The following is a 288,358-nucleotide window of genomic DNA, read 5'->3' as shown; positions in this document are numbered from 1 at the left end:
CACGCGCGAGTCCCGAGTCACACGCAGAGAAAAGCCTGCAAGAGTATTTAACCTGTTGAAGTCACACACTGGATCTTTGAACTGTGAAAAGAGGGAAGATGCTTTTTTGGAAGGAAAAAAAAACAAAAAAAAGGAAACGTGATCATTCAACACACCGCATTTGGGGTTGTAAAAGCTGCTTCTCATTATTCTACTTAGGAAACAATATAAAGCGTGAACCTTAAGTAACAAAACGTCCTTTGCACAGGAAAAATACTGCGGAGTCGACACAGGCACCTCTCAAAAACAGGTACCAAAACCCCGTAGTACGTAAAGATCCGATCCTACCGGGCTGACTCTGCAGCCGCTCACGCGATGCCGAGGCACAGTGACAGAATTTGACCACATCCAATTCTCTGAAATTAGTTCACATAGGCACCGATACAGATAATGTTTTCCTTTAATGGTGAATGGTTTTATAATGAAGCAGAAACATATAGTGTATTCCATGCAACCAACCTCATTTATTGAAAAGTCCTAATTTTATTGCCTTGTTTAGTAACATGTTTGTTCAACAAACTAATCTTTTTCATGAAGCAAAGCACAACTTTTTCTTATAAATAGTATAAATTATTTTATTTACAGAAACTTGTTACAAAACAAATAGACTATATATTTATTTTTCTTTTAAATATCCAAAGTAATTTTTCTATCCCATGACATTTGTTCATGTACTATACAGCAGCCAACACAGAGTTCAGCTGATCAGATGCTCTTGATTATGTATACAAATTATCAAACTATTCACACATTTTACACAGGAGATTGCTTTTAGAACCAGGCTCAACACCGAGCAAGATGCTTTCAAGGCCTACATTCACATTGACATTATGTAGTGCTCATTTTAAAATTATCTTTAAAACGTAAAATATCTTGCACAAAAGGTAAAAATGGTTATTTTCTGCTGAACAGTGAAACATTTAAGAATCTTTCTAAGCCCAATTCCCTCCTCCAGGACAGAATGAGTGAAAGACGAGAGAGAGATTCCTTGGCAAGAGAACTCTTACAGGAAGACAACTGCCTTAGAAATGTCATGTGGAAATCACATCTTTATTTTTTAATGGTTTTAAGAGGTACTTACTTGGTTTTCTTTGTCTGTTTTGTTTTCCTGGAATACCGAATATTTTGAACATTTATTTTCTAAGTTATTTCATTCATGAATGAGTAACTCCCCTTCTCCCTCCCTTCCCAAAATGAGACAGTTAAATAAACTGCTGGTTAAAACCATATTTCAAACCCTCGGCATTACATTAAATATGAGTTATCGATGGGATTGTTCCAACACAAGGTATTCTAATTAAAAGATTTTACAAAAGTTACCAGCATCATTCGCTTTCTTTTGTCAACCCATCTCATTAATTTCAGAAAAAAATATATATATATATGTATGTGTGTATATATATACATGCACACATACATATACACACGCACACATATATTATATATAGATGGAAAAAGCAAGCTCCAAAATTTCAACTGAACATTCAAGTCTTTTAAGGAGAAGCTGTCTAAACAGTCCAAGCTTAAAACTAGTTATATCAGGCACTTTCAGTTTTTCCGTTAGTTTTAAACCACATGAGACCCACACAAATGCGCACGCACACACACGCACACAAACACTAAAAAAAGAGAAGCAGTGTGTCACTTAACTAAATGTAGTCTTCTGGGAATCAGGCAACTGATAAGCAATGCCGTATCGACCATTTCGGCTCCAATCCTGCGCTCGGGTTCCTGCGGCAGAACCCGACTGCAGGACCCGGGCAATAGTTTGCGTGTATCCACTCCCAAGACGTGAAAAGGGACACAGCTTTCACAAAACGGAGGCATCCCTTAAGTTGCAAAGTAGGCATGTTAACTATTGGCTTGGCAGTGAACCACTTCAAATTATAAAAAGGTATTTGCTTTTTTTTTTTAATTAATTAATAAATAAATACTAGATGATCTCAATTGTACCAAAACTGGATATAAGAAAAAAAGACCTGTGCAAAAATACATATTTAAATATGTACAATCAATTAACAAAATATGTCTTCTGAAATAGGGATACTTCAATATTTATAATAGAACAAGAAATTCCAAAATAAAGATACAAAAGTATGTTTTTTTTTTTCTTGTATAATTCTTTGTTCATCATTGCAGCAATTTTTTAGGTTAAGAAAACTGCAGGAGTCATAACGAGAAGTTGGAAAGACTATAAAAACTGTATCTCTTAAATTAATACCAAAATCTGTCTAGAAACAACCCAGCCACTGCAAATTCAATTTTGCAAGGAAAATTAATTTTAAGCTTCCTTAGTTATTTACAGTAAGAACTATGTGACAATAAAAGCTTCAGGAACAATGTTCTGCTTGTAACCAAGATCTAAAACATAGTATTTAAGCAGGTCTATGCTCAAGGGCAGACAGAATTTACAATGTTCTAACTCTTTACTCCCAATGGCTTAAACCCACGCGACGCAGGTGACTGCAGACACTGGCTCTGTACGAGCAGCGATCAGGAATTCACTTTTTAACACGTCTGCGTGCTATCGAAGGAGCACGGATTTGCCATTTATGCTTTCAGATCAACAGAACCTTAAAAAAACCAGAGGAGAGTTCGATCACAAACTCGCTAGCGTTCACTCTTGCCCAATTTTTGTTTCCTTTACCTTTTTGCCTATCAAGTGTCAAACTGCACTTGTGACTGACGCTATCCTGAAGCGGAAGCTCTGCCCCAGGGACTTCATCAACGCGTGGATTTCACTCCAAACGTGCAGGATTTAATACGCTTTGATTTCTCTTTGTGGCGTATCACTTTGGTTCCTTTTACGTTAAACCAATCGCAGTCCTAACAATCCTTTCAACAGGGCATCTTATTAAATACGAATCCTTTTGTTCCTGAAAAGCTGTCTGGTTTTTTTTTGTTTGTTTTTTTTTTTTTAAAGTTTGCATAATAAGCGTCTCTAGTACGTTGCTTTCTCAGTGTGATCTTTTGTATCGATTCAAAGCTAAAGTGTCTGCATAGAGGCTTCTTGTTGTTTTGCTGTGTAACAATGATTTCGTAGCAAGTTCAGGTTAAACTGAAAGCATTGTTAGGTAAACAACTAAGCAACTGCTACTCAGAGTGGCTTTGGATTCCCTGATGTACTGCTTGCCACCAGAACTGGGGAGAAGGCTGGGCTACGCGAACACTTGGACAGGCTCAGATTGTCTCTTCTCAGCAATAGCTGGTGCCCCTTTAAGGCAGAAAAAAAAAATATCTTCTTGGTTAGGAATTTGTTTTCCTTTGCTTTGCCCCTTAATAAAAGTTTAGTCAGTTTTGAGACTTTACCTGATGTTTAAAAACTTAAAAGCATCCAGACGAATCAAATCATAATACAGTAAGCCCTTTAGCAGAATTCACTTTTGAGGTGTTTTGAAGCAAGACAAAGTATTTCATAAAAATTGACTGGACTATATAAAACTGTGTAAAGCCCCCTTTATTCACAAAGCCTGGGTAGGTGTGGGATGACTGTGACGCACACATCTGCGCTTTACGGTGAACTCGGCTGTCAAATTGGCGTTTATTCCAGAATTTTGAAAAAAATTGTACTGAGTGGTTGAAAGCGTAACACGTTAACGATTTAGTTATACAAACAAGGCATAAAGTAACTGACTTTTATGTTTTTTAGAAAATATTTAAATACTTTAAATAATTAGTTTTAAAAGGGCTATTTTTACCGGCTGGAAGGCAAATCCAGCCTAATTTAACCAATACAACTGTTTTTTTTTTTTTTTAAATAACAAAGGCCTATGGTATACAGTATAGGTCAATAAATACGTTCTTTGGGCATATAGTTTTAGAGGTTATTTGCCTTTGTCTGTTTCATGTTTTGGGATTTTTAAAAAACCTAAATTAACTTATTTTCTTCTGCAATCAAATCTTATTCAAAAGGATAAAAAATAGGTTTTGTGTCATGCAAGTACGACATTTTTATACTTGTTTTCTGAGCGATCGCCTCAAACAAGTTTTTCTGTTTTTTGTTGGGTTTGTTTTCTTTTGTTTTAAACTCCTGATAGCTTCTTATCCCAAATTACTTGCAAAAGGCTGGGCAAAACACAGACTATTTTTTGAATTGTGCTATTTTTATATTCCATTAAAGGAACATTGCTATAAAAACACTAAAGCCATATTCCCTTCTTGAGGGCTTCTTTCCATTGTGCCTCACACATTTTTCCCCCTTGTCGCGGGGTCCTCTCCATTGAGGGTGTCTGTCTGGTTAGCTATCACCTACAAAAGACACCATCAGTATAAAAATAAGTCCACAGTAACGTTTATTTCCCCCCAGAAAACATTCGTTTGCCCAGCCAATCTATGTCAAATAGTGGCAAGATGATGTACTCCTGTAAGGAAAATCTCACAGATTTGTAGCAAACAGTCCAGACCACCGTTAACACTGATAAGAGCAATTGTGTGGCTGAACTTCATCCAGTGTCCATTTCTAGTATATTTGCTGCTACAGACATGGCTTCAGGGAAATTCCTTGTTTAAATGACAGTCCAGTAGATTTCCACACCTGAGGACCATGGGAAGTTGGGAAAAGTCAAGGCATCTTGGAGTCCAGAATTCCAGATGGAGGTTTTGCTTGTAGTGAAAATTGTCCAGTTCGTTTCTCACCACGGTGCATTCAGCTATCAGGGACGTGCCTTTGGCTTTTGAGCAAGCGAAAGAAAGAGAAGGATGAGTGAGCCAGGCTGTTAGAGCAGACGCCCTTAAGACATTTTCTGGATAACAAGAGCATATTTTGGGGAGAATCAGCAGGCACAATGCGACACCACTAACATGCAGTTGGCTTCTCCAAGACCTGACAATTCTCAAGCTAGAGCTCTTTAAAGTTATAATGGTTTCGGACAGGATTTCCGTCCTTAATTCACTCAAATTCTGTTTCTCCTGTATTTATATTGCACACTTGAAATAGTAAATATTAAATAAGTCCAAAAATACATTCAGTCATCTGAATGCTTTTCTCGTTACAGTAAACACAACATATGGTGAAAATCTTCCTCTATGGCTGAAACTGAAAATTCAGAAACCATTCTGAAAAAGCTCTTACTGACCTCCTGGCTCTCCGGGTACACAGATTTCAGGTTATTAGCACCAGAGGAAACAAAAAATTTCTTGGGTTTTCAATCTCAAAAAATCTACTATTATAGCTACTCTCTAAAATTCCATCTTCTGTACTCTCCTCGAGCTGTATCAAATTATTTTTACCCCTCCATGTGATCCTCCAAGCCAATTTGAATAGTTTTATTAAGCAGTCTGAGCTACCGGTTTCCAAATTATCTCTCATCCTAATTTCTCAGGAACTTTCTCTCCCAATACATTACTTTTCCAGTGCGTTTAAAAAAAAAAAAAAACACCAAAAAACAACCCCCCAAACTAATTTTTAAAATGGGATCTTATGTATTCAGGAGATCTGCTTCCTTTAGAGTAAATCTGTTTGCTTTACTGACTAAAAAGGTTTCTATCTTATTTATAACATTTAATCTCGTTATTACTAAGAAGTTAGCCAATGACACCTTGGGATAATAGGCTTATTTTATCACAGTATCACAGTTCTGTTATCAGCATCGTCATGTTCCGCTTTGTAGAATGTTTATTACTGACACAGAAACAAGAAGTCAGGCTGAGACGTGCAGCTCAGCTCCACGGCTGGCAAGATTTACTTTTAAAATTATTTTTTTAAAATGTGAGGACTGAATTTCATCTGAGAGCAATTCACAGGCAACATCTAAAGAACTTGGAACGTCATATTGAAGGTTACTTTAAAAAAGAAAGCTACACTTTATGAGAGTGTTTATAAAAATCTTGTGTAAACGTACTATAAAAACACTGAAAATGAGTAGTGGACAAATAAGAGAACTATCTTTTACTTGCATAGGATCTGGAATTAGCTAGCTAATAATTAAGAGAACACATCTAATATAAGCACGTGAAGAGGCATGTTCATATTGGCTTAGTCCGAGACAAAATTTCATACCTGATGAAAGAGAGAATTGTTCATCAGCCCTTGCGTCCCTGGGATTGCACCAGTGTGTTTTGCATGAACATTGTTCACCGATGTCAATTTGGCAACTTTGTTTGATTTGCTGCTGCTGCTGCTGCTGTTTATGCTGCTTGAACCAGGTGAGCACTTTCTTTTCTTTCCTATTAATTTGTCAAGGGAAGTATGCGAATGTGAAAAACTGCTGTGTGAATTCACAGTCAGCTCGCTGGATTGATGAACAAACGGCCCTAAGGAGAGCGTGGAGTCGCTGCTGTTCATCATCACACTCATTCTCTTTATCGATTCTGCAGGGCTTCCAGTCGGAGGACCCCTCCCTGATTGGTCATGTTTGAGGCTAACAGAGTTAGCTTTGCTAGTCATACAGTTGAGGCCAACGCTGTGGGACGAAGCTGTCACCGATGGATGATAGGAGGTCCCAGAGTTTCCAGAGTTAACCACACAGTTTTTTCTAAAGGACTCTGTGGAATGAGAAGGTGCTAGCAGTGCGGAACTGTTTTTACGCTTCTTTCCTGAGCCGCCGCTGCTACTGACGCTGCCGGTACTGTTACAGGTGCCACTGCCAGCAGAAGATTCCTTAGGTTTAAAAGATTTGCTGGATTTCATTTTCTGAGGTTTGCTGGGCATAGGTGAAGGTACAGAGGAAAGCACTGTAGGTGTTGAAGGGGATGAAGACACTTGTCTTGATTGCATACTGCAGACAGGATCCACTGCACCCAAAGTAGCAGGATTGGCATTTAGTGTCGTTCCATGTGATGGTACCGATTTATTATTCAGAGACACACAGGAAGGAGATACCAATGCTGGCGATGACATAACCGTGGTGGGTAAGAGGAAACCTGCTGCACTGACACCGTACTGTGAAGCAGGCATCGAGTTTGTCCGATGTGGTGCACGAACTGATGCTGTGTTAGTAGATGCCGGAGGAATTTTCCTGCAGGTGAACAGAAAAACAAAGAAAAACCTACGTAGCTACCATTCTTCGGAATAATACCCAGTCTAATAATGCTACGTTAAAGTGATTGTACCTTGACGTTGATTAATGCCACTAAAATCTTTTATTAACTAATTTTATTAAATTAACAGTTAATTGTTGCAAAAAGTATAAAGCATAGACTATCAACCCTTGATCTGATTAATCTGAACACAAGATTACTGTTCTTTAACTAGAATCACAGGCTTTATGTATTTCTACAAATACCAAGAAGAATAAGAACTCTTTCACTTCTACTCACTTCCACATCTGTGAATTAAGATGCTTCTCCAACATGAAGTCAAGTGCACATCGAATATGGTTCCACCGCTTGTCAAACACGTAATAACCTCTTCCAATTTGCCGACTACCAAATGTGCAAAACTGAAAAGACAGATTTTTATTGGTGTTTCTGCTTTCAGTAACAACTCTCTGAATAACAATGCACTTGTTTATAAATAAATATTGCTAAACAAATATGTTTTTAGCTGTTTAATTCAAGGATAAAAATATATAAACTAGAATTTTTATTTCTATGGTATAACAACTATTTTAAATTTTTGGCCTTGGTATATTGGGATCATTTTCTTCCCATCCGATACTCCCATATTTATGGCCAAAAACAGTGGTCAAATTTGAATCCCTCTGATTAGAACAGGGAAGGACAGTAGCGTGTGTATAAAAACATTATAAATATATATGTAACATCTACTTCTGAGGAGCTATCTGCTTGTAGTCTGTTTTAAAAAGAAGGAGATTAAAACAACACATTACTGCTACCTTTACTGTGATGATTGGCACCTCGAGTAAAAAACGTGCGTGTGTGTGTGTGTGAAAGTCCAGTAACAAAATCTCACCAAAAAGGCACTGTTTACATGTCCTTATTCCAAAGCCACAGCCCTTTAGAGCAGTTACCAATTTCATCTTTGGTATTTTGGCATTTTGATTTCTTTTGGATTGGCGAAGTGAGCTCCAAACATATTTCTTTAGCACGTTTACTTTGCAACTACAGTTAAACCTTCACTGCCTACTAGGCAACAAAATAATTTTCTTAAAATCTAGGGAAAAAAAAAAAATCGCATACCCAATAGAAAACCACCCTTAAAACCCCTAAGTAATTTGTTTACAAGTTCAGAGCCAGCAAGAGACCAAGGTTAACTTTTACTTAAAACGTACAGCGGCTGGTTGAGGATGATGACCTGAATAATGACAGTCCAGTTTTTCAACAGGCTCTTCTTTTTCATCACATTCTCCCTCATCACTGGATAACCGAGATGCTGGCTCAGCTGCAGGCAAGGGAGGGTGCGGGGACTCGTGGACAGAAGGAGACTCGCTAGGGGCATTTCCACTGTGCTGGGCTGGACAGCCTGGAGGCCTGGGCAAGGCAAGCAGTAAAGGTGTTATTGAACTAAGTCTAGTTAAAAATTCCAAGCTTAAGTGCTTACTATTACTGACAGAAGGAAATCTACATTAACAGATTTCTGATATTTTCCATAGTCTCATAACACATCTACCGAGAGGAAGGACAGGAGGTATGGTACCCCTGGAAAAGCAGCATTGCTCAACCGTTGCTGAACCGCTTTCATTGATGCGAGTCCGCTTTTACTGTTTCAAACACCAAACCCTCCTTGCTAGGAGTTACAGCTCAGCATGTAATTGCTAATTGCAGACAGACAGTCACCAGGCCTAGAGCAAAAATACTGCCCCGTCCAACATATCCATATCGCTCTTTCAAAATCCACCTGATGAAGCTACCAGCATTAATTTCATACCATTGGATCCGCAGATTTTCCTTACCTTGGAAGACTGGGGGGGTGAGGTTTGGGCTTATTAGGTAATAAAGGCTTTGATTCTGTAAGAGTAACTCCGTAAGAATTTTGGTGCAGCTCCTGGGAAGTTTTAGTAGGTGAGGGATGTGGTTCCCTGAGAGGGGGCATCTGCTGATGATGATCCGAATGTCGAAGAAGTTCCTTTTCCCTGGTTTTGCTTTTGTGCTCGGCTAATAACACATCAAATCGTTTTCTTCGACCCTGTACAGCCCTCCGCTGGGTTAAGGAATGTGTCTGCAAAACCATGAATAAATCATTAATCCCAGGCTATTAGATTTGTGGAAATCAAACACTCAAAACACGTGTCTAGAGCTCTAAAACAGAAAAAAATCATCACACTCATGGTTTAGTAAACAAATGGAAGAATGACTTAGAAAACAACTTTAAAATTGCTTGGTGGATGATTATATCCCTGTCTGATACAAAAAACAGCAATTGAGTGAGAGGCTTCTTTCAAATTTCTTTTTAAAAAAGAAACTGCCAAGGTTCTTACACTGTTAAGACTAGAATTGAAAATCTTATTTGCATTGATATTTTAATTGCCAACTAGTGCACAACCAAAAATACTAAATATTTACTTCCACTTAAGAAAGTATTTAACACAATAATGTTTAAAATCAGACTTTTAATGGGACACATGAAAAATATTTACAAAAATACTTTGCTTCCTTCTATGTACTAATGTATTCCTTGAAAACTAATGTAATCAAATAGATATTAAGGAATGCAAAAAAATACAGCAGAATCCACAGTCAGACAGAACTCAAAGTCCTTTGAGTGTCTTGAATGCTACACATGGTAAGGTGTGTACGTGTATATATGGCACAAATTCTAGGTAAAGTGAAATAGATGGAAATCATTTTTTTGAATTGCTAAAGTCACATACAATACCTTTTTTCATATGGCACAAAAGGTTTGATTGGGTTCATTTTAGCAGGTAAAAGTTATCATCACAATTCAGACACAAATAGCAATTCCGAAAAATATTTTGAGAGTAGGTATAATATAAGGAATTGCTGAGAAACATTTTTACTTTCTTTCTCTTTTACACTTTTAATTTGCCTATGTTCTCTTGTAAAACCTTGAAGCTTTTCCCTCCTCTATTAGCAAAACAATTGCCTCCCCCTGTAATTCCAAAAGGGCAACGTGTTCAAGTTCAATTCCTCGGGGTCATTAGTACCAGCTTCATTTACCTTTGTTCCATAGGTGGTTTATTTACCAGATGCTTCCCCTACTGACAGTTTACCTGCTTTGCAGGAAAGTAGCTAAATATTACACAGTTGCAGGGGATCTGGCTTTTTGGTTCCTCGGGACTAAGTGATACCCCCCTGCCCCCAAGATTTTTGAGCCAGAGGACACATTTCATCTGACCGCAAGTTTTTATGGATTGTTTAATTTCGAGTTTGACCTCTAGGCATACTCTGTGGCTTTTTCAGAAGACTCATTTCTGAGTTGGCTGTAGTCATACATCAAGCAGCATTAGCATTTACACAAATACCTCCTAAGTATCTGCTGCAGGCTCTGCTGGGGGGAAGGGAGGGGGTGTGAGAGGGGAGGAGTTTGATTTATTTAAATCCTGCATAAACAAATAATACCTTTAATGCTTATGAGGAATTTTAAAATTCATCTACGACCCAAAGGTTATCCCCAAAAAGAACATGCTGGCCACCTACTACCCTACATGTGGAATAATATAATCTGTCCCATGTCAGCATCCATGTTTAAAAGTTTTATACAAAGATACAAATCTCCAGGTTACTTTAAGAAATATGTTTTTGAATAAATAACGAACTGAACTTCGAAAACAATTCCTTCTTGGTTCTGGGCAACATGTTTTGAGAGGTACCATTTACAGTGGTAATTACTGACAACAAAAATCTGTAGTTTTCTGTTTTCAGAAAACAATTTCAGAAAAAAATTCCTCAGGAAATTGAATTAAAACTTTATATATTCTTATTCTGATTAAGATATCCTACCTTGCATGTCAAAGACCTAGTACAAGGTTTCCTGGTTTCCACATCAATGACACCACAGTATATATCAGGATCAAATTCTCTCTCTGTCAAAGGTACACAGTATTGAAAAGTTATCAAAAGACATTTTGAAATACTAACATTTATTTTCATTATAAAAATTAACCACATTGAAAACTGTTTTCAAATGTAACACAGGCAACTGTACAAATAAAAATGCACAATAAAATTGTACAAATAAAATTTTCTACACTCTCAGCAAGTTTATGGTGTGCTGAAATACAGATCTCAAGTCTACAAACAGAATGGAGAAATTTACAGCTGTAAGGGACCCCAAAGGAGGAGTAGATCCTGCACGTTAGGATTAGAGGTCACCATCAGTATGAACTGTGACAAACAAATGGTGGTTTTGTTGTTGGTTTTGGTGTTAAGAACTTTTCTACCATTCTACTAACACTTAAAGTTATTGTGTTTAAAGTGTAAAGAGCAGGCTGGGTTTACATTTTTGAGTTTATAAGGTGCTAGTTGTTCCATTTTCTATGTACATTTGGACCTTCCATATAGAAATTAGGAAAAGAAAACGTTTAAAGATAGTAGAAAAGTGTAATTTTAAAACTAAGTACTGACAGGCCTTCGAGGTCTGTATGGTTTCTGAAAGCAATAGCCACATTTCAAGTTGTTTGCATCCTTTAGGAGTATGCCAAGTTATAGATTTAAATTCTAATACATAAAACATATCTAATTACAAATTACAGTGTTATAAAAGTGTTTAATTTACTTTTGAAACTTATTTCTATATATATTCTATATATGTATTTCTATAGATACACTACTAAGAGGAATATAGCAAATAATAATTAAAAACAATTACCTGACAATCTTTTATGTAAAAATTTCCTATTATTTGTATTTTCTTCAGGTTTCTTTTCCAAAAATGGAGGCACAGAGAGAAGACCTTTACCATTCAGTATCTGTCCAGGGGAAGGCAAGGGTGGCTTTGGTATTGAGGGACAATTAAGGCCAGTCTTTATTGAGGAACTCACAGTAGTAGAACAAGTTGGACCAACAGCAGCTTTCAGTTGGGCACCATCTATCTTTGGATGAATCTTTTCCACTTTGACAGATGGAGTCATACTATTATTTATGAAAAACAAACGGGCAAAAATTGAAAGTTACAGTCATAAATTATAAAAAGTACTTAAAATATGTTATTACTCAACAATACTCTGATCTATTCACAATGCAAATGTAGAACTTCCTCCTTTTTTCCCAGTTTTATTATCTTTTTTATTTTCACATTTTTTATGATGTCCATAATCTCTTCTGTCCTCTTTTCCCCATTTCCTTGTAAGTATTTCAGAGAGACATCAGGGACTTCAGAAACTGTTATTTGGATTCCCAGATGCAGCATATCACCAAAGCAATTGGAATGGGCCTGTTATGTCCAGTGAGAAATGCCCCATTCTGTGACAGTAAATTATATTATCAGTTCTGCAATCTCACACGCGCAGGTCAAAAATTACCTGAATCAGAGCTAAAACTCGCTCATGATCAAAGTATGCAGATTAGATCAAAGAATTAAGAGCCCCTAGTAAAATGACCTTTATTTATAGTGATTTAAGATACAGCTTTGCAAGCGCTATAGTCATGAGTATTATCTATAAACTTAGACTAGGCTGCTGGAAAAGATATGGAGGAGTTTAAAGTGATTATCTCTTAAACCAAAAACCCTGTGAAACAAAAGGAAATTCTACTGATATAGCAGTGTCTATGCAAGTAATAACATTTAACTCTTTGTCAAAACGCATACTCACATTTTATCATGAGGAACTTTGCTATGCTGTACCGAATGCATTAACCTGTTGTTTCCGCTGATCTGCAGCTTGTCTTTGGGTGTTTTCAACAACTTGGAATTTGATGATGCACTAGTACCTCCACTGGATGAACGATTGCTCCCACTTCCACTGCTACCTTTGTTTTTTGAAGGGAAAGATGAAATGAGAGAAAATACTGAAGAGGAGGGAGGAGTCAAAGGCGGCTTACTGGAGGAGCTGTGTCTTCTTTCTGAAAAGGAGGGAAAAAAAAAAAAGGGGGTTTAAGCTTCCATACAGAAACAATTCTTAAATACTTCATGTTGTCATTTACTCCATTAACATTTTTCCTTTATTGGCTTGGGAGGTCCCCTGCCACACACAGAGCATAGAGGATTCAAGCCTCACTGTAACCGATAAGGCTCCACTCATTGCTGGTCCCCAGCCGGTTACGGGAGTCTCTTTTAACTTCGGGAGCTACGTTCCTCAGCCACTAAAGCTTAGCTTTTAATAACACTCCCCATTCACTCTCCATCTTAAAGAACAAGAAAGTGAGAATCAGAGGTAGACCTCAGACACACAAAGCAAAGAGACTCCTATCCTCAGGCCAAGCAAGCTTAAATACCGTATTTCCTCAAAGGATAACAATTATCTGTGAGTATGTCTCCTAATGGTCAGAATTATATTGGAGCTAACATTTTAACTTTCACTTTATGACAACCTTTTGGTATGGTCTACTAGACCTTCAGTGTGGAACACCCCTGAAAACAGCAGCTCAAGTATTGACCTACATTGGCTTTTGCAGTGTTGTGGGTGTTTTGTTTTGTTTTGTTTTGCTCTTATTAATTCTACAGGATTTCTATTTAGGAACAACATCAAAAGGAGCAACAGATATTCCTCTACCAAAAAAAAAAAAACCCTCAACATTTGATGGAACCTGACCACTCTTAATTCAATGAATGTGATGGAAAATAAATTATTTAATTACTACGAAACCATTAACATTAATATATTGCTGGCACCATTTCAGTTAAAATAGTGTATATTACAAAGGTAGTTCTTTGGAACAATGAATTCTCAGTCACAAAACACCTGACAGCTCCAGGGAGTACCCAGCTCTGCCTACACATGGACATGTTAATTGAACATTTGCTGGACTGATACTTGGACACCTGTGATTCCTTGATGATCTGTGTAATCACCACCTGCTTAAGAGACCTGTCTGGCAATCAAGTATATGCAAACTACAGACCTACCAGAGAACCAAGAATTAGCAGGTCTATCAGCAGAGTGGAAAGGCACCTTTCTCCTCAACAGCAGTAACACCTCTTTCTCAGCCAAGTATTGTTAAAGGTGCGCAAATCCACCACCGATTGATCCCAGGATCAGCTTACAGATTCTGACTTAAGTTTACTAAACTGTGAAAGAAACAGGCTACTCATGAAGTTACAACAACTACAGCCAAGAGTGAAAGTCTAGTCCCCTGCAACCTGTATGGAAGACTATAACGCTCTTGCAAATGTGAATCAATACATCCGTGTTCTGCTTATATGACCTATTTTCCCCCCAGTCCTAAACACAGCAATCATACGCCACTCAGATGATGACCAGCCAGGACTCCATTTGCAGCTGGGAGCCATCAAACAAGACAGCACCAACCCTGCACCAATGTGGTCTGGCACATCACCTGCTGCATGGCTCCTGCAAGCCAGACTGTAACAGAGAGCAACAGCAATAACCGGGGGAAAAAAAGTCAAGCCGCTCCAGCAGTGCAAGAGGAAGACAGTCTAACACCTGGCAAGCTAATTTCTTACAGAGATGGGGAAACAGCATTTTAGATATGTTCATTAGCTCGGGGAGGCGGGGGGAAGCAAGCACAGAGCTTACACTAGGAAACTCCAGTCAAGGAATGATCTCTGAGACTGAACCAAGTGATGTGTGTTTCTCTGTTTAACAGCAAAATGAGTGCCAACTACCTGACAAACCTTCTGCAAAAGAGTCATCACTTCTTAATTAGTATTTACCAAAAAGCTCTGAGAGGTCAGGCGAAATGCCCAACAGAAATATGTAACAAATGCAGTAATTTATCATTCATCTCAAGACACAACTGCTTTAAAATTATAGTATTTAGAACGACTAGTTATCTATGATGTTCAAAATCATCTACTTAGTTTTCTAGAACCAGATGCCATTGAAGAGTTTGTAAGTGAAGTATGTTAGTGTATTTACGTTCTAGTAAATGGCTGTGCTTCTAATATGACATACTGCTTATTGCCAAATGTCTTTTTATAGCAATGGCAAGAATCCCTGAGCAGCTCTGATAAGTTACTATTTGAGGGCCATTAGTTCAGCGATGCTACACCCTGTGAGATTACTCTGCGAGATAATGAGAAAAATTGCTCAATACTCTTCCACCTTCTGTATATTTAGAAAATTCAAAGTCCAAGTTCTTATCACAGTTACAAATAATCTCTAATAAACCAGTGGATGACTAATGCAATCTTTGCGAGTTTTTGATTTTTTTTTTTTGGGGGGGGAAGGAAGAGAGGGTGTTACTTCCTTGGAGAAAACCTGGCAGATGAGAAGAGAAAGGGACTAGAATAAGACTGAGTACCTCCTTGCGTCCTATCATTAGGAATAAACTAGACAAAATTTTAATCTCAGCTATTAATCCAAATTATATGAACACTTCTTTTCTGGCAACTTTAACTGGTACTGTTCTCATACTAAACTGAGATGTTACTGACTACTAATTGCATGAACGTTTCATAGCATCAGTCTCAATACAAATGAGTTAATATAAAAAGAAAGTGTTTTAAACTGTTGATAAAAAAAAGTTACCTTCTCAAAAGAGAACTAAGGCTAATGGCTGATCACACACCAAGATTACAGTCTACCTGTCAGACAGAATTTCCATTCTACAGACAGACGTATGATTTGAACACGCACACACACACACAAAAGCCAAATGAGCTTTTTCTAGAATTTTGGGACAATTTCTGAAAGAGATATTATAACATTTTAAGTCTGTGAAACCTTCACTCACTCCTTCTGTATGTAACCACAACTCGTGTAGTTTATCAACAAAATGAGAAGACTTTTCAGCTAATTTTTTGTAACCTGCCTGGACCTGTTTCGTGTTGACTTACATACAAGTAGAGGTAGGGCTGCTACTAGGATTTGCTTACATTTAGTGTTTCAGTCTTTTTATAAAATTCATGTTTTTAAGTGAAATCTGCTTAAGGTCTGTTTTGTAAACATCTGAATACTACTGATGTCTTGTCTTATTGGAGAAAGCTAGTATTGTATTTTGGAAACCAGACATGTTTTAAGCATGGCATACTTGATCTAATGAATGTATTTATTGACAGACTGACAGTCTTTTAATGGAAAAATTACTACACAAACTGTCACTGAATAATCAAGACCACCATATTTATTATGCTAAGCATATTATAATGATAAATTCTACTAATCATCTGCCAATCTAACACGGTTCCCATTTGCCATTAACTCTGACTCAGCCTGAAAACATTTAAAAATATAATTATCTCCAGGTGTTCAGTTTTCAAATTTTAAAAGTTAGCACTCACGTCCCTTCCCTTCACATAACTCTTGAAAGAAAAACAATTTTTTATGTCATGATTGCTTTTATAACACATCAAAGTGATATTTCAAATACTGCGCCTGTGTAACACGATTCTAAACTCTAAAATTTGGGAGGATGATTTTTTTTGGGGGGGAGGGGTTGTTACTTGGGGATTTTTGTTTTTTAAATATCAGAAAGATATAAGTTTTGGCTTTGGACAAAGAACCTGGAAGTCTTCCTTGATTCCACAGCACTGGGTAGAATCTGACCTAAAATGAAAGCTGCATTCAACACTAAAACTCCTCCCTAAATATCTTTGCATTTATATAACGTATTTGTGACCCTAAGGAGAAGGGCTGTACAGAGATTTGGAAAGCTGTGAAAAGAGATGGCATCCCAGCAAAGGCTGTCTGACTGGGATATCTGTTAACTATCAATTTGGAAATATACAGCAATAGTTTGTGTGCTAGTGGACTTACGGTTGAGCAAGAATTATACACGCATACTGCCAAACCACACAGAACTTCCTGATAAAATGGATATTAATAATCTAAATCTCTTCAAGAGCTTCAAAAAAAAAAAAAAATTAAACAGCTTCACTTGGCCCTTAGTCTGGCTGCCAGTTTTCTTGGGTTTAAAATCTTATTTTCCATCATATATTCCTACTAAACATGCACTGATTTCTGACAAAATGCAAAAAAGTAACCTGGAAGGGGAAGGAAAAAAAAGGGGGAAAGAAAAAAAAAAAAGAAAGCTTCTCACCATGTTTGGCTAATACTTCTTATTCTTCCATCAATGGGTAAACACTTGGACTTACTGTAATTTATAACTTTATTTCTATATTAAAATAAAATATCCTTTTATAGAGAAAAATATTCTGTTTTTCATAAAATGCTACTTTCTTTGCTGTATGCTTAACAAAAAAAAAAAGTTAAGAGTAACAATACTCTTAAAGTTTTTCAAAATGTTCCTCCCAGGTCTACACTTAGTTCCCAAAATCTAGGAAGTGTTTTGTACTGTTCATTCTCTCGGGGCATCAATTAATAGCTTTGGGCAGCAAATACAAGATGTACAGATCAAATTTCATAAACCCATTTTTTTTTTTTATACTGACTTCTTACGTAAGCACTGGGCAAAAAGTCAAACTGACCTGGGTCAGTGCTAGCAGAGCCGTCGCTAAAAATGAAGCACACCCATTCCAACACACACAAGTTTAGTTCAGTGAAATACGTTGCAACTTCAGTTAACATTCAGAAAGACAGTTTTAACATAGGTAAGCCTAGGTGTAAGAGTATCATTCGGACTATAGAATTAAATGTGTATATTAAAACAAAGCATAAAGGTAACCTTATGTTTAAGTAATTATTATTTCATGTATCTTTCTCACCTAAAGTATAAACATGATAAAAGTGCAACTTAAAGCAAACTTATCTTTTTTTCCATCATACTGAGCTACTGTTTGACTTGTCATTTGACAAATTATTTAGTACAGCCATATTAAAACAAACGTTTTTTACCTGAGGATAAAATTTATTTTCTGTCAGTATGACTATTACGTTTCTAGAGTAATTGTGGAGAGCTAATTTACTTGATCTTCTAATTTCTCTAGAAGGATCAGATCCATGACATGACAGCACAGCACAGACTAGGACACTGCTGTGGAAGGGCACCTCACCATAGCTCCACACTTTACTCAGCAACCAACTAAAATCCCTTTTGCGGCTCTACCCCAAATGCCTGTGTTGGGCTCTAATCCACCATCACCCTGACCTCACCATGACAAAGAAAAAACTAAAATAAATAAATAAATAAATAAATAAATATTAGATCCATGAGGATTTCACAGGGGAAACTCAAGAACTAAAACAATTGTGGGCATAGCAGGCAAACTACTCTTCCGTTGATGCCACCCTGGCAGCGTGCAGCTGCCTGGGAGCAATCGCCTGTGTGGGATCTTCATCTGCTGCTCACTCACTTATTGCTGCTTCATTATCCTGCTCTAATCACGGGGCCTAGATACCAAGGATTCTGCCTTAATCTTCCACTGATGTCCCTTTAATCATCCCATCAGTTCTGTTTGCACTGTAAGTCAGGATGAGGTCACTCCATCTTCCATTGTGTGGTGTTTAAACTTACACTCTTAGCTGAACAGACAGCATCTAAACAAAGTTATATTTTTCACTCCAGCAAGAAGGTTATAGAAAAGAATATTTATGGAGTCCAAGCCATCAGTGTGACAAACTGCCAAGGCTTGATTGGCATCAATACAATCTGTCATGTCTCTAGAGAGAATTCTTCTATTTCATAAAAAAACATTGCTTTGCAACTGGCAGCTGATATTATTGTTTATCACTCAGTGTTAGCAAAACTACAAAGAATCTGACTGATAGTCATGTACACTTATGGCACTCCATTCACAGAAATATAACACTTCAGCAGAAGAGAAAGAAAAAAGTGTATAATTTATATTGCAGCATAGCAAATGCAAGTCAGGGTGGCACATACATAAGCATTACGTTGCTTTATGTATTTACATCACTTACCACAACGGTCTTCCTTATCTTGACCAGAGTTCTTCAATATTATAAATAAATAGTAATAGGTATAAACTAATTATCTAAGAAATAGGTTTATATAATGTCTTTTATACAGATTATGGACAAGTTAGCAATACTGATGCAACCTTATGTCCTGCACTTCCTCACTTTAAAAATATTCAGCGCAATTGCAGTACAGAATGTTTTTACTGCCTGTGTAGATACCACCACATAAAGAGGCAGTTAAGCTACAATGATAAAACTTTACTTAAAATGTGTCTCTTCTCAAAAATCTATTAAAATGCAAGACCTAGCCAATTTTGAAGTGTATATTTTAAAACCCAGAGTTCACCTCCACAACTTGATACGTTAACAGGTTTGCTTTGCGTAGCAGAGATTGAAAATGTGCTGGTCTGTATGTTTTTACATTACACCTTCACCACATACATGCTACAGCATTGTTCAAAGACATTTACATTGAGATGGTTAATACCCAAGAAGATAAAATCACCTTCTTAGGGGCAAAAGATAGAACTTCAGTTGAAGTCATACATTACAGAGCAAAACATAACTACAGAGATCAACGATTTTTAAAATTCCCTTTAAATGTTCTTGCACATTAAAGCAATTTGTGGAGGCTTCAACTTGGTAAGTGCCATGAAACATTTACACTCTCCCACAGTGAGAACTCAGAAAATTATCTTCCTCTGAGAAAATCGTTTGTTGAAGCCAACAGACAAATAAAGCAAATACATCGAGACCTTTCTAATTGCTGACTGAGTATGCTCCAAAATTATCTGTCAGTTCCTAGGACATTTTTCCTTCTCAAATGAGGGCTGTATCACCATTAAGCCTTACATGTCATCTGTTTTCTGCATCTTTGTTTAAGGGCAGCGTTGGTGCGTTTACTTCCCGCCCTGCTGTCCAGCACTCCTCGTCAGGGGGAAGGTCCCACTGTTCCAGGTATGAATTCCTGCACCATTCCCTTGCCAATCACCTCCAAAACACACACTACAAGTCTCCCTAAAAAGCATATGAAATCTAGCTGTGCTTTAACTAGGGTGCACTGATTCATTCCGAAAACTCATAATTATAGAGAACAATTTTTTTTTTTTTTTTTTTTTTTTTTTTTAAGAGATGCTTTGGTTACAAATGCTCCGTTCAGAACCCAAAGCTCTCATATAGACAAATATTTGGGTTTCAGTGTATCATTCCAGTTCCAAAATCCTCCACAGTAATTCACACTGATTTAAGACATGTAAATAAAACAAATCTGAATGTTTATGATGGTCCAGCACACTTAACTAATCTTCCTCAGGAAATCCAAACTTCAATGCAACCAAAAGCCACTGATCGTTTTGAATGATGTGTTTGTAATAGCTACTTTAACTAAAAGTTTCATGTAACCTACTTCCTATCAGTCCAGAAGTCCTAGACTGACAGATTTTAGCTCAATTTTCACTTTGGTTTGTTTTTAAAAGCAGGTTTACCAGAGCACTTAACATAGGAAATGCGAGCAAAGTTGGGAATTGGAAAACACCCTCTGAGAAGCATTCTGGCTTTTGCCTTCCCCAGCCTCACTGCACCACATTAGATGTGCCACTTCAACCCTCTGAAGTTTCCCCAGCATTTAAATTTGAATATTTGCAAATTATTTGCTCAACTCCCAAGAGGTGTTATGACGGCTAGTTAGTTAACCACATCCCTTTGAACAGAAACAGAACACAAATGTTAGTTGTTACTATTATTATTTTGTTCATTTCATTACAGTAGTTATAGAGAAGCACTGGCTACTTTTAAAACTGTAAAATCAATCTCTCGACTTTTCATTTCTAAATATGTATGTTTATAATTTTCCTAGACATTTACTTTTGAGAACCGAAATCCACTCACAAGCGATCACTGCACAAAATACATTAGATAAAGGAGCGTGAAATTCTCCGTAAGCAGGGTCATAGTTTTGTTGCTGCCATTGAAGAAAACAAAGGAAGGAGTGGAAAAGATCGTTTTCACTAGTAAGATTCTGAATGCCAACTTCAATACTTTAAAATCGTATTTCAAAAAGGAGACAATCCTGTAACTATAATTTAGGATATTTAAATGATGCTTTTAAAAATGGTACAACTACAGCGTAGCCAGGATGGTGGTGTAATTCCCCAATAGCACAACACTAACTGGCCATCTCCACTACGACAGCTGCTGCAAAATGGCCCCAAACCCAGCACAGCTCCCCCGATCTCCAAGATTACCACCACAGGAAGGAGAGCGAGGAGCAGACTGCAAACAGTTATTAAGAACGTAGCAAAAAATAGCAACACTAAAATGTATTTAAATAAATAACCTTCAAGTACATCTCTTTCTCCACCGCTGCCTCTCCACAACACTCTGTACGTTACTAAAGCTAGTTTTTTCATTTTTCCGTATTTGTTACTAATGCTTTCAAAACCCCTTGTATTCAGCGCACATGAGTAGTTCTGTAATCAATTTCCACAGGATTTAAAATTCCTCTTCAAAATACACGGGTTTGCCCCTGAGAGATGTAAAATAGCCTTTGAAGCATCAACCAATCCATACTGTCACCCCAAGCCTGCAGACAGACTAGGGTTTTGCTGTGTCGTGCAGCTCTCTTGCGCAGCGGCAAACTGGAATTAGGGACGCTCCCGCCAGGTTTGTTTCAGCTATTCAGAGCCTCCTGGAGACGAGTAAAACTCTCAAGAGCAACGTAGGAAAACGGACAGAAGCAGGACATTAAATTATTCACAGAGCAGAACCACAAGCAAAATGGAGCCAGGGAGACCAACTGTTGGGAGGTCCCCGCTTCGTCACCCAGACGAGGATGTTTTCCCCATCCTTCTCCATCCCCCTCTTTGCTCAGGTAAACTCAAACGCAAGGACTTTAACATCTCAAAAAGGCTCCAGCATAATATCCTAATATCCAAGATCAAAGTTCTGGTACGCTTTCCTAAGCAACTTGCCAAGAGGTGGGAGAAGGAAAGAACAGATTTCTCACCAGGGAACTGGCCCTGGACCTTTCGGTCGGTAGCTGTCTTGTAAATCTGTCAAGCGCTGGAATATAAATATTGCAAAGTTATTATGGAAAGACAATAGAGTGTCTTAGATGGTAATCGGGCCACGGAGAGATTATAACGTCCACACTATGAGCACTAATCTCTGTGTAGCCTGTTGACGACATGACAATACCTGCACTGTCTGATTAAAAAGCAGGTATCAAATAAATTATTTTTTGCTATTAAAAAATTGTTATTTGGAAAAAAAACTTTGGAGAAGCCACAGTGATAATAAACAAAAACATCAAACAAAAGTAACCGGCACAGATTAGCATAGTACCAAGATGCAGTACGGGTCAGCTTCCTCAAAAATACAGCTGGAAAACTCTTGTCTCATATACGCTTACCCTGAATGACACTAAAGAAAAGCTTCAGTTTTTCAAAACAAACATAAAGCAAATTAAAAAAAAAAAAATATTCCAAGCTTTTTATTAAAAGTTGAATAAACAAGTTTAATAAAGAACTGTGTGTTGAAAGCACGGGAATAAAGGTGGTGGTTCTTCCTTAATTCTAATTTCTGATTTTCTCTCTGCCCATTTTCTACTCAGAAATCAGGTTTACACCTTTAACACCATGTTCTTCCCCTTCAGCATCAACAGTACGCCTTACAAGACCTTATCACATAGTAGTATAACATTGTGTAACGTATTCAGATGAGTTCACATATCCAAATGCCTGTCTAGCTTTCATCTTGCTAATGCTTCTATTCACACCACAATCAGGAATTCTAATGTTTTCCCCTGTAGCTATTTCTTTACATGTAGCAAACTTTAGTTGTTGTTATGTTGACTGTCAGACTCAGCTCCGCTACAAAAAAAAAATATGCTGACATTGAAAACTTGCTTAAAAGCCGTTGGTGAACCAAAATACAAAGGGGGTTAAGGGCTAACTGATGAAGTTCTGGAGATTGGTGTAAAAAAAGGGCTTGAAATGGAAAGCTCTCCATATGAAAGAGATCAAGAAGAGTGAATTGACTTTGTTTTGAGCAGGAGGATGAGAGGAAATATCACAGGATATACAAAAATAGTAGTGTCAGCTAAGTAAATCACATTCTTTGATTTTGTCATTAAGAAACAAGAGGATAAAAAGACATTGAGCACAAATATTTTTCTTATGTACTGCATGACTAATGAGTGACATCCACTGCCACATGATACGAAAGCTTTGTAAGATTTAAAAAAAAAAGATAAACACGTACATGGCTACTTAGAACTAGCCACATGCCAACTACAACAGCCCCTCCTCTCCCCCGAGGTGTTACTGCTCACGGCGGAGATGAGGAAACGCTGACTGATGGAGCTGAGAAAGAAGGTCCCGTCGCTATCTCTGACGTTACCCGTCTCTTACATCTGTCCCCGTACGTACAGCACCGACCACACACCCCCTAGGGATGTCACAATCCATGCGCTTCCCTACAGCAAACGGGACAAAAGCGTTACCGAGCCTCTATACCTATGGGCAGTGCCCACTTGCAGGAAAACCTCGTGGAGAAATGAGAACAGCGTGAGGGATCCAGACTGGGCTTCTGCCTGTGCGGCTAACGCCCCATTTTCTGTCCAAGTCTTTAAACACAAGAAATGTTGAACTTTTTCAGGGTGGAAAATGAAGACAGGAAGCAAGCCCGTGGTAGGGTGAATTGCAGTATTTCTAAAAGCTGTTTCAAGAGTCAAATAACTTTCCAAAATTTGAAGTCTCTTGGAACATAAATACTCAATTTGCAACATCAATGGAAAACAGAAAATAAATATTTTGGTTTCTTGTTTTAAATCAGATCCTTACGTTATTTTACACTGATTTCAGGTTTTTAGGCATTAGTCATTTTTCAATTATGAGAAAGGATGATTACAGCTTATTTCATTAACACTGGTCAATCGCAATTGGCATGAAACAACTCTTTTCATGTTTAAAAACACTGACCATGTTAACTATACACTAATTAAAATTTTACAGCAACATCAGCACAGCAAAGTCTCACAGAAATCACTAATACAGTCAAACGAGGGCACAAACCTACTGTGCTTGCACAATAATGTCTTTCAAATTAAATAAACCAGCCCTTTCACATTGCACTTTGAAAGAACCAAGCAATGCTGTAATTAGGATGTGCTAACTAAAATGTTTGTGCAGGTTTAACCTTTTAAATAAAAACAGAACTGCACTCGACACATCCAGGCTGAGTCTGTATTTCCTATTTCCTCCAAAACAGAGATATAACGGCACAGACCATCCTGCCCACAGCCAGCCAGCCATCCACACACACAGAGCCATAACAAGGAACGTACTTGCCCTCTGATTTATAAATTACACGGATGAGCGCACTCAGGAAAACAAGCTAAAACGAACACGCTCTTAATAGTTTCTTTCTTTAATTAACACTTGGATTAACAGCCGCCAATCTATCTAGAGGCCTGACAGGACTGCAGTTGGCTGTCTATGTTTTTATTGCTATTTTCTCCCCTTGCACTTCCCCCATCAGAGCTGTGGCTTCAGAGCGCTTTTGGGGGATTTCAAGTTTCTGCGGGGACACAGCTTGGGAGCAGAGGCCGCCTCCCGCAGTCCCCCCGCTCAGGTATCCATACGGCTCTGGAGAAAAGCACCAGCTCCCAGCACGGGCCTCGGCAGGGGCTGCACGGTGCAGGGCAGAGCAGAGCTCGCCACTTCACCCCCGTTCATGGCAAACTCACCGCCCGCCTGCTTTTGGAGTCGGGCCAGGCTGCTCCGGTGACATTTCAGAAGGGCTCACACAGGCCGCTTGCAGCGCGTAATTCCTCCCTGTGAGATTATCCATGTCGCTCGGTGAACTCCACCGAGGCCCCGCAACACCCGTGGGCAACGCTGCCGTCCACACTGGTCTGCCTCGCTACCGGTGCTGGGGCTCCCAGCCAGCCTCGGCCACCTCATGGCAAACAGCCGCCCCTGGGGGCTGCCCTCGGGCCTCTGGCCAGCCTCAGCTTTACCTTCTGCCTGCTGCTGACAGGTGCTATGGAGGAGGCTGGACATGGCCATGGCGGCAGGCCATGCAGATGGAAGTCGATCCCCTCTCCGATTCCTGCAGTGAGCTGCCAGGCCCACGCCGGCAGTGCTGAGACAGTTCCCCTGCGGCTGCATCGCCCAGCCTGGGGGCAGCTGGCATCCCCAGAGCCACAGGTCCCTGGGCTGCTGGCGGCCCGTGGTGGCCTGGGGAGGACGTGGCCCCTGCCGCCCCGGCGGAGCACCAGAGGACACTCCTGGGATGCTTCTCCAGCAGCACAAACTCACTCCGGTATTCACTGTCCTGAACTTCCAGACAGTAGGTCTTGCTGTCCTAAATTTCCAGACTCAGATGTCTGAACATCGGGGTCTGATTTCCACTCAAAGTGAACACATGGATACTAAAATCTAATTTTTACCAAATTACTAATTTCTGGACCATTTCCTAAGTAATCACTAGAAAAAATTACAGCGTATCTGCTGACAAAACAGAATGGGAAGAAACAACTTGTGGCTTTTGTTCTTGTTTTAAATTACCATAATCAAAGCTGAAATTTCTGGCCTTCCTCACTCATCAAATTACACCCAAATTCATTTTTAAAACCAAACAATCACTTTTTCACTAAAATAAAAAAGTTTGCCAAGAGGAAAGGCGTCTGGCTTCTACAAATGCCTTTGTGTATTACTATCAGTGTGTTAGCGTATTACTTTCTTTTCATAAAGAAGGGTTAAACAGAAGGGGGGAGCACCATTTCAGCAGGTTGGATTTTGGTGTTTTGTTGGGGGTTTTTTTTAAAGGAACATACAGAAACCTGGAGACTACTGCTCCTATTAACAAGCTTAGAAACAAATCCTAAATCCTAAACCACAAATACTAAAATACTAACTTTCCCATGTCTCTGCACTCAGAATACGAGACAGCAACCAGTTCCTCTTTTGCTCTGAATTTCAAGAGAAGTTGACAGCTCACATCACCTAACCATTAATTGTTAAGGACAACTCAGGAATACAAAGACATTTCCTTGGATTATGCTGTTTTTAAAAGACATCTCCTTCCATTGCTAAAATTAGTACCAGAGGCATGCGTGTTTTTGGAGGATTTGTTTCTATTGCATTCTCTTCTACTTGACACCCATAATTAAAACTGGGTAAGTCTCCAACAGATTTTAGTGGTTCACAAAATTCTTGACTTTAAACTACTACATGGGGAACCAGCACTGATGTATTTGTTTTCTTACCAACTAGAATTTATCCTTCCTTAGTCTTTGATTTGGTCTAGTCTCATTTTAGGACCAAGAGGGCGAGTAACTTTTTTTTTTTTTTTTTTTGCTTTTTCCACAAATAAACCGACCAAGATGCAGCAATTTAATTCCCACGTGGAACAATATAGAAAGCTGTCTTCCTTCTGAGTAAGACTGAGGACAAAGAGCCCCATCGCTAAGAAACCCCAGCAGCTGGGCATCAAGGCAGGAGCTGGAATGGAAGGGAGAGGCATGACGGTACATTCACATGGGGAGAAAACAGCAGCGGCCCACGGGAAGGCACACAATGGCCGAGAGAGAGAATGCAACGGGATTTTATGCTTGCTTATGTTATAGCAGCAGCGTATATGCCAACTGTCTCAATCTGTGCATTTGTTTTTATTTACTATTTTCCAATGACTAAAGGCTTCTAAGTAACTTTATACAGTAAATATTCATGGGGTTTCACCTTGAAATGGATTGACGCATGTGCCACAGTTAAATCACATGCTGCAAGTGTACTCTGACAAATGCAAAAGTAATTTTACTTAATGTAGTAAAAACAACCTGTTATATAAGGCCATGAAATCATGAAGTTCTTTTCCTGGTACTAAATATCACAAGAGGTTTTAAGTTTTATTTTCTATCAACACTACTTAAAGTCGTTAAAAAAAATCCCCAAAACACCAATAACATTAGATTGAATATAAACACTTATATCATCATCAGTTAATACCCGAGTTCAGAGGCCTAAAATTAGCCTTGCAAGCTGCGATGATACTTTGTGCAGATACATACACAAAGGGACATACATCTGCGCACACTGCTTGCTCCTAGGGAACGAGGCTGAAGTGACGAGATTCCTGCTCTAAGGCCAGCTCAGAAGGACAGCGCAGGCAGGGCAGACGGGAGAGAAGCAGTTCAATATGCATCACTGCAGAGAACCTAATTTCCAGGTCCCTGCTGTTGCAGTATCACCCAAGAAGGACAACTTGAATTGTGTTGAAACCGTTGCAATTGAAGAAAGTTTGCTTCCTACTACTCAAGATAACGTAAAGAACAGCATCAACCCCCTCCTTTCTTCGTTTCCTCACTGAACACATGTAATATGAAAAGATATTTATACCATGTGTGATGCTATCACTATGCACACACATACAGTAGCTCCCTAAGTATGACTGTTAAGAAATGCCAAAAAAAAAAAATCATTCTACAACCTGAAGTATTCTGCACATTTTGCATTGCCAAGAAAATTGTTTTTAAGATTGGCTAGAGAATTTTTAATCTCTTATTCACATTATATTTTCTTGTCTGGTTTTGTGAAGTGAGATAAATGCAGCTCTACCATGTCTCCTTCCACTTGCCTACATTTTAGTGTTCTGTATTTTGAAACGATAGGTTAATTTTAAGCAAACGGGAGAGCTGGATTTGAGGTGGCATGCCCTCCCGCCCCCTCTACCGACAGAGGTCCTAAAGATACTGGGTTTTATCATTAGCATTAAAATCAGCATTCAGACAGCAAAGGTAGGACCTCTCAGTGCTCTTACGGAAGGAAGGCAGTAAGATCTTCACTGGCCGGTCATCATGTGCACACTCCAGCTTAGCTGTGGCATGCATGTGTCTTATTAAACTGGCAGGCAAAAACAAACAAACAAAAGGCAAAACATGACATAAAACCTGAAGCTATGTATGTGCACCGAGCAGGAGGTGTTGCAACAGGAGGGAGAGTGATGGCAAAACACACAGGACAAAGCCACAGCCGACCAGGCTTCATTATCTCCACTGCACATGAAACAACTCATTTATCCTTTCTCAAAATTCAGCAATCTCAGGCACCAATTTCACAATCACTTTAAACTGGCTGGTGCGAGCTAATACTGCCACAGCAAAAAGCGTTCCTGCCCTCTCCCCCAATCCTGACCGCTCAGTTCGAGCCTTCGCACCATCTGCTCTCTCCATAACAAAGAGCAAAACCATCCGTTCAAAGACCTGACAGCCTCACAAACCGCAAGCCTTCTTGTGCCAAAGCTAGCAATTAACAGAGCGAGGACTAGCAAGAATTAAAGTGTGATTTGATCCCAGGGAACGGGCTGGAGGCCTAAGCAACTGGGAATGACAAAGGACTGCGTTGTGAGCTGCAGTAATGATTAGTTTGCCAGTTCCTAGAAATTTTAAGGGATACATAAAAAAAATAATTTAGATTTCCAAGGAATTTCACCTGATTGATATCGACACTGCATAAACCGGGCTTGCTTACACTGCAGCCTGCTTATGTTTACATTTAGTACTGTCTAAAATTATTTTGTTGTAAATATTTCATTTTAAAGAGATTGTTTGGTTACTGGCTACTATTATTATTCTTCCTGGAAGGAAGAGAATGATGGGCCTTGAGCCAACACCAAACTTCTTGAAGTTGATCAATTGAGAACTCCAGCGTGGTTACTTGGAAAACCGACTTTGCTGCTACAGGGGGGTGCATGGAAAGAACCCTGCCATACGCTGTGTGACACCATGAAACCTGCCTTAGTGAAGGGAGCAGCAAAATCATATAAAAAGTAGTGCTACTGACTTGTATTTAAGGCCTTGTGTGTCTTTTTCCGAAAGCTGGAAACAAGTGCTCTGAAGTACCATCACGACTGAAATTCCCAGAACCTCCAGAACCACGGGGCAACGGATTTTGAAATCAGTGGATTTTTATCCTGAGCAGCTGCCACTTTGGAGAGTGTCTTATGTGCTACAGAAAACACAAATATATCAGGCAAGATTTCTGGTTTTGGTGTTTTCTTTTTTTTTCCAAGTGGGCATGCTTAGAAGTTCCTCAGGTTTTAGAAAAGTAGAGCAAGTCCAAAATAAAATGGATGACTGAGTACAGAGGAACAACTTGACAGGCTTGTTGGTGCACAATCAAGTGACAGCATTTTATGCCTTGGTATCCACTCCACTTACACAACATGCTTGTTCATACCAGAAATAAAAAATATAACTGCTACCCATATAGCACGTGTGTACACACAGAGAGCAAAGGCTTCTGTATAGGCTTAGGCCATTTTCAGGGACTAAAATCAGAAAAAGACATTTAGAACATTAGATTTCAAGCATACAGCCACAGCTATTGTGGACCACTGCCACCTGGACGACTGGGAGAGGGCAGAGGAAATAGCAAGCAGCCCAGGAGCTCGTCAGGGCTTTCAGCACGTCCTAACTACCTGCCAAGCCTCCAGCCCCCCCCCCCCCCCCCCCCCCCGTACATTCTTGTGATCACAGAAAAAAGTGATGGGTGTGGTCCTAAAGGTCAGTACCCATCCTCATTTTGAACACCGATCGATCCTATGGAGAGCGTGCTGGACTGAGAAAGGAACTGGCCACTATCAAAATTAAATTACACTAGCTGTCATTCTCAATCCATGACAAGCGAGGTATGAGCATCAAGCCTTGCAATACTATGCACATACATAAGTTTATATCATTTCTGTGGCTACCAAAGCAGTCACAGGTATTTTCAGAAGCTGGCTGGTGGATAGCTTTGTGACCCACATGATGACCTTTGTTCAAAGACTACATGGCACTATGACGGGGAGGGCACCAAACTGTGGCGGTTTAAAAACCTTTCCTTTGACCTTAGAGGCCAGGAGAAGGCCAAGATGGCATGCTTCCAGGCATACACATGGTTACGTGTGGCTTGTCAGAGGCTGTAAGCCAAAATGAAACTGAAGAAAGTGAGTGCTAGCTAGTCCCATGCCAATGATGAGAAGGGCCAGAGCCTTACAGAGTACTGTAAGGCTTCTCATTATGATCTAGAAAAGTGAAAGAAATGAAGACAATTACTTCACTAAGTCCACCCTAATATAGCAGAACATCAAAATGCTTAGCCTACGAACTCAAATGAAGACTTCAGCCACGTAGTAACAAAGGAGGCACAGCCAATTTTCATCTTAGCAAGGAGAGGAGCCGTGAATTCCATGTGAATATCTATGGACAATAATGAACAGCTCTTAAAACTATCAAAGTATATCACACAAAACTTCTGATCAGCTCAAATCCAGCTCTACAAATAATCCACAAACATCTGAAAGTTTCATGCTCAAAGGTGGAAGGGTGCACTGAAAGGGGTACACCTTCTACCTAACCCACAGAATTAGCTGCAACACACTGCGGAAACTAGGGCTTTTCCCACTGCCAGACACGACAAACAGGTTCTTTGCAACCTGCAAGGTCACACGTGGAGGACATGGCACAATACAACTTCTGCCTGGCGGAGGAAGAAAATCCTATGGGGTAAAAACATAAGAAGATGATCTGGCTAAAAGAGAAGGCTTCCTTTTGAAAAGCTACTCTATATAGAATTGTCAGTTAAAGATTTTCTGACAATCTTGCCAAACAACGAGGAAAAACTCAGTTATGTAGGAACTGCTTCAACTCTCCAGGAGCCTGGTCTAATTGCGTCCTTTACAAACCAGTGTAAAGAGTGAGAGTTTCATACCAACATGGGCAACTCATTATTTGGGGAACAGAGAACAGAAAAGAGGACAAGAATCTCTTGATGATGGCTCTTCTTTCTCTAGTACAACCTGGGGAAACAAGTTAAAATGTAATTGCAATCTTTGTGGCCAGCAGCGCTCTCAGATATTGCAGAAGTTGTATGAGGCAGCAGAATAGGCAAAGTTTATTAGGAATTTACATGTTAGACACACTGATGGCTTTTTTTCTTACATCATTTTGCTATTGTTCAAAGGATTAACCCTGTTGCCCTGCTGCATGACAACTGGAGGAACATCTACATAAATTATAGAGTAAAAATACTGATTTTTTTTATACAAGCACTACGTTATGGTTTTGTTTCATCAATAGCAGATAACAGGGTTTGGAAGTATTTTGGCTGTTACTGCCTGAGATAGCTAATGATGGCCTATTTAGTCGATAATAGTATCACAGACCTATGTAAAATTTCATGTTATATTTATCTATTTCTGTTCATTATTTTCTGCATTTTTAGAAGATATTTGTAATTGTTTCCAAGTTTCACATTGTTACGGAGCTCTTATAGAGCTGGGTACTGCAAGAGCTAATCCAAAACTGCTACTGAAAAGCTGTTTGAATCTTTGTTACAGGTTGACACAACACAGTATTTAGGAAGCTGAATTGACTTCAAGGCCATTTACATTACTTGGATACAATTATTTAGTGTTAAACTGAATTAAACCTAATGAGGAGCTTAAAAAGGTGGCAGTAATTGTGCTCTTTTGAAAGTGAGTTTCAGCCTGCAATTACTATTTTTTTTAACTTATTACGTAAATCATGTGGTTATTGATTGCTATTCATCAATAAACTTACAGGTTTCATTGTATACAAAGTGTTATACACTCCCTCTTCTGGTAATATCTTAAAAACACAGTTTAAAGACTTTATGTGTATCAAACGTTAGATTTTAAGTGTATCATATTGCCTGGAAGAAAAGAAAAAAAAAAAGCAGTATCATGTCAATACCTGGAAGTTTGTTTTTAAAAAACCAGCAAACTGGTGATCAAAAATGAGTAAATAAATAACAGGTGAAAATTAACTGACATAATGCCTAAGTAAACTAGGTAGCAGCCTACCTACTTTGTAGCTGTGCCTAAAAACAAAATGTTACTGATTTCTTTTCATTTGGTAAGAATAATACTGTCTCAAGTTTTTCCAAAATCGCGACACTCGCATACATGCCCGGTTACCATTTGGTGCACTATTGCTGTAGGTGAGAATACAGCTTTCAGAACGCTGCCTACTTTTCCTGAGGCAGCAGATGAGGAAGTTCCTACAAAACACTGCTTTTATGTAGGTCCAGCATGGGTAACTTTCTTCCATCTAGTACACTACCTCCTTTTCTCTCCGCTTGTAAAGAACTGGTGGGCATTCCTCTTACTGCAAAAGCTGCATGAACATCCTATGCACCTCCTACTCTCTAAAAAAACCCTATTATTTAGAGTACAGAAAATGAGAATTTTTAAATAAACTTAAGAAGTCCAGCAAGAAACAGTAAAAGGGATGTGTAAGAAAACAAACAGAAGATGACCTATTAATAAGTGCACATGCATGCATATATCCATCTCTTTCCTTGACGGTCAGTGCCTGATAAAGCCCAGAGAGGTGTCTCAAGTAGGACGCACCGTTGTTCCCCCTGCCCCCCACCAAAATGTGCAAAATCCAAGAATGCCAGGACATCACACAAACCACACTAACAGCATTGCTGCCAAAACATTAAAGAGAGGAAAAATTAGTGAAAAAGCTTTTGTTTGTTTCGCCCTGTTAAACCTCTCCTCCTCTCTTCCACTTTTCCCCCTCAATAGAGGGTAATAAAACCAGCACCATACCTACTTCATTCTCCCTCCTGCAAGGTTATTTTCTCCTGCCTTCCTTATTTAGCTTCCTCCTTATTGTCTTCATCTATTTCTTTTTGTATGTATTTTACTTAAGTTCTTTGTTTTACATTTCCCTTTTTAGCTATTCCCCCGTGTCCTCTCTTTCCCCTCCTCGGACACACACCCACCCACACTGCAAACCACTTAATTCTAGCTGTGCTGAACCAGCCCTGCCAAAGCTGCCATCCTCCTGCCCGCGCTAGCTGGCCGCTGCTGCCCCAGCCAGGTGCTGCACAGCTCTGCTCTGGGAGCAGTGGTATCTTGGCAAAAAGTTAATGTCATTGATGGTTACTGATGAGATTTCCTATCTGTCCTTTGTAGCTGCGCCTGCAGAGAAAAAGAGATTATGTGCAAATCCTCCCCCTTCCAAATGCAGCAGTTGTTTGAGAGTCGGCTGGTGGGATGAGAGGGTACAGTCTGTGCAACTTGAAACTATGTGCTTCCATGAAAAAAAAGCAAAAAACCAACCCAAACTATTTTCTTTGTGACAGTTCAATACTCAACACTGTTTTAAAAGCTTCCCAGGATACTCCTCCCTGGAATCACGAAGCACTGTGATGTTCATCTGAGGTTTGCAGTTCTTGGAATAATCTACACAGTTCATGAGAACATACTTCTCCCCCAAAAATAAATGAGGAAGTCCTTATAAATAATTGAACTGCATGTGGTTAGCTTTTGAAATTAAACTACTTCTAACTCCACCCTCCAACACCAAGTTCACATCTCGATGGTTCTGACACATTCCCAACTCTCCTCCACAGCAGAAATCCTGCCCTTTTTTATTCCAATTCAGGCTTCTTCCACCTCCCCAGCTCTTAAACAGGTTGCAGCTTCATTCTTCTGCACTCAGCTTAGGGCTGTGTGCCAAACCCTGCGTGCCCACGGCCTGCCCTCACAATGCGTGCCACCTCCTCTGGCCAAGCTCCAGCTTGGAGGAGTGGCTTAGGCATTAGAAAGAGCCCTTTTAGTTGTGGAGGAAACCTTCCAAGGATGTGGAGCACGTAAGCTGATGCAGAATGGCCTTCCCTGAACCTTCAGAATATCTGAAACGATGGTTATGAGAGCTGTGTTCTGCTCCACTCCAAAATGAGTTCTGAATGATGAAACTTCACATTGTCTTTTAGATCGGCTAACTCCCTCATTGTCAATCATTTTAATTGTAGAGCTGATACGACTATCCCAGCTGGCTTCTTCCAAAGTGAAGCTGTAGACAAATATACTCAACAGCCACTTTTTATTAGAACTACTTGTTCTCTTCAGATCTTACTCCAATCTATTGATCAACATATTAACTTTCCCCCTCTTGCTGAACAACTATTTCTGTAAGCAACAGTAAACACAGCACTGCTTCCTCTTTTCCCACAAAGAAAAATATCTTTGTTTTTCTTTCTTTCCACTTGTTCTTCCCCCGTCAGTGTTTACCTTGAAAAGGGAGCAGTCAGTCCCAGTCTCCAAATACCTAGCAAGGAGATCACCGTAAAGGAGCACGGTTTTCATGGAACCCTTGTATAATTTTGTATGTTAGAATTGTTTTAAATACTTTAACATTTTAGTAAGAATAGAATAGAAAAAATATATTCTCTATCCAGCCAGTAATAAAACACAAGGATTTCCGCATGTAGGCCTTCTGCTACGGCAGAACAGCATGAAATCTCATTCATGCTAACCGAAGGTAAGAAAAGCCAAAAGCACACCAAAGCACTTTAAGTTTGCAATATTTTAGCACGCATGGTGCTGTACGTAGAATAACATCAGTTACACGGTAAGTAGTAAACTGAACAATCAATTTCTTTTTTCAATCTGAAGCTGAACATCACCTTTTTTGTTAGCTGATACTTAAAAATGCTTTCTGTCTTCAACTAGAGCTTGACAAATCCACGTACCCACAAAAAAGGAGGAAGTTTTACTAGAAAACTGCCATCTACTTCTCAAACAGACTCCCTACACATTCATGTAATAAAGATCACAGCCATTACGCTTACAAAAATAACCTTCTGCACGTGAACCATTTGCGATGTTACAATTAACCACAGTGCCTAACTTTATTGCTCCTTAAAATCTGCATGGCAGAACTTGTTTGAGACTTTAAATCCCAACTAGCACATTTGGTATTCAGCTAATGGTTTTGGGGTACACATTTCAAAGCCCAAAATATATTTACAGAGTTTCTTTCCAGGTGGTAATACTTTCTTATTTAATGATGCATTATTTAAAAATAACTAAATAATCAGCTGAAACGTTTTTTTTCTGAAATGAATCCTGTGCTGACCTCTGAGCCCATTCCCTTCTGGGAATATGCCAAGATGATTCTTGCAAAAGCTACAGAATTTCACAAATCTCTGCCAAGAAGAAATTAAACTAGTTGTTGCTGGACCCGGAGACTAAGATCCAACTACTGGAATCTGGACTGTGCGAACTACTGTGAGAGGACTGTGTATTTAAACAGAAGCTGCTGAAGCTGCCAATGATAATTTGTTAAATCATATACATTATCTCGAGCCATAACATGCCAAATGCCACCTGTGCACGTTTGGCAATATGCTTGGCAGATTACTCCAGCACATCTGTGACACACCATGTAATATTCAAGTTTTATTCTGGTTATCAGACTACTACAGATTAGCGATACCCAAGAAAATTCCTATGATTTATACAAAACGTTTTCATACTGCTTTAAAAAAAAAGACATTAGCAAATAGCGGACACTTAATTACTGAAACAAATTGCTTGCTGCGAAAAATATGCAGGCCATAAAGAAGGCTTATCCCTCCAAAACGCAGATGAGCTCTGGCAATCTCCTACAAGAAAGTAGAAAAAAAAAAAACAAAACAAAAAACCCCCCACCAAACCCACAAAAACCCCCAACACAAAACAAAGCAAAAAACCCCTCCAAACAACAACCCCCCCAATCCTCAGGTCCAATAGCTTTGGAACAAGATTCAGTACATTCCTTCCCTTCCTATCTGCTTCAAATGCTGCCTTGTACAGACACTTTATCTTTGACTTTGTAATCCATGCTAAACACACTCTCTATTCTAAACAAGCAACATCTGCCGAACTTCAGAAGAATAAAACTTAAAATACTGATGTCAGATTTTTCAGAACAATTAGCTGCTACCAAATTTGAGGTAACAAAGAGGGTAGGACAAATTTATATTCAATTCACAGTATGTCAGAAGAAACCAAATATGTAACGCTGCACGGACTATAATACTTCAATTACATATGATATAACATCCGAAATACAACAGCATATTGGCAGGGATAGTTAACGGGTCATTTATCCCAATTAAAATCACAACAAATGTCACATGTTCTCTCCAAATCCAAGCACTTTACACCAACACCAAAAAAAAAAAACCCTTATGACTAGCCAAAGTAGTAAACCTGCTAACTAAAGTGGATGTGAGAACCGGCTGAGGGAGGAAGGAGTACGGTTATACAGTTAGATGAAGGGGATTCACGAGAGACCTCACACTGACTTGCAGGATGGACCCAAGTAACACAAGTGAACATCTCTTTTTCTACTGCCAGGATCTGCCCTCTGAGTCTCTCCAGCTGAGTATAAGGTTGTGTGATGACCTTCTCTATTCCAAACTCACAACCTCCTAGAAATCACAAAAGGCTGGCACATATGTATTATTATCCTGTTTCCAAATCCTATGCTTCAGCTTTAAACATGCACTGATCGGAAACTGAAATGCTTAAGCGATTCCCCACCAGCTCACAGAGGAGCAGCAAGCAAAGCTCACAGCATTGCTCACCTTTGCCACTGCATGCCAAACCTATGGAAGTTAATCAAAACACTGGGCACAGGTTTTCAATGACTCAACAGCCCGACACACTATCATCATCTCTTTCCAATACGTACTGTATTAATGGTTTTCACAATCACTACATGACTCACAGGTACTCTCAGCTTAAGTTTTACAGGTAGCCTTCATTATTATTGCTGAGAGTTTAACCTCACTTTATATTTATGGAAACCAAGGCACAGAGGAAACAACTCTGCAAAAAACCTAGGAAAAATTAGAAGGAAGAAACCCCACATCTCTCCTGATGCTACTTCCACACCGCTGAGCTATCTCCTCTCCTCTGAGCCACAAAGCAGCCCAGATGGTGCAGAGAAGCATCTCTCCTCAGACAGGAGGCTGATAACCACAGGGAGATGCGATAAACCCATGGAACGTCTGAAATACCAATGAAAGGTCATACGGCCCAAAAACCACATCACTTCAGGGTTTCCACAAAGAACCTGAAATAACTGTCGCAATGGCTTCCTCAAAGAGCAACCTTTCGGTGCAGCATGGGAACCATATCTAGCACGTTTTCGTGGGAAGGAGAGAGGAGATAAAAGGGACACAGGCACATCCTGCTGTCTGCCGAGGGGGCACTCTTGAGGAGCGTGATGGTTAGCAATTTGACAGGCAGCAAAGTCATTTTTATTGTAGGAATGTATATATTGAGAGGAAACTGTGCAGGGACTTAAGAAATGCACGCAATTTAAATACAGAGGAAGAGTCTACATGACATGGACATTGGAGAGTCTGGCACACGATCATCCAGAGCACAGAGAAATACTCCAGCCGGAGAAAAATACTGTGTTTTTTCAGAATAGGTCATTATGATAAGTGATCTCAGGTGCTTCACCCACGAGACTGAATGCCTGAACATTATACCTTTTTTCCATCTTTCACCTCTGAATTGATCTTGAGCCATCCAAGGAAGATGCCGATACCATGAAAGCATAACCATTCAAAAAGCACCAGCAAGAATACTGGCAATAAAGGACTTAAATCCCTTGTCCAGCCCCACAGATGAAGCAGCTGAGATCTGACAGAAGAGAGGATTTGTCTTGAAACAACTCTTCTCGGCTGGCTGGCCTGCTCCTGCCCCGCCAAATCCCCAGCATCACTGCCACCCTAGGCCAAGAGGGCAAAACCATTTGAGTGCACTGACAGCCAGCTGCTGTATACAGGCTAGAAGAAATACCACGCGCAGACTTCAGATACCTCATGATACTAGATTGCTTTTAAAAACTAAACCTACACGTGGTGTTATGCATACCAAATACATCACCGAATTTTACAAATCAATGACAGTATATATACACCAACAGTATAGAATAAATTATTAAAATGGCAATTCATACTCGAAATGCATGCTTAGATTGTCTCAAAAAGTAGAATTTTGAATTAATATCTCTTCTAGTCAATTAAAACCCATGAAATATAAAGTATCAGTTACATATAAAAATGTGTCATTTGTATCAATAAAGTATTTTACTAAAAAGGTCAAATACTCTGATGAACTACATTTAAATTATTTCTGACTACTTGTGGTCCAGGGAAAAAAGCCAGCATATGTCCTGCAATGCACTTGCAGCCTACCTAGTTAAGTAGTTTATCACAAATATGCTTTGGAAGAAATTAATTAGCTCATTAGGTTTAGCTAATAGTTTGTTTAGCCTTCCTTTGACAGAAGTGACATTTTAAAAGAGCATATTCTACTTCAGAAAACAAAGTCCCACATGACAAGTTTCAAAGAACACCAAGTACAAGTGACACATACCACCAGGAATTGTAGAATATTTTAACAGATTACTATTTCTCTGGTAACAATTAAAAATAACTTTAAAAGACTCTAAGAACATCACGAAGGTGCAGCTTCATTGATGCACTGTAATTTTTCAGAACCTGTTGAAGTAATCTCTCCTTTATCAATCCCTGAAATACGGCCACAAATAAAAGACCTAATTCAGGGAAAACTGACTGTGATGAATCCAAAGAGTGTTTTATTTTCTTGTTATCATGATAGCGTACTTTGTTTTGAAAGAACTGTGTGTTTTGAGGACTTCAGCAATTTCCTTCTCCTGAAGTACACTGTGTTAAAAAAAAACAAACCAGAAACAAACACTGTTGCCTCGTAATCAATCACCTGCCATATTAATCAGCTCTCACATTCAATTTGCTAAAATGAGGGACAACTGCGTAAGGATTTCAAGAATGGGAAAGCTGATAAAAAGCAAGGAGAGCACTAACTCTACACAAAACCACCAAGTCAGCCTTCTTACCTTTCTGAGGCTATTAGTTTGGCAAACTAAGGTCCTTTAATGACATTCACCCCACCCAAGCCTGTTTTTCTCATCAGAATGACCCCGCCTGTTTCCTCTGCACGCCACAGCCCTCGCCGAGCGTCTTCATTGTTCAGAATGTGCTTAAGAAATACTAAGAATAACCTCGTCATTTCCATCCCCTCCTTCTACATTTCTCGCAAAGCATGAATCTGCCATTGATGTAAGGTTTACATTAGAGAAAGTTTCATGTTTAGAGATCACGTTCCTACGATGTGATACAGAATGGGAACGTTACATTACTATTTATTCTTTCATTTTTGTTAAATATTTTCCATACCTTCATCTTGTAGTTCCCTCTTCACTCTGTCCCTTTTAAATTGCAAGTAGTGCTTACAGAAGAGTTTGAATTAACTTCTCATAACAAGTTTAACACTGGTACAAGCAGCATTACAACACCCCATGTTTTCATGTCCACGGTCAAGCAGCAATGCCGTACCTATTCAGTTCTTGATCTGCCTCTTCAATCTGCCCACAAGGTTGTCATGCCAACAACTACGATACTGGTTCCTACTGTACGGATACCCGTTTGTCAGTATTTGGAGATCACCTGCTCATTTCAGAAGGACAACCCAAAGCGTCTGCAGATATCCACAGCTCTCCATCACTACCAACCTCAGCCAGTTCCATATTACTGACCTCAAGATGGAAGACTCAATATGTCAACACTCAGAACCGGGTACCATCCAGTCCTCCCCCATAAATTTATTTTTAACTGTCAGAATCAATTTAATATGATATTTTAGAAGGACTTATTGGACATCCCAAACTGATATTCAGTGACAGGTGAGGAATCATGCTGGCAAGGGGTGGACTTGCTCTCAGCTGATACAAAGGCTTATAGCAACCAGAGTAAGAAAAGCTGATGCCCTCTGTTCTTCTAGCTCCCTACAGCTCTGGAGACTTATGTCCACAAAATTATCTTTTTTTTTTTTAAATTTTATTACTACTGCCATCCGCAGAATAACAACCAAACTAGTACGAATTATGTCACAAGACCTATCAGATTCTTCTCCAAGACACTCTGTGCGACACGACTGAAGACATCCAGCAGCAAGGGTAGAGGTATAATCCGTAAGGCATTGTAACACAAAAAACCTTAAGTGAGAGGTGGAAAGGATAAGAAGTTGACCCTCTGCACAGCGTAGGAAGACCCCTTCCCAGTCTCTAGGAAGCAGCAGAAGCGAGTATGCCTTTTCTCGCCAAAGGGCTGGAGTATTTAAGATGCAAGAAAAGTTATCCCTCGTTCTCAACACTAGAAGAGCCTCCCCACCCATACCCAGCATTTTCTATCCTTTTAAACACTGAGGCAATCAGTAGGTGTACTGCGCTAGAAAAAAAAAGGGAACACATACAAATACGCACACAGAGGGAGGAAGGAGTAGTTCAGAAGATGCTGCTTTGTCCATCTTTTTTATTAGCACTTGGTTAGAAAACATCTCCTGAATTTCTCAAGAAACAAAAAGCTGAATATCCAAAACCTCCTATCCAAATATTGGCATGAAACTGAGATCAATTTCTAGGCTTGAGAGGAGCATGAAAAAGAAAACCTGCCAACCTCCCCCAGTCAGGTTTGCAGTAACAGAGCACTTGAACTTGCGTAGCACTTCACATTTTCTCAGTCCTCTATAAATACTGGCTAACACCAACCAACACAACAAGAGCTTCCTAGCATAGTTTACATACAAAGCCATCGGACCAGGGAAACAAATACAAATTGATACTTCTGAAAATAAATAAATAGCTTACTGGCCACTGGAAGCATGCTATGTTTTACAACAAAATTTGTAAGTTTAGCTTTTAGCTCAAGTTCACGGTTCACACTGCAACAGAACCCGTGTAAAAATAATTTGTATAAATGCACAAGGAGAAGTGGCACACACAGACACAAACACGCTACACATACTGTCTGTGAAATACACTATATACATATGCCATTTCAAAATTGAACTGTATGTATGCAGCATTTCAAGAAGGCATTAAAAAAATTAAAAGGAACAAGATCGTTACGTAACTGCATTACAATGTATATAAAATGATTAAACACAGGTTATGTTCTTTGACATTATTTATAATGTAATGATCTATGTACCATCAATTTAAAAAAAAAATTAAAAAATTGCCAGGCTTAATCCTGATTTAACCTCACCCTTAATTATTAAAAATAGTTAAGCACTTACCATAATGTGATTGAAATGCCTGTGGTTTTACGACCTGATTACAGTGGTTACACATCACCAAATAGAAATCATCATGAGCCGGGCAAAGACCAAATATTGGCATATCTAAAAACAAAAAGACAAAATGGCATCTCTCAGCTGCTGACAATTATTGAAAAACAGTTTAATTACAGAGCCACGACACTAGTGTTGAATCATAATTTTAATACATTTGTATCAAATTTGAAAATGAGGAAAAAAAGAGCATATAATGCAATAGATAATTTTGTGCTCGAGTATTACAAAAGCAAAAATCTTCCTACAAAGATAAATGTAAAATGAGCGATTACTTGTAGAAAACATCTATTAGAAAACTGATTTAGGACTGAGTATCTTATACCAGACGCAAGAATGTAATAAAAAAGAGACTGACTTCAAATGACAAACACAACCTAAGAGGGGATGTTTTATGTATTCTGAAAGGGGTTTGGATTTTATTCCAATTTCATTAAATGAATTAAAAAATGAACCTTATTTTCTATTTATTTTTTTTAAACCATTTTAAACACACAGTCGTTTACCAGGCAGTATTACATGCCTAATGGTTTTATTTGTTTAACGGTACATTATAGTCTAGCCATCTGCTGCCAGAGATCTGTGTAACAGCTATATAAGAGAGAGAAATAGAGATAACAGTATGTCAGAGCATGTGTGGATTTCAGAGATAACACACATACTTGCAGACTTTTACTAATAAAATTAGTTTCTACAATTTTGGTTTTAAGAATACAGTTTCTTAAGAATATAGTTTAACAGTTAAAACTGCATTCAGAGACTCCTGGAACATGAAATACAACATTTACTACACAACCTAAAGGTATGTTACATTTATATAACTAAAAAATGTTATTCGATCATTAGAAGACAAAAAATAGGAAACTTCAACCATAAGAGTATAAATTCATTACTGCCAAAGTACGTGGCTAAGGGACCTATAACACTATTTAAAGGTTTAAAACTGATATAAGAAAACTTACTTTCTTAAACAAAATACTCAAGTAATAGACTTATGTTAACAGTAACTTAGAAATTAAGTTAAACTTATTTACCTCTGTGCTAGAACTGATCCCAGAGTTTTGCTTTAAAGCTACTAATTTGCCTATGTATTTTTAACAACATCCATATTGTTGTTCATTAATGGAACACCAATTATGAAATCAATTGAGTGGGCTGCATTTTAAGAGTGAATGCCCCATAACGCAAGGTAACCGCTGGCAGTGCGATGCTGTCAGCCCAGACTCCACTTTGTTTCTCGCAGCCAAAAGAACGTACCCACACCAAACAACTTCAAGAAGTAAGGACTCCCTTTGTAGTAAGTATCTTCATCATAAAAATTTAATTACCTTTCTTTAAAAAAAATCAGGTCTGTCCCAGGTTTTCCAAAAACCTTATTAGCGCTACATTAAAATTAAGCACGATATCTGCAATAACAGCTGCAACTGGATTTTGCAGTTAGACGCAAATATAATGACCATCGACATCTGACATGGCTGTGATAGATCAGAGCTACACTTATCTACATCACAGGCACCTTTTCGCAACTGAGGTTACATTGAATAAATAATAAATTATAAACTGATTTGCACTTCGTTAAGCAGCGACTCTTGCTTATTTATGTATATGATATTTCTATAAAAAAAGTATTAAGATCTTGGGCACACCTAACTTACTGCAAACTAGGCAAAACAGTAAATATATGCTGGGGAAAAAAAATCAGGAATAATAAACTTCTATTTTTCAATATCTACTTTCTGTGATGTAATATTAAGCTAGTTAAGGAAAAAAAAAAAGGTATAAACCTAAATGTCATTGCTAACATTCCATACTCTTTGCCTGCGCAAAAAAGTTTCCACACGGCAAGCAAATACTCCAGGGTCACTTCCATTTGACTACTAATACACCATGATGAATGGGACAATAACAGCGCGCATTGCCTGCTATTTACATTGTTAATAGCACACAGACAGGCTACTACTGTATAATGTCTAACGAACTGTAAATCCACACCCTGTAACCTGTTCTCATAACCGTACCGTTCAGACAACACCGGATTCACAGGCTTTACACCAGCTTGTACAGAACGCAGGGGGGGAAATCATTAACAGGAGGAAAGGATTGCCTACTTCTGTGTCTCTTGCAAGATAAAGCACTCCTTGACGCTAGCCTGAGACATCACGCTCACTCTATTTAAGTACCCTTTTATGAATATTTGCTGGCAATACAGAGCTGCGATTTTAAACGACAAGTGAAACAAATTGGCAGAAACTGATGTAAACAAAAATGTTTTCCTATTTCAGTTTGGAGATCCCAAGAAATCTGAATAATTTACGAGCGTCCTTTACACTGTGAAGGACATCTTCAGAGCTTTAAAATCAAAGCTCCAAGTGACAGAAAGCAATGCCAAAATACTAGGAAATACGCAAACTCATAAAGAACCATTCTAAGAGTAAAACCACTTGACACAGAAAAAAAAGGATTTGCTGCACACCCAAAATCACAACCATGATTTCAAAGGAAGTCACGCACAAGACTCCAGCCAGATCACACAAATCAGTGTAAAAGATCTTCTACCCCTGCAGTACTTTCCTACAGTACTGATAATAGAGCAGCATCTAAACGTAAGCAGCAAGGGAGTACCGAGAAGGTTAGAGTCCTAAATGCAATTCCTTTTGTTTTCTCATGAGGTAAAATAAACTATAGCTAGAGCAAGAGCAAGTTGCAGGGAAATCTTATTTCTGTTTCTGTGTTCCAACAGGGCAAACATCTATGCGGCACTGTTATGAGAGTGACAAATTAGACCATGCAAATGTTACAGAATAATATACAGAATAGTTTAACAAAGCTTACGTAAAAAGTACGTACCAAGAGCAGGAGATGGATGCCTAATTTTTCTGTCCCCCCCCCGACCACTTACGAAAGTTCACAAGTCTTGCAGTTGATATTGTAACGTCTAATACTTTATACCTATGTCATTTAATGACATGCAAATTCTCTATTTAAAAGTCTAATGAAGTTTACAGTATTTCACCAGTGTCATTTCAAATGCACTGTTCCTCCGAGTTTAAAGATTACTTTTTGAAATACTTCACTGTAAATGTAAAGCCTGTGCCTCTCAAGGAAGAGCCTAGCAACCATGATTCATGTGTTCCTCTTTCAAAGCTGGGCTCATTTAACTCTCTCCATCTGGGAATGTTTTTCAAGGTCAAACTAAAAATTGAAACCAAGACCTCAAACTTGCCATTTATTTTTCCATAAATGCAGTATTTATACAGTATCAACATACAAGTGCTGTTATAGGAGCTGCTAGTTACATTAATTCTATTAACACCGTAAAGAAAACCAACTTCATTTACCTCCATAATATGAAACCTCTGAACATTGTGATCTCCAGAATTCACTTCTTTCAAATATAACTTAGTTACAGTGGTTTTAAAAAGGTAACTTTAAGTGATATATCACTGTACTCTTCACCAAGACTAGAACGAGCCCGAGCCATGGGCAATTCTGAGATACCTTAACTGCGTTATTTGTTGAGCATGTAATAAGGAAAATGCTTCTTATTTGGAAAAGGCCAATACAGCACCTTTTCTAATGAAAAAGGAAAAACAATAATGGACAATCTGGCATACCGTAAGTCAAGTAACATGGAGCTCAGCGTGTCTACTCTGAAAAGCTTTCTTAAACTGAGCTGCCATCTCCTCTTCTCCTGAGGGATGTAGAAGCACATAACTCACCTAATAATTTCTTAGTATTTTCAGCATTTTCTTTCAAGACAGTTACGCTACTGAAATTCATGCTTGTGGTCATTAGAAGTAACTGTGTCTGTGTACTCTCAATTCTATTACTTAACATCACAGACAACAGAACAAACAAAACAGGCTAAATCATGCAGCTAGAGAACAGGTCGGCAGTTTCCGTTTATTGAGCCACTAGATTCAGTGACTGCCACAGCTCCACTGCGTATTTTTATTGGATTTTTTTTTTAAACCCTCCAAATTTATCAACTTTCCTACAAATCTTCTTGCCTCTTTTCAGACTGGGACCACTGCACAGTCCATCTATCCTAGCATCTAATAAGACGACATCCCTTTTACAAATGAAATGAAAATATCACCAAAAAAAGCGAGGAAAACTCTAGAGGAAGAGGGTAAAAGGAGCCCTAATCCTGGCTGTTTGCAGAGACCAGAATACAAGTTTTCTATTTTGCAGAAGTCTGCTCACCGCGACTGAAAAAACAAGGAGGATAGTGAAAACTGAAACAGAGGAATAGAAAGCAAAACTCGCAAGGGCAGAAGTGAAAGGGCAAAGAACAAACTCTATCAGAGTCAGGGCAGAAGAATAAAAAACTTGGTGAAAAAAGTGACAAGAATACATAGAAGTACTGCAGAAATATTTTTTAAGCCAGAACACTGCTAATGCTCCATCTTCCCTATCCATTCTCAGCATAAGCGTCTGCTTATTCAGATTATTTTTTAAAGTCTGAATCTGATTTATCACAAATATGTACGTACTGCTTAGTGTAATTTGGCAACGGACATTTCATGCTGATGCCAGATGTGAACAGTAAAATGTTTTGACTACAAAGATCCTCACGGCATAGCGTAACATGCCTTCAGCACACCACCAACCTGATTATACTTCCATAATATTTTTAGTCCCTATAGTTAATATTAGATGCATTAAAATGCGATGCCCTAGACTATTAACTTTACACTCACAACAGATATAACTCCCTATTATCTTTACAGCTCCCCAAACACAGAATTTATTTTTCTTTTTACCGGGGTCTGATCCAAATCCACCCTAAGTAAATGTACCAACTTTTATCGATTCACTAGGCTTTCCATTAAGACATCAGGGATCTGTTTTGGAGGTACTATATAAGGAAATTGTAAATATATCCCATTATTTTGAAATGTTGCCAAATCTGGATTGTTTGAACTATTTTACTTCATGGACCAAGTAAGTTCAAAGAGTGTCCACAAAAGCTATCTTGAATACATTTGCTCTGTACTCACTGTGTTTTCTCTTCTCATTAGAAGAGAATTGGTCTTGACCATACTAAGGTAAAAAAAAATATGCAAGTACACCTTGTTTTAACTTGACTTAACTGGTAGATCTCTTTCTCTGAAGGCATGCTTTTATTAGAACTTTAAGATAACACAACTCTTCAGTAGCACTGCAAAAATTTTGAAAAGGGGAGAGAAAATACAGCTGCAGTAACTTAAAACTAGTTGACATCTTGAAGGAAAAAAAAGTTTTGTGCCACCTCCTGTAATTTGCTTGTAACACTTGTCCCAGCTACTGTCAGATCCTGTTAAAGTAATAAAAATATTTCTATTGTTTTACCCTTTATGGTTGTGGACAACATGAATGTCACCATTTTAATATCTGAAAGCAGACAAAACCTCCCAAATTACTGTTTTTAAGAGCTTGTGATTTGGGGGAGAGAGGCACGAGGAAGGAGAAGGAAGTCGACTAACCAGCTTTTAGAACCACATGAAACAGCCTGCACCAAACCCGGGCAGATTTCAAACAGAAAGCTGAGCTTGGTTACAACCAGACTAACGGCTTATAGTGAGCCCTAAAAGCTAAAATTGTGCCAAGAAACCTGCACACCGGGAATCCTGCTGGATCTATTGCTGACACTAGTTGTCAATAACAAGTAATTTTCAGGTGCCAAGAGGGTCTTAGGTGCAAGCCTGAGGCAGCAAGCTTTCTGCACAAATAGTGCTACAAGGTATCTTAACTTAGTTACCTTAAGTAAAGCCCCCATCAATTTTAAGTCATACGGTCCCTTATTTTAATTGATATGAAAGTTTAAAAAAAAAGTGATCTAAGTTAGCAACTCAAAACTTACCTTTCATACACAAATACTTCACTTTCTGCAACTGAAATATTTTCTACACAGTATTTTTCCAAACTATTTTCCAGAAATGCTCAAGTGTTTGTCATTCATGGACACACACGTGTTTTTGTATACTTATCAATGCTGCAATGAAATTTAACTACTGGCAAGTTTTCTACTGTGTACTATGCAAGACGATAATAAAAAAAGAATATTCCTAAACAGGTATTATGAACAAAATAACTAAAACCACATAATATTCGGAGTGCTCTGGTTTGCACAAGTTTTAAACCAAAATAAGAGATTCTAGTAGAATATACATACTTGAGGGTTTTCTGCAAAATTTCAAGTAATGAACATTTATGTATTAAGAGAACACAAGTATTTGATGAACCATATGTGCAGGCATAACAAATTTGTGCTTGCAAAGAACATATGCATAATCAAACAAACTGAATATAAAATGATCAAGTTTATATACAGAAACACTTTTTGTAAAAATTTTTCCCACAAGGTTTGTGCTCATGTTGCTTCAGATACAAAAGAACTTTTTAATACAAAATAAAGCAAAACAAATGGACATTCCCATATCCGAGCCGTTTCATTTAGGCTCAGACGGAAGCCTTGCTAAAGTGTTTTCTGCAAGGTTATCTATTTTTTAAGTTCCTTGCCAACTCCACTCTGTCCATTAAGGAACTTACATTTTTTTTTTGCACATAGAGCTTTGAAAGCCCAGCTATTTGAGGAGACTTTTGAAAGGCACAGCTCTCCTTGGGTCCTGAGCACAAGTGCATGAACTTTGTTTCACTGTGCAGTTACTGATTGATCGGATGAAGGAAAGAACAGCTGAAGACTTGATTAAATGTTTTTACTTCATTTTCCACTTTGGCAAATATAGCAATTACACAGCATTTTATTAAAGTCCTAAGAATACCCAAACCGCAAAGTTTTGGCTCAGAGAAATGACTTTCACTTCAAGAACAAAAAACCCCACAATCTAGTTTAACTAGGCACAGGAGCCGCACTACGAGATTTGATCGGGCATAAATCTTTACTAGCGCTAGAACGCTTTATCTCTAAGAGCAGAGTCCTCTCCGTCCAGTCTCCTTTCCAAACTCAAGACAGTCTGTTTTTCCAAAGCTACGGTTCTGTAGTTTTTACTTTGCCTTCCCAAATTCAAGGCAGAGTCTTGCCCAGTGAAACCCGAAAGGGTGAAGGAGGACCTACCTCTCCTGGCTCACATTTCCGTGGGTTCAGCCGTGCTGCATTTCCAAAATCCCATCCCCTGCACCGCCCCCTCCAGCTTCACCTCCAGCAAAAAGGTCCGCCACATGCCGCAGGCAGTAACACTCCTCCCTGCATACCCAAGCGGCAAATCCAAACACCAGTCCTTTCGCAAGGCTACGAGCACATGATCACTGCAATTCTCCTGTAGCCTTTCCTCTCTCTCTCTCTGAGGATGCAGAATGCAACACTGACAGTCGCTACGTCTCCCGTTCTCTAAAATTTAAGAGTCTTGGGAAATTTCTGTATCGAGCCCACTGATAAGAACTGAGCAGCAGATACGAAAGGGAAGCGCATCATGCACACGTGCACCTGCAGCCTAGCGTGCAGCTGGGAGTTCTAATTTTAGGCTCCCAAGATTTGAATGTTCCTGTAATTATATATAAAACACATACTAAAGCGGACATCTAAGTATTTAGTTAAATTCTTTGTATATGAATTCAGCTACACACAATTAATCTTCTAGAAAATCTAACACAAAACGTATGTCAAATTGTTCATTCAAAACTATTAAACAGTTTTTCTAAGTTTATTGTTCAGAATAATACAAAATTTCAGTGAGCAAGTTTACGGAAGATTGTCTGTAGAAAGATCAATTAATAAATTTCTCGATGAAACACAAGTAGCACATTTAAAGCTTTTCAGCAAATGAAAAAGTCTCCCCCCACACACTGTATTGTTACATCAGGTTTTCATCAGCAGTGTGAATGAAGTCAGTCATCTGCAAAAACTATTCCCATTTACTCATTAATTAGTTTTCAGGGTTAAAGATATTTTAAATTTCTCCAGCCAATTTGTATAATATTACGTAAATGCTGAACATACAATTTGTCATATAAGAAATCTTCAAAGTTACGCATTATTTTTAGGTGACATGATCTCATCGTGCCACTGCTATATTTTAGCCAACAAATTATTATTTTTGGTTTTTGTGGCAAAAAAACCCTAATTTGTTACATATCTAATCCTAAAATACCTTGAGGAACCCTCAACATTGAGTTTAATTTTGCAATTATGACACAAAAATTAAACAGAATTCAGGAAACAAACTTGGGGTTTACACAGTAATACTAAAATCTGGGGTAATTTAACATGAAAGGGTACACAGAAACACTTCAGTTATTATGCAGAAAAACAGGGTCTATTATGAGGGGATAAGAAGTCCTGGCCAAGCAACTAGTCACAATCATAGCCTCAATTAAAATTAACTATATCATCCAGAGAATATTCTGAATTGTATCTTAAGTCATATACCCCAAAGCATGCTACTATTATGAATTGTTTTAACATCAACAGGTTTGGTACTTTTCTCCTCTTTCACACACAGCACTCTGTGTACTTTGCAGCAGCTGTACTTTCGTAGTAGGAAAAAGGAAGTTTATTTAAATCTAAACTCACAGTTTACATAAAACTGCTCATTGCAGCAGAAGCATTTTGATACATCGTGACTGCAAATGGTGAACGTGTTCCAAGCTCCTCACCCTTTCCCATCTCTTACCTAGGCTTTTGAGGAAAAAAAATTTGACATGTGCGGTTTTTGCCACCTTTCCCTATGTGAACTGTCCACATCACAGCAACGCAACTGGGTGCTGGCTGCACCTCGGCACCCAGTAAGTGAGGAAGTAGAGCAATAACAACCATTCACTTGCAGATTTACACATTTTTCTTACTAACTGAGAACTGGAGGAATACAATCTACCCATGACTGTATCTTTTGTGATAGGAGAAAACAACAAAATTTAGTAATAGTAGAAAAACAAACAAAAAAGTGACATCAGAAACACCAGAGTCAATACAGTCTTTAAAAATATAAACTTTTTCAAAACCAATAAAAATAAGAACTAGAGACAGTTATGCATCTCTTGCCTGATGGCATTACTGCAATCTTCATATTAAAAACATCATCAGTTAACACATTATTTTCCCTGCTACTCAGGACATGCGTAGTGCTCATCTTTCAACCTCTTCTACGCTCTCTCCTGCTGACCATGGCCCCAACTCCTGTGTGATACCAGCACGGCATTCTTTAATTCTGCAAAGACAATGCATCTTTGCACAAAGAACACTCTGCGCACATTTTACATCATGCACCTGACACCTGAGGGAGCAAATCAGCATGTGCAAAAAAAAAACCAAACAAAAACAAAACAGATGACCTGTCAACTGAATTCTATTTCAGTATTTTCTTTTATTAGGCAACCCAACCACCTAAACCACCCCACCCCGCCACTCCCATTCTCCATGCACTGGAACATCCACTTCAAAAATAAGACTGTTTCAATCATGTCTAATATAGCTGTAAGGAAACTGATGCCTGTCAATTTTCACATACCAACTTACATTTCTGCACCCCTCTCAGTTTGGCAGTCACTATTAGTTTTTGCATTAAAATTTACTTCCTTTGCTTTACAGATTTACTAGCAGTTGATTTGATACAATTAAAAAAAAAATTAAGTTGCACAGCAACAGGCATATAAATGTACTATAGCAAAAAAACCCTCCAACTGCACTGTGATGTTTAATGAGATTAAAAGATAAAGTGGAAAATAAAACAATGTTTTTGTTGTTATAGCCCAGTAAAAGAGCTAACCCACTTCTTACGTATTTGAACACACACGTAGTGACACAAAGTATTTTAAACTTGGCCATTGCATACCTTTTGACAAATAAATATGACTATTTCAATTATATAGCTGAGGAACCAGTAAACTGTACATCTTTACTTCTCACAAATGATATATTCTAGCACATACAGAGCTACAGTCATCAGAGCTTCCCTTCCAAGAGGGGATCTATCTGTTCAGAAGTGTCAGGCTTCAAACCAGTACCAGTTGTCCTCTGAGTCAGTTATATTAACTAAATAGGTAAGCACTGAAGCAAATCAGGCTACCTGTTCACAGTATAAGGTCAATAATTCCACTGCTGGTTCAGCCTAAAAACTCTTTATGGAAGTGAAATTTTTTTTTATTGTTACGGAATTTCAAATTCTTCTGAAGAAGAAATTTAGGCTTTGCCTTTGCATGTCATCTCCCTGTTAGAATAAGCCCATCACTATCCTTATTTCAAGATGTATTTCTTCACTGTTAAGAGTGATTCGCCTTATTTTAGGAGCCCGCCTTTACAAAATTTTCCAGAATTCTATCTCCAAACATTATACATAAAATACATGATATCTGTTACAGAATAAAAAAAAGACTCTGAAAACACTGAACAAATCTATACCAGATACTATCCTTCCATATCTGGCACTAGTTCTCCGCTACTGAAAGCGCCCATTTCACTCCTAAATAGAAACAGGTTGGGAAGGACTGCAACTTTTAATATTTTTAAATTTAGATGTATTCAAAAATGAAGAACACTTAGATCATATTATACACGCAGAACATCTGAAAGGGCTGACATGCTTTAAAGTAATTTTTCTGCTCTTTCATGGTCTGGGCCTCTGTAACATAACTGGAACACCAGCCCACTTGTGATGTACTCAGAAGGTAATACCTATAACAAAACAAAACAAAACAGAAGGAGAAAAGAATTTGCTCAGACTACTTAGCGTACTGATTTGATCGGTTTGGTCTAACTCACATTTTTGACAGAGACTTCTAAGACTACTACTCTCCTCTGGTCCCTCTGCAGCTAACAGTGCTCATCACACTTGGGAAGACGGTATATGGATACATATGAACGGACCTAAATACGCAGAGGGAGGAGGAAAAAGGAACTTTTCTCCCTTTTGGAGGCCAGCTAGGAAGCAAAATGCTCTGCTCTTGGGCGGGGGGGGGGGGGGGGGGAGGACTGAATTGGGCACAAATTTTAATTTTTAGACATCTCATGTCAAAAAGGACATAAGAATAAACCTGATTATACAAGCAGCAAGACAGAGAAAGTCATCCTCACGCAGGTACGAGAAGATTAGACATATTCAGTGTATGTCTGTGCAACGAGACACAGGCAAGCGGTATCCTGCACCCCTCCCCCAAGAACCCCACAGACCTCAAGCGGTAGTCCCGGCACACCATGTTACGAGACTAGGCCTGTTTGCAAAGGCCTGTAGAGGAGACGTCACAGAAGACACATGGAGTCAGTATTAAGCAAGAGGCACAGCAAAGAACATACGGAGTTGGTATTTAAAAAAAGGCACGGAAAAGAACATTTCAGAGCACTAGTTAACTGCCCCTAGATGACTCAGGATGACAACGGTTAAGTAAGATTAAATAGATAACAGAAAATTGAAAGGTAAACAGGATCCTTTGGTATTATGAGAAATGTGTAGAGTTTACCACCCTCCAGTACACTGAAAACGAGTAACACATCCACCTTCCTAAAGCAGACAAAAGATAACCACTGCAAACATATCTAGGATAACAAAACCGTGATTTACAACAGAAGCGGATCCTTTGCCAGGCGCAGCAGTTGCACGCACATGAATTTCAGGACCTAGGCTGAGGTCTTCAGCGCAAACCCGCCTGAAGACTACAGCAATCTCTACTGGTGCCTATCCAGGGTAGGCAGGAAGCCAAAGCCACTGCTGCCAAACTTGTTGAGCCAGTCTTCCCAGCGCTGGCCCACAATGCACCTCTTTGTGTTTGGAAACTGCTCAAAAGCTTTTGCTTCCAGCAACAGTGCGGAGCACTTGGCGAAAGATGCCAAAGGAGTCCGTGAAAGGGTATCACAGGGCCACCATAACAGTACGGACACCCCAAATGCTCCTGTCAGTTGGTGACATCACCCTGAATCACTGCAGTGACGAACGACACAGCGCTTCCTGTGAAGCCCTGATCTCACACCACCACTCACAGGAGCGCAAGAAAACTCTTAGCGTGATTAAACTATAACTAAAACTGCTGACGTTGCACCTTACCATCATGTCTTCCCATTTTACAATGCAGAGCACCATCTATCCAGACTGTGATTTTGGTCCTTTCCCAGGACAGGGGCCTTCCTTCACACGGTCGTGGTTATCCACGACGACTCTCGACGGTGTCAGCAGGATGACAGAAAATTGCAGTGTTGCACAGAGAACCCCTTTTCTCATCCCAAGCAGTTGTAAACAAGCCTCAGATGAGACACACTGACAGCGCACTGAAGATTTTACTACTGTGCTCTACCTACTCTGCAGATAAAAATAGCATTCTTATCTCCAAGGCTATCAAGCCAACACTTCAGATCATTAAATTCAGGCCACAAAAACAACAGAAGAGATTTGCAAGTTTTATTCCAGCAATGACACAGTGGTCTATGCCCCCACATTTCAGGGCACAGGCTGATAGGCAGGCAGAACTAGAAGGAAATTTCCCAAACAAGGGCTGATGCGTTTTGGACTTCTCCTCCTCCAAACACCCCACGGAAACAGCAGTGTTGAAATAGCCAGGCAAAGCAAACCAAGTCAGCTGGCTACTAAAGCAGGTCCTACAGAAGGAACAACAGATAAGGAGAGGGCTCTGCCCAGCCTACAAACAAGACGTAATCAAACTGTAGCAGGTATGGTTCAGACACCGGTATTCCCCCCAAGTCCCAGAACACAACTGGTAGTAGAAGTGTTCCTTTAATCACTTGGCCACGAAAAAGAGCATTTAGGACAAAAATTTGCAATCTATTATATAAGCACGTATCACACTAGCTTTGGTAGGCAACACAGATACTGAATTTGGCTCAAAGCTTCTCCTCTGTAAATTACAAACTACAATAGGGAAAATAAGCTCCTTAACAAGTATGATTTCTAGACAGTTGCTTTGGGTAACACAACTTACACAAAAATGGCAAAAACAAAATTGCTTTCCGAAATTCACCTTTAAGTACTTTTATGAAGTAAATGCTGCCTATCGGGAAATTCATTTAAGCCTTTCCTCTCAAATACTTCCATTTAGTACCAGCGAGAACAGGATGACTGCCATCTCTTCTACGAGCCGAATGCACACATCCAAACACAGATTATACATTTTAAGAAACAAATTAACTGAAGAAAACATCCTAAAACCCGAAAGTATATTCCGCCAAAGCCTTCTAGTTGGCTTTGTTGTTGTAGACTCTACATTTCTAGAGTCATCCTCATTGAACTGGAGTGAAACAGAAAATTTTAACATTTCCTGGGAAAAGTAGGCAAATTCCTGGGAAAATTTATTATTTTGAAAGCTGCTTTCTGAATTATTTTACACGGCTGTCTCAATAATCCAACACCCACAGTGTCTGACTATTGGGAACAATTTTCGCTCCTCTGAAATATCCATCAAAAATACAGCCAGTTAACCCAAATTTTTGCAGAGTTTGAGGCCTCCGGATATTCCACGCTACTACAGACTTGTTCTGATGGGATAAGAAGAATATTTGGTACGGTTCACATTTACATATACTGCATTGATGATGCCTCTTTCTCCTTTTGGCATCATTTGCAACAGCCCTCCAATAGGAGATAAAAATAAATGATGCCGTAACTCTTCCTCAGCAGAGTAACCCAGATTCAAATGGTATTCTCTCCAGTTCACAAAGTTACTGGGAACTGCCTCGAGAATTTCAGTCAAAGAAACTTTTCATTTCTATTACCTAGTTTTCTAACATAGCTAATTACTAAAAACAAATTAAAAACCTAACCAATATGTTAAATAATACAAACTAATTCTTACTTGCTGTTTACCTTTCACAATATACTTACATATTATAACTGATCCTGATTTATACTACAGTTATTCACTGATATAACATCTCTAACACTCTTAAAGATAACCAAGATACAGGATCTACTATACCATATAATCACTTAGGCAGCCATGTAAAAATCAGATCAGATTCACTCTGAAGAAATAAGTATGGCTCAATGGACTCTAAGATTACCAGACCAAATACGTGCTAGAAAATTCAGTATCTTCTTTAAGCAACTATCACCTTGTTTTGGAAACAACTTTAAAGTTAGATTGCGACCATTATTTCACAAATGTTTCACTCAGCAGAGATGGAGGAGCTGCTTAATCCAGCACTACTAGGAGGGAAAAAAAAAAAAAGACTGTAGAACCACACCCTAGGTGTAAACCAATACAGATTTTCTTCTGCATTTTAGCCTGAAACAATAGCCAGAGGGTGTCGTTTAGGCTATATACACCTTGACAAAGCAATGGCTACAATATCTAGGGACTGACAATTAAAATGTTTGCATAGCGAAGTACTACTCTGCCGGCTGTCTGATCACAAGGTTGTGGTGAACATGGCTGTCTCCCACATGCAAACTCTCTCGCCTGCCGAGCCCCATAACCTGGTCCTGTGTCCTCCCTCCAGTCACAAGCAAAAACCCTTCTTGACTTCAGTGGCTGACGACAGGACCTCACATCCCCAGATACCACTTAATAAACTGGCAGAACTCCAATTTTCCCACTGACAACATCTACCACGTCGTTTACGCAGTCAATGAAAAAAACTGTAGACAGAAAACTGAATTTATGAAGGGCAAAATACAACAGAACTTGACGTTAAAGGAAAACAAACATCCAATTTACTGTGTATTCAGTGTATTATTTGCTTTTCAAATTTAACTCATTAAAGCTTCTACACTTCATTTTAATGCAAGCTGCTATAGGACTTCCAGGCAACTATATCAGCGTGAAATTGTCCAAACTTTCTTGCAAATAAAACTGTGAGAGCTCTGGATTTCAGAACAAAAGCGCACATCACGGACTTACAACCTCAAAGCTGCTCCCTATTGGATTTTAGCCCTTCAGCTGCTTTGTATACATTTTTTCAGTGCCAGTTGAGAATGCTGCATTTTCTATTGCACTACAAACAGTTGATGAAAGATGCACATCCTGCTTAGCCACAGAAAAGCGGATCAAGAACACTGCGTAAGTTTTCTGGCTGTTATAATCCCACCAGAAGAAAAGGGAGGCATAACCAATTATCCCTTTCACCTTTCATTATCAACGAAGTTTGTCTATGGGCTACGCTGAAGCTATCAAAAGTTGAAATCCGGGCGGGGGTGAGCTTGTAAATAAACAATCTTTCTCATGGGAAAACAGGTTACCACAAAACAGCTTTTTCCACAAGGGCTGACAAGCAGCATTTACACACAAATAACTGAGCGTTTGAGTACTTATAATCTACTTGAGCCAATAACCTAGAATATTTACCATCACAGTGACCACTTCCAAAGCTAGCGATCACGACTCCAAGTGATGTGGGAGCAGCTGCGTGTGCAGTTTACTTTAAGGAAGTCATACCCCGTAGTATCTGGGGTTACCACGAGTCTCTGACTTACCACGAGGATCAGTTTGAGAGCCGCTGCACCACCGGTCCTGGCTCACAGCTGCACACAGCCTGCACAAGCAGGGAGAACTTTTGACTGTACAAAGCCTTCTAGCAACAGGAACACCGACCACAATAAATTCATTGCCTTCCATCACAACTGCTTTTAAGGTCGTGCTACTCTGCTCCATTACACTTCGAATTCCCTTTGCCAGGTTTTAACACTTGCTGCTAAAAACTTAAGGTGTAAGTACAAAGCTGTATTCATCTCTCTGCTGTCACCTACACTGTAAGAATGTCTAGGAAATAATGTTGAGTATCATACATACAGGCAACATCCACAGCAGTGGTGACTTTCTTCATTAAAAGGGAAGAGAAACAATTTTTAAGCATCTTACAGACCATTTAGAATACTTAATTACAAATCAAATATTATAATGATTTGTGAAAGATGAAATCTTTTCTGTCTTGTAAGTGTAAGAGATCACACGTATTCCCAGTCGGCCTTTGGCAGTTACAGCCATAGGCTAGGCATAGTCAGAAAAAGTGTAAGAACCATATGCATTTTCTTTTATAGATCCACTAAAATGGAAGAAATAGCTTTTAAAATAGTTACCTTGGAGAGAGTAATCTGCATCCTCTTAACCCAATTTATTTAAAAGTACCCTTCACTAAGCCTTTTTGGCTTTCCCGCTCTACTTAGATGATGGTGTTATAAACTCATGTGAAAGTCATATTTCTACATAATATTTATCGCATTGTTCTTCTCTTACTGAGCATTTGTTATTAAATATAGGATACAAAAAGCAGTATTTAATCAAGTATTATCAAGACATCACCTCTTGTGCACAGGAGTAACCTAGCTAATCATACATACCACTTAAGAAGCATTAGATAACAGTGAATTCCTGACTGTTAGGTATGTATAGACAACTATTTCAAAGGTTCTTATAAAAAAAAAAAAATAGAAATCCTGCTTCCTCACATATTATGGATAGACTGAGGCAGTTTTGTGGCTGCAGTTCCAGTGAAAGTCCCCAAGGCCTTGCAATATTGCACTAATAATATTGGTAATATCTAAAACTTGCAAAGTATCTTTAAAGCATAAAAGATGACACACTTCTAACATGCAGTCTAACATCACAATATTCTATTTATAACAGGTGACTCATCTTGCCAGAAATAATTAAATATTGTAAACAGAACGTGGATTTAAGGGAAAAAAATAACAAGAAAAGGAGGGCCAGTCACTGAAGATAATCTCAAAAGTAGCTTGAAAAACATGCAGTTTGAAAGGATGCTATCTCATAAAATCTCTACAATTTTCTTAAACAGTTCAATGCACTTTTAAAGTCTCCTTGTAATTGTTTTACAATAACTGGTCCACAAATCCTTAAAACGCTTTGTGTAAATAGTCAATTAAAATGCAATGAAATGAAGAGAAGATTTATCTGATTACAGACTGCGAATAGCTATGCAGAATGTCAAAAAAGAAGCATGGCACTTTGTACTACTACCTTAAAATATTTATTTCAATCTATTAAAAATTCTCAGTGTATTTGCAGGCAGTCAAGGACTATAGAGCCCTCTAAGCATCTCTGACATGATTTAACACAACAAAAATCAACTCAATTGAGCACCTCCCAAGGCTGAATAAAAACAAATTTAAATTTGAAATAAGACGCTGTCTCTTACTTGTATTTACAACTTAATATTGGAACAAAAGTTTCACCAATGCTTTAATTATTTATTGAACCTGCTGCTGGGAAAATTCTAGACCTTGGGTCTATGTGATAAAGCTGCTTCTAGTGAGCCCTCCTGGCCCGGTCCTGGATTTCACGGCTCAACCCTGCCCAGCAGGGCTCAAGAAGAACAAGGGTTCATTGCATAGCTCTCAGTACCCTCACAGCTCTGGTAACTTCCACTAATAACAACTAATATAATCAAATCTCAAAGGTTCTGCTAAATGCCCTAGAGGTTCATGGAGTCTCTTCCCCGCGCCCCCCCCCCCCCCCCCCGAACATACTAACTGTCCAAGACCAGAAGTTCAACTGCTATCAGGTGACATGATGCTGAACAGAATTTGCTCCCACCTGCTCTCCCGATAGATTCCTATGGTCATAGTCTTCTGGAGTGCCTTCTGAAGCTGCCTACCAAAAAATGACGATCTGCATTCCCACAGAAAATCTAACACTTCAAGACCAGTGTAGTCTAAAAATGGTAAGAACGGTACCATGCTACATCACCACACAGCCAGCATCAATTCTGACCTGTGATACCTCTGAGCACATCTAACACATCAGTGACCATCGCTCAACTAACCTCAGCCTACGATAAAGTAATTGTCTCCTCTGCATCTCCCCCCATGACCATCAAGAGGACCACCTCATCCGAAATAGCTCAGTTACGTACAGAGAGCAATCAGAAACTTCCTCGGGATTCTCAGAAGCACCAAGTACAAACAGAACAAATCACTGGCAGACTGTATGGATGCTGTAAGGATGGCAAAGACCTCTTTTTAGCCAAGATTCAACAATCTTGATCAATGACGATCAAATCGAGCTCAAAACCCAAGTTACAAATGCTCTGTCCTCCTCCTCCTCCTCCACTTTGTTGCCAGTTAGCTATAAACTACGGTGACAGTACTGGTGAAGTGCTTGAAATAGGCAGTACCAAGGGATTCACCTCTCAAAGGATGCAACACACGCAAAAAAGAAAAAAAAAAAAAAGGAGGGGGGGCTGTATGTGTAACTGAAAGGATGAGATGTTTAAGCTCTTGCAACAAAGACAGCCCATGGTTTCAGCATGCACTGAATAAGCTATCAAAACTAAACACTCAAACAACTTTAAATTGTCTAACCAAGTCTCTCTTCCATTCTCCACACTTATTTTCCATTCTGAGATGCTATAGATTCTTTTGCATTTTTATTATATATATTTCAAAATTATTTCATGAATCAATATAAGAATCTAACAGACTTTCACCCCAACCACTTCAAAAGGGTTGCACACATTAACAAGTAGCACTGCAAGTAAGGATGATCTTTGTTAAGAGCAGGTAGGTTCTTTCTCTGTCTCTCCAATACAGCCCTGGGGGTTGTGGTGGCTTTTTTGTTTTGTTTTATTTAGAACAACATACAAAATAACTGGTAGCAACTGGAAATTTACTGGGGGGAGAGTCAGAGTTTCTCGGGGGGGGGGGGGGGGGAAGGAGGGTTAAGCCCCCAGACCCAATGCACAGCTTTAGGCCTCATTGTTTCTCCTCAGAGCTTCTCTACTCTTCCACAGAGCGAAACGAGCCAACCCGTTGGCAAATTTTGCAAGAAGCAAAAGTTCACCCTGTTGAAGCCTGTCAAAGTTACCATGAACAAACTCTATGCTTACAAACACAGTTCTATTGAGAGATCATCTTCACAACAATAATGGGCTAGCAATTTTTTTAAAAGAAAACAGAATTCAACACAGGTTAGGAAGAATCTCCTGAAAAGTGAACTTCTTTGCTGAAATGTTTCAAGCACCGATTACAAAGTTTGACACTAAGAATCATTTTCTTCAAATGAAAAAGTATCAGATACTACAGACATATCAACCTCCTTTTGAGACCTGCTGCATCTCCAAGATGAACTGAGTGTATGTGAGCACATTGGCTGTATCTGATGGCACACTTCAGTAAAGTTTCATTTTAAAATATAAGAAAAATGGATGAAGAGGACTAGGTTTTCTACCTCGCTGTTCTAGAATGCATTTACAGATTATAATGCAACATGCTACACTTGCTTCATCACAGCAAAAGCTGTGTGGCAGGGGAATCACACCTTTAGCTGGTTCACAAGCAGTAATTAATTAAGCGACTGTATGAGCTAAAAGATTCTGTCATGTGAACTACATATAAAAATAACTGAAGTACAATTGCTTCTAACATGCTTTTACATTGATAGTATTGCTCATCACGAGAAGATTTCAGTGCACAAAGTCAAAGTAAATTTTAAAGGGTACTTCAAAGTAAAATTTTCCCATGATGGAGGTTGCCCCTTTCTCATTTCCATCTGTTGGGGATTTTCTGTACCAAAAGCGAGCCAAGTCCATTGGGCCCGCACCTTATTCCTGCAGCTCTAATTCCTACATCAAAGCTCAGTGTGGACTGTTACTGCCTCAAAAAGCAACATGTAGGAAAGCATCCAGTGAGTTTCTCACTTCGGTGAAGATCTGCAAGGGTCCCAGCAGGAATGATTGCATATTATGGATTAGCAGAATAGAAAGCATATAAGAGCAGTGAAAAAGAAACAGAGAAGTATGAGACACAAACATCGTGAGTGTGGGAAGCCCAAATTCAATTTCTAGTTCTTTCTTCGATGAGAGCTTGCTTATGTCAAGGAGGGTTAGATACCGAAAAAAGTGTTTGAGACTATGAACTAATTTTAGTTTCCTGATCCCTACGTGGAACGAGCATCACTGGCAGGTATTAAGGACTCATCAGGCTTCACAACCACCAGCATGCTGAGAGAGGAGCTGCCTGACCAGCAAATAGGAAATGCCAGTGACAAAGGTGTGTCTGAAATCCTGCCTCTCTCTACAGCTTGCAAATGTTGTCCTGGAATTACATTTATGCCCTTTATTCCTCTAGAAGAATAACAGGCATCATTCTTTTCCTTTAACAAAAGGAGAAGCTGGTAACGTTAAGCCCCTTTTTAATACAGTGTTACGACAATGGGAACACTCACTCTTCATTCAGGAGACTCAGACTCTACTGTCTGCAAGCCTGAAATCCACCTCTCGCCACCTGGCAGGCTGACGATGAAGCCATTCCCACTAGAAGATGCAGAGAAACGGCATGTGGGAAAGGAAGTGACTACAACCCATAACCCAGTGGGTACACAGGCCGGTGGGAGCCTGACCCGAAAGCTGACAATTGTTAAATAAAGAAAACAGTTCTTGGTTTTGAACCCAATTCTAGTAAGTGGGCTGTGAAGTCATGTTCCCTCCTTCACTCCCTCTCCAGGCCATGAATATTTAATTCTTTTATGCAAACTGGAAGAGCTGCAATGCGAGGTTAAATTAGCCTAAACAACCTTGAAATCCTTTTGTGAAGTTGGGCCTCTGAGTCAACTCCCAATCTGTAGAGAAATAACTTTCTTACACAACGAGTTCTGTTGTTAGCCACACTTAAAATACCGTGTGGTACCATGACAACAATCTTGAAGTTAGACTTGATTTGACAAAATTTATACCTTTGGTTCACCTTTCTGTGTTAAGATCCATGGTTTAGACAGTCCAATTATTTAATAAATGTTTGTTCCTCAATTTTGAATGCAAAATTCTTCCTGGGAAAAGGAATCAGTTACAGTATTCTTGAGATCTTATTTGGTAACACAACACATAACATATGCTGGCATGTTTTGCTGCTTTTTCCTTTTGCTTTATTTTGCAGTAGGCCGAGCTCCCTACAGACTAGCTACAGGTATACGCCAAGTCAGTGTCTCATTCATATGTCATAAAGCAACCAAAACAAATAGACCTCTGGAAGCCTGACAGAGCTACTAAGTTTCACTTTTAATTCTCAAGTTGTTTTATGAACTTCCTTCAACTCATAACCCTACAAATCACTCACATGGTTGGAGTCAGTGCGGAGAAGCTGTGTCTCAGTGGTCAGCCTATACAAAAATAGTTTCATGATCTCTCTCCAGAGGGAAGGGAAAAAAAAAAAAAAAAAAGATTATTCTTCACCCTGCCAGCTAATCTTTAAAATCTGGAAACCTTAGATGCTTGCATTTTAAGAGGTAGAAATAAGAAAGAATGTTTGAAAATCCTTATTAGTAAAATCTTCACTAGGATAATGTGTATGCTTCTTGTTATAAACGCTGGTTTAGCACTTGAATGATTTGCCTATTCAGAAAAATAAATTAAATATCCAACACAACTACTAGACTGGAACTCGGCAATGAAGTAATAAAGTGATTTTTCAAATGCTCAAGAACTTATACGTACACTTAGAAGATAGCAACATGGCACAAGTGTTTCTGAATCATAGAATAGTTTGGCTTGGAAGGGACCTTTAAAGGTCATCTAGTCCAACCCCCCTGATGCCACAGCATAGCTGTCTGTTGCATCTCTCTTACAGGTCAGTGACCACTGACTCTGGTCCTAGAAATTGATTTTTCCCCAATTTTAACACCACCAGTAATTCTACAATAAATAGACATTTTGATTCCGCCTCAGTATAGATCACTGCCTCCCAATCTTACTAGGCCGTGCCACCTCGCTTTAGTTTTCATTTGCTGTTTGTAGCTCACAAGTAGGTAAGTGCTGAATCGGATCATCTCCTAAGGCAAGTCCTGCCTTCTGTGATCGTAAGCCAAGTTTACAAACTTAGTCTTCCATTTCCAACAGTATCAAATAAATGACTCGGGTCTAACAGATCTAGCATTTAAAACAGCGATGCCTAGTCTATGGCATGCTTCTCAGTAACAGAAAGCCCAACTGAACTGAGCCAGCGCCAGCGATATTAAGGAAGTTTTAGAACGTTTCTCTGCAATAAAACAATCGTTAAACTGGAAGAACAAAAAAAGAAAATTGAACATCACAAATCAGACTCATCGCTGTTTTCTCCACTCCCCGTTACAAAGTTACCAATAATCTATAGCTTTCATTCATCATTGGCTTGCAATTTCAAGTAGCATTGTTACTCTTGAAAGGAACCCGGCTGTTAATGGGCTTTTTGCTAACCACACGTGAAAGGTCACACTTTAAGAAATAAACACACTAAGAAATAAACATAACACATTGACATGACAGAGAAAGGGATCAGTGTTCAAATACTCATATGGATTATATTAAGAATCAAAATATTTTAGCTCAAGAAAAGATATTAGCAGTGCTAGTCACACAGCTTCCTTAGGACTATTTATAGCAGGGGAAAAAAAAATCCAACTAGAAACACGGTAAAGGCAATACGATGAGTAACCTATGCCCTACCTTACCTTGTAGTTTTCAGATTATATATTAATTTAATAATAATGCTAATAACACCACTCGCTGACAGGCCGCAAGTCCCAAATCCAAAGCGATAGGACTGAAGATAAGTTTCCTTTCTCTTTCCCAGGCACGTCCTCTCGTAACTAGTTAGTTACGAGCAGGAAAACTTCTCCGTACACTTTTCTTCAAGATTGAATCACACTCACCTTCTCGGCAAAGTCGCATTGCTTCTCGGTTTCTTCCGTATTCCTTGAAACTTTCTTCTAATGCTGTTCCTAAAACCAAAAATCCACAAGATCTCAATCCATGCAGAAGTCACGGAGCAGGGCTGACCCCCCCCGCTACTGACCTGTAACCCATTCCCCTGTGGGAACAAGCCAGCACATCAGGGATACGCGCTCCTATCGCTGCGGCAGTAAACACAGCTTCAGAGAGACCGAGATCTGCCGTCCCGTCCCCCGGAGCGGGGCGGGGGGCCGGGGCTGCCCGAGCCGCTGTCAGCGGAGGGGGATGCCTCACCTGAAGCGGGAGCTCCCCCCGCCCCAAGCCCAGGCTGGATCGAGGGCAGGAGGTGCCGGCCTCCGGGGACTGGCTCAGACCTCCTCGGCACCGTGTCCCGGATTACAGGAACTGGGGCAAGCGCTGCCCGCTCCGCGCCGCTCCCCCAGCCCCCGGCCGGGGGGCGCCGCCGCCTCGAGAGCCGCGTACCGGCCAACGAACTCGGCCGCGACGTTGGGGGAGGAACGGACCCAACCTCCTCCCCGGGCCCGGGACCCGCGGCGCCCTCCTGCCGGGCACCCTGCCGCGTCGTATCGGCGCCCCGCGGTCCCTCCCGCGGCGGGGCCGCGCCCGGGGCACCCCCAGCCCCGCGGGGAGCGGGGGCCGGGCCGGTAGAGGGGGTTGAGGGGGGGCGGCCGCTCACCGTCGTTCCCGTGAAGTTTAGCAGCATCGACCCAGTGGCTCCAGGGCTGCCCCAGCATCGCCTCGGGGCTGGGCAGGGACCTGCGCTCCCCGACGGCCGCCATTGCCGCTGCGGTGGCGGCGGGGCCGGCGCCGCTCCCGCCTCCTCCGCCTCCGTCGCCGTGGCGGGGCCGCCGCTGCCGCTGCCTGGCCGCCGCCGCCGCGCTGCGCTGCTCCTTTCTGACGTCACCCGCGGCCCGCGCCGACATTCTTTCCGCTGCTATAATGTAACGAGAAAAAGTCATCGGGCGCTTAAGGTGGCGCCGCGCTTTTAAGGAAGCGCCGCGGCGCTGTCAGCCCGCTCGCTCTCCTCCCCGCGGGGAACCTGCGGCCCTGGGGCGGCGTCCACTCACCTCTGCGGCGGCCCGGGGGGCAGGAGCCGGGTGCCCATTATTGTACGGGGAGCGCTCCCTTCCTCTTCACCGTGTAGGTGAGGCGCGTTTGTGTGTTTGCGCTAACAAAGCAGCGGAAGGGGGGGAGGGGGGGGAAGGGCAGGGCTACGCCGCCCGCCAGGCGCTCCCCGGCTCCATGGGCCGCCTTTCTCTCTCCGCACCACGGCCCGCGACCCTACAAAAACAACGGCCGCATCACAACCCCGCCTGGCACCCGCTAGCCCCGGGAAGGGGGGGGGCGGACCAGCGACGCGGCGGGGCGGAGCCGGGCTTGCGCGCCCCGCCCCTCCTCGACGGTCCACCTTAAACCCGGCGCCTCCTTAAAGGCAGCGGCGAGCAGGAAACCCGCTCCGGGCGGACGGCGTCCCCCCACACCCCCCCGGGGCGGGGGACGGTGGGCGGTGTGGGGGGACGCCGCCCGCTCCGAGCGGGTTTCCTGCTCGCCGCTGCCTTCGTTACACTCGTAACCTCTCTCCCGGGGGGGTGGGGTGGGGTGGGGGGGGTGTCTTGTCATTGTTATTCCGCATTTCTTTTTAAACAACAGCTTTTTTTTCTGCCTTCAACTTTGGGATGACGTTGGGCGGTGTTAAAAGCGACGATTAAAGGATGCTTTCCTGTCTGAAAAAACTCCCAGTAACAAAGTTTAAGCTTTGCAAAATCGAGCTCTTCGATAAAAAAATCCGGGTTTAGAATCCATTTTATTACAGGGTTTTCTCCCCAGTCGACTGAAATGAACCAAGTACCACTGTCAAATGAAGCTCAGGCCGCGAACTGCGAAGATGTCTGGCCACACTTGATGCCACTGTCAGTGATAACACCCTCAATGAACAGCTAAAAACGTATATAAATCTGATCGGCTGCCTCCTCTATAGGTAACTCATCCCATGCCTAAGCTCGAGAGCACGGGGCTCGCGCCGTCAGTGGAGCTGCTCACAGATCCCATACGTGTATTGGCAAAACTAGACAGCAGAAATCAAAACAATAAATAAATTTGTTTAGACCACACAGTCCCAGTCCTGCGGAGGTGTATGTACGTGTAGGCTTAGCTAACGCTTTGCTGTTTTCATATAAGGTGTGGAACTATACAAGCTATAGCTGTTTCTTTCCAAATTTATGCATCTAAAAGATGCATAAATACAAGCTCATCAGACAGTCGTCATACGAGATGGGATAGGTTGTAATTGTAAGAATAGTTTCAGTGTTCCACCCAACTGATAATTCATGTCACGCTCAGGATGTATCTTGTAAAACTGTAGATCTAATACAGAATAGCTAGTGAGATTTTTCTCTCCTCTTGATCACTGTAAGTCTAATTCAACTGGTTAAAAAAAGGCAAACACCATGAGATTTAGATAAAGATAGCAACAATGACTTCTACCGCAGACATTTGTAGCAGGATTAATTAACAAAGGCTATCAACTTCTTGAGCTGGGCCCTGATCTTTCAGTTACACAGGTTTGTAACTGTACTGTAGCTTCCCAAAACAGTGGAACAACTCTTCAACTTAGGTCTCAGCATGAGTAAAGGTGTTTATGCGAGCAGGGTCTAAAGATAAATGATGAATGGAGGGCATTATTGTTTGACTAATTATCAAATAGTGTACCTTATAATATAGAAAACTACTTACAATTAAAGCTAAGATCATCACTGAAGAAAAATGTCAGTCAGGTGCTAAACAATTTCTGAATAGAACCCAAGCTGCTTCTGTGGTGTAGAAGCCAGATAGGAAAAAAATCTGTAAGTGATTTCTTTCAAGCTTAGTTCTTCAAGTGCTCCACAAACGGAGTCTAATACAACATCCGTAGCTGAACTGAGGCTCCAGCCATAGGACAAGGCAAGTTACAGACAGAATTATATTCTCTTTGTCAAATACTCTGGTTTATGTTACAAACTTTACTTCATTCATACAGCTCTCCGTTGTTCTGGAGGAAGCTGTCAGAAAGCTACCTCAGCTGCAGTTTGAAAAAGATCCTCGATACATCCGAGTGTCCATCAAATTCATATAGGCTTTCACTATTATTTATTTTCCATAGGTCATAAAGCAAATATAGTGATGCGTGACCAAACAGAGCCATAGAACACCAGCGCCTACCTTTTAATAGTGACAGATTTTACCATGGCATATCAATTTAATGTTCACACATCACATGATTCTTTTCTTTAAACATTGCTGATGAATGTACGTAAAATGATGCAGAAGTGGCTTAATTTGGCAAAATTGCATTGATTAGCTAACTACTTTAACAAGCCAACATATTATCAACTTTTCAGTTTCTAAGGCTGACTCTCATCAAGTCACTCAAAAGCGCCTCTTGCTTTAGAAGTGCCATCCAAACAGGTAACGCACACACCACCTTTATTTCATACATCTTTGATTATCTCCTTTCCTGCTCTTTTTTGCTCTTTCAAACTGCTTGTTGCATTTTTTCCCCCCTCTCTCTTTCACAACTTTTCTTTTTTTCCCTATATATTCCCACTCAAGATCTAATTCTGCAGCCTGGGCCTCAGGCTGTCCTTTAGTAAACCTTCTTCCGCTAGTAAAATATTTTCCCACTATGTCATGAATACATCAGTATTCCAGCAGAGGGAGGAAAGTGGCAGCAGAAAGATCAGTTCAATGCACAAGACCGATTAGTCAGAGAGCAGGATAGGGGCAGATGAAAAACCAATTTTACAAGGACTAGAGGTGGAGAGAATTTTCTTTTCCCACAAACTCACATATTCCCACTGAATATGTGTTTGGGTTTTTTTAAGCACACAAGTTCAATTCTCTTAAATTGTTTCCACAGTGCTATACACGGATGCATTGATGATTTTAGGGAAAAATAGGGAAAACCCTGAAAATCCATCATGTCAGAAGGAGATCAGAATTGAAAACACATGTAGAGGCTGTAGACTTTGAACAGAGCTGACTATTACAGATCTGAGACATCCAGCTCAGGAGTACGGTCATCCAAAGCTCCCTTGGCAATCAGCAGAGAGCCAGGGATACTTTTGGGATCAGTTTGGTCCCTCCTGGTCCAAAGCACTTTTTGAAGAAGCCCTTCTCTTCCCACTGACCACAGAAGGAGGCAAGGATGACCATGCACAAAAATTAGGCACCTCCATTAGGCACCCAGAATTAAGTGGGACGAATCTGCTCAGGAGCGGGCAGAACACTCAAGTGTGGAAGGTGCTGCCTAGAAGCCAGTGCTCCTTTAAGAGAACAAGAAGTGGTCCAGAAATGCTGCAATTCAAAGGGCTTAATGAGGAAGCAAAATAGCCCAAGAAGTAGCATTGGGACTGAGATGGTGTGTGAACAACCACAGACTGCTTGTATGTGTGAATGAGAACAAGTATTCAGAGAACGGGGAGAAAAAAAACATGGAGGAGTAAGTTAAGCTCAGATAGAAAGTGGAGAAGGAAAAATGTGAGGCAGGAAAACAGCAGAAAACAGCCAAATAATGGGGTGAAGAAAGCATAAACAAACAAACAAACAAACAATGTAATGCAGCCTGCAAAAGGAAAGAAAGGAGTCAAGAGGAGGAAATAAAACACACGAAAAAGGAAAACCCACAGTTTTAAAGCTCACTAAATAGATTTAACAACATATTAAACATGGTTGGGGATACTATGATTAAATGTATGCCTACAAACAGCATGTAACTGCTTAAAACTGCAGAGGATGGTTATTTTGTGGCATGACACTGCAGGCATTTCTTCACCTGTACCAGCAGGTTTTATTCTTTCGCCAGGATGACCGGGAAAGCCGTTCAAACAGGGAACACCTACCTCAGCTATTCAGTTAGAATCTGTAAGACAGCCTCCACATAGGACCTGAGATACGATAATTCTTAACTGGAATGAAAAAGGAAGGATGGATCTGCAGATGAACCCTTTTAAGAACAGAAGAAGTACAATGATACCGTTCACCAACGATTTTCCACAACAAAAGCGAAAGGTTGCATGAATTGAAGTGCGAAGGGAAAGACAGGGAGAACCTACGAGGGTGTCGCTTTATCAGTACTCAGAAGAAAGAAAAATAGTGAATTCACAAAAAAGTCTGTCAAGGAAAAGATCTGCGGGGCATTACAGCATTAAAGGAAATCAAGTAAGTTAATTCTAGCCAAAAGGTATGAAAAGATCAAGAGGGGCTTAAAAACTAAGAACAATATTATGAGTGAAGAGTCATTGGTAGACGAGATTCAGAATGAAATGACAACTCAAGTAGCTGATACACTGAAGTGAAGTCCCAACCCTCCCGTCAGCTCCTGTTGACAGTGGTGGAACTGGGAGTACATTTTGTGCATTTTAAAATGTGTCTCCAGAATGAGAAGTATAAGAATATAAGTGGGCAAGTAGGGAAGCAAGAAATAAAAAGTTCATATAAATCAGCATGTCCAGATGATGAGAGAACTATCCAGCCATAACAAAACAGACCATTTCGTTTAAGCCCCGTTTAATGTATTAATACCATAGAAAAGTATTAATACATTAAGAAAAACGCATTATGGTAATCTGTAGCTCACTCTCACCTCCAGTGAAATCAAGCAACTTCTCCCTTTACGACTATACACAGGACTGTGATCCTGCAAAATAATAATCATGAGCAGAACATAATAAAAAATTATACAACAAACCATGCCAGTCTATTATCCTTTTCCCACAGATCCTGGAAAAGGTTGATGTGTATAATTTTATTTATAAGTAACACTTCAAAGGGGGAGCTGAAGATGCTCATGAGTGCTGGAATACAGCTACTTTAAATACTGGAATATGAAATTATGGTGGGTACCTACTATAAACCACCTGTACCAGGGGAAAGAACAATATTGTTAAGATTAGAAGACTAACTTAAAAGTATCCTTTTCTGAGGAGAAGGAATGGGGGAATGGAGGCTAATACATGTAAGTAAATCTGAGAAGAATTCTGCATTAGGATGAGAACGCAATAGATGCCCCCAAACTTCACAATGAATATAGTGAAGATAACATAATATTTTTACACCCAAATTATAAACCTATGTCATTGCCATGTGTTAATAAAATATGCAGTATCTAACAAAATATTGCAACCACTTCCTACTTTACTTAACTATCAAATATGTCTTAAACGCAAGTCAAATTTCTGCAAGAATTGATGACATAGCAATCTAAAGCAGAATAAGGAGCATAAGGAATACAGGAACAGAGATCCTTGCCCTGCTTAGATGTCACTAAATACTGTCAATTCTTGAAAAGACTTTTACAGATAAAACACCAAATAGTGACACAAAGTTTTCAAGTGTTAAAGGTAAATAGGTAAAACTACGCAAAATACATCGAGTTAATGATTTGGAAATCAAACTAATCTTTATTTATTTTACATAAGGTACTGAAATTACCTTTTGAAATTGGAAATGTTAAAACAATTTCGGCAACCTAACTATGCAGATGAATCATTTTAATCAGAGGAATCAGAAATGGGTATGACCTTTTAAATTCTCATTTATACACAGAGAATATGATATTACAATTTAGAATGATTAAAATACACAGCTATTCAGGTCAATTGTAACAAAACATTGGTGCTGAATTTCCGTTTGTTGAAATCACAGCACTTAATGGGAACAGTTTGATATCTACCTAACTACCACACAAGGTTTCATAACCCTGCCTGGTTTCTTGCCAGCTTGTCTACATGGCTCCTTGGCAGTTCATTGAGGCAGAAGACTCTGGGTCCAAGCACAGCCCACAGGACTCGAGTTCCTTGAGACCACAATGATGCCTACCTATGATGTGAAGCTGCCTGAGTCCTCATACCCTCAGAAGTTTGACATGCTGATTAACATCAAAGCAAGGATCCTGAGAAGCCTGGCACAAGGAAATTTAAATTTATATCGTTCTTCTCACATTTGATCGCTGCTTGCTGATGCTACCTGCACTGACCACGTGCTTAGCAAGTTAGCAACAGTGTCACACAAATTGGACATGGACAGGTCTATGGGACTTGACAGGATGCATGCAAGGGTACTAAGAGAGTTAGTCTGAAAGGTCACGGATGTGGACCATGAGATTGGTGGCAAACTGGCTAAACTGCTGTGCTCAAAGGGTGCTAATGGCTCAAAATCAAACTGGCAATCAGTCACAAACGGAGTTCCTTGGGGGCTGATACTGGGCTCAATGCTATTCAATATTTTTTAAAATGATCCGGATGATGGGAGTAAATGCATCCTCACCAAGCCTGCAGATGACATGAAACTTGGAAGACAGGTAGATACACGGGAAGGAAGTGTCACTGTCTACAGAGACTGTGACAGGCTGGAAGACTGGGCCAGTTCAAGAAACATTAAAAAACTGGACAGGGTCCAGCAGAGGGCCACCAAAGTGATCGGAAGGTTGGAAAAATTACTGAAGAAATGAGAAAGAATTGGGTTTGTTCGGCCTAAAGAAGAGAAGGCTCAAGGGGGGATGTAATCACAGTCTTCCAATAAGTAAGATAGTTATAAAGGAGATGGAGGTACTCTCTTCACAAGAAACACAGTGACAGGGCAAGAGGCAACAGACAGAAGTTGCTTCAGAAGTTCTGTGTGGATACAAGAAAAAAATATTCACTGTAAGAACAATTAAATATTGGAACAGGTTGCCCAAAGAAATGGTGGGCTTTCCCCTGCTGCAAATACTTAATACTTGGCTTGACCAGGCCTCAGATAACCTGCTTTCAACAGAAGGTTGGACCAGATGATGTCCAGAGGATTCTTCCAATCTAGACCTTCCTATGATTATATGAAAATCTGATAGATGTTGTGGCCCTATTTAGTGACGAGGAGCAAGGAAGTAGATAAGAACAATGCCAATGTTAGTTTGCAACCCCAGGCACTCTGGGTTCACTAATATAGCCACTTCTCAGGCTGCTGGAAAATCCAGGGGAAGCATTTTGTTATAGAAACCTCTGATACTGCAGTTTCCAATGTTACATGTTGCAAGAGCCACACCATGACAAACATTCCTAGCTCTTCTTGAGCCCCGATTAACTCTGCCACTTAAATAAGTTCTGCAGACCCGCTCTATGCTAACTATAATGGCCCTTTCTGCTGCAATCTATTTTAAGGTATATTAAAAGATGATTTGCACAGCAAATATGAGCCAGGCTGTAACAGACTGTTAAGTCTGCGCACAAGAAAAATGCAAACTTAGAGTGAAGTCTTTTCTTTCGTGATGTCAAGCAAAAATATACAAAATGGTGAAATGCATGTGATAATAAAGAGTAGAGATAAATGTACAGGAAACAGAGAAAGAAACAGATATTATTTCAATGAATTAGCAGTACCTGATAAAATAATCTGCACTAGCAGCTTTTTAGCCAAAATTTCAATTTATTATCATAATTTTCTCTTTTTCCTAACGTTCTGCCAGGAACGCTAGTCACGGAGAAGAACCCCCCTGTGTTAGGCAACTGTACAGTCTTTGCCTCAGCTTATAATTCTACTTTCTGAGCTTGTAAGATAACAGGCATGGTATATACCAAAGCCTAACAGCCTTCAAATGCTTTAAAGCATCATGGAAACATGGAAATAGACAAAAATAACTATTCAGAAAAAGAAGTTTACTTCTTCTAAAATATAATAAATAAATTAAAAATATGCCTGTCTGCCACATCTTACTTGTCGAAATCACTTCATCTCCGTGATTGAGATATGTAATCCAACTTACTTTTATCTTTTTAAGTTTGACTGTTCCATGCATTGAACTCCCTTTAGGTTGATTGTAAGGTCGCCTTATTTCCCACTGAAACGTATATTAAACACCTGCATTTAAAAAAAAAAAAAAAAAAAAAGGCTCCCCACTGCATCTGGTAACACTTCAGACTTGCATTGCAACCCTGCTAATATCCTGTTCTCCACACTTCTCACATCTAAGGTATGTGAATATTATGCTTAAGGAAAATATTTGGGTAAGCATGTCACAGTACCTTGAAAGTATGGTGAATCGCTGGGTTGATTTATCAATTGATCTTCATCTGCTCAGATTTTGGAAGCTTTTTCTAACTTGTACCTGATTAATTCTGAAAGAAAACAAAAAGAGTACAGCAATAAGACATTTGAAACCTTAGCTCCGTTTCGTAACTATAAACGTATCTATTTAAAAACTAATACGAAGCATTTCATCAATTTTACAAATAGTTTCTGCAATGGATTTAAAATTGAAAGGTAAGCAGGGAGCTGTTATGCACTCTTACGTACAGAGCAGCTCTTTAAATGGCAGCCTGACATTACCAGAAAGGTATGCATTGGATGAAATCTCAATCTTCAAGCCCAGTTACTGCACTTACATCGACTATTACTGACCAGATTTCCAAGCAGACGGTTGTGTCTGTATCACAAGCTGGTAACACGACAGGGCTGGATTTTCTACACAGGATTTTTCTAGAATATAGCACGACTCCAACAACAGGGGCTCTCGGTACGCAGTCATTGACATTTTTACCACCATGTCACAGACCGCGAATAGCTAAAAATGTTCTCTCACGTAATAGTCATTAGCGACTTACTGTATCACTGATGAAGAATTTAACAAAAATTAGAGAGATGTACAGATTGAGGCCTTTCCCACAAAAGGAACTTTTATCATCTCAAGCTCAGGTTTTTAAAACCCCTTCATTCAATGTTTATAAACTTACTGTTTATATAAACCAAATTTAAGCACGGTTTGCTTTGGTTTAGCATAAATCAATGCCTAATTGGTTAAAGCTAAACCAAAGACCTGTTAAAACTTAAAAAAAAAAAAAAATTACCCATCCTTGTGCACAGGTTATAGTAAAAATCAAGTAACTGATTTTTATAAGTGCTTTGAAATTAAACAGGTGATTTTTTTTTGTCTACTAAAAAGTCATGAAGATAGATATAAATAATCCAATCTACCGCTGGGACCGGATGACACTTCAGAGAAAACTATTTTTTTCCCCTCCAAGGATTAAAGTCCAGACAAGAGGAATGCAGTCCAAGAGGGCATCCAAGCCGTCCCACAGACTGTAGGGCTCTGCCCCAGTGGAAGGTGCAGAACGAAGCTTTTCCTGGCTTCTGCTGCTCCTCTGGGAAGCTGTCTGCAAACTGAGTTCATGTCTTTAAATTCTTCTTATGCACCGAGGATAAACCCCTTTTTTTCCCTTTTCTTTTAAACTGCAGCTTAGCAGCTGACACTATCTTGACTGAGATCACCTACAGATATATTTACTATTTCTAAGCTTTACCCTGCTCAGTGACATACTTGGTCCTAAGCAGCTTATCTGAGCTTAATTATATTCTAGTTACTCAATAAAATCCCAAATTTTCTTGTCTGCAGTGGACAACACTTGAGGGCAAGTACACTATTATTTTCTCTCTTTCCTCTGCAGTCATTGTTCTGCTTCATGGCTAATAAAACTGATCGTTAACAATAGTAGAAATCTCAGAAAACGTTGTATTTCCTTGTTAGACATACAAATCTCATCGAATACTACAGTATAAAACTTTTTCTTCAATTCTTGCTGCTGCTCACTGGGAAAGGCAATGCAGTGTTTGTCAAAAATCTTTTTTTCCCCTTTGTCTGCTTAGGACAGTAGACTGAATTCATACGGACCATCCCCTTCACAGAAGATCATTCAGTGTTTAGCCTCAAAGTCCCAGTCCCTTCAAGCAGATGACCTCCCTGCTGTGGAAGTAACTCACTCCTTCATCTCTACCCCAATTTCTTTAGGAGATATGGGAGCTCTGCATGCAAAACGCGCTTTCTTTCTTTTATCCTGATGTAATGTTATTTGTTCAATAAAAGGCAAGTTCCATTGCTTCATGCAAAAATGAAAACAAAAACTACCTATAAAGCAGAAGACTTCTCCAAAGACTTAAAAATCTAGAAATAGGGCACTAATTAAGTGGTAAGTACAAAAAATGGACCAGATGAGGGTGAAGGAAGGATCAGCAAAAATTTTATTCCTATATATGAGAGATCAGAGCATACTATGTCACCACCTGTGAATTTCGCTGTAGGGATTACATCTGGAGTTGAGTTTGAAGGAAGTTAAGAGAATAAGTTTCAAAAGAGTAAAGTGACAGCTTAACGACCCTTTAAAGAGAACTCTTTCTCTGGATAATGGGTGGCAAAGAACAGGAATGATTCTTGTTGAGAATTTACAGCAGGTCAATTACAACCACAACTGTCAGCAAAGAGCAATGCAAGGAAGCGATGGGATGATTGAGAATAAGCCAGGAGGAGCTCTCTCTCCAGAAGGTAAGCACTTTGGTACCCTGGAAAGGGAGAGCTAGTTGAAGGATGGAAAGATGACAAAAATAGTCAAAGCAGCAATCCAAGAAAATGGAAAAAGGCCTGCATTTTCAAACCAGCGAAGCAGACTTAGCATTATGTCACTCTCGATGCCCGACTACCAAAGAAACTTGGTTGCAATTGCTATTTAATACTTTGAGGAGTTACTGATATGCGAGACAGGAAACCACAGCCTGGCAGAGCAAAAGCTATATCCCAGTCAAAGTTGTATCTACATAGACGAACAGAAAAAAGGCATAGTTATGATGACTAATGCGTATTATCCATTTAAGGGAAATATACTTACATGAAAATTGTAATTGCAAAGCAACTTATTAAAATAAAGGAAATGCAAATGTATGCGATAAAGCATTCCTAACTTTTGAAAGCATCAAAACTAACGCCTCAGCTATCCAAACTCCTTTAACTCTTTTTCTTTTCAGCTGTTAGAAATAGGCACCAAAGAATGTGCCTACATTTTGGAACATTCTTTCTCCTTTGTTAGCTACTAAATATCCAAATTTAAGATAAAATACAATGTATACATTTATATAAACAAAGATTTGGACATGCTAGCTATAATCTCCCCAATACTGGGCTTCATGTAGACATTTTATAACTACGGGGATAGCCTAATGAGGTCTTACTATGCCCCTTGGAAAAATGGGTGCAGGAGGTGTGTGTTGAAAGAACACGAGCTGGCCAGCAGGAGGCTAGGGGCTGCTGGTATGGCTAGCTAGTAGCTCAAGGGTAATTCAGAGCAATTCTCAGGCTAATCTCATTTGCGCTGGAGACTGGCTCAGGACCCGCCAACTACAGAATCTCAGGGGGGCAAAGATGGTATAAGAACTGTAAGCTCTACCAATTACATAATTGGCTCTCCTATTCCCTTCGGGAGACACAATTCTTTACATCTTCACAGATTAAAAAGTAAGTACCAGCTACATGCTTCAAATAGAGATTAGATACCGAACTTCTGCAAATACCAATTACAAAATTGCAGCATCTCAAGATTTCATATAGTTCCTATGTATACCAATATAAAATATTTCTCAGAATTACCTATGTACTTGTTGCAAATACAAACACAACAGAATATTCAGTGCAAAATACAATAATGATACAAGCTATTTTGAAACTATTTCAAACATGCATAGGTATCTTCATAGATAATGAGAAGATAAATAACTAATATCTTAGTTACTAAATAACACTTTTCGGATAATTCTAAATAAACTGATAAGAATTGCAAAATAATTACTCACAGCAAAGTGCACTTGAAGGGTCTTAACTTTGATTACTGTCATTTTCCTTTGTCTAATGGCAACAGGAAAAGATTTGCATTCATTATTTTCCTCAACAAACCCATATTATCACTAATTTTAGTTTTATCTTCCAACAATTTCTCTTTTAACTTAGAAGCCTTCTTTAGCAGTTAAGTTTAACAAAGTCATAAGAAGCCTTTGCATATTGCACTTCAACTGTTTAAGTACAACCACACAAAGCATAGAACAGACAGGTTAAAAAAATACTTGGTTTCAGAAATAATGAGAGAGATTCTATAAGCGAGTATCTTGTCTTATATTTCAAAACACCTGCATCTTGCAGTATGATTTATACCACCATTTGAAAGTTCAATCCATAAAACACATTAGCTTAATGCATCTAAGATAAATAAGGACAGTTGAAATTATATTTATACATTTCTTTAAAAATGGTTTTTATATAAAACTGTAGAGAAGAAGAAGATACGTTCTGCATTTTATGCCATAGGAATATTTCATACCAATTACTACTTGTATTACATCAGAAACACAAACAACAAAAGACTGGTAGCAAGCAATAAGACACTGGACATCAGGATTTTCCATTTTTTTGAATAAATAAAATCCTGACTGGCTCATTTAAAAGGGTGCATGAAGTAAAACAGTAATGTTAAAAAGAATACACAAACGTATAATATAAACATACTTTTCAAGACAGAAAGGCACAGCTAATCAAGACAATGCAGAGTATATGATTAACATGATTTGCAAAATTTATTACTGAGCTTCTCTGTTAAAGGTAATATTATTCAAACTACACTGTCACGGTTATTGCAGATTAAAGACTTCAAATTAGTTCCTCATGTATATCATTAATGTGAGTGGTTGCATTTTATCTGTCTAATTTTAAATTACTGCAGGCAGATGAAAGTCATCTTAAAATCTGACTCATAATTTAGGTACCATACCACTAACCTTAACAGAGATGCTGGTTCTTACACAGGTACAACACTATTCTCAATGTAAACAAAAGACACTGGCATGCACCCCAGGCTAAGGATGTCAGCATTTTTCAAACACCTTTCTGACTGTTCCATTTTATGGTGATGCAATATGACCTACATTTTCAATGGCCAAAGAGAGACAGAGAGATAGAAAGGGAGGAGATAGAGAAAAGACAGACAGACAGACCTTTCCCATCCTTATTCTCCATTAACTACAGTTTTAACTGTCCCTTATGGGGATGGTAATGGTCAAGAATAAAAGCAGAATAACCTTATTGTAAATTCTGAATGAGAAGCTGAAAGATAGGCTAGCATAAGAAATAGCAAGATTTTTTTTCTACAATCCTGTGAACAAGTACATAGTAATACCCTCAACAGGGAAGAACAGTAGAATCAACAATTTTATAATCCGTTGCCAGTACAAATCTGTCTGTAATACAGATGCTTATTTTACCACCTTATATTTCCCATCATGTTCCTACCGCTTCATTTCTATGTATTCCCTTTCAATCTCAAAACGAAACACAAAATAATCCACATCATTATCATCATTTTACAGACAGAGAAATTGAGGAAGGAGGAGTGATTTGCCCACAGTTACCTGCCAGGCCCAAGGCAGGGCTGGGAACAGAAAGCATCACTCTTCATTATCTCTGTACTGTGCAATCTATTAGGGACTGTGATACCTGTCATCCTAATATATAATCTTGACATAATACCAGAATTATCTCTATCTTGTCTTTCTTGCACATGAACTTCACACAGAAAACTGTACTAAATTACCGCTAACTCTCAGAAAGCTTTCCCTCACAAACCATAGTCCACATTTCTCAGACTGGCTCTGGAAATGCACTTGACGGTGAATTGTAAACCTTGGCGTAAAATGTCAATGGTATTTTTCATTATAAACATGTAAAAATAAAGACCTAATTAAAGCTTTGGTCACTTTTTTTATTCTTCTGCAGCTAAAGCACCTTTCCTTTCAAAAATCAGTAGTTTTCCACAGTTAAACTAGTACATTAAGAAATTAAAAGCTTGTTGCTAGGATTTTATTAAGCAAAAATCAAGATCTTTCGATCTTCAGTTACTCTTTTTTAGTCCAAAAAATGTCCTGCAGAATATTTGCAAAGCATTTACAGGATCACTGTCCCTTTACTAATGCTGGTAGTTAATACAATATGCAATGTAACAGTAAATCATTTTCTTATTATTGAAACTGAAGGCCAAAACTTGATCTTAAGTATACCTCTGTAAATCCAGAACGACTCCAGCGCTTTCCAAAGAGTTTCTTGGGATTTGCACATACGTAAACAAGACTGTAATTTGGCACTGTGTTTGAAACCAGAGATCAATAAAATGTATAGATTAATTCCTGATTTTAAACTGTTTAATTATAACAATAGCTTTCTTATCAAGCAGTATTCATCTCATGAAGTGCAATCATCCCTACACAGCAAGTGCTGAGAAACTGTTGTTCATTTGCTTGAGTGCTGCTGCCTTTTCTAACTGCAATGTTACATCAAACCGTTTAGTAGTGACGAGTCAGGAAGGCAAACAGCACCTATACGAAGAAAGGGAGAGAAAAAACTTAAAGCCCATCCTACTTTAAAGAGGAGTGACAGAGTGGAGAGTCAAGAGACAGATTGCTGACAAGTATGAAGGAAAGGAATCACCGGTAAAATGATGGGAAGGAGTCTGGAAATGAAGAGAGGATGGACACTGCGAAGGGAGGATGGGGGGGTGGGAGGGTGGTGGAAGACACAAGGTCTTAAGCAAAAAGAGAACTATTTCTCCAACAACACGTGCCCATGAGACTGTGAGGAGATTCTCATTCGATTAAATGAGATTGCAATCACACATTCCTCCACTCCTATTATCCCTGGTTGCACCTCGGTCACTCTGTTTTACTCTTTGAAGCTGAATTTAGCGGGAAACTGGTATTTCTTCCATTATTGACAAATTTATTTCTGTTAATCTAGGACAAAAGTCTTGCTGATATAAAAGAAATCACTATTGTCAGCATTACTAAAGCTCTCTTTTGTGAATGTTTCACTGCAACATTTTCTCAATTTCTCTTATTTTTTGCCTTTTTTTTTTCCTTTCTTTCTTCATAGTATCTCTGTTGCAGTTCGGAAGGGAGAGAAGCTGAGGTGACACTTTTATTGCTGTCCAACACCATAAAAATTCCAGCTAGAGAAGCCAACCAGTGCAGAGACTTGAAGGGTCCAAGCCAAGCAAAGCAGAACGATCCTTCCCTTTGCCTACCAGTGACTGCCATCTAGAGTCAGAGTACACCGCCTCACATGAAACACAGTATTAGTAACAAGAAGGAGAAAAATGTTAGAGCAATGAGGGAAATGTTAATCCCATTCAGAAAAAACAAGAACTCACATTCTAGAAAGTTACAACTAACTTAAAAAATTAAATTATTTGGTTTTTTCTTCTTAACATACCTTCTGACTAATGAGCATTTGGCCCACGTCTCCCTGCTTTTCTTCGGAAACTGCAATTGAATTTTGTTACAAACACCTCAGTTGTCCATGTGGGGAAAATATATATAAAATAGCACTATACTGCTTTTCAAGTAAATCCTGTGTTTCAGATTGTTTGCTAAGAAACATACTAGGCCATGCTAAGAGACTGAATACAAAATTTCATCATTAGCTGAAGATGCAAGTCTCCTTTCAAAGACTACCTGTGTAAAAATGCTGACAAAGCTTTAACATTAATGACATTAGTGATACTAATGGAATTAAAAATGTCTTTCTAGTGGCATGAAACTTAATTTAAAAACCTTAACATTTTCACATTAAGAAATACATTCATACTGACCCAAATATACTAGTGGCTTAAATGTCTACAAAAGCCCACCCAAGCCAACAACACTTCTTACACACTGTAAATTTGACACGTATTTATATACTATATTAATTCATGGCTGTTTATTATACTATATAAAAATCATATCTTTTTCTAACTACTTCTACTTATGTAGCTATTAATAGGGCACTCAATACCCAAGCATCAATCAAACAACCACTAGATACTCTTTAACTGAATAAAAGGAAGGATTTTTTTGTTATTATTTACCTGGAGAATATAATAATTTGCATTTTAACATATTCCCAGTACCAGTTACCTTCTCTGCAAACCATACACAGGTATGAAGCCATGGCTGTGTAAGTAAGTGCTAGCATACTCTTTAGCTATTAAAATCATTTATTAGCTATGGCTAATAATGTCTTATGAAGAAATCAGTTCTCCAGTTTCCTCACTCTTCTGCTGATGGTCAAGAAGACTGGTAATGAAGCATTATAAAAACACAAGATTTCTTCTCACGTTTATCGCTGCAGTAGCTACAGAACCTCCAGGTCACACAGTACACCTCCTCTTACTGCTAGTCCCACTAAGAAATTAATTTTTCCTAAGGGGATACATATTCACAGATAAAACGAAATTAAGCGGGATTACAAAGCTTGCTGTTGAACATGGCTACCTACGTATGAACCAAATGTCAAGTTGTAGTCTATTGAAATCAACAATTTCTACCTCGTGCGTGCATGCAGTCAGCTGGAACAATTGCTCATTCAGATCCACACTCAGGCCACGCTTCTTCCCCACAAGCCACTCCACGTATCCTCTTAGTTTTTCCAAGTAGAATAACAATTCTATAACTGGCCTGGATGCAACATTACAGCAGAGGAGAGTACTATTTAAACAGGAGGAGGACAGGTACTCGCTATAGCATTGTCCTGGAGGATGACATGCAAGAATCGCCCCCCAAAAAACCAAACCCATTGAAAAACATAACCTTTACTTGACAACTACCATAGCCTTTCTTATAGATAAAACAAATTCCAGTTGAAATAAAACTGCTACACAGGTCACAGAGGTGGAAAACAGGTTTCAGCGTGTATCAGTCCTGTACTCTGATCTTATTAAAATCTGTGTAATGTGTAGTTAGAGGTCTGTTAACCAGGGATGGAAGGAACCTCCAAAGGTCAGATAGTCCGTCACTCAGCCCCAGAGCATGATAACTAAACTATCTGGTGGGAACAACACAGGTAATCAAACCTGTTCTTAAAGACCTCAGGCAATGGAAGCACCATTGTCCCCGCAGGTGATTATTCCAGCGTTTCAGTACTTCCACTAGAAAACTGTGTTTGTCCATGCTGAATCTTCATTGCTGCAATTTGATCTATTTCTTTCTCCACCTACGATAAGCCCCCCCCCGCTTTGCAACGCTCTTCAATAGACGGGTCTTCTCACTCTCTCAGTCCCCTCTTACTTAAGGAATTGCCTTCATTTGGCACTTGTTTATGCATCATGTTTTTCAGATCTTTAAGCAATTTCATGGACATCTCCACACTTCCTCTTTCCTAATTTCATTCAATACAGACCCTGTTGTCCTGCCTGTGTGCAGTTAATTAATACTTTATTTCAAAACTAAAGGAGACTGAGCAGTCTGATTTTCAGAAACGCAGGATCCTTAATAATGTATGCATTTTTTTTATCTAACAAAGTTTAGGAAGCTCAGCTGGAACACAGTAGGCACTCCTTCCATACATAGTGTTTTGTACTTATAAATAAACCAGGCAAAAGTGTATGTGATATTCCTATCACTTTAAAAATTCAAGTCACGTTCCTGGGATAATCAAATGTCACTATTATGGTGTGAGCACAAATATAAAAAGGAGGTTGGCCTCATTGCCCTGCAGCAAAACTATGCACTTTCCTGTTGCTATCAGAGATGGTGCACAAAGAAGAGCTGGTGAAGAACTAGAAACACAGAAAAATAGTCGCCAAATGGCAAGAAAAATAAAAAGTCAAAAATTAATCTGAAAGCATCACAGTAAATCTTCGCAAAATACAACCACATAAAAGTGAGTTTTTTCTTTTACATATCCTCCAGTATTATATTTATGTGCATAAAGTCTTGATAGTTACATTTTCTATTTTTGAAGTATTTATATTTCTAAAGCAATTTTTACTCTTAAGCTTTAAACTCTCTGATAACAACAGATAACTATATCACAGTCTCAGCATTCCTCTGGATGAAGACACTTGCCTGGGAAGATCTTTGACTTGACATCAGATGATTTTTGGCAAAAGAGATCATGGAATTTCCCATGACTCTTTCCTCCTTTCTCGACAAAAAGGATAATGGAGCCTAGCAAAGCCTGGACCCTGCTGACAACTGGATTAGCAGAAATCATTCTTCTTTAACTACAGTGACACATAGTTAAGGTAATATTTTCCTATTTCTATAGCTTTGTAAAAACAAACTCACACTTTGACGTGAATTACTGTAATACTTTTCTCGACCACAACAAACAGCCCTGTACCTTACCCATACCTACTAGAAGCTGTCTTGTGCTAGGGCTACTCGTTACTTATTTCTCCCCAAGCAATGACAGTACTGCAGCTGCTTAAAAGACACCACCTGCACAGAAGACAACAGAGAACAACTGCTTATTTAAAGATGACTATACTTGCGGAATAACTTTAAGAGGCCTCTTTGAGGGAGTAGCACATTCTGATAGCATCCATCTCCACAGAAGAGCATCAAGGAGAACCACCACCAGAAAAAAAGATAAAGAATAGCAATTATACTCACTGATACAAGCAGAAAGAGAAGAAAATGTAGGTTGCAAAATGGCTGTCTTAGGGTTGTAACTCTCTGTGCCAAATTTAGTAGGCCAGTCCTAGAAAGACACGATGGGGAACAGACCCTATAAAGAGGCAATTACAAATAAAGAAGACGCGATAAGAATAATCCAGTCATTAGGAAACTCGTTACCTGTATCATCATCATATTACAAGTCTACGCCAACATTTGAGAGGACTAGTACAGTTCAAAATCCGTTCAAGAGCTTGCTAGACCAGGACAGATTTCTTTAACATATACATTTGAAAATAGCAGCTCTTGAACTATTTCCTTCCACTTGTTTGATGACATAAACTACAGTTACAGTCAGCTGCTCCTGTTTGTGCAAGTCTTTCACGTAACAACAGGAAAGAAAAGCTTTACTAGAAAACCTGACTGTAAATATCCTCCTATTCCAATCCCAGCAAAGTGACTGCAGCTCAAGTGCAATTTAGGTACTTTTAAAATGAAATTTCAAATTCATGACATTTAAAAAAAAAATTCCCATATGTTTTATTTTAATACACATGTGCACAATTCTAGTTCAGGGTATGTTATTATTCAACACCATCCTAACTTTACATATATATATATACACACACACACCAAAAACCACAAGCAGGTCTCAAAAATGAAAAAAACCCAACCCATAACTGCCAAAGCAACACTGGAATGAAACCGAAGTGAAAATATTTACAATGACCAACTAAATCACAGGTGCATACTTGTAGCTATTATTAGCATGGCTTTGTTTTACTCTCACCTCTTACAAGCCAATCTTTATTCATTTAAGTTATAAAATCCAATTTATCTGCCTTGCCTCTTTTATTAGTTCAATTCTCTCCATGTATAATCAACATTTAAATTTTTATTCAAATAAAGGCAAAAGGCAGAGGACCAAAAAGAACTCCTCGTGGTTTTCAAACATTCTGCACTAACGTTTTGCAAAAGAAAAAACAACAAGCAAACCTGAATGCTTGTTTATACCAAGTCTCTACTAAAATATTAGTATAAGAAAAGCTACCTTGGGAGTTTTGTAAATACTATTAAGAGAAATAACATTTTGTGCTTAATGTTTTGGGCACACATATAACCACTTTCATATCTCAACTGAAAATTTACATGTATATATAAATACATACATATATGCACACACTTTATATATAATGTATTTTGTTTCCAATTTCTTTTTCCCAATGTTTGACATTAATTTTTCTATTTACCTTTTGCAACCCACCAAAACAGTTTATGAAGCAGATAATTTTATTCCACAACTTGTTTTCTTCTGTTTACCTATACTTTTCAAGTCCAAATTCTATTCCTGCTTGCACACAAAATTTGGAAATTAACAGGAAGGCACTCACACATCTTTGAACAGAATCTGATCTTCAGATCAAATGTAACCTTTGCCACAGTTGCATGTTTTTCTCTTGCACTTCTGAAACTACCGGTTTGCTTTTATGGATTATTTCCTTAAATGCCATAGTCCTCAGTCATCTAATATCTCTGTGTTGGGCTATACAGTCGTGTTCAGTCTTTCTGACAGCAACACCACCTCATACTAGTCAACAGCCTGGTGATCACAAAATTCACTCTGATGGAAAAAATTATGGGCATTAATCCCCTCAGGAAGGAGGATAGCTTGGTTGAAGTGTCCCACACATGTGGTGAGCAGTCTAGCGGATAACAGCTCTGCTAATGACGAAAAGGGAACCAGAACCATTGCCACCTCCTGGGTTTTGAAAGCAAAGATTGACCTTTGCTCCCTTTTTGAAAGAAAGGGCTTATGATACTAATTTCAAGAGAGCGTGAATCCAAAATGCTCCCTAGAGAAAGGTGCTTAGCCCTGGATATAGGCAGGATTTAAGCACATTCCTACTTCAGCTACCGACTAGAAAATGTGCAGATTCATCATCTCCTTCAAGCTGCTCCGGCTGGTATAATTTTAATGAAACACCAGCAAATACTAAAGCATTTGGCCCCCTCCACCTTCATGGAAACATGATCCAACTGGCCTCAGCCAGACCAACCTTCCCTTTGGTACAACCAGCTTGCGAAAGGTAAGGAAATGTCATAACCTGGATCTGCCCCTTCTGGATCTGAGAGTCTCTGCTGGAAAGGACCAGTTATCTTCTCATCATACATCTCTTGAAATATTTGTTTAAAACATCTGCTTTGACGGCAACTGAAGCAATAGTTTAGAAGCTACATTTGGCCCACTCAAAAAAAAAAAAGAAACCGAGGAGAGTGTGCCTTCTTCCTAAGAAAGCCACAACTTCTCTTTGGGGTTTTACCCTGCTTCCAGTCACTATTGGTAGGATAACAATGGTCAGAAACAAAGTTCAGTGTTTTCATTCAACATATGACATACTAAAACTTAAAACTGAGCACGCATCACCAAAGCGTGCAACCATGCCTCTGATTATTTCTGTTACGCTGCTCAGGCTTGTACCTCTCTCAGAAATCAGGGGGTGAGAACATGCTTCAGTATATCATGTTTTATGGGAACTGTAAATTGTAGCTGTGCTTAAACACTACCCACTGACAGAGTTACTCTATTAAAAGAAAATAAACCATAAAATAATCCAAAGCAAAATATAAACCCAATTTAAAACGAGAAACATATGTTTATCGATATAGACCTGATACTCTCTTCATCTTCTGAGACAGAAGCGTTTCTTCCAACATCTCTCCATGACGTGGCCAAGCTCAAAGCCTTGTAAAATTTCTAGGTTTTCTTTTACAGATTTGGACTGCTTTTCAAAAAAAATAATAAAACAAAACAAACCCAACCAACCAACTTTCATTAAACTTTGAAAAGCTGACTCAGAAGCTGCGCAATAGCTCTGATTCAGCTTTCTTAGCCGAGTCAAAGCATCTGGCCACGTGATTCAGAAAACACCGCTCTGAAGTCAGGCAAGAGCTGCTTTCCAAAGGAGGAAATGCTTGTTTTCCTTTGTAATCTCTGTGCAAAATTTCCTCAGTAGCACTAACAGTTATTTATTTAAACATCATACGAGTAAATATGATATTCACAACTCTCTTACTGTTCATCCAATGTTTCAAGCCACAGTTATACCAACAGAGACAAATTCTTCTTCTTAGTCAGTGTAAAACCTCATTCAACATCCACCTCTTCCTCTGAAAATTCTGGCATGCCACCAATGATTTTCAGGGCACAATGTAAATGCTACCGAACCCGTGAATTGAAGGATTGGGGAAGGAAAAATAAAAATATGCTAGTTTTTTTAATTAAAAAAAAAAAATAAAGAAAGCCACGCTGAAAACATCCTGGCAACAAACTAAGAGGCTACTAGATAACTGACTAATCCTGCTGAAAACAATTCCAAAAGAGTAAATGGCTGCTTCCTTACAAAATACACGAAACATGAAATGTCACCCTAAAATTACCTGGCAGTCATTTTAAATCACAGAATGCAGACACCGTGTGGGATCTCTGAGGCATCGCACAGGCAGCTGAAGCCTATGATTTTTAGATTAAAAGAAAAATCTAACCATCTAATCTGTCTCGCAGCAGCTTCATGACACCAAGTTTCATGAGACACCTGTTAAAACACCTTGACTTTCTTGCCAAGCGGGAACCTACCAGGTCACTGGGAATAGGTATCGTGACCCAATGTACCACTTCTAACTTCTGATAATTCCACTGCCTCAATTAATGCACCTTTTGACATGCATGCAAGACGCTTTCATTTGCTGAGTGCATCCCTGCACCTGTAAGCTCAGTTTTCTACACTGAATACCTAAATTTCCAGTATCATGTAGTTTCAACTTGAGTTTGACAAGCTTTAATAAATTAGTGACAGATCACCTTAAAACATACAATAACTGATCTTCAAGCTTTGTAAATGTTCAGTAGGATCCAGATATGAAATGTAGAAAGCTGTTACATAATTCCCATGAAGATATCTGAAAAAGGGCAATATCAGAATGCCACCTGTATAATCTAGATTAACCAAGAGACAGAGCCCTTACTTAGGAAAAAGTTATTTAAAAGGACCATGCAGCACTATGTTTTTTTAAATGACTAAGATAAGCTTTTGTCTCATCAGAAAACTAGTAGTAATAAAGTGTCTTTCTAACGAACAAAATATTTCCGGGACTTGTACTTTGCAAAGTGCTTCTGTCAAAAATTCTGGAATTTTACATGCTTCTTTCAGTTACAAAGTGAAAAATAAGAAATAAAAACAATCCTGTAGCCCACAGCTTGTGGTTCAATTATTATCTGATAGGAGCTTGGTTTTTAAAGTACGGTATTAACAGTACACTTAATCAATCTTGGTAACACAGGCAGTAGACAGCAAAACTGATTACTGTTCGGATAATAAAATGTTGCATTTTACATTATTGTTATTGTCACTACAGTCGCAACAAGTATTTTCACTCTCCCTTCTCTCGTTATGCTGTAATTCTATGAAAATGTGCTAGCTCTGCAGAAACACAAGGGTCCATGTTAGGAAAGCTTTTTACAAGGCTAAGAACCACATTGCTTAGTATCTAAAAAAAAAAAAAAAAAAAGAAACTCTACTACTTTTTTACCCCAATCACTGGATTGAAAAATATCAGTTTTATCTGCCAAAAGAGAATATTTTAGTATTTGCAAAACTAGACAGCCAGTGTCTACAAATTTTTACAGAACGAGATGACAAGCTCTTGAAACACTAGTTTTCAGTAAACGCTGGGGCTAAAGACGACTGCAAAGAAAATATAACACTAACATAATTTAAAACGAGAAAACAGGGTGACACCAATAGGTTAGCTTGATATCAGTCTTGCACAAAATCATGGTATACAATCAACAAAGAAAGAAAGGATGGTGGTAAAAAGTAATGCTAAACATAGGCTTACAGAAAATAGGTCTCGCTAAATAAATTTGGTATGGCTTTCTGACAAGAATATAGGTTGGACCGGATAAAAATACCTTGTAGTTTCTGACCTGCTATACTTAGATCTCTGTAAGATTTAGTGCCACACAACAGTTTGATTTAGAAGTTATTCAACACGAAGAAAACCTGGAATCTAAAACCATCTCATAAATTATTAGAGAGGCTTAGGAAAAATATTTTAAATCCACCTCACCAACAGTTAAAGCTGTTTTCTTAGCTCTAAAAATCATAGCTCATTATAGCCTGGAATACTATAAAAAGCTTCTTCCCCTTTAACTTTTTCTGCAGTTGGAAAAAAAAGAGAGAGAGAGTTAAAGAAAAGGGGAGGAGGTATAAAGTCACATTAAACTTTGACTCTCATAGATTTTTTTTCAGGAAATAAAATTTCAACATTAACAGATTTCCTCAATAAAAAAAATCTGGTGTACTTAAAAGCCATTTTTTCAGCAAAAAGAGGATACTAATGAAAAATCTGAGCCAGTTCCACACACGTGTAACATCTTGCAGTACTAAACATACCTAGCTTATACTTCTTGTATCCACAGTCACCTGGAAACATTACAGAGGATCATTTAACACTTTTGACAAGGTCAGGTGTGTAACAAATTATTATGTATAAGCTGCTTTAAGGCCTTACCATATGGCACACATAAAGGAATTCAAGGAAAGAGGGAAAATGACATCACATTTAGCTTGGTTGAAAGTTTGCACACACAGGTACATATTCCAAAAGAGCTGGCACGGAGTAAGGTGCTATGCCTTGTGCAAGACATTTTTTCTTATTGCAAGAATCTCCAATGCTGATGCCTTAAGGAAGGTCCAATGCTACTCAGTATTTCTGCCAGTCAGTTGAAGGATTATATAAAAGACCGTAGCTGATAGAATCTGCACAGAATACACGAACTGGTGAAGGACAAATAAATAAGAGTAGGTCAACCCTGCTCTAGAGATCTACGTCATACATGACACTGAATTAATGGAAGAAACATGGCTGTACACAGCCCAGTGCAACACACACTCCATACACGTGAAACAAGGGTTGTTTCATACTTACAACATAAGGAACTCTACTTGGAAATGGAGCAAATCGCAGGAAGACTTCAAAGACATAGTGAATAGTCAAGTGTGTATAGAAACCCAGCAAGCTGGAATTGGCTTCCTGGGCAAAAACATCTTGTGGATGTTTAAAATGGCGAAAGAGAACAGGAAAGAGAACAGGCTATTACATCAATACGTAGCCTCAGTGAGATTCTTGATGATGTATTTACCAAGTTCTACTTCCCATTCTAGAAGAGAAAAGTTAATGAACATTGATGATGCCTGAAAGGCCTGTCTTAAAAAGAAAAATAATGGCTTTGTTCCCGAAATTGTTCTTATGAGCCTAAGACCCAGAACAGAGAATTTGTAAGAATCTTGTAATTAGTAACACATATGAAGACAAGAACAGCACAAAAGTCATTAAATATTATTAACTAATCATATGGACTGCTGTATTCTAAATTAATTACTCAAGGACTATCTATTTGTCATTGTGGAGAGTTTAATAAGAGTATCTGACCAACACTGGAATGATGAACAAAAAGTGAGAAAAGATTATATTGGATTAAATGACAGAAAATAACACAAAAGTATTCTAACGTGATTAAATAAATAATTGTGGATTTTCACCTACAACAGCCTTCAGTTCAATCAGCTTCTCTCTGTGGTAGAAACAGAAAGGACTCAGAAAATGGAAAGAGCTCAGAGAAGGGCAAGAAAAATACTGTCTTGATAAGACTGGATGCTTCAAGACGCTTAAGACTTCCAAGAGGTAATCAGTGGGTAAAGAGGGAATAGCAGCAACAAACTGCACTTGTGTGTAGTTTGTAGAGAAGTTCAGCTAAGTTGTCTTCTCACCCTTTGCCAAAACACTAGGGCTATATCACAGTGACCAAAGATTTAGGAAAAACAAAGGCTTTTGTCAAACCAACTATATTAAATGGCAACAAATTCAGAGTTCATAAAAGTGAGGGGTTTTTAATAGCACATACATAGCTCATGAATTTATGGCCTGTTCTTTGGCTCAAACTTTGTATAACCGAATAGAGTTAGGTTTTCACATAAAACTGTATCACTCACAAATCACATAATAATAGATAAAAATTTCAAGAACAGAAATCACTTATCCAGGTTTTCTATGTTGGAAACTCTTTATTCTCAAAAGTTCAGATGGAGTTTTAATGACGCTCCCTGTAATGCTTTCCCAATAGCACCTTCTGAAGAATCTGACCAGTTGCCTATTGAAGACAAAGTACTGGCTTGAAACAATCTACAAATCCGTAAATAGCTGTTAAATGCCGTTATCCAGAACAAAAAAGCACCTCGTAATCAATCACAGCTCTAAAACCAGGAAAGCACAGATTATAGCACACACCCACTTTGTTCTTTTCTTACCCTGATTTTCTCCAGAACCCTAAAATGGTCAATGCAAAGCACTGAGCAGAACAAGTCCATAAGCTACTTAAGTGTCCAAACCAAAATGAAGAAGGAATATGAGGGTGTCAGGCTCTGGACACGTCTCATGCACCATGACATGTAGTACAGTAACGTTGCCAGTTTTAGCACTGCCCAAGTGTCAAAGCTGGTGGACCAAAAGCCTAAAACTGAATACTTGGTATCGGTAACACCTTAATATCTCTTTTCTCCAGACACCTCTAGCCTTTTTTTCCAGTGCCAGCTTTGTTTTTCAGGGTAGGAAGAAACAACTTTTGTTCCTATCCACTAGTGATAGCAAAACTCCCCAGGAAACATATCAGAATAATGATTTTTGCACCCCATGAGCCCTGCTGCATGTCTTCCCAGCATCGAGTGAGGATGAGCTCAAGGGTGGCCCAGGGGAGGCCAGCCCGGCTTCCCTCATGCCTGCACCATGAGCATGTCCTCCGCACCCTTGCCAGGGAGTAGGCACCACGGGGCTGGTGCTCCTGCTCCCTCCAGCCACAGGGACCAGCCAGCCACCGCGGTGGGTCCCACCACCCTCGCAGCGCCATCGCCTCGGTGCTGGCCACCATGGCGGGACCATCCACCTGTTCCCCTGTGCAGTTGCCACCACCCTCGGAGGGCCGAGGCCGTGCAGGAGCCCTGTGAGGGGAGGATGAGGCCGCCAAGGGCAATGATGACGGTGGCCCCGGGAGGACGCTCTGAGGCAGGAGCGTGGCGGGAGGGCGGCCGAGGCGCACCCCGACCCGGCGGCCTCCCCGCCGCGGCGCGTCGAGGGCGAGGGAGCATGTGCCGGGGGCATGGCGGGGCGGCCCGGGCGGGGGGCGGCGGGGCCGGGGGCGCGGTGGCGGGGGCGGGGAGGTGGAGCCTGGCTGCGGGCGCGGGGACCGCCGCTTCCCTCCCCCGTCGGCCCCTCACCTGGCGGGGCCGCCCCTCGCCAGGGGGCCGGTTCCACGCGGGGCGCAGGCCTCGCCCGCCGGCCCTCCCCGCCGCAGCCGCCGCCGGGCCGCGCGTCCGCCGCCAGCCGGCTCAGGCCCCAGCCGCCGCCGCCTCCCCCTCCATGGCCGCCGCTCTCGCCGGCTGCATTGTGGGAAGCTGACCTCACTCGCTGCTGCCGCCGCCCCGCCGGCTCCGGCACTCGCCGCCATGGGGGCCGTGACCGACGGTGAGACCTCCCTCCCTCCCTCCTTCTTCCCTCCCTCCCCGCGCCCGCCGCCCCGCGCCTCGACCCCTGCACGGCCCGCTCCGCTCGGCTCGGCTCGGCTCCCCTCAGCGCCGGGCCCGCCTCGCCTCTCGCCCGCCGCGGCGCTGCCCGCCGGCTGCCCGCCGCACGGCCCCGGCCGCCCTCCGGGGAAGAGCTCCCCGCGCCTTGGCCCCAGGCCTCTCCCCCCGGCCCCCCGAGCCCGACCCCAGGCCTCTCACCCCGCAGACGGGCTTCCATCCTGGCCCCGACCCCACAGCCCCGCTCCCGGGCCCTTCATGCCGGGGCACGCCCGAGCCTTGGGCGCCCCCCGCCCCCAGGCCTCTCCGCCCGGGCCCCAGGGTCCCTCAGCCCCGCGCTCCGGGCCGGGGCCCTGGGACGCCTCCTGTTTAACAGATCCTCCCGGTTTAGCCCCGGGAATCGTTCCCTGGAGGCCTGGGGTGAAACCCGCGCTCGGCTCTGGGATGCGGCTGCCATAGCGTGAGGCATTAAACAAGTTTTTCCTCAGATGAAGTTATCCGCAAGCGACTTCTGATTGATGGCGATGGTGCTGGTGACGACAGGCGGATCAATTTGTTGGTGAAGAGTTTCATTAAGTGGTGTAATTCCGGATCTCAGGAGGAAGGGTATTTGTTTTCTGTTCTGTTGTTTTTAGTCTTGGAACTGATTAGCTCGCATTTCAGTGGAAAACTGGGCTTGATCCGCTTTGAAAAGACCCGTATTAAAATGTATACATCTGCTTTTCGGTATGGCTCTGTGGTGTTTCCAGTACAAACGCCGAGCACTGTGGTGGGAGATGAGGACTAGAGACGGGTCAGAGAAGGCTGCAGGCTGTATCATGAAATCGGCCAGCGCCGCTCACATGCCCTCGGGATTGTCGTGCCACTGCGTGATCCGTCCAGGAGTCCCGCTATTATAACAGGATCATGACTCGAATATTTTAGTTGGCAGTTCTGCATTTGTTCTGTTAGGGAAGGGTAGTACTGCTGGTATTTCTGCTGCTGCAGTTTTTTTAGGGTTTTGTTTTGTTTTTAAAACAGGCTAAAGTAGTAAGGGATGAGCGACAACGTGGTGTTCTGCTGTGGGGTCCGTACTAGTGCTGGATATAAATTCCCAAAAGACACAATGTAATGATTGTGTGTACAGAGAAGCACTGCAGTATTAAAATACTAATCTCAGTGGTCACAGAACCGGCCTTAGCTGGGAAGTTTATAAGCCCTGGATCAATCTGCCCATTGCCTTAATACTCACTTTGCACCTTTAGGGACACGATGGTAGAATTAATGGGTGCAATGTTTCTGACTGCACTTTCAAAAAATTATACATTGAATCTTTGAAATATTTTATTTCTTTAATAATTGTTATTTACCTGTTCTTTACGCTACATGAGGCTTTGTTTCGTAAAGGTAGGGGGTATTTTTATGCTGCTTAGGAGTAAATATCTTGTCTGTTTTCAGTTACAGCCAGTACCAACGAATGCTGAGTACTTTATCACAGTGTGAGTTTTCAATGGGAAAAACTCTTCTGGTGTATGATATGAACCTGAGAGAAATGGAAAATTATGAAAAAATCTATAAGGATATAGGTAAAGATGAGAAAATATTACTGTTTTCTGTTTGACAATTTCTCTTTTATGAACAAGCTTGAGCCAGTTCTGGTAAACATAATATATACCTATGATGAGTGGGGGTTTTGTTTTTTTTTCTTAATAGATAGCACTCATACATACGCTGTAAGCATCGTATCAGTATATAAAATACATACAAATAAAAGCTTTTTAACCTATGGAAGCGTATGTAGTTTTGAAGCTGATGGAGCTAGCAGGCCACCATATCACAAACAGCTCTTCATCTTTTTATAATTTAGCAGAATGGCTTGTTGACATGTATTGTTTGATTTTAATATAACTCTGTATATCTTTTGGGTTTTTTTAAAGAAAATAGTATAACTGCAGCACATGAGAAGATTTCTGAATGCAAAAAACAAATCCTGCAAGCAAAAAGGATTCGAAAAAATCGCCAGGGTAAGGAGCAATTATCTGTATTTACATTGGTCAGTTTCATTATTTTCTTATCTTTTAAAATACATTGTATCAGAAAATAGATTCCAAATTTTTGAAAGAGCAAGGGAATATGCTGGCATCATGAATACTATATTTAGTCTGGTGGGTTCCACACCCACTACTGAAAGTTCTTAGTGGATGAGACAGGCAAGATTGAACCAGTAGATCTCAATGACGTGCAACATCAGGAAAACCTAAAACAGTAGTTCAGGGAGATGTTTTCAGGCTAAAGAAAAACCCCAAAAGCATCCTATCACAATTCAGGTGACTTGAGAAGAACTAAAGCACGTTATTAACAGTGAGACAGGAGTTGAATAGACTTACACCCGGTACTGAGGATCATGCAAGTGTATTCCTTCAGCTCTTAAGGGAAGGTAATGTCTTGGCATACACAGAGTCAGTGGTGCCAGTTACGCACCCAACAACTCTGTATGTGTCCTTCCTGAATACCTGTTATGAGGTGTAATTTTTCCTTCCTCTTAAAAGTATGTGCTGATAATTTCAATTAAAACTTAAAGCATTTAAGTTTTAAATGTAATACTGTCTTATCAAAAGATTAGCAATTGAGGAGAAGCAAGAATTTGTTTCTTCTTGATAAGTGAAATGCAAAAAGAAAACGTTTAAAAGTATAACAGATGAAAGGTTTTAAATACAACTGTTTGATCAATTTTGTGGATAATTTTAGACTTAACTGGAAATTAAAAGAACCTTAACCGGTAGGAATGTAGAGTTCTTACGTCTTCACAAACGTAGATCTGAAGTGTTTGCTTTTTGATACGTTCTGTCCAGCCTGCAGCACCAACAATGAGGTAGTTCGCATATGCACAATCTTACTATCAGGAAATGGCTATGTTAGTTGCCTATATAACCATAATATTGTTCTTAATGTGTAATACAGTTTAAAAAAAAATACTGTTGTATAAAATGCTGCATGAGAAACTTTTTTCTAAAAATCTTAAATGTTTATGTGTAACATCTTATCAGCACCATTTTCTGTACCTATACATTAGATTGTATCTAAAACCAATGCTTATGAATCATACACAAAAGACCAAGTGTGCAGCAATGCAGAGCTATCTAAAGGTCGTGTTTTCTGGCCTCATCCTTTACGAATCACTAGCACTGGGTAAGTTTGAGTGAGTAGATAATGGCCTACAATCATATCTGAAGTTTATTTAAAATGTCTTTTGATGTAATCATCTACTTTGAAAAGTTATAGCATAGTATAAATTATGTATATATATTTTTATATATATATGTTTTTATATATGGATATTTGTGAGTACTTTTTTATATATGTAAGGTGCTATGTACAAATTTGAAAAATGTTAAAACAGTTTTTCAAGAAGGAAAAGAATCTGTACCATTCTATGATACCTGATTTTTGGTTCTTGAATCTGTACTTTCAGAATTATTTCGACTAACTATTTAAATTTCTTTCAGAATACGATGCATTGGCCAAAGTCATACAACACCATCCAGACAGACATGAAACATTGAAGTAAGTATGAAACTACATTAAATTATAATGAGCCAGTAAGCTAGAAGTCACCAGATTTGACATTTCCTTAGTTTCAGTTTGACCTTTCCTCACTTTTATATAATTTCTTTTGACACAAGAAAAACTTGGGTTTGGTTTTAAAATTGTGCCCTTATCAGCTTTCTTTAATTAATCTCCATCTGTATGGGTTCAGAAGCATTGCTAATCATTTTGTATTTGAAATTTTTCCATTGTTAAGGTGAATAAGTGAACTCAGATGTAAATGCACATCTAATGTCACTTTACCGGGGATGAGTTGCTTAGGAAAGAGAGACAGTGGGGAAGTGCTGTGAAGTGCACCAGCAAGGGATTGAGTAGTCGCACAAAATACATAACACACAAGCAAGTAAGGTGGAATGAGAGAAAGCAGGAGAAAGCTCTTAGGAGTTTTTTTAATGTTTTCCTTGTAGTAGTTGTTCCTGCATGCCCGGTTATAAATTACTACGTTGTGTACCACAATATAACCTGCGCTGGCATGCAGGTTAGACCTACCTGTTGTCAAACTCGTCTTGCATGTAACTTATAGTGTTGCTTGTGTCATTGTTGGATTTGGATCACTATCTGTGCTTTTGGGTCATTTTGGGCAGTTGTGGGGACATAATCTTTTTAACTTTATCAAGCCACAGAAACATTCCAGGACTCATTGCATCTATGAGTTTGTTCTTTTTAACCTGATTAAAGATGTAGCATGGGGTTACTGTTCTCCTTGAAGCACAGCTTGCACCTATCCTGTTGCCCACTTTCAGTGAAATTGCAGAGGGAGGCTGTCTTTTCACATTCCATGGCCTTTTATAGCAAAAGGAAAGGGTTTTATTATATTATTACCCTAGTAGTAGGATTTTTATAGTTATAAGCCACTGAGAATATTTCACGCATTTCTTTCTTGTATGTTATTTATCTGTACCTTTGTCGTGGTTCAACCCCAGCCGGCAACTAAGCACACAGCTGCTCGCTCACTCCCCCTCGGTGGGATGAGAGAGAGAATCAGAAGAGTAAAAGTGAGAAAACTCGTAGGCTGAGATAAAGACAGTTTAATAGGTAAAGTAAAAGCCACGCATGCAAGCAAAGCAAAACAAGGAATTCATTCACTGTTTCCCATTGCCAGGCAGGTGTTCAGCCATCCCCAGGAAAGCAGGGCTCCATCACACGTAACGGTTACTTGGGAAGACAAACACCATCACTCCGAACATCCCCCCCTTCCTCCTTCTTCCCCCAGCTTTATATGCTGAGCATGACGCCATATGGTGTGGGATATCCCTTTGGTCAGTTGGGGTCAGCTGTCCCGGCTGTGTCCCCTCCCAGCTTCTTGTGCCCCCCCAGCCTACTCGCTGGTGGGGTGGGGTGAGAAGCAGAAAAGGCCTTGACTCTGTCAGCGCTGCTCAGCAGTAACTAAAACATCCCTGTGCTATCAACGCTGTTTTCAGCACAAATCCAAAACACAGCCCCATACTAGCTACTGTGAAGAAAATGAACTCTACCCCGGCCAAAACCAGCACATTCTCCACCCATTATTTTGTACCATTTATGTCATGCTCAGGTCCCACACTATCCAATACAACCACGTTAATCACCACCCCCCTTCCCATCCTTTGGTATAATACACAGTTATCATTCCCCTAATCTATGGGCCACCCCTGTAAAATGTCCACAAAATGTCCATTGAGTTCATTCAGTCCATGACTTTGGGCGCTATCTGTTACAGTGGTCACTCAGGACAGGAGAGGTGGTGTGTTGTGTGGAGTTACTGGGCACCAAACCCAGCTCAGGTCAGGTCACTGCTGCACTTACACTGCTTCTTGTAAGACTTGTCCTCCACTGCTTCAGGTGGTTCCTGCTACAGTAATTCCCGTAACATGCAACTCAAATCCCGGGTTACAACAGTTTAAAGGTATTTCCATTACAATCTCCATCCCTGGTCCCTTTGGACGAGACCATAGGATTTAACACTGCAATGAACTCCTCCCCTTGCCCCTGCTCTGAGTTAGACTTATCCACAGACTGCAGTCCCTTAGGGGTGTACCTGCTCCAAGTGGAGCCTTACCTATGAGCCACAGTCTCTCCAGGGGTATACCTGCTGCGGCATAGACTTATCTACAGCCACAGTGGCTTTGAGGTGTACCTGTTCCAGCACGGCCTTCTCCATGGGCCACAATGCCTTCAGAGATATACCTGCTCCAGTGTGGCCTTACCCACAGCCACAGTCCCTTTAGAAGTAAACTGCTCCAACATGGCCTTACCCATGGCTGCAGTCCCTCCAGGGGTGTACCTGCTCTGTCGTGGGCTTAGCCATGCTCCAGCATGACCTCATGCACAGCCACAGATGCTTCGAGGTGTACCTTCTCCAGCGTGGACTTATCCTTGGGCTGCAATCCCTTCAGAGGTATACCTTCTGCGGTACAGACATAACCATGGCCACAGATGCTTTGAGATGTACCTTTGCTGATGTGGACTTACTCATGGCCACAGACGCTTCGGGGTGTCCCGCTCCTGCATGGACTCATCCACAGGTCGCCGTCCCTTTGACTGGAGTTCACACTGGAGTTCCAGCCTGTCCAGTACAGCAGCACAGAAACAGCAGCGATGCCCTGGCCGTCTGCCAGCCCAGGCGCATCGCCGTTGTTGTTATCAAAATGTTCCCAGGCACAGCAGAGCAAGACGATAAGCAGTACAGCAAGCAGCGAAAGCAAAAAGCAGCCACTAACGAGCACTAGACTCTAATATACAGTAAGGCAAGAAAGCCCCATGGCAAGCACAGCAGCCTGCCAGTTAATAGCTGAAGAGCAATAACAGCTGTAAATTTGATCTAGCACATTCCAATCAAATGTGTCGTTATCTTGAACCCTTCGAGCCCCACATTGGGCACCAGAAAGGACTGTCATGGTTTAACCCCAGCCAGGAACTAAGCCCCACACACCCTCTTGCTCACTCCCTCCTGGTGGGATGGGGGAGAGAATCGGAAGAGTGTAAGTGAGAAAACTCGTGGGTTGAGATAAAGACAGTTTAATAGGTAAAGTAAAAGCCACGCATGCAAGCAAAGCAAAACAAGGAATTCACTCACTCCTTCCCATCGGCAGGCAGGTGTTCAGCCATCCCCAGGAAAGCAGGGCTCCATCACACGTAACGGTTACTTGGGAAGACAAACGCCATCGCTCCAAATGTCCCCCCTCTTCCTTCTTCTTCCCCCAGCTTTCTATGCTGAGCATGACGTCCTATGGTGTGGGATATCCCTTTGGTCAGTTGGGGTCAGCTGTCCCGGCTGTGTCCCCTCCCAACTTCTTGTGCACCCCCAGCCTGCTTGCTGGTGGGGTGAGGAACAGAAAAGGCCTTGACTCTGTCAGCACTGCTCAGCAGTAACGAAAACATCCCTGTGTTATCAACACTGTTTCCAGCACAAATCCAAAACAGAGCCCCATACGAGCTACTGTGAAGAAAATGAACTCTACCCCAGCCACAACCAGCACAGCCTTGATTTCATTACCACAACTTTGAATATTACAGGCAATTCTCATGAGGCTTGACTACTTGCTTCATTAGTCAGCATGTGCCATTTATCAAGTGAGGCTTCATAATAAAGAATTATCAAAAGTGAAGTTTTTCAGATGAGTCAATTGATTAAGAATGGAAACAACTAAGTGATAATACTTTTTTCTTAGAGGATGCCAGGTTGTTTAGGTTTGGAGGGGTTGTTCTAATTTTGATTAACACATCCAAGCATAAGTTTCTTGAGCAAAGCTAAAAATGGTGGTAAGTTACAGCTAGTAAATTTGGCATTCTGTCTTAAACTTAATTTTCATCTCTTTAGAAGTGTATATTACAGTTAGAAATACCAGTCTGTTCATCCACTGGAAGAATGGCTACAGTGTATGCCCTTTTGTCCTTAGTCCTTCATATCTGTAGTCAAAGACGCAGACTTGAACTATAGCAGAGTACGATCCGCCATTTTACAGATGGGGAAATAGGACATAGTAACAGAATGGAACATTTTTAAAGGGAGCTTGGTTCATAGGTATTTTAGCTTTAACTGACCTTCCAAGTGAATAGACTTTAAACACAGGAACTAGATGAAGTTTTCATCCAATGTTTTAATTACGAGGCTTCCTTTCTCTCCAGTTTGAGGAAAGTATACGGAAAATTGTACTATGAACTAAGAAGGACCACCCTTAAATCAAAGTGGAGGAAGCCTCACTAACAATGTCACGCTTTTCATGGAACTCTTAATCACTAAAAACACTTGAGAAAACTTCTTGTGAGGAGAAATGTCATGGTTTATTGCGAGAGTTACATTTATAGCTTTTGCAGGTCATATGGCACAATAGGACAAAGTTCAGAAAAATACTTTCTTTATGCTTTTAAGGGACTGTTTCTTGGAACAACTAGTCATACAGCACAAAAGAAAAGAAGGTGTTATCGGCTTAGTCAGAAGTAATGCACAGGAGCCAATTCAGGAAGTGACAGGAGCTGAACTACTAAATGGCAGTGCCCACAGTGTAATTAGATGCAGTATCAGAAGAGCTGTTAAGAGGACCAAGAAATGACTCTGAGTCTTAGAAAAGGAGATACAAAAATGAGAAGGCTAGGCAAAGATTCTCTGGAGCAGAAAGTAAAAGAAGTAAAATTCCAAATGTAGCTTGGATGTTAGTAGAAAAAAATTCAATGTCTTCTCACAATCTGCTTATACCTGATAGCACAGTATAAACAGCAAGATTTGGCCAAATAGAAGTCGTTCAGAAATTAGAAACCAAATACTAGTGAAATCATTGTATGAGCCTATGAACCGTTAGCCCGTTTCCGTTACAGGAAGGGATAACGTCACACCCAACCCTCTTTCAGGCATTCCCCTCAAGGTACCAAGCAATCTGGCTCAAAAAAAGACAACACCCTCAGGTAACACTAAAACAGACCTTTTTCCCAGCTATCATGAGTTACTTAGGACTGGAGGCCTTTGTGGTTCCCTGCCCAGACTAGTTGCAGCAGCTGTCAGTGCTTCAGGAAAAAAACCTTTTATTCCCTCGCTGACCCCTATTTGGCTCTGCCTGCTAATTAATCAGGGATGGTCAGCCTCAATCCACTTCACCTTTAAAGAAACAGATTGTTCTCATTACATGGAGCATGAATTATGGTAGGCATTAGAGGAAAAGTAGAAGAGCCAAACTGGAGGTTTGAGTGTAAGAGTTGATGCTCCATCCTCATTTGAAAGCTAGTGTACGTTATGGTACCTGTTATTCTTTGCCCTACCTCAAAAAGGATTGTGGTGGTCCATGGTGAGTCCAAGAAAACAATCAAATGCTTGCAGAAAGATCGTGAAGAGGTGTTGAAAGATGATGTATTTCAAAAGGATATGAATAGTTATGAAGATTATAGGTGTTGCATGTTTCCTTTATCTCTTAATGCCAGAGGCAATCAGTTAAAATAAAAACTGGCATTTGAGAAGGAAACGAGTATTTATATGGATCACAGTGTTAAATTCTGTGTGCTGAGGCATAAGCTATATCATGTAGTTTCATCAAAAATGTGAATTATTCTACATATGCCTACTGTAAAGTCTACCTGTTATCCACTACTCTGTCTGGTCAGGCCATTGTCAGAGATAAGGTACTTGACTATGTGTTTCATTAATTGTTGTGTCTGCAAATTGTTGTGTTTGTATGTTTGGTATGTAGGTTTATCAAATATGTTCTCCCTGCTGATGCTATGTTTTTATTTAATCTTCTCATGTCAACATAAAGAAATCTGTGAAGTAGCAAAGCCTATGAAAATGCCATGGGTGTTTAATATAACCCACTTCTTTAACTTTCATTGTATGGTCAAGTAAATAACATGTTTGTGGCAGGACTGAATTGTTACAGTCCAAATGCCCAGTGTACCACTGTATTCCAGCTTGGAGGCCTTGTTTTCTGTAAAAGTCCTGAAACTACAAGTTTATGACATAATAGTTAAACATTTATGTGAAGTCGCCTTACCTCTAATGTAATTTCATTTGTTATGCTTTGTTTACCTATGCTGTTATTTAATGGTTCTTTTTTCTCCACTTAGTTCCAATCTATTTTTCAAGAGTTTTACAGAACTTTTTAAAAATACTATGACTATTTCTTTTCAGGCAGCTAGAAGCTTTGGGAAAAGAACTTCAACATCTTTCTCACATTAAAGAAAATGTTGAAGATAAGGTAGGTTTTTCATAGAGCTTGTTACGTAATTATTAGGAACATAATTAATGGAGAATCTGCTATAGGTTGTTTGGCTATATGTGCTCTCTGTTTCCTAAAATATATATTTTATCGTTCCAGTTGGAGCTGAGAAGGAAGCAATTTCATGTTCTGCTGAGCACCATCCATGAGCTTCAGCAAACCCTGGAAAGTAAGTGGTGTTCTTAGGTAATATATATATCTGGGTTGGGTTTCAGTGGATCAGAAGGAATCACAGCTTCCAGCAGTGGGCTAGCTATGTGCAATTGAGGTTGGTGACCTCCTGCATCGGCAGCATTATTTTTCCCAGTAGTAATCCAGAGCCTGAGACCACTCAGAATTTTTTTCTTCTACAAGCTAGCCATCATGCCATTTCCTGACTAGCTTCAGATTAATCTGTAGGCAACAGACTTCTTTAAAATGTGGGGGTGGAGAATTTAAACAGAAAAAGTATTTCTTACAGAAAAGTATTCTTGTGCAGTTTCCAAACTTATTTGTGTAATTCCTGTTTCAGTAGTTTTGAACATGTCGCTGCCATCATGGTATCGTTTGAGGCTTTACTGAAAAGAAATTGGAATGCAGGAAAGCTAAATGACTTACCTACTCAGCCAGTGAGTCTGTAATAGAGCAGGGACTAAAACTGTCAAACACAAGAGCTAAATTCAGGAATTTAGTCATACTCATCTTTTGTCATACAAATACTTAGTATTTTCAAATCAGCACCTACTTTTCATGCTCTAATATGGATAATACTGTTTTAAGTATTATTTGCTGGATTTTTGCTGTGTCTTTCCAAGATGGACTAATTGGTATAGCCTTTGAGCGTGACCTGATTAACATACATAGATGGCTCTAAGAGCAGACTTCCATTCTCTAAGGCCGTCTAGATCTTCTTAAGCAGAATGAACTGTTAATCCTACGTGCACTTTAGCAGAAGGTTATTGTTATTATGTGTTACTAACACTTGCTTAAGTATTAGTCTCTAAAATACATTTTCACATGAATGTATAGATTACCTTTCAGCTTCTAGAATTTTGTGAAGGAAGTAACATTTTAGTGGAAGGCACAGCTTCAGTTTGAAATAAACCATTAATAGGCAAAGAGAAGGCATATAATTTGAAGCAATCTGGTACTGTTTGCTTGAATTTGAAGCAATCCGGTACTATAGGATTTACCCCGTTTCCTGTAATAGCTGTTACAGATAACAGCCTTGAAAACTTTGAAGGATTTTTTTTTTGTTTGAACGTAGCATTTTGTATAATGAGATACCCAACTGCACATTTAAGGCAGTCAACGTAAAATATTTAAGTGGGACACGGCTCTGCGATATAGTCTGTAAATATAACCAATCATGTTTGACTAACAGTAATATTGAATTTTAGATGATGAAAAACTTTCAGAAGCTGAAGAATCTCAAGAAGCTCAGATGGAAACAGAGACCAAACAGTAGATGTAGTATGAAGACTGGCTATACTATGGAAGAATGTGCAAGTGTCTTCACTTTGTGTTGAAACCGACAGTAAGAGAGACTGAGCTGAAAAATAGTTTTCTACTGCTTCTGTGAATTTTTATACAAAAATACTTGTTTTGCTTATGTTTCAGGGGAAAATAGTTGCAGATCTGTGCAGACAGGCACTTTGCATTAATCCACAAACTTTGTGATTTGTGACAAGAAATATATTCTGTTTTACAAAGGATGAAGCTTCTGCACAGTACTTGTGAACTAAGGTGTTTGCAAAACATTGTCAATAAAAGGTGTTTACAAAGAGTTTCCTGGTTTTAGTAGGCATTGAGCCTAATAGTAAGGGCTCCTTTTCTTACTTGACATTGCACTGAGGGCAATCCATCTTTGCATGAGTCCCAGCTTCCATACCCTAGTCCAGATGGGACCTAAAACTGAACTAAGTAGGGTCTTAATTTTTCAAAGTAGCTGCCATTTTAGAACTTAGCTGTGAATAGACTAGAATTTGCTAGTTTTGTATAAAACAAATTACTTCTATAGAACTAATGCTTGTCAAGGGGTGTAGAACAACAAAAATCATACTGTACTAGCTTTACTTTTTTCCTTAAGGTGATGCAAAGAACTGCAGTGATCTGAGCCTTGCTATGCTGTGTTCTGTGCAGCCACATCAAAAGTCACACATTTAAAACTGCAATTTAAAAGCTTTGTTCTTGTAGAACCAGGAATCTAATCCTGATACCATTTATAATCTGCTTCTGGATTTTATCTGTCAATTGACTGTTATGAAATACATCATAGTTCCTGAAATAGATGGTGGAACCCTTCCTTTCTCATGATGACAAACCAAAGCAGTAGAGCGGCAATCATAATGCTAAAGAATCTCAGATACTTTTAATACTAATAGGGAGGGTGGAATCTATCCCCTTGGGTCATCCTGCAGTCCGAGCAGTCTGTTGGGAGGTAGGATATACAGGTTTCAACCTTCCCAACAAGAGAAGAGAATTGAGTATGCTCTAAGCTTTTGTAGGGCAGGGAGGGAGGAAGGAACAAGGGGCAGTCGTAGGTGATGTCACTACCTGTTAGCCATGTTCTAAAACACCTTGTTAAATCAAGCCTTCCAGTGGTTTGGGTAAAGGAACACGTTTTGGATCTCGCTCAGACTGAGTCATAAGCATACGTGGTTGAAGTAAAATAATGATGTTACACAGAATAGAACCTCCTCCTCAAACTAGGTGACGGCTGAGGGGGATTTCCAGGATTGTGACTTTGGGCTTTCATAGTCTAAATGCCGTGTAATTCCTGCTCTCGGTAGCTGTGGATCTACGTGCGTTGGGCTGAACAGACATCTCTGAGCTTGTTTTGCTCGCATTCCATGTTTGCTAAAGGTGAGCCAGCTGAACGAGAAGTCACACAACTTCAGTAGCGCAGTGCAGCCCTGGACTAATAAGCTGTCAAAAGTTGTCTAGTTCACAGCTGGTCAACTCAGAACACAGGGGAAGCTCAGGTTTGCCTGATAGAGCCTGTGTAGACACGCAGTGCTTCTCGGGCGCTACAAATTTTGCAGATGGGGGGGAGGGGGGGCAGATAAAGCAAACAAAAGGGATTCAATAGGAAAAGTACACTGTCAAAAAAGTATTTAATGTGCCATGTTTTTTCCCCTCCTAACAACAGTGAATAGTAAAATATTTTGTAAAGCAGCAATACTAAATTATTGCCAAATCAGGGAGGAGTCACTTTCATGAATGTGTGAAATTATGAAGATCATAAATGACAAAGCCTCAAGACACTTTTAAAGCATATTAACGTTTTTTGTGATTGAAAGGCCCTCCATGAGCTACCTGGATTGTATTTTGGTGCAGAGGTGGATGACATTTACCAGCTAAAAATGGTCTCCGTAACAGCATTGTCATGAAAACCTCAAATTTTTCCATTCGTTGTTTTACACAGTTCTTTGGAAATTACTGGGATCACTCAAGTATCTTACCTCAAAACTTGCGCTGCTCTGTCTAGAACCTGACCAGAAGCCTGACCAACGCGTGAGTCTGTCCCTCTGGTAAGGAATACATACGCAGAAACAAAACTTGTACGGAAGAGAAGCAATACAAACACACGGCAAAGAAAGAAGTATGTTCTAGTTGGAATTACGGTGATGCAATCTTGAACAGAAATTACTGCCCTAGAAAATTGAGTTGCCCTAGTGCAATGTGGCAGCAAGAGGGTGATGTCACCATGCCGCCTTGGAGAGCAACTGAAAAATAAAGTGACATAAATTCATTGCAAATGCAGCCTCAGTGGGACATCCGAAATCTTTGCTCCTACTTTTTTCAGTATTTGTACCTCTAACCTCTTGAAAATTAGATTTGTACCAAAAAAGAAACAAAACCAAATGAAACTCGAATACCAGGCAACATTTAACCTGCTCTGTTATTAAGCCCCAAGGTCCAGGATCGAATCTGGTATGCATATGTTGAAAACAGGTATCTGCATCTCCTTTATTCATCTGAAGTTTTCTTTGTCTCATATTTCCAAGGCACAGATGACAGTCACTCTTTCATCCCTGCCTGGAAAGCTGTCCTGCTATGATGTTGCTTTCCTGCATTGAGTCTAAATGTACATGTATAAAAATCTGTACATACATAAACTCAGGATCTCAACAACCACACTATAGAAATCTTTCCTGTTCTTAGGATTTGCCTTGTCCCTATCTGAGCTGAAAGATTATTACATGCCTAAATGCTCCATCTTAATGCCATTGCCATGTGGATGCAACAATACAAGCAGAAAGAGCGATGCTGCGGTGATAAGCTGACATTTTCTATGCCAGGACTTGTTTTTCTGTTCTCTCCAAACAAGAGAGCAGTAGAGGGAGAGTGGAACGTTGGACAGAATTGGTAACTTGGGCAGAATTTTTTAAGAGAGATTTAGGAAGCTCCATGGAGGGATGGAGGAAGGAGGAGAGAGAAGGTCACCGTGACACACTGCCAAGTGATGGATATCTCTGAAACCATGGTATTTGAAGACAGATGCTGCCAGCAAAGAAAACTGCAAAAAATATATCCCACAGATTTATGAGATAGAAATTATTAATTATTTTAGATACTTGTCATGTAAGTTTTCCAGCTGTCACAGCTGACTTGTACCATCCTTTCCCCCACTTCTTTTGTCAGGTCTCAGAAGGTTCTCCTTTTTTTGTGAGTTTAAAAAGAAAAAAGAAAAGCAATTCAGAAATACAGGCAAGTACTGTTAGTTTTGCTCTGGGAACCCGTGTGATTTTTATTTTCTACAATTCGTGCATTAGGGAAGTACTATACTGGTGTATGAACCACTTAAAATACGTATATATACACACAACAGACCCCAGGGAAAGCAAGTTAGCGATGGAGAAGCACTCTACCTTTCATGCTTCATCCTGATTGTCAGATGTGTTCTTGGGTTACCTCAGCCTTCATTTCCCAAGTCTATTGTAATAAAAGTTATTATTTGTGTTGCAGAAGTCCCTAGAAGCACCACTCATAGCCCAGGGCCCGCGTGTTGCTAGGCACTGTGCAAAGGCAGAACAAAAAGGCTGTTCCTGCCCCGATGTACCAGGCAGCACCACAACAGCTGGGAGGCAAAGCCAGGCTTGGAGCAGAGCGTCCTGAGCAGGGCACGTACCGCAGCCTGCCTGCGAACACCCCAATGTCCACCCTGGCCTGGCGTGATTCACCTGCCTGCTGGCAGCGGGCAAGAAGCCAGCAGGAGCTGGCACGGCATCGCTGCATGAGGCTGCTCACTTACGTGCCGAAGGTGCTTGGGGAATGGGACACCAGGGCTGGGGACGCGGCACATCCCCACCGATGGGACCCCGCATCCTCATGTTGAGGAGTTTCCCAGGTATTCGAGTAATCCTAAAGCCAGGGACACAGCATGCCGTGGTCTTTGTCCAAGTTAGCAGAGTCCTGAGGAGGAGGATGAGGGACCTTCCAATCTCTGTGCAGAGTGAAATGACGGAGGGCTCGTTTCGTAGGAGGAGGAGCTCTAGGTCTGCCCTGGCTGGAAGCAGAGAGCTGGTTGTGTTGGGCCATCGCTGCTGGTGTTGCTGGCTGAATGGCAGGAGCTGGTATTAATTGAGGAACCCATGAGGAAGGAACTCTGAAGCAAACTGGTTTTTCTACATTTGTTACGTCTGCGTTTTGTGTAGCTTTTGTGTGGGGCCACACGTTTGGATTACATAAACTACTGCAGCTCCGGGGAGCCGGGCGGGCTGGAGCTGCCAGCGAGGTGGTGTGCCGACTTACACCACCCAAGGGTTCGGCCCCGTGGGCTTACTGACAGCTCTGAAACTCGTACCCGAAATGATTCATAGCAGCGCGGACAAGCACCTACAGAAGCGTGGCAGAGGCAGGATGAGTTAGGGAGTATTTGGCTTCCCACCCCACTGGCACAAAACCAATTCCAAATTTCCGCATTTCCATCAGCGCAAAACTAACCGCAGGGGCTCCGCGCTCCCGCTTCTTTAACGCGCCTTCCCCTCTCCCCTGCATCCCGGTCACGGATCTCCCCCTCCCGCGTAGCAGAGCCCAGCGTGGGGTTTCGGAGGCGGCCAGGCGCGGAGCTCCGCGCCGGGCGGGGGCCGCTCCCGGGGGCCGGCGGCAGGGGGCAGCAGAGGCCGGCCTGGCCGCCGCTCGGCCCCGCGCTGCAGGCCGGGCCCGGCGCGGCCTCCCCGCCGGCGGGGCCGGGCGCTTGCCGCGCTGCGAGGGGAGCCGGCGGAGCGGGCGTGGAGCCGCAGGGCGTGTGTTACGGTCCTCAGCGCCGGTATTTTCACCACTTCCCGGCCTTGCAACTCCCTTCTAAACCCTTTTTTTGTTTTTTAGGTTTCAATTTTCCAGGCGCGGACAGCCCCACCGGTGTCCGGAGTGGTTAAAAACCACAGAGGGTTTTCTCTGCTCACCGCCCCCCCCCCCGTGCTTGGTTTTCAGTGTCTCGCCTGAACTACGCTGATTCTCAAAGCCTCTCCTAAAAGGCCCAAAAATACATAAAACACCGCCAAGGAGCAAAAGGTGCAATGCCAAAACCTTCGCTCTTTGCAACACCTATGACGTGACGCAAGCAGACGGTGACCAACACTTCATCTTCCTACCGATGTCAAAGAGCAGACAGACACCAAACCCTCCGAGCTGCCTCTCCCACGCAAGGGCAGGAAGAGCAGAGCCTGACAGTGCTCCCAGCAGGGGCCAAGGCTCTCCTGCCTCCAGCACACCCGGCCCCAGCAGCCCGAGGCCAAGGCGAGAGCCGTTTCGGGATCACTCGATACCGGGATGCTCAGAATTTGCAGCATCGCGGTGAGAAACTTGGCAAAAGTTTGCTGAAAGCGTTACACTGCGTGAGAATTCCTAGAATAGACAGCAGCCCAGACACAGGCATTTTTAAATTGCTCTCACATTAAGGAAAAAATAAAAACCAAACCAACTAAACAACCTTTTTTATGCTTTGCCAGTTTGCTTGCAATGAAAAAGTCACCACAGAGAGAATTTAAAATGATGGTTTATCTCCAAGGAGGAAAGGATCGTGCTCGCCTCAACAAAAAACTGTTTCATCATAAGTACATGCTGGAAATAAGTGTGTACCGCATGTAACAAATAGGCCCCACTAGTAGCCCTTTTGGAACAAAAAACAACATGTAATTTAAGAGTTGGCAGCGCAAGTTGTCTGCAGCCACCTTTCCAATGACTCTTACGTAAAGCATTACTACACTTAAATATCCTTATGTGAACCTAAGGGAAGTTCATCTTTACATCGAACTTGCTGCACCAAAATCCCCATGCATTAGCTCCTATTCCAAACAAAATATTTTTCCCTAAAGCATTGTATTGTTGCTGAAAAAATTCCCAAACTACACTAAGCTTCAAAGCTGAAACCAAAAGCCTCTGCTTATCAAGCACAAGAGACAAGTTTAGACACAACACGTGGAAACAACCACCACTGTCCAGAGCGGCTTCTCCCAGCTACATTCAGGAAACTTTGACAATGTGGTAGAAATGTTTTAACTTATTTGACAGGAAACCTGGGAAAAAAAAGGTCTTGATTTCTTCCTTTTTCTTAGTGCCTGTTAGCATCGGTATGTTTTGACTCATTCTGCATGAACTCACAGAAAGCTTTCGGATCAATTCTGCTTCACTCTGTTATTGTGACTGCTGGAGATGGGAAGGGCCGTGGAGCACTGGGGCCACCACCCCTGCCATCCGTGTCATTAGTGTCCCCAGTACCCAGCAAGGTGCAAAACCGCAGCAGGAACATTTCCCATGGCGGGAACATCCACTACCTGACTACACATCAGCGAATGCCCCAGTGTTGGGAGACAGGTTATGCTGGAGCTTTTTCCCGGTCTGGCCAAAATGTGCTGGTTATTTTTCAAAGCTTGTAGAGCTGTGTAAGATCTCTGCCCTTCTGACATACCAGCGTGACATTTTATTGAGGTGACTTGAGAAGTGATTGAAGGCAAACTGACGGTCCTGATGACAGAAACCTTTCCTGGGAGACCTGTGCCTCGGTCAAATAAAATGTGAGCATCAAAACTCTTTGCTCATATGTAACAGCAGAGGGATTCACTGAAAGAATGAGACGAGTTCTGCATCTCAGACCTCATCCTGTCAGGGGCACATATTCATTCAGTTTCTCATATATAAAAGCAGATTCTTCCCAGCACTCCTCGGCACGTTGACGGAGAGAACAAAATCCCCAGGACCAACCTTTCCCAGCCCCGCAAAAACCAACAAAGCCAAGGCAAGATTTCTTCCCATACATTGCGTGGGCTCTGACAACGCCCGTGGGTCCCTTTGCCTGTGTACGTGGGGCAGAGGGTGGCAGCGAGGGGGGACGGGGAGCCGGGCTGGCCACATGGGCAGTGCTCTCCAGGACCTGCCTGGGCGTAAAGGCTGTGCCGAAGAGCTGGGGGACCAGAGCGGTGTATTTGGGGCGTGTTTGGGTTTGACTTTTCAGTACTACTCATTCAGGAGGATGCTGTAAGAGACAGCAAATCCCTCTTTGAATAGACAGATTATATTTGTATTTAACTTGGGCTTAACTTCTCTCCCTTTCTCCTCCTTACTGCCTAACCTGTCAAACCTGCCAGCTGCTTCACTAAGTACACCAAGCAATGACAAAGGATCTCAATGCACATAGGGAAAAACCCTCATGTAATCTCCTTGCTCCGATACAGTAAATAGCCAGCATATTTACTGAACGTAAAGAGATGTAAGAAGGGGATTTGTGTTCCACCGCAGCGTCTCTCAAGATGCAGATAGAGACATTCCCCAAGCTTGATAGGACTAAACCCAGACCGCAATCCTACAAGCGCATCAGCTAACACAGGTGCACCTATACCATCCTACACCAAATAATGTAATATGCAATAAAAAGAGTTCACCTGTATTTCAGGCCTCTCACATGATGCTGATTTGCTAGACACCATGTAATGGCTGCAGCTAGCACCCAACAAGCGCTTCTCTTTGGGGACAGAGTGGTGGCAAGTCTTAAGAAGGAAACAACACTGCTCCTGTGATCTGGGTAAGGGGCTGTGCTGAAAACAATGCAGGGAGGTTGCAAAACCACTCAGATAAAACAAACAAAAAAAAAATCGAGTGAGAAAGAACAAAAACATCACAGCATGGTTTGAAGGCAAAATCCTAAGGAAAGGAAAGGGGTTGTTTGGCAGCACAGCATTTCTGCAGTTTCGACTGCAGGACCAGCAGAAAGTCTGTGTTGTGCAAGCCCAGCCTTGGCGACGCAGCGAGGGAGCGCGGGGACGCTGCTTGCCCAGCTCAGCAGCGGGGTCTGCCCAGAGCTGCCTGCTCCCCGCTCCCACAGGCTTGGGCTTCGCCAGTGTTTACTTGGCCTGTGGATGCTTTTTAATCCAATGTCATGGGTTTTTCAAGTGTGCCAATTCCTGCTGTAGCCTGCTGCCAACTGATTGATGGTTTATGTCATTAACAGCGCCTGAGGATGAGAATTGCTAAAGAGCAGTGGGAATATTTACTTTCTCCTGTCAAAGCAGAGGACTTCAAAAACCTTGTAACCTGCATGCAGCTAGCTGCACACCAAGCCTGGCTGTGGGCAAAAAACTGTGGGACACAGCTCCATAGGCAGAAACAGCTAAAATACAACAAATCCTCAGGGCAGAGTGCTCAAAGACAGGCCGTAACATTAAACCACTGCATTGCCTGCAGGGAATGACCATGTAAGAGACGCGAGCCAGTGGATTTATTTTCTTAGAAGAGTTGAAATAAGAAAAAAGAAGCAAAAGAGAAAGGAAAAGCAAAGAAAATTAACTGTGAGCTGATTGTCCCTGCCTTATTCCCATTCTCCAGGACTAGACCTTTAGCCTCTCTATATGCATGTATACACACACGTGCACACAGACACACACACACATCCCTGCAACTGGAAGCCTTGCAGGCTGCTGGGTACACTGTACAAAAGCACTTCTGGAGACTTAAACTGATTAAATTAACACACACATCTCAGCAGCTCCCATTTTTTTTTTTCGACCATGGCTCAAAGCCTCACACCCATCTCTACCACAGCTTCTCAATTGAGCCAGCCCAGAGCCGCCTCCGCTTCTTTCACTCCCATGCCTCCACCAGCAATACAAACACAGAGCCACGGTGGAAGAGTAAATACTTGTTATTATTTGTCTTGACACTTGGGGAAGCATTGGAAAGTTTGGCTACCTTGCTATTTCACATTGTCCCGTTATTACCCATTGTCAAACTTCCTCCGCTTGTTTGCTTTATAATTACTCATCTCTCAGGGGAGCGGTGGGGGAAGAGACCGGGCACGTGGAACAGAGAGTTGCAATTTCACTGAGAAATAACAGTAACTGACCAAAATGAACTGATTACATATACACATCAATGCAAATGAGGCAAGAAAGATTCCCAGTTGCATTATCTCCAAATTGCTACCTGCCTGTTGCTGTGCCTGTGATTAGCCACGTCAGCTGCAGCAGGCCGGGTTCAGCACCCGGTCCTTCTCCTGCTCATTAATTTCAGCAGCAGTTCCCAGCGAGTGCAACAGGAGCAGGTTGTGTGTGTTCGCTAAAATGCTGTAAAGCTCCTTGGACGGTGTGCTCAAGCCAGAAAGACACTGAATCGCTCTGAGGTGTCTGTTCCTGGGGCTCCACAGCAGAGTAGCTCCGGGTGTGCACGCAAGGGACCTGGCGTGCCTGGGCACACTGCGGGGATGCTGAATGTCCCTCCTGTCCCCTCCTGCACACCAGGTGACCTGCTCCTCTTTGCCTTTTCTTAGCTAGCAGGTAAAGGTAAGGCACCTGAACCAGCCTGGCATACAGGATCATTCAACGATTTAGGCTGCAAAGGATCTTTGGAGGTCTCTAGTCCAACCTCCTGCTCAGACCCAGCTTCAGCTTTAGGCCAGGTTGCTCACAGCCTGGACCCGAGTATCTGGGTGTCCCCAGGAATGGAGGTCCCACAGCCTCTCTGGGTCCCGGTTCCAATGCTTAACCATTCCCATTGGGAAATTTTTATTCCTTGCTGTCCGATTGACTTTCCCTTGTTGGCCATTGTGCCATTGCCCCTGGTCCTTGTGGCCGTGGGACAAGCTGGGCTCTGTCACACAGCTGAGCAGCATCGCTGGGATGTGACCTCCCCTCGGCAGCCCCTCCCCAGCCCAGCCACGCTCTCCAGAGATTCGTGTGCCAGGATCTGGCCACCGAAGTCAGTGTGCAATTCTGCTACTGCTCATTTAGACAAAGCGTTGAACAGGTTAAAAAAAGCCCCTCCATCAGTGGCGCTCCAATTTTTTTGCAGCAAAATAGAAGAAGAAGAGGTAGGGTTTCACATAAGACGGGAACCGAGCTCTCAGACAGCGTTATTATCTCCTTGCCATCAGCGCAGCCACCCCAGCTTTCCAGCAGCCAAGGGGAGAGAGCAACCCCAGCGTTCACCATGTCAGATCCTAGTCTGCCGTCAGCCTGGGTGGCTGAAAACCTCATCCCAAAACTTTTCCTTCTGGAAGCAGTTTTGCCTGCAGAGTCACCTACTGAGTGCTCATGCCGTGTATCGCACCAGCACGATACATTCCTCCTCCGGCGGACTGACATGATGACCATATCCTTTCCAATAATATTTTATTTGAAAATCCTGAAGAAAAATAATTACTCATGCTCCCCATCAGGAAGCCAAACAATTACAGTGGTGAATGATATTGTAGCAGTGCCTATAATTAAGGAACTGCCAGCATTTTAATTACAAACTAATATCTTCAGTGGCTGACAATCCAGCTGTAGAGCAGACCCGTTAAAAGCGAGATTGCCAGTTCCAGAGTTATAGACCAGCAATTAAAGTTTTAGGGATTTTTTTTGTACCTCTTGCTTATTAAGATGTGTTTCTTGCCTATTAAAAGCTTTGGGGAAATTTCAGTAAAGTCCTTATGTTAATGAGTAGTGGGCTTTCCTTTAACTTTCAATGATTCCTCTGTCATGGCATAGGGTGGTGACATCCTGAGGCCAGCAAGTGTCTCACTAGACTTTCTCCCATCACGCTGAAGCTGACACAGTGCTGCTTTAACATTTTCCACCTTCAAAGCACTGGACCAGTTATTGCTCAGTACCACCGAGGAGCTTTGCTGAACTCTGTTTAGAAGGTATCCTAGGTACCAGTGGGGATTTATTTAGTTATTACCTAAAATTTAAAAATACATTTTAAACAATAAAACTTCCTTAAGCATAAAGAGGCTACGAACTCACCAGTTTGCAATATCAAAAATATTAAAAACAAGATGAAGCTTGTCCCTTCCCCAGCCTCTGCTTCTGAGCCACTGCAGAACCAAATTATGGTTCACTTTATTTTTTTCTTCACTCAGGAATTCAGACAAGGCGTTCAAACTTTGCAGACACGGAGTCCCTCCGGACTGCCTGTCCCTGCAAGGGCTCACACACTCCAAGCCTGTGCTCGACCCGGCAGCGGAGCAGGTCGAGGGGAGCAGAGCAGCCAACGGTACACAGCCAAGCGGCAACCAGCAATGGGCCCTGAGCATACAGGTGCCAAACACACCAGCATCACCTACTCGGTGGGTTTTCTGCTGAAAACCTTTCTACCCTGCAGCAGCCACTGCACATCCCAGGACTGCGATGGAAATACCCCCCGGTAAGTGGTGCTATTAGGTCAAGCTGCTTCAAGCCAAGCCAGGCTGAAAAAAAGGGTAACAAAAATGACAAACTCTGATCCAGGGGAGTCTGCACAGACCGTGGCCATTCGGTTGGCACAGCAGCGATCATCCAGGCATCCCTGTGCTGACTTGGATTTTGCGGGCTGGTCCTGGGACAGACGGGCTGCAGCAGAAAATGCTCAGGGCAGCCGATGTTACCTGCCTGGAAGGTAGGAGTGTGCAGCTACCTCTGATCTCCCGAGACCCAGGAGTTATAAGCCGTGCTGCCTGGCTTACACAGCTAGCCTTGCCCTCACTGCAGTGGGGACAAAACCCCAGCCAGGGCATGGCCCCTCCTCACCTCACTGCCTTCTCCAGCACGGGTTTCCAGTAAGGACCAGTGTACAGGCTTTTCCCCTGTCCCCTGCCTGGGGACACACAGGGAGGCTCAGGCTTTGCAGAGATATTCACTGCCTGGAAGATCACCTGCACTGGCATGCATTTCTGAGAACATATTTCCACCCTTCAGTCCTGGCTCAAGGGAAAGGTCCCCGCAGAGCTCAGCAGAAGCAACACTTGGGAATAAAAACCTGCTGAACGAGATGCGCCCGTGTCTTAATTACACAGAGCCGGTATTTCCAGCATCGCCGACACTTGCACTGAAAGGTAAGACGTGAAGCCTGTCAGGTAGGGAGCTTACCGCAATGCTGCCTGGTGCAGGGGTCCCTCCGGCAGGCGAGCTCTGGAGCCCCTGCTCTCACCCACAGCCCGCCGCCCTGGGAGCATCACACACCCCAACGACCCACAACATCAGGCTGGGTGGCAAGAGAAAGAGACGTGACTTAGCAGGCAAGGGCAAGGCATCGACCCCAGCTATGAGAGCTGCCGGGGCAGCAAGTTCACTCGGCCAACTCGTTCCCACTCCTCCAGCCCCTGCATCTCGGCTTCCTCCGCCCGCTGCTGCCTCCCTGGCTGGGTGCACCTGCCCTCCCCGGGCACCGTGCCCCCTTCCCCTCCAGCAGCTTGCTCATAAAATAGCAGAAACAAAACCTGTGCTGTCTGCAGCAGCCTCTCAGCCTCCACAGGCTCACAGGGCAGATGTTCAAAGCTTTTAGATGCTTACATGCAGAGAGAGCAGCACCTACCAGAACTTTTAGAAATGTCTTGAGAAAACCGTGAGACCTCCCTCCCTCCTTGACCACGCTGAAGATCCCGGTCAGGGACCCGCTTCCACACTCAGGCACTAAAAGGTCTTTTAAAAATTTTGGCCCGTGGGCTGTCATAGGATGGAGGCAACGTCCTTACACCAACAGCACCTGCGGCAGTTTGGGAGAAGTGTACCTCAGGAAGAGGGGGATGGCCCTTTGCAGAAGTAGATATCGCTGCCTGGCCTCATGTGATTTTAAATGCCACAAATATACTTACTTGTTTCCATTACTTACCTTTTGCATATATATTTTTCTAAACCTCAGATTATTAGCCACAATTTTCTATGCTGGAGAGCTCAAGTACCTAAACACGCAGGGGTGTGCCGTAGCACTCGTTACCACACAAATACCCCAGTTAAATCCAGATGCAACCGAGTAACTGCTGTTAGCGTTGTTCCCTGTACAGGGACGACACGTACATGTCCATGGACTTTTGTCCATGGACAAAGCTAACCCCAGGGCTTGGAGCTGGACTCCTCCAGGAGAGATGAGAGTCCCTCTCTCTCCCGCAGAAGGATGCAGGCACTAAATGCACTACAAACACAAGCTTCTAGCAGGCACTAGTGACATTTAAGCTATGATAAAATACTTTTGTTTCCTGCTTAAACCTTATGAAACATGTTTTGACACCTTTTCCATAAGCTTTTGAGGAGCTGTGCTGAAGGAGGGAGGATTAGGCTCGGGGCAGGGCATGAGCAAGGACAGAAACTGGGGCTTGTTCATCACTCAGACAATCACTTTTCATTCCAGGGCTAGTTATGTGAGATGTTAATTTGCACTGGCAGCAGATTTTGCATAAAGACATCTCAGAACACCAGTCAGCCCCAACATTTGCCATGGAATTTAGTTTTCATATTATTAAAATGTTATAATGAAGTTTTCCAGTGCAGATCTTGCTTCAAGCTTTGCTACAGTGGCGTTCAATCTAGTACAGAATACACTCACTCCAAAGGGTAAAGGGAGGAATATTATTACCGTTGTGTCCTGTGCTTGGCCTTAACTTCTTCACAGTATAGGACACTAAGAAATTTTGGGGTTATGTCCATAGGATTTGCAGCATCTTTTCTTTCCATGTATGTGATAGGACTGCCTAGAGCTTTTATGCAGGAGCAAAGCATTTACTGTTTATGATACTGGAACCATTTCTATGACACCTTCTTTCAGTCTAGAATGTATTTATTTTATCCCTAGCTAAAAGTGTTTCAGCTAGCTCTCTATAAGGGTAGTTCTATCAAAGTGGTTACCACTCTTCAGAGAATCCTCCTTGGACGTGTTGCCTTTCCCTCCTGAAACCACAGGCACTGCTGAAAACAGCTTCTTCCCATTTTTTTCTAATTAGAAAAAACCCTCCTGAACCCTGAGGTCGAGTCTTTAGAATACTGATGGTAAGCCCTGAATTCACTCACTTGTTCTGCACATACAGCTTTTCAGGTGTCACATGGTTCTTATCCACTTACTTTCAGCTCTTTGTTCAAGCCTCCTATCTCATATTTTAAAAATAAAAATAATCAAGAACAAACCCTGTGAAAGGACTTATTTTCCCCTCTGCTTGTGTCTCTGCTGTTTGCATAGGGATGCCTTGCAAACCTGCCCTTGGCCACCTTCTCTCCACTTATATCTCAGCAGTGTTTGAGCAGAGCTCCTCTAGCATCGCTTCCCAGCCGGGAGGGGGAGATCCTCAGCCGACTCGCCCGCTGCAGTCTAGCAGGTTCCTGTACTTGCTGGGAAGTGACCCACAGTCCTGACTGTAACAGAAGAGCAAAAAACAGGAGAAAGATTGCTGTTCTTTGCTCGCGCTGTCTAATTATAGGTAGTACTTTTACACACAGGCACAAAACGTTAATGTCAGGGAAGCACATTTCTGCCTTGTATCTTCCCTTACTTACTCTGCACTCTTCTTAGGATACAGGAGAGAGCAACTCCTACATGCAATTTATATATATCTGTAGATACGTGTGAGAGATTTTTAATAAAAAGAGGATGGCAGTTGCCACAGGAAATTATAAATACATGCATATATACACACACTCAAACACGCACCCTGAGCCTTTGAGACCTTTCAATTGCTTGAAGGAAATACTTTTAAAGAAGTGTGATGCCCCTCTGTTAGCTCTTGCTCGAACCAAGAGCTCAGCAGCGAAGAAGGGGGTGAATATGCACCTGAGCCCTCCTCATGAGCTCTGATCTAAGGGCCCACATGCCCCATGTCATTTTGTGACGTGGGCATGTGAATTTGTTGTCTTCGAGTAAGCCATAGCACAGCTACTCTAGTAAATATGCATTTACCCTCCAGTTACTGCAAGGTAGGACATATGGAGGGGTAACTACTTCATGTGGCAATTGTGAGCCTCAGCTTTCCTCTACAGGAGGGAAGAGTGGGGTTTCGTTTCTCCACCCTAAATGTAGCTACCAAAGAAATGAGGCAGCTCCACCTGAGATCCAGTCACTGACAGAATACGTTAAGACCCTCAAGCTTTTGTTTTCCTCTAAAACTCCTATAATTGCTACATAAATAATCAGTTTAGTGTAGGATGGTTCAATCAATCTGGCCCTGGGAAAACGTTAAGTAATAACAGTTTTGTGCAAGCTGCAGACTAGTGTCTTTTTTAAAAACCTACATCGAAGCCCATGCCTAGTCCGGTCTCTTCATGCTACCGCTCTCATTTTAAATGTGCTCAGACACCAAAGAATCCTAATGGATTGGAGCCATAGGAGGTAAACCAGCAGATTGAAGAGGTTAAATATATTTTGTTACTAATGGGACTGACGCTGTTCAAAGCTCCCATGAAAATTCCGCATGAAGAGCTTCCTAAGCTCAGGGGTTTTATAGCCTTCATAATCATTCAACCTTTAAGCAGATACAAAGAAAATTTTTCTCTGCCTCTCTCTGAATATATCCATCTTCTCGGGAGCAAGTGAAAGACTTTTATAGAGAACTTGATAAAATTCCTGAGACAGCTCATTAATTCTAGTCACTTCAGCAGCGACTTCCCCACCACTTGTGGCACTCAAAGAGGTTATCGATTGCCTTAGTAAGAACGAATCCTATTCATTAGCCATTTCCCTGCACTCGCATATTAATATTGTCTGGCCTTGTTAAATATAGAAACCTATTCTCTTTTAATCTGTTTTTAACAGGCATTTTTTTTTCCTAGGGGTAGCCACAAAATAATTGATAATGAGTTATCCTACCTCCAAAAAGTTTGTGAAATTCCCCAAACGGCCTCCCGTTGCTGCGGGGGAGCTGGGGCAGGCCAGTTAGCTCTGTGGATATTGTGCTTGTACCCCTATTTTGATGGGAAATTTAGGAACTTTTGCACCGCACACCCTCTTCTCCACTTTGTGGAGACGTAATTTAATCAGCAGAACTTTTATCGCTGTTACACATGTGCTTATAAACAAGACAGTGAGAATAAGAAATAATAATCACAAACGGTGCAAGTGGTAGGTGTGAAGGACCTTGCAGCAACCCCTTATCCTCTCTACAGCTCAGCCTCACACGGCACAACCCAACCAAACACCACCAATACTCTCAAGTAACTCAAAACCAGAAAGACTTGGCAGCAGGAGCAGGTAACTTGCTACCAAAGAAATCTTTATTCTACAGGGTAAAGAGAGTTCTGTTAATTTATTTGACTAAAATGAGAGCTGGTTGAAATCCCTCAACTGTGTTTTATTGAATAAGGTTTTTCATGTAAACAGAAATTGTGAAGGACCTTGGGGAGAGGAGGTGTATTGAAGAAAATGTTGCTTTCTTGGCAACAGAAAACTTAAAACTTTGGAGGTTTCCACAAAAATGAGGCCTCTTGTGCTGTTAACTACATAAAGAACAGTGTTATACCCTGAAATAGGAAATGGGATTTTCCATCTTTTTTATCAGCTTCCAAGATTAATAGCTTTACAAGAATCTAATCCTTGCAGAAATCCAGCACAAATATTTCCCTCTTGCATCTTGCAATAGCAAACTATTGAGCCAAAGTGGATACACAAAAACCTAGCAACTAATTTGAGCTAATTTGGTCATTCTGACGAGGCTGCAGGAAAAGAATTGCAGAGAGAATAATTACAGGGGAACTCTCAGATATTAAGTGGTGGCCAAACCCTCCCCCTGGTACTGGCAACACACCATAAACCAAGAGCAGTTAAACCCATGGCTGCTGCTAAGCTCCTGGTTGTTGGTGTGGCTGTGTTTTCAATATTCATTATAATGAGGAGTTTCTGATGAGCTCTTGGTGCTGTTTATCGCACACGCGCAGGTATAGCTCATTTTCTGAGAATAACTTTGGCAAAAAAATCAGTGTCTGTTGCAGCTTTTTGACAACTTATAATTATGGTTGGAACTGCAGTTAAGTGATTTCAGACAGGAGAGCAAGTAATTTCCCAGAGGTATCCACTGAGGCAGCACCCTCCCCATCTGAACACCAGCGGCGAAGAGAGCGTTCCCACCATTCAAGTTCCTGCAGAGTATGTGCATGAGGGGAAAATGCACTTTTTTTTCCTTTAAGAAAAAAAAAACTTCCATTTTTTCTATCCTTTACAGTCTCTAGTGATTTTCTGTATGCTAAAAATACACCGAAAATCCCAGCTCTCAAGTAGCGTTCCTGCACAGCACTGTTCCGACTGTGAAACCTGGAGTCCCCGTGTGCCCACTGCTGTGTGCTGGAGCCCCGACGGTGAGCACTGCGCTTCGGCATTTAATTCTGCACTGTGCACGGCCTCCACCTTTTTTATACTGACTCCACACACAACACAACCATGACAAAAGTCCTTTTCCTGCTCTTTTAGGGACTGACTTGCTTCCCATCCTCAGTACCTGTGCTGGATGCTTGATTCACTCCAGAGACAGTCCAAACGCTATCGACAGTGGACCAGGTCCTCTGTGTTTTCAGGAACCGGCCCCTCGTGGAGCTGCACGGATGGCTCTGGGACAGCAGAGCTAGATTCAGCATCCTTTAAATCAATGCTGACTTCAGTGCCGGTACAGCCGAACCTACCCCCAACAAATTTCACCGCTATGTTGATGCAAGGCTGACATAAATGAAATCAGAAATGTGATTCATCACTTTTAGAAGCCACTTTGCTTCTAAAGAAGCATGGTTTTTGAAGAATCATGACACTCTCTCAGCTGAATTTTACCAAGAAATCAATTATCTACTAGCTATTACATTTATCAAAGCAGGTTTCCAGTGATGTAAATCATCATCACCTTGCTGAAGCCGCTAACACCAAGCCCATCTGCACGAGCCGGGCAAGTAGCCTATCTCCTATTAGGATGGATGGCAGTATATGCACCTTGTACACCTGACAGACATTTATGGAAGATAATTAAGGAGACTGCAAGAATATCAGTTACTTTGACATGTTAATGGTTTCTTTTTAATTAGATACACAGGCACAGAGGTGATTGCAAATAATTCAGTGGTTGCTGAGCAAACGTGTCTTTACCAGGACAGGTCCCCAGATGTACTTCATTCTGTGCCAAAGAGCAGTCCGTCAAACGTGGGGAAGCTCTTCAAGCAAGACCAAGGCTGGGAATACCATCTGTGAAGTAAAACTGAGCCCAAGTGCCTTGTTTGCCACAAACTGTGCTGTCTATGGTGGTGTCTAGCCCGACCCAAGCCCACCCCTAGCTGGAAGCGAGGTAGAGGTGGCACATGGCAGCCAGTGCTACGGGGCTTGGCCGTACACAGGCTGCAGCAGGGAAAGGAGGAGAGAGATTTGTGGGCTGGGGGGGGGAGGCCCTCGCAGCTCATGGTGAGCCGATTAACCTCACACACGTGGGACGTACAGTTGTGCACGGTGCATTGCGGGTCTGGGAGCTGTGGCAGTCACGTCTTTAATTATTTAAACCAGAATAAACAGCAAAATGCTTTGATGTTGTGAAGCTGCGGATACCTGTCAGTATTTGGCAGGGCTGGAGCAGGCTGCCAAGCGCAGCCGCCGGCAGGGAGCCTGAAGGCACCACCTCACCTCCAAGGGGATGGAGTCCCGGGCCCCTGGCCAGGGGAGAGCACTCTGGTGGGCACTCTTGCCTCTCCGGGAGGCAGCGCTTGCCATGCCACGGTGCTCCTGCCCCCGGACCTGCCACTCCTGCCTCAGGACTGCTGAGGGTGGAGATGGCTTTCAACAGCAGATTATTGCTTCTTACGTACTATTTTCAGAATGCAATTAGAAAAATAAATAGATAAATGCTCTTTTGCTTTTGAGCTCGGATATGAATACCTTGAAGAATTAGCTTGTCATTACATGGAATATATGATTCCAACCATGTATATTTTTAATAACCACCTAGCATTAGCAGTATGGCTTGCTTTGTCAAGCTTTCAAGGTCATTGAGGAGTTAGTTTATGAGGATCCAACTGAAGCTGCAGGTGTCAATGTACATGACATGATGGTATCTGTATATGGTGACAGGAGGCCTTTCCATACAGGAATATTTTTAATGTTAACTTCTTATTTAAAAATCCTTTCTGCAGACCCATCTTACTTTCCTATCCTTCGCATCCATAAGCCATATTTCACAGAAAGTTCAATCCACTTCCTAGAAAACTGGCCAGTGAAGCAGCTTTCCGTTCTCTCTCCAGACACTACAGCTGCGATACTGTCACCGACCATCTTCCCCATTCTCCACTTCCCCAGGAATTTCTTCCTTGCGGTCTGCAGCAAATGCCACTCTGTAAAAGAGAGCAGCGAGCTGTGAATTGGTATTTAATCCCTTGTTTCTAGGAGTAGGATGCAAAGTTGGCTGGATTTCCAGAATGGATGCTGGCTCAATTTTTCCAGTGTCCCGTAGCAGTCCTGTTGGCGTACATCATCCTCTACACAGACACCATGTGTGTGCATATATGTGTGAGTGCAAAACCTATATGTTTCAGCTTCTCTTTTTTTAACCTAAATGAGGATAACGGAGCATGGCGTGGAAGATCCTAGCTTCGCTGGGATTTAAGGAGTCAAAACTCCCCTCATGCCCCTGCCTGCCTCCAGCAGTCTCCACAAGAAGGGGAGTCACTTTGTTTAGCATCAGCCATCCTTGCTCAGAAAGGCAGTTTTCTTTCATCAAGACATACGTGTACTACTGTGGCATTCATAAAAACAATGCCATGTTTAGCATTTGTAGCATTAAACATTGAAAGGAATTTTCTCTGATGGCGTTTGACAACTTTGTCCAAAAAAAAAAATTAAATTTCTTTAAGCTGCAAATAGTCTTTAACGGAAGCAGATTTAAATACAAACTAAAGTTCCTCACACTGTGCTGTAAATCACAAGGGAAACATAATTCATTTGCGGCAGTTTTCAACAAGAAAACTTGGCAGTCTTTCAGCAAGTTTCATAATTGCTCTATTTTAAACTTCAGCTTGAAAATGCTCAAGATAGTTTTTAGTTTTATTGAAAGGTTAATTTCACACCTACAGAAAAATATCAGCTTTCCATTAGATCTAACGGAGTGTTAAATGCAAAAATTACAGTCCCTTCATAAAAATGTGCAAAGTTTATTGCATTTTTAACCCATCTTGCTTTCCCATTCTTTCCTGCCGGAGCCCAGGCACAATAGGTGGGCGCGCTGCCGCCACGAGCACACCGGACACGGCGCCTGCCTGCCGCGCCGACACCGATCGCACGTACCTGCGTATTATTCCTGGGTGAGAGCTGCAAGACAACGCCAGTCACTGTAATTCGGGTGCTAGCTATGTGGGGTGGTGGGCCTTAGCAGCCTACGTTTGAAAGGCACCCAGCATGGAGGGCAAATGGGGACACATCCCCGGGGCAAAATACTGATTCTTCACAGATTTATGCCAAGGTGCCTCAGAAATCACCACTGCATCTCTGGGCTCACCTTATTGTTAGAACAGTGCAAACAAGGGGTAGGCAAACAAGAAATTTGCCCGCCTCCCTTCCTATCCCATAAGATGACTTTTCTACTGGGGTGAGACGCACCATTGGGGGCCAGCCTGCTCCTGCGGCCCCTCTCGTGTGACCAGGCAATCGCGGCCCCGCTGCCACTGGAGGGGTCAAATCTGGGCGCAGAATTAGGAAAAAACAATAAAATCTTTCTGGTGACCTGTGCACTTGGTGCAACGTCCTGTCCCACCGAGGTGCGCTGAGCCCGTCGGTCATTCGGGGTGGGGGCACAACACCCCTGGAGCACTCCTGGCTTGGTCCTCCAGTCCTGAACAGCCGGAGCAGCCCCAGGAGGACACTTCTAAGCATCTAGGGCTAAATGTTCTGCTGTAATTATTTTGTGACACAGCCTGAACTTCAGCCTCCCTTGCCCTAGACCAGGGTTTGAGAAAGTCCCTCCAAACACGATGCTTTCACGGTCTGCATTTTGCAATCTCCACTTCCCCAAAACCAGCGCTTCCCCCCGACTTCTCAGCTCACTGCTTCCCAGGGATTAAACACAGATAGCACTTGTAGCAGTAGTTGCAGTTACCCCTGATGGATACGGACACTTCATGGCTCCTGAAACCATAATTTCTCCAAGCAACAAGTGCGTGTGTGAGCATGCACGCTGCCGGAGGGGGCGGAGGAGAGGCAGATACAGGAGCGAGTTCCTGCAGCCATATGTGCAAGGAATGCCATTGGGAAAAAACATAGCTTTTGCCTTCAAGAAAACTATGATTCAGTCACTACTTTATCGGGAAAAAAAAGTCACACTGAATTTCATTTAGGTATTTTAAGTTCAGTCTCACCAGAAACTATTTGTCAAGGGAAGAGGGAAAGGGAGGGGGTTAATTAATCCCAGTGAATCCCGGTACCATGGCTCTGTGCAAGGCATATTTATGATTGCATGGTGCTCCCTTGAGCACGAAACATGGCCCTGTCATTGCCAGGGGCTCCTGCCTGAGGAAGGTGCTGCTCGGGGCAGAGGGATCCTCCCCAGGGGTCAGAGGCTGAGCAGAGCTGCCATCTCCCCCCATCCGACCAAGCGAGGTGCAGCGCATGGCCACCGGCACGCCGGGGTGCTGAGTGGCAGCTCAGCTGGGATTACAGCACACGCGTGGGCTGCTGCATCCCAGGTTCCCCGGGAACAATTTAATCACTACTCGCAGACAAAGGATTAATGCAACAGAAGAAACAGGTTTATTGATTGCGAGTTACATCCCCTGTGCGTCTGCTTCTCTATGCCAGTGCAGGGACGTGCTGGGGGAGGCAGCGTGGCACAGCCCAGATGCGAGCCTCAAAGCACCTTCTCCAAAGTACACAGTCTCCATCTCATTCAGGAAGAGCTCTTGGGTTTGTGACAGTTTTGGTAATCAGTGGCAATCTTTGTTGCAAGCTTTAGATCCCCAAGAAATAACTGGGGGCATCTCTTGCTCCAGAGCGCTGGCCCTGAAGCGAGTCAAACGCTCCTCCCTGCAATAGCAAAGCAGACCTTGTGCATGGCAGAGACAGCCAGGCCTGCAAATAGCTTGGTCTGGACTCCTCACTGGGCAGAGGGATTTGGAAAACAGCTTATAGAAGCAGCCTTCAACCAGGTGTCAAGGCTGGGAACAGCCAGTGCTGTAGCAGGGCTTCCTAAGCTGTGCTCTGGGCAACGTGGCACCTTGTCTTTTTAAGGTCAGCATGTCCAAGAAGTGAGGCACAGCTCTGACAGGGAACTGCCAGAGAAGATATCAGTAAACTAACTGTGTTTTCTTTAGCTGCTTGCTTTTTAAAATAAGTTTCTAGTTTCTCCCCACAATTATGAAAATAAATAACTTGGATGTCTCGGATTCTCCTGTCTAGAAACAGCAGGAAAAATGTAGCTTACGGAAGAAGCTGCTGTCTTTTTTAAAAATAAGCTTCCTTTTAACATTTGCAAGTTATCAGCATTGCAAGGATGCTGGCAGCGGGTGAGCCATCATGCAGGAGATGGATGGGCAATTGCTGAACAAAGGCTTGTGCAATTTGGCTGAGTTAGTGGAAAGTTGAAAAAAAAATTCAGTCATTAGTGAGAGCACCTCCAGGCATCCCTCTGAATGGTCCAGGTAAGCACCATCCCTCATCCAAAAGGCAGATAACCTTTATACTGCTCTCTGGCATTCAGTTTCTGGCCTTTAGAATCGCTGCTCTTCCGATCTTCCCCATGTAAATCATCACACTTCCCCTTTTTATGATATTCTAATTAAGAAAACTGTGATAACAGTAACTAATTATGTCCATAACACATTTTGAAGCACTCTCTCCGCCTGTCAACACTCAGAACGGGAGTCTAAACTTTGGCAAGGGTCCCGGAGCCAAAAAAGGGTCTGGAGCAAGATGCCACTAACCTCCTGTCATTAATCTTAGATAAAGAAGTTCCTATGAACAACCAGCGATTCGTTTGCCATCAGTCTCCGGGATCCTTGTTCAGCTTTTCTGATGCAGCTCAGTTACACTCGCTCTCATGCATACAGTCACTGTCATTTTACTATCCCATTTTCCTGAATAAATGATACCTTTTTGGAAGGATTGGGTATTAGGATGGACTACAAGCAGTATTTTATCCTTTAGGAGACGCTGAACTACACCAGTCCTTTAAAAAACTGCTAACAGATCAGTGCGGTTGAAAAGCTTCCCCAAATACACACAAAACCGTCAGGTTTTGTCACCTCGCTGTTTCAGCTGCAACATCTTTCTCCCAGCTCGCGGAGCTGCTCAGTGCAGCATGCGTGCACCAGAGAAAGCACCGTCTGGGGAGCCCTTCCTGTTGTGGGCAGAAGGGAGAGCTTCCCAGAGCTCCAGGAGAAGTCAAAATACAGGGATTTCCAAGGTTGAGGGAATACAGTTGTGTTTTAGCATCATGAGACAGCAGTGCTCTGCAGCCCGTTTAATAGGTTGAGAAAACAAACACACACATTCACCTTTCAGAAGCTCCAGCAATTAGCAGAGACTCTCACATCTGCTTTGTTGGGACATCACCAGAGAGATGGCGGCCAATGTATCTGATGGGAGGCACCTCGAGCTGTTGTCATTACCAACAAGCCTCCTCCATCTCCAATTCTTCCATCTCTTCCTCCACCAGCGAGACACCCAGCCTGGAGCTGTAACTCCAGCCTCCCCCCACCCCGCCCCAGTCCTAACTGGGACATCTGCCCCATTTCCCACCGCCTCGCCTCCCCCACCATACAGCACTGCTGCCAGCTGGAACCCTGCAGGCATCTCTGATTGCCTCCATAGGGGATTTTTGTATTTAAAGTGATGGAGAACAGACTCCTGACTGTCAATCAGTAGCAAACGGAGGGGTTCAAGTTGCCCTATAGCATCTTTGGCCAACGTGTTTATACCATTTTGCCCCCAGTTTAATTCCCGAGAAAATCGTCTAGTGCACCGGATTTCATATTGCAAAAAGAGATGTAAACAGTTTGAATGCCACAGCCCTGGGCTGTACCTGCAACTTCAAAGGAAACCCATCGTCTTGATGAATAATGGGTGAAATCTGCAGGAATCTGGCCGTCTAGATGGTAGGGAGTGCCCCTCTAGGGAGTAGAGGGGCACACAACTACATTTTAGCCATGTCAGGCCTGTGAGTTACAGCTCTTTGCGGCGAGTAAATTGATTATGTAGATTCGTGTGGCCTACAGATTACATGCTATGCACAAAAGGTAGCATAAATATATGTTACAGTGCCAACAGCTTGTTTTATTTCAGTGCCTGACAGGTTACAACTGACACTGAAGAGAACAGTGATGAGCAGCCACTTTGCAAGCCCTCTCTGTAAAAGGCAATTGTATTTGACAGTAGTACTGGTGGGACAAACCTCAACAGTTTTCAGCTAAACTGTTGTGATAGGGACTTGAGCAGCTCTGCAATGCGGTTTCAGACAATATCTGGTAATGTGCTTTGTGCTCTCCTGAGCTCGCTGCAATTAGAGATGAGTTATCGGTCATTTCTTTTGGATGAACTTGTACCATGTCTGTGTAACACAGTAGAGTCCTACTTGCCATTTAGAAAGCAAAATGTATTAAAAGGACTAGATAATGAGCCTATTAACAGTCCTAATTTCACTTACATTATCAGGGTTAAAAAACACACAGCTATTGCCAAGCCCACGGGTGCAATTCAACATCTGAGAAACAGCGAGTGTGAATCAGATCACAGCAAAGAGCAGCGGCTGGCTTGATCAGGGCACCCCAGCCAGGTGATGCAGGCGCTCCCCACATCTCTCACAAGAAATGATACCCCATCCTTCTGTGACACACGGTACACCGTGAAGAGCCGCAAACTCAGACCCCAAACAGCCTGGTTGGATTTCAAGGGCGTCGCAGCCAAGCCATCAGCACCGTGCATGGACTGGGCTAATCCAGGCATCTCAACCAGCCTGTTACACTAAATGCTGTTCTGTGTCGGCACACCGCAATCTCTGCCCATGGGCTGTAACGTTTGCATGTAAAGTGGAGACAACACTGGGAGGCAGGCTGACCAACACAAGCTTGCAAAGCAGCAGTGAAAAAATATTAGCCAGCGCAAAGATGAGTAGTTATTTCCTTTTGATGCTACTTTGCACGCACAATCAGCTGTCATGGGGGCTTTTTTATTTTGTTTGTGCCACTCCAAAGTGAAGATAAAATGTTGCCACGCTAGAACAGCAGCCCCTTGCTCCCACTGCAACTGCAAACAAAGCAGGTTACGCCTCTGCTCGAGAAGTTTACAACAGCAGTGGTGGTGCTGGACTCGCCCAGGGAAGACAGCAGGTTTGAAGGTTAAACCATGGCCGGGCTCACAGGGGACAGTTTGGCATGGCCAGCTGGCTACAAAGGTTGATCTGTTACTACACAACGCACCTCGAGGGGTTTCACCTTCTGATCCCAGGCAACAAGAACAGGAATGACCAGGTGGAGTCTCTCCCACTAAAACACAGGTATCTCCTACAATAATGTTGGCGGGGGGTGGAATGGAAAAAGTGAAGGAAAAATTAAAAGAAGAAACCTAAGTTTCAGTTGAAATGTATTTAATGATTAAAGGAAGCTGAAGAAAAAAAAATGGTTTTCCCTGTAAAAAAAAGATCTCGGAACATTTTCATTTCACAGCCAGAAAGTATCATCTTACTTCTAGTGCTCTCCGCTTTTTACTGAGGAGCTAGAAGTTTGCAGAATGAAACAACTCTGGGAAGTATCACTTAGTGGAAAAGCAAAATTTTTCCTGGGAAGGCGTTTCTGGGAGTTTTAACCATACAATGGAATGCAACGCAGCATCTGCTCCTTTGGCAAACTGTTGCCTCACATTTGTTTTGGGACATCAACAGCTTTAGTCATTATTAAGGATTATTCACATGCCAAGGAAAGATTGGCATTTCTGAGAGATGCTCACAAAATTTCCATGAGTTTTAGCACATGCCTCCGTACTCAAAGTTTACACTAGAAATATGGCATCTACCATCCTCTTGTCCTTAAAAATATTTCTCTCATTCATCAGCGCATGGTTTAGATCAAAACCAGAAGGCAGGAACAATTCTAGTCTGATGGATACACATCCAGAAGTGATGAGTTGTTGATCACTTAGACAAAAAAAAACAACACGAAAATGCTTTGTAAATGAACTGCTTATTGAGAAGGAGATCTAATTTGCAGCTCATCACCTGACTGTGTCAGCTCCACATCGATTGCTGCTACCACCTTAGTGATGGATGGCACTTCTCCTTGAGACTACGGTGCTGCTGTAATGATCCTGCTCCTTGCCAGGGGCCAAGGCATGCACACGCTGCAGGCGCTCCCCCCAGCTTTGTGCATGCACGGGTGAAATAACAGATGGAAAGATTATCAAAACATAGATGAAACCAGACTGGCCCTGGTCTGCGATGAACTGTACATGAAATATAGGTGTTTCTTAACACAGATGCCCTTGAACTCTTCCATCATAACCGAAGGAAGTGATGGAAGAAGGAAATGCCCAGCTTCTCTGTACCTGAGTCCCTGGCTGCCAGCTGCCTGCAAGGTTTTACCTAGAGCAAAGCTGGGCAGGCACAGAGAGGTTTTGCCCAACCACCATCCCCGTGCCTGGCAGAACTAGCAAGACAGGACCCCTCTCCATAGGGAAACCTGGCCGAAAAACCAGCAGGCTGGAAGATGTAACTCTTCCCACGATGATAAGCAGCCAAGCTCCATAAAAGCCAGAATTGATTCAGAAAAGGCAATGAGAGACCCTCCACGAGCAAAGCACAGGGCTGACCCCTTCCACACAGGGTCCCAGAAGGTCCCATCTGCAATAACCCAATCCCAAGAATCCCTTTTAAGTCACAATTTCACGGATCTTTTAAAACGATATATTTGAATATTTTCATGCATATAAAGGTCTGCTTCACTATCCTTTCAGGATAAGCCAGCTAACTGATAACCTCCACCTATAAAATCTATCTTCTGGCTGCAGCAAGCATCAAGACATGAAGAGAATCAAGGCAGCACGAGGGTATGTCTGCGCAACTTCAAGCTTGAGCTGAAAGCCTGTGTTTGTAACACACACACCTAGCTCTGATTTACCCGTGGAAACAGCTTACGTGGGAACAAATGTAATGATTGTGGCCTGCTCCCCACACCCATCCCCATGGCTGCTGCAGTACATCTCAGGCATCTATCAAGTAGCCGCAGCTCCCAGCTCAGCAAATCAAGCCAACTTACATCGGCTGTGCTTTAATGTGCTCATCTGCATGCTGCAGCGGCTCAGCAGCTGCTTTACAGCTGATTGAGATGTCTCTGCCTCTGGCAGAGGGAAAAAGAAACCCTACAAAGCCACCCTTTCTGTGAGTTAGAGCCCAAGCACACACTTATGTCAGGCTCTAAGTTAATTCACTTCATCCACTGCGTAGGCAAGGGCAATCTTCTCCCCCTGCACACACATAGCCATATTGTCTCCCTCTACTTACAAGGATGCTCCGTTTGCATCCCTCACCCCCAGGATGTACCTTTTGCTAGATGACACTACTTGTCAAGCATGGCACACTCCCTCTTTTGTTGGTCAGGCACAGGAGCTAGTATTTATAGGCTTTCATGGGCCTTGGATACATTAAATATCTTTCTGTTACTATACACAGAACCAAAGTCATTTCCAATTCGGAACAGAGCCAGTTGTAGCACGGCTTCTTCATCAGACAGGCTTAAAGTCTGTGTTCCACCCTGCAGACAGCACTGCCAAAAGCCGAGACCCAGCGGCAGTGTAGGACAGATGTACGTGCCGTTAAGTGTCTAGAGGCACTCTCTGTGTCAATGACCACCTACTGACTTGGCTTACCGATTTGTCCTGGTTTCGGCTGGGATAGAGTTAATTTTCTTCCCAGTAGCTGGTACAGTGCTGTGTTTTGGATTTAGGATGAGAACAATGTTGATAACACACCAATGTTTTAGCTGTTGCTGAGCAGTGCTTACACTAGTCAAGGACTTTTCTGCACCGCCAGGACAGCTGACCCCAACTGGCCAAAGGGACATTCCATACCATGGGACGTCATGCTCAGTATATAAACTGGGGGGAGTTGGCCGGGGGAGGGGGGGGGGGCAGTGACCGCTGCTCGGGGACTGGCTGGGCATCAGTCAGCGGGTGGTGAGCAATTGCATTGTGCATCACTTATATATTCTTTTATCATTATTATTATTTTCCCTTCCTTTTCTGTCCTATTAAACTGTCTTTATCTCAACCCGTGAATTTTACTTTCTTTTTTCCCCGATTCTCTCCCCCATCCCACTGGGGGCGGGGAGGGAGTGAGCGAACGGCTGTGTGGTGTTTAGCTGCCTGCCGGGTTAAACCACAACACAATTATTTCTATAAAGGTGCATTTATAGAGGGAGTGCTCCTTTATGGAGCAGTGCTATGATATTTGCACACATGCTTTATTTAGACAGTTACTCCAGTATTGCAATACAGACAGAAGCTGCAAGACAGACCAGGTGTGCCGGGTGTTTGAGGCCCCCAAGTAAAGATGTCCTATTGCAAATCCTGTTCCGAAGTAACCCCAATTTTAGCCTGGGGAGCCTGAGACCCTATAAACCAAGACATCATGTCTAAAGTTACAGGGTGCTTTCTGCATTTTGTAGTAGATGTCTTAAAATGAGTTGTTTGAAGCTACAATACTGCAAAGCCTAGGTTATTCATGTTTATATTAGGAATCATTTACCCTTCAGAAGAAGCTGTATTACAGAGACAAGGAAAAAAAGTCATATATAAGGTGGAGGTAGAATCTGTTGTGCGTGAGAGACAGATTTCTGCAATGATTTGTCTGGGTAGAGGTTATTTAACTTAGTGAGATATGTTGTACTCAAGTGTTTAAATTAGGAACCTGCTCTGAGCTGAGGATCTTTGATTAGACAAAGAGGAGAACACTAATCACTTGGAGCACTGCACACAAGGGGCGAGCAGCCACTCAGAATCCCTAACTTGTAACTTATTTATGCCCTGCAAAGCCCACACACCTTAATGGTTTAGATATCCTGCTTTATGCCAAATGACTAAATGCTCCTTGTGTGAGCAGACAGCCACTCGCAGTCAGGTCATTTATCTTTCAAAATAGCAACAGAGCAATATTGTCCTCTCTGGTTGGAGGTCTCTCTCTAGGCACAGGCATATCGAGGTGGCTCCATTTCAACATGCATCATTTGAGAGCCTGCTGTGGGCGAGTTCAAGCAGACAGCAAAGTTGTAAAGTTGCTTCTCAATATGCAAACGGTGATCGTTATTGTATGCTGTGAAAGTACCAACACGTCACCATGCACAGTGATCACAGGAGAGCTACTTCTAGAAACACAGTAAGAGTTTTCTTTATCCCAGCAACAGACCTCTGTATAGATTATGCGTGGAAAGCCTGAGCCAATGAGCTACCCATTCAAATATATCAGGACCAAGGTAGCATCTCCACCCCAGGCACTTTAACCTGGCCTCTTCCAAGCCCAGTAACAGGAGCATGGGGCTTCCTGACTTGTCTTCAAATCTAGATCTTTCCCTGGGGTTGAATTGCAGATGTAGGAGCTGGGAGCTGCTTTCCTCAAGCTCCAGCACCGGGCAGTCACAGCTGCTGGCTGCAGGACCAGAGCCCTCGCAGCAGGGAGGATGCACTTGGGCAACCAGTGCAGGAGGATCATGGCATGCAGCAGGATCCAGGATGGGATTCACCCTCCACATCTTTAAAAGAAACCCTTTGGAAGGGAATAGCGTCACCACTCAAGGACCGACAACACACTGGTAAAAACCAGACTAGGAAAAAAAAAAAAGTATAATTGGAGTGAAATAGCTCTGCGCCTGTCACCTCTGGCCTAACATCGGCTCTGCGATGGAGTCAGAGATGGTCTGAGCCTTTTTTTTTTTTTTGCTACACTTTTAATAAAATGCACTGCAAAGCCTGTATTGCACTGAGCTAGAAACACACAAAAACACCCCCACGATCTCTTCAGGAATGAAAGACTCCTGCAGTGAGTTAGGGACCCACGCTGGGGTCTTGGGCTGTGCAGGCTGGTAGGACGCACCTCTGTCCTGTGCACTTGGGAGCAGATTCCCACCAGCCTGTTCCTGTCTCACAGAGATGATTGCTCACAGTCCTGTCAGAGGGAGAAGAGAAACGAAAAGCCACAAGCATCTTTCTCCAAAGCAAGCACAGATACTGCTGTTATCTTTATGGCAATTTTTTAGCGGCATCAGAATGCACCATGCTCAGCAGCGCAGTTGAAATCTGTTGTGTCTGGGATCAGCAGACAGATCTTTGCCGCTACATTAGCATGTCTTACATTAATTCATCAAATTAAGAGCTCTGCAGTAAAACAGAGAAAACTTGTTGGAAAAAAAGCTTGTTAAATATACTATGCAATTTTGTTTTGGATACTTTGACCAACAGCATCCCTACCCTGCGGTGTAGCGGTCACAGAAGAGAGTCCCTGGGACAAAGTCTGGGTGAGGGGAGTCTCCTGAGGGGGAGGATCCCTTAGCACAAAAATCACAAACAGCCAGGAGCTGGGCTTGTACGTCCTGAAGCATATGGAAGAAGAGGGCTCAGTACAGTGGTTTCAGGAGATGTGATGATACACTTAATACAGGATATTTGTTCCAAATGACAGGTGTCGGGGCAGTTTTGTGGCTTGCGCTATTAAGACAGGCAAGCGTCTACAAGCAGAGCACTGGGAGCTGGGATTTGGCTGGGCTAAAACACATTTAAGGAGAGCGCGTGGTATTATGCTATACATCTCAGTGTGTGAGTAACTCCAGTTACCCCAGTACAGGCACCACCCGTCACCAGTCTGTCTCCTAGAGCTCCACCAGCAGCATGGCAGTCCCAGGAAGGCCTGCTCACCCTTCCTCACCCCATGCCACAGGTTTGGGGGTTCAGCTGGCTGGATTTTTGTCAGTTGCTCCTTGAGTCAGTCCACTCACCATAGGGGAGGATTTAGGGTTGTGCCCCTCCTTGAAACCAGGTTCACAAAGAGCATCTCCGGGACTTCTGTTATTGTAAATAATACAAACTCTTTGTATTTTTGGTCTTGTATTTCTAGACAGGCTCCCAAGTCCCAGCCTTCCTTATGTCCCCAAGGAACCGTTAACTAATGAATAATTGAGACACCTGATTTTGGAGCAGTGTCTCAGAGCTCACGTGAGCACACATCACATGGGACCCGGCATTTGGCTCCCACCGCATGCACCTGTGAAAGGGGGTCTCTCGAGAAAGAGCTGATGACTTTTCTGTGGTAATTACCTTCAGCGAGATACAGATACAACGCAGCAGTGTGTTACAGACAAAATGGCAAACCAGCAAGTCTCTGCTATCATCGTGGGCCCCCTTCCTCTGCCATCTCCCTATAAACTAATGGGCTATATTAAAGTGGAGCAGTTTCTGAACAAAAAGTCAGATTAAAAAAAAAAAGTGGCCCATGCCAGGAAAAAACAAAACCTTCATGAAATATTTGGCACCTGTTGGATTCTAACTAGCAGGAAGGGAAAGAAGAGAAATATTAAGCTATGAAAAAGACTAGCTTTGTACTCTTTACACTCTTACTGCCAGTAAACTAGTACTCGGCTCACAGATTTAAAAAAAAAAAAAAGTATTTTTCAAAGATCTTCTGCCACAGATGCTAGCCACAACTGCCTGTGGTGGAGTGACAACCCCTCTCTCATTAACATCAATACCAGAGACATGGAAACAACAAACGTGATTCCGGCTTTTAAGAGAGAGCCCTGGGATGGGGCGGGGGTATGGAGACCTGTTAGCTTTGGCACCTGGCAAACTGGGGGAAAGCTTTGTCAAGAACAGCATCAGCAGCAGGGAGGGACCAGGATGGCTCCCGGCAGAGGAAGACACCGTCGCACCAGCACGCAAGAGGAGCGGTGGCCAGCAGAGTGATTGCCTACTCCATTTAGCAGCATTTTAAGGCCAAAGGGCTTTTGACAAAGCCCCTCTCCAAGGCACTTAAAGCTGCTAGGATGTCACAGGATGAGAGGGAGGATCCTTTAATGCATTAATAACTACAGGGATAAAAAAACCCAAAACCCACAAGGGTAGGAATAAGCCACAGTTTTTCCACAGAGGAGGGATGTACCCAGGGATCTGTACTGTTCACTGTAGTCATAAGTGGCCTAGAAAGTCATTTGGAAGCAAGACAAAGTTTGTAGGCGAGATAAGCCAGGATACTGAAAACTGGAGGGGATTTTATATATGTATATGCACAAAGAGAGATATTTTATATATAGCTTATATATTAATAGCGATACGTTATACATATTACATATATAATATATTATAGCTTGTGTATACATAAGCCAAAATATATTATATATTATTTTTAACATATATATTTTATATATACACACACACACAAGTATATATAAGCTAATGGCCACCCCCTTTGCTACAGTCTTTCCCTGGGTACTAGGCACCAGCCACTCTCACAGGGCAGATGTGGAGGGAGGCAGTTAGCAATACCGAATGCAACACAGCAGCATGCAGGGCTCTGTGGAGCAACGACAGCAGAAGCATCTTAGCAGCAAGCTAAATGCACTCCTTCAGAGCAAACTAAGTGCCAAACCCTGAGCCTGGGCTCTGCTACCGCCCCAGAAGCCAAACCCTCCTGTTCTCCCCTGGGGCAGCACACGCAGCCGTGCTGCATCAGCTGGTTTCCATCCCAGCCAGGCAGCAAGTCAGGCAGGCAGACAGACAACCAGGACAGCCACTCTCCACCGAGAGCCACGCAACCGTTTCTGGAAGAGCCCGTCAGGGCAGCATGTGTTTTTACGAGTTGTTACAGAGACCTGAGATGTTGCAGCAATTGGTACCATGGAGTTTAAAAACATAACAGTTTCAATTCATTTGTTTATTAGCTAATAATTCAGGCTCTAGTTTATTATTTTAACAAACTGATTGGGTACTTCAATTGATCTTAAAGTACGTATTGGCCTCTGTTAGCTCGTAGCGCTCATTAGGTTGCACACATCTAGCCAGGAATCTTGTTGTGAAATAACTGTCAATAGCAAAACATTCCCAGGTTGCAGGAGAGCACGCAGACAGCTCACGTGGCTTCCAGCTCAAGGGGACAATCCTGCCTTTTCTAAGCTCTTGGTGCTTACAAAAAGAAGAAGCAGGGCCAGGCTGGACCTTCTTAAAGCTACTGGGATGCAAGCTTTGTGCTCAAGATAGCTTCACAACTGAGTTAGGTCAAGGACACCAACAACCCCCCCACTCTGATTAATACCAGCATTTGTATATTAATAAATTTCTGATGCAAGGAGACATCTTACATACCTGTAAGGCAGTACAAAACAGCTTTCCCATCTGCTCAGTCTGGGAAGTCCCTGACCTCTCTTCCAAGAGCTTTGCAGAAGAAGAGTGTTTTCCCTTTATCAGAATTTCTGAGCTGATTTGAAACAATCAGCAGCTGAGAGTTCCCAGTTAAATGCCTAAAGAAGAGCTGCTAAACATTTTTCTGGGCTAGAAAAAAGGAGAGGACCAGAGCCAAAACATTCTCTTTTGAAGGCTCTGGCTATAACAGCTCTGGTGGGCAGCAGGCATGTCCAGAGCATGGCTGCCACCCAGTAAAGTTAAAAGCCAGTTTCCTTAGACCTTTTCCACTGTATTAGATGTATGCATCGAGCATCATAAGAAAAACGGTCACTTCAGATTTCAAAAGTCTCCAGACTCAACCTTGAGCTTCCTTCAAGTCCCCTCTCCTGTTATATCAGCAATCTGATACACTCCCACAGAGGAGGTAAATCCCCCCCAGACCCCACATCAGGCAGCAGAGACCTGCCTCCTCCACCACATCTCTGAGGCACTGCCTGTCTGTCCGGGGGCATCAGCATGTCATCCACGTCCCAGACCTCAAACACCCACCCCAGCATCCCCAGCCCCACCTTGCACCCACGCGCTGCTCAGGCTGCGGGGCTGGGACAGCCTCTCCCTCCCCGGGGGGCAGCTAGGCTGCGGCTCTGCAGCACCATTGCTCCTCAGCCAGAGCCTGGCACCCCGAGCTCAACGCAGCCTGGGATTTGCTGGATGAATTCAGATGCATTTGGAAGAGCCTTCCTTTTAACCCAGCTCTGTTACAGGGGCAGCTCTCATCATCCTCTAACAGGGGTAAATGTCTGCAGTCCTCCTGTAGCCTCAAGGGCTAGAATAAATACTGGAGAAGAATTAAGCCTTTCTCCTGTATTTGATATGCTTACTCCTCACACATACTTGAGGACTCCCAGCATTGCTTTGCCTCAGGATGCATTCAGCAGAAGGCTTTAGGTGCTCATTAATTAATGCCTAATTTATGTGGGCCTCTGCTTACAATTCTTATGCAAATTGCTGTCAAATTGTATTCTGTTTTCAGCTGAGTTGAATCCAAGCACTAAAAAGCCAGAAGAGGAAAGACAAATTGAGGAGTATATGTGCAGGTAATAAAGCTTTTCTCTTCCTCAGAGGTTTTGCAATAACTTTGGGTCATGTGTACTATAAGCATAAATTTAGAGAAGAGATAAAGAGTGCTGTAATGGCTCAGTCTTGCAGAACATGCAAGTTAAGAGCTGCTGTTGAAAAGAAACTACTGATAAATGCTCACTGATGTGTTGGTTATTAATGTGATGTTTTTATATAAGCTCTTCTTCCTCTAGGAATATGACAGATTTTAACCAGAGGAGAGAAAAAGAGCTTTTTCCGTATAATTTAATCATTGTGTATGTTGCCCGGTATTAATGCAGCATTTGACAAAACCACGTCTAGTGTGATCTGGTTTTCATTTGTGCTCTTTATTACAGTTTGTTGTAGCTGCCTAATTAAAGTTTGCCAGAGAATTAATCAGCCTTATTTCCGTAGTGAGATCAGTTTAATAAGAAGGTAATTTTGCAATTTGTTTTCATTAATTAGGCAAAACCCTGTAAAATTCACATAGTGGGGTATAAACCCAGGGAAGCTGTGACACCAGCTACAGTGTCCAAGGAAAGAGGGATATTTACCTGTTGACGTTCTGCCTCTGATGTGGTTTTTGCCCCTGCCAGCTTTAGAGAAACAAACTCTGTCATATAATGCTTAACCTGGATGTCTCTACTAGTGAATATTGTCTCCGAACAAATCCCCAGAAAGCATCATGTGGGGATGGAGGCAGATCGACTAGACCAAGAGGACTTCACCAGCAGATGTTGGGAAATGGGTCAACATCTGTACCCAGGCTTCCTCCAACAGCCCCAGGTGTCAAAGTAATCCAATCTCATACTGCTGGGAAAAGGAACCAAAGGAATGGTGGGAGGACTCCCTGGGCCACCGCTGGAGGAGAAGGAAAGGTCTCAGGGTTGGGTTGTAGATCTTTCTACTTGTCCCCACTGTAAGAATACTTGGACCATTTCCAGTACTAGCCAGCTTTGTTTTTCAAACTCAAGCAGAGACCTAGCATACATCAATTTATCCAGTCCAAGAGTTGTCCTAGCTTTAGCTGCCTTTCCAGAGAGCTCATATTTTGTTTTGTAACATTGACTAATACTTAACAAGCCACGCAGTAGTCACATGCAGCAAGGCAAGACTTTCACCAAAGATCATTTACCGTGATGCTTGTTCTCCTTTGCTCCGGTGATGCTAGGGTGACCGGAGGCCAACTAGCTGCTGCATACAGGAGGTTGCCAGGGTGGAAGAGCTCCTGGTATCCTGTATGTCATTTATTGATCATCGCAGGACAAGCAGGGGCTTGATTTCGCCCGCTGATGAACTTCTGCACCTCTTTGGGATGCTGGTTTTACTGGAGGGTTAGAAACATGCCCACTTGAGGAGCTGCTTCTCTCCACCTGAGAGGTCCTGGCCTCTCATTGGTTTCAGCAGCAGCTTCACAGGAGCATGTGCTGTGATTTGTGTTTCTCTAGACATCAAGATCCAGCAGACAGCAACGGAGAAAGCTGGATCATGGCAAGGGGAATAAAATGAAGGGGAAATCACAAATGGAAATTGGTCCCTTGGCTCCAGGGGTTGCACTGTGGGTGTCAGAAATGTGACGGTGCCACCCATCCCTGCAAGGGGCTGCAGCTCGTGCTGCCATCGCGTGAGGAGCCATCACCTGGGGGGACAGCTCAGGCAGCGGGGGTCCCTGCCTGCCCAGAGGCCCTCGGTACTCCAGGTCCTGTTTGAGACTCAGTGGCTCTTTGGCAATCCATTACATGCTCATTCACTATAAAATCCAATTTGCGTTTTGGCCCAGAGGAACCAAGCACCACCTGTGATTCTCTGCGCAGGAGATCCTTTCCAAGTTGGCCTTTTTGGGACCTTTGAATGGGAGGAATGATGATCGAGGCACTACACCAGATATGCACAACCAGCCTCTGCTACAGACACCTGGCGCTGGGCTTGGGCCGATCCCATGAGTTTCTTTATGTTCAGTTTGGGGGATCATGGTTTCAGCTCCTCTGTATGTGCTGGATGCTGGGACTGACTCTCGTTACGGCTATGCATAGCATAAACTCACTCCTACAATAACAATGAATAAAAGATAAGTCCTGTGGCTCTGAATCGAACTCTAATGGCTGTTTTGTGTGGTTGGGGATTAGAGAGACAGCCTGATATATCTGGCTGCTGAACATCATTTGCTGTTTACCTTTGCTGGAGGACGACTCAGAACTAGGGCTATAAACACTTGCGGGGTAAGGGAACAGCAGATGAACAAAGCGAGGAAAGAAGACACAGCTTCACTGGAAACCTTGTAAACCACTGACTGCAGTAAAAGTCAATGCAGGAATTAAAAGCTGTCAGTTCATAAAGCCATAAAAACACCATCTCTTCTTTATCTAGCTTCCTTGACTGAGCTTGAAACAAAGACATTTTCTTTTTCCAGGAGGTGTTTCAGAGTGCTTCTTTGTGGCTCACAAACTATGACACTTTGGAGAGAACATAATTCTGGGACAAAGCTTTTAATCTGCTCTGTACTGAGCTCCTAAGGGGATGCACCACATAGCATCTTTCTGAGTCATCCCAGTACTCCTGAAGAAGGTTTTCCTACCACGTAGTCACAACTTAACTGCTACCTTGGTGGGCTATGATGCAAACCTCTACCTCTCTGCATACCTCTCTGCAAAGTGACCTGCTGTAATAACTACTTGAGTGGATGTAGGAAGCAGCTGCTGAGAAGCTTTTGTGGGCCATGACACATGGAAGTACCGAGGTGGGGGTATGCATCTCACATATACTTGCAAAGCGTGTGCAACCAAGGCAAGTTTTATTTGACATGAAAAAGTAACACAACACTTACTTTGAGGCAGGAGGAGACAGGCAAAGTGTCTCTCAGGCTGCAAGGTTTCCTCAGCATCCAGGCTCCAGTGCCCCAGACAGGAGGTCTTACTGAAGGTGCAATAACAGCAAGACAGTTGGGGAGCGTATTTCTCTTTCCTGAAAGATTTATGCAAAATTGCACGCACAGTGCGTGTGGCCCTAAGCTCCCAGCAGAAAGCGCAACATGCAAAACTCTGCCGTGACTCACCCCCTGAAAGTCAGTGGACTGGATGCGAGAGCTCCCCTGCGATCTGGGAGAGGACCTTAGAGATTGGACTAAAGCCAGATTTTCAAAATGTTCCAAGTCCAGCAGGCCATAGAGTTAAGGCCAGATAGGAAGTAAGAAGTCACAGAAAGAAGCTGGAGGTGTGCTAATTGAAGTATGAGAATGAACCTGCCTTCCTGAGCTGATATTTTGGAATGGAAGCTGAAGATCTGAGGCTGAAGCTCTCCCTGATGCCCATTTCTCCTCTGACAGTCATTTGAAAGCTCATGTAACTGCAGAGATGACTCAGACTTTTCAGAACAGAACTTTAAACTTAGACCCAAAGTCTGCAGAGCCTCCCAGGGTGGCTGTTCACACCTGGACGGTGTAGCTGCACAAATCCCAACCTAACCCCAAGCCCGCAGAGGTCAGGTTTTGACTAGCTGCTCTTGATGCTGCCTTCACTTCTAGGGGGTATCAGATATTCATATGATGTTCACACTTGCAGAGGCAGAGGAGCCTGCAGATTTCATCAATTTAGCTGCCTGTTCAACTCCTTAGCACTTGTGTGGGCTCTGCTATGAGAAATCGATGATGAACTCCCATTGCTTCCAATAGGAGCAAGCTAGGAACAAAATAAAGCACAACAGCAGCCTTTTAAGCAAGCTTTTAGCCAGCTCCCCGAGGATGCAGCCAGACATGCTGTCTACGCCATATCAGCTTCAAAGATGTTAGCTGAGAGTGCTCAGGGCAGCCACAAATAGTCTGAGCTAATAAAAGAGCATCTTCCACAGCCAAGCTGCAAACTTCTGCCTACTCCTAACTTTAAGAAGTTGCTGGGGCTCTTCCAAGTGTGTCCTTCTGCTTTTGAGCACCAGGCAGGACTTTCAAGGACTGATGCAGATCAAGCCTTGCACATCCCATTCGTTTTGTTCAGAAACTCTTGCAGAAACCATCACAGTGCCTCTTGGAAAGCCACGGTCTTCTGTGCGAGAAGCCCAGTGTAGACTGGCATCCAGTTCCAGCTCTGCGACATGCGCTGAGCAAGGCACTCGGTTTTTCTGTGCCTCTGATTCCTTCCCTACCATTTGAATATCTTTGCTATTGAGTTGTTCAGGAATTGCTTCTTACTTTGGATTTTCACTGAGCTTAGCACAAGGGGCTTTTGATCGAAGCCAGGGACTTGGGATGCTAGCTCACAACACACTGCATTAGAATAAAAAGGGCTTGCATACGATGAGGTGACAGAGCGAATTGATCTGATAAAAGGCTCTTAAGTCATTAATTCAAGTCATGCAATATTAAGAAACATTTCAGCAATAACAGAAACTGTGTTAGGGCCTTAGCAATTTCAAAGAACTCTTTCTTAATTGGCTTCACAATATTGTTGCTTTTGGCTTTTTGTTGTAACAGAGGGATATTAGGAAATTTATGCTTTCAGAGTCACCAGTGGCTCCCAAACAAGCTTTTCAGGGCTGTGCTGTTTTCTTTACATTAGTAATGGAAAAGCCTTCTAGGAACTCTTACATTCAATCCATCTTTCTACCCCAGGAAAGGAGCATCAGCTGATTTTTTAAGCTTTCACAGATCTTCTACCTGGCCAAAAACCAAGGGGACGGGGGAAAAGACTGAGCAACACTAGGGACACATTATCAATATGAAGCTGTGATACCCGCGTGGATGAGGCTACCAGATCACGTCCTCATTTTGATCCGGAGTGCTTGGTCAAGGTCCGCTTCCTCAGAGGACACAAGCCCAGAAGGGATGGTCTCCAGGAGAAGTTTGCCCTCTTCATCCATCCCTGTGCTCCCATTTCCCATCTGTGGGAGATTTGACGTGCAGGGGGCAGTCACCCTCACAGCACGGGGCCACCAGTCCCTCAGTGGGAGGTGTACGGGAGGGACATCTCCATGAGCAAGCTAACGGGCAGAAACGGCTGCTTGCTGGTTTTGTCACTTCTCGCCGCAGGTTTGATACTGCCTATTGTTGCAACCCACCATCAGAGCAAGGGACTTGGCTAATATGAGATTTTATTTGTAGGAGGATCATTTGTGAATGTTTAGCCTCCAGGCCAGGCCATGTCCTGACTGAAGTTCAAACCCCACAGAGCAGCACCTTACCTGCTGAGCTTCATTTCAAAACCCACCGCATCCATTTGCATTTCTTCTTTCAGCTCCGTCCCATACCGCACAAAGACACAGACCTTCCCTCTCAAAACAAATGGCTGCTGGCCTCCTACTGCAATGTGTCTTTCCTTTGCACCAAAATCCATTACAAAACATCCTCTTAGCTTCTGGAAACACTGAGAGCCTTTTTATATCAAGGAGTTAAATCTTGTTACTCAGCTGGCATTAATTTCCCTCTTTTAACACCAGAGGTTTTGATCCCTTCCTGTTTAAAAAATTACGCACTGAAGCTAAATCATTCTTGTCTTCTCCTTTCCAGACAAGGAAGAAGAGAAAATGAAAAGGGTTGCAATGTTTTGCTGGCTTGCTCATCTTTACTGTCTTGGTAGAGGCTTGTTAAATTCTTACAGAGGATATTCTGTTCCTGTGAGACCGTTTTTTGTGCCCCAAAGGGATGTCACAGTGGGCTAAATGTTGGCTCTGAGCCAGGACCTGATAGGTAGGAATCAAAACAAAGATTAGGATGATGAGCGTTTAATACTGAGGCTCTGGCCCTAAGCAAGCCCATAGTCAGCTCCAATACAAACACTTTATTGGCCACCCTTTTTCCCCACCATCCCTAGTCTGGCCCACCTCTTCACTTATCTGGTTTCTCCTCTTCACAGTTTCATGAAACAACGGGCTCAGCTGGCTGACGTGTTTAACTAAGTCACCCCTTTGGTCACACAAGCACAGCACTGCCAAAGATGCATTGCAAATGCTGGACTTGAAATTCCTTCCATAGTGATCACTCAATGAAGAGGTCAGCTAGAGGAGGAAATAAAAATAAATTAATGCTCCTTTCAGAAGGGTTAATGGTCGTTGGAAACCACACAGACTAAAATCAATGTTTACCGAAGGCTGCAACAGATTTTGCTGTCGCTGCCAATTGTGAAACCCATCACTGGGATCACTCTGCTCAGGGCTGAAGCACCCTGGGGTAACTGGGAGAGCCCTGGGGAGCTGACCGGCCATGCCACGCATGCTGCTGCCCCGAAGGGAGATGGGGCTGCACATTTTTGCAGTAATCTCCCCATCATCTCCCCACAATGGTGTGGGAGATGACGGAGAGGTCTGGGAGAGCATGGGCTGCCTTTCCCTGGCATTAAGCTGGGCTGGGGGCTGCACCCAGCTGCTAACTGGTGTTGGGGCCTTGGGACCCACCAACAGCCAGTCAGCACACCCTCCCAAAGCACGTACATAGCAGACACAAAGCCCTGAGCACCAACATTTCACTCCACGAACCGTTTCTACAGAGGAGTGAGTTCAGCCAGGTTTGGACAAGACTTTATTCTATTTAAAAGGGACCAGCACAGGGTATCCAGGCACTCGGTGTTATCTCTGTGTGCGGTTCACTCCTGCTTTCCTTATAAACTGCCAAGCCATTTCTTCTTTTAAAGCACTGATCATTTTGTGGTTTTCACATTTTTGATCTCCTGCAGTAGGTCAGACATCAGAGTGAGACTGACTAACAAGATCATGAAATCTTCAAAATCGATTTTGTTCTCCGACTCCTCATCCAGGGCAGAAATTATTTCCTGGTATTTTGGTTTGTTTTCTTGGCCCTATGGAGAATTTTAAATGGGGGGGGAAAAAAAAAAATTAAGCATGAGGCTCCTTTTTTATAGCATCATTAAAAAAAAAAAAAAGAAAGGAAGAGAGAAAGACACCTATGTAAAAATTCATGTATTTTTCTATCTTCCCATTCAGGTTTTTATGTTCACATGCATATTAGTTTTTCTAAAGGTATCCCAAGAAACTCAAACAGAAATATTATAGCAATCAGACAGAACAACCAGTCCCCAAAGTTTCCACCCGAATCCAGAATACATCTTTTAAAAGACACCTAGTCATGACTGAAAATCTGGCAGTGATGATGATGTAGCTGGTAACTGCTGGAAAAAAAAATGGAGTCCTGTGTCTTGATAAAATCAGGGAGAGGAAAAAACCAATCAACCCTCCTAACCTTAATATTCAAGACAGGTCCTCAAATATATACTGTGAATGTCTCAGAAACTGTTGATTTTACAGACATGACGTCAGTAGCTGCTATTCTCTGTCCTGTTGGACATTACTGTTGGAATGGAAGGGGTTATTAAAATAATGTATCGTGTCTGTTATTCATATTTCCTTACGGGGGAAAAAAAAAAAAAAAAGAGTTCCAGGATATTCTTTTAGCTTAATAATCTTCAAAACATCTCATGATTCCAAATTTGATTGGGTATTGATATTTTCAAGTCCTTTTCTATAAGGTGCCTAGTTTCTAATCTGGTACCAATTCCCCCTCCTCAACCAGTCATATGATTTTGTTATTCTTGGAAGCAAAGGTATTGTCAAGAATGTCTTTACTCCTAAACATCTCTCTCATTTATTTAGTTGAGCTCTTTTTACTAGTCCTACATGGTTTTTTCTACCACTTGATAAAACTGTTTTGTTTTGTTTTATTTAGAGAGGGGCGAAAAAAAAATCTGCAAGAAGTTTACAGCCACAAGTGCCAATATAGGTGTTTTTCCCTATACCCAGCTGCCACCGAGACCCCGGGTGGGTGACCGATGGAGAGGTGCTTTCTGCTCCCTTTCTCCCAGCAGCCCCACCAGTGACCGCAGCGCATGCGGCTCTGCAGCACGGGGCTGGCTCTCCTGGTACTGGGTCAGTGCTCTGGCAAACTACCAAACGCCTCATTAAATGCAACGGCTTTCTTCTCTTCATAAATACAGTCTCTGTCATTGTCTGAGGGGGTTTTTTTTTGTTTGTTTGTTTGGGTTTTTTTGCAATTGCCCCATTTTCTTTAAAAAAATGCAAGCAGGCACGTCAACCGTGATTTATTGCTGTCCCCCCTCCTTTAGCCCTGTGTCAGACACAGGCTCAACGTAAAGCAACTAGTTCACTGAAGATGTTTGTACCAAATCACTACACTCTCACTTGGGATTACCCCATGGACTGATGCCTGCCCAGCTGCAGGACAGAGCCCGAGGTGCCATTCCCACACCCAAAGTGCCCGGCCAGTGCCGGCCCAGCGCCACCCACTCACCCAAACCCCCCCTCACCTGTATGAAACCCCGAAACTGGGTTTGCAGCAAGCTTTTGGTTTCAGCTTTGCTGAGCTTCCCCTCGGGGTCAGCAGAGTTGTTATACACCAAAGCCACAGTAGCAAAAGTTTTTTCAAGGTCTGAGCCTTTTCCTAGAGCTAGCAAGGGGGGAAAAAGTTATCAGTCTATCAGAAAAAGTGGCATTTGAGAGATAATTGAAAGGAATCTGTCAGAACCATCCTGAGTGGGTGGAAATCTGTGTAGTTTCATTAAAGTTAATGAGACTGAAACTGTTTATACCCACAGAGGACCTGGCCCAGATTTTATTTGGAGTGGGCCAGCAACATGCCTCACGTCCCATGGAAACACACCCCAAAAAGAAGCTTTTGATCGGAGCTGGGGCAGTAATGCAGGGTGACACGTGAGACCCATCGGTCTACCCCCAGCCTGGGCATCCAGCAAGGACCTGCCATGCCATGGGGACAGGCTGTGCTGGCCATCTCCTGGGTGCGTTTGGACTCCCAGGAACCTGTATCAGGGAAAACATGGCCCATTTGGGAAACCTGGCTGAACAGAAATGCCCGTGTCTGAGCATCAGCATTACACTTCAGCCTTACAGTATACTTGGGATTTTGGCTGGATACGTTCCCTCCCTCCTGAGCTGCATGCTAAAGACTGCACACTCACAGCCCTCAGTTAGCATCAGATACCACAGATGATTTGGGTTGTGATTTTTAAAGGAAAGGCAAGCAGAAGAGGAGATGCAGATCAACACGGGAGCACGTTGCACAGGGACCCACGAGACCCTCTCGTCTTGCACCAGCCGAGGGTGCAGCTCTGCTAAATCACCGGGATTTACTGCACTTGGGCCGTGGCCTTGGAAGACCTGAACCCCCAAGGGGCAACGAATGGGTCCCCTTACCTTTTATTGATGCCAGCTGCTTGGCTATAGGTATGCTGGTAGTGAGAGAGAAGAGAGGCACGGTTATCACCTGGTGAATTGTGTGCGTATATGTAGTTTCTCTGTGAGCGAGTTTGCTCGTTTCTGTTTCATTTAATCCCCCAGGAACTCAGGGCTTCCCAAGGGAGACTGGCTTTCCTTCACAGTAGAAAGGAAGATGGCCTTTACAAGCAGCACACAACATCACACAGCTCCTAATTCTTCACCTAGCAAGTAGCCTGGAGTTGTTAGTAAGGGTGCTTATTAAATAATTTTAAGACAGGGGCATTGCAACATCCTTCAAGTAATTTCTTCAGAACATGAAAGAGCTCCGGGAAGTTTCTCAGTTTTAAGCCCATCCCCAGGGAAGTACAGAGTGTCATCCCCCACTCACCACTGCTCCCAGTTTGGAGCAGACACATAGCTTTTATTTCCAGCAGGACTCACATCTGTGAGGAGTGCCTCCCCTGCTTTCTGTTAAAACTTAAAGCCTGCTTACTTTTGCTAAAGTGCTGGAAACTAATTACAGAGCAGCCAACGCACAGCAGAAGAGTTTGCTTGTGATAGAGACAAATACATCCAGATAATGAACTTCAAGACAAACGGCAGCTCACCAGAGATGCAAAGAACAAAGCGATGACTTACCGCTTGGGCATGCCTGCTGCAACCAAAGGGCTTTTTTTGGTGGAAGCAGGAGCTGGCTGATTGACCGAGTACTGCTTCGTGCTGGGAACGCTTGCTCTACAGCCACACATCTCGAGGCCGGGGTGTTTGTGATCTCTAAGCAACTCGAGTAATAGCAAACAGGTGAATTCAAGCTCTGCCCTGTGAAAGCAGCCTGCTTGCAGCCATGCCCTATCAATAATGTAAATGCTACCTGGTGATCACGGAGACGGCTAAATACATCGGTCTAAAGCAGCCCTTGTAAGGCAGCACTGCTGGGTTGGCAAGTAGTGTGGCTTTTATTTTGAGAATTTGACAGAAACAAACCAAACTAATGGAGCCTGAATCCTCTTAGATCTGTAGGGATGTAACTTTGCTTCAGGAATAACTAAGACACTGAATCCATTCAGCTATACACATTATCATTTTAATGGAAAGCGTTTCTAGCGTGGGCTAATGTAACTTGCCCCAAGCTATAAAGTGAGTTTTCCTATAGACAGAGTCAGAAACCAAGAGTTTCCCAATTCCTGACCCAGCATTTATCCTAGGCGAGCATGCTCCCGCTCTAATATTTATTCCCCTGGCACAGCGCATAGAGACCTGTTCTTCTTCTGAACTGCTTGCAGAGCAGCATCCAGCACGGAGCCTCTGCTTCGGTTTCTATCCAAACGGATACTGCCTGCTTCCAAAAGCAGCACGGAGCCATATGGCAGAGCAGTCGTGCATTAGAGGAACTGGAAGGGCTCCGATGAACTTTGTTATTTATTGGCATGGGTATCGCTATTAGAAAACACACAGCTTGTCACGCTGCCTATCTCTGCGCATGGTCTGCTTTCTGCGGATCCTTTGCCTAGAGGTGTCTAGACAGGATAACTTTGACCTAAAAGACCAAGCGGCTGTTTTAATCCCAGGGAGGTCTGTTAATAGGTAGTGACTTCAACTACCTCACCCAGCTCATCACTCCTGGTGAAAGGATACAACGCTGATGTTAAAACTACCCAGGATGAGACTTTATGTAACAGGACACGCAAAGGAGACTGCAACAGATGGCCTAGAGAATTAAAATGTTTTTCTCATTTAGTAGAAGCTAAATTACTGAAGGCTAATGAATAAGGATGTTCACCACCTTACTGTTCCTGGATTTTAATTATCTTAAAAAGCATGGGAAAAGAGAACCTTTAATTTTCCATCTAAGAGTGTCATTACTCAAACAATTCACAGCCCTTTTCTGAGAGGTTTAAGCTGTCTTAGATCTCTAGTGCGTTCTTTAGGACTGGCTCATGAATAAAACAGAGCCTGTAATTGCAATGACGCAGCCAAAACACATATAATCAATGCTCATTATCCCATCAATTAACACACTAAAATTAAACAAGAATTCAGGCTTAGTAATCTGCCATCAGCTAAAAAAAAAAAGATCCTTGATATCATGTTGAAGTGATAATTCCCTTTCACATCTGTTGAACCATACAACGAGGCATGAAAAGCCTTACATCCCGCTTAATCCGCAGAATGGTAACGTTTGGTCTTAGCGTCCAAGGTAAAAATGAGAGTGAGAAACAGACTCTGTTGCATGTTTATCAGCTACAGGCAGTGCTGTGAGCTGGCTGGCAAAGCCAGCCCTCTGCATTTTGGGATCTTTCCACTGTAGATCAGATTTCAGCTCGCAGGTTTTTTTAGTCTAACTGACTTTTGGGAGCCTGAGTTCTAGAACAGGTGATTTGCTTTGCTGGGGTATTAACAAGTTCAAGCAAGCCTGGGGTACATTATCCCTCTAGGATATACTAATTGGCGTATACAGGAGCATTAGTGCTTAACAGATAAAGGGTAGCACAAGGATAATCCTTGCTGTTGCAGATGATCATCTTTGAAGACAGCAAGATTTTGGCTGTATGTCTTGCTTGAGTATTCTGGTCAGCAAGGTATGCGGGGAGCCAGGCCATCTGCTCTCTATCTATTTTGATACGCACTATGTTTGAAATATCCAGGTGCTTTTATCGGTCAATTTTTAGCATGTTTCACACGTTAACAATATTGTCTGCACAAAATACGCAACCCAACACTTAAAACTGCAAAATCTTTACAGGCAGTTCACTTAAAATAATTGCCACTGCCAAAAGCCACAGTCTCCACTCCGCTTTTGGTATTTTCCCAGAGTTTTCCCATCTTTTTTTAAGTACTTTCTGCAATTCAAGACGACTTATGTTGCAAAACGTTTGTGTGTGATGGAGCCCCGGCTCCCTTAGAGATGACCCTACAACACTCGGCAGGGGCAGGTGTGGGCATGCCCGTGGTGGGCAGGCATAGCCAAGGGACGGAGGCACAAGGGAATACCGAAACCCAAAGATGTATTCACACCATTAGCCACTCAGGCTTCATTTCTTCGGAGAAGTCTTCTGCAGCTGCAGGAGACGTGCTGCTAACTTGCACCCTGGGAGGTAATAGCTTGATTTCTTTGTGACCAGAATATGGTCATTTTTATCTTACATGATACATGTATTTTTTTCCAAAGAGTCAAGACTGAGAAGCTCCCCGCTCCATCTTAGCCCAAAACAGGACTGGCTGCCACAGCCTTATACTATTTTCCTCTTGCTCCATCCCTTGGAAATCAATTACTTAATGTGGGAAAAGCTAGCAGAAGCAGCAGGTCTAATGTGCTCGCTGCGGTTGGTCTCTCAACACCAGCCACAACCGGTGGCGCCCCTGCATTGTCCATGCCCCTCCTGCTCGGGCAAGCGGGCTCAGCCCCGCTGGGGAAGGACCTTCTCCTTGTCTTCTGCACGGTGGCGTGCAAAGAGGAGACACAACCCAGCGCAGGTTTAGGGGGGGCATTTAACCAGCTCAAGGGATCGATAGCTGTGCTGCTGCAACAAGCAGTCTGCTTTGCACAACTGTAAGTTAGCTAATGGCCGCTGTACTCCTCTGGTTGCAGAGCCAAACCAGCTCCTGCTCACCGGTAGCTGCTTTACCCGTGCTAACGTACTGCTAAGCATCCAGAAAAAAAAAAAAAAATCTGAACCCCTGCATTTATTCCAGGACGTAGGGAATGTGGAGGATAAATAAAATCACAGGGTGAGTGTTTCCTACCCATTTGTTTCTCCATCACCATGCCTTTTGGGGTGCATGCTGCTGCTGCTGCTCCCATCTGCACTGGGATGGCAGAAGTGATGTGCTGTGTGTCCCAGGAGCATTTGCCTCTTGGCCACCACCATTTTTTTTTAAATATCTCTTTGTAGTCAATTTGATTTCACTCAAGGGTGAAATCTGCACCAGTATTTACCTGCATCAGTCGTGCTGGGCGCAGTTTGCTGACCGGTGCCTGATGATTAACCTGTGACCAGCGCTCCTCCGGGTAACGCAAAATGCTGCCCCGCAGGGCACGCTCGGTGGGTCTGTGCAGGGGTCGGGGTGAGGAGGAGACCCTGGCTGGGAGGCACCGATGGGTCAGCCCATCTCCCCTACCGCACACGCAGGAGATAGCTCAGCCTGGAATTTAGCTCTGGGGTCACAAATGGTTAAAATATTTATGAATCCCATTGCTGAGACAGAGCAGGTAAAATATCATTTAAGAAAAGCTATTAGAACTGGTCTGTCTGCGGGGAAACATCATTTGTCATCTCATGTCCAGGCATTTTTTCAGACGTGGAACAGCACTTTGGCCAAAATAGGCTCGTGCCTCATATGGGGGCTGTCAGGGAGCAGAGCGGCTGCGGGGATCCCCTGCGTGCAGGCACCCAACTCCCTGGGTTTCTTTGAAAAATCTAACGGATAAGGGATGAGCCCAACATTTTTGGTATGATATTCACTTTCAGAGGGAAGCCTGAAAATACATTACCAAATAGTTTTTCCTCTGAGAAATGTTTTATTATAGGACATTTAAACTTTAAAAAGGCAGCTATACTCATAAACACCTAAAATCTTATTAAAGAAGGACACAACAATAAAAATGTAAGAAAAGAAACTGGTAGCTAAATGCAACAAATGGGATGCCCCCGGTCAACTATTAAAAATTCATATCAAAATGCTAAGATCTTTGTACTGAGGATGTATGGCATTGATGAATGATGGGACAATCAGCACCAGATATTAATATTAAAATACAGATTATTGCTGCAGTTAGAAAATTCCAGGAGGAAAAGCTCTTGGGTTTAGTAGCAGGAGGGAATAAAAAGTAATCCTGAAAAAGAATAGTTAAGTCAGGGAGAGCATAAGCTAAGTAGCCCATCCGTTCACATGTATCTAAAGATTTTGATTAAAATCTGGCTTAAAACAAGTAGACAGAGGACTAAACACTTATGACATGGCGTAATATGAGAAGAAATTTTCAGAAAAGGATGAAACAATACATGGCAGTTTTTACTTGCTAGTTCTTTATCTGTCTGTAATATTAACTGTGAAACTCTGGAGATGTCAGGAGCAGACTACAGACAGGTGCCGTGAGTGTTCCACGCGCCTGTCTCTTTCATCAGTACATCAGAGATTCAGCCAGGAGTAATTCAGGGCTAGAGCCCGATTTGCTCACTCATATTGAGAGCATATACAAATTGGAAATAATTAACCTAATCAGATCAGGCAATTGCAATATGAATTCATGCAACAGGAGCACAAAGTTTCTCCAAGTCCTGGCCATCACCGAGGCTATGTTACGGGCAGCTTGATGGCCACAGTTTAAGGAGATTTGATCTGTCATTGGGCAAGTATCGCACAATAAAAAACCCCACCCTGTCAAGTAGGGGCACAGCCCTGTAGGCTGGATTTGCATTTAAATTCATCCCTGTCTCCTTGATGTGCTGGGCAGGGAGCAAAGCAGGCTGCAGGGCCACTGGGTACCCGCAGCGGTGCTCCCCGCCCTCTCCAGCCCCTCTCCACGGAGGGGATGATGCTGCAGCTTTGCAAAGTGCATCCCCTCCGCAGTCAAGAGCAATGGGGAAACCCTAAAACAGCACGTGAGCACACGATGCCTCTTCCTTGGCCTCCGAGGCACCTGGAGAGAAAGACCTGTGCTCCCCGCCCCCCGCCACACTCGCAGAGGTACCTGCCTCTCCTCCACAGCTCTACACTTGGTAACGCAAATACGCTCCCATCTCGGGTAGCTGAGAAATGGGCTATAAAGAGAAACGCATGGGAAAACAGGAGGGACAGCACAGAAGATCAAGGAACATGTTTTTTCCCAGGCTGACCTAGTTATTTAACTAACTGGCAGAGATACTCACTAATGATGAAGTAGGAAAGCAATCAGTCTGCCAGCAGCAGTTTCACAGAGGATGCTCGAGTTTACTTAGCCATTTGTCTTAAACCCAGGAAACATCAAATACAGTCTTTTCCATCTTGCTGCTCAACGCTTTGCTATATAGTCACTATACCCAGTTCAAACAAACTTCAAATTTCTTAATGATTGCCACAGGATCTGATAAGACTCGAACCCAGAGGAACCCAGAGGAAACACTCACATACATTTTCTTATATAACACAGACAAGTGCATGCATCATTTTTGTTTTCACTTTTGCTGCTGCCATACTATATGAATCTGAGAAGCTATAGATGAAGAGATTTTTCACCCCCCCTAATTCACGGTGAAGACTATAGTCCCCAAAGCATAACAACCAGCTCAACTGTTCTGCGTGGCAGCAAGGAGCTAACGTACCTGTGAATGTCTGGCCGACTGGGTAAAGCAAAGGGCAAGTCTTTCATGAAAACATGTGCCTCTTCCATGACTTTTGTCAACTCTTCCACCAGCTGTGCCCTTCATGAGAAATCCTTAGATTTGAAGTTCTGCAAATAATACCCAAAATAAGTCATCAGCTTAATTCTGTCCCCAGTCTTGTATTAGAAACTGCCCTGTCTCCAGGGATGTCACCTCCTGAGGGTTTGAAAGCTGCAGTTCCTGTGCTCACATGGTTACACAAGAATTTCAGCTTGTTTGAAATGCGGGAATTAACCTAAGCAAAACTCAAGTTTCTTACCCTCAGCATTGGATAGAAAAGTTTGGAAACGGGACCCTGCTGATCTAGGTGGAAAAGTTGATGAAGAGAACGCTAGTTGACACAAAAAACTCTATCTATTTCTAGTGGAGAGGCTTAGATGACACAGCTCGGGATATTCCTGATGAACTAATACAAAGTGGATTTTTAAAAAAAAAAAAAAAAGAAAAAAAAAAGAGAAGTAGGACTATTTGGGAGGGGGCATGAAGAGCAGACATCCTATCCCCATTCCCTTGCCACACACACAGATCTCACTTTCTCCTGGCTTGCCTATATCTAACCTTTTCCAAACTTTAAAAAACAAGGAACAAAAGAACTGAAAGCCGAAATAGAATTTTTCATTGACCCAGAAAATTGTATTTTGCTCCCATTTGGAACACCAGGACATTTAGATATTCCGGTTTGTCCTCTCTACAGCTCAAACATGGCTTTCCAGCAATCCACGGAACTGGGATAGTTAGCACAGTACTGGTTAGTCCTACTGACAGGTGGAAAGAGAGGTAAAGAGGCAGGCAGGTATTGAATTGCACGGTTTTAATTTTTTTTTTTTTTAAACTTGTGATACTGACCTTTAGTGACAAGTGTCTGTGGAAGTGTCATACTCCACTGTACATTAAAATAATCCTCATAAAAGTGTTGGAAAACAGTAAGAATATGACCAATAATGTCAAGCACAGGAATAGTTATTTATCTTTAATAGTTTTCTTCTCAGTTATTTTGCAGTGACATTTTAGTATTAACATACTCTGAAAACAAGCATTGTATGCAATAACTTTATTAGGGTCAAATAGATATCACAATATAGATTCATCCACCGAGTAGCCATAAATCGGTTACAACAATCATAGAAGAGACTAAGCTGTTTTAAGCTAAGATGCTTTCAACATTACAGCTCATACAATAAGATTATATACTGATACACTTTGATTTAGAAATGCAGATGATCAGTTTTGATTAGGATATTGTGCTTCCGGCTTTCGTTTGCGTCAATGCGTCCCATGTGCTGTAGTGAGGAAGGGCTGAATTTCCCAGGGAGAGATCCGAACGGGCTCAGGTCTGGCTCTGGCTATTTTAGGATGAGCTCCTCTGAGCCTGGGTTATTTGGTCAATCGAGTTACATTCTCTGGTAGCACCAAGCTAGCGCTCAGAGCAGCGGCAGAACAGAGGGATATCTAACAATCTTGAAACAGCCCAGGTGGAAAGGTTTTCTTATTATCAGAGGGTATAAAGGAATATTTATGCTTTGTAAGGTCACAACAATACATGCGGTTTTCATGTTTTGCTGTATTAAGCAACAGGGCATTTTGAAATGGTTTTGTATACTGATATCTGCACCTCTGTTATCTTAGTTAAATAAATACCTTTGTAAACATATAACACAGTTACTTGGTCCTCATTTTCCACAGCTCACGTTAAAAGATTCACAAAACATCCATAGAAATAGTGATTTATAGAATGAATACTTAGCTGAGTTAAATGGAATAAACATTGGTCAGGTACCATATATACTACTGATTGCCATTTCGAGGAAAAACATTTTAGTTACAAAGCATTCAGAACTTGGGTAAGCCATATCTTCAACTCTGCAAAATATAGAAAAGATGCATACTTCTTTTAAACATACATTTAACAAAATGTAGTGGCAGAAGTTGAGAAGTTCCATTTACACAGTCCAGACATTTGGTAGTATGAAACTGCTTATCCATGCACTAAATTACGGATGACTCAGTTAACTGAAATAATAGTAAAATCTTATGAAACAAAAGCGTATAACCAAACAAATGCTCTGAAGAGTCACAAACAGGCAGTTTTGAAAATTTAGGTGCAATGTTACATGCATGGATATACAGATTAATCTGTAGAAATAATAGTAAACCACTTTTCGTTTTTCACCAAAATGCGGAAGGAAATTCAATTATATTATGCATATTAAATACTACAGACTTGAGGCTACAAAATGCTTCTACCATCTTAACACATACAAAACTACCATAAAGTTATTTCTACAGTACATACTACAACACTGACTCCAGGTCACCACCTGTGATAAGCATGTCTCCTGTATCTGGCTAGTCAGGGAAAAAAAGGCCAACTCCAGCCCACCGGCCACCTCCCATGTGTCTCAGGAGGTAGGCTTAGATCTTCAATCGACATTAAACACCGTGTTGTAGTATTAATTTATGTAAAACCCTTAAAAACCTGGTGCCACTGAACCTTGAGACCTGTTAAACTCTCTACATGTGAGGGATGCATGAGCTTGTGTTGCATGAACCTTAAATTTGATTAGCGAAGGAGGTTGGCCCGCTCTGGCCGTAGCTCTGGGACTGGCCGTATTCATCCACCTGGCCGTAGGAGCCCGGCTGGTTGTAGCCACCCGCCGGCCCGTAGCTGTCTTGGTTGTAGCCACCTTGGTTGTAGCTGCTGGACTGCTTCTCCATGGCGTCCGGAGGGTGCCGCTGGCCCGAGGAATGCCAGCCTGTCTCCTTAAACACAAACCAAATGTTGCCTGCCCAGAGGATAAAGTTCAAGAAGCCAAAGACCTGGGTGGGGAGAAGAGGAGCTCGTCACCCGGCAGCCGTGGTCTCACAGCCCAGCCTAACGTTACGGACCCCGCACAGTTCTGGGAGAAGTCAAAGCTGCTCCCAGTCCATCCTTCTCCCAAAACCTGCTGGAAAATTTTCTCAGCTTTGGAGCAAATTCCCAAATTCACCTCCCTTAGCTGTAGCTCACCAGGTGTCTGTTTTCCTTTTTGTTTCCAAAAAAAAGGTTGAGTTTTTAGGCCAAAGTAATTTTTTTTGTTTGAAAACATAATCTAGTTTAAAGAAACTGCAGAAAGATAAGATTGAAAGAAAATATTTATAAAGAGAGAAATTACTTGCTCCGCTAACCTGAAGTTTTTTTTTTTTTTGTTTTTTAAACATTCTGAAAACCAATTTTGTGTTGTTTTTTTGAGGATTTTTAAAGGAATCTGCAAGGCACAAAACCTTTTCTTCCTAAAGGAGCGCACAGACCCCTTTTCAAAAGCGTTGCAGCAAGCAAGTTAAAAGCAGACAGGCCAACTTGGACAGACACTTTGCTTTCTCCCCGTCCCAACCCTGCACGCTCAGCTGCTGCTCCACGGCAGAGATCTGATGCGAGTCACACTCTGCCTTTCCCCGCAGCAAGACTGTACTTCCAATTAAATCATTTCAGCTAACTGGTTTACACCAGCCAATTTAGGTCAATACACGGGTAAAAAAGATGAAAATACATTTGCAAGGTAAGGGTGAAAAGTTGTAATCAAAGTCACTTACAACCGAAGTGTTGAGGCTTGACATAACAGGGCTGCGAACAGGTAAGCATTTGTTGGATTGCTGTTTGCAGGCAGACATCAGTAATAGCACTTCGTCTGGGTCGGTCGCAATCTTCACATCTGACAGTCCTTTAGCCCAAGCAGATGAGCTCACTAGCCACAAGAATGAGAAGACCACTGTCACAATGAAATCCTAAAAGACAAATTAGTTAGAAGCATTATACTGGTGTGTCCATTGGGAAGAAAAAATATTAAAAATCACCAGAAAACTGGAAGCTTGCATCAGAGGAGAGAAAAAACCAAGACTTTGTTGTTTCGTGGAAGGTTGTGACTACTGTCATCACCTACAGAGCTAATTTTTGGAAGTGCTTGACGTGCCTAATGGGACAGAGCCCTTCAGCTGCCATTTGCATCTCTGACCCCGAGGCCAGATTCCCACAAGCGTGTGGCTGGTAGCCAGGATGCTGAGCTGCCCTGGAAATCTGGCCATTCATGGCACCTGGCTGATGAATTGGGAACAACTAAAAAAATATAGATGTCTGGTAAGGAGGTGGGCTCTCCTGAGGGCTCTCGCCCCGGGTGCTCCTACAGACAGCCGGGATGGGTTTCCAATAGGAAGCGTTTCCATCTGCAGCAGCATCTCAGGGAGAACCTGAAACTGGCTAATCCTCAGCTACCAGATGAGGAGTTTTCTCACCAGCTACAGGTAAGGCCAAATGTCCCTGCTCTGCACAAGCCGTGCAGCCGCTAATTATCACGAGTGAACAAATAAACAGCAAGACTTGCCAAGCACAGAGACTCCTCAGCTCCTCTCTGTCCCGGTAAAGCATTTGCTCCTAATTCCCATCCACGTGAAAAGAGGGGAGAAGGGGTGGCGGTCCCTCCAGGATCCAGCGCCTCCGAGCAGCTCTGCTCTGAACTACTCTGCTCACTTTTCCCTCGAAAGACTCTCAGGAGCATGCACAGGCATAAACTTCTCCTTGTCTTAGCCAGAACAAGTGGCCAAGTGACACTGTTGTTGTGTGGGTTTGGGGGGAAAGGAGGGAGGAGGTGTGATTTTTCAAGCTTTCTTATGTCTTGCTAAAACAGAAGAGCCTTTCTGCTGTCATATTTCATCCCATCTGTCAGCCCACAACAGATGGTAGAGGTGCCAAAGTCTAACATACCACTAACTGCATCGCTGCGTCTTGATATCCCACCTCCCATGGGAGCTGCTTCCCCTTCCCCCTTACAAAGTAAAGGTGTACATGGAAGGAAGAGAAAATGTTCATTAAGAACACAGCGTTTCGGGTTGCTATCCAAAGAAGTAAGTGATCCCTGGGAAACATCATTCTCCCCTTCTACAAGTGCACCTGACATTTGGGGAAGGAGCTCTCTGCAGCACCGCAGGGACAGAGGACGCATCTTCTTCCACGATGGAAAACGCACCAGTCAATAAACCAGCCGCACAAGCGAGCCATGAACAAAGGATTTCTTCACTCATGCAGATGGGATTAGATTAACTGTGCTTGGATGCTTTCCCAAAGGATACGTCCTTCTCTTTTAACAGTGCCACAATTTGTTTTCTGCAGGCCTGTCTGCTGCCGAGCTTTGAGTTCCTCTGACCTCCCTTCACGCTGGCCAAATGGGCTCTCTTGAAGAGCGTGAAGCCCAGGAGCTGACGACTATCTTAACACCCAAAGAGACTCCGGGTAGGCAGAGGCATATAGCCCAGAGTAATTTTTCTTCTCAGGGAGATTTCCAGCAAAAGAAATTATTGTATCTTACATGTCCTAGCAGTAACTGAATGAGAAACGCACTCCTAGAGGCAACAGTTCAATTGCAAACATTTCCTAAAAATTCCAGCTGGTAGAAACACTAGATATTCACTGAGCTATGGATTATGATGGAATATGGTCGTTATTTGCTATGAGGCTTGACACGTTATCTACCTGGATGCCAAGCCCCCGTATAGGTTCTGATTGACACAACAGACGGACACACCAGAGTTTTGGGGAATACATTTTTAAATGACAAGCAATTCTCTCTCAATGCCACCACACTATTAGACTTTGTAAGCTAAATCAAGCTCTGCAATCAGTGCATTGGCAGTAACAATAAAATAAATGCATAACAGCAGGTAGAAATTTGAAGCAAACAGAGACAAATTGACCAAAACTAATGCAATATAGGAGCTTAAACTTGCTAAAAAAGGGAAGTTATGAAAGTGAACAAAGTTCTTCAGGCAGGTGGCAGCAGCAGGGGCTCAGACCTGCTGTCGAGCTTGCAGATCCTGATCCCATGTTGGTGAAGCATTTGCACAACTTGTGGCACAAATGACTGCAATCTGCAAGAGTCCCTCGTTCTAATTGTTGGTAGCTCAGGTCTTGGGCTATAAAGTACTGCTAGGAACATCCAATAGCACTGTGCAGTTGAGGGGCTGGTCCTAAAGGGATTAAGTATTTCACGTTATTTCTCAGGTCTTGTCTTCTCCCTCTCACACCATCCTCCAGCCTTCTGCTGACTTCCTCTGCCCCGCTGCACCAGGGTGTCCATACAAGCCCAACCCTGCCTGGTCCTGCCCTCTCTGCGTTTAGTTCCCCTATTTGAGAGCAGATCAGAGCCTTGGGGAAAATGTCCCCGCTCCCAGGGGACTGCGATCGGCCCCTTTATACAGGAACTCCCCAAAACTGTAAAGTCTGGCTGGGTGCAAGAAACACACCGAGCCAAAAGGGAAAGATTGCACAGCGGGACTCGGAGAACCCACCCAAACCCCTCCACCAGCCGGAGGACACGACTGCTCCCAGAAACACGTTACAAGGCCAACAGCTTGTCAAGAAGACAGGACAGAAAGGCTAATGAAACACGAGGATTTTTTCAGCGGGTGCTCTCACCAAGGCTACATGGCCGGACTCGGGCTCTTGGAGGATTTGTTCCATCTCCTCTGCACTGTGCAAGGAGCAAAATATACAACTAGAGCAAACTTGCGTCTTCCTATTTATTTTGAATCTTTGCTAACCTTCAGCTTTGGCTGGAACTTGAACCTCTCTTGTTTTCAAGTGGGTTTGGATTTCTGGCTGAACATTTTCACAGCTCTGGGTGGAACAGAGTTACAAGATAATGACATGCTGAAAATAAAAGTGAATTTCAAGCGAAACTGTTCTGTGGCTTAATGTCTATCTGGGGAATTTCTCCTTGGTAATTAAAGCCAGAGTGTCTGCATACTAAAACAAATCTTGCATTTGAATGTTTAATATCCCCATAGCATGGGTGATTTTTTTCTTCCTCTGGAACAAAGTAATTTTCGTAGTTGCTCTCTTGAAACAGTGTCTACAGATCTCTTCAATGTGTATTGTTGTACGGTTACGCTATACTCCTAATTGCAAAGTTTCTTTCTCAGATCTCAGCTGAGATACTTTGGCCTGCCTACAGGTGCCTTTGGGAAGGAGGCAAAATAGGAACGTGTAGCAGGAAGCAGAAAACAAGATTTAAAATATGCCAAATATCCAAGGAGGGAGTTTTTAAGAGCCTGAAGTACGTGTAACAAAAAAAAAAAAATCTTGCTGCCTTTTTCAAGTTGAAACTTGCTATTACTGAGTTTGCCAAAAATGCCTACTTGGAACAATTTTATATATTATATGTTTTAGAATAGAACTGTGAATGCGCCTTTTCTTTTCATGGTAACTGAAACATTTCTTCTTGCTGTCAAGCTACTGGCTTTTGCAAAATGCCCATCTTTGGAGGGGCTAGTCGCTTAAGTCTCCCGAGCAGTTTCAAATCCCCCGGTGTCCAGTGCAATCTCACCCAGTCAAAAGCATCTGCAGAAGCTGCTTGTTTGCTTGGAAAGGGGAAGCGTTTCGCCTGCTCTGAGCTGGTCTGCGGCTTCAGCAACCCCTGGAGTGCTGTAACACACGTGTCCCCGGGCGCTCTCCATGCCCTGCTCTCCTTCCTGGCCAACGTGGTCCAAGTTTGGCATGACAGCCCTGGGCTGTTATGCTTGAAAACATGCAAAACCTCAGCTCTGGCCCGGCCGGAGGGCGCCTGGCATCCCTGCTGCGCTCCCGCTCCCTCCTCCCTCGCTGAAAGGCAGCTGCTGGCCCTGTAACTGGCTTCCACGCAGGGCTTTCAGTGCCTCTCCGCAAGCGTTTCCAACCGCTAACGCTCATGCTACAAAACCTTTTCATTTGACAAAACTTTCTCGTACATTTACAGCATACAAGGGAACAACTCCTCAAATGCCGAAGCCCACAAACCCTCCCAGCCAGAGCCTGTCTAGCCCAGTGGCACTGCCAACAGGTTTCATGCACAGCCATGCAGGAGCAGAGGGAGATTTCTTTACCCCAGCAGGGGCAAACTGCTCAGAGGATTTGCTTTCACAGCCACAACTGACCTAAAAATTCAAGAACCACCCCAGCGAAAGCCATAGCCCGGGAAAGTGGCCAACAGCAGGTTGCTGCAGGCAGCAAACACCTTCCTACAGTGGCATTTTAGCTCTTTTTTTTGTTTGAACAAGGTCCCACCCCAGATTTTCTCCAGAATGAAGCTTTGAAAGAATTACACGCTTCTCGCAACGGTGTGTGGCCTTGTGAGCTTGCTTCTGGCAGGGACGTGCGGAACCCTTTGGGAGGCACCAGCGTGTACAGCAAGGTCACTGTGGCTTGTGTTTCAAACAGGAGATGACAAAAGCGGGCTGAAACAGCTCTTTGAAATGCAAAGAATTATTCAGGCTATTCATAATTTCATTTTTTAACTGCAAAAGATTCAGTCTTTGTTTTTGCAGATGGCGCTTTATTCTTTTCCTATCTATTTTCTAGAAAGCAGGACAAAGGGGAGGAAATAAAACATGTTTAATCAAAGACATCTCCAAAGAGCAGACTAGGAGTGTACTTAACTCACTTGGTCCGCAACATATGTAAAGAACCAAATGCCTTTCTGCTTAATGTGATTATTCACAGGACTCCAGATGCAAAGGAAAGATCTCATCTTCTTACATGTAAGCATCTTTATGCACTGTAAGAATGAGATTATCAAGTAATCACTATAAAAATGAAGTATCTCTTTTTAGGGCTATGTCAGTCACTTTTCTTGGCTAAATAATTTTATACTTTTATATTAATTGATTGGAATACTAATTAAGTGACCTACATTTATACACGAATGCATGCGGTTTTTCATGGCCAATCTATAACTTCCCAAAGACAAACCTGAAGGCACACAGAGACAGAGTTGTCAGGGTGTGGGTTTTAAATGGAGTACATCTAGGGTAGAGAAACTATGGAAAAAATAAGAAGTCTGAGTGATGGGTACTGCTACACATTGACCGTGACTATTCTTTCCTTTATTTTCCTACTCCAGAGACAGATGGAAGCATCTACCCCCGATCCCCTAAAACGTCAGCACAGGACTAACTGTTGGGTCAGTTACTCTCTGCTTGCAAGCAGCTGCAAACATATAGATCTGAAACAGGGCATCAAGACAGAGGTGCTTGGGCTGGCGGTCCCAGGGCGCAGCTCATCTCTGCTCTCATTGCAGACCAGCAATGCCTCCCTAGGGCACATGGTGTTACACAAGTGGAAATCAGCTTAGGTTAGGCTTAGAGACGCAGATAGACTGAAAAGTGGTGAGATTTTGTACATCACATTCATTAAAATCTAACTCACCATCTCCAATTAATTTCTTTAAAATGTTTCTGGCTCTTGAGCACTAATCAGTCATTTGAGAAACTGGCTTGCACTTGTTGTAACCACCGAGGCGAGCCCCCAGCTCCTCGCTGCACACGTGCATCGGGCAGGAGTTTGCAACGAAATTAAAATCACAGCTGCAGTTTGCAGAGCTCAGAAACACACTGCACATACCTATTGGGTATTTAAGCCCAGGTAAACTGCTCCTTGTTCCTTTAGGAACTGGGAATCCAAGGTCTTCTCTTAGGTTTGTCTATCTAGTATGAACCCCCCTGAATGATTCCCCCCATGGAGCCACTGAGGCACGTGGAGGGCGCACGTGGCAAGGACTCGCTGCTGACAGCCCCGTGGGAAAGGGTGACTCCCACCTCCATCGCAGACGAGTAACACAACCAAGGCCCTGTGCAACCAAAAGGAAGATTTTTATCCCCAAAACCTGACGGGCAACGTTAGCAACAGACTTGGCTCACTGCACAGTGAATAAAACATGCTAGTGCCATCCAAACAGCCGTGGAAGGAGTTAACGGCTTCTTCTACTGGGAATATTTCCTTGCCATGATGTCTCACTTCACACTGAACGTTAAAATATTTTTCCGCAGTTAAAGTGATGCTTCGCTGAGATCTCAGCACATGCAGTTGGGTTTCCCTATGTTTGTATAAAGAAGGTAAACTTGAAAAATTTGTGACTGAAATTTTCTCTACGAGTTTCTCGTGACTTAGTGGTCATTAAATTCTTTATAATCATATATTCTGCATCCAGTCAGGCCAGTGTAAGTTGGTAATGCATTGATGGTGCCTCTGACTGCCTGTGCAAGGGTTTTTTGAAAGAGAGTTTAAAATTTCAAGTGAAAGGGTTTTTTTCCTCTCTCCATTTCTCCTGTCATACTCCTTTTTCAAATCCTGAAAATTTGTCAGGAGGAAAAGCAGCCAGCTCTGAGAGGGTGCTGCTTAAAGGCAGATGTCATCCCAGACTGAGCAAATATCAAGCCAAGAGGAAGTACAAGGCTTAAAATGGGAATGGTTTTAAATATGAGATTGTGATCAGGCACTGCAGCAGAAGCAAGGACAGATGAAACTATCATCTTCTAACTGTTCACTAAGAGGCAAAAAACTGGTTGTCTGGAAACGGTGCCTGACACACGGTGACGAGGAAGGAGCGAGGACTGCCCTACCACCTGTACCGACACGTGCTGAGTGACTGCTGGCTGGACTCAGGCGTGCACAAAGCACCCCAGATTTCTGCAGCACTTTTCTTTGGGAGGAACAATCTCAGGGATGAGACAGAGTCACACATCTGATTTGATATACTTGTGATCTTGCTGGGTACGTCAGCTCAGTGTAGCATCTGCCTGGAGCTGGAGGATGCATCGCCTCCCTGTCACATCCCCTAGGTGAGCCCTGCAGCTGTGGGAAGCTGGTTTTCACTCTGAGTTTCCCTTGACCCTTGAATTCCTCCCGGCTACAGCTGCTTGCTTGTTCTCTGCCTGGGGCTCTGCATTTTCCCTACATCTCCACTGCACAGTAGGACTCACAGCCTGTCCCAATCAGGCTGTAATGTTGCAATCATTGCACTGGGCAGATACCAGCAGGGACATTCTCCACGTGAAAAAGGGTCTTTTTTCTAAAAATACCCAACACAACGGAGCTGGCAGTGCAGAGGAGATGCTGGAGCATGTGGCTGGAGCAGGTGTAAGCTGAGCATAACCCTAAGCCACTTCCCAACACCACTCACTGGCAGGAGCTGCTTTTGCTGTAGGACACACTCAGAAGCATCTTTATATTCTGAGCAAAAAAGGTCGTTTAGGCTTGGTTTAAAGACTGGGAAATTGCAAACAGCAGCTTTGGTAACAGACACCCGTTAAATTTAACCTGTAGATTCAATTACAATCCATTACACAGAACAAATTAAATCAATGCCACATTAATGCTGCAGCGGATTGCACCGTGCATCCTGTGACAAACACGACTTGCAGCAGCTGTATCAGGAAAGTCCCGGACAATGGCAAACGGCCACATCACAATCTGACATAGTAGTATTATTTTTTCTATTTCCTTTTTCTATTGCTACACAGGATAATGTGGTTGGTCAGAAGAAAGAATTATTTTCCACAAGAAAATTAAAATGGCAGATCTCTGCAACTAATCCTTTGATGAGACAGTTTGAAATGAGGTATTACTTGATATCAACTGAATCAAGCAGAAGCAAGGCACTTTGTTTATTTACTGTTTCTCTAGGGACCTCTTTATCCTGCCTGTTCTACCTCTCCTCTGTGAAGATTTCGCCTCCTTTACTCACCATGTTCTAAAGAGAGAGGAAACCTCCCAACAACCCTGAAATGAAGAGGATTCATTTCCTTTGATGTGGAATGAGAATTTTTCCTTCTGCATCAATTCATCAGTTTTGAATTATGCAAACTTAAATAAAGCAACTCCCATCTCCTTGCAGCAGGAAAATCTTTCCCTCAAAACCCCATGATGCTAAGATTACCTTCCTACAGTTTAATCTTTTGCTTACCGTTACTGTAGTTATTTCCTTTAACAGGTACAGCCTTTCTGCGCTAGTGATTTATTTTCCTTTCTATTATATTTTTCTGATGCTCTTTATTGGTGGCTTTCAGTCATTTAAGGCACAAGTTTCAGCCAAATGTCTGGTTTCTGTGAATCATAAACTTTAGCTTTTTCTTAAAGCCAGAACTCTTTCCTTACATCGGTCCTCACAAACTCCCGCCGCCTTCCCTTTGAATTGCTCTTCACACCAAGACTTCAGAGAAGTATTTCCTCTACCTTAGTGTAACCTTATCCTTGCAGTCATGGAGGAGAGGGTTGCCCATGGCAGGGAGAGTGTGAGGCAACCCTACAGCCCGCAGATGCAGAGACCTGACCCAGCTTCAGCGCAGTGGAGGATCAGCACACAGCTGCCTAGCAAGGCCAAGGGGTGTATCCCAGGGCATGATGCACTAACAGGTAATGAACACCTAGAACAAAATAGCTCTCACTGGCTTCACAGTCTTGATTTATAAGAAAACGAATGCACAGCAGCACTTGCTTTTTATCACAAGCCTTCAGGAATCAGTAAAAAGAAAAATAAAGGCACGAACAGCCACAGCTTGATGGGTACATAGAATGCTAACTGGAAAGTGAGGAGCCTCATAAACCAGTGGAGACACAAATGTGCTGGGAGTACTCAGGGTAATACTGGAAAACCAGCCACATAATTCTCCAAAGCAAAATCATTTGGCTGAACCCAGCAGTCATTAGCAATAAGCAATCTATCTCCCTGGCTAGGCTTTGGTCAGGGGCATGGTTTCATTTGCCTGCTAGGATGACGTCTAAGATCTCCTCTTCCCTTTTTTCCCCTCCCCGATGAAGCTCTGCTGTCACAAACATATGGGTCAGGCCCCAATCCTGCAACCACCCAGCTCCATGTTCATTATTTGTGTGAACATCATCGCTGCAGGCAGTGGGAGAGAAGCGGGGAATCCCACAAGTACATACAAGATTGGGACTACACTCCACCCGCATGCAGTCTCTGTTACCCTTGACGTTAAAAGTTTAAATCACCATTAAGACATAGAAACAGATGAATGCAGAGATACTTTGGGCATTGGGCCACTTGGATCTCCCAGACCACGCCACAGCCTCAACCACCAAAAAAGCAAGAGGTTAAGACCTACGCCTGAAAATGCTGCAAATGCACACTTACAATTAGAGGCCCTCTGTTGTTTTCACGGTACTTGTTCTGGAAGAAGATATAAACCACGGTGGCAGCCAGAGAGTAGAGGAAGGCGAAGACTGCAATGGTGACGAAGAACTCCGCCGAAGAGGAGAAGTCACCTATCAAGGAGAGCTTTTCTCTGTGCTTGCCTTCACAAGTGGGAGCATCGAAATTCACTTGATGCAACCTGGAAAACATCCCAAAGAGCAGCAGGTGAAGTATAGAAAAAGGAAACTGTTACCTGAATAAAGGTAGAAATACATTTGCTCTGTCTCCCTATCTCGTTCCTGATGCACGTCGATCCCCTGCTTGAATAACTGGCCCTATAAGTAGTGGTGTGGGCTGTGCTCTTCAGAGCTGCTCATACAAGTGAGGTTACTTCCATGTGAGCGTCTAGGTGAGACTGAGGACCCGAACACATCTTTTAATCAGTCTCAGAGAAAAGTTGATGTTCTAATAGTTTCGTACAACCCCCCCCCCCTCTCTGGGGCTTTGCCATGGCAACAACTGAAAAAGGATAATATGAGAAACAATTTGATTCTCGCATTCTTACAATCAAGGCGGCAAAGAACAAGTCTTATCCTCTATATTAAGGTCATGGGATACCTGTGTTTGGAAGCTCACAACTTCCTTATGTAAAATAGCTTAGTGCACAGCTACCCGTGGCTGTTAGCCCATGGGGCTGTGAGCCATATAGTTCCTCTACGTTAAAAGCTTTTAAAACCAAGCTGCAGCAGAAATACACAACTTGGGTCAAAGAAACAGTCCACATGCCCTGGTTTAAGCAATCAAAGCCCTAACCTCGTACTCATGCACTGTTTGCAATCAGTGACTGAGCTAATAGATTTGTGGTTCTGTCTGGCAGCTCCTGCCAGACCCTTCTTCGCTCTAATAATTTTAATTTCCGATTCAGAAAGAGAAAGGGGATCCTTGGAGGGGGTACTTTGGCTGGTCCTGTTGCATGGCCCAGATTAGCATCAGTGGGCACATGGGGCCTGGTGAGGGATCACGCTGTTCTGCTCTGCACAGGGAGAGCGGAGGGGATGAAGCCAGCAGCAAGTTAACAGCAGCAATTAAAGAAGTTATGATCTGGTGCAGAGAAAGGATGAGGCCTTCTGGGAGACATTCCTCTGCTCAAGGGCAATTAATGTGTGCAACAGCAAGCCAACAGCAGCAGCAGCCATGAATATATGACTAAATAAAAAGTTAGGTCCCCAGAGGAAAACAAAGTACCTGCAGTAGAAATCACCGAAGATGGATTAATGGACATTGGAGGATTGCATGACTTTTTGCTTTTCCTGGTCCAAACTAAATGTACCCGAACACGTAGGCAGAACCTTTTCATCAGCGGTTGATGCATAACGCCGGTTATTTGCCTCAGGCATTTTCTTCCCTGAGTTTCTGTCGCTATAGTAGTGGTGGGATGAAAACAAGAAATGCGTCTGCCTAGGTTGCGGAGATGAGCAGTGTCTGACTTGCCTCCCCTACGCGAACACAGCAAAGTCTGATGAAAACCGAACATGAGAGAGACTGTAATGCTCATGATCAGACAGTTTCCTGACTTGGTTTCAAAGCTTCCTGGCATCAGTGCACACACACTTTTTGTCAGGGCTTATTGTTCTTTCCTAAGGGATTGGGGGGGAAACGGGGAAGGAAGATTTCCTAGTGCCTGTCAAGCCAATTCTGCAGCCTGGAGAGAAAGTGGCTTTGTTTTATCCACCACTAGGATTATGGAAAGATTTGAAATGCATGATTTGCATGGCCAGAAAAGAAAGCTTTCTCTGCTTTCCTTGAGCACAGCTGCTTGGGCGCTGCATTGACACAACGAAACTGGGAACCCAGTTCAAAACCCCTTGAAAACAGTGGCAGCCTCTGTGGAGTTTTGGATCAGGAAGAAACTTGACCCCATCTCTCCTTCCCCAGGGGAACGCAATGCTGTGCAGCCAGAGACTGTGCCCACGGTCCTCCTCAGGTCCTATCTTCAGGGCTTCAGGCTGGGTTCAAGCCAGGTGTCACCTTCCACCCGGCCCATGGGGCTGCAGCCCAGGGCAGGGAGGACAGCCGTGACGGTGTGCGGAGCCAGAGCTGGGGACCACCCTGTGCTCCCATCCACTGGCAGACCCGGGGTCCCCCGATCAGCCCAGACTTTGCAACTCAACACAAAGGTGTTCAAGGTTGGGCTTTTTTTTTTTTTTTTATTTGTTTGGTTTTTGTTGTGTGTCCCTCCCCCACCCCACCCCCCCCCCCCCCACCAAATACTTAAGTAGCATTTTCTGGTTCTTAAATAATTAACCACGTTTGCTGTGTTTGAATGACCACACTCAGGTACCGCAGCTGCTTTTTAAGGGCCCCGCTGCGGGGTGCGGTATCTGCTTTTCCAGCTGAGCACAGCGAGAAGGCTCCAGCCCCTCACGGGAAAGCCAGGCTTTGCTGCGATGGTGAGAGCTCCACGGTTTTATGTTACTACCTCAGACTGCAAATAGGCTTTAGAGACTTGCTCTGGCCCTCACATTGCTTTCACAAGCACTATGGAACTAAGCTGAGCTACATTAAATACAATCTGATTGCTTTGGGGAAAAAAAAAAAGAACAACAAGGCAATTCCGCATGCATTTTATCGTGTAAAACACGTCTTTAGGGTGGTTGTTTCTTTTCTCCCCTGGAGTCCTGAAATAGCACACCGGGCAACGCATGGTGTTGCAAGTAGCAATTCAAACTCCTGTGCGTACCAAAGATGAAATAACTTAAGGAATGTTTCTATCAAGATTTAGACCAGGAGTTGCTGCCCAACCCCTGCACCTCCGACGGGCCTCAGGCACCACAGCCCCATCCAGTCTAATCACTGACAACCCACCAGCCTTTCTGAAACATGGTAAAGTAACCGAGACCACTTTCCTTTTCTATTCCTTGTTTTCCTGACTGCACCTTAGTTCTGAATCATGATAAGCCAGAAAAAAAATGTTCATATATTATATTAACATCTCACTTCTATCTTCCCAGCAGTGCTTCTGTGGCCAAGCATGTGTCGTGATACCAGATCACAGAAGTCTTCTTCCATCAAGTTATTTTTATTCACTTGCTTTTCTTTTAGATTTCCCTAGCTTCTAAGAGGATGTGCAGTAATTGGTGCCTCTTGTGGCCACCTCACCTCTGCCCAAACAACCGAGATCTCAGTTGTGCAAAGGGTCCCAAAACAGACCATGACTCAGACCTGGGAAGAGGAGACAGTGGCAGGGAAGAGCGGTGAGTGAGCGAAGCCCTGGGGTGGTTAGGGTGGATGCCAACTTCACAAGATGCATTTGAAAAGTTTCTTTAAAGCAAGGGAGGATCAGTGACAGAAAATCCAGTGTTACTAATCGAAACCTCTTTGATCTGGAATGGCATCTCGGAGAGAAAGCTCTGATTTTTCCACCAATGTTGCTGAGTCAGCCTTTCTGGGGGCAGGATGGCTTGGTGATGACTCACAAAAAATTAATTGCCTCTACCTCTGCCTCCCACTTTTGATGTGATTCTACCTGTTCTGCCTCTTACTTCCTCTGACTTATTATTCTTTCATCTTCTCTTATCTCTCATTCTTTACACCCCACCTTTTTCTTCAAGTCATCCTTGGCCGGTGTGTCCCTTCTGCTGCTTTTCTATCTATCTCCAGCATCACTCCTGCATTTCACCTTTGCCTCTCCATTTCCTAAACAAGATCAGGAGCCCTGAGAGTGACCCTTTGTGCTTTGTTAACATCTGAGCAATACTGTTGGGCTGCATTAGCAGAAGTGATTTTCACTGATCAATGGACAATGCAAATAAGGAACACTTCAGTAATAAATTTACCTAATTAGGGAAAAAAGTAATGAAAAACCTTTCCCCCCTAAGTTCCTCCAAAAATGAGCTGGATAGTGCTTTTTGCCTTGTATTGTGCTAAGTATTGTTATTAATTCAGAAATAAAGCTGACGACTCAGCACTCTCCACTCAGCAGAGCAGCGCTAAGGTCAGCCTCACTGCTCATCGCTACTGACGCCATCCCCTTCGCCTGCTGGGTCTGTTTGCTAACAACAGCCACCATTGCCAAGCCATCCAGGTCTGAATTCCCTCAAATTCACTTGAATCTGAAGCAAGTCCACCAAAGGCAGTCAAGTTTCACTGATGAAGTCACAGTAATTAAGGGCTTCTGAGGTTTCTTCTACCATTTGGCAAACTTTCTGTTGCCGTGGGAAATACGATGACAAGACAGCTGTATTGTCTAGCTTGACAAGATCAAAAGAGGGCAGGAATGTTTTACAGTGAAAAAAAGGATTTTTACATTGTTCCACAATAGCGAAGAGCAGTTACATTTTCAGACACTAATTACCCCTGCTCTGAAAACAATACATGGAGCCAGACACGAAGAACAAAGCCACAGCTGTTACGTGTGCGTGGGGGAGCAGAAGCTTTGCTCTCTCCATGTAAATGCGAAGTTGCCTTCCCTTCCTGAACTTCCCTAGTACAATATTCAAGCCACAATTCGCTTTCAAGTATAGCCCCTCTTTTTTTCAAGCAGCCCAGTTGACCTGATGATCCTTGAGCACAAAAATGGTCAGAGCCAACAGCCCCAAAGTCCCGTCTTGTCCCATGTCCCACTCTACCAGCAGACACAGAAAGGCCCAAGCAGGAGAGTATGCACCAAGTGATCTAATCTTGCCTGACTCACAAAACCTCCCCCTTTAGCAATGCACACAGGGCTTCGACTTGAAACCAACAGAACGTGCAATTAATGGCAAGTACGCGCTCAAGTATTATTGATGAACCGGCACGAATTTCCTCTCCTGGGATCAGTACCTGGATTAATAAACAACAGATAAAGTTCTGCCTCCAAAAATTCTCAATGGGGGTTAGTGTTTCTCCAGTCCTTTACTAGGACGTGGGGAAAAACAGGCAAAAAAGCTATCTGTTTTGGAAGGTTGTCCTATTTTCTGAAAATAGCATCTTGTAATCCACACCCCCTCCCGCCCCCCAACCTGTCTATGACATGCTTGAGCAAAATCTGCAACACCCACGCACGTGCTTGCAAGAATCCAAAGATCCATTACCCTTTCATTGGGCTTTATTTCCCCCTCGCTTGTTTCTTCTGGTCAAACTGTCAATTGCATTTACTGTCTGCAAAGCAATGAGAGAAATACACCTCTGGAAATTAGTTACTGCAGGTAGCGTTCATGGAGGAATCGGTTGTGAAATGTTTAGCTTGGCTGATAATCTCCAAAACGAGGGAAAAATGAAATTTCAAAATATAGTAGTGAAATGCTGAAATGCACAGGGCCCCTCACCAAGTCAAACTGCTCTGGCGAGGCACAAGAACGTGACAGGGGGTTCGTCTTCCTTCCTCTGGGACACGAAGTAAAGGCATTTCTTTTCGTTAGCCCTGGAAACACTGCGGCTCCCTCGTTTCAGAGGACTATGCTGATGTGCTTTCACACTGGCACCTCCAGCCAGCCAGTCCCTGGGCAAATGCCCCTTCTCGAGGTGCCAAATACAGATTTTTTGTAGGTTTAGTGGATGAACACTAATAAATGGGAGCCTTTCCCTTCACAGCAGAGCTGATCATTCCCACAAGACTTCCCTAGAGATATTACCTGCATGAAGAAAACTACTTTAAAAGTTACCTTTAACACTCAGGTGAAAGTAGAAATCTGCCTGAGAAGGAAAGGTCTTTTCTTTAGTGAAATCGAGGTCCATTGACTCTTCCACGCTCTTCACAGCCTGTTCTCAAGGAGGAAGCAACGCACACAGTGCTCCTCTCTGCAAAGAGCATTTCCCCTGGCACTGGGCATCCCCGCACGCTCCGTGCTAAATCCTGGCTATCTGAAAGGCTGCCCACACAGCAAGGAACAGGCTTCCTTCCAGCCTTCGGGAGGGTGGATGGAGCTGAACTCTGCAGCTTTCTCCTCCTCCCCCCAGATCTGCTCTCCGAGAACAGACTCCTGAGGGGGGGAACCCTGCAGCAATGAAGCCACGCTACGAGCTCTCATACACACCATGAACTCTTGCAGAGGGAGCCACTGCTAAGCAGTTGCCTTCAGTCCGTATTTTTTGCTAATTATAACCATTATCCAGTAATTCCCGTAGGATCTGAATCTTTGCACCCAGGCATCCCCAAGCTGTTGAAGTCAGTCTCTTTTTGAGTCAGCCAGCCTGTTAATGCCACTTTTCATCTGCTTGAAGTCGTTAATGCTGAAGTTCTCTCCAGTCCTTCGAAGTCCAATAGCTGAAATGTTAATAGAGCCCTGAACAGTGTGGGGATGCGATGGGCTTAGCCCAGCAGCGGGACAGCAGGTATCACGGAGGCGACTGCTCCCTGACCCTTTTGCACCTGTGATGTTCTGGCAAAACCAGTGTTTTCCACCCCTTTTCTAACAGCATCAAGACTGTTTCTCACTCCAAGCCTGCTCTCTGACAGCTCTTTTCCCAAGATGAAGAATTACCATTTACTCCAGCATTTTCGTCCCCCACCTTTCCCACTGCCCATCTGCCATGATGCACATCCCAGCGCTGCCTGCATATGCCACAGCCATTCGAAACTGTGAGGTGCTTATTGGTATTTCGTAACTGTCCCAGCAATTTTCCATACCTCACTCCACCAGCCCCCAGAAAGCAACACTCCTTCCAGACTCCCCAACATCCAAAGGTGCCTTCAGTACCCTCCTCTCCTTGGTCTCCTCCCCTTCCAGAGCAGCAGCACATTAGTTTCTACCACATACCTATCCCTACGAAAATTTTTCTCTGGAGATAGATAGGAAACAAAAATAAAATTCTCCAGCTGACTCAGCAATCCAAGCTTGGTCTTTTGTTTCTTTGCTTTCTAGAGGGAGAAAGAATACAGTTTGCTGATCAAAGAGTATTTGAAAGTATTTCACTTTGAACTTCTGTCCTCTCAATGAAACCTCTCAATTTCTTCAAAAAAATATCCCAAAGCCCATATCTCTCTAGAATTATTCAACACTACCGCTAGTTTCACACAGATACATACTTCATCTTGCAAACATTTATTCCTAACTCCTGTCCTGGACATTTGTACATCCTAAAGATCTCCCCTTTGTCACAGCTGCCTTCAGTGGCTTATACCCATCCAAATGCATGTCCAGACCAGCATCACCAAAAAACCCCAGAAGACGCTGCTGGGAAGCTGACCAGGAAAAGCTGTGGCAACCTCTAGTCTCCTCTGGTTTATGTCCAGTCAAAATAATGGAAAATATTCCCCCCCTGCCCCATATTTTCAATTTCTTAACTTGTCAGGTTCCCAGCCCTTACTCGCACATAGCTGTTGTGCAAACATTTGGCCAGTACTATTTTCCTACAGTGCTGTTTTTAACAGGACAAGCTGTCAGCCACAGTTGCTGTCTCAACACACCACATTGCATGCGCTGCGCTGGGAGAGGTGGTAATTCCTCCAGCGCCGGCAGCTCGGAGCGGGCACGCCGCGATGCCTACCCAGAGCATTGCAACACACACGTCCTCTGCTCCATCCCTCTCCACCTCACGTCTCTTCTCCATAGCAAGTCAGAGACGCTCTGAGGTGCTCAGGTCTCCAGAAAAGGAAGCTACAAAACCCTTCTGAGGATGGGGTCTAAAGGCATTGGAATAGGGACAACCCCAGCGGTGGTGGGGAGAAGGCACCGGTGCCACGCCTGCAGCTTGGGATCCCTCTTGCAGGACCCGTTCCCAGTGATTGTGTTCACAAAACTCTTGGAAAACAGCCTGCACAACAGCTTCATCACACTCCCGGAGGAAGAAATGTCCCGGACGTGTGCCAGCCATAGCAATGAACCTCCCCAGACTGTGCACGTAACAGTAATGCAAACCCTAGTACTCCACCGTAGCACCAAAAAGGAAATAAAACGGCTCATTATAGAACACGCGCCGCCGGGAGCACTCAGAAAGCTGAGTGGGTGATCCCAACCCCACTTCCAAGCCTACATCCAGACCCAGATTTATCTCCCGAGATATTTTCACAGCTCTTCTCAGAAACACACACTCTTCCTTGCTGTGCAAGCAGAGCATAGCACTCAAAGACAGGCTCTACTGGTCTTTACAAACCCAAATACCTCTCAGATTGGGCACTTACCATTCTTTGTGGTACACACTGGTGGCATTGCTCTCCGATTTCCTTTCACTGAGCTGTTTTCTTGGGGTGAACTGCTTCCTAGTCACTGGGAAGCTTAGCTACTATCTCTGAAGGAAGGTAGCCCTTGATTATCTTAAAAAAGTCATCGTGTCCATGGAACAACACAAATTAGGAGGTCTGGAAATGCCACAGGCATGTATTTGCATTGCCACATACACAACCATCCAACGTTACCTGGTCCCACCATGAGATCCTGACTGAACCCATAGCTCTGATGTCCCTCCTGCTGCCCTCTCCTCTGGACAGATACAGGAATCAGCTTCCAAACTAACAAGCCTCTGTCAGAGCAGAACAAAAGAATCCATTTGGAGAAAAATCTACAAAGATCTAAACATCTAGAGATATACCATAAGCAATAGAAAGCATAAAGCAAAGGCCTAAAAAACAGTCATTGAATCTAATAAGACTGTTTCTGGGGAGTGGGTGTATCAAATCCCTGGGCAGTGCATTTGTGTGGAGCGATGTGGGACTGCTGAGCCCTCCCTTCCTGCACCTCAACACGCTCTGCTGCCGCTCGCATCGCTTCATAGCATTTGCACCACCTCCAATTCACCTTGCCTTCCACAATCAAATGGGCTATGAACTCCATGTAAAATCAATCCAAATTCTTGGGCATCACCTGGTGTTCAGCCAGAACCACCTGAAAGCATAAATCCTTTGCCCTGTGAGAAGCAGGGTTCACATACAGTTTAATCTAGGTCTATAAACCCTGAAAGCAGCAATTTCACCTCCAAGACCAGCTGAGATAAATGCAAAAGCAATTACAGAAGATGCAGCAACATTTATTCCTTTGTATTGTATTTTAACATTAACTTTGTATTTTAACTATAATTTTCCCAAGTATATTGTCCTAAGGTACTTAAATCAATCAAATAAGTTCTCTGTAGAGTTTCACAGCACAGCTCCAATAAAACTCCCAGTCAAAATATTTTCATTCGAAGCACATGCCAAATCCTTTTCTCAGGGAGCCCTGAGAAAATCGTGGGCTCAATCGCAGGCTGAGCAGCACACAGGGCAGGAGCTGAGGCAGACCTGCGGGTCTGCTGGGGGACAAACTGCCGGCACCTTCACGCTGAATAACCCGTGAAGTGTCGCTTCTGGGAATCCAGACAGGACAGTGAGAGGTACCTCACTGAGTGGGGCTATGCTGGATGGGGTTGGATGCCCACCCCCTCCAGAGTCTATTGAATAAGAAGAAATATTGCATTAAACCCTTGGCAAATAAATTCATGTAGAAGCCAGGTGTGAGAAGAGACCAAAGACATCCCACATATCCAGTGCCCTATGGTCCTGGGGAAAGCCTTCAGGGCTGCTGCACAGCAAATGCACATTTGGGAGCAGGGAAAAGGGGAAGGACGTGTGTTTGATTGTCCCCTAGCTGGGTCACCACACGCCGTCTGAAGTATGGGATCGAATGCCAAACAAAGCAAAGCCGAAGGGTTTCTGCTTTGGTTGCTTCTGTACTGGCAGCATGAAAACGTGCAAAAAGACATTTGCAAGGGAAGTTGTAAAAAGCCCGACTTTTAGAAAAAGCCTTTGTGGCAGGCACAGATAAAACACCACCACTGCACAGTACCACAGAGACTATTCATGAATATATATTAAAAATTCAAATTGTGAAAAAGCTGCATATATTAACAAATCCAAAAGTGACTTCCACTTTAAGAACAAATTCTAGCTAAAGTATTAATGAAGAATTTTTCTGGCACCAAAACAGCGTTAAGCATAAAATATAGCCTCTATGAAGCAAAATAAGCCAGTCTGGATCAATACCATCCAAACTCAACAAGAATCCAATTGTTTTGAGTGCCAAAAGAAAAGCTTCTACAATTTAACAAAGATTTAAGAAGCAGCATTCTCTCTTCTCTGCAGCAGACACCATCTCCAGAAAGTTGCTACCACTTTCCTTCCCCATTTACTTCCCAGCCAGCTGTGTGTCCACGAGCTCTGTGTTCCTGCAAGTGTGTGCATGGACGTTCATAACAGAATACAACAGCTGACCAGTCTGAAGAGTTGCAAAGCAAGACAAGCCTCTTCTATGGCCCCAGTTCAGCACTCAAGGACGTGTTTGCTTCAAGTTTTAAGGGATTAAAAACTACAAAGTAGAAGCTGGAGAACACTGAGGATAGCGGCAACTGAGAAGACTTCAACATCTGGAGAAGTCATCTTGTCTGCAGAGCTGCTGCCCCATGACAAGCCTACTGGCCGGAGCAATCAGCCTCTCCCTGGTTGTGCAATGGACCGGGGACTTCACAGTTTTACAAATATTGGCCAGCCTCCTTCTCTGACCTACTCAAGCAGTGTATCATTGGGCACAGCCCAACACACCAGTGGCATGAATGAGCAAAGACTTTGCCACTTACGTAGCCACCCTTGGGCTGTGGCTTCTTGGCCGTGTACAAAATAGTTTGGCACAGAAGCCAAGCTATTCAGATCACCCAGCAAACTGTGGGTGCGGTGGACGATCTCTTCCTTCATATGACACAGTGCATCGGTTGTGCTAAGGACCACGTGCACAGGGTCAGCCTCAAAGAGAAGGTGAAGATGTGACTGTATCAGATTTCTGGTGGTTTTCTATAGATCTCATGCAGGAACAAAGCGTCAAGTGACTGGAAGCATCTCCCAGTCCCTCGCTGCTGGGAAAAGGATACTTGCATTTATCCACAGTTCAAACAAAAGTGCAAACTGGTAGTAATAACCATTCTTTGGCCAAGTTGCCAATCTTGAAGATTGCTACAAAGTGGGTTTTGAAGACTGTAATTGGGGTCAGGAAGAGGCACTCAAACCTAGAAAAGCCACAAAGTCATCCTTATTTTTATCTGTTTTAATCAGACCAGCAATGATTTCATCAAACTCCCTGACAACAGGAATTAAATTATACATGGTGCTCACGGACAGCCACTACTGCAGACCACGGCTGTCCAACTACAAAAGCACAGACATTTTCTCCCACTCTGCTATCCCCTCTAATAATAACTAGTGCTGGTTACAAAAATGCGAAATATTCTTTCCTATTAAAAACTATGTTCATTCAAAGCTGAAAAGAAATATATTTATTCTGCAGACCTGGATCACCTTTTCCCTGACCCAGGATAATGTAAGAGCAACAGCTCTAACTAAGCCCATAGCTCATTGATTAGAGTGCTCAGCTTGGCTATGCAAGCTCCACATTCAGGTTGCTTATGGACTTGCTTCAGTACGGTGACTTGACCGAGGTCTCTGATGCCTTCACCGCCAAGGAAGCCATGTGCTGGGGCCATACTTTAAATAGCTCAGAAAGTTCTTGCGTTCGTGTCACTAAGCAATAAAATCTTTTTACTGGGTTTCAATTGGAAAAAAAAAGATTTTGAAAAAATGGAACTGAAATTTTCTGGACAGTCCTATAAATTACCAGAATGTATGAATCACAACTAAGAAAAAAAATAACATCTGTATTTCCTAGTTAAAAATACATCTTAATGCTTCAGTCTGCTTTGCATCATTAGGTCACATTAAATATGAAGAGACTTTTGTGAAGGTGTCACAATTAGAGATATCTGTATCCTGAAGGATTTATTTCCTGAATTTTGCTCAGCAGGATGCAACATTAGGCTCCTCACTCGCATAATTTTCAGTTTCCACTAACAGTAGTTAAAACCTAGAAGTCCTTGTTAGGCAAATCTATTCAACAAAAGGCCAAATTTGGTATAAAAAGCACTACTGAGATCAGGGTTTGAAACTGTTGTGGAAGAAGATAATCAAGGCCATGACTGAGCCCTTAGTGCCCATCCTAAAGAGCCAATTTATATAAACAGGGTATTGATGAAAATCTCCAGCTTCACTGATGTATTATTGAATGCCTTTCCTTGTCAGTTCAGATGTTAACCCCAGATCTGCAGTGCTAGATGAGATGGTCACGGTTTGGCAAGAAAAGACTCTAAACTGATGCAGCTTTCATGGACCGACCGATTGCAGAGCCAGAAGGGACCACTGCGACCATGCAGCTTGTGCTCTTCACTGCTGAAATTCACCTGACCGTCCCTGCGACTCCCGTTTGTGCAAAAGCACAGCTTTTCAAAAGGCACCAAGTTTTGATCTAAGGAGTTCCAGGGTGGAGATTTCTCCCTTCATTAAGCTGGAATGGGTCATGCAGAGTTTAACCAGCGCCTCTCACCTTCCCGGGAGCTCTGCCAAATCTGCCTGGGAACTGGGGCATCTACATTTTGGCACAGCAACTTCTGCTGGCTTGCTTTTGCTTCCGTCTACCCACAGAAGTGTTATGAGGCCACAATTTGCCTTTGCAGAAGGGGCATCTTCTGTGTGATGAACATGTGCAAAATAGGGAGTTTAACTGACTAGATGACTTTATTCCTTCCTATCTCCCACCCTCAACTGGTAAAACAGTCCAAGAGAGCCGGGAGGAGAGCCTGCCATAGTTGCCTGAAAGTCGGCATTGCAGGCAACTGCTTAGTTTGAAGACTTCCTCTTTATCAGCAGCTCCTGGTCCCCCAGCTGTAATGGACATTTATAATCTGTTGGCCAAAATGTTTTCCAGTGAATTCTGAAGCAAGATTTACTACAAACAGATAATAATAAAAGAAGGCTGGTACACTCTGGCACAGAAATGTGCTAATATTAACTGAGTTTTTTTCCAAAGAAAGATAGTTGCAAAGCACAAAGGGTTAGCTACTTTCCCCTTAATTATCATCTGTAGCTTCTAAGTAGGCAATTTAGATCTGGCTGTCATATTTCAAATGAAAGACTAGCCTACCCACCACATGCAGATGAGGCGTACGCTTTAAAGGGTGCTCAATGGGAATGTCTTTATTCAAATGAGATGCTTAGAGAGTGAATGAAAAGCTCCCATAAAATACAATTTCCTTTTCCTTCAGAAGCAAGGATTACTTCAAGAGACAGTTTTACTAGCACACTGGAAAGATACTAATAGGTGATTTAAAATAAAATGGAAAACAATATGTTTTGCTCACTGCTGTGATACAAAGACATGCACAGACATATCCTTTCATCAGGCTCTCACGTTAGCACCACCAGGCAATCCCATCCTGTCTCACTAGTAACCATGGCTCAATTCTCCTAACACCTATGCACGTACTTACCTTACCCGTTGGCTTAGGTGAGACTGTGTTTAAAATTTATCATTTGATCCTCTGGGCCAATATTTTCCAACTAGCTTGCAGGATGAAAGCCACAAGAGAAGGCAAGATATACTCCAAATGAATTCCCATGACGCATTTAACTTGGGGATACCCTATGTATGTAGGCTGGGCTAAAGCACCTCCAAAAGCTAAAGGCAAAGATATTTTAGTTCAGGATCTGCCTCAAGACTTAACAGACAGCACAGTTATGGGATTGTATTGAAATGCTCCTCCCTTCCCGCTGCGCTGCAGATCCGTGCAGCCCAACCCCTCCGCTCCTGGTGCTCACCCCTACCACGGGCCCTGTGCAGCATCACCCTACAGCCAGGGTCTGAACAAGGCATTCCTCCCTTGGTCAGGACAGGGATTTGCAGAAGTGAGATAACCACGAAGCAGCAGGTGATGATATTAGCAGATAATATCTCTGCCTGGCAGTGTGCTGCCTGTCTGTGCAGCACAGCATCACGAGAGCGTTTCTGTTATGCAAAGTTTCATTTAAATCAGTAGCTGAAGCCTGAACATTTCAGTGCAACTCTGCCAGTTACAAGAAAAACATTAAGTTTACGACATGAATAATTATATAGCAAAAATCTTCAGTACAGACTCGGTAAGTCAAGCCTGACAACTGAGCTGGCAATCAAAGTAGTTTACTTTTAGGAGGATTGCTTAAAAAGCACCTTAAAATGATGAATACGAGCAACAAATACATGCACGGCAGGTATACTATTCAACCACTTACTATCAAAGTAAAACCAATGAATAGCAAAGTACATGATAAAAATGTTGCTGGCATCAGAAGAAAATAATAAACAAACAAATAGGACCTTCACCAGGACCCTCACTACAGAGAAAATATTGCTTCAGGGCACGTGGATGAGTGTTAAATCTGATCTGAAGGGGTGACGGACTGCAAGAGTAACAAATAATTCCAAGATGCTGATTTTTTTCCTCCACTCAAAAAAATCATTACTGGGGTGAGGGTCAAGTTGATGAACATCCTAATGTGTGCCAAACTTGCAATAGCTACTGTACCAAGCACAGATCCTAATGCTGAGAAAAACTGCTAGTGTGGGACCAGAGAAGTTTTTTCCATACATGAACTTGTAAAACTTTTGAAATACATACACAGGTATGTGTTTTAAAGCATGAAGAGGTAAAGAAATCCTTTGTGATAAAACTAGAAGCAGGCAGAAGAAATGAGAGAAAACTTCAAGTGATTATTTGGAACGGCCTTATGAAGATCAGCTTGGACATGGGAGAGTCTGGCAGGATATGTAGAAAAGCGTGGCAGAGCTCCAGGAGACGCTGCTGGGGGGTATTAGGGTTTGGACTACAGGTTTCATTGCACATTACAAGGTGACTACAGGGTCATGGATCTGGGTTGCAGGAAGCTTAAATGAATTGGTGTAGTTGTAGATGGGAAAAGCATCCACCTTGCCTCCTATTCCAGGAGAGATGGTGGAGCCAGGTTGGAGTTCAATTACTCAGCAGTGACGCTGGAGAGACTCCTCTGCGGTTACTGCACCCCAGTAGCGCGAGCCCAGAGCAGGAGCCCCGGCACGGGGTACCCCTCAGACGGGGAATGGCTCTGCCTCCTCACACTCCTGCCACACGACAGCCCCACACAGGGACCCACCACATGGGCTTTTCTCTGAAGGGATCGCTTCTCCCAGCCGTGCATAAGCACCACTTCAGCAGATTACTCTGATGGTCTTATCTAGTGATTCATGTACTTATCTGTATTTCCTCACTTCTCCCTTTTCAAAGGGCAAATGAATCCAGGTCGAGAATTAAACTGGGAAGAGGATGTGATTCTGGCAGAAATGAGAAGCAACCACCTTGTGCAGGGGTTTTCTTTGGGGGTTTTTTTTGGTGCTCCACAAGTTCCTGCTGCCAGAGTTACAACATCAGTAAGATAATGCAGGAGCCAAGCACAACTATCATCTTACCATAACTTTAAACTAATATTAATTCTTTCTTGATTTTTTTAACTGTACCCTTCAAAACTCCCTGTCTGCTGGAACTAATGATTTCTCTTGAATTCATTTACATTGTTTGCTGGAGACTTTTGCAACTTGTAGGTTGGCTGAGAAAAATCTCAGTAAGAGGGTATGGAGATGCTCCTTGGATTGCAGGATGTCCTGGTTTCAGCTGGGATAGAGTTAATTTTCTTCCTGGTAGCTGGTACAGGGCTGTGTTTTGGATTTAGGATGAGAATATTGTTGATAACACACCGATGTTTTAGTTGTTGCTGAGCAGTCCTTGACTAGTGGAAGCACTTTTCAGCTTCCCATGCTCTACCGACGGAGAAGGCTGGAGGTGCACAAGAAGCTGGGAGGGGGCACAGCCAGGACAGCTGACCCCAACTGGCCAAAGGGACATTCCATACCATGGGACGTCATGCTCAGTACATAAACTGGGGGAAAGCTGGCTGGGGGGGGCTGCTGCTCGGGGACTGGCTGGGCATCAGTCAGCGGGTGGTGAGCAATTGCATTGTGCATCACTTGCTTCGTATATTCTTTTATTATTTTATTTTAATTATTAAACTGTTTTTATCTCAACCCATGAGTTTTCTCACTTTTACTCTTCCAACTCTTTCTCCCATCCCACCAGGGGTGGGGGGAGCGAGCAAGCGGCTGTGTGGTGCTCAGCTGCTGGCTGAGGTTAAACCACAACACAGGAGCATCTGGAGCTACCTGCTGTGGAGTGCAATGCTTCTTCAGTACATTCAGGACTGGCCTGGGGCTACATAAATCACTGGTTTGAAGTCAGCTCAGCAATCGGTATATTTTAATCACACATCCCCAGACCCCATCAGCACTGGTTTTGCCCTCCTACATCCTCCCTTTCTTTATCTAAGGTGATGGGCCCCAGAAGCATGTGGTCACAGGTGAGATGCCCCCCTTTCAGTCTGGAAAACTCCCTCCCTGTTCTGATCTTGCTTTAATGGGAACATTTTCAGGCTCCTTCAATCTCATTTCCAAAACATCCAAGTCCTGTTGCTTTGCCAAGCTGTCCTGTTGAGCCTTTTTTGTTTACTTGCTTGAAGCTCTTGACATTTACTCATTAACTAGCCAAAGTCTAGCAGTTCAACTTCTAGGAGAAGAAAACAAAACCTCAAACTCACAGCAACAGCAATGAAAGCAGATGCTAGCACAGCTGTATGGCTTTCTTCATTTCAAGTCATGCTGGAAGGCACAGCTCAAAAAGCAGCGCTCAGGTATTCGACTGCTTCGGTGTCATTGCTGACAGCCACAACAGCACTGCTATGTCAGATGCTCGGCAGCATCTCTCCTTCCACCTACACCTCCCCCAGCTGTCAGCCAATAATCAGACCACTGAAGGCATTCGAAAGGAAAATGCCACGTGAATATGGACTTATTCAGACCTGGATGCAAGACAACCGGTGGGAAATTCATCCTACCTACACAAAGCCTACATGCCCATGCAGGCAGATGAGCTTCAGGATCACAGTCCTGATGAGGGAGCCTGAACTTAAAATGTGTCTGCTTTTTCCAAGGGTATCAACTGCTCTAGTATGAGATATTACCCTTCCCAACTAAGCTCACTTCTGTTTTTAGAGCATCCCCTCTCCAATCTGTCGAAGGAGCAGTGGAAAAAAGTGGAAAGAGTATGAGGAAGTCATGGGAATATTTAGATGAAACAGTAAAATGACACCAAGTACCACAGGTAGCACCAGGCCAGATTTTCCAGGCGCACATCTGCTACCCCATGTAGTCTGTACATCTTTGGATACTTTTTGCACGTGCCTCAGGTTTGCATGCAGAGTTCCAAATTGCACAAAAATCAAGTATCTTCATGCTTCTCCCAAAACACCATCTGGACAAGTGTCATCTCCTTTCTCACCTGCAAATGACAGGTATATTTCCACCATGTGGCCAGCCATCCCGCTGTACATGCCGTACACCCAGTCTGCAGGTGCAGGCTCCTCCTATGTCCCACCCTGCTCCGAGCACACCCAGCCACACCTGGGAGCCACACAGGCAGTTCAAGGGCCAGCTACATCCTCAGTCGGATCTCTTCTGCAAATAAATCCTATTTTGCATCATCTTTCTAAGACACTGGAATGCTACAATTACCCAACAATGTTTGCAGTTTTCTAATAAGCAAGACTGTGGGAAATTGCAGATCCAGCCACATCGTTCTAAAAGCGATGGTCGACATGCCTGGTAAAACAGCAGGAGATACTTGCTGGCTACTTCTCTCCATTTTATTAACTTTTTATATAAAGTACTATTTTATAATCATGCAAATTAAAAGTACTTTACTGTAGGGTGTATTCTGTAATGAATGCTGGAGATATGACCTATTTGGAAGTGAATCACATTACCAATTCACATAACTCAATTTTCAGGATCTATCTCATGCATACTAAGCAGAAATTAAAGAAAATGCAGACAAGTTCAAGACAAAAAGCAAACATTTGTAATGCCAGAAAATGTGACTCTTTGGAGTAATAAATGTGTGTCAAGGAAGAACAACAGTTCAAGAAATCAAATTCGGTTTCCACTCTTTGGAAGAAGCTATATTTTAGAACATGTTAAAGAAGTAGATGCTATTACGTCTGGTCTGTGCATAGCAATCATAAGCAAAACAGCATGTGATTTCCCAAGAAAGCAAAGTAATTTTAGTCATAGTGTACTGGGCTTGAGATTGGATTATGCATTCTTTTCTTAATCATCTCAATACCTTAAAGAAATCACTTATACAGAAGTGAAAGGTTTCTAGAGTGGACTTGACATCTTTAAAGACAGAACTGTGGATGTTCTTTTGAAGCAGGATCCTAAAGGGCATGAAAAATGGCATGAATTTTTTTTTATATATATATACACACACACCCCTCACTACAGCTTTCAGACTTACTTAAACAACAGAAAATCTGTTTTCCTAAGTCACTAGGTTTCAAGGTTTAAAGTATTCAGGCACCGAGAGATGCAGACAGGCAATTAGGAGAATTTTCAAAAGCATTTCAAAATTATGGTTCAAACCTGTTTTGTCTTTTGCTTCCCCATGGAGTGGCTCTTCTTGCTACTCCAATGGTTGAGAATCCTCCCCCATTTCCAGCTTAGTTAATGGGTACACCACAGTTAATGGCTACTTTAGCTACTTTATCTCCATTTTTTTCTTGGGCCAATGTGTTTTTGTTCTTTTTCCTTGCCTGCTGTCTTCCACCCCCTGAGCTGTCCTGGCTTTTACGGGGCTCTGCATGCCCACAGCTGCTTTCTTCTCCTTCGCTGAGCTCCCATTCCCCAGCAGTACCTGCGGCCCCATCCACACCAGCTCTAGCCAAATTCATTCCTCCTGCACACCCAGAACCTGAACAATACTGTGAGGAGAATTCAGGAGCCCCAGATCGGTGCTTAATCAAAAGCTGCTATAAATGATGGGAAACCCCACTGAAAATGGGCTTCGCATCAGCCCCCGAATGCCTGCCTCCCTGCAAACGAACCGCCACGAACCAAACCGGGTTACCTGAAGGGGTAGGCAAAGGCTATGTCAATGTTGAGGTCACTCTCTGACTTGTTTGCACAGTCCACACTGAGGCGCAGTCCTCCAGAGTACCCACCGCATGTTGCAAATGCAAAGATTGCAAAAAGCTGTCAAAAACAAACAACATTTTTATTTTATTTCTTTTCAGCAACCACCACAAGCAGATCCATGCAGCAGCTCTCGCTGCAGCACCAGCCCCCTCGGGTCAGGTTATCCATCACTCCGTGCACTCAAGGCATTGCCATACATTACTCCTGCGCCCTTCCCGCAAGCCGATACAAAGAACCACAAAACGTGAAGCTCTGTGGCCACATGTAGACAGAAACATCACCATTTGTCTGTGCCAGGCATCTCAGCCCTCCACGCCTGTCTTGAACCCCATTTGGGATTCACAACCCAGGCAGCTATTTAAATCATCCAGCTGACAGGCAAGCTCGGACAAGAGAAGTATGAATATTGACTGAGCATGAGTCAGTCTTAACCCAAATAAAACACTGGCAGAAGTATTTCTAAGGAGCAACCAGGAGTAGCAATAGTAGACCAAGACAGTTCATGAGGCTGCCATCCCACTACATGGCGAAACAGAATCACGCTGCCCCTCTTCCATTTAATGTATGACTTGGAAAAAACACAATGATTTTTTGATTATTTTTCCTAAATTACCACCATAACTCAAGATGGATACAGAGGTGCAGAAAACCAATGCTCAGCAAAACAGAAGAAAAATCAAGACGTAGGATAAGCTCAGGCAAACCGGACAGGAACAAAGAGCTTGGGTGGTTCTGATGCAAACCTGTATCGCATCTTAATCTTTCAGGAGAAAAAAGGTGGAGGAGGGAGTGCGCAGGCCAGAGACACATCAGCATTTATATTTATATCAAGGGTTCAAACAGAGGAATTGCAAACAGGAATGAGTATCTTAAAACATCATTGATGTAGGCTTCCTTGGAAGACCCTGAGCAGAAGCGGGAACGGCTTATTTATGCAGTTGTAGTTTAAATTAAAGGACAGGCTAGATTTTGTTGATTGTAGCACTATAGAGCTAAAGTAACTCCATCAGCTTTAACAGAGTTACTCTGAGATCTAGAGTGGGGCAGATACGACAAGTAAACCCCCGATCCCAGTCACAATTAAATAAGCTAAAAGCCAGCGACACAGGGGAAACAAACAGTGCACGCATCTGGAAAAGAAAATGTGTACTTGGACACTGAAAAAATATACAGCAAGCAAATGTAATGGCAAAATAAAGGACCGAATGATTCAGTAAAAGCAATACGGAAATATAATAAATAGAAAAAAATAGACCTATCCTTGCTGCGCAAGGCTCTGCAAAACACACCGTTAATCTGAGTTCTCCCAATTCACAGCGTGAGCAAGGCCAGGCACTTCAGCAGCCTCCTTGGACTTCAGCTTTGCCTGTGCACCTTTTCCCCAGACACTGCCAGGTTACAGGTGCGACTCCTGAGCACTGGGGTAGGGAGAGCCTCCCTGACTGCAAGGCCATGTGCTGCGCACGATGGAGCACAGAGAATAACAGGAGAATAATGCAAGTTCCCGCCCTGCTACTCACTTCCAGTGTGACCAGGGCATATCACTGAGGATAGATTTGCAAAGGTATTTAAGTGCCCAATGATAAGGAAAGTTGATAAAAACTTTGATTTAATCAATTCTTCATGCTGAGCTCGCTGAAAAAAAGGAAAACTGAACTTTACTGTGAATTGACTTGTTAAATATGTGCCATGAAATAAACGTTTCTACTACAACTTGAATAGCGTTCCTTCATCCTAAATGAGACACTTCCTCTGTAAATACAAGAAGTTTCTGCCCTTACATGTAGCACAGCACTGAAAAATCAGTATTAATCATCTCAGTTTAATTTGTGAGGCGATGTCAGAAAACAATATGTTAAGGAGAACAGGAGAGATTAGTGCTGACCTGCTTTCTGGCCTAATTAATGGAGTTGCAAATGCAAGTGTTTTGCAGATACATAGGGAGGCACAAAGATTAATGCAGTGATACATAAAGAGGGAACTGAAGGGCTGCAGTTTGAGACAGACCTGCCATAAAGGAAGAGCCATCACCTCTCAGCTACAGCTCTCAGCATGGGGACAAGCAGAAGAAAGACATGCAATTGAAATGCATCTCCTTTAATCAAGTACTGGAAATCAGCATAAGTGTGTGCCACCATGTTTATTCACCAAGGCCATGGAGCAATGCCCAAAAACACAGCTCAGGCTATTCCTTCTCAGAAAGGATCTCCTCCAGAGTTCCTAGTTTTTCCTCTCCCTTATTGAGAGCATCTTTGACAGCAGACTTGGACACCTGAAGTCTCAGTCCCTCAGACAGTTCAGATCTAGCCTTTACTCACCCTTTAGCCCCACATTCAGCTCTTAACCAGAGGCTTTTCAGATGCTTTCACTTGTTCAGCAAACCCTTCAGCCTCCTTCTTCTCCAGCCACAACCCACCAGGGCTGCCCACCAGTTTCCATCCTTACTCAGCACACACTCTGCTACAAGCACCCAGGCAGCATCCACAAGGCAGGTGGGAAAGGGAAAAGGGCACAGCTGGAGATTTTTATACCGAACCTCAGCAAGGCCTCAGCCAACCTGAGCTTGGCTCTCTGCTGTGGCTGGATCAGATGCTGCTCACGGCTGGGATTGCCCAGCTGCCAATAACTCCCAGCCGGTGCCCACAGCTGTGTGCAAGGCCATGCCGCACCTTTTGGAAGCATATTTATGTTTTGCATTGCAGGAGAGCAGGGTGAGGGCTGTAAATCTCTGGTATTTCCCTGGGGTATCTTGGCCAAGCAGCAGGCATAATTCTCTCGCCCAAGCAACCTTCTCCTCCTACCTCTGTGTTTTTCCTTTTTTTTTTTTCCCCCAAGTTTTGCTGTTTTATGTTGTCAGTGGAGCGCCTGGTGCATTAAGCCAAGATTTACTCGTCGTTTTTTGTGCACGCTGTAATTCTGAGGCAGTTGCAGGAATGCTGTAAACACCACTGTATTTTGTTATAGCAGGATTTGTGTAAATGGCAGTTGTAAACCTCATAATGGGAGCTTTATGGGCCAGATTCAATAAAACCTCCATCTGTGAGATAATTTTATTGAATCTGGCCTCTCTGAAATTGAAAAGTTTATGGAGAAAGGGAAAGCGTTTCCCTATGTTCCAATTTACTCTTTGCCTATAAATCCACACTCAGCTCTAGTCCCATCTGCAGTGTGCATGCATATCGCTTTACCCCTTCATATTAGATAAATCTCCCCAGCACACAGTTACCTCTGGTTATCACATGGCTGCTGCCTCTCAAGGCTGCCTCCTTCCCCAGAGGAACAGCAGCCAGGAGAAACACGGTGCCCTTGAGGCAACAAATCTCTGCTGCCCTGGCTGTGCTGGGCTGCTCCTGCCCGCTGGAACGGGAGCAGGGCAAAGCCCAGCCGTCCCCTGCGCATCCCGTCCCTCCTGCAACAGCGATGCAATGAGGAGGTCGGTGCCTTTGCTCCTGCCTGGACCCTTGAGGAAAATGGAAAATGCCTGTCCCCTGCCTGGAGCAATGGCCCACAGTCGATGTGGGTAACACCCCGAGCAAGCATCGCGCTCGTTTGATGCGTGCTCTCGAAGCAGTTACCAACCCACCCGATGAGGCCATAGACTGAAGGGAGGGGGAGGAAGGGACGTTATTTGTGCTCCCCGGCACGGACCAGAGCAATGCACATCTCCCATGTCCAGTCCAGCCAGGCTGGAAGATCACCCTTCTTCCACATGGTTTCAGACACATCTCTAACAAGGCAGCACATCTCTGAAGCTCGCAATGTCTTTCTGTATGGTGATTAACACCCCATCCCCTGCTCCTGTGATGGTGATATTCCCTCTATGACCTTGCAGCCTTGGCCTGCGCTATTGGTATATTTTTGCAAGGAAGTCAGGTAAATCCCATAGTCTAACTTAATCAACAGAAATTATATTTATTATGGTACTGTGTAATAATAAACATTGTTCACTGTCAAGTCAGATTAGCATGTTTTAAAGATCAGTTGGCTCCTTAGCACATTGAGAAAAAATAGCAATATAATTTCCAGCAGAGCACATGCTTCTCACACCAGCTCAGGGCAGACAAAGGTTCATCAGCTGATTTACGGGATCAGCTGGAAGCCCTCCTTCTTCTGATGCCAGGCTTCAATGCAGTGACAATGGATCCTCTAATTCAGTATTCAGGAGCTGTTATTTATCCAGACTCCAGACTCAAGGCTGGTCCCCTCGTTTCCCAGCCCAGCCGTCCTCGGTGGCCGGGGGCTCAGGGCATGCAATGCCCTGAGGGAGCTGAAGTCTCAGCTGTGCATTAGACAGTTGGCAGCGCCTCAGCACGCGACCCCGGACATCACTCATCCCGCCGTGGAAAGGAAAAATGGGATGATTTCCCATTGCTTCTCCGCGTTTGGCTTTCCGACAATTCCCCTCAATGCCTGCTGAGCGACAGGCTCACTGTGTGCACCAGAAGAAGGCAGAACGGTTCCTGACAAGGCGAGTTAAAAGGCTTATGTAGAGCATGTTACAGCTAAAACATCCTTTTAGGAAGATAACACTGTCATTTAAAATTGATGAAACTTTTATATAAGTCACTCGCTTTTCCCGGGAGCACATCTGCCTTGTGCAGCAGCCTTTGGCAGCTCGCTGGCAGACGAGATGGAGCTGGCCTGGGGATGCACCCCAAATCCCCCCTGGTGCAAAGGGGAGATGCCCGCTCTGCCTGAGGGCTCCTTGGCCACTCCTCCAGGATGGTGAGATCTTAAAAAGAAACCGTGTCGGGCTCGCTTGGAGCTATGGTGGCCGAAGACAGGCTGCGAGGGACACGCAGCTCACTACGTAGGTTGGTCCTCAGCGCTTTCACTTGGGGCTGAGGGAGGAAAATGATAATGAACGTGCTGGATGCTTTCCTGGAGAGGTCATCCCTGGCCCCCCACTCTGCCCTAACATTGGAAAGCCTAGGGGAACTCCTGACACTTTTAAAGAGCAAACGGAAATATTTGAAACACCTACTCTTTTATTAGTCATTTTACACGTTGAAAGTGTTTTACAAAGACCTGTTTTTCTGGCATCATTTCTGGATGTAAGACTTCCCTTTCTCCAGATCTCCATAATAAAGAGACTGCAAAAGGTTTGCCAAATGTTATATTGCTTTACACTTTCTGCCGCTCACCATGGCCAATGGCGTACGTGAGAGTGGGGAGGGAGCGTGCCGCTCCAAGGGCCCTGGAGACGTCCCCCCGCAGCCAGCATCACTAACCCAGCAGAGTGTCTCGTTAAACTGAGATTATTTATTTATAGAGCAGAACCAGTAATTGAACATCATTATTAAGACCGTAAAGGGAAGGTTCGAAGGCACTAAATGACTGTACGGGAAAACATTTACTGCAGAGCTGATGGCCCAAAATATGTCACCAGTGAAGGATTAGGAAGCACTCTCTCCTCCAGGTCTCTGTCTGTTTCTTTTTTAAAATCTGGCATTTTTCCTGCACAGATCTGAGCTGCAGACTTCCTGGAATCACTTCTCCTACATACAAGCCTTTGTGCACTGGAGATGATCAGATTATTGACTTTGGGATTCCTAATTATATCAACTTGACTGGTTGATGAATTGGAGGTGGATAGCATCACAACTGACGCAGTGCTGGGGGGGGGGGGTAGGCGATGACTAGCAGGAGTCATTTTCCTCCGACAGCTATACAGGGAGAAAGCTGAAATATATTCTGCTCCTGCTGAGAAATAAACCCTAAAGCAGTTGTTCACTAATTGCTGGGATTTAGTGTGCCCCCTTACGAATAAACAGCAGCATTGCAAAGAACGATCCCGTGCCTGCCCAGACCTGGTCTGCATGGAGGGGAAAGCCCAGGGATGAGGGAACATCTCGGAGTTTGGGGCTTGAAGAACCACACATGCCCCATCTGGGGAACGTTGTACATCTGCCCAAACATCGACCCCAGTGGTGCCTCAGTTCTAGCACGCCGCTGAAGGACCACTCAAGCGACTGTCCCACACCAGGAGGCACTTGCAGACCACGGGCACCTCCAGGCTGTGGTGGCAGCTGGGAAAGGGCTTTTGGTGTCACCATGTTGGAGATGGGGACATACAACCTGTCCAGATCTCACGCAAAGCACCTCATAGCTTTCACTTGGCTATCAGACTTAATGTTTCCAATGTCTTCTGAAAGGGGAATGGAAATGCAGCTACAGTTGTGTTGGAGGAAAATCTTTGCATCAACAATTTGGTATGGCTTTACATTGAGCTAAGTGAATGAGGCCCTTTCTTAGGCATGCTGTGCGGTGAGGACGGCTATTGCCAGAAAACACCGTGTCCTCCAGCCCCTGAGGCTGGCGGGACCTGCCTGGAGGAGACCAACCCATTCCAAGTCCTCCCCACTTGGCTGGGGTCTTCGCCAGGGCGTTTGCAGCAGCAAACCTCTGGTTTGGATTTTAGGGCACCCTGCAGAGAGCAGCCCTCAACACCACTGGCTGGACGGAAAGACCTGACCCTGCAGCGGGCAGGAACCCTGCAGCATCCTCTGTTTAAAGCACAGCATTTCATTTAATGCTTCGCATTTTTAAAATGAAAAAAAAAAATCCAACTTAATTTGATTCTTAATGGAAAGATTTATGGAAATGAAATTGGGGTATTTTTAGTGAGTAAAGATTATATTATAATAATTTGGTTCTACAATACTTCAATCCCAAGGAGACAATTTTCTCTCTTTTTCTTTGAAGAAAACCTTTATTTTTTTTATTCAACTTTCATTGATTATTCTAAAAATCCCATTTAGCTCCACCACATGATGATACAGTAGTCTTTTCTCATTATATTTTAATAGAATAAAACCCAACTGTATATGAGAGGATTAGATAGCCATTCGTTTAGGTAAAGAACATTGTTCCTCCAGATGGCCAGACAGAATCTGTGTAATGCCTTTCCTATTTATTCAGTTCAAAATGTAACGCAAGCTGCTGAGATGTGTTTCATCCAGTATTTAATGGGTCAGCCATAAAGTTGAAAGCTAATGCTAAGATTGGCAGCATGCATGGAAGAGTTAACAAGCAGAAAATAAAGACATATTTAGAGCATCTCTTCTTAGACTCAGTGAAATGAAAAGTTGTCAGTGGACAAAGCTACTTACACAAGTGGGGCAGAGATGCTAAGCTCTTCCAGCCCCTCTAACAATTTGTCAAAGGCTTGAGATAATTGAAGACATTTACAAGGACCTGAGGGGGTTTTTTTATTTATTGTATAAATTGCTTTCTGTACGTGGACATTGACAGATTGGCAACGAGTCTTCCACGAAACAAAATACACCGATACTTGCTGCAGACAGATTTAGGAGTACCTGGGGTAATCACTGGGTGTACACCGCTTCATTTGGGATGTATCACAGAGCGGTAGTTTCACTGCATTTACAGCCTGCAGCCCTTTTTCCCCCTCTGCTGTAGAGCAGTCTGGAAGCTACAGCTCTTCCTCTGCAGTCTCCACAACTCCACATTTGTACCCTCTTCTTTTAAGGAGGTGGGAGCACAAGTTGGACAGATTTGTTTAGATTTGTACATATGATCCCTGAATAACTCATGTTGTGACATACATCACTTCAGCAGAGACATGCGCTCCTTTTTGGGCCTGAAAACTTTTCCAGTCTTAGACTGCTAGCAAAAAAAGTCTGCCGTGGTGGTCTCTACCAGGATCCACATTGCAACAGCGCCCAGAACATCGCAAGTGCCAGCCCAGGAGAGTGGCCACCCCCAGCCTGGGTCCCCTTCCTCTTGCCTGTGCCAGCCATCCCCCTGCGCGCCCACATCGTCTCATGAGCTGCTTTGGCATCAATCACCTGTGACCACCACAGGCAAAAAGCAAGGAAAGCCATGGTGAGGTAAAGGAGAGGTTTTCTAACAGGTGATCTTAATTCTTATTTTATTAACAGGTAAGGTTCAGCAACCCAGCAAACGCTCAGGTTCATGCATAAATGTAATTCTGTTCCTGCTCCCTCTTGAAAACACAGATTTTGTGCAGGCTTTACAAGCTGATTACATGGGTTTCATTGCATAACAAGTGTAAACATTTAATTATAAAATAAAAAAGGTTGGATGGTTGCTCATTTCCTTGCTCACTTAGTGGGTTTAAAAGCATCTGGGTTTAAAATGGCCCACGATCTAACATAAACGCATACAGAGCATACAGAGTGTGATCCAAGCTATTACTAACTAGGGTTTACTCCCTCTAATAAATACAGGAATTTACATTACGGCTGAGTGACATCCACTCATGGGAAGCACTCTGAGAAGGGAAAGTGCCCCCCAACTTAATGTCGCTAAAGCCCTGATGGTCAATACAGCCTCAGGGGCTCAACGACAACCAAGACTACACCATACCTCCTCCGATGCAGCATTGGATGGCAGGAGACTGCAAACCCAGCTTGCAAAAGCAGTGTTGTACATGATGCACACACCATCTGCCCTGGGCTGGGGCTGGGACAAGGCACCTCTCCCAGCCAGGGAGCCCAGCCCCATCTCCAGCTCTCCCAGCATCACCACCAGGCACCACCAGGCAGGTCGAGGCCCCTGGCAGCACCAGATGATGACTGCTGCAATTGCTTCGTTATCTAATTTGCGTCTTTGTTCCTTCCATTAGCTTCAGCTCCTCTTTCCCAGCACTACCTGGTAGACCCGGGCTCCGGTGGAGCGTTTTCCTGCTCCGATGACGGATGCACACAGCAGAAGCAAGAGGTGGAGCGCTCCTTTGACCAGAAAATGCTCTGACAGCTCTATCCCCGTAGCGCAGCACAGCATGGGGGCTGCAACAAAACCCTCCCCGGGTCAGCACCGACTGAAAATGATTATTACAGGAAAGGCTCCTGTCCTTCAGTCACGCTGTATTATTTATGACCTAATGATTGCCCATTGACTAGCAGGGATTATACGTTCGCTAAAATGTTTCTGGGTGAATGAAAGGGCATCAACCTCATTATTATCACATCTGTGCTCATCAGAGGCCATTAGTAGCTTCCTCGCAGCTCCCTGTGCTGCTGTGTAGCTATTTGGTGTCATCTGCTGCCTCTCCCCCCGCCCGCCCCACACGCATGCATGCCTGCATTCGGCTCTGTTTCCTTTCTCAAGCAGATTTAAGGAAATGGGTGAAAATTACTTAGTTTGGGAAGGAATCCCGAAAACCCTTGGGATTAACAATCTGGTGCAACGGCTTTTTCCCCTGAGGATTTGAGAGTGCTTTCAAATTGCTAAGCAATGGGGCCTCCAATCCTTCTTACGCACCCAGTAGCACTCTTTCAGATGATGTCTGGCCATTTTTTACCTTTTTTTCAGCCGCACAACACCTGTACAAGCAGGACCACTGGGAACCAAGGCTCTGCTTTTGGAAAAGCACGGCTGATCTTCCAGGCAGTATGTCTGCAAAGCCCTGCAGGGACCTCCCAGCCCTGGCCACTGAGGCCCATTAGGGGTGTCCTTCGTTAATCCAACTATCACAGATGGTTGGATTGCTTCTTGCTCCAGAGCCAGCCTTGCCATGGCACCTTTTACAATGGAGGATGGCTTGAGCCCTCCGTACTGGAGCTCTGCCCAGCGTCCCGTGCAGGTGGGACCCAAACGTGGGATCCATAGGCTTATCTCAAACCAGTTTTGGATGGAAAATTCCACTGGAGCTGGCTCCAATCTTGGCACCCACCTCTGTGCAAAAGGCTGGAAGAAGAATTCGCTCCTGGCTAACTATCAGCCCACATGGTAAAAATAATTTCTTTTCTAATAATTAAAACGATGGGCTATAAATGAATGTTTGCCTTGCTGAGCTCTGGGAATTCACAGGGAACATTTTGAGCAAGAAACATTTTTAAAATTAAAACCTCCCTTTCCTCTCCTTTTCTGCCAGTCCTCTTATACTCTGCCCCAGAGGTGGCATTGCTCTCCTTCCCCACACTTAATCGTAAAAAGCAACACCTAAACATGAACATTTTTAGGAAATGCTAATAACAGTGTCCTTAAATTGAAATAAAAAAATATTCCTTATCTCACTAGCTCTTGACACACTTCATATGGACAGCTTAAGTTGTCCTGTTTCCTCTACATCCTCCCCCTTACTGTGCTCCTCCACACCTCTTGCTTATCTCTTCTTTTTACGCCCTTTCGTTCACATTCCCTAAAATCTGCAGCCATACCTGCTTCTAAACACACAAAAAGATAACAAAAAAACCTTGGCGAAAACTTTGCCTGAATGTTCCCCATTTCCTTCGTGGTTCAAAATATTTAATTCTGAAATAACCAGACGTCCTTTTCTTTCTCCCAACTGCTAGCAGCTGCTGTACATCTTCTGTGCCACTTCCCAATGTACTTCAAATCCTCCCAGACCCCGGAAAAAAGGAGGCACTTGTACACCAATAATGCATCAATATGTTTTTGGCTGTTGCAGTCTTTATATCTGCACTGCTGGAGATGATTATCTAGCTTTTTTTATCTGTAGATTCAGGCCTGTGGAATAAAACCAGGCCAATAAAATAAGGAAGCAAAGAAAACACAAGCAGAATGAAAAAAGCAATTGAACATGCTATAAATTCAGAATCAGGTGAAAGCTAATTATGGCCACGCTCACTAAAAAGATGAGGACACAGCAAGGGAGATAGACTTATTAATTATTTGTGTTATGGCAGCACTTAGAAGCTCCAACCCTTTATCTGGGACTAGCTGTGCTATACATGGCAAACACTCAAATACATCTTTGGGTTATTGCACACAGTTTTAAGGAAAATGTGCAAATGCTCTGTTCTTTCACCTTCAGCAGTTTCTGATTTGTTAATGCTGTTAAAGGAGCCCGAGTTCACCATCGGTTGCATTCTGAGCAGCTCACAAGATGGTCTCATGGGTCAAAGAACAAATAATTCAGCATGAGGGCACCCTCCACCTACAGCTGGATTGGGCAAACCACAGCAAACCCCCAAAGTGGGCATGAGATACATCCATCACCATCACCATCCCCTGGCATGGGGGACAGAGCGCTCACTGCTGCCAACAGGGACATTTCATCCTCATTGACTCTGTGCAAGTTTGATTGCTTTTCTAATTAAGATACATTTTATGGTAATCTACCAAGCTCCTTAGACTAAATCACTCACTTAATCTGTTGTTAGTGCCCATATGTTTACAGCTTTCCAGCCTGCTGCAGCATATTTGCTTTGCCATGGTGCCGGGGAAGTTTAGTGACAGATGAGCCGCTGCGCAGCCATTCAGGTGGCGCACAGCCCTTCCACCCAGACAGCCTGCGCACGGCACCGACGGACAGACAGACGGCCCCGGCACCCGGCGCTTTGGAGAGGAGAGAAAAGGCGCAGCACTGCAGATACGGCACCCCATGCTGATCACCTGTCTCTTCCCCTGTCTCTACAGAAGGGCTCAACACATCTTTCTAATTTTCCTTTCTTTCCTTTTTTTTTTTTTTTTCCTCCAAAATAAGAGGTTGTACATGACAGGAGCGGAAGGCTGAGGAGTTTCACAGTATCGTCACGTCTCTGGCCCCAGAGCTCACTTACCAAGGAGTTTCACTGCAGGTTCAAGGGCTCTGAGCAGCCCTTCGGGTGAAGGGCAACAATCACATTTGCAAACTAAGGATAGGCAGAGTCAGACCCTCCATCTGCACTGGACACTGAATTAAATAAAAACTGAGCAAGTGCTCCACAGTTCTGCTCCCGCTGACCCTGCGAGCCTGGGCAGGAGTGTCTGTCCCCAGCCCCAACCTCGCCTGCAGCCCAGTCACACCAATGGGCCCCTTCCAATTTCCTCAGGGCTGGCGCTATCTCACCGCACGCCCTGGTGAGGAGCTAAATCTCTCCTTCGGGCCTGCATGGGCTGTCTAGCAATGCTGCGTCCCGCGTATGGACACGCGTGTGCTGTGCTAGCAGTCAGCAGCTTCATCTCTTCATCTTACATCAGGCTGCCCACGATGGCTCTAGATGAAGGAGCAGGGATGCACCGAATGGGGACGTGGCTCTTGCCTGCCCCCAGCGCACAGCTCTCCCCACGCCCTCCCGCACGCCTGCATCCCGCGGTGGTACCCGCACAGGCAGAGCTCAGGCAGGGACCCGAGGACCCCAGTTCTGCTCAGACTAGCTGGGCTGAGCCCCCAGCCCACCACACACAAACGCGTTGTATTTATGAGGGTGTACCACGATACTATTTGAAATGACTTGTGCTCAGCTTGCTGAGGGAAAGAGAGCCCAAAGGCAAAATTGGGAAAGACCAAACTCTAGGTCAAGTTGCCATCCACCATCCTATGTACAGGGAAATATTCCCTGAAAAAGATGGTCATATAATTGTACAGGAACTCCTAATCAAGAGTGACATGAAGAATAAAACACCACCTGCCATCACCAGCAGTGACAGGCAATGCTGCTACCCAATATCAACACGAATACCTTTTCCCCTGTAGAGCGCTTATTGATCTGAGCGGGATTAACAGAGGTGAGGAAAGTACTCATTAAGTCTTCCAAGGACTTGGCTAAAAAAAGAGTCTCTGGCATTCAGGAGGAGCCAGATATTTAAGAAATCAATTTTTTAAGAGTTTAAGGAATTTCTCTAGGAACTGTTTGAGCTGCTAGAGGAGCAGCCAAGGAGACAGGTCTCAAAGGAAAAGAAGCTCCCCAGGATCCAGGCACCCCTAAAATAATGCTTCAAACTCCTTTCAAACCCTGATGCACCTGCTAGAAATGGGCAGTGACTCCTCCGTCCCACTGGCACAAACCTCACGTTTTCAGCCCTGGAGCTTGTGAAGCACCGTGCTGTGAACCTGTCCCTGCAGCTGCACCAAGCCCTGGTTTGCACATCAGCCTGAGGTCATCCTGCAGAGAGGACGTCACGCTCCCGGGGAGGTGACGGAGGCTGCTCCAAGGTCCGAGAGGCGAGTGGTGGTTGGGGGTACTGGACTGGGGAGAAGCTGCCCCCAGGCCTGCTACCACCAAGTAGCTGGAGATGAAGATGCACCACACGTTGCAATGCTAGGATGGGCAAAAGGAAACCCTTTTGGGGTTTCATGGAAAACCATAAACACTGAAGACTTTTGTATGTACAACATGAGGAGCAGGGCAAGCTCTCCTGTCCCCCCCAAATCTGTCTCAGCCGTATCCTGTAGAGATGGCATGTAGGGCTGAAGGGATCATTTCTGCTCAGCCACAGGCTCGTCTGCCAAGGCAAAGTCTTGCAGCGATGGACTTACTTAACCACATTATTCACTTTGTGCCTTACATTCCCTTGGCCACTGGCAACCTGCCTTCGGGGACAGGGGTGAGATCCCTCCCCCCCCCCCCCCCCCCCCCCCCGCAGTCAAACCAACCATCCCTGGCCACTTTTCCCGCTTCAAAGTTATTAAGATGAGCTGAACCAGCTTCTTAATAACCGCAGCATGCCCAGCTTTCAGGGCAGTCTGGCACCCCTGCAATGATGAGTTATGTGGCACAGAAACCCCAGGCCTTTAGTTTTGCAGGGTAGGAAGCAGGAATTGTACTCCACGGTTCATGCTACCCAGCCCCTTCCCCTCCAGGGTCACCCAAATGTGCTCTTTAACCATCGTCCTTCTGCTCACCTGGACAACACTGCACTGAGCCAGACACCAAGGCTCAGCAAAGTTAGAAATGCTTAATGCTGTCCTCAGGCAAGCAGGATTATACCTAGAAAGTGTGTGAGATGTGCACTGCTCAGACAGCCATGCCCTCCACACCTGAGGAGTTAAACGACTGTGAAAAAGACAACTATTGTTATGTACCATGTTCTCTAACACTGTGCCGAGCACATACATTCAAGTTACGCAGCTGGTATAAATATATATGGTCCTTATGAAACAGCAATCATGCAAATACCAAAAAGCCACTCAACTGAGTGCCTATTAACTACATTTTCGGGAAGGAAGCAGAACCGAGCTCATGGGCTTGCCTGTACAACGCCCTGTGCCCGGCTGGCTGCCCGTGGGATGCTGCGCACCAGCACCGGCTCCTGCCTGGCCAGGGCTTGGGCAGCCATGGCACAGACCCCAGCAGAGCTCATGAGCCCATTGCAGAGGGGCACGCCACAAAATATTCCCATCAGCTGCTCTTCAGGCAAGTGCAACTATTCTGTTTTGAAAAAACGGGAACAATTAAACTGGTCCAAATGACTAAGCAGTTATTGCCAATCTAAAATTTCTCTCTGGAAGAGTTTAGCTTGGACCGGCAGACACAACATCCTTACCTTCTCCTGTGGGTTTAATAAACCCAGTTACAGTCTTCTAACATCTTATTAAAGTACACTTCATATATCTATTAGCATACCCTGGTATCATGAGAGTAGGCAGATTATTCTGGGTCTAATATGTTGATTTGCTGAGCAGGTATATACTCAAGCATGTTCTCACAGCAGCTCCAGCTTGTGCTACAGCTGGAGTTTTTAAAGACTTCCGAAACACCAAAGCGATCGACTCCCATGGATATGATTCAAGTATGAAAGAATCAAAGTGCCAATAAATAAATTAATATAGTGCTGCAAATTCAAGTATTTATTATGTAGTCCGAAAGTATTGCAGTTATACACCTTGCTTTCCTCAGCCGTACTATTACAATCACTGTCTTGTACTGCCTGGAAAGCACACCAGGAGCTATGACAGGGAGAGATAAATAACTGCACCTCGCTATTATTTACAGGTAACAAAGAGGTCTCCAAGTTAGCCGAGAGCACTGAGGAATGAGGCTGCTGAGCCGTACAAAGCAGAGGCAGGGAGCAGAAAGTCAGAGCAACACATTAATGATGTTGCACTCTGAAAAAAAAAGCTATTTTCTTAATTACTTTAAAGATTTTCTTTATTTCATTAATACATTTTGATGAGGAGCATGTTGCTGCCAACCTGCCATACTTTAGATTGATCTTTCTGTGGTAATACGCAGTCAGATATTCACACTTCAGCTTGATCAATATTAAATAGCTCTTACTGATTTTTTTATATCAAATATTGCTGCATTATTTTTGAGGCATCTTTGATTTAAAATGCCAGAAGGAACGTGATAAATCAGAATTCCTTCTTCCTTTAATCCTCGCTCTCCACGTTTCTGCTGTAAAATGAAGTGCAAAACAAGTTTTCAAAGCAGGCACCCCCCTCTGCAAAGCAAAATACAAACTGAAAATATTTCAACATACCTAATAAACATGGAACAGTTGGGCTCAGCATGAGAGTACAAAGAAACCAAACCTAAAAACAATTCTGTGGGCTTCACGATTCCTGTAAAACCCCACTTCTCCCCCAAACAGTACATTTACACAAATAAATAGAGATGGATGTAACTTACCGGAGCAAATATCACCATACACATTTACAAAAGGATTTATAATCCAACTTGTGTCTCCTGAAATAAAGCAAGGTTTGTCTCATACTAAAAATAAAGGCTCCCAAAAGCTTCTCACAGTAGAGAGAGAGAGGGAGGGAGGGAGGGAGGGAGGGAGCGAGCACCAGCTCCTTGCCTCGCTTTTTATGAAGCAAATAAGGAGAGCAAGAAAATCAATGCCGAGAGAAAGTGAGATGATATACCAATCAGGCAGCAGTCTCAGCCTTATTTGCAGAGGGATGGCAAAATGCTCATGTTATTAGACAATGACCACACTCAGCCTAAGTAGAGAGAGTGAATACTTTCCCCTCGGTGAGAGGCTCATTGCTTTGTTGTGGTGCAGGTACCACCACAGCAGGCTGGGAGATGCAACCCCTTCCTCCCCATCGCTAACACAGCATCGGTTTATTCCTTGTGTGTGCTCTATAGGAAAGAAACAGTTCACAATTCTGGGCTAAAGTTGTACTAAGCTTAAAAAGCCTCCAAACTTCTGGCACTTACAGTGTCATCAGAGCAGCACGCCTTCGTTGCTGGGTTTTGGGGCTTTTTGCACCCTCTCTTATATTTTTGGATGCCTTTCAGTGCATCTCAGAAATCTGCCCCGCAGCTACAGCAAGGAACCCATCCAGAAAGGGGAGAAGACCTCTCAGGTCCCCCATACTTTAATGTCCATTGAGCTCCTCCTGTGCTCGCACAGGACCAGACCTCCAAAGCATCATCCTGGAACTTGAGCTTTTGCACCTTTTTCTGTATCAGGGAAAAGCTACAGGAAACCCATGGGTGCCCTTGCGCCAAAAGGGAAAATTTCTGTGCCATTAATCCACCCGAACAAAACCTTTGCTGTGCCCCCGTGTGTGTTGGAAGAAGGAGGAGGAGAAGGTAGCAGGAGGTAAGCTCATTGCCTCCGACATACAGGCACCTGCTTGCGAACGGGACACATCAGTGGCAAATGCATGCCACTTCTTTGGAAAGATGCCACATTTGCTCCCCCCCACCAGCTGCACAAAGACACAAACCCCATGCCCTGTCACTGCAAACCCCTTCACGAGAGGGCTTTCAGGCTAGTCCCGTGTCTCCACTCTGACTTCAGGATTTCAGCACGTTAAGAGCACAAAATGGATCCACGGATCCCTCTCTACAAGGCGCCCGGCTCTGCACTTACCCCGTGAGCCTCCGTCATCACCAGCCCATCGTCCCAGCGCTGTTTGGTGTAACTGAGACTGTGAATCACACTCGATGCTATTTATTTATCAGCCCTGGGTTTATCACTGTTTTGCCCTCTTTCCTACACACTGCATCTAATATTTTCAAATACATGTGACTTAACGGATGAGACACAAGGTGAACTTTCTCTTATTTGGAGACAGAAGTTACATGCCAGCATACAGAAACACCTGCTGGGTGACAACAGTCTCTACGCCGCAAAATTGGAGCACGTTTGCTTTTCCCCAGCAGCTTGGGATTTACATTGTGCAAGAAGAGCTGGAAGTCACAGGGAAAATCCTGAAGACAAAACCAAGGAGACTGAATTCATCTGATAATTCAGTTTATCTGTTTGGGGCTTGCACTTCTAGCACAATCCAGGCACAGAGGAGACTCCAACAGCCCTTTATGAACGCTGAACCTCCAGGCCCCTTTCTCACGAGCAGGAGCTGCATTGCCATGCTGACAGATGTCACTGCTGACGATGTGGCCCCGCGTTTCCAACAGATACAGCCTGATGCCGGCTGATGCTGTAACGAGGAGACATCGTGGTACTGAGAGAGTTCTCCAGGCTGAAGCACTGCTCTGCTGCTCAGTGCATTTTAACGTATGTGAAAGCATTTGCCAGCTACTCTGCACACTGCCTGAGTCCCAGCCACAAAGATTAAAAAACTCAGCACCTTTGGTGTGCAGAGCTGGGCAGCATTTGCCTCCTGCTGCACCGTGAGCAGCCCTTTGATGCCTCATCCATGCAGGAACTGCACTCTGCAGCCACGCTCACACCACACAGGCTGCAGTAGTGTCTTGGCATTCGCCTGGTTAGTGTTGGCCAACACGCCCTCCTCCCCAAGGACAGGGCTCACACATCTCACCCCTTCTTCCTTGCCATCTCTGGAAAAGACAGAGCAGCCCAGCCAAGGCATGGAGGAGGTTTTGTAGGAATAACACAGACCCAAAGAGGAACATGAACCAAAAGCCAGCCATGGGCAAAGGTGACTGAGGACCACACAAAACTTACCACCCACTGCATGAGCATGAGGGGTGATGCTGGCTCTCCCGCACCCCTGGGAGAGCTCTTCTCCAGTCTGTGGGCACCTGGGTTGCTCCCACGCACTGGCGGAGGATGGCAGGAGGATGCTCAGCCTGCCTGAGCTCCCCAGCTGAGACATCTCATTGCTCATGGCCTTTTTCATTGCATTCAGCTCTCCAGCTGGCACTGAAACTTGCTGTATCTCATGGTGACCAGCTTCTTGCTGCAAGGTGTGACAGTAAGTGAAATGCAAACACCTCTCATTTTCATTTTCCAGTGAGATAATTTTATTTTCCCTTCCCACAGCTACACAACTGCTGTTACTTAAGCTTGCTAAAGTCTTCTGAAAACTTTGAAAAACATCCACTAAAACAGTTTTGCAGAGGTGCCCCTGGGAGCTGCTGTGTCTCAGCCCTCCAAAACATGTGCCCACTTGGGCATCTGCATGGGATGCAGGGGTGCAGGATGCAGTTTTAGCCAGAGCACGATGTGCTGTATGCAGCAGGTGACCCATCTTGCTGCACAGCTCCTTCAAACAATGCTGCAACACGGACTCCACGGCATAAGGAGATCAAAGTCTGCATTTTTTTCCAAAACAGTGACACGCCATGAATTCTGTGGATCAGGTCTAATATTGCTGAAAGCGGATGTGTCGGTGTTTGCTGACAAGGCAAAATATGTCGGGCTGCGGCGGAACCTGCAGCACTGAAGGCTGGTGCTTTCTTTAGCTTTATTAGATTCCTTTGCAAAAATTCATCTGAAATACTGGATGGGGCACTCAGCATCACCAAGCATAAAAACAGCTGCTGCCAAAGCCAGCGCTGTTATGCCATGTCTCCCTCTGTGCTGTATCACAGCTTTCCGCTTCTGATTTTTAAGTTGGTAGTTTTAAAGCAGACTGAAAAGCTTCATAGGATTTAAGCCCCAAACTCCTTCAGATACTACTGAAAAGCTGTACGCATCCAGCAGATTTCCACCAGCTTTGCCACATCACTCAAGGGCCTGAAGAGATTTAATCCCCCACCTGTTCATGGCCAACGTAGCTAAAAGGGATGCAGCGACACCAGTGACGGCGAGGTCTGCAGCCAGGGAAGAGACTTCTCCTCCCTGGGTACAGCAGTAGTCACAGGAGGCATATGCACAAGGACAGCATGAGACGGGGCCGCTGTTCTCCTGGCTCCCCACCATACTTTGCCGTCTCTTCCCATAGCCCCCAGCAGGGTACCTAAAGCCCATATAGTGGGAACCCAAAAGCGCTGGCTACACTTAGACCCTTCTCATTGCTGTGTTGCTTTACGCTTAGCATATTTGCTCATATTACCCCAGGAGCCCTGTTCATGCTTGCATGTACGCATCCAGTTTTATGGATGCCTATAAAATCACACACTGCGTGGTGGAGATGAAGTTTTATTGGTCCTGCCATGGAGGACCTGAGCTGGAGTTTTTTCAGCATCACGGTCCTCCGCTCTGCCCGAGGCTGCATCGCATCCACGCTCGCCCTGGCCAGACTAAGGCAGGAGCAGGCAGCACCACCCCAGGGCCCTTTGGACCATGCTGCTACATCTGTGCCCACTCCACATTTAATAATATCAGAGCCTCCATCCCGCTTGTGCTATAGAGAAAACATCAATCAAGGAAACAGTGGCTGCGCGAGCAGGCTAGAGCTTGGCAGAGGGGCTGCAGCGCCGGCTGGGGAGAGGGGAATCGGCCAACCTGGAGCTGCTGCTGCAAATAACCTGCCAGCCCAGGAAATATTAAGATGGGCTGCCTGTTTGCCAACAGAGATTTTCACATTTCCCTCTCAATCTTTATTTAAATTTGGGAAGACAGAAAATTAACGAAGTCTGAGATACATAACCGGAAACCATTTGTTTTTCTTGTGGAAATGGAATGTTTCCTAATGAACCTCCCCTCCCCCTGTGCCGTTCAGCTCTAGATGCAAATATTGCTGCGAGTTTATCAATCTGCGGCTTGTTTCACGCAGTTTGCAATGCTAATGAGTAAACCAATTTTGACATATTATGTAAGCCAGTTTCTGAAACAGAGATTCTTGGCAGGCCAAATGTAAACACAGACACCCTCTTGCATCCAATTTAAATGAGCATGTTGCTGAAAGCACTAAGGGCTTGATTCTGTTGACTTATTCCTGATTTACTCCAGTGCAAAAAAAAAAACCAAAACCCAAAAAAACCAACAAAACCCAACCCTTCAATTCAATTACTAGTGCAGCAGCAATTTGCAAAATGGATCTAATTTTGTAACAAGGAAATGTGCAAAGCTAATGCAGGGTGGTGACTTGGGCGCTGTATGAGCATCAGCACAGCACATGATCAGGAACACACATGCCATTCCAGATGGAGCTAATGGGGGAGATGACAGCTCTCCTCTCCCTCAGCCTCCCAAGCCAAATTTACGTCCAGGTAGTGCCCCATGGGTTGGACCAGCCCCAGTGGGTGACTCCTTTCAGCCTCCCTGCTCTTCCACCATTGCTTTGCAGAAGGACGTTGCCTACCTGGGCAGCAGGCAAAGCCCAACAGCAGCACCGGGCGTTTCGAGCCACAAGCTGCCCCTGCTGCAGTTACGCTGGGGGCGGTGGGAACCCAGGGCAGAAGGGAATATTTGTCTCAGCAGGCACTGGAGGTCTACACCACACCAGTGCATGGCCGGGTGCTGAGACCCCGTGAACCGCTCGCTACCTTGTCCACCTGGCCCAAATCTGGCAACTGGCCCCACCACCAAGACAGTTGGACACCCTGATTAATGGATTATATCCAGTTTTTACAGACTATGATCTGAGCACCAGAATGACATGCTGGAAGGCATGTGCGTCGGATGGCAGACTGCAATGGCCAGCAGCACACCTTCCAATGACACAGGGATGAGCCGAAGGTCACAAGCTCAGAGTCAGGGGTAGGAGAAAGGAGAAGGGACGCATTTTACAGGCCCCTTAAAAAAAAAAAAAAAAAAGGGATCTACTAGAGAGATGAACAGGATTTATTAAAAGTGAGGAAGGGCTGGAATCAAATCTTTCATTTGCACTTTTCCCAGTACCATCTGGAGCATTTGCATCTGCCAAAAGCACAGTGTATTTCTGTCGACAAGCGGAAGCAAATGGGGTAGCGGCATACCTGGAGGTGGCCTTTGTCCTGCTAATGGCTCTGGGCATCTCCAGAGTGTTTTAAAACTAAAACACGAGTGTGAAGCTGAACTGTGATGTTCCTACCATGGCAGAGGAAAAGAAATAAAATAAGAGACATGCTCTGCTGTGAGGTCGGGTGTGCTGCTGCCGAGCATATTTATTGCATGTGTCAGAGATCCCACTAGGCACCAGAGCTGCAAAACACAACCTCACGCTCAATCCCCTTCACAACATCAGGACTAGGATATCATTTATCATACCTGGCTCTTTTACATTATAAAGTAAAGGAAAGCAAGAGGAAGAATACTTTTAGCCTCCAAGCAAATATCCCATCCTGAGTTTTCAATGATGAGAACAAACCTGAGAGCTCTTTCCTTTGTGCTGCGTAGCGCTTTCAAGCTATGATCATAAGCAGCCGAAATGCCACACATTTGCTGGCTCATCAAGTTTTACCCTACAAGTTTGGAAAGACACAGTTGCTGAAGTAATTCAAGTTTTTTATGGCATAAGAGAAAACTTACTGCTGTCTAGACACAAAAAAAGAAAAGGACAGTGCTTGAAAGGAGGGCAGCTGACAAGTAACCATCACTTGGGATGTAAACGACAGGGAGATGGGATGCCTGTACAGCCCCAGCCTGCCGGCACGTCGGTGCACACTGCAGCACTGCGGGGCTGCAGAGGAGCAGCAAAGATTGGGAAGAGAAGACGCCCCGCAGACCTGAAGGACCGCGCAGGTTCTTGCCTGAACTAGTACAAGCCCAGCTCTTTGCCAGCTAACAAACACCTCCCCCAGTCACGCTGCCATCCCAGCATGGAGCTCAAGGTGGGAGCGAAGCCCAAAACGAGATCACCACATCGACTCCCATCCCATCCCACAAGGGAGTTGAGGGCAGCGAGCGACCGGCGTGCAGACTGATGCACCACAGCACTTCCCTCCCTCCCGACAGTTTATCTACGCATGGCACATTACAGTAACAGGCAGGCAAAAGAATGCTTAATTTTTAACATCTCATTTTTACTGTAATTTTAAATAATTTGGAATAACTCCTGTGGCATAGATTCTTACAGGTCCAGCTGTTATTCAGGGTAAGTCAATTCGGAAAGCCCTCACTGTCCATGCAAGCATCCCTTGGATTTCTGATACTTAGAAGAGAGTTACTGCCACCCCCTCATTCTTAATGTTGAAAATGGAGAAAGCACTAAGTCCTGTTTCTGCATGTCTTAAATACCAGACACTAAAAACATATAAAATAATAATCTGATGGCCAAATGGGCATGGACTGGATGATGAAAACAGCATGGAATAAAAGAGAATCAGATTAATTTCTATTGTAATTTTTATCGCTATTTAACAGGAAGAATGAAAAAAATCTAATTACTGTCAACTGTAAGTTTTCAGCTACCCAGCCAGCAGAGCGCTGTTATTAAACTACTGTATAACTGCCTCTTTTACTCCACTTCCCACAGAAGTTGTGTTATTTCACTCATAGTTAAACTCCTAATATTGGCTTCATAACTAATCCTGTCAATCGAAATCCCTGGGGGCTGGTGCAAGGATAAAAATAGCAAGGAGTTGTTTCTTCCCTCAGCTTTCTTTCAAAGCCCATTTCTGCACGTACCGGGGCTGCGGCTCAGCGGTGCCACGGGCTGTTGCACCCGCCACTGACACGTGAACGCGGCTCCTCTGGCTCAAGCAAAGCCCAGGAGAGGGACGGGTCCTTCAGCAGGCAACTCATCCCCCCTGCACTGTGTGTCTGTCCTGGACAAGATAAATCCTGTCCGTCTCTCCCTCCTGACACAAGCAGCTCAGGTAAGATATTTGATGTTGCATAGCTGAGCCCCACCTCTAAGCCCAGGTGTGACTACCTACCCTGGGACTCCATGCCAGCACTGAAGTTCAGCTGACGCTTCCAAAGTCTGTGGGTACATGAAAAGCACGGGCTTCTTCCTTCCCTGAACACCAACTGCTAGGATGGTATCTCACACACAAAACCGCACCGAGACACCCAACTACATGTTCAAGCACCAAAGGTATCCACCAAGATACCTGTTGGACTCGATCATCTTAAGGTCTTTTCCAGCCTAAATGATTCTATGAGATGAGCACAATTTGTCTGCGCGCTTACTCAGGAGACTGCAGAAAGCACCAGATATTTACCCATCCAAGTTTTGTAAGCTCTGTCTGAAACCCTGCTTGCACCCTGTGCGTTGGACTGATGCTCCTTGCTAACTCCCAGCATGGTCCTTCCCTGGAGATGGCAGTGGATTTGATGCAGAAGACCCAGGCAGGGTCTCTTGCCAGGGCTTCACATGGCAGCACGTCCTCCCTGCCTGGCAGGACGCTCCTCTTGCCCAGGACACAGCGTGCGCGGTGGGGCCAAACCCACCGTTCAGCTCAGGTTTGGGACGAGGTGATAGGGCTGGAAGGGGTGAGGGAAGATGGATTTGGCCTCGCACCCAGACCTACCATCCCTGTCTCCATCTCTCTGGAGACAACAACCCTGTACCGGGGTTGCTCTCTGGTGGGCATGCACAGAAACTGCTGAGAGCTGGCGAGGAACAGATGGGAAACGACACATTTCCCAAAGTGGTGTCCCAGAGTGAGGGCCCGGGGTGCCCATGCCAGGAGGGAGTCAGCGCCAGGGCTCTGCCTGCACCTGAACCAGCTCTGGAGTCATTGCACTTGCCTCTGCCCTGCTCAGCCACTGCTGGAGCAGCCCCTCGCTTTGCTGCAACTGACACGCGCAGCCTGACAGCACAAAGCGCACCAGCACACTCACTGCACCACCAGGTCCATGGGGGAATCTGGCAGACAGCTTCAGCTGAGGTGTTTTTCCTCCTGGAAGAGCCACCACCCTGCCTACTACAGCCACAGGCAGGTGATACTGCACCAAGCTGCGGTACTGCAACCTTCACTCACGGTCTGCAGTGTCCATCAACCCAGGAGCGAGAAAGGCAGAGCAGCAGTTTAAAAGTCTGTGCAAAAAAATTGCTCGCTCTCTCCCCCACCCCACAGCAAGGAGGGACCAGCCCCAGCACAACACTTTGCAGCCACATGGAAACCATTGCTTCCCATGCAAGCCTGAGATACCCTTACCAGCACCCAAGAGGGATCCCAGGGTTAAAACCCCCCTCTGTGTGCACTGTGAGAGCATGAGTGTGCTCAGTGCAATCCCCTGCGGGAACACAGCTCTTCCCCGAGCTGCCTTACTCCTTCCTCCCTCACTCACTGTACTTGCTTTACTGTTTGAGACAAGAGGATAGAAAATCATTTATGCCACTGCCCGGGCTGCCAAGCGGCACCACGGTGCTTTCAGGCAAACCAGGAGAGCTCCCAGCAAGCCCAGCCTGGGGAGCCCCTGTGTCCCCAGGGGCTGAGACCCAACTGCCTCCCAGGAGGTGTTCCTCACAGCTCGCAGACAGCAAGACTACAAGGGGACACCCCTGGAGCCAGCAGGGCCTGCAGGACTGCCTTGATTGACACTCAGCAGCCCCTCAGGTTCAAAATAAACATGGCCTGTGTAGCACTCATTTTCTCACCCATGGTGTTTGTGCAAATGAACCTGCAGGCTGATAGATCTCCTCACCCAGAAAGCTGCAGAGACCCAGAGAAACCGTGTTACAGGCCAAAGTTACCCCTGGCAATGGCTCTGTCACTGAACTGCCAGCCCCTGGCCAGCGAGCAGAGCCCACAGCCTCCACATCTGTGCCAGACATAGATGAAGGAGGGAAGCACCAATGTATCAGGGCTGAAGCAAACCCATTAGCGTGACTAAGAACTATCCCCGTGTCCAAGTACAGGATGAGAGAAGAGTAAAGGGCAAACAAGGAAAACTGAAGCTGCCAGGCACAGGCGCAGCAAAAACTCCTACGGGAACAAGTGTTGGTGATGGCACAGCATGCAGAGAAGCTCAGAGCACCAAAACAGATAGGGTGGCAGGGGCCACCCTGCCTCCACCGGAGGTGACAGTGTATACCTCCTCTTTGGATGCTCAGCCAGGTCCTCAAGGAGAGCATGGCAAAACGATCGCTCTTATAAACGCAGGCCTTAACATCCAGATGTACGTCCTTGGGGACCAATTCTTCAAAGTCTCAAACACTGTTGGGGGCTCCTTATCTTCCTCCGTCTCACCCAGACTCTACTGCTTGTGGTGTGTCCATTTAGATTTGCCAATTCTTCACCTCCAAAGAAGAGGAACGAGTGTCCCAAGTTCTTCTGTGCTCCTCCTGATGTGACACAATGCATTTCAGCAACTTCTTGTCAACCAGCAGTAGATCCTTCAGGAGGAATCTGGAAGAGGAGAGCACACGCTGAGTAAGCACTGGGTAAATGAACGCCAGTCCAACTTTCAAATTTGGTCTGAGCATGCAAGAAGACATGTGCAGGGTCTCACTATTCCTCAAATTAAAGTACTATAGATAAAAGGGTAAAAATGTATTTCAACTGACTAGTTGGCCAGGGAAAAAGGAAAAAAAAGAGTGCATTCCTGCTTCGATTAGATTAGCAGTGGGATTTTAGATGCAAAAGCAAAGCATTCCTCCTGCCACCTACTTTTCATTTAACAAAGTTCAATCAAAGAAACCATCAACTTTCCTAGATGGAAATAATTAAGGAGTGCAAGGGCTGTTGTGTTTGCAGTTGAGGGGAGCCTTTCCTTTGACAAATCTTTTGACCCTGGATGCATCCAACCTATCAAAAGTTTTCAGCCAGCTCTTAACCCAAGGCTTGTTCCCAGATGTGGGGCACCCCACTGCTCCAGCTCCCTCAGATCTGCAATCCTTCCCCTGCCACATGACTACATCCATTATGGGAGCAAAACACAGCTGCTTCTGACAAGCACATACCATGCGACAGACATACCCACGTGCCTGGGTGCAGGGGAGAGGAGTTGACTGCACATGCCCATCTCATAATGCGGGACACTTGCACTTTGGCCCTGTGATGGATGCACTTCTAGTCATACCCGAAGGAGTAGGTGGTCCCACGTAACAAGTCCAGGGACCACTGAAGAACCTCCACATGGACGAAGAAGCTGGAGGAAGGTAAGGGGTTGGCCATTTGGTGAAAGATTACACCTCTCCAATTGATGCCCAGGCAGACAGGGCAGTGTAAGACCAAGAAGGTGGCTATGCCACTGTGCTGGGTATCTAGTTCTGTCTGAGACATGCTGACCACTGAAAGTCGTGAGGGTATCTCGTATGGTCCCAATGCCCAGAAAAATGAGTCAGGCCCCTAACAGCAAGTAATGCAGCCAATGCAAAAAACAGATAGTATCTTACCTGAATCATCAGCAGCAAGGGTCTTCTGGACATCAGCTTCAGGAAGGTCAGGTGGTGAGGTACTGTATTTCCCCTGTGAACGAAGGGGAATGGTGCATTTTTTAAATTTCACGCTAGGCAGCTGCACAAGTGCTTTAGGTGGACCTTCCCTGTGGATCGCAGGAGACTGTCCTTGTCCAACCATCAGAGGGTTTCTGTACAAATCAGCTCATTGTCCTTGGGCTTTTGCACATTTTTGCGCATGTAAGATTCAAGTGTTTGTTATTATTTCTTGAAGTGAGGAACCCCCAGGAGCACTTAGTGGATTTGCACGGAAGACAACACTCTTGCACACCAGTCATTTCCAGTCAAGTATTCCACAAAAGTCTGGGTGTCCAGTACATGCTTGTTGGGAATTTATGCAAACGTATTCTACAAATAATCTTGACAAATAATGCTAAAAGCGAATTTGAGCTGAGCCTGTCTGAGATCGAAGGTGTTAGTTAGGTTATCAGACATAGTGGGTGGCATGTTAATGAGTTCACTTCTTAACTAGCGGGTATAAGTGAGAGGCTTGATCTACAACTGAAAGAAAAAACTGAAAGAAAAATTTAATTTAGAGCACAACAGCTATTCCTGAATAGATTCGCATGTGGGCACTTGTTTTATGGCAATGCCTACATAAATATGCATGGAGCAACTGTTTCAGAGTAGCCCTGTGTATGGACAAGCCTGTAAAATTAGGTTTCTGGTCTAAATATTAAAATTGGCTGTCTGCAAATAATATCAAGTAATAGACTCTTACAAAATCACTGTTGCTATGAATTTTACTGGCATTACTTTTGTTTATCTGTGTAATATGGCAGGGAGGAAGAGAGGTGGGGAAGGAGGAGAAGCAGCAGCAGACAGGCCTGAAAGCCAGCAAAATAAATTCAGAGTATTTTCAAGAGGACTGCTTGTCTCGCAGTTGAGAAAAAGCACCAGTAGATGGAAGAACAGGTGTAGGTCCCATCTCTGCCATAGTCTGTTTATGGCAACGGTTAAATCCATACATTTTTACATGCTGAGTTCACTCACAGTCTAAAGACTAACAATTAGTGCCCCGAGCCCCTGCCTTGTTGGCCAGTGCTGGGGTCTGAGTTCTAGACATTTCCTGGAGAGTCATAATGTAGAAAATCAGGTTCTATTTCTTGCACCAGACAGAAAGCATTTTCTCTTACTTCATCCAACACTCATTTTTCCTGAACAGTTACATCAAACTACTTACAGTTCTTTGCATCCTACTGTAGCTTTTACTGTAATTATCCTTGTTTTTAAAAAAAAAAAAAAAAAAGGAAAAAAGTACCTTCCCTCTTCCTTAAAGCAATTAGAAGTGTCATTCACGTTACCCTCTGGATGTGAATCGAGCTATTTCCAACAGCCACGCAAAAAATACATAATCACCATAATTATTGGTGGCATCTAATTAACATTCAACTTCCTCTGTCCTACAGCTGGACAACCCATTTATTTCAACCTAAAACTAATGCTCTCCTAATTATTTTCAATCACACTGAGCAGCCCACCTGTGTCCATCTTCGCCGATGTCTCCGTCTGGCACAGCGGTAAGAGGGCACAGCAAGCCAAGTGAGCACCTCCGCACGCACCGCACGCACTCAGCCTGCAGCAGGCTCGCTAACAAATGCCCCGTGCAAACACGGGGACCTGCTCCCACTAATCACACAGCTGCTGGCTCTATTCACTTCCTTGACCAGGATTCACACACACACACACACACAAAAAAAAAAAGAAAAAAGGCAAAGGAGCTGCCTACATCAAATGCAAAATACCCCCTGCTTGGCACCACTGCTGGGGCAAAAGGCTGCAGCCACCCCAAGGTACTCAGTGCTCCAGGTTTGACCTCATGGGAGAAGGCAGAGGATAAATAAGCCCATAAAACACATGTGCCTCTTGTTCCTGAGGATGCTGGGGGCTATTTGCCCCTTCCCGTGTCTGTGGTCCACCCTGACTGTCTGGGGTACCACAGCCGAGCAGGAGGGCTCTGCCTACGCATGGGCTGCCTGCAGCTGGGGTTCACACCAGCGCGATTCCTCAGTCTGCCAGCTGCCAAAATTTACTCCTGTCAGCTAGGAGGCAATGGGGTCAGGGTGGGCACGCTGATGGCCCCAAACCCTGGCGTGTCCTGGTGCTGGTCTCCAGGCTGGGACAAACCCTCTGCCATCACCTTTGTTCTCCTTCCCTGGCCACTCTATAGTAGCAACAGGCTCAAAACTGTTCAACCCAAAGGTGATTTTTAAAATAAAGACAGACAGGGATTAGACAGATAAAGCAGCCTGTTTTTATGAACTGCTCAGTATCAGGCAGTCATACTGAATAAGCTGAAGTACATATAAATCCACGATACCTCAGTTGTTTCAGTCTACTCCTAGTTCTTCTTTGAAGCTCTTTCTACCCCCATCCACTAACTGGGCAACTTTTAAATTCTCTTTTATTCTCCAGACACACATCATCTCTCTTGGTTGGAAAACCAATGCCTGCTACTGCCATCTAGATGAGCTCCAACTTATTAGCTCTCTGTTTCTTTCCAAAACCCAGCTGAAAACTTATTTTCTCTTTTGCTCACGCCTCTCCGTTCTCCTCTCTCTTTGCTATTATCTCTCTAATTATATTATTTCACCCCATAATGATTGTAGCACTCATAGGAATGATGCTCTGCAAAATTACCTTGTATTTGCATTTACATTTGAGCTTTCATCATTATACCGACTAGATATATAAAGGGGGATGAGAAGGGAACTGACAGTTACTGGGGGAAGCGCTGGCTGAACTTCTCCTGAACTCGGGAATTACTAATGTCTCTTTCTTTCCCTTCTCCCCCGCTTCCATTTGTCATCTTTGGTGCGAACCTCTGCAGGCACTAAGTCGTCTCTGCTCAGCCCAGCCACCTAGGGTCACCAAACCCACAGCGACGCAGTATTTGCCCCCAGTCAAATTTGGTTAAGACAGGCTAACGAAGTTCAAAAACTATGGGGAGAAGGAAGGAGCTCAGACAGCATGATCTTGTAGGCTTCATTTGCTTCAGAGATCAATGAGAAAAATACAGAAGATCAAGAGTTGTCATGGATGGCCTGAGTTTCAAGGAGAAAAAAAATTAGAAAAAAACCCCACCACCAAACCAATGAGTGCGTGCAGACTGGTGGGCTCTTTATGCAATAGTCAAGTAGTTATGGTTTTGATGCCAACATAAGAACTGCAAGCCCCAGTTAAATTCAGAAATTCAGTATCTTTAAACTCTGCATGAATCTTCCCCCCCATCACCACCCGTTGAGTGGTAAAGTGCCTCCAAATTGAATTGTCCAGCCCTCCACAAACAAATTTCCAGCTCCACAAAAGATAGTATCATCTTGGGAGCTGATCTGTGAAATATTTTAGACAAAGCTATAAGCAGATAATCAAACTTTATGAAAATGCCCTAGCTCCTATCAGGGCAAATCAAGCTAAGAAGGATCAGAAAACTGAAGTCTCAGCATTTCATAAATCAAAGATTTATGCCTATGTGCTCCACTGACTGTCCAGGAGCACTTGTGTTTGAAGGACTAATTGCAAACCAGAATATTTTTCTTTGTTATTTTTCCAGAAGAGAACTTAACAGAGTTATCACAACAATGTTATTCTCCAGCCAGCAAAGCATTGCTAAAGTTGCCCAGGTGAACCACTTGCATTTCATTTACTTTCCCAATGCAGCCCAGGTTTGCAGACACCTGGGTTTTGGGCAGCTCTGCCAGCTCACCCTGCATGCTGCCCTGCCCAGCATCCCACCCGGCAGCTCCCGACACCGGCTGGGCTCAAACCTCCTGCTGCACACCGGTTCTCCCGGGAAAGGCACCCAAGAGCATCAGCAGGGACAGAGCCCTTGCAAACCCCAGAGGTCTACGACCGGCCTGGCAGGGAATGAGGTGTGAAGGTGTCCAGCTGCCTTGCAGCTCTACCACCACCACAGGGACTCAGCAGTGCTGGCAATCAGCCTGCCACCTCTTACGTTCAGCAGGCTTGGCTCCTTCACGCATGCTCCCACAGCCGAAGAGGAGACATGGCTTCTGACAGAGGCTGTCGCTGTCAAGCCATGTGCAATTTGTTTATCGACAGATCAGGCAGGTGCTTTTTTGAAGGCAGCAGCTAGCGGTGCTAAGAAATTGGGGAAAATACATCAGAGCAAAGAAAAGCATGAAGCATTAAATCCCAATGGTGTCCCCAGCCCCGGGCTAGCACTGGCATCTCTGCATTTCAGCTGATTAGACTTGGGTCTGCAGGGCTCTGCTGACACGCTCTGCCAGCACACACCAGACCTCGCACTGCTGCGCTTGCCCATTTTAACTGCCAACGAAGCAGGAGAAACCAGCTCTTCCCTTCCTCTCACATTAGCCCCGGACGCAGCATGCTCCATGATGCAATGCCTTGCCACGCAACCCTCGATTCTCCAGATGCAGTGACTCATTTGTGATTACTGGGGCTGAGGAAGCCTCATGGAACTGCCTTTCCAGTCCTCTCCACCGTGGATTCTCTGGTGTCTACAACAAGTTGCACATACGCTGCCTCTGCAAGTACTCTCAACAGGGGCAGTGTGGGAATTGTGGGGTTTCATTTATTTATTTACTTTTACAAAACTTCCAGAAATGCAGACTCTTTGAAACCACACCACCCTGTCCCATCAAGTTGAAGCTGGCCAGCAGGTTCAAAAATATATTTGTACACCTTGTCGTGCTGCAGGGAGCCAGCCACCATGCAAGCTGAGTCACAGCCGAATTATTTCAGCTCATGCTTAAAGACAGGACTTACAGACAATAAAACAAACATCCCCTTTGAACTAATGGCCCCCTCCAAAAGCCAGGCACGTAGCAACCTATCACTTCAAACCTCAGCTAGCACTCGCCTGCATTCCTAATTCTTTTCGTCTCCTCTTGAGGCAACTAACTCCATACCCACCCTCTGACACTTTCTCACTCCAAAAAGCAGTTCCCATTTTACTGGCACAGGGCTCTGCATTTGGATCTCACGCTTCCGTGCTTATTCCCTTTCCTCCGCAAGGCTCTGCATGTGTTTGTGTCTGGGCATGTGTTTTCTCACCCTGATGAATTCATTATTTACGGGGCTGAAAGAGCAAAGCTGCCAAAACGGTTGTTCATCATTTAGCTCTTCTACATGTCTCTCAAAGGCATAATAAACATTATGGGAAAGCAAATATCAGACTCGATGGGGTTGCTTGAGTGAAAATACAGAAATGAACTTATGGATGCTGTGCAGAGGGAATGCCAACATGCGCCACACTTCCCTGCCTGGCATGGGGCTAAAACCCTCCTACCTGGAAGCCGCCAGGTTTCAGCCGTTCCCAGCCCTCCCGGCACGATGCCCAGAGCAGCCCCAGACTGGCACAGCTCAGTGTGCTCCAAGGGATGTTCCGGGTGAGGCATGTTCCCAGGATCACGGATGTGTTAGGTTTTAACAGATTTGGCAAATGGCACTAGAGGGCAGAGCTGTTTACCCTCAGCATATCTGAGACAAGGAAAAAAAACCCATGACTTCAAGCAGCTTCTGAATTCTCCACAATCCTGTCCAATATCAAAAGCCTGTTAATATGCAAAAGCCACCCAACATATTTCCAGTTAGAAGCAACAAGCACAGGCATTAATGAGCCAACTGAGAGCCTGCACTTCCTCGCTTTGACTGTCTTTACTAAGTTTGGAAGACCTCCAGGTGTGGGACGGCCTCTTGCCAACGCAGCAGCAGCACTGCCAGCCAGGGCCAGACCCGGCTTCTTGCAATCCAGAGCGCACAGGGCAATACGAGTAACCTCCGCAGCAGGGAGGGAACAAAGCCTGTTTTCCTCCCATCACCTATGTTGATGGGCTTTACTCATCAGGAAGCTTTGATCACAGAGACCTGAAATTATGGGCCACTGCCCAGGCTGCTGCTAAGCATCTCAACAGATGGAGAAAAAAAAAAAATGCCTCCAAACAGACAAAACCTTCCAGGCTTTGTTCAGCTTTGGTTTCGAGCAGATGACCACAGCCGACGGGAACCCCTGTAGCTGGGCAAGCAGGACTGCTTGAGGGCACATCCACTCCACCTACAGCAGGATCTACGTTCCAGAGAGCAACTCCACCAGCCACTGCTACAGCTGCCAGACCTCAGCTCGCTGCGCCTCGCTCAGGAGGGCTGGGAGGGACTGTAATTCCCAAACCTGACACACTTGTGCTGTTACACGCAAAGGTTTTTGGACGGTATACACGTGCTAACTTTTTTATTGCATTTTGCTGCAGCATTCCTGGCACCGACAGCTCCCTCGGACGAGGATGTTGGCCCCAAGAATCCCACTCCAAACCACTCACAAATCCTTTTCTTCTTACTTCCCCAGTGCACAGTGTGCTTTTCTTTATTATTATCAAAATCAGTCATCCTGCAGGCCTGCCTACTGTTGAGTAGGGAAGCAAAGGAGTCTTGCAAAATAAAGTCACTGTTTGTTCCAGAACCCGAGGAACTTGTTCATAAAGTACCCAAGCACCCGGCTCCGCTGCCTACGATGGCACTTCATAAGAAAATCTCTCCTGAGAGGGGAAAGAAAATGCCTGCAAAATGTAACTCAGAGCACAGTGCATTAATGGCTTAAGCGACAGCATAGAATAATGCTGGCTACCTTGATAGCATGAAAAAAAAGAGTCTATTATTAATATTTAAAGAGAAGGAAGGAAATAATTATTATACTGGTTTCAGGTCTCAGTCACGTTTTGCCCCTTGCCACAGCTACTTTATTCCACACCTCCTCCTCCTCCTCCGCACACCCTGCATCTCCTTCCTTGCAGGGGAAAGGCAACACATTGACTTATTTTTGTGCAGAATTTGCTTTCAGGGTCATGATAGCAAAGAGGGTTGGAAGGAGCCTCAGAGCAGAGGCCAGGCAGCCCATCACCCTGCTTGAGGCAGGGTCAGCTCTATTTTTTCTGGCAGATGTTTGTCTAACTTCTGACCCTCAGTGACTGCAACTCCACATCTTCCCAGGGCAAATCTATCCCAGTGCTTCTCCACCCTCATCTTAAAATCATATATATCCCTTAATATCACTTCTTCTCATCCCAGCCACCACAGACATAGAGAACCGCCCATTGCCTTCCTTTCTGCAGCAGCCCAGGAGAACTCAAACAACATGATCTCATCTCCTTGCAGTTATCTCTTCTTGACAGTAAACAGCCTTAGTCCCACAACTTTTCTCCCCACAGCCTCTATTCTCAGCTCATTTTTGCTGTACCTTTCTGGACTCTGTTTCCTCAATCACCTCTTCCTTTGAGGATGAAGCTCAAAGTGGGATGCTTTCCCGAGGTCTAACCAGCACAGAGTAAAGCAGGAAGGATTGTCTCACCTCCCCATTAGGCAGCCCTCCCAGCCTGCTGTAGCCCCAATACCTACTCGGCTGCTTTGCAATAGTGTACTTGTTACTTCCAGTCTATGAAGCATCGTGTCATAACCAGACCCTTTCCTCAAAACTCCCCTCCCTGCAAAGTCCCACCCCAGGCTGTACTTGTGCAGTTGTTCCTGCACCTCCCCAAAGGACGCTCACACAAAATCAGATGGCTCCAGATATTTTCTCGGCATCAGAGTCATCCCTTAAATTACCTTAAGGAGTAGCCCATCTCTTTCCACTGGCTACATAAAAAGCCCAGTCGGACTGCACAGCACAATTTAATTATCCTAAAATCTCTTGATCCCCTTACTGGTCACTTCGGCTTGCCTCGTGCACATTTTCAGTCCTGCCCCATACATCTCTGCACAGGAGTTGTGCTGCAGAGAAAAGCAACAGCAAGGACCAGGCAGGTCTGACTTACACAAGCACATTGCCCGCTCAGCTTGCATCTGCACCAGCCACTTGGTGAAATTCACTATGTGCTCTCTCTTCCTCCCTTAAAAGCAATGGCTGAATGAAACTCTGCAGATGCAATTAATGACAGTCTCTTAAACTTTCAGCCCGGTTGACCTGAGCTCACCTGCACTGACTTAGGCATTCAGGGTTTGGTGATTTAACTTCATGCCCACAAATCCCAAACTCACTGTAGGTGTGGCCAGACTCCTCCTCAGCTCATCAATCACTGCTCCCTCCCTCCCTCAACAGCTGGCTTGGCCTCACTGAGACGCTGCGCACAGCACAGGCAACTTTGCGTTTGTGCAAAACTTGAGCAACGTTTAGATTTGCAGATAAACTTCCTTCACTCCTTTCTGTGTACTGAACAATTTGGCATGCAGTTATCTTCTTTAAACAGAGTTGGGCAGAGCACTAAGATGGATGCTGTCCTCGTTCCCCAAATGATTACTAACAAATTACTCCTGGAAAGCAGCAGTAGTATACTAATATTAGATACATTTCTTTCACCAGCTGCATAGTCATCCCTCTAACTGCGACTGTGGTTATCATGTACAGTGGTATTGGAGCACTGTGCTGGGCTCATTTAACTTACACCTTATCTCCAGGTCTGCTGCAAAGTCTCATGACCAGTCTGGAAAAAAACCTTCATTTTTTCATAGAAGCCGACTCTGAATTACAGATCACTCAGGAAAAACAAGCTTATGAAAATCAAAAGTGATAAACTGTATATGCATATGAGTAATAAATTCAAAAACAATATAAAAGGACTAGCTCCCTACCAAGGAGAACACAAAATACTAGCACCCCTGCATAAAATGAAATTAAGCCAGACAATGTTTAAGCAGCATTACAAAGATAACATCCCTCTGATGTTAACGACCAAGACTGAGCCTGGTTTAACCCACCCTCCAGGTTTTAGCATACAGCAGTTCTTGACTCTAGCCCAAATACACCTGCCAAACCTGCTTGTATGGATTTGCAGCAACTCATATGGTGGTTGTGCAACAAAATATCTGATTTGCACATGCAAATTCTCATGAAAATCAGAAGTGCACAATTAGCTTAGACAATTTTTCAGTGCATGCTCAGAAGCTGGTCGACAATTTAATAATTTTAAGTGTAAAGCACCCTTTTTATTACTGCAAAACTGTGGCCTGTCATGAGGTTCTAAACAAAACATACAAATTGCTGTGTGAGGGGTATGAACCATCAAAGCCGAAGAACACCAAGGCCTGGATGGATTCAAAATCAGAGCAGAGCTGGCATGAATCAATAGTGGTAAACAAGAGTCTTCAAACAATTTAATGCACGAATCTCTGTGTGTGTGCATTCGGCTATATGTATTATCATAGTGCACATGATGTGCATAATACGTGTTTATGTAATATTTAGGCATAGCTGGCCATCCAGGAAGAGCTTGTGGAGGGAGCATGCAGGTGCCGTTTCGGAGCAGACTGCACCTATCCTTGCCCATGTGATGCTTCCCATGCCCGTAAAGGCTGCCTCTCCCGGCGCCTGCGGACATCGCCAGCGCTGTATCCCATGGCGGGGAGGAAAGGGACCCAGCTCGGGGGGCTCCGATGCGGAGGACCTGCGCCCGTAGGCTGGCAACGTGCCCTTTCTAAGCAGCCTCACAAGGTAGATGGTGCCGCGAGAGAGTCAGAGCGGATGGGCGGGCGGCAGATGGGTGCGAGCAGCCGTGCAGCGGGGATGGGGTGGGACAGGCGGCGGCCAACCTTCGAGCGATGGCCTGGGGCAGCAGGCATGGGTGGTGCGAGCTGCAGCCGCGCGCTCCCCATGCGCTCCCCGGAGGGTCAGCAGATGTCGGACTGCTCTCCATGTGCCCCTGGGTCGCTGCCTCTATCGTCTCTCTGCCTCGCACCTGCAGCTCACTTCTTCTGTCTCATATGGCTGCCAAGTATTTTTGAAGAGTTACCTCATCAGTTAGGGGAAAAAAAAGGATTAAAGAATATCGGATGTGACATTTAAAAACTGAGAATCACCTTGTAGCTGCAAATCCACATAATTAACAAACCTATTTTCTCCTCTTCTATTGTGAAACTATTTTTAAATTCAGACATACCAGCTTTAATACAAACATGTTCCACATGAAAGAAAAAAAAAGTCGCTTTATTTGTAATATAACTATTTGATTCTCTTCTCAAATATTTGCATAGTTTTGTTTAATTTTGTAGAAACCCAAAATGGAGACTGAGATCAAAGAGACTGATTTCACTAGAGACGATAGGTTTTACAGAGCTCTGCAAAGTTCTACCATCGCCTGAAGACGTTTTAATGCAGGAAAGATCTTTACGTTTCCAGCCTGCCAGTTTCAGTTAAGACTAATGATTACAGTTGTAAATGGACTGCTGGTTCTTACCTGAACTGTGATTTTAACACCCAGTTTGGAGGTGACATCTTACTGTTCGTACTGGGCAATTTGGGCCAGGGTTAGAAATGTTTGTATCAGCCAGGTCACTTACAGCAGATGACACCAGGGCTCATGTTTTGGATTAACTCAAAACTGCAAATACTTCACTGTACCTCGAGAAGGAAAGAGTGGGAAATAAGAAAAAAACCCTCTAGTCCTAGGTTTATTTCAGCCAGTCATGTAGTAGTATACTATTTTATTAAACTTTCTTTTCATTGTTTCTAACTAGAGTTTGCTGGCTCCTCCGTATAAGGATTGTGAGTGACAAAATTCAATAATATTCTGCAGTACATGACTTCAAACATACACAGGATTAAAAAAGGCTTCGTAGGCAGTGATACTAACGGGTGTCAAAACGAGTACATTCACTCAGCTTTGCGGGGATCGGTGCTGTTTGTGACTAAAACTAGTTGCATCAAAATCAAACAGAAGTCAGACTCTGCCCTCACTTTTACATCCATTAAGTGCTGGGAGGTGATGGGGGAAACAGGCCATTATTCATATGGCATATGTTTTTGGCCAGCCCACTGAAATAACCACGGCACTGCAAAATTAATTACAGTTATTTCTTTTTTCAACCCTCATTAAAAGAAAAAAAATAAACCCTCCCTAAAAATTGAGTATCATGTTTTCCAAGCCCACGGCTAAGGCCCTCTGCTGCCAGCACGTTCCCACATTAACGCTGGGGAGTGAAATGCAGTTCCCACGGGGGATGCCGCGCATGGCCCAACCTGGGGCCACATATCCACACGCTGGAAAAAATCTCTGGCTTCTTCGGCAATGGTTTTCCTTGTTTCTCTGGAGCTTGATTATCCCAGAAGGGCAGAGTTCACTCACTATCCACTCCAAGCTGGTGTGGCTGTACTGAATATTCAAGATTTTAACTAATTAAAGAAATAGAGCACAGCAATTTTGCTCTCTCCCCTTCCTTGAGGTTTTGACCCAGGAAAGGCACAGAAGCTTTGAAACTGTCATATGCAGGACTCCTGGGAAAGCTGGCTTTGCTGCCGGTGGGCTTTATTTTGGTGCCAGCCCGCTCCGGTGCAGGAGCCCCCCCAGGAGCGCTCTGTGGGGTTGGCCAGAGGCACGGCCAACGCTCAGTGCTCCACAGGAAAACAGTCCTAGAGGCACTCTGTGCAGAGGAATTTGTGCAGAAATCTCACAGGCTATAAAAACATGCAGTTCTCAAACATGTCAACCCCTCTTTGAAAAGATTTTTTGTTAAAAAAACCAACTTATTTGTTCTCCAGCTCTCCACCCCCACCCCCCCGGGTGTTTGGCAGCTCCGCCTCACCACCCCCCAACCAGCCGGATGCCCCTGGGCAATGCACCAGGGCTGGTTCTGCTGCAGAGACTCCCTAAACCTGGGCTGCAGAGCAGTTTATCGCAAGGAGATCCAGCTCCACCTACAGAGATGAGGCTGACCCAGTGGCGAGCAAAAGTCTCCTCCAGAGCCCGGTTTGCTCATCAGTCTTCTCCTCCACAGATCCGCCTCATTCTCCCCAGGTTTCATCTCAAGCGGGTCGGCAGTTCCTGTTGCCATTAGGGTAAACCACTGCTCCGTTAACCCTGGTCCCAGTTTGGTGCCTACGGAGATAACGTCAGACCTGAGCTTCCCACAGGAAGGTCTGGGTGGATGTGTCACCCGGGGCACAGGCCAGCGTGTTTTGGAGGAGGTGGTATACAAAAAAAGAAAAGAGCAAAAGCTGCCTCTTCCACAGAGCTTACAGCAAGTAATAACATAAGGCAGGTATTTAGTGATCTTGTCATTGCTATAATCCAGGCAAAGTCACAGCCGAGTCCTTGTGGTGCTTTGATTTTAAAGCTCAATCCTCGTAAACAAGTTGGCTGGACTAAGGACACGGATAAAGGCAGTGGGAGGCTTTTTCTCTGCAAAGAGCAGAAAACAGTTTGTCTTGAAAAAATTTAATCACAAAACCAGGCCTTTATTTAAGCAATTTCCTTCCAAAATTTTGGAAGGGATTTCATTTCCCCTTGAACTCGACATGAAAGCAGACATTACATTTGGGTTAACAAGCACCAGGAGTAAAACCAATTAAAATTTTACTGTCACTGAAGACAGAACCAACTGGGTGTAAGAGCCTTCCAGATTTTCATTGATGCGGTGATGAAACACAAATATTTATGAGCTGAATGCTGCCTAAAACATCATTCAGAAAGAGTCGGTTTTGTGCTCGAACGAACATGTCGGGATTACAAGAGAGGAGCCTTGCAACAGATAATCTCTTCATCTTAGCCCTCCCTGCAAGGCAAACACCAGCAGCTGTACTTTACCACTGCGTGCATCTCTTCTTCATCAGTGTTAGGGAAAGGCAAATGAAAATGTGAGACGGTAATACCGCTCAATAAAGAAAGAATGAAAAATCTGGAGACAACTTTGAAGTGATGAATCAAGCTACTGCGCACAAATATGCAAAAGAAAGCCTTATTTACATCACAGCAATGAGGCTGGTGCATTATTAAAAGGAACAGCCTTGAGCTCCTGATAGAGGAAAAGAAGATCTCCTCATTTACAGCTGAGGCACAAGAAGAAACTGCTTGCCAGCATCTCACAGAAAGTCTGTGACCCAACCAAGGACTGAGCCCAGATTTCTCGGTGGCAGTCCAGCATCATGAACACATCCTTCCTATCAAAGGAAGGCTGGAAGAAATGCCCTGGCAGTGCAAATCCATACAAGAAAATTAAACCTACCTAATTAAGAAAATATTCCTCCATGTCTGTGAAATCTATTACTACAGGTCAAGAGGAATTTGTCTCGTTGTCTCATACACATCAGGCATGCCTCACGCCGCTCTGCATTACCTCAGCAATGCGTTGGTGGAGGTCCAAAGAGATGTGGAGAGAAACATGGCAATCGTGGCACAGCGCTAAGCAGTCACTCCATGGCATCCGCCGTAGGGCAAACAGAAACGGCCATCCAGGGTCAGCCCGCAGGTCCACCTCGCTCAATGTCCTTTCTTCACATTGCACAGCTGAGAAATGACCAATGCCAGCTAATATTTAGGAAAAGGGGAGGAGACGGGAAGGAGCAGGCCATGCACAGACCGATTCTCACTGTCCCCACTTCTATCAATGAGCGGGTTGAAGACTTGCTGAGCTGGAAACCATCTTCTTAAAAAGCCACTTTTTTCTCTTCTCTTCCTTAAATCTGTCTGCTCCTTTTTGCTTTCCACTTTCATGCCATTATCAGGCAATGAATCCTACAACTTCACTCAAGTTCCCTCAAATAAAAAGCTCTTCATTTATTTAGGACTCAGCTTTTTAAAAGACTGTTCACCATTGCCTGCTATTACATATCCAGTTACACCCAAGTCACACACTTGAGTTTAGCAGCTGAAGTGTTTGTTTTCTGTATCATTTGAAATCCTACAGCAACAGGTGCAGTAGTGCTGTTATGTGGTTATGGCTGTAACTGAATAGTTTTAATTTTTTTGACATACTCTATCGCGCACTTTTTACGTACAATATAAAAAGCCACTCAGCTCCATTTATGTCAAAGCACTAAGACTGACAGTCATCTATTTCAAACTTAGACTGACAGCCATCTATTTCAAACTTCTATCTTCTTCGTAGCATATTACTCCCGTGAAATAAATGGAAATAAGTAGTTGGGGGTACTGAAGCGCTGTTTTCCTTTTAGGGAGGTAATGGGTCTCCATCACGGGACATGCTGGGAATAGGTAGGTTAGATAAATCCCTGTCAGGAATAGTTCAGGCTGATCCTGTCTTGGGGCAGGAGAATGGATGAAATGAACTCTTGAGATCAAAAAGGACGTGAAACAGCTGAATTACATGGAAAAATTATTACTCATTGGATGGACAAAATTGAGCAATTACTTGATTATCTTTTTATTTCTCTAAATGAGAAGAGAGCCTGTAAAGCCAAGTGTGGTCACACTCCTGTGGAAAGAACTGCTCATATCAAACATCCTATTCCCAAATTCACCGTCTGCGTCACATACCTGCTCTTACATAACACTCAGGGAGGAAGAGTAGTTACAAACCTGTTAGGAAAACGATTCACTTAGTATCTATCACGATACGATCTACAGTGTGTCCTCATAAGGCTGCAGAAGAATATAGCAGCCAGAAACCAGAATTGGGCCAGTTATTAAGTTCAAGCAACATGTTAATTAAGAAAAAAAACGTCCAAACCCTTAGGAGGGATGGAGGAAAACCACTTCCCCCATGTACCGGGTCGGTTCAATATCCAACTGCAGGAAATACTCTGAAACAGGAACAAGTGCTGCGTTCTTGCCTGGGATGGTGCAGGACTCAGCTTTTGTTTCCTGCCCAGGTCATTCCCTTCTCCATATGGAAGAAGAAGGTACAGCTGCAACCTCTAGAAAATATAAGCAAGAAACCTCACCTTAAACTAATGGAGAGAGATTCCGGCTTGACCTAAAGGGAAGAACTGAAGGTTAGTTGAGATGCTGAACAAAAAATTCTTTACAATCCCCATACTGCTTTTGCCCATTTATCAGTTTGCAGTTTTGTTCTACTTTCATAAACGAGAATTTGCTATCAAACACATTATTTTATGTATCTATCTGGGTGACATATGAATCTGAAGGCTGAAGTGTGTCGCAGAGCCATACTTCATCTGCGGGGGTGACTGCTCAGCTTAATAACCGCCCAGCCCGCATCACCCCACAGGTGCCAGACAGCAACAGCATGAGTCTCCCTGCAAGATTCACGGGCAAGGTAAGGAGTGCAGCACTTGGGAGAGGAACAGGAATTCTCTGATGATCAGCAACGAGAAGGAAACTCGTTTGGCATACCACAGGAAAGCAGGGAGTGTGCCTGTAAAGCCAGGGAGTTTGTCACAGTTGCTTAAACAAACACAGAACAGAAAACAGATGATTTGCTTTAAATTCTACTGTAAGGGAGCACCATTTGTGCACTCACTGAAAAAAACACACTAAAACGCTTGTAGTAACTACGGAGACTACCAAAATAAAACTATGCAGTATGATGTCAAAACATAGGTAACCAGGAAAAAATGTTTTCAGTTATCATTCCCTTAACCTGAATTGATATGTAATATCCAGAGGCGAGCTTCCCAAGGTGTGAATGTGGGATTACCCACAGGAATTCTGCAGTGCCAGCCTGACTTCAGGGACCATCTCCCCGGGTGCCGCTTTGACAGCCGAGCCGTGAAAAGCTGGCAATGAAGAGACGCACTTACCGTAAAAAGCCCGTGGAGCTGAGGAAACGGTGGCAGAGTGTTTTGCAGGCCAAACCTACAGTGGCTGGGATGCCGGTGGTGCCATCGGAGGGGCAGCCGTGCCACCCGCCAGCCCATGGGCATCCTGCACCGCCACCGTCGGGAGATGCGTTCCCTGCCCAGGGCAGGGGATGGCCCTGCGTGAACCCCCCTTTTACCTGCTGGGAAAACCAGTGGCGAGTGAGAAACAGCCGGAGAGTGATGCCTTCCTTGTGATGGACTTCAGACAGGACTTTTTAAGTAGCTTCTTCAACTTATTTCTAACTTCTCTGACTCTCCGGATGTGCGCGGAGTGAGGTGCTTTTGGCACACACAGGGAGCTTGGCATGGGATGATTTGCTACATCCAGAAATGCTGGTGTTCGCCTCTTGGCGAGGCAGCCTTTTTTGCATCGCCCCTCTGGCACTGCAGACAGCTGAGTAATTTAATAGCTCAGAGCACCAAGAAGCACAGTAAGAAAGTCTGTTAAAAGCAGGAGAAGACTCCTAAGCGAGTTACAGTGCCACTACTGTCAGGGAAAGCTCCAGTCACTGCAGACCCCATGAAAGACAGACACTGACGTTCATTAAAGAGCTCTCAGTAACATTTCTTGTGTTAATCCCACTCTAGAGTTATCCTCCGGCCTCCATCTATGCTGGCTGTATACCTGGTTCCTCCGGGGTATTTCAGAGATGACCAGCTCTCAGGACAAGGCATTGCCTCCCTGCTCTGCCCAGGAGAAGGGCCAGGCCCAGGACATCAGCACCCTCAAAGCGGTGAATCGTGCTGGGGTAGAGCCCATTTAGGAGAGTTTGATTTTCACTAACCTGTCTCTGCTTCACAAGCAGCAGCAGCCAAGTCCAGCAGCCGAGCTCAGTCTTGTTAGCATTTTTCTGAGAAAACCGCATTGGATCTGGGCCGGGGAAAGACATGCTCGTTCTTTTTGTATTCTCCATCCACGAAGACAGTGCCCTCTGGGCCAGGCTTCCAGTGTGACCACTCCAAATGTAACACACACACATCTGTTGAGGGATGGCTGGATGTGATCCTGCCTTTTACACACAGTTGCTTATTTGTCATCAGTCCTTGCTGCTAGAGAAGGTCAGGCCACCTCCTTTCTCGCCTCTGAGCTTTTGCATTGAGCCCCATGCAAAGAGCATCCTTGTACTTGCCTCTAATATCAGGGTGGTTGTAGTTCCCCAGATAAACATAGATTCTGCTCATATGGAATTATCCCCCACGGCACAGGTTCAGTTGTGATAGGAGCAAGAGGATTTAAATGCGGCTGAGAGCTGTGTACATTCAATATAAGGCTGAGCCTTCAAACTGCCCCATATTCCTTTTCTGTTTTTTGGTTTGGTTTGGGTTTTGTTGGTTTGTTGTTGTTTGGTTGGGGTTTTTTTTCTCCCTATATCCTTACATCGTAGACAGCATGTGCGTTGGAGATGGGGATGGCAGCAGGTGAACAGGCAGGGAGTGGGGACTGAGGCATTTCTCACATTTTGGATGTTACAGGAGAACACGGGAAATTGTGGGTTTCTCAAATCTTACAACTCTACAGCTGCTGCCAAGCACAGGAGCTTGATCACAGCATGGGGAATAGGAGCTCACCCCAGAGGAGAGATGGCTTGCATGCAAACCTTCACCCTCAGCATCTCACTGTCTCACTGCAGCAACAGGCTCCTTCCACACTACTTTAAATACCATTAAAATACCACTCTTACCGTACAGTACACATAAATATGCACTAATCCATGCACAGGAATACCTTTGGCTGTCTCTGATACCAAAGTTATAACTGATGGCACAGCAAATGGGGACCATTGCTCTTCATACCAAAAAGCTTTTCCCTGTATTCAACTTCATCACAGGTAGGTTCTTATACACTAAATTTATGCAAACAAATACTATTTTGATGAATTCTTTTGTCAGCATTTTTATGACAATGGATACATACATAATGCAATGAATCCATCCTGCTGAAGAAAAAGGCAAGCATTTCTGAGAAAATTAGATCTAGAGAAAAAATATTCTGGTCTGGAATGACGGTCAGTATCTTCATAAAATTATTCATTGGTTCCTTCACTGGTGAAATTTATTGCAAATGAAGGAAAGGAAAACACAATTAAGGAGAAGCAGGTAAGTCTTGTAATGACCACCTTCTGCAAACCACCCCTCAGAGCTTGCTTGCCATTTACACCACCCAAAGTACACAAGGATGACAGGGCTGGTTTCTGATGTGAGCTTGTGTAACACACGACTGTCAGCAGCAAAGCCTCCCTCTCTGGAAGCTTTCCAAGGCCCTGATTCACCATCACACAGATCTGTAGCACATTAAGCTGTGCATTTGTTATCTCTGAGCTTTGAGAATGATGTCCCCTATCTGACCAAATAAAATCACATTACTGCTTCAAGGGGCATCACCGTAAGGGCTCGAGACCCAGGCAGATCACGTTAGTGGAGCATCTCAGTCCAGCACCTTGCAAGAATGCAACCCATTTAGTCAAGCCTTGAAAGACCAGGCTGCCAGCAAAGTTCAACGTGTTGCACCTGGGATCTGCTCAGAGCAGAGATGTTTGGATGCCATGAGAAGAGAGCATCCTTCCCCTACTCCCCTGCAGTGGTGTTTCCCAGTACCAGCCACAGCTGGTGGCTTTAAAAAATGGTTTTCTAAACCACAACTGTAGACAGAACTATGGGCTTCAAGAAGGCTCCCTCCATATTTCTGACGAGAGTGTGAAGCAGTTTGTTGCACAGATAAGGCCCGTTATCTGTTGGGTTGGTTTTTTTTTTCAAATATGCCATGATCTATTGATATGTGTAATGCAGATTACAGACTCTATGTACATGTAAAAGTGGCAACTTGCTTGGTAAAAAGGTCAGTATCACAAGGTTGTCCCAGGTCATGAACAAAAAGGCAACATCTTTCCTTAAAAATTTTAAAAAGTAATTAAAATCAGTGACTTTCTTCAACCTGGTGATGCTGTACCAGCTGTTCAAGCTGAGAGATGTTTTATTGAAAATACATTCTGTATTTGGAGTCCTCCATCCATGTGGCATAATCCCAATTACAGCATTTTTGACCGGGAAAAGTCTCTGCAACTATGATCCTGTCACATAAGAAAAGAGAAATAACTCTTTTTGGTTTGCTTTTAGCAACATTTTATGGCATTTGATGTAAATATAGCTACCTGTGCAAACCCAGGAAAGTCCCATTCAAAATAAGCTTGATTGCCAAGATGACCCAGCTGCAATAAAGCACAATGAAACACAAACCCCCAGCCAGAGAAGGAAACACGGGTTTTCCCTCTACTCCACTTTCCCGACACATGTGCGTGAAAGGCCGTCTTCCAAATTGAGGGACAAACTGCCAATTAAACGTGGGCTTTTTTATCTTCACATTCAATCTGAATAATACAGTATTGAAGTGAGTTTCAATGCTTAATATTTTCACATTTATTGAGATGGAGCATTAAAAAAAAAAACAAAATCTAATACAGATTCAGAACAGTTCCAAAAGTTTACAGCGATTCCAACAAACACCCGATGGATCGCAACAGATACACTTGGCTGGTGTATTATTAAAAAAATCACCTAGAGTGGACAATGTTACGGTCTTTGTCCATTGCAGAAGCCAGATGAGCTCATAAAGACACCTTTAAGTATTTTAGACCAGGAAAGCTCTTTATTGACTGTTTCTGGGAGTTATACACAGATTTGACCTTGACTGGAAACAGCTGTCATCTTCATCCATGCACAGGCTGAGCTGCTCGCACACTATTATAAATGTGTGTGTATGTAAAAAAATAGTATATACTATAGTATTTTATATATGTGTGTGTGTATATATATATAAAAAATATCGTGGACTTCATAAAACGAGCTTACACCAGTACATGCCTCCCCATTGGCCTCTGCACCAATAAAACTACACAAGTAAGATGTTGTAAACCTAATAAACATCATTACACTACTGTACAGACAACAGCAATACACGCAAAAATGGACACAAATCTATTTTCAGCCCACCAGGATAAATGAAAAGATCTACTAAGAACATGGATAGAGTGATTTTGATACTACCGTGCCTGGGAAAGCAGGGGGATAATGAGCTGTCACAGCCAGTAACAGTTCGGCACCAGTGATGCGTCTCTGAACAGCCGCAGCTACCAAATAATAATGTTTACTTCAGCATTTCTGTCGAGATCAACTTGACGCCTCAGGTGGTTTGGGCAAGAATCACTTAGTCAACATGCAAAATCCAAATTCAACCGGAGGAAACTAATTAAACTGAGAGCATAAAAGACTTCCAAAACATTAAATAATGACTGAAAAGACACCTTAGTACAGCTGAACTGACTGGAATTTGGAAAAGTCTCTATTTCTCTGATCTTAAAACAGTGGGCTTTTTAGTCCGTCCCAGAAATACATTTGATAGTTAATCTCTTGCAATAAAGCCATCACTGGAGAAGGACATCAGCAGCAATACCTTCTGAATGATCCTTTCATGTCATTCCTCTGTTATAATGATGCTACACTTCTATCAACCAGAAGATGTGATTGTAAAGGATGAAAAGCCACTTTCAAGAAGTCTTGACAAATATTTTAATTGGTTTTCATTTTACAGGGTTTTGGGACTGGAACCATTTTACTCTGAGACAGAGCAAGGATCGCAACTGCAACTTTGCTGAGGCTCTCCCTTTGGCTTTGCAGGGATGAGAAACCACCCTGAACGATGGCTGCTGCTCATCCAAAACCTCTGCTCCACATGTCCACCAGCCCAGCAGGCTCCGGGTGTGCACAGGAAGGGTGCTCGCACCAAAAAGGGTCAGAGACTCCAAACCTCCCCGAACCAGGCAAAAGTATTCTTCCAAGTTAGACGCTGGCAAGCGTAGCAGGTATGGATAAATGCAAGCATGCTATTATCTTCTTTTTAACTGATTCCCTACGTCTCTATAAGATGAGCCCGATACTCACAAGCGATACAAAACTTAAGCATCCTAATAAGTAGAAATGGCATTTAGTTACTCCAAAATACACTAGGTAAGAAGTCAGTTGAGCTTAACCTCTGCTACAGTCTATTCTTCCCCAAATTTCTCATCCTTTACAGAAAACACACTCCAGGTGATTTGAGAGGAGTGTATCAGCTGAATTCAAGCAGGTAGAAAAAGGCATGGACAGTCTCGGGGGCATCATCCTGCCTGCACAGGCAGGAACCATGTCAGAGTCGGGACGCTCCCGTCGCTGCATACAATCACCTACCAGGTTTTACCACTGCAAAACCCTGGAAAACAGTAACTCTAAAGTGGAGCATTTCGCCCTTGTCAGAAAACAGCAGCAAATTCTGCAGAAGCATATTTAAAGGGCAATTGTTGAATCTGGGTCAGGCAGAAAAGCGCATGTTTTTCGGCGGGTTTCGCAGCCGGCCAGAGCCTGCCACCAGGTGTCACTAACTTCTTGATTAAGGCAGATCAGATCTGAAAAAGCTCCTTTATCAGGCTATTTATTACTCAAGGGGATGATTTTCAGACGTACCACCAATAACCAGAAAAGACGGCCACTTTCCCCTCCAAAATCGGACGCTGTTTGTCCCCGTTCTTGTACAAAAGCTTTCAGTACAGTTGCCTCTGGATAATTATCTTATGTCTGCAGTCATTCCTACAGCCTGCCACCTTACAGAAAAGGAAAACCTAACCTGACCATTGAGTTTAACTCTCATCCCCATAAAGGATGTGTGGGCTTGGGGGTTTCATGTGCTGCCTCTGAACAAGACAGACTGAAGCCTCACATAGTCTTTGAGGAAACCCAGTATTTCAGCCTTTGTTTTACTGTCAAAAACCAACCCACAGAGCAGTTATGGTCCAGATCTCCAGAGAGGAACTGGTTTGGGTCATTCCCACAACTCCAGCTGAGGGGGAGTTAGCCCCCAGATGTGTAAAGCAAGGTATAAGACATGAGAGTTAAAGAGTACCTTGGAAAAAGGTTAAGTATTAACTTGAAAAAGCACAGTTACCTATCCTGGTGTCTGGTGCAAATGGTGCTAAGACAGAGACTTCCTACGTCAATCCAAAATAACACAAAAGTGGGAGCGACGGAAAGAAAAATAGCTCAGATGGGGGAACTCATCTTTCCAAACAGTCTCGTATCTTTGTGTACACGCGTGACATTTCTACAATCAGCCCAGCGTAAGTACTAAAGAGAAAATATGAGTTACTAATACTTCTGCATCAGTTACAAAACTACCTGGGAAAAAAAAAGTTATCACAGGAGTTAATGTATCCCAGGCCCCCAGTGCAATGCCACGCATGGAGGAGGCAGGGACACACAAAAGCAGCACCCAGCACTTACTCTGGGAATGCTGCCACCATGCTCGGTGCCTACAGACATTGCCACGCTTTGAAGATGATCCATGAAGAAATATTCTTGCAGCATCTTGACACTGCCTCATCATGTGAAAGGCACTCCCAGAGGGACTCAAAACTATCTTTTTATTCTGATTTGAGCTGCCATGGATACAAATGTCTTTAACTGGGAACAGACCTTCCTTACTGGTCGATAAGCCCCAGGTCCTTCGGTTGAAAAAAGCAAATCCTTGCAGAGTGACAAAACTTAACAGCAGCCTTGAAACCTTCAAAATCATATGAAAATTAGGACTTTCTGTTCTCCCTCTCTCTCCCTCTGATTATCCATCCCAATGCCAGAGCCTTGTCAAACACCCCAGAACTTAGAGCATCCATCTGGCAGGTCCTCATGTCATCATATTCTTTGAGACTGTCACTACAATGTCCACTGAAGACACCATCACTGTGGACATTATCCTTTAGGTTCAGGGAGAATGTTGTCCATACCTTCATAAAAGACAATCCCTGGAATCTGAATTTTTTGCAGATGCTTCATTAGGCCATGCAGATGCTGAATTCGAGAGACAGACACAAGACCAGAAATGTTTTACTTTGTTTTCAAGGCATCACTTTATATGGCATCCATTCCAGGAATATTTTCACTTTGGATGGCCACCAAAGCCCTACACCCTCTACATCAAGCTTAACCTAAGATCTTCATACCAAAGCTGCCAGAAACCCTCCAAGATTTTCAATTGTATTTAAAAATCTGAAAGTTTTCAATTCAATGCAAAGCTGTAACTAGAAATGCCTCTGATCTGTATTGATTTCAAAGATGCTATGTAAAATTTGCAGCCCAGCCTTGCCTGATAGCAATGAAAAATTTCAAGGGTATTGTATGAGGTGTCAAAAACCCCCTTGTAATCTGGGACAGCAGAGATTTTGACAGTCTGAAAAGCAGAGGTGCTAACGGCGGTTTTAGGACAGGCATATTAGCTGAATTGTTCTAGTAAGATCTTCAGTAGTGAGTGACCTCAGCGTTTTCAGTTCATTTATCACCAGGAGACACAAATCTTGCGCCTCTCTCCGGTTCTCTGCAGAGCCAGAAAGATGCTGTATTCTGCACAAGGAAATGCCTTTGAGTCCATGGTTTGTTTCACACTGCAGATTCTGCTGCAAAAAACGTAACGCACTATGGAGATGCGCAGCGAGTGAGGCAGAAATGTCCCAGGTTTGGCCCTGCTCCTGCAGTGGACCGGGGCAGCACCTTCCTCACAAGCCCAGGATCAGGTCCTTTGCATAAACAGCATTCAGAAATGGCTGAGCAATTTTCTCAGCGAAGGTACCTTCTCCTCTGACAGCGCCTGGCTCAAACAAGCAAAGAGGGCTTGTGTTCTGCTTTGATTTTGCATCTCGTTATCCCACTCTTCACAGTGAGCAGATGTGAGGAGACTTTTCACTTTTTGGAGCATTGCTGCATCCGGACCAGGTAGAAAATACTGCACGACACCAGACAACCACCCAAATACATCAAAGTGCTATATCCTCTTATCCCTCAACCTATTGGTTAATCTAGAAGTAATTCCGGACCTCCTCCTCTATTGAATTTTTGTTTTTCTTGCTGCATGATGAAACCCAGCTTTGTTAGCAGCATCAGTAGGGGAAGAAGGTTGTCGCATCATTAAATCAGTGATGGGGACTCGGGAACCCTGGATTAAATTCCCAGCACAGACACCCATTTGCTGCATAAGCAAACACCAGACTTTCCTGCCCCTTGCTTTTCCATGCATTAAGCAGAAGTGGTGACTGTTTCTCCAGCCTATAAAAGTGGGTAGGATGTTTGGCAGCGCTTACAGTAAGCCACGGTTCAATACAGCAAAGGCTGAAGTGAATGCCTAACCCATACTGGTTTTTTAAATGTGTTTTTATCAATGGTGAGGCATTGCAAGTCAAGAGCTGTGACAGTATACCCTAAATCATACAGGATTACTACACTGTGTCAAACAAACATATAATTAAGCAGCTTTAATATGTTAACAGTTTGGAATCAGATTAGTGTTGTATTAGACTAATAGAGTTGGTCCCCATTAATCCAGATCAATTGCTCAACTCTGTTAGTTTATTTAAGATTTTGTTTCAGAAATTTAAAAACATAAATCTAATTCTCAGCAGAACATGCATACGCTGTAGGGCAGGATGAATTCATCAAGATATCTGGGCACGTGGATAAACCAAGTGCAGCTTAACTGGTTCAACCGCACAATGCAGAACTAAACCCTCTAATCCCCTCCGATGAGATTTTTGTGCTGTAGGAACACAGAGTGTACCACAAGAAGAGATGATGTATCTGGGCAGCAAGGTCCTGAGGCACCTCTCCACGTGTGCAAATGGCACTGAGCCCCGTGTGGTTTAACGCACCCCCAGGACCAGTATTAGAGCCCAGCATCACCTTACGTCGCAGACACAGGTGACAGAGGGAATGCTGCTTTTGGAGACAAAAATGCAGGCGTGCAAGGCACAGATGCATGTAAAACCTGCTGCCCAGCTTCCCCACGCTATCCAAGCTTTAAATACGGGGCTTTAGGGATCACACACATCACGAGAGGGATGTTTGCACAAGTTCATCATGAATGATCCCAAATGCAGGGCTTGCGCTATAGCAGTCTTTGCGAGCCGGCTCAGAAAGGGTCTTTATTTTCCATCCATAGATGACTCTTAAGGATGACTACATGGAAGCATCCAACTGAAAGAAGCTGTGAATACTGGGGCAAGGAGGGGAGCCAAGTGCCAGCCCACATCGTTAATGATCTGTACACCACTGACAAGATTTAATCCAGCCTCGTTTTATGCAGCCTACTCTTGGCACATCCAAAACCAAACTGCAGTAGAGTGACATCTTGCCCCGTTAAGGTTTGGTACAGATTTCAAAGTCGGAGGTGATGCTTCAAATCCAGATTCCTACAGCCACCCACACATGCACTCTCTACTTAATTTCTATATATATATGCGCACACAAGCGCATGTGTGTAAATACATATATATTCTCCCCACATATATGTATTTTCTATAATCTATACATAGATGTATTCTATATTGCAGCACGGCAATGGCAAGATTTTACTTCTTTAGTTAATCTGGCTAAGGCAAAACTACACATTATAGGTACAATCTCTTTTAAGCCAATTCTATATTGCTTATACTCACAAAACATGGAACATTTAGACAAAATCAATGTATACTTGCCTAAAACTGGATCAATTGTCCACATTTTTCTGTATCACTGCAAACAATTCACTTTAACAGTTAATTTAAGCTGATAAACAACGCAGTTTCTAACAAGACAATTTCTGAAGTTATTGTCTACATTCAAGGTAGCATTCAGGCAGCAAGAGAGGTTTGATTTACGTTGTGTGAGTACTAGTCACTCATCCAAGCACCCATAAAGCAGACTACACATGTAGAAGTTAAGTGCCAAAGAGTTAATTCATCATAGCCTTTCTGAGACAAATCCTGCCGTGCAGAAGGTAGGATGCTGTAGTCACCTGAGATGTGGACACCGAGCTTTTATTCATGGCGAGATGTTATTCTCAGTACAGAGTACCAGGCCTTGAGTTACAAAGCATAAATCCTGATCCACAGTTTTTATGCTACTGGGGACAAAAAGTCTGCTTGGAAATATCGCCGGGAAAATGTCACGCAATGAGCTATACATGATGGAATGACATGGGTTTTGTGCTGAGAGTAAAATGGCAAAATACAGAACGTAAATAGGTTTGGACGGCACTGTTTTTTCCAAAGCCTGAAGCTCAGCACACAACACTAAAAAGAAAAACCGCTTGCATCTGTTTTGTTTATGATGGAGTCATAAACAGCAGTCAGATATATTCTGTTTGCTATCAAGCACTTGTTGATGTGTAGCTCAGTAAGATGAAAATATTTTATGGCAAAGGGTCACAAATTTTTTGGGTCACACCAACCCCATGCAGCGCTACAGGCTTGGGGAAGAGTGGCTGGAAAGCTGCCTGTCGGAAAAGGGCCTGGGGGTGTTGGTCGACAGCCGGCTGAACATGAGCCGGCAGTGTGCCCAGGCGGCCAAGAAGGCCAATGGCATCCTGGCTTGTGTCAGAAATAGTGTGGCCAGCAGGAGTAGGGAAGTGATCGTGCCCCTGTACTCGGCCCTGGTGAGGCCGCACCTCGAACACTGTGTTCAGTTTTGGGCCCCTCACTACAAGAAGGACGTTGAGGTGCTGGAGCGTGTCCAGAGAAGGGCAACGAGGCTGGTGAGGGGTCTGGAGAACAAGTCTTCTGAGGAGCGGCTGAGGGAACTGGGGTTGTTTAGCCTGGAGAAAAGGAGGCTGAGGGGAGACCTCATCGCTCTCTACAACTCCCTGAAAGGAGGTTGTAGCAAGGTAGGGGTCAGTCTCTTCTCCCAAGTAACAAGCCACAGGACAAGAGGAAACAGCCTCAAGTTGCACCAGGGGAGGTTTAGATTGGAGGTGAGGAAAAATTTCTTCACCAAAAGTGTTGTCAAGCATTGGAACAGGCTGCCCAGGGAAGTGGTGGAGTCACCATCCCTGGAGGTATTTAAAAGATGTGTAGATGTGGCACTTAGGGACATGGTTTAGTGGTGGACTTGGCAGTGCTAGACTAAAGGTTGGACTTGATGATCATAATGGTCTTTTCCAACCTAAATGATTCTATCATTCTACGAAAGACATCGGCGAGCATCCTTGCACTAGCAGAACACAATACTGTGCCAAAGCAATATGGTATAAACACTTCTCTTCATATATATTGATATTTACAACATGCAGCAGTAAATGAGACATAAAAAACATGGCCATAGGCACTTACCTTCAAGGGTAGCTTCAGTGACATGTCATTAACATGTATTTGCTGACCATTTTGAAAGCAAACAGGAAAGCCTGAGCTGCAGCTATGCTGGCAGACAGCTCACCGGTGCAGCTCTACCTCCCCTCACTTTCACCACTTTCTGATGGCCAGACACGTTTTCTCATTACTGTTAGCTACAAAACTAGTACCAGACACAGTGCTGCACATGGGTAGTTTCTCCTGAGGGACAGGAGGCTCCTCTCGATTTGGAAATGCACCTTCGGTAGGGTGCACTCGCTCCTGATCACTCGGCCCCCATAGCTGACACAGAGGCGCCTGCTGCTTTTGGAGGGGAAGAGCAGGACCCACGAGGAGGCACTGTGCGAACCCGTACTCCCCAAACCCCTTGGCATTTCTCCCAAGATCACCTTGCGAATCATATTTTTTCCCAAAAGGTGCCAGCCTGACCTTCGCTCCTCCTTACCTTTCCATTTGCAATCAGCCACCTGCACAGAGCGAAGGTTGCAGAGCTGCTGGCTCCTCGGTTTTGTCTTTCCATTTCCAAATGCCTCAACATTTCTTCGCTCTTCAGCAGATAAAGCCACGTGTCCCACTGGGACTGGGACAGCGGTGCCATCAGCCACGTCCTTCTGAAACCTCCTGGCTTCTGCTAACAGGGGGCAGCGGTGGCATATGATTTCCTGAGAGCTCCCCAAGCACTGCTGGGACAGCAGAAGACCCATCTTCCCTTCCCATCAACAAGAGACCAGCTGACTGAGCCTCAAAAGGAACTGCCATTGAGTCTCAAAATATGCTACAGGTCTATACTAGCCATTTCCTTTTCCGCTAAAATTGAAATAATGTATTAAGCGATGCAGCCGGAAAGGAATTTCCCAAAGAACTATTATTGTGCATGTGTGCTTTCCCCTTAAAACTTTGATTTGTCACAAATAATTGTAGACAGGAAGGATGACATGTCCTGTACAGAAATTTTTTACATTGTCAGAATTCTTGTTCTGAAGTTTTCAAAATGAACAGTTTTGGTTGAAAAATACTGTGTTACAAAATTTTAACACACGTAAAAGAGAAAGTATAATGGATCAAAATAAAAATACTTCAGTTGACCAGTTTTGGGGTGTTGGTATCTTTTTCAAGGCACACAGGCTTTCAAGATTTCAACATTTCTTCCTGACTCAAAACAGACAAAATTTTGGCAGTCTTGCCTTTTTTCAGTGAGATGTGAAGGCCGTTTCACACGTGGCTTTGCCAAGCATCATTGAGGAAGAAATTACCCTCACGTGTAGGGAAAGGGCAGATTTTTCTCCTCCCACGCCCCTCACTCTGCAACAACCCCTTGAGAGCGCAGTGGTGGCCGCAGAGGGAAATGCCTGGCTATGGCAACCAGGGCTACCCTCTGCCCCGTCCTGTCCTGAGGACATCGCAACCACCACGCTCTCCTGGCTCTCACAGGGCTGGAAGCAACTGCGAGGGTCACCAAGTCTCCTGCTGCTGAGGAAGCACCGCATCATTACTCTCATAAATTTCTTTATTTTCTCACAAATCTAGCTTTGCTTCCTTTCTTCCTACCATGCTGGCAGAGGAGCCTCGTCCTCCCAGGGGCTGCAGTGTTCCTCTAACCTACAGCGTGCCTATGGCCACACAAAGTTGGTTCATTAGCTCAAACAGCTGTTCTCCCCTTCGTGTGTTTAAAGAGCAAAGTTATTGTGTGCCCGTTACACCAGAAGAACCAAGCCAAGCCCTCTTTTTGTCTCCCTCTTAGAATCATAGAATCATTAAGGTTGGAAAAGACCTCTAAGATCATCAAGTCCAACCGTTGACCCAACACCACCATGTCCACTAAACCATGTCCCTAAGCACCTCATCTACACGTCTTTTAAATACCTCCAGGGATGGTGACTCAACCACTTCCCTGGGCAGCCTGGTCCAATGTTTCACCACTCTTCCAGTAAAGAAATTTTTCCTCACGTCCAATCTAAACCTCCCCTGGCGCAACTTGAGGCCATTTCCTCTCGTCCTATCCCTAGTTACTTGGGCACAGCAGTCTCCGTTTCTCATCACACCAGCACTTTTCCACACCTTTCCCTGCTATCAGAAAACAATTAAAATCAAACACCAGGCAGGAAAGCTCTCTTTGGCCACCTCTTTTGCTCTTTTTGCAAGGTATGGCCCAACTGTAAACATTTATTTTCCACAAATAGTGCCTAACCTCCACAAACGCAGAATATTTCAGCCTTTTCAGTGTGATTGCTAACAAGATTTATCACCTCTGTCTATTACCTGGCCTATGACACCATTAAGATTAATTCAGTTTCTAGTACATTGAGAAGACGACCATGCTGAGGATGAGTTTTTCCCAGAAATCAGATTTCCAGCAGCATGCAGAAGAAAGGGGGGGGTACAAGGACCCCTGACAAACACCCTGCTATCCGCTCCAGTGAGCCGGCCGTGGGCATCCACCGCACGCCAGCATCCAAACGGCTTGATGCCTGAGACCAAAAGCTTGTTGCTCCCTTACAAAGGCACCACAAACCTCATGGGCTTCATGCTCAGCCTGGCAAACATGGGTTTGTTTTCCTCATGAGCTTCTCCTTCTGCACTTGAAATATGTAGGAAATGTGGTTGTGCCGCTGCAGCCAGGATGCTCATTACACTGGGACCACGAAACCCACAGCCAAACGTTTTATCCCACATAGAGGTAGAGGTTGTGGCCACTATCCCCAGCTCAACCTCCTCCCTTCGGCACTTATGTGTGTTGTTTGAGGATAACGAGCCTTTAAATCATTGCTTTTAAGAATCTGCCACTTTCAATAAATCAGATGGGGTCTTGGTTTGGTTTTATATTTTGGAAAGGAGAAGGAGGGAGGCGCTGATATTGCCAAACACCAAAAAAAAATCCAACAAAGTCAAAATAAACCATTTGCTCATCAATATCAGAAGCTTGAACTAGCATTTTATTTGTGTTTATATACAGTGACGACATTCAGGTGAGACTAATAATAAAGTACTCAGTGTCACAGGCTCAAAAGTAATGTTTTCTAGGTAACAAGGCATGAAGACAAATCTGCATCACAATTTCATTCATACTCAAATTCGAGGGAATGAGTTGGCATAACTGACAACTCCATCTTTTTGACATATTTGTAATTTGCTTCAAAAAATTAATGGAAACACAAAGTAAAAACGTTCAACATAGAGGATAAAGAAACACACGATCAATGTCTCCCACTCCCCTCAGCTGGAGGCAACACATTCCCTCAAACACAGAGTTATCTTGGCATTTCTAAATTATTCACTGTTATTACTATCTTTTTTCCTAAAGACACGCCAAGGTATTACTCTCCAAATTACTGGCTTCTATTCTTAGTTACCTGCAATTTCCATCTCCCGCGAAAGTCAGGGCAGTCACGTGGAGCTGAAGGCTGGGAGCGTGCGGGACCGTTTGCCCACGGCCTTCAGGATGCCACGGCTCCGGGACTCCTCCAAAAACGCACCGTGAGAACTGCTACCCATAGCAAAGGGGTTGAGATCAGAGGGAGGGGAAGGGAAACTGAGTCACGGAGCAGTCACTTTCTAGGGATCACCCAGGAGCAGAGGTGGGTGAGGCATTCTGGCCATCGACCTGACCGATGCCTGCTTTCTCCCACCACCCCAACGAGCAGGTTGCATGATGAATACACCACCTTGCACATGGCTGCGGCCTCTACAGAACATATTGCTTAAACAAGTGCCAATTTTTTGGCACTTGTGAGAAATTTGGCCAAGCCCCGTTAGAAGATGCTGTTTGGAATCATGCTGATGCGTCATCCGCTTGCCACGGTATTTTTAGAGATATCTGTGATTTCTAGCCCTTTCCAGGCTAGAAAAAAATCCCACTTTGGCCATGATGGGCACATGTCAAGGAAAAGCAGCCACGTAAGCACCATTGTACTATGAATATGTAAAACAGAGGGAGCAGACAACCGGAGCATTTGGATCCAGATCTTCCTCCTTCAGGTACAGACTTTAAACACTTTGCAACAGCTAAAGCAGCACAAGGATTCCACATTCAGTTCTGAACTTCTCCCTAACCTTTGTGGTGGCATTAGCATAAGGCAAGGAGACATATTTTGACTCCCATCTGTGCAAATCCTCCCCGTGCTGCAGAATCAACATTCTGTCAACCAATTATTTTATGCTGTATCACAGCACTGGGGGCGGGGGGGAGATGAGGGGGAATCATCACACCTACAATCAAAAGAGCAAGGTTTTGCAACATAGCATGTACTAAAGATGTCTGTCTTAAGTCAAACTAGCAGCCATATTTTATTCAAGAAGCATGTAAACAAATCTGGCACATTCATTATAAAAAAAATTGTGTACCTAGCATGTTCATCACATTTCAGATATTCCATTCCTCCCTCCCCACTGAGCTCCATGGAGACAAGTCAATCACAGTTAACCATCTGGTAATCCTTAGCCCAGGCTGTGCAGCTGCTACCTACCATTTTTAATCAGGGCTATGTCTTCCATTCATGCTAAATAGGAGGCATGAACAGCTGCTTGGCCAACACTTTCAAGCAAGCTCTCTCTCTCTTTAGTATTCCTGGCTTCTCTTCCTTTCAGCTTTACATTTTGCCCATGTTTTACAAACTCTCACTTAAAAAAAAAGTAATAGTGAAACAAGAGGAAAATGCTTCTGATCATTAAATCTTTAGAGGGTATATCTGCTCTAAACAAGTTCCTGGGGGACACAGACCGCAGTCACAGTCTCTGCCTTTAGAAAGTAAAAATCAGTGTGTCCATGGAAATACATTGTTTTTTTACCCACAGAGTCCTGCAGAATGGCTCTCCGTTGCACATTTCAGGTAGTGAAGTTTCAAGCATGTCAGAGGTAAGATAAATTTAAATTATGAATATAGGGATTCATTTTTAAAATGAGCACAGTAATTTCTTTAGCTTGCAGGGAAGGTTTCCTGCAGGCTTTTCTGTATCCCAGCACCCAAGCAGAAGCCTCCCCACCTCCAGGAGATGCGGGGCCAGGGCACATGCCAAAAGCTTGTTATCCAGAATCACCACCAAACCAGGCTGTCTCACCTGCTTTGCTTGGACCCAGAGGAGCTGCTCCCCTGTGAACCATGTCTTAAGCTTCTCCCATCGTCCAAAAAACTTTGCGTTTATTTTTGTAGGAGGTCCAACTTTTATAGCAACCAACCATCTTTTCCAGAGATCTAAATATTATAGCATCAGCACGGCAGTATCCCAGCTGCGACTGCTCCAGAAAGCATCACGTACCCTTGCTCAGGTGACAGATGCCAGCCCAGCTCCACGCTGGGCACACACATGCAGTCCCTCATTCTCTCTCTTGCGTCCAGAGCAGTGACTGTAAATGTCTTACCACAGTACCATGAAAAAAAAAAAAAAATCAACTTTTATCCATTGCCAATGACAGATTTGCTGCAAAGTCAAGAAGATGGTCACGGCAATCTGTGGTGATGCCGCCTAGTAGAAATGACTCAGAGAGAATCGGTACCCAACCCAGCATGATTTCCGCCCGTATTTTGCAGGTGCAGACACTGAGGTGTTAGTTGAGCCTGTTTGTTTAGGCCAACTCCTCCAGCACAGGCTGCTTTGTAAAACATTTCTTTGCGTTTGTTTCTTCCTGAAATCCTCCTTCAGCCAAGAGATGCGTTACTTACATCGGCCTTTTCAGAAGAGCGGTATCTCAGAGTACAGAAATCGCCCATCACCTCCACGCACCATGCAACAACATTAGTCACAGCTTATACCCCAACACCGTTGTTACAGATAGTGTTGTAACACTGCAGAACGTTGTTACTTGCTCAACCTAACAGCAGACAAAACCAACATGAAGGTCACACTGAAAATAATAATAATAGACACAATGCTACAGCTATTAGAAAACACCATCTTTATTAATGACATGTCACTGGGGAGGTAAAATCTTGCACGTGCAAATCAATTAGTTTGCCTTAATAGAAAATAAACAGAGGACATTTTCAGTACAGAACAATGCATGAAGGTTAACGTAATCATGTATTCCTCGTAGCCCACCATGAATTCAGCATTTAACTTCTAAGAGTTGGCCACAAGTAAAAAAATAAAGAAATAAATTAGATGACAGGATGGTGTTTCATCTTGCGGAGGGAAAATTCCTCCAAAACACAAAACATGTCACAGCAAATTTTAAGAGAAAATAAAAAAGGTCTAGAAATGTGGTAGAAGGACCCTGTGAAAAAATAGCTCTAGGATAGTGAGTGCCATCAAATTGATAAGGTTCACTTCTATTTATGGTCTTTATGCATACACACACACAAAATTACTACAAACATTCTGCTTTAATGGCATTTTAGTATTTCATAGGGATAAAAAGTCTTCACTGCTGTATCTAAATGCGCAGATTCACTTCAACTCTTACAGCAGTCAGAGTAGATTGGAAAATCTTTAAGTTTCTCTGTTACAGATTGAAGAATAAAATACAAACCCCATGTTAGCCCTTTTGGGAAGTCTTGTTTCAACCAAAAAATCCTCCTCATGAGTGATGGACCAATGCATGTACGTCTCTAGGCAATGATCAGGCTGGTAACAGTGAAAATGGGGCAAGAGAGGAGTGCAAGGAAGAAAAATGGCCAGTGAAAAGCGCAAGTATGGATGATTCCTTGGCGGGAAAAATAATGCATAATACAGTGTAACAGTTTTCTGCCGCAAACTAACTGAACTAAACTGGAACTATGTGCTGTACATATCAAACTGGCCCTTGCTGAAGGCTGTCTTCTGCTTGTAGGTCATTATTCCCAGTCTGCAAATGCTGTGTATGTTCTCTGATAACCTCAGATGCGCCCTCCCCGTTGTGCATCCCTCCATGTTACAGAAGTGAGTAAAATTTAAATTTAGGATATAGAAAACACAGTAAAAGCCAATCAAAAATTTACATACGCTAACAACAGGCAGCACCAAACTAGAGGAGTATTAGGAAGCCATGAGAGCCAACAGATTTTATGGTACTTGCTCTGATTGTGCCAGCTGCTCTACCCACTCTACGGACAACACTGAGAACGCCGATGCTTTTACAGAGGTGATGATGTGGCAGAAACTCAGGCTCAGCAGCACCACCCGAACAACTTTTACACAAACTACCACATGACAAAAAAGTGCAGAAAACACCTTCTGTGACTGAAGCGAAGCGCAAGACATTCCCTCAGTCACTGTAATGCTACAAAGTTATAAAAAGCTAAGCTTTGCAGCCAAAATACTCTTACATATTATCCTAGGCAGCAATGCCCATACTGTAGCCAGTGGTTGCTGTTTCTGGCAGAAAAGTTGATTCTCTGATGACACTACTGCCACACCAAAAGGGACCATCTTTTCTGATAAGGAACTGTTTCCCTGAGCCTTTGATTGCACTGTTACAAGATGAGGCAAGTGATGTTACCCCTTCCCCAAGCCAGGGACGTCTCCTATAATTAGGAAAAGCTTATGGCACTTAAACCCCTTGATAGGCAAGTAAAATCGGTGAAGTACCATTAATCCTCACAGCAATTAATTCAGTGTGGAGCAAGCCCTGGACAGACACTCATCAACCGCTGCAAAGACTCAGAATGGCTACGTGCTTCCACACTGGCATAAAATGTGCAGATCCACCTCAGATTTAAAAAAGTCCAGTGTGCAAATACTGGATGTGCTGGGATGCTGAGCACAAACCCCATGCAATAAAGGGTTTGGATTTAATAATTTAATCTTGTGGGGTTTTTTTGTCATAAAAGAACACCTTCTCTTTGGGAAAATTCTCATTTTTACAGAACATGGTCCCAATAAAAGAATGCATTCTTCCTTAGATTTACTCCTGAATAAAAAACAGCTTAGCATCTTTGTTGGTTGAGACAAAAACAACTCACAACGTGCCAGATATGAGCTATAATAATGGCGGTGGTGATGATTTTGAGGGTGTGTCCCGTCCCCCCCAAGTATACTAGTTACGAAACAGAGACTGAAAGGACTGAATGAGGATTTCGGCATCTTTAATTAAGAAAACAGAATAAACTGGAAATCTGGAAAAATAACTTGTAACTAATATGCAGATTTTATCAGCTTGTGGATCAGAAGCCATAGTTTGCTGGAAGTTGTCTCCTTTTTGCTAATTTTTCTCAGATGAAAAAGGCACTTGTGTTCTCTCGCTAACGGAATGCTTTGCCTCCACGCCTTTTGCAGCATAGGCTCAAGTTTGCAGTTACTATTGATAGAATGGGAAAGAATTACAATTCTTAAGATTTTATAAAAACTCTTTTTAAGCCTAAATGCTGTAGAATTTAAATTATAATTCAGATATTCACGCTCAAACATCAGTCCCGGAACCTTCCCTTGCAAAATTCCTACCATAGATGGAATTTAATTTAAAGAAAGGCTGCAATGGTGCACACATTTAGACTGCGGCCTCACCGGAGCCTGCGTACATGCATGAAGGCTGGCGGTGACAATAAAACAGCAGAAGTGTTCAGGCTATTTTAGGCCAAATGTCCAGTGGGACACTTGAAAACTGCTAATTTGGAAAAGGATAGACACGTGACTTTAGAGCAAGAAGAGAAGTCTGCTCTGTGATCGTTAGCTGAAAACCTGGGAGTATCCACGCGATTAGCAGAGGGAGCTGGCTTAGCAAGAGGGCGCGGGCTGGGAGAGCAAAGCCCCACAAGTGAAGGATGCCCACGCTCTACGTACGCCTTCATATCAAGCATTTCTTGAACCCACCAGCCCCAGTGCTGAGGTATGGGAAGCTGAAGTTATCAATCATAATCTGCGAAAGGGGCAAAACCTGTATCACACACAAGATTACTCCCGCAGGATTGGGGTTTATAACGACTCTCAACCACAGTTTTCTGCAGGAGTCAAACCCTTGGTTCCCTCTCCCCCAAAAAAGCAAAAAAAAAAAAAAAAAAGGGGGAAAAAAAAGCATCTGCTAAAGTGCCAAGGCACTAATGCCAATGGACTCCGGAGAGCATCTCAGAGGCTCTGTAACAGCAGCAGTAGATTTGGTCCCCCTGTGGCAGGGACAACCACTGCCAGAGCATTACCCCTACCCCAGGTGTTGGTGCAGCACTTAGAGTTTGGGGGAGAAAGTGCACGAGATGGTGCATATGGGCCCAGTGGATAGAGCAGCTCTGTTCCTGCCGTTACTCACCTCTGAGGCTGCAGCCATGCCACAGGAGATGGGATGTACAACAGGGAAAGTGCAGATGGGGCATGACACTGCCCACCTCTGTGTTTCTTCCTTCTGTTCCGATTTGAGAATTTTGCAAGACGTTTCAATCAGAAAACGCTAACTAGGCCAAACTTAGATAGCATCAGTGTACCACAGTATATAACTCTGAATAGGAAAACTGGTTTTCATGTCATTAGGCATGCAATAAACTAAAGGCACCACGAATAGGAAGTATTTATTCCATCTAGCTATAGGAATGCCTTTGTAACACTCGAGAACTGTAACTATGAATTAGACCTGGAAACAAAATTTCCATTTCCTAGGCTTTTTTCAAAAGCAGAATCATACAGATATAGATGCAGATATACAAGCTCACGCAATCTCTTAGATGAAGCAACTAAAGCTATGATAATATGTATGACCGGGTAAGAAACATGATACCGTCACTCAGTTAACAACACGATACATGAGAACGTAATAGAGAAAATGTATTCCTAAGGAGTGTGAAAATACGTTAACTCCTTGATGCTCTTCACAATCCATTATCAGCTACCATATCAGCATGCCATAATATCCAAATCCTGAGTGTCAAAGATTAAAGACATGATACACAGCCATAATCAATTTTAATTACGTTGTTTTATCCACAATCACCCTGTAAACAGGTCGGGAGCTAATTGGATCAATAAATGAATTCCCATCAAGTGCAACGAGCTGCACATTCAGCAGGGTAAGTTATCCCTGCCTATGGCTACAGGAAAAGAGTTCGTTCTCAGCATTATCGGGACAAGATCCCTTTTAAATTGGCTCAAGCTGTGGATCACAGCATTGCCAGCCCACTGCTTCCCAAAGGCTCGCTGCAAAGGGCAAGGCTTTCAGAGTGGCTGCAGACAGCTTACGTACCCACCGCAGTGGTCTTCATTATATTTGGTATTTGAAGCATAAAACATTCAACAACAGGATATTTTAACTCCTAAAACCAGTCAATTACGTTTGCTGAATTAAACTGTGTGACTGAGTTGGTAAGCGCAACGAAGGATTAAGAGTGAATCAAAGCCCTGTTTAAAATAGGTTGCTCCTTTAGAAAATTTTGTAATTACACACTGCAAATGCATTTGCATGTTCAATGAGTAATGCATGTTTCTTGCGATGAGAAAGCCTGGAAAAGCTTAATCAAAGCCTAGCTTATCAGCAAAGGCTAATTGGCTTCCATAGCGCATCATCCAGCAGAATCTAGCATTAGTGCAAGCTTAGCCAACCATTAGTTGGCAAAAAATCCCAATTTATTTTGATAACAGAAGTCTTACCTCCGGGGGTTTCCATGACCACATAATCAGGTGGTGCATCAGTGGCCCATCGCATGCCCTCCAGTCAGCATCACCCAGTTAATCAAATTGACAGCCAGGAAAGATGGGAACTGACCATGATACAAAGAGTAATTTGGGAAGGAAGAAAGGTACAAGGGTGATACATAATGAGTTGAAATCTTTTTCTTCTAAGAAAGAGTGCAAAATAGAAACTAATTAATAAACTGCCATGAGTAATGCAACCCAAAAATGCAAAATAATGATGGACTGAAGTTTTCCCTACAGCGAGCTGTCATCTCAGTTTGTGAACTGTAAGGCTGATTTCCCCAGCGTTATGCAAAGAAATGGCCCTGTTTTTCTTTTATTTAGACTTCATATTTTAGCTGCTGAGTCTTCTTTACACTGAGGTGGGTTTGCAGGCAAGGAATAAACCTAACCCTTCTCTCCCTGGGCATGATCCACCTGTGCAAAAATGTGGTAGTATTCTGGGGAAGCACGTCTTGGATTTCCACCAGGATGACACATGACAACAAATGACAAAATCTAAAGAAAGTCAGACCTTAGGGGGGGGTGGGAGTTAAACACATTTGATATAAAGATGAATTTATTCATTTCACACTCCATCTGAAATCATCTTACATCTGTGTCACAGCTTGAAATTCTTATAATCAACCTAGTAGAAAGTATCACGAGATATCATTCGCCTGGTGCAAGTTGACAGCAAGGAGCTGGAACCAGAATTTATTGCTACACTAAACCTAGTATGCAGGAAATGTTTTTGTCATTTCAATTTAGTGACTAATTCAAGGGTGAAGAATCAAGTCCCACCAGGATCACCTGTAAGCATCTTGCAGCTATTAGCCACCAGGCCACAGGAAAATGATATCTTCTTGGAGTCTCATATAGCTATTAAAAAAAGCATGTATTGTACAGTGCAAAGGTAAACAAGATAGCTCTGTAAGCATTATAGACTCATCAATACAGCACTTCATTGCTGAGAAGCTGAGCTAATTAGCACTGCCCCATTGACAGCATCACATTAGGACCCAACCCATTCCCCTCCACGTGGCACTGCCTGGTGTTGAGTAGGTCCACCAGCTCATCCAGAGCCAGCCAAGGCATCTCGGGATGACGTGTGGTGCATGTCCCGCTAACGTTTGTCATTCAAATCACCCAGCTACAAAACTCCAACTACAACAGTTAGACATAAGCAAAACGATCTAATTTGGTGCTTCAGAAGACCAACTAAGAGTCCCCTCCCCGCCTGTAAATCCAAGTGCCAGACCTGGGCGATTAGGACTGCGTGTTTCCTAGGTGATAAGCCTTTCATTTTTCTGGAAGACATTTGAAATAGAGCATAGGAAGATTAATCCTCCCCAGAGAAGGGAGAGTTCACTGGCTAATTTCTCTTGCATTTAGATGCAATAATGAGGCGTATTGATTCTTCTGCTTTGTTCCTTACCATTATAATGAAATAATTAAGACAACTTCAAGGAAATATTTGAAAGCACATTTCACATTGTCTCTTCAAACATGGGCCACCTAACACTTATATGCACGTTCAAAGGGAAAAGCAAAGGCAGACTCTCGCCTTATTTATCTCCGTAATTCATCAGGCACCAACTTCAGGCAGCAAAGTGCTGCCTCAGGCTCCACTCCATTTGCTGCCTATCATGACTATGAACAGCAACACAAATGAAATCCATCTGGTGCGACCAGGACACACATTGCTCTGCTAAGCTCTCACAGCAGCTTGTTATCAAGGGGGACTGGAGAGAGGCTGACTCCATCCAAGAGTTATGAAGAAAAAAAAGCAGTATTTGTAATATTTGTAATTCCCCTTGCAGAGCCTCACGGTGGCATTCTTGCAAAATATTATGCAAATGTTATTCCTAGTTCAAAGTCTTAAGTTTAAGATTCTTGGAAGATAATGCTCAAGTCTCTACACTAAAGAGCACTCATGATCTCCATTCTCTTAGACAGCAGCACAACCAGGTTACAGAATCATATCATAGAATAGTTTGGGTTGGAAGGGACCTCTAAAGGTCATCTAGTCCAAACCCCCTGCCGTGGGCAGGGACATCTTCAACTAGATCAGGTTGCTCAGAGCCCCGTCCAACCTGACCTGGAATGTTTCCAGGGATGGGGCATCCACCACCTCTCTGGGCAACCTGGGCCAGTGTTTCACCACCCTCAGCGTAAAAAATTTCTTCCTTATATCTAGTCTAAGTCTACCCCCCCTTTAGTTTAAAGCCGTTCCCCCTTGTCCTGTCGCAACAGGCCCTGCTAAAAAGTCTGCTGCCATCTTTTTTATAAGCCCCCTTTAAGCACTGAAAGGCTGCAAGAAGGTTTTTCAAATACAAGTATGAAATTGTCCATGAAGGGCTCAATCTTTGCACTGCATCCACAAGGGGAAAATGTATCCCTGAGACAAGTGGGTTTTGGGGCTCCCTGATGGTCCTCAGGGATGTACAGCTTGGCTGAATGGATCAGGGCCCAAACTGTATGCATTGTGCACATCTGCATGGATACTCAGGGAAAGCCAAAACTGGAACAATTATTAGAAAGATGAATGAAGATATTAAACATGTAAAAAGTTCTGAGAAAAGCCACTTAAACTGAAAAGGATTTTCTCATGTCTAATTCAACATTACTAATTCAACAGCTGATGAGTTCTCTGATCTCTCCAGCGTGTCTCAGATTTAAATAATCTTCAGCAATTTTGTATTAAATAGCCTTTAAAATATTAATCTTGTAAAAACACAGGGAAATGCATATGCATTTTAACACGTGCTTACTTCAAAAATACCACTAAGCCTGGCTGATACAAAATCATAGTCTCCCAGCTGCTGAGGGGCAAAGGGGACGGCTGAAAAGAAAGAGCTCACTCCTCCAAAAGCATGTAGATACGCTGTCCTGGAATATGACACCAGATGTGTTAGATGTGGATGAGCATTTAGGTGCAAAGCGAGCACCAAACTTTCCAGAAGTGAGGCATTTACTGCAGACTGTGATCGCTGGAGTATCTTGACCCGAGAAATGAAGTCGCAGCCTTCTCCACTTTTTCCCTTTGTGCAAAGCTCGCTCAGACTCTTGTGACTGATGTAGCCCTGGCACAGTATAAGCTATTAACATTTAATAGGCATCTCCTGTATCTAGTGGTCACTCTGACAGCAGGGGATCAATGTTTATGACTGAACACTTCAAACAGAAATCTTAGATGTGGCTACCTCTCAGGAGGAGGAAACATCTGAAGAATGTGTTTCTCTGATATTTATATTCCCTTAGAAATGAAGGGTGTTTTCTGTATGACTCACATCCATGTTTTTCACTTGTGATATTTTTAAACTCCGAGATCCAGCACTGATTGGAGTGCAAAAAGCATGACTTTTCTCCCGTCCTACCCTGAAGGGCCTTTCAGCCAGGTACAGGTGACAGCAGGAACTGGGAATAGGTCATCTCTAGGTTTACTATGGGAACAGAAAGCCTAAAAGAAATAGCTTTGGGATTTATGAATATCAGTCATATGTGAAAGCTAAAACCTGGCAGGTTTAAAAAAAAAAGTACATAGACCCATTTCCCATGAGAACATCGTCTATATTTGAAAACAAACAGAAAACCCCACCCAGAATAAGGGGTCCTTTCTCTCCCCTTCACCCAAGAGTATCTTTACAGTCTAGATCAGAGCTAAATTTTAAAAATGCAATCAATTAAATAAACAATTCAAGGAGATACTCTCATGACAAGTGATCCCGTGCAGATTGTTTACATGAATTTCCTCCCGCTGCACATCCCTTCTCAAATTCAGCATGCACATATGAGGGCATCACGAAGAAACCTGTGCCTGTCATAGCTACGTGGTAGGGGCTGCACCCAGAGTGTCCAGGTCTGAAGTGTTCAGGCCTCAAAGAGCCAAAAGATGCGGAAAAGAAATACAACAAGTAACAATAAAAGAGTTTCAACGCTTTGAAACTGCTCCCCGGAGTCCAGCTTCTCTTTCAGCTTGGAGAAGGCTGAAGGGTTCCTTGCTGGAGCAAGGCTCACCATGAAATCTTGTTGGCTGGGCTAAAATGTCTTTAACATCAGACGAATGTAAATGCTGCCTTTCTTTAAATACAGTTTAGTTCCTTTATAGCATCATTCAAGAGACATAAATGCAAGCCTCAAGCTCAGACAGACACAACTAGCTGTTCAACGGAAAATCACAGGCAAGATTTTGCTCTAGGAAGGAGGATTTTGCTAATGGGTTTGCAAAACATTTTTTTCTGCAGGAGCCAGAAAGAAAAGGAAAGTTGAGGCAGAAGAACCACACAAGCAGTCAGAACAACAATAAAACATGGAAACTTGAGAAAAGGTAAGAGCAGGCTTTCTGCCCAGCCGGGGGGAAGGAGGCTGTGAACGCGGTGTCCCTCACTGGACGCAGGAGCGCACCAGGCTCCTCCGTACTGCCAGTGTGAATAAACATGAGTGTATCACTGAAACATCTGAAGCAACTTCTTCTTTTAAAAGAAATAACCTGCAAAGGTCTGAAAATTTGGCTAATGATTCAGATCAAAAGGGGTAACATTATCACAGAAACCCATTCAGTCTGTGCAAAAATTTCTCCAGCTCTCCAAGTAACGGGAACGCAGAGTTTTCTTTGCAGTAACCCAGAACTGTACAAGATAGAGTTTAAATACATTTCCATTCAGATAAGTTATCTCTTCCCCTCCCCACCAGCAGCTTTTAAAAGATGTGTCTTGAACTTACAGCACTGGAGGGCTTTTTCTTCTCAGATTTTTAATTCACTGGCATCATAAAGACCTTTAGCAATTTAGTGTGAAGAGCACTTTTCTCTTCGGATTGCCCTGCTTTGAGCCAGTTTGTACATTACGGTTACTTCATTACTTACATTGCATTACGTGGGGGCAAACGAAGCAGCCACGCTCCTCTCTGCAGCAGATGTGCCCCGGGGCCAGCATGAGCCAGATGTTTCCCAGGGCCCCACATCAGGCGCAGAGGCTGGGCTGCCCGGCTGCTTTACCCCAACTGCCCCTCCACAGTGCCAAGCCAAGCAACACACTTCCTACCCTAATGCTAGCTTGAAAACAGGGTAAATCAGAGAAATACTGCAGAGGAGGCAGCCACATCATCAGGCTACACTAATCAAGGTGTTGCAATTAGCAAAACCAAAAAAACAAACCCCAAACCAGCAAAACAACAACAAAAAACAACTTGTGGAAGACATCCAAATTCTGTTGAGTGATGGAAGGAACACCAGAGGGACCACAATATATTTCTTCCTGCCTCTTGCCATGACAGTCTCGGCTATTTGTCCTCCTGCAAGTCAGTGGGACGCAAGCCAGACTCCTCAAACCCTGAAGCAACGCTCCCCACGCGTGGTTTTGGTGACAGTTTTGTCAGGGGTTGAGAGTCACAAATTTCAGGTTTAGCAGCCGTGACCAACCAACACGCAAAGCTTTCGCCCTGTACTCAGTTAACTAATAAAATGGCATCTTGGCCAGAAAAATCACGTGGGTTTTTTTCACACATGTTCAAAGCAGAGCGCTCCCGCAGCTCGTCACCTAATTCCTGACCGCTGCTTCTGCGAGATGTCTCTTTTCCCTGGGCCCTTCCCATCCGTACATGCTACGCGTTGGCTTTAAACATCGTAAACAATACAGGTGGTAAAAACCAGAATAGACTGCAAGAAGCTCACTTTCCTCTTTGAAGGCACCTGTGCTTTCTTGGTGAAGCTGATGCAATGCCAGGAGGCCAGTCTATAGGGAATACAAGAGCTCTATATGTGGCACTTTGAATCCGATTTCGCTGCGTACCACCATATGGAACAGAATCTCAGCGGCATCAAACGTTTACCTAAACTCCATTAATGTCTTCTCCAAGCCAATATTTATAGCATACACACCAGTAGCTGCTGTCAGAGTGTGTATAAATGTTAAACTGAACTGTTAAAGAAACATAATGACAGATGTAGAGATGCTGAAGAGTGCAATCTATTCTAATTTATGATAATTTATTTCCATCATCTGGAGCCCTATTCAGAAGAGAAAGCTGAATGCATCCCAAAGCGCATCACGGGGTGGAGTGTAAAAATCCCCAGAAAAAAAAAAATCTCTTTTAAACCAAGCAAGAGTACTCTTGTCCTAACACCCAGGACACGCTTAGTAATCTTTCTGTGCAGAAGTAATACAGATGTGGGGTACTCGAGCCCTGCCTCCCAGCAGCCCAGTGACACGCAGGTTTTATTGCAAGTTGGGAATAGCTGGGAACTGTTTGTCCCATGAGAGACGTTTGATCATTGCTGAGTCACTACTTTTTAGGGACTAAACCGCGCAAAAAAACATTTATTAGCTCTGTCAGAGCCTCTTCAGCTGCATTAACAACCAACTCTGCACCCATGGGTGGCCAGTGCTAATGAGCACCTAAACAAAAAGATGGAAAACTATTTTTGAAAATGAGTGAACTATGCCATGGTGAGCTGTATGGCAGAAAGAGCTTTTCTATTTAACTCCTCAGCAACACGAGCTGTGCTGGATCGGTTCTGCCATGAGACCCGAGCCCCGTCTCAGTCTCCCGTTGCTGTTGTTCTGCTGTGAAAACCATGATGGAGGGGATGAAAAAAAGAAAAGAAAAAAAAAAAAAGCAGTGACAGCACTTGGTCCCCACAGCGGGGAGTGCCACCAGGCCACAGAGGACCGCAGGCAAGGAGCTCATTTTCACGGCATCGTCCCTCCCCGGGAGGTGCCGTAACACGCGCGGCAGGAGGCTTTCTGCCGCATGGCACACCCAGCATCCCCTGCATATGTCGGCCCGCCGCAAAGCCAGCTCCTGCTGCCTGCCAGGGCCTCGCAATCTGGACAGGCACAGATTTTGTGCTGGAACGGGCACCCTCTCCGCAGAGCCGCCTGCCACGAGTGACAGGCTGCAACGGCAGCAGCGGGAGCGTGCACAGCCCACGGAGCCAATGCAGCAAAACAAGAACGCTCACGAACGCGGCTCGCTGAGTGGACTGTGCTGCCTCTGTGCAGCTCTGAAAAACCTCCACTTTTGACCAAAAAAAGGGCTAGGCACACAATATAAACATAAACTACAACACCAATATACACGCCATCTTAAAAGTCAGATGAAAATTTTCCACCAGGACATTTTCTGCATTTTAGACTTGCTCATCTTTTTCCAAAAAAGTTATCATCTTCCCTCCAAAAATGTCAGCTCTTCTTTGCAAGTCCCAGTGCTAAGGCCTTGCGCTATCTGCTCTGGGAACGTTACTGCAGTGCCTCCAAGGAGTTTGGGTTGGCCCCTCGTGCTGCCCCTGCTTTGTAAATCAGGCTCCATGGCCAGACCACACCGCCCTGATGCGCAGGAGGGTCACGCTTGATGTGATCCATCACTGACTCCTCCAGGAGGGGCAAGTCTGGGGCATCGCAAGGGGGTGCTCTGGGCTGCGGAGAGGAGAAGGAGAATACGACCCGACCACTGTTTCTTTACAGAAATATTTTGAGCTGAAATATTGTAGTTTCTGGCAAAAATATTTCTTCGCTCACAATCTCACCAGAATGCCAAAGTTTCCAATGGAAATTGAGGTTAAAAATTATTCTTCCCCCAAGGAAATGAAATTCCTTTTTCCAAATCAGCTCTACCAATGACTATTTGTTGCAGCAGTGACGGCCGCTTCCCTGACATCAAGGTACAGCCCAAATTGCAAAGGACAAATACTCCACATGCCCCTCAGTCACCTGTCCCAGGCTATAAAACACGAGGGAGCTCACTCTAATACCTTTCCTTGCCATGAAAATACCATGAATACACCCCCAGCTCACTTACCTCCTCCTGTCATCATCGAAGCCCAGCCACCAACAGCGCAGGGGAAACGTGTAACCACGTCTTTATTTGAAGACTCTTCCACACATTCAGAAATCAGCTGCAGTGGGGCTGCTTGGCTACGTGCCACTCGGTAGCCACGTTTGGCATGCTGCGTAGAAAGCCAGCAGCCTGCCAGATGCTCTCAAACCGGGCACTTGGCTGGGACTAATCAATAGGTGTGCCCAGGTAAAACCATACAGCCTTGCTTCTGCTCTCTGACCGAGGGATCAAACTTTATTAATTATCCCACTGATTCTGTTTTGCAATAAAAATCTCAGCTCCTGGCCTCAGCCCTCTCAATGAGTTAATTCCATCAAGGAAACTCTTCTTGCAGCACCATTCACAGAAGGAGATTAAAAATGGGGAGAGACTATGTTCAGAAAGAAGCTCTATTGAGCCATACTCATGAATCTCCCTGTCCACATGCCTTTGGTCACCAATTGGAAAAGTCAGTTTGCAATGCACTCAGTACCTGCCAGCGCGCAGCTTCTGCGCTTTTATCCATACTCAACTGCATCCTTCCGTCTGCGTGCAAGATTAGAACAAAATGCTGCTACAACACAACAGTAGACACCATGTATATCAGCTCGCTGAGATCAAAGGCACACAGCAGCAAAGAATTTAATTAAAATGTTAAAATTAAACAGGAAGGCATCCATTGTTTAATTTTTTGGCAGGCGTGTTCTTTCAAACCAGGACCTAATTCCACTCCAGCATGCTGACTGTCCTTGGAGATGGCAGTCAGGAGAGCTCTGCCGGATTTACCGGCTGCTGGATTTGGCAGCGAGGGAATCCCACACTTGCTTTAGTTTTGCAAGAAGAGGTTTTCAAGCACAGTCTGTAAAAAAGCACTCAGAGAAACTGTTCAACTCCAAAGGATAATTATTGCGATATACGTATTCTGCAGTAATAAGCCAATTGCCAGTATCAAACCTAACCCCATGGGCTTGGGCACGATGCGCACCCACAGGCATCATTCCCCCTTACAGTCCCACCAGGGAGCTGTGACCTTGCCATGCTCAACTGCTCCCAGCCACCACTCTCTCCATACAAAGGTTGTTTTAAATGGGGGGGAAAACCTGATGCAGAGCAGTGCTTTTTTGTGTGCAACATCGCCTCTGCCTGAGGAGTAGCAGGGGGAAGCAACTATGTGGTTTTAAAGTTGCACACAGCTGTGTGTTGTTTTGCTTCGAGTATACCTCCAGCACACAGCCAGGGAGAAGATTATTCTGAAAACACTTCAAGCAAGGCTCAAGTTTGCTTGTTAAATAACTGTAAGATATTTCCTGGCATCCTGTGGTATTTTGACTTGGATGCTTGTATTGGTTTTGCGTGGCCAGGTGTTGGTAGCAGAGGGTTACCGAGATGGCTTCTGTGAGCAGCTGCTAGAAGCTTCCTTCCTCTATGTCAGATAGAGCCAATGCCAGCCGCCTCCAAGACGGACCCGCTGCTGGCCAAGGCCGAGCCCATCAGTGACGGTGGTAGCACCTCTGGAAAACATATTTAAGAAGGGGGGGGGGAAAAACTGCGCAACAGCAATTGCAGCCAGAGATAAGAATGAGAATATGTGAGGGAAACAACTCTGCAGACACCAAGGTCAGTGAAGGAGGGGGAGGAAGAGGTGCTCCAGGCACCGGAGCAGAGATTCCCCTGCAGCCCTTGGTGAAGACCATGGTGAGGCAGGCTGTCCCCCTGCAGCCCATGGAGGTTAACAGTGGAGCAGATATTCACCTGCAGCCTGTGGAGGACCTCACACCAGAGCAGGTGGATGCCCGAAGGAGGCTGTGACCCCGTGGGAAGCCTGCGCTGGAGCAGGCTCCTGGCAGGACCTGTGGACCCGTGGAGAGAGGAGCCCACGCTGGAGCAGGTTTGCTGGCAGGACTTGTGACCCTGTGGGGGACCTACGCTGGAGCAGCCTGTTCCTCAAGGACTGCACCCTGTGGAAGGGACCCACGCTGGAGCAGTTCATGAAGAACTGCAGCCCATGGGAAGGACTCACGTTGGAGAAGTTCGTGGAGGACTGTCTCCCGTGGGGGACCCCATGCTGGAGCAGGGAAGAGTGTGAGGAGTCTCCCCCTGAGGAGGGAGGAGCGGCAGGAACAATGTGTGATGAACAGACCACAACCCCCATTCCCCGTCCCCCTGCGCCGCTGGGGTGGAGGAGGTAGAGAAAATCAGGAGTAAAGTTAAGCCTGGAAAGAAGAGAGGGGTGGGGGAAGGTGTTTTTAAGATTTGGGTTTATTTCTCATTACCCTACTCTGATTTGGTTGGTAATAAATTAATTAATTTCCCCAAGGCGAGCCTGTTTTGCCTGTGATGGTAATTGGGGAGTGATCTCTCCCTGTCCTTACCTGGACCCACCGGCCTTTTGTTCTATTTTCTCTCCCCTGTCCAGCTGAGGAGGGGAGTGATAGAGCGGCTTTGGCGGGCGCCTGACGTCCAGCCAGGGTCAACCCACCACAATGCTGAAGGCAGCCATAGGCCATAATACGGCCCACATCAGGGAGGCTGAACCAAGAAGCCAGTTGTCTCCTTGTTTTTTGGGAACCTGGCTAGGAATATTTTGCTACTTCTATAGTACTTTTTGGGGTGCCACAGAGGCTTTTCACCTAATATTAGGAAGATCAGCAAATGCAGCGTCAAACATGGGGCCCCAATACAAGCACCCAACATGCAAGTGCCAAAGGATTTGAGCTGAGGCTTATCACTTCAAGCAAAAGGTATTTTGGATTTGCATCACCTGAGAAATAACACAGGAGGGCAGAGCATTAACATCAGGAGAAGTGAAGACTGAGGACAGACACAATAAATTTCTTTTTGAAATTTGAAGACCTACTGAAGAGCTGTTACTATAAATTTCTTCCTGGGGTATCAATGATCTTGCCGATGCTAGGTAGCATTTCTTTCAGAGATCTTCTGGGCAGAATTGCACCCTCAATACTTCAGGTTCTTGAGCACTTCTAGTGAATATTCAGTCAGGCTGTTTGCAGCAGGCTCTGGTATTTCTCATGGAACAAAGATCAAGTTGACAGGTCAGGAGTTTTGCAAGACAGTCAAATCAGATTTATTTCTGACAGCGGGTCTGGGACTGCACACCTCCCATCTGAAAATTTATAACACTTTATTGAAATCTTCCTGCTCCACAGTTTTTCTCCTGCTTCCTTAACACAGAGAAACAGGAGACTACCTCCCCACTGCTGTCTGGCACATCTCAGTGCTAGGATGCTTCTTGGGATCTTCTTAGCAAAGAAACATCCCCAATCCCCCGGCAAAAGCCCTCTGTGTAGGGTGTCATGATCTCTGACCACTCTGAAAATACCCACGCTAAATTCTGCTTTGCGATGGCGCTGCCAAACTGGGGCCGGGGCACCTGCACCAGCGCTTATCTGGGAACAGGAGCCCACAGAGCTCCCCCCGACTTTTATCCCAAGCTCCAGGCTGCAGCACTTTCTGCTCCCCACAGCATTAGCTCAGCAGCTCCTGCAGGCTCTGCCTCTAACACAGCCTTCTCCCCAGATGCTAAGGGATTTTGGAAAAGGCACAGACAGAACAGCTTGTTCAGAGAAACACATTTACCTATCCATTAGAACATCACAAAGAAAGGAAAGGTAAAACAATAAAGGGCAATGAGCACATTACTTCAGCCTTTCCTGTCCAGTTTTCCTGGATCGTGCACATACCCCACTGCTTCAAGGACCAAAGTTGGCATTAGGCTCATGAGACCTTTCTGCTTTCCTCTCCACGCTGAGGACCATAGCATTGCTTCATGCCATAGATGGCTGCTCGTCTGGAAAACCCCCTCTCTTGAGGGGCCACGTCAGTCTAATCTTCTGCTGATTCTTCTCCCCTAGCAGCTTTATGAAAATACTCAACCATGGCAGTAACCGAGCTGTCCGGTGCAAGACTCCCTGCCTGGACTTCACTCCTTCTCACCACAACCAACCTCTCAGCCTGACCGACAGGAGTCCTCACCTCACCATGCATTTCAGCTTAGGTTTGGGCAGTTTGCAAACGCATACAAATACTACATGAAAAAATCTTCTGGATTGTGTGCCCATGGACATGCCCACATCCACAGGCTGCGAATGAAGCAACACCTAATATTTTTTGTTTATATAAAAGGTTCTTAAGAGAATACTTCCTTACTTGACTGAATGCCATTACCAAACCCTTTTAATGCCATAAATTGTATCTACAATTATAATCATTGAAACCCCCATCATTTTATGCGATTTAAGCATTTCCTTAAGAATAGGGGGCAATATTAACTTTTCTAACCGAGTGAAGTATTCTGAATGGGACAACACTGCTTCCAAAGACAAACCTGAGAACTCTCTACAATGGCCAGAAGATAAAACTGTGCAAATTAAACAAAGCGAAAGCTTACAGTTTGTCTATATTCAGTATTCTTTTGCTTTTGCCAAAAAGCAAGCAAGCTGTCACCTTAGCAACTATGTCACACTTCACTGTACACACGCCACTTTGAACAAACACCTTAAAAGCAGCACCTCCACACTGTATGTTCCTTTCCATAATGTTCTTTACAGCACTTTGCAGATCCCCCCTGAGAGTGAAAACCATTAAGACTCCTTTGGCCAGTTGCCGGGCTGGACAGCCAGACAGACGGCCAAGTGCTGTTTTCCACGCTGCACCCCAGGACCATACTACTATTTAACCGCTTTTATTCGGTGCCAAAGGAGAAAGCTCCACTTGCAGAGGCGTGGCGCGAGCACTTTGCCTTCCACCGCCAGCCCTGCGCAGAGCCCAGCGTTACCTGCTTTCTGCCTCTCCCCTTCTCCCGCCTCAGGAGGAGGTCCCCTCTCCCGGAGCAGAGTGGAAACTTCAGCCAGCGACCAGGAGGTCTCCTGCCCCGTGCGATCACACGTAGTGCCGTGAATCCAGGTTAACTCAGGGACCACAGGATCCAAATGATGAAAGGGTTTTATCACGAGCACCTCCAAGCCTGTCCTCCCCCGACTGCAACATCTGAATCCAGAGATGTCAACATGCAGGGCTTCTACCCGGGGCTCCAATTATGCAGATGCTGATTTACAGAGTGATGACTGAAACGTCTCCCTCATAAAAATTGGTAAGGAGACTTTAACCGTGTACGTCTAATGGGAGAACCCTCTATCTCCACGCATCTTCTTGTAGTCTGAAAGTCAGATAATTTTTGTTCTTCCTTTCATAGAAACCTGGTTTGCATATATAATCAAATTTAGCATTAATGAGTATCTCTCCTCATCTTTTATTCCTCATGCTTTGAACTGCCACACTTGGATAACGCCAGCGGATGCTGCCATCGAGAATGTGGCTTTCCATGAGGATATTTTACCAGTCTCACCCAGGGATTTCCACAGAAGCAGTACGTAACTCCAAAAACTCCTGTCTCCTGGAGCACTGTATCTCAACCATATGTGCTAATCCTAAATAACTCGTTTATACCAGGTCCCACTCTGGGCTGCTTGAGAATCATCAGGATTTAAATGAATTGTTAGGTGACCTTTTAAAATCAACTCTTTCACGATCACAACGTGACCTTAAGTGGAAAATGGTAGGCACTTTTCAGATGAAAGATGTAATTTATTTGCAATGTGGTCAGGCATTGCTGACCTTTTCTCCTTCCCTCCTTGCCTGTACCAGGATTTGTACCATTTTAACAGCAACTTTTTGATGGGACAAGGTTAGCACAGTTCTCAGTTTCCAACAAGACAGGCACACAGATAAACATGCATGTAAACAGTGTGCAGAACAGCCAGCTCTCTGCAGTCTGCGTAAAACCACGGCATCACAACACAGATTTTCTGCTCTTTCGCTTGTGTTCTGGGTTTTCAGTCTTTAGAGCTTCCATCCTTCTCCTGCCACCCTGATCTAAAAGCGTATGGTTTTATCAAAGCCAAAGGTTTCAGAATCACAAGACTCCCAGAAGTTGAGACTTTAAGACCACAAGGTAAAATACCATGTAGGCACTGCCATTCTGCTGCTGCCTTTATCCCAGCCCCACTGACAGGGTGACATATGGCTTTCACATCTGTCTTCAGTGAGACTACAAAAACTTTTCAGATCTTTCCTATTGCACACAACACAGCCTGATGTCTAATGGCAAAATCCACCTCCCAGTTCTTCCTCATAAAAATAACTTGTCCAACAGAGTTTCCTGCCTGCAGATTACCGATGCCCCGATATGGGTTCAGAAGTCATACATCCAGTGACAAGGACCGATAAAGCCTGCTCGCAGGGCCGGGTCTCTTGGACACTCACATCCCGTTGTTTCACTGTGGCAATTTTTGTCTGTACAGAGCTGCAGTGTATTTTGCATGCATTATGCTAAGCTGCCTATAAGAAATCATCCAATTAATGACAGCTTACAGAGGAGGGTTAGTTACACAGTAATTTCCTTTCTAATATTAAAATACCATAGAAATAGATTTACATTTTTTTATTTAGTGGCACATGTTTTATTGACCTGACACTACACATGTAAGACCTTTGAGGTAGTAACTGGGACCAGGTTTTCAAGAACAGCTAGGTACCTACATCCCACGGCAGACATCAAAAAAACTGACAATACATTTTTTACATGTGTTTGTGTATCTTACACATCAAGATGGATGAACGCAGCAATAAATGCAGCATCTGATCCTGGCATTGCATAAGCAACATCAGCAGGCAGAAAGAGATATTCTTTTTATTAAGGCTTTTCTTTCAATACGAGGGTAGAGATGATCAAACACTCAACTCTTCCAGCCCTGCATCCATGAGGAGCATTAAGCTTCAGCAAGGTTACCCTGCTCCATCACCTGAAGTCTCTGCCCATGCCAGAGCAAACATGGCAGCATGCCCATGCCAGCAGCCTTCTGGTTAAGCAAAAGCCAAACAAGCACAAGCAAATGTGATGAAGAGTCTCAAGCAACTGTAAAATATCTCAGGCCCATAATACACTATACAGAGCAAACTACTAATCACACATGCCTCATGCAAGCAAGCACTACCTTTTTTTTTTCTTTTCCATTTATTTTCATTATCTCAAGATATCTAGCCTTTTCTAGGACACACTTGAAAGCATGCAGCTACTTATGTCCATTCATATGCATCCAAATATAATCCAACAAAAGCACTCCATGGCCAGATGAGCAATCAGCATTAGGACAAAAGACAAGACTTATTATCAGTCTTTCAAGATTCGGATTCACTTTGCCTTCCAAATACACATCTGTTTGCAAGGCAAGGGTTGCTAACCCTTTCAGAAGCTATACAATCAAAGCAAACTTGACTCTTGCCAGGCTGGCAACAGCCTGGCCTTTTTCCTGGCTCACAAGTCAAATGATCACATCGTGAAGGCAAGGAAGCAAAGCAAGGTTAGCTTGGTCCACGTACACACAGAGTTTTGAAACCGCCGTGCAATTCCTTTGTCCAATCTCCACCAGAGATGAATGGGGATTTGTTGTCCAAATGCCCTGAGCTGCTTTGGAAGTCTTTGGCACATCCCATGACGATGCTCATGAGCAGTGATGATCTGCGCTCATACAAGGCCTGGAATGTATTTTTTTTCTGCACAAAGGTTAAGAACTAAAACAACTCCTCAGACACATTTGGGTTCATTGAACATCCTAATGTCCACTTCCAAGTTGTCCTATCAAGAAAAGCCCCAGTATCCACAAGATTTGTCCTGCAACATAAATGACTCGCATCTGCCCTGATACAAGCAGCACTGGCTTAGAGGGAGCCCCTTGTACGGTCTTTGTGCCCAAAAATACCCCCTCTGCTGTGCCCATACCAGCCTAGACAGGGCTGCAAGCTGGCGGAGCAGGGAGCTTGTTGCACAGTATTTTAAAACAACAACCTGCAGATAATCAGCAAGGCAATCACAGTGCTGTCACCTTGCAAAACGGTGGAGTTTCTGCATCTCCGCTATTTAGCGAGGATTACAGGGAAAGGTGTTACGGGGCAGCACTGCAGCTCCTCTTATTTTACATGGAAACTGGACAAATGTCAGGTTGCTTCGGGTCTGCAGGAGGAAAGTTGTTTGTGGCAAATCACTGTGAGGAAGCAGCAGAAGTAATGAAAAACCTCAGCCTAGTGATACAATGTTTCCATTTTTACAAAAATATTTTTGCAGGTAACCACCTGATTATACATGAGGTAGTTCATATACACATCACACTGCGATGCAGAGCCCTGCTTTTCACTTGATTTGCTTTTGTGGGGCTCCAGGGAGGCAACGACTGCAAAACAAATAGACCACAACTGACAAACTTGCTTGTCTTGCTTACTTTTTGCGGACCCCAATAAAAGCAGTCTAAACGCATCCAGAGATCCACAGGACTGAAATTAATCCAGGGAGACGAACGAACGTATTTCTTCTCTTTCATCTTTCCTTATTCGTTATTGCCAGGTGCACGTATAGGACAGTCATTTCTCAAGTGAAGTTGTAATAGTGTTTGTGACATTGCAACTGGTTGTAGTGCCACAGTAGATTATCATGAGAAAGGACACCCTCTTCTCATGCAAAGATCTGTGGAGTAACAGCCAAGGGAATAAAGAGGAGCAAGAACAAACATGGCTTTTCAACAGCTCTTCCCTGTCCCCAGCACATGCCATGAAGCAAGAGTTGACTCAAAGCTGGAAACACCCAGGGCCCATCTTGTAAAGCTGTGTGCAGTTTTCCAAGCCCAGATTTGTGATCCACATACTGTAAGTACACAATCTATTACCAAGGTAGAGTTCAAAAAATGCAACTCCTGCTTAATTGCTAGAAGTCACCTTTTTTTCTTCCCTCTCTCTTAACCTTTCCTGGGTCTGAGCCAGTATCGTCTCTTAATGGCTTCTAAATGCAATTTCTTGGCTGAAAATAAGATTACAAAGTACATGAGAAATACAAATGAAAACATATTACAGTGCTGTGAATATTCAGAGGAATCAGTCTTATCTCAGCCTCTTCTCTCTGGGTATTAGGTGATTGCCAAAGTAGAAATTGAAGAAGGTCAGATAAAGTCCCTGCTCCTCGAGGCAGAGGTCCATGTCTGAGCCAGACTACAGGGCAGCTGGAATTTGCACACTTACAGATTGCTTCTGCAACAGTTACAGTTCCACACTTGGGAAACCTACAGCCACCCCAGTTGTCTCCAGACTTGTAAATGTTTGCACTCGTTAATACACAAACTTCAGCAGCACCGCTGTACAAGAGGTTTATTAATAAAGATGCGCTGACCCCTGAGCCACCGTGGCCCTACTCAAATTGCCCAAAAGACAAGAGTGCAAATTCAAGGCTGGACTGCCCGGACTAGCTGAGGACGTGTCCGGTCTACACCATCTCCACCCTACCAGCCCTTCTGAGGAACCCCCCACCTCTGCCATCTGTGCTGCAACACCACAAAGCCTCCCCCCAAGCACGAGAGCCACCCAACGCCCAGAATCGCTGCGTCACCAGCTGGGCTATGAACTTTATTTCTTTGCAGATGCAATCTAGGACTCAAGTGGGAGGTGTTAAGAGGTGCCATGAGTAGCATATGGGCTATAGTACACAAACAACAGGGCAGAAACGCCAGTTTTCCCCTTCTTAGATTGCAGAAAGGGCTTTCCCCACCTCTGTGTCCTACCTGCTTGCTTTTCACACTAGAAATCCAAAACCCGGCTTTCTGGGAAATACGCATTTAAAAAGCCTAAATTTTCCAAAAGCAGAAGTTAACACCTCCCTTTTAGATGACAAATAAGCCAAAAGAAGGCAACATTAAAATGACTTGCACTTGCTTTCCCAATTCCTAAAACTCTGTAAAACTGGGGGTTATGATTCAGCTGCCACGTCACTCGCACGACACCGGTTGCACCCTCTGACAGGTGATTACTGTAAAGCTCTGAAAAACTCATCAGCATTAACAAGAGCAGGTTTAATAAATTCCACTGTCACCAGCACTTTTTGCATAAAAAAAACCCCACTCACACATCATTTAACACCTGACATGAAACAGCTGTAAATCCAGCAATTAGCAGTATAATGTGCCTGTTCCGATCAAGAGCATCGAGGGCTGCGAGGCTGCCGGGGAACATGGAAGCGGACGCAGAGTCGGCTGGAGCATTTGGTGTTTTTTAAAGTTTAAAATTACAATTAGGCTGAAAAAAGGAGTCTGAGGGAAAGATGGACACTTAATTGAGACCGGAGATGGTAGAGAGAGGAGGATAGCAGCTGGTAGGCATGCCGAGAGGAAAAGGAAGATGGGAGCAACAAGATGAAGTGAATAGAGCTGGAATTTGGGTAATCCAAAAAGCCTTTCAAGTATATATTTAAAAAAAAACCCCCACTCTTCCACACTGAGATATCATATGCAAGAATGCGCTTAATTCTACTCACATGTACATGTCAAAAGGGGAAAAAGTAATTTCTCACACCATCTTAAATGTTAACACACTCCGCACCCTTCTCCCACATTCCCTTATTGCCAAGGACTGGTACACCTCAGCTGTGTCAGAAGAGCTCTGTTTACGTACAGCCGCATGGGCATTTATATATACACAAACAGGCGATGTGCAGATAGAGCAGCCAGAAGAGTTCTACATGTGGCTTTCAACCATGACAAAGGCAGCTTTTATATTCGGCTGTTGGAAGAAGTTACAGACTAGGAAACTGCCAAGAGAAAAAGAGTTCCCACTCGCTGTCCCGAGGACGCCAAGGCACCGGGGGGGAACAGTTTCCTCGAAGAGCACAGCCCGCGCCCCCCAGCCCAGAGCCCTTCCCAGAGGAGCTCGCTTCCCAACCACCACCAGACATAGCTTCACCAGGCGGAGAGCCAAGAGACCGCGCTCCCAGCAGCTATTTGCCATAGCAATAGCTTTGCTCCCTGTTCTTCTTTGTGGTGAGCACTGCAGAATGGTTGAACCGCCCCCAAACTAGTGTCCGGAGCTCAACCCCTGGATGTCCTGACTTCTCCTCGAGGCAGGAGCAGCAGCGCCAGGTGGGTTTGCGGGGGCTCTGGGTGAGGAACACATGGGACCTTGTCCATCATCCGCATGCAGGTCACGCTGCTGCAGGGCCGCCTTGTCCCAAGCCCACAGCACCACCACGCCCCCATCACCCAGCTCCATGGGACCTGGTGCTTCCAGGCACCCAGCGGTGAAGAGGAGCTGCTGACTGCGGGCAGGGACCGGGTCCGGGGTAAGTAGGTGCCCCCAGCGTGCCAAAGCACCCCCTCACAAACAGCCCGCGGCCGGTGCGAACATGTGGATAAACGCACCCGCACGGGGACGTGCCCCCCAAAATATGCGGCTTACATAATTCCCCAGCCAGTTGGCGTTAGGGGAATGTGATTAATCCTCCATGACATGTTCTGAACTTTCCGTTCAGAGAGGCTCTCTCCTCCCGCAGACCTACTGTCGATGAATGTCATTTGACCTGCAGACTTCACTACGAATGAGCATCACAGCAACAAACAGTGACATTGCTCCGCAAAACAATTATCTGCCTCCTTCCCCGCTCGGCCCAGAGACAAGTTTGCTAAATGCATAATGAGGAATATTTCCCCCCCCCCCCCGTTTTAAAAAAAAAAATCGTTTACATCCAGCAGAAGGACGGGGCGGGGGGGGGGGGACGGGACGGGGACGGACACTCACAAACCCAGCCTGCCCCGCCGGCCGCATCGCTGTAGGATGAGAGTCCCCAGCCCCAGCCCCTCGCCCCCAGCCCCCGCGCCCCCCCCGTCCCCAGCCCCCGCCGCCGTCCCAGGCCGGCTCCCACCTGTTCCGCGGGGCGCAGCGCCGTGCGCGCACTTTGGGGACAGCCCCCCCCCCCCCCAGCCCACCCGCGGCCTGAACCCCCGCGGGACTCACCCACTCGAGCACCCTGAGGAAGGCCAGCGGCTCCTTCACCACGCGGAAAGTGCCCGCGGAGGCGAGCTGCGGGCAGAGAGACGGAGTCAGCACCGCGCCCGCTCCGCGCTTCCCCCCCCGCCCCGCTCCCCGCATCCCGCCCGCCCGCGGGGCTCCGCGTACCTGGTCCACCGCCTCCATGGCGCCGCAGCCCCGCGGAGCCGAGCGGAGCGGAGCCGAGCGGAGCCGCCCGCCAGCCGAGGATGCGCGGCGCTGCCCCCGCGCACGCCGGGCGGAGCAGCCGGGCGGGGCCCCGCGCCCCCCGCGCCGCCCCGCGGAGCCGCCCCGCGCCCGGGCGCCGCTCCGGCCTCCGCCCGCTGCCGCGGCGCCGCTTCCCCCTGTCGCTCCGCCACTTTTTAAATTATTATTAATTTTTTTTTTTTAAAAAAACACTTTTTCTTTCGGGGCCGGAAGGAAAAGGAAGGCGTCGGGGAAACGGAAAAAAAAAAAAAAACCAAGCAAATAAACTGCCTTCCTCGCTGCCTGCCAAGAAACTATTGATATTTTTGTGGAAGCAGCAGGGACAGGGGATGGCGCCACATTGCACCGTGTCCTTCTTTCCCCTCTCGCCCTTCCGGGGCAAACTTGCCAGCTGCCCCCGGCCCGGCTCTCTAAGCGCTCAGTCCTGCTTTTGTAGCATTTCCTTGACAGCAGAACAGCATTTTCCATCTTGCATTGCTGTTGTTCTGGCCTCGTTTCCCAACATAGCCTTAATAATTATAATATATCCTGGGTGGCACAGCCTGGCAGGAGCAGCAGTTCCCTGTGTCCGTCCATGCTTGTGTTGCCCTTGCTTGCTGACAGCATTTCCAGTTCTTTGTGGCATTAAAATGTCACCAGGAGGGTTTTGTGGTAGAGCCAGGTCCTGCCCCAGCAACGGCTCAGGAAAGTGCTGAGGGCACAAACCCATCACCCTATTTAAGAGCACATAGCCAGCAACTAGTTTCAGGCTCCAATTCAGCAAACATTTGCATATTCACTTAACTGCCACCCTGACAACCAGTTGTGCCACCAGAAGGACACCAGTGCTCAAATAGGATTTGGGCCCTAAGTAGGTCAGAGACTGCAGTATCTGCCTAAAAAAAAGTACCTGAAGCTTTTATGCCCTGTAAGGAATCAGCCATCTGCAAAAGTTTAATAAGACAATTAGTTTTGCTCAGACTAAAGCACTATTATTCTTGGAGTAAACAAGATACATGTGGGGGAATGAATTTTTGAAGGTTTCATTGGAATCTGAGGCAGAGGATTTTTGTGTCTAAGTCATGGATCTGCAACAAGCCCAGCTGAAGTCTGTGGTGGGAATGGGACTGTGTACAGTTCTATTTTTTTTTAATTTTTTTTTTTTTTTTACCTTATCAAGACCAGCTTTGAGGTCAGAATTACAATGACATTTCATATTTTCAAGAAAAAAAACAAAACAATTGTATTTCGTGCCGTCCTTTCTTTCTGCCCTAGGAGAAAAAAAAATAGTAAAGAAAAATGGAGAACTTTTCCTTACAAGATGTTACCAAGTAAACTTTATTTCAGTAACAACCTCTAGGAAATACAAAACACTTCTCAGCAATTCTAGTAACTGCCTGCTGGTGGCCTAGTGCCATGGGAGGCAGAGTCCCTTCACGGATGCATAGGGACAGAGTATCCCTAAGTCTCCAAAAGGCACAAGCAGGTAGTGAAACAAAATTTGCCCTCTGACTTTCAGCCACAGCTTCCCCCACTGGTGCAGAGATGCAGGGGCCAGGTCACTGCGAGCCTCTTGCCTTCAGCTCTCACACTTGGAGAAATTAGTTCAGTCCCCAAGAAGAGCAGGGTAACCATGCTCCCTCCTGCAGAGATTTCCAGCTCTGATGTCTGATATCAGCCATAGTTAGTTTGCACCAGCACAAGTAACCACCAAAATTCTTGGCTGTGGGAAGTTTCACTGCTTGTGGTTTACCATGACTCTCGTGTGCTGTTTCCTTTAATAGGGTTGTTTCATCAAGAGACTCACAGCTGTGGATGTATTGAAGCGGTTCAGAAGCCTCCTGAGATATTAAAAAAAAATACTGAAACATTTAGTAAAGGAATAACTGAGCAGCAGACTGGGGAGATGTGGAGAATCTTTTTTCCTTTATTTTATTCGTAGTATATTCTGGAAAAAACATATGCCCAATCTCCATTGACTGCCACGGAGAACTGGAAGCCTAATTCACTCACCCTGTTATTAATTACCTCTTATTATAATCCTGAGATTTTTAGTAGCACTTGAACTTCAGTTTTCAAAAATTGTCAAAGGCAGAAAAACAAAAGCAAATATTCTTAAGACCCTAATGACTGGCAGGTTGGGCCCTCTTGAAGACTGGGATGGTTTCCCCACTGCTCTCTAGCTCAGCACACTCGCGCTTGCAGCAGCTACAGGAGCTCCCTCGTGCTGCATTTTCCATTCCCTTTCTACCATCCCAGATGCGTTTTGGCCTCGTGCTCTTCAGTGCTCAGTCATCCCCACCTCAGCTCCCCCTCTGGCTGGAAATCCTTGCAGAACCATGGCAGCAACCTGATTTTGTAAGTTAGTGCTCGGTGCCTCTTCTAGCCATTATTAAGTCTCCCAGATGGCTATTAGCTTTTGTACCTCAATATGGCAGTGTCTCTTTGGCTTTCACAGCCGCTCTTTTTACACATCGTCCCAGTTAGCTCAGAAGCAAGAGCATCTCCTTCCCAGCTCTTGAGCCTCCTAGTACAAACCTTGCTCTGCAAATGACAGAGATCCACACTTTAATACTACATACTAAAACACTCTGAAACGTATGTTCAAACTAGCAGAGATGATATGTCTGTAATTACTGGAGATACAGCAAGAACCTATGCACCAAGATACTAAATCACATTCACTGTTCTTACACCTGGATGACTGTGCCTGACATGCATTAATCAAAAAATGCCATAGAGGTGCAGTTACAAATCTCCACAATGAATGAAAAATAGTCTGGGGAGACCAGAAGTGTTTCACAGGGACAGGACCTCAAACCATGAGCTTGCTCCCTGAAGACAGGAACCTCCCACCCTTTTCTTTCCTCGGAGAGGGTCCACCAGTGCTGTAGGGGAAAGCAGCAATGCCAGTCCTGCATCACTGCTGGGGGCCAAAGTCCCCCACAGGACACTATCACTTTAGTGCTCTTCCCTCTTCACTTTGGAAAAATAAATTTAATTGGCACAAATCCTGATATGGCAAGTTTAAAAGCTAAAGTCCTCATTTCAGGATTAACATCTTGTCCAGCTACAAGCAGTGATTTCTTTCCTGTTTCTAGGAAGCAAGTAACCTGATTTTTCATTTGGGTACAGAGGGTGGGAAGCTTCGCTGATTAAGGGCAAGTCTAAGAACTACATCTGTTAGATGTTATGTATCAGTAGGAAAAGCAACAAGAGGTGCCTACCTCTCACTCTTACCTTGGAAAAGTTTTCTCCCAAGGCTCTACCAAAAGATGTGTTAGCCTACTTCTGACCTGCCTGAACCTGTATTCTGGCAAATAATTTCCTACTGCATCCTCCAAGCACCAGGCCAACTAAATTCAGCCTTTTGCTCCACACCCGTGGCCTGCAGACCAGGCTGCGCTAGACAGCAGCAGATCAGTGCAAGCAGCAGATCAATGCAAGCACCGCTGTGCCAGCACCACTCCCGAGCACATGGCTCAGGATCAAGTTGTCCCTGTGGGAATGGAGAAATGGTCATTGCAAGAAGGGGACACTAACTTCAGGGATGGTAGTGATGCTGCCCCTGCCCAGGGCTGCGGCAGGCAGAGCCATGGCAACCTCGAGGGGCTGAAAGGTGACAGCAGGGATTTGTCTTTGCTTGGGACATCTTTGATTTAAATCTTACTTCCATATGCTGATGAGGAAATGGTAAGGAATGATCTCTTTTTCTGCTAGACCGGACATTAAATGTAAGCCAGATATACTTACATACATATATATGCACACACACCTATAGAAAGTAAATAGTTGAAAATGCATTTCTCCTTGCATGTGGCAAAGCACAAAGCCTATGACCCATGGGTCATCCAGGCTGCAGCAGCAAAGACCAGGCGGTGGGGTCACCCAGTTTGAAGCAGGTTTAAGGCAACTGGTGATAGCACCAGTGCTATTTTTTTGTGAGCAGTTGGGTGTGGAAACGAGGTCTCGCACACGCGCTAGGAGGACCATATGGCACTTAGCACACCAGATTTCCCAGCTCCAGCCAGGCCTCAGTCTCACACTCTACCTGTCACTCTTCTCAAGATCCACACTGTCGAGGGTCACTTCATCCTCTCAGGGTCTCCATCAAATTTGTTCAAAATACATTATCCCCAGAAAGGGAAAGCTTGGTGCCATCTCTTGGATCTTTCTGTTGTTTTTAAAGCTACCAGTCATTTTGATTAGGTTACAATATTTTCCCCTGGGGCTGTATTCTGCACCAGGAGCTTTTAACCTTTTCCTGGCACAGGGGAGTTCACTCTCCTATCCTAATGCCAGTTGCCAGTCATTTCATGGCTTGGCTTCATTTGTTTGATGTCTTCACTGTAAAATTTAATAACAGGTAAGCAACAAAATATGAGGCCTTGGGATAGCCAAGAATTGCCTTCCATGTGACTAGGAACCACATGTGGGGATCCGTGGGAGAGACCAGTCTCTGTCCCTTAGGTCCCAGCCAGCTCCTGTACCACGTTTTCCAGTACCCATGAGCCTCCCCCCTTGTTCCATTTTCAAATTCTAAGTTTGCACCCCTGCCTATAAATAATCCTTAATAAACCTAATTTCCCAAGGAACCTCATTTCCCAATTTTCCTTGTGTCCAGAAGATAGGGCCAAACAGGCACATCAATCCCCCACATCGTACGTTAAGGTCAGTAAACTAAAATGCCACAGTATTGCAGAATATTCCACCCTCAGAAACTGAAAAAAGTCTGCATACAGAAACCCGTGTGTGCTTATTTCAGAGCAAAATAGCTTAGAAAAAACATATGTCTCAATATGCTGCCAGATAGACAATAAAAAGTCTTCAGGATTCAAATCAGTAGAGCAATGAGGCCATTGCTCATTATTAAGCTAAAGGTACAAAAGTATTTTTAAAAGGAGCTTTGTTGAATCAGCATTTGTTTTTTCTAGAAACATGCACAATTTCTTTAAGCAGGGTTATTTTTAGAGTATGGTATGAAAATAATTATGGAGCACTTTCTAAAGGTTCAGTGATTAAGGCAAGCAGCCAGCTGTTTGGCTGCACAGCTGATGTTGACCAAAAAGTATCATGTCTACAAGTCAAACGATCCTAATAAGATTTCTAGATCTCACACAAGACTTGCAATTATTTCTCTCCTGATCTCTAAGAATAGCTGCAGAAATCATCTTTGGTGTTTCTTTTTTGATTTCAGTTATGTGACCGTGAAATGAAATTAAAAGTCATATTATTTGAAAGTCAAGTTTTCCTGAGTTCAAAAGGTTTGCCCGACTTCGCTGCAACCTTTGTTCTGTGTACAAAGAGCAATCCTGATTTGATTTTAAAAATTAATCAGTCATTTTTCTTTTCCTTCTTAATCCTTCACTGACATCAAGTCTTGTCATTTTTGATCCTAGCTTCCAGAGCGCATTGTCTGGCTTTAATCAAAAGCATTCTGTAATTAGGTTCCAGCTAATTTAGCTTAGAATATTTAAAAGCAAAAAATAACCTTGCTTCCTGGTAAAACCCAGCTAAGTTTCAAAGGAGCTAAACAGGGGTAGCTTCGTTTTGTAAATATATTGCTGGCAACCAAATCCATCCCTTAAAAGCATGGGGATATAGTTTATCCTGGGCATTTTGAGGATGATTTTGTACACAGGAACACAAAGAGCACAAATGAGCGTGAGAAGCACCACTGCAGTCATATTCTGTCTCTCTCCAAAAACCTGGGTCTGGAGCTCTAGAAGGGATGCTGTCAGGGCTGGGATCCTTCAAATCCAACCTACTTTTCCATTTCATCCTTTACCAAAGCAAATGTTTAAATGCTAGATTTTTTTTTTTCTTCTTAAAGGAAGAGGGAAAATGTCAGCGCACCAGCTCCAAGGTACAGCTGCAGAAACCAGAACTGCTTCAGGGTAACCGCAGAGGAAGGTGCTTGCACCACGTCCTGCATGGAGATGATGCCCTCAGCTGTCCCAGCCCCATGAGGGACATGTCCGCACATCCGTGCTGTGCCCTGGCCCAATGCCCGTTTAGGGCACCAGAGCAATAGCAAAACCCTGAACCCACCTTGCTGCTGTTTTGCATGAGAAAAGCTCTTTTTGGGGTAAGGGATGAGAGGGTCAGAGCTAGCCAGTGGTGGAGAGGATTCACCTTCCCAGCTCCAGGATTGAATGAGAAATATGACAAACCCGAACTTTGCCCCTGAGTACTGGTATAAAGGACATCCACACCACTTATATCCTTAGAAAAGGGATGAGGTAGGCATACTGCATGCACATCTCTGTATCCCAAAAGGTATTTCCCCTGTCCTTCCCTCGCTAGGGGAGCATCTATTTGCCTCCCTCAGCCTGGATTAAAGCTCTGCAATTTGGCAGCACAGTAGGTGCAAATATCCCAAAACACAAAGTGGAAAAACCAAACTCGCCAAAATCCCCAAATTCACAGCCCTGCAAGTTGGAAGGCGTTTTTCACAGCTGGCTGTGTAAGGTAGCTAATAAAAATGCAAAGGATAGGAACCATCCCAAACACCATCGCTCTCCAAGGCATACCCATGTAACTCCATGTGCACCCTCAGCCTGGAGGAGCCGGTGCCCCATCACTTCAGAGAGCAGCAAGAGCTCCTTCTCCTTAAAACCGCTACTTGCCTTTTACCCTGCTGCCTGCTGGTCTGAGCTCTCACGCAAAGCATGAGAGGAAAATTCAGTCTCTCCTCCAGCCAGGGAAAGTTCAAACTCACATCATCCTTTCCAGATGGTGCCCCAAGCACAGGGCTGCAGATGAGACCAGGCCGAGAGGCAAAGCATCATCTGCTGTGCAGCCCAGCCAAGGTCACAGCAGCAAGGGGGATGCTCCAAGTCAGATCAAAATACTCAGCAGGTTTCACTGGTGAAAGCCTGGCCATGCAAGGCGTTAAAGACAGTGACCCACTTGGATGTTCTTGTAAAAGGCATCTAATTAGTACTTGATGGGTAGATAGAAGAGTTAGGCATGCCACCAATTCCTGCAATCTGCAACAGGATTTCAATAAACTTTTAGGAAATGAGCAGCTCTCTGCATCCCACTTCTGGGGATCAGAAACAGCAAATGGACTAGACAAGTGTAAATTATGGGAAAGCAAGAACCTACAGATCTCAAAGAGACTGCCTATAACATCCCTGAACATCAGCCCCCACTCTTGCTCTCCTTGCAGGCAATTCATACGTTATCTTTGCTTTCCTCATGCTGACTACAGTTTTCCCAACTGCTTTCTCAAGCTTTGGGTTTGAGCAAGAAACAGTGCTGTAAACCTTCAGGTTTTAATAAGGAACTTTGCTGGATTTAGCTGGAAATTTTGCTAACAGTATGAATAGTTTGCCAGCATGTGCTGAAGTCAGATTATCAGTAGCACCTCAAAACAGAAGATTTATCACCTGTCATAAAAAGAGCTATTTACAAAAATAGATAATCACCAGAAAACGACTGGAGACATTTCTTTTCATAACAATTAACATGACATCCCTTTCTTATGCTAAACTTTATCTGAATTTCCTTCAGATCTTCAATCTGGCTAAAGCTGTTGCAACAGTCATGCTGGTTGCTGACATACTATTTATAGCACTGTTGAAAACACTGAAATCCATTCCTCCTCCCAGGATTGTGTGTTTTTAAATTTGTGTTTCATCAAATTGGAACTAGTAAAACAATTCAAGTTTTTCTGAGGTTTGGTGGAAAGATTAAAATACAAAAAAAAAGCAACTTTTACTGCCCATTCCAACAGCCCGTTGAGTTAATTTTTCCTTGCAGCACTGTGCCTTGCAAGGCACTCACAGGGAGGGGTACAGCTCCCCCAGCTCAGCACCACCTCTCCCCAGCCTGAGATGGGCAGCACTGAAGTCTCACTCCCCACCAAGAACTTCCAGGTGCTGCTGCATCCTCATTTTCAAAGGAGGACTCAGGTACTCACAGGTAAAGCTGGCTGTGCAGCTTCACAGGTGCCCACAAAGGTGGAGCAGAGCCTGGATCCTCACACCCAGTCAAACCCTGACCAGGCTCTCCTCTGCCCCAGGGACAGCTTGAAAGGGGAAAGCCCCTCCTCTCAATTTGCTTCCGAGGGAGTCTAGTTAATACTGCTGAAGTTATTATTTAGGCACCGTAAAGCACAGAGAACCAGCCAGTGCATTATTCCTACTTACCAAACAACACCCAGTTTTCATGAGAATGAATTAGCCTTCCCAGCTGGTTAGAAATACCCTTTTAGAGTTGTCTGAACACCCAGTCCCTGAAGCTGCAGAGAAAGTGGCTGTCTTTTGTTTTGGAGAACTTAGACCCTGTTTCTTTGCTGGAAAGAGAAACACCAGGAGACCCTGCAGGACAGACAGCACGTAGAGACCACTAACACAAAAGCCATGGTGAAAGGGTGTTACCAAACACAAGAAACAGCATGAAAACTGAAGTGGAAAAGTAGGATGGAAAAATAATAAAAAGGAATTAAAACCTCACAAATATAACCAAAGGAGCAATTAAAAAGAAAGCAGACACAGCCCAGCACAAAAATCTCAAATAGCTGCAGTTGAGCAGAAGATAGAAAGGGCTCTGCTGGAAGGAGGGATTATATTGAGTTAGCTCCTCCCAGAGGCATCATTAAGTCAATTAGCGAGGAGTGGGGAAAGCTATGTATAGTGCCTGAGAGGGGCTATTGGCTTTTTTGTAGGGGGAGAGAAGAGAGGCAGGTGAGGCTTTGCTTGAGGCAGCAGTGCAGGAGAGGGTTATGTGCTGAGCTATTCCAAAGGCTGGCTAGATCTGCTGAGCATCTCCTGGTTTAGGCTTTTTTTATAGTTACGTGCTTCCTAAGAGAAATATATTTTCTTTTCTTGCTGAAGGTCATTTGTCTTAGAAATGAAAGAAGTTTTGAGACCTTTAAAAAAAAAAAAAGGTAGCAGAAGGGAATTTTGCAGCATCTTCTTTCTTTCTGTCCTCCTCCTTGAATTTTATCACCTCTTGTCTCCCTTCCTCAGACTTTGGCTTTTGGCTATATTTCCTGCTGCAGTTTTCAGAAACATTTGAAGTCCTGTAAGAACATCTCTTCAGGTGTAGAAGGAGCTGGGGACTATGGCAGATCTCAGAATCAGTCTGGGAGATGGAAAACAAAGGCTTGAGTCTCTGAGGTAACTTATCTGGGAGAAATGGTAAGCTCAGGCTGCCTGAGAGCATTTGGTAGGACTGAGGAAGAATGGGAGGCTGGAGAAGAAAATAAGGGTTTCTTTCCCCCCAGGCCATTGTCAACAGACGGCAGTGTAGTGACATTGCATTGCTTTTCTCCAGATCTGCCTTGGCAGAAGCAACTTTTAGAGCAGCCTGATCTTTATGAAGACCATATAGTTTATTTCAATGACCTGTATACACCAGAACTTCCTGGTGAGGCTGGAGATCTGTAGAGAAGTCCAATGTGTGTGTATACATATATCTTCATACACATACCTTAGTGGGTGACAGTCCTAGCACTTAAAAGGAACAGTGACTTCATTGGCGATGTCTCCCCATAGGAGTGCAAGCTATAGGGACACATGTGTGACCAAAGGACCAAAGCCAGCTATTCTGGCCTTAAGCAGGGAGCTCAGCAAGTGTGACCAGAGGGGCAGGGTCAGGCTATTTGTGTGTCAGAGGACAGCTATGAGCCACCGGTGCGATATGGCCACGAAAAGGCTGACACAGTTATGGATGCTCTCAGGGGTGGTCTTTTCAGTGGGAATAAAGGAGTGTTTGTACCCCTGTACAATTTGGGATGTTGCATGATGTTACGGCCACCCACGAACAAGAAAGGTATAATCACAGGGAAAGGTGCAGAGAGGAGAGTGAAAGAGTTTAGCTGCTTATCTGAGCAAAACAAGACCTGCGAGGGAGTGTTACTCCTACCCAAGTGTCCTGAGCGTGCAAACATACTGAAGGCTCAAGTCTCAAGCTCAGTCTCTCTGGCCAGGAACAGCTGTTCCCACACACCTACTGCTGGCCCTTTGGCCAAGAGGCTCGAAAGCAGCCCTTAACTGTGTAAAGTGCATCCCTGCACCTCCCTGGATAGGTACCATGGCATGGAAGCTGTCAATCTAGAAAAAAAAATGGGTAAATCAAGGCTTCAATGGGCAAATTTCAGTACTTCCCAGCTGGGCAACTTGCCACATGGTTCTTCTCTGCTCCTTTTCTCCTGGCTCTCTGGCGGCTGTCACCAATGCGGGAGTGAGCCTTAAGAGACAGCAGTTGTGGGGTGAGAGTTTGGTGCTGGGGTTTTGGTTCAAACCTGAAACTGAGCCTGGCTGAATCGGCTCCTGACAGAGGGGTGCCCTCGGAGGGTGTTAAGATCATCTACTGAAACTTAGGCTGTTTCATGGTTTCTTTCGGAGGATGGATCTGACGGTGCCGGTAGTGTTCAGACTGAAAGCTCAGTTGTGTTTTGACAACAGCTTTTCCTGGTGTGATGGAGAGGATCATATCCCAAAATTTGTTTTGCCCAGGCTTGTGTCTCAGCAGTATTTAATAATCTGGGTTTGGATGCTCTATAAATAAAGCAAAAGGGTCACGAGTCTCCCCAGGACAGTATTCCTCCTCTCCTCCCGAGTTTAAGGCAGACTACCTGCAAATCTGAAATCCAAATACGTGCATGAAAAAACAGGAGGGTTGCACCCGGTGCTCTGCTCCCTAGTCCTGTTGCTGCCCTGGGGGAGGGCAGGGGCTCAGATTAGGGACAGCAGCGACTGACGTGGCCGGGCTCTTTCTGTCTCCATCACATGAGTGAAATGAGGGAAAAGGGGAAATAAGCATAAAACCTGAAGAATACTTTGTTAAATCAATGAATTTTTAATCCTAAAATATTACAGAGGTCTTAAGCAAAGCGGATGAGTATATGTGTGCATTCAAGTACCTGATCCAGTCCTGTTGCGCTGGAGGAAAAGATTTAAGAAAATCCATCATGGGCAGGTAACAGATTGAAGGAGCAAAAGAAAGGACTCCTCCAGCTGAAGAGCTGATCTCCCCAGATTCATTATTCACTGTCTGAGCATGCAGGCCCAGGACCCACAGGAGTCACTACATTTCAGTAGTAAAAATTGTGGTAATTGATGTGAAAAGGTTGACATTAGATGCTTTATTGAGACTTACTGATTTAAAAGCAAGGCCATATCTTTACAGTGCCATATTAAACACTCCATCAATTTAAATAATTGGATTAATTAAAAAAGATACAGGTCAGATGATTAAAATTATTTTCAAAAAATATTTCATAACACGTTCCTTTCCTTTGATGTGAAAACGGGGGACAGCCTGCTTTGTTGACAATAAAATCTTTATTGCCACAACCAACCATGCCACTAAATGAAGAAAACAATTAAGCCATTGAATGAACAAAAATAGAACGTTCTTTGTATTTTTAAAGGGTATATTATTTTTTTGGTACAACCCTTACCAGTAATGGAAATTATGTCCATATAACAACAGGAGGAAATAGACTCTTAAGAAGATTTTCACGGCTCTCAAGCAGGACATCTAGTGCAAAATCTGCTCTGTGCTGTTCGGCGTGAATATGAGTGCAGCAGGATTTGGGGTTGGTTAGTTGCCTTTCATCTAATTCTTTCAGAGCAACTCAGTTTGTCGTGAGGAAATCCATGATCATATTTCTGTTGTAAACGCAAAATATTTAGATCATGGGGGAAGAGCATAAATTGAGGACTATTGATAAGCAATAAACGTTCCAGCAACACATGTTAAGGATCATGAGTTTTGTATTTTAATGTTTCACTTCTCCAATATTTGAGCTCTTTTTTTTATTTGTCGTAATTCAGATGAAGTATAATTCCATTACACAAATCAACAGTTCATTCCCAATCCCCATCTATACAAGAGCCTTTTTACACCTTTTTGGTAAAGCAAAAAGGGCCTAAAAATAAGAGTAATTTGCTGGCACAGCATAAAGAATTCAGTGTGAGTAAGAGTCAGGTCCCTTACCTAAAATGTGTCAAAAAGAAAAACCGCTTGTATTCCATGATGACAGGAATAATTTTTGCAAATAATGGCCTGATTATATGCATATTTACATGTTAATCTGACCTTGGAAAAAAAGTAATGTTCAAAGTGAAAATCAGGGAAGCCTAAATATTTTATAAATATTAATTTGGTTTTTGTGTTATTGTGCAATTTGTCACGGTGGATATTTTTAGTCAAACTTCCTTGGCGTTGCCGTCATACTGCCTTGACACGCCTGGCAACACGTACTAGTTATCGTCTCCATTTCTCTGCTGCGTGGCCATACCTAGCAGGGCAGAGGGGGGGCTTTTTTCCACCTCTGGTTTTGAAATTCTTAGTGGGTTTGGGATGGCAAAGAGCAAATAAAAAGACTAGTGTCCAGATACTGATGAAAGGATTGGGGGGAGAAAGCTGTCACTCAAATGCTTTAAATCAGTGATGTGAGCTCCAGAGAGAATGGTTTTCAAACCGCTGGTTTTGAATCGAGCTCCGGCACCAGGGGGTTAACTCGCTACCCTTCCCGCAGGCCGTTTCCAGTGCGATTTGCTGCTACGGGGCTGAGATGTGCGTCAGGAAGTTGGGGCGAGCCAGATTTCTGCCCAGGGATGGTTCATTTAAGCAACAGAAAGTCCTTTCCTGGCTGCATCCATTCCCATGCAGCATAAGGCACCGAAGCCATCCAACCGCCCCACTCCCAGGGTACCCAGAGCCTCCCGGGCTCTCCCGGGGGACCGCTGGCCCAGAGGATGCTGCAGCACCCGCCCAGGGCTGCTCGGTGCTTCGGGGCCGGCAGCCCAGAGCAGCTGCAGCCGGTCTCGTTCTGATCCGCATGGAGCTAAATCTGGAACAAGTCCTCCGAGATCAGTGGCGTTTCCCTCGCATAAAGCCACTGTACGGGAAGGCAGATTATCCCAGACCAGATGTCACTTTCTGCAGCCACTGCCAGCTCCTGCATGGTGCGGGTATGACTGTCTGCACCTTTCTCAGCTTTTATTAGGCTCTTGCACTTACCTTAGCTTCACCTTGAGGATCCAGGAGAGCTTGCTCTCGTATCTTGTTTTTCTACCTTATTCTTCAGGAGCTCAGTTTCATTGTTCATAACCACAGGCCTGGCATCTTAAAATAAGATTTGCTAAAACAAAGTTAGGATTCTTTGCAGTCAAATTTAGGATTCTTTGCAGTCGAATTTAGGATACACAGGGATCAAGATTTTTTTACAATCTTTAGGGTTGAAAACTTTTCATCAAACAAAAGCCTGAAATTGTTCCTCGAGCCACCACAACTCTAGGTAAATCCCTAAGCATTGCAAGGCTTGTGACTACATCATGAGATCTGTCAGCACCGGAGTGTGCAGAACAGCCCCTTTTAGTCTCTCGGCCAAATGTGATTGTTGCAGTTCATCTACCACCACTAGCTCTGGTGCTGGCTACAGTCTGGCCACACACAAAACTATTTTCTCCTATTGAACAGACCCTCCAACAGCAGCAAACCACCCTGAGGTCCCAGGCTCCTTCCAGGAGCATTGCTCTGCTTCTCCCAGAGGACGTGAGTCTTGTAGTGCTCAAAGCCACCATCTGAACGATTCATCTTTTCTTCCTGAATAAAGGAAAACCTTGCCTGGCTCTGCATGAGCATATGAGTTTCAAAGCTGGCTGTGTTTAACTGAGCAAAACAGAGATGGGATTTATTACTTGTATTGGAGACTAATTTACAGTCTTGGTCTTGTGCTAGGAGCTGTAGGAATGGAGAACAAAAATGCTTTGTTTGAAAGCTTTGCCAAGAAAACCAAGTGCGTACTAGACGTTTAGCAGATTTGATATTTGATTTTCTTCAGTTGCATTTGCCATAGGTAATTGTGTAGCTGCTGAGGGAGAAAAGATGGTTCTGTAAGAACTTCTGGCACAGATCAGAATACACTCACTCGCAAAGGAGCCCTTGAATTTGCACAGATAAAAGCTTCTTCCTAAACATCTGTGCAGTCAGACCCCGTCACGCACATTTTTGTGAGAAAAGCAAAAGCGAGAAGGTGATACAAACATGACTACATATCATCAAGATTTAGAGATTGCAAATATATTTGCATGTCATTTGCACACTCTTGGTCCCGCTCTAATCAACAGCGTAGCATCTGAACCTGTATTCTTTGGAGGCTTTGAAGAGCAAAGCACTTGTATGTCAAATGAATTTCCCTTTTGCTTCAGTTGCAGACATAGAAAGACATCAGAATAACACCAGGGATAATAAGTGGCTAAAGTATACATCATTTTTCATTGTATAGATGCCCTAATCACGCTATGCGTATGCTTTCCCTAGTACATTTTATAGCTGTGGCATGAAAAGCTCTCTTCGGAGTTATTTCATGCAGGTAGACTTTAATTTTGAGGAGAGAGAAACGGAGCAGACATCTGTGCTCCATTACATAGCTTGAGTCTAATTTTGAGGAGAGTGAAATAGAGCAGAGGTCTGTGCTCCACTATATAGCTAGAGTTTAATTTCGGGGAGAGAGAACAGAGGTCTAAGCAATGGTTTTTCCCTGAAAGTTCATAGCTATTGTGCCAGCTGAGAGGCAACCTTTACCCATGTTCCTCCAATCCCTGCTGTACCTTGGCCATGTATAACCTCAAAGGGAAAGGAGCAGGAATATCTAATAGTCTCCTCTGGCATATGTCGTATTTCACAGTGGGAGTTTAATGCCTAGCCATAATATTTCTCTATAACCCAGCATGCAAGTCAAAATTCCCAGTGCTTTCAATTACGGGACATCTGAGTGAAGAAACTGCTGCTGATAGGACTAACAGTGGTGCAGGGTAAGTAGCACGCAGTGACCCGTGGGGACCTCGGAGCGGTTCCAGGAGCTGATTTCCACAGCAGGAGCAGGGCTGTGCAGTCAGTGCCGGGTGGCCGGGGTCCTGCTCGTCGTACCAGGATGAGCTGGGCAGTCGTAGCTGCTGATTTTGGCAGGGCTGGAGTATAGCATGCTGCAGGAGGGACTGTGTGCCTGCATCCTGCACCTAGAATGGGTGAGAGCGAGCCCAGAAACTGTTGCTGGTGGCAATAGGAGTCCCATTAATTTCCTGGGAGCAGGGTCGGGTCTCTGATCCCCTGCGTTATTTCAAGCAAGATACTGCATCTTCAAGCTGCCACTGAAGGAGACAACCTAAGTTGTCTCTTGTGCTTATAGATACAGCAGTATGACCCCCAGAAATCTCATCTGATGTGATAATATGCTGCTGGTTCTGGGAACTGTAGCAGGTCTCCATACGTGAATGAGCAGCTCAGTCGTACAGCATAAATGTCAGGCTCTGCCAGTTGTGGCACTCCTCTCGAATGAGTTTGTATGTCATGATATAGATCTATGAAAAACAACCCAGTTATCACTCATCCGAGATAAATGGCATGATTATAGTGATCACATATAACATACAAGAGCTATCAAAAGGCAGAGCACAATACGGCACACATGGCTAAGGCTCTCCGGGTTCATGACATGTAGTCATTTGGATGGGAACTACCTACACGTTTTGTGTTTCCTAGTGCACAGAGCATGGTTTCAAGCACAGAGAAAGAAGAATCCTTTAGACGGGCTGATGTCTCTGTACTCTGGATTAAAGAATGAGGACCGATAGTGCAAGTGAATATATCCTGAAACATTTGCATTGCAAGGAAAAGCAGCATCGACGCTCACCTGAGGCAGGAGGGGCAGAGAGCTCTGCCTGCCATCTCATGCTGTCTGAGGCTGCGGAGAATTTATCAGTTGTCAGCCCCAAGTATGGTTTGGGTATTTGGGTTTGCCTTTCACACAAGATTTATATGATACCTGGTGCAATGGGTTCCCGAGGGGGTGCAGTGAGGGCTCTGGGATGTGGTAGCTGGGGGAGGCAGAAGGTGGGAAAACTGCAGCCCACCTACTTCATCTTTCTCAGAGTGTAGCTGGCAGAGGAAAAGTCAGCAGAGGTGAGAAGCCTCTGCAGCCTTCAGCCCCATATCTCCAGCCAAAATACAATCCAAAGAGCTTTCTATTTTAGTCATAAAGAATCAAAAAGGACATCAGAGTGTCATAAGAAATAAAGAAAAAAATAACTTGATGGATGACCCACAGTCAATAATTGGAATCCAACCGGTAATCTCACCTGTTACAGTTTTCAATGGTCATCACCAAATAAAACACCTGAAAATAACGCAAGTCCCTGAGTAAAAAATGCTTTTTGAAAATCACTTGCACTGGGGGGATGCACAGAACTGGCAGCCTGGCAGCCGAGGGGCAGCAGAGCTGCCACACATCAGCATCTTCTTCCTAAAACTCCCTAGTGCCAAAAAGCTGCTTGCTACCCTTAGGTAGTTGGATGCCTTAGGGGCTTAACTAGAATTACTGGTCTAAAAGCTGTGTTCAGGAAAGATGTGATTATAAGAAGTCTGTAAACTTTTCTAATTCCTTACTCCTGCATTAGGCTGTAGCAGGTAGCTTGGGCTATGCATTACATTTACAGGCATTCCCAGGCTGCTTTTCAAGGCTCCTTTTCCACCTCTTACTTCGATTTTCCTCTTACAAAATGCAAACTCTTCATGAGTCTTACGTAGAATAACCCACCCCTGTTTCATTACAGAATAGCCTGAGCTCGTAACCTCACAACAGGGAGAGTTATGCCCCTGTGTTTAATATATGGGACACTTCTGGTTACCACTCTGTAGGTAGAAGTATCCTTTCAGAAGCAAAATCTGTATTCTCTCGCAACAACATTCAGCAATCAAGAGTTTGACTAGCTCTTAGTGTTTCCAAAATGGATGGCATAATTAAATGATTTAAAGCCTGCTGTAATCAGGAGCGCACAGTCAATGAATATTCAAGCTGTTCTCATTGTTAGGGATGATAAAGAAACATCTTCTCTTCAGGTGGGTTGTTTTTTATTGTCTAAAGAGTCATCCAGAAGATGGTGCCACAGTTCTGCCTGTAAAATGAACGCCAGCCCAGAAGAGAGTCCTTGCACAGAAAATAATATTTCATAGAAATTTAAGAGCAAACTTATTTTCAAGGGCAGTTCAGAGCTCAAAACCTGACATTTAGTCTGTGTTAAGGCTCTTACTGAAAACTAGGGCAATGTATCTTTATTGCTTTTGCTCTGTCACTCCAGGCAAGGTCAGCCAGCACAACAAGGAAGAGAAAACCCATCCCATCTCCCCGTTCCCCTCTGAAAAAGGGACAAATCTTTCGGTATTTGTTAAACTGCTCTTTCTGGGTAGCAGCAAGCCATCAAAAACAATAAAGAAGATGAGGACAAAATAAGCCTCTCTCTGGATGCTTTATGAGGCTTCAGTGGAAGTAGAAAGTGCAGCATAAATAGAGTACGTAGCTGTTTCTTTCGGTTACGGAAGGGAGGCATTTCTGAGGCTTTGTGTCACTGAAGAAAATGATGATGTCAATCCTGTAGATCCTTGTAATCAGATTAAATAATCTGATTTCCATTTCACAAAGCTTTGCATTAACATAGAAGGAAAAAATGAAAACTGAGATTGGTACGAAGCAAAATCTTTGCTCCTACCCAAAGCAGGCATTTAATTTTTTCTTCCATTACAATTTTCTGTTGTCTGAGGTCTCTTCTCTGTAGCTCAAGCAATTTGTCATCCGATTAGTCTGATGAAGCATAGAGAAGTCATTTGAACTGTAAATTTTCTGCAGGCAAAATAAAATGCAAACAAGAAGAGCTTCCTGTGCCTGCCAAAGTGATGATACTCAGAATACAAATAAGAAAAAGCCGTGCTGACAGCATAAGCTATTTTTATATTCTGTCACTGGCTCCCGGGCATGGCAGTTTGAACAGGACCGCATCTGTATTCCCAAACCCAAATAAACCATGTAGTCTTAAGTGAAGTTCATGTCTTACAGAATAGCTGTTTAATCACAGTGAAAGGATACATTGCAGGAAGGATGAATCATGATGTTGATTCACACTCAAGCTGTACGTTTACTGTTCGGATCAACCCGGACAGAACAGCTAAAGAGGGGAGAGATTCCTGCCGCTGACATGAGGAGCGCCGTGCCACGCAGGAGAAGCCAGCAGGGACTTTTGGGCTGGCAGCAGGAGCTGAGGGCACTTCACATCGCGGTTCAATCCTGGAACTTTTAGGAGCCCACATCAAGTCCCGGCTTGTTGTGGTGGCTGGGCACGGCCGCATGGGCATGTTCAGGACATGGGTCCTCTGCCATCCTCCCATGTGACTTCCCAACTTCCCCGGGGTGGCTGGTTCCATCGCCTAAAGATTACCTCCAGGGCAAAAGCTCACCGTAGGACAGCCTTCACTTGGATGGTCTGAATGTAAAGGGTGTTAAATGACGGCGGATGAAGAGGAATGCTGGGCTAGGTCGGTCCTTTCCCACAGCCTTAGCATCTCTCAACCTCACCCTCACGTGGCTCCTCCGTGAAAAGCAGCTGTGGCCTCATTCCCTTCTTTAAAACATAAGGCATTTAGAAAACGCAATCTCTTTTTCAGCACTCTTAAGCTGCTGAATTATTGTACAGACATATATCATGTACTCATTACCTGCCAGGATGCGCTTAATGACTCTGGCTAACTGCAATAACATCTTGCTCTTATACACCATTTGCCATCACTGGACCTCGAAGCCTTTCAGGAGGTCAGTAGCACTAGCAACAGGAAAGGTTTCCCACAGAAAGCAGAACTGAAAGGAGCACTAATAGGACTGTAGCTAGCAAATGGACCGTGCAGTCACACAGAGGCCTTGATCCTCCAAGTTGTTCCAAAATAATCCTCTGAAAAATGTTATCGGAGCAATAGGAGACTTTTGTGATGCAAAGGAACTGCTGCTTATGAATTTCTGGAAAGTAATCTTTCTTTCTCTAGATGAGCATCAAAGAGGGACTTCTGCCAAGCCAGGGAGTGTTTTACTATCCAGGCACTATTAATTCGCCACCATGCAATATTATATAAGTAACGCCATTAATTCTCACCTCCTGAATTAGAAGACGACTCTGATCTCTACAACATACCACTTTGCAAAGCCAGGACCTTGCCTGGGTTTGCACAGACAGTCCCACAGCGCTTTGCACTTCAGGAAACCATCCTTCTCTGCCTCAGCAGAGCTCGGGGCAACTTCCCGCTGGGGTTGAATTCGGCAGCCATCCAACCCAGGCGAAACCCCCCAGTCGATTAAACTGGGGGTAATAACCAAGCCTATCATCAAATTTAAATTTAATTCTTCTCTTAATCAGGAAAAGTGGCTGAAGGCTTTGCTTCTCCCCTCACCGTCCCCGGCATTTGCTTAGCTGACTGCTCAGCAGCTGCTTGGGCCATGTGGTTTTCTGGCAACTGCGGGACGCTCAGTCAAGCAGTGACTTGAGTGGCACCAACGGCCACGTCGCGAAGGGATGATTGATAACCTGATTGGAGCCACGACTGTGTTTCCACCCACGCTCGCTGCCAGTCCCTTTCAAGAGCGAGACGCCTCTGTGCCGTGCTTTGCTTTTGATGAGCGAGTACAGCAAAACACGCAATGAGATGAGTCCATCAGGCTTTTTACAGCTTTGGACAAGCCTGATTATAACTTTATCCCAACTTTGCTTCTGAGTGGCTGAGTATGTTCAGGGATGCTCCCAGCACGTCCCAAAGACAGGACCTCTCTGGCAAACTGCCTCCCACCCTGGATGCCCAGGGTGGGTATCCAACTGGGTATGAAAGACTATGAAAATCCTTGCCCAGCCAGGATGGGAAAGGGGCAGGAGATGTGTCCTGTGTCCTGGTTGAGTGATGCAAACCTGCGGCCTCTAATGTCAGTGCTCTCCCAGGCCCTAGAAACCTTGTAAAAACTAGCAGAAATGGATAATTCCCATGCATTTTGAGAAAATGGGGCTTCTTGGTGGGAAAGAAGTTGATCTATGGACTTTTTATTTATTTTACTTTTTTATCAGCCATTTCTCTGCAGGAGGAGGTGAGAAGTTGGGAGTTAGGCAGATCCTTGCTGGCACTGGGGACTGGGAAGATCCTGCAGTTAGGAGATGCCAATGTTGCGGTGACTTAGCCAGCAGCGCGGTGAGGGCTTGAAGGAGAGCTCTGAACTGTAAATCCATTCTTGCTGAAATCCACCTTACTCAGGTTTGAAAGAAAGGAAGGGAAAAATAATACCCAGATTATTAGCAGTGACTTTTGCTTTTTTCATTAGGATTTCACCCTGTAGGAGAAAAAAAGGAAGGCAGAGCTAACGTCATGGATAAAATTGAAGCCCAAACCTGATTTTCATGCTCTATTTATTACAGTAGATCAGAGGTTTTGCCTGAGATCCTTGGGAATGTAAAGAACAGTGAGTTTGTTAGAGCAAAGCAGCAGTTGCATATTTTCTCCTGCCTCAACACAAAACTCAGCTGTTTTCTCAGGCTGAACTGGGTCCTTGTTCAAAAACTGACCTCAGGAATTAAGGTCCTTGATGCTGGCTGAGAATTTGACCCCAAATGCCTTAGACACGCACCAGTCAGCTGAGGCTGGGCTGGAGAGCAACCGCTTTCCCCTGCGCTGGAGGATGCATCACACGGGGTGCTGCTAGAGGCCGTATCTGGTGCTCAGGCGGTGCCGGTGCCAACGCCAGGCTCTCCAGCAGCGAGGACACTGGGGGACAGCTCAGGTCACCTGGAGACCCCCTGGCTGGGTGGGTATGCCATGAGCATCACGTACCTGCTAGAGCCATGATCTGGTGCAAGAGCAGCCAGGGGCACTTTGCAGAGCTGCCCGCCGCAGGCAGGCATTGTGGCAGCGCAGGGGGGAGGCACCCAGTCACAGCACCCTCTGAGCACCTTCCCTCTTTGCCCAAATGCACCCAGAAACAAGGGCCCTGCTTTCTCCCTTCAGACAAGTTATTTCCCCAGCGATGCTATTGTTTTTTGGCTGCTATTTCAGACACGTGGTAACTTCCTGGCGCAGCGGTTAGGCGTATGCATCCGCTCGTTTTCTCTTTCCATGATCCAGCTGGGTGCCTTGGGGGCGTTAGATAAGCCTCTAACATGAAATTAAACCAAAAATCCCAGCTCTGAGTGAGAGGGCTGTGTTTCTAGCCCGAGCTTTGTCTTTCAGGGAAAATGGCCTCACTTAGCAAGTTATCTGTGAGAGCGCGTAGGCTGTGTGCCAGTAACGGTATCATCTTGCTATCGGCTGCGTGCTGAATTACTTACTATTCAGTGACCTTTTAGCAGATTATTGGAATTATATTGAATTTCAATGGAGGTTGCTGGAGCCTGCATCACTTTCAGGCCTGGTCTCTCTGCCCTCTGTTTAATCTCTGAGCTGGCCCGCAC

The 288,358-nt window shown here is 43.8% G+C and overlaps 4 protein-coding genes across 9 annotated transcripts; 1 reads left to right on the top strand and 3 right to left on the bottom strand.

Moving 5' to 3' along the window:
• Window positions 1-488: 488 nt before the first annotated feature.
• Window positions 489-91,007, bottom strand: ATXN7 (ataxin 7). Of its 5 annotated transcripts, none has more exons than XM_076346565.1 (13): window positions 90,954-91,007; window positions 72,408-72,500; window positions 64,049-64,306; window positions 63,333-63,401; window positions 40,761-40,865; window positions 12,651-12,900; window positions 11,708-11,970; window positions 10,840-10,922; window positions 8,832-9,097; window positions 8,211-8,409; window positions 7,297-7,418; window positions 6,038-6,995; window positions 489-4,709 (listed from the first exon to the last, which is right to left on the bottom strand). In XM_076346565.1, the coding sequence occupies exons 3-13, from the start codon at window positions 64,293-64,295 to the stop codon at window positions 4,692-4,694; spliced, it is 2,580 nt and encodes an 859-aa protein (XP_076202680.1). In that variant the 5' UTR covers window positions 64,296-64,306; window positions 72,408-72,500; window positions 90,954-91,007; the 3' UTR covers window positions 489-4,691. The 5 variants fall into 5 exon arrangements, with proteins under 5 accessions (XP_076202680.1, XP_076202681.1, XP_076202679.1 ...); XM_076346566.1 differs by lacking the exon at window positions 90,954-91,007 and adding an exon at window positions 76,000-76,019; XM_076346564.1 differs by lacking the exons at window positions 72,408-72,500; window positions 90,954-91,007 and adding an exon at window positions 64,440-64,505.
• A 65-nt stretch (window positions 91,008-91,072) lies between these two features.
• THOC7 (THO complex subunit 7) lies at window positions 91,073-102,789 on the top strand. The gene is made up of 8 exons (XM_076346570.1): window positions 91,073-91,200; window positions 91,745-91,862; window positions 92,694-92,821; window positions 93,173-93,259; window positions 94,742-94,799; window positions 100,936-101,002; window positions 101,123-101,192; window positions 102,403-102,789. Exons 1-8 carry the CDS (start codon window positions 91,182-91,184, stop codon window positions 102,468-102,470), a joined length of 615 nt encoding a protein of 204 aa, XP_076202685.1. The 5' UTR covers window positions 91,073-91,181; the 3' UTR covers window positions 102,471-102,789.
• Window positions 102,790-143,118: 40,329 nt separating this feature from the next.
• On the bottom strand, window positions 143,119-146,571 carry SNTN (sentan, cilia apical structure protein). The gene is made up of 4 exons (XM_076345875.1): window positions 146,462-146,571; window positions 145,799-145,833; window positions 144,895-145,034; window positions 143,119-143,412 (listed from the first exon to the last, which is right to left on the bottom strand). The coding sequence occupies exons 1-4, from the start codon at window positions 146,569-146,571 to the stop codon at window positions 143,254-143,256; spliced, it is 444 nt and encodes a 147-aa protein (XP_076201990.1). The 3' UTR covers window positions 143,119-143,253.
• Window positions 146,572-153,128: 6,557 nt separating this feature from the next.
• SYNPR (synaptoporin) lies at window positions 153,129-267,102 on the bottom strand. 2 transcript variants are annotated; one of them, XM_076346561.1, is made up of 6 exons: window positions 267,033-267,102; window positions 266,871-266,936; window positions 183,906-184,030; window positions 165,117-165,315; window positions 155,755-155,946; window positions 153,129-155,001 (listed from the first exon to the last, which is right to left on the bottom strand). In XM_076346561.1, the coding sequence occupies exons 1-6, from the start codon at window positions 267,048-267,050 to the stop codon at window positions 154,735-154,737; spliced, it is 867 nt and encodes a 288-aa protein (XP_076202676.1). In that variant the 5' UTR covers window positions 267,051-267,102; the 3' UTR covers window positions 153,129-154,734. The 2 variants fall into 2 exon arrangements, with proteins under 2 accessions (XP_076202676.1, XP_076202677.1); XM_076346562.1 differs by lacking the exons at window positions 266,871-266,936; window positions 267,033-267,102 and adding an exon at window positions 199,261-199,392 and having other exon boundaries at window positions 153,221-155,001.
• Window positions 267,103-288,358: the final 21,256 nt, after the last annotated feature.

This window comes from Aptenodytes patagonicus, chromosome 8 (assembly GCF_965638725.1).
Source record: "Aptenodytes patagonicus chromosome 8, bAptPat1.pri.cur, whole genome shotgun sequence".
NCBI lineage: Eukaryota > Metazoa > Chordata > Aves > Sphenisciformes > Spheniscidae > Aptenodytes > Aptenodytes patagonicus.
The sequence above is the reverse complement of the archived record's forward strand: the minus strand, read 5'-3'. Positions and strand labels throughout refer to the sequence as shown.

Bases quoted from the DNA above. Each gene is read 5' to 3' on its own strand.
- ATXN7 (XM_076346565.1), bottom strand. From the start codon at position 64,295: ATGTCGGCGCGGGCCGCGGGTGACGTCAGAAAGGAGCAGCGCAGCGCG. The intron at 63,402-64,048 runs GTGAGCGGCCGC...TTTTGGTTTTAG, and splicing joins TAAACTTCACGGGAACGACG to GAACAGCATTAGAAGAAAGT. The intron at 10,923-11,707 runs GTAATTGTTTTT...TACCTTTGACAG, and splicing joins TTTACATAAAAGATTGTCAG to AGAGAGAATTTGATCCTGAT.
- THOC7 (XM_076346570.1), top strand. The intron at 91,863-92,693 runs GTATTTGTTTTC...GTCTGTTTTCAG, and splicing joins TCCGGATCTCAGGAGGAAGG to TTACAGCCAGTACCAACGAA. The intron at 93,260-94,741 runs GTAAGGAGCAAT...AATTTCTTTCAG, and splicing joins GATTCGAAAAAATCGCCAGG to AATACGATGCATTGGCCAAA.
- SNTN (XM_076345875.1), bottom strand. From the start codon at position 146,571: ATGTGTGGCTGTAGAGCAAGCGTTCCCAGCACGAAGCAGTACTCGGTC. The intron at 145,035-145,798 runs GTAAGGGGACCC...CCCCCTTGCTAG, and splicing joins GCAGCTGGCATCAATAAAAG to CTCTAGGAAAAGGCTCAGAC. The intron at 143,413-144,894 runs GTGAGGGGGGGT...AATTCTCCATAG, and splicing joins AGTTTCGGGGTTTCATACAG to GGCCAAGAAAACAAACCAAA.
- SYNPR (XM_076346561.1), bottom strand. The intron at 184,031-266,870 runs GTGAGTCCCGCG...TGTTTTTGACAG, and splicing joins TCCTCAGGGTGCTCGAGTGG to CTTTTTGCAATCTTTGCATT. The intron at 165,316-183,905 runs GTAACCCGGTTT...GATGTTTTCCAG, and splicing joins GCCTTTGCCTACCCCTTCAG to GTTGCATCAAGTGAATTTCG.